General features: G+C 41.4%; 7 protein-coding genes across 19 annotated transcripts; 3 read left to right on the top strand and 4 right to left on the bottom strand.

Moving 5' to 3' along the window:
• Positions 1-39,912: 39,912 nt before the first annotated feature.
• Positions 39,913-114,900, bottom strand: lmo7a (LIM domain 7a). 10 transcript variants are annotated; one of them, XM_049593399.1, is made up of 31 exons: positions 114,515-114,900; positions 114,167-114,285; positions 101,658-101,728; positions 97,649-97,718; positions 89,515-89,621; positions 76,193-76,223; positions 74,047-74,160; positions 72,890-73,109; positions 70,981-71,230; positions 64,985-65,014; positions 63,328-63,442; positions 62,364-62,509; positions 61,096-61,846; positions 59,491-59,763; positions 58,971-59,085; positions 56,454-56,615; positions 55,372-55,556; positions 55,215-55,278; positions 53,481-53,537; positions 52,248-52,273; positions 51,464-51,571; positions 50,179-50,265; positions 48,146-48,534; positions 47,867-47,923; positions 45,873-45,928; positions 45,525-45,683; positions 44,387-44,567; positions 43,782-44,099; positions 42,293-42,401; positions 41,716-41,818; positions 39,913-40,657 (listed from the first exon to the last, which is right to left on the bottom strand). In XM_049593399.1, the coding sequence occupies exons 2-31, from the start codon at positions 114,233-114,235 to the stop codon at positions 40,635-40,637; spliced, it is 4,446 nt and encodes a 1,481-aa protein (XP_049449356.1). In that variant the 5' UTR covers positions 114,236-114,285; positions 114,515-114,900; the 3' UTR covers positions 39,913-40,634. The 10 variants fall into 10 exon arrangements, with proteins under 10 accessions (XP_049449356.1, XP_049449355.1, XP_049449360.1 ...); XM_049593398.1 differs by having other exon boundaries at positions 114,167-114,282; XM_049593403.1 differs by lacking the exon at positions 114,515-114,900 and having other exon boundaries at positions 55,372-55,472; positions 114,167-114,403.
• A 2,713-nt stretch (positions 114,901-117,613) lies between these two features.
• uchl3 (ubiquitin carboxyl-terminal esterase L3 (ubiquitin thiolesterase)) lies at positions 117,614-123,554 on the bottom strand. Its single transcript, XM_049594595.1, has 9 exons — positions 123,423-123,554; positions 123,224-123,235; positions 121,098-121,226; positions 120,805-120,961; positions 120,394-120,479; positions 119,447-119,494; positions 118,593-118,668; positions 118,437-118,495; positions 117,614-118,340 (listed from the first exon to the last, which is right to left on the bottom strand). The coding sequence occupies exons 1-9, from the start codon at positions 123,462-123,464 to the stop codon at positions 118,257-118,259; spliced, it is 693 nt and encodes a 230-aa protein (XP_049450552.1). The 5' UTR covers positions 123,465-123,554; the 3' UTR covers positions 117,614-118,256.
• A 1,084-nt stretch (positions 123,555-124,638) lies between these two features.
• commd6 (COMM domain containing 6) lies at positions 124,639-129,949 on the top strand. The gene is made up of 7 exons (XM_049594582.1): positions 124,639-124,900; positions 125,645-125,703; positions 126,084-126,149; positions 126,247-126,323; positions 127,984-128,152; positions 128,241-128,393; positions 128,478-129,949. Exons 1-7 carry the CDS (start codon positions 124,876-124,878, stop codon positions 128,526-128,528), a joined length of 600 nt encoding a protein of 199 aa, XP_049450539.1. The 5' UTR covers positions 124,639-124,875; the 3' UTR covers positions 128,529-129,949.
• An 8,473-nt stretch (positions 129,950-138,422) lies between these two features.
• Positions 138,423-165,888, top strand: dcbld2 (discoidin, CUB and LCCL domain containing 2). Of its 2 annotated transcripts, XM_049594490.1 has the most exons (15): positions 138,424-138,758; positions 142,588-142,812; positions 145,478-145,615; positions 152,885-152,936; positions 153,026-153,098; positions 157,561-157,694; positions 157,844-157,884; positions 158,151-158,366; positions 158,844-158,968; positions 159,497-159,644; positions 159,738-159,875; positions 159,960-160,053; positions 160,133-160,182; positions 160,271-160,405; positions 162,295-165,888. In XM_049594490.1, the coding sequence occupies exons 1-15, from the start codon at positions 138,656-138,658 to the stop codon at positions 162,711-162,713; spliced, it is 2,091 nt and encodes a 696-aa protein (XP_049450447.1). In that variant the 5' UTR covers positions 138,424-138,655; the 3' UTR covers positions 162,714-165,888. The 2 variants fall into 2 exon arrangements, with proteins under 2 accessions (XP_049450446.1, XP_049450447.1); XM_049594489.1 differs by having other exon boundaries at positions 138,423-138,758; positions 159,497-159,875.
• tmem30c (transmembrane protein 30C) lies at positions 165,876-176,879 on the bottom strand. Its single transcript, XM_049594559.1, has 7 exons — positions 176,524-176,879; positions 176,124-176,240; positions 175,732-175,839; positions 169,465-169,555; positions 168,912-169,058; positions 168,612-168,824; positions 165,876-168,390 (listed from the first exon to the last, which is right to left on the bottom strand). The coding sequence occupies exons 1-7, from the start codon at positions 176,719-176,721 to the stop codon at positions 168,203-168,205; spliced, it is 1,062 nt and encodes a 353-aa protein (XP_049450516.1). The 5' UTR covers positions 176,722-176,879; the 3' UTR covers positions 165,876-168,202.
• Positions 176,880-177,062: 183 nt separating this feature from the next.
• On the bottom strand, positions 177,063-221,792 carry cmss1 (cms1 ribosomal small subunit homolog). Of its 2 annotated transcripts, none has more exons than XM_049594571.1 (10): positions 221,678-221,755; positions 182,721-182,857; positions 180,634-180,705; positions 180,409-180,541; positions 180,249-180,308; positions 180,060-180,162; positions 179,913-179,973; positions 179,730-179,817; positions 179,557-179,645; positions 177,063-177,577 (listed from the first exon to the last, which is right to left on the bottom strand). In XM_049594571.1, the coding sequence occupies exons 1-10, from the start codon at positions 221,724-221,726 to the stop codon at positions 177,494-177,496; spliced, it is 876 nt and encodes a 291-aa protein (XP_049450528.1). In that variant the 5' UTR covers positions 221,727-221,755; the 3' UTR covers positions 177,063-177,493. The 2 variants fall into 2 exon arrangements, with proteins under 2 accessions (XP_049450528.1, XP_049450527.1); XM_049594570.1 differs by having other exon boundaries at positions 177,070-177,577; positions 180,409-180,544; positions 221,678-221,792.
• On the top strand, positions 198,026-216,794 carry LOC125899919 (filamin A-interacting protein 1-like). Of its 2 annotated transcripts, XM_049594594.1 has the most exons (4): positions 198,026-198,238; positions 199,119-199,289; positions 202,085-202,263; positions 213,582-216,794. In XM_049594594.1, exons 1-4 carry the CDS (start codon positions 198,041-198,043, stop codon positions 216,112-216,114), a joined length of 3,081 nt encoding a protein of 1,026 aa, XP_049450551.1. In that variant the 5' UTR covers positions 198,026-198,040; the 3' UTR covers positions 216,115-216,794. The 2 variants fall into 2 exon arrangements, 1 of the variants encoding a protein (XP_049450551.1); XR_007450785.1 differs by lacking the exons at positions 198,026-198,238; positions 199,119-199,289; positions 202,085-202,263 and adding an exon at positions 211,841-212,011 and having other exon boundaries at positions 213,582-213,717.
• Positions 221,793-223,834: the final 2,042 nt, after the last annotated feature.

Below are 223,834 nucleotides of genomic sequence, written 5' to 3'. Positions count from 1 at the left end.
TTAAGTGATTTATAGGGAGTATATATACTATATAATTTACACAGTGTCTGTAGACTGTAGACTTGTCTTGCAGTGCATCACACAATCAACTGCTGTAGCAGTTATGCAAAAACACATTTATTCAGATTGTAAAAACTTCTTTGGATGATGTTAGTATGATATGTGGACTTCAGTGGAGAGGAAGGGATCAGGGTTAAGGGTGAACTTGTTCAGAAGATCCAAACCTGTTCCAGTATGACTCCATTCAGTCAGCATCATGACCCAAGGATTTTTTCACGACTCAAACCAGAAGCTGATCATAGGTTCTCGTTATAAAAGAAAGATTTCACTCTGTTTTCAGTATGCTGTCTTGTTATGAGTCATGACTGTCATAGGACTGTGGAAATGTTTATCAATGAGGTAATCGGCAATAATATCCCATGTTCAAGGAAGATAATAAACTGTTCAGTGGTTGGAAGAAATATGGTGTGTCACATTTTTTTTTTGTCTCAAAGTAACGATCATCAAAAAGTGTTCCTCTTAAGTCAAGTATTTTATTTGTACAGCACAAAACCATGAAATTGATCTCAGGACAATTCTCATATACAGTAGATCAGGTCAAGACCCTACTCTGATTGAACAAACAAACAGCATTATTCACTCATATTGAGTATTTGCTCAAATGTATTTTGTAATACAGTATTAGGTTAGTTGCTGTCCATGTTGAGTGACTTAGATTAGTTTTTTTCATAGCATTAGTTAAGTAAAGTGGTATTTGGTAGTTTTAAGGGTTGTACCAGTGCAGCAACAAGTACGGGACAAAATCACTTTGTAAGATAACTTCAAACATTAAACTGTCATCACCGTGTTGTTTAAATGGTCTGAGCAATAAAATACAACACATCCTGTTTGTGGCATCCATGTTGTTTCCACAATAAGCTCATGAACACACCATAAATGGAAGAGCAGCTCCCAACATGGGAAATGTGACCGTATGAGGAGCATGTAAACACAGCATCAAACACATTCACACACAGTTCAGAAACATCATGACAAAAATGACCCACGCACATCAAATCCAAATGACCCAGGGCCTTAACATGCTGAATCCTGGAGGTTGTTGCAAGTTGTCTGAGTCGCCCAATGGGAGCAGAGTTAGTCCACAATGACAGGGTTACGTCTGCACGAATGTGGTTCTCATTCAAGTGGTATTCACATAAATTCAGAGGATTTGGTTTTGGTTGCCGTCGCTGTAGTTTCAGGTTTTCCACATCTGGCTTGGTTTTGAGAATGAGCCCTTCTGTGTTTCGGAGACAGAATTACAGGATGCAGTAGCATAAATAATGAAGGGGCAAAGTATCAAGTCATATTCTTACATCTGAGTGTAGAAATAGGATTGATTAATGTATTGATTTCATACTTTGAACAAGTGTAAAGCGAAATCAGGCCGAGTTTGGGGGTGTTAATTGCAGCAGCAGCTCCATATATACTGGTACTGTACAATACGTGGTAATTACTGTGCTACCAAGGAAAAGGCAATCAATTCTTGACAGCTCTTCTTTTCACCTCGGAAAATCCAATGTAGCCTTTTACAGCTTATCTCAAATGTGCGTTCGACAATACATGGGGCCCGATGAAAGAACAGTGGTACTTGTGTGACACATGGCAGGAATAATGTAAATTATAGGCTTGCACATGAACCACAGCATCTCCTGTTTCCTTTACAGTCTCCTCTTTGGCCATTAAAGTTAACTTGCTGAACAGCGTTTACAGTGCACCAAGGACTCACGTAAGTGCACTCAGTTTAAGTGATATGAACTCAACATGTGAACCCTCTTTGTTCATGCTATGTTTTTATGCTTTGGGAAATGTTTTTTCCCAGGGTTGACCACTTCCCAATGCGAGTGCAGAATAAAGACTCTGCAATGAAACCACAACCAGCTCTGCATGTAACCAGACTGAACCCTGTCTGGGTTTATGCCATTTAAAGGAACTGTTTGACAAATTCTATAGAGACTTTTTGTACACACAAACCTTAGTCAGATGAAGTCAGGCACAACCAGACTACTTTCTACAACTAAACAAGCCTGTTACAACTTCTTTGCTACTAGGGGACGGAGACGGGGGCGGGCAGTTTGACAAGGGGCATGCATATTGGTGAGCCTGGTCTCTCTCCGAAGTCGACCAAATACTGCATTTATTTTGAAAGAGACTGTATGTAAACGTTACATTTCCTGTGAAAACAGAAGTGTGTTTTGAAGGAAGACAATGCATGTAACAGGCAGAACTTGACACGGTGTCCCCGAACGTCAACAACCAACACACCCAGGGTACCTTACACGTCGTATGTGGGCGTGGGAAGTCCATGACCAAACGCCAATATGTGATGCGGTTGGAGTGAGAATGTGTTGTTTTGGTAATTTTGCTAACAAGGGGGATGTCACCTGCCCTCATATTGACACCTGAGCACAGACTGGTTTTGAACTTCCTGTGGAAAGAATCAACATGTAAGACTGTCCATTTTTGATTAAAAGCTCTGTTTACACTTCTCTTGTTTGAGCACACCATGTGAGATTACATATGCTGATGTCTCTCTTCTCATCTCTCTCGTGTGTGTATTTCACTCACTGCCTCGAGTCACAGTGCTCATCAGAATGCACAGATTTGATTGGCTGAGTAGCATCACGTGAGATGATTTACAACAAACCTTTTTCATGGCAGACATTTTGACATGTCATAGTCTGAAAAGCACAGGTGTATTTAATGACATTAGGTTAGGTTCTTTAATGTCCCCAGAGGGATAATTGTTTTCACACATCATCAGTCAGGTTGAGATAATGATAGCAGCATTCCATTTAGGGGAGGTGCTGGTATTGTGCATGCTGGCTCACTGAAACAGCTCGCTGGCATTCTTAATGCAACTGAGCCGTCAATGTTATCAGTTTCACCTGAGGTTTTCCTGCTGTGATAAGTCAAAATGTCTGCTATGAAAAAGGTCCATCATACAACTGATCTGTGCCTCTCCTTGGTCATTCAGCCAGTGCTTGAAAGGCTAGAAATGTTGCGCTGAATAAAATAGAAAATTTGAAAATATAAATATTCTCAATTCTTCAGTCATAGGTCTGGAATGAACAGTTTCTGGGTCCAGGCCCAGACCTGGTCCAGCAGAAGAAGAAGAAAGGGGGTGAACAACATGGACAAGCTGTACACAAAGTGTGTTCAGGAGTGGGCTGACCAAAGACTGCAAAAATGGTGACGGCTCCCTGCCCCTTCATGCAGGACAATGAAATGTCAACCGAAAAACAATGATAAAATCTACAAGAATCAGGGAGTCTGCCACTTTAAGAAACACCTGGTGGCTGTTTAAAACATCCTCAATGCCACAAAGAAAAGCCTGTTGCTTTCCTTGGCCAGTGGGCGTCTTTCAGGATCGTTGAGCGTGCAACAAGGCAGGCTTGTCCCACATGGACAGACACCTGTAGGACCTACACGATCTCCGTCGCTGACAATGTATTGCTCACAGTCAAGCATGAGCTGTGCTGCAAAAAGCTGAGGGAGCTGAGGGCCACAAAGCTGGCCAACAGCTTCCACCCAGATGATGATCCGGGCAGGATGAGTTGTGTACAGCAGCCTTTTGACATCAGCCAGCAGCCAGGAGGAGCTCTGGCCCGGACCCTTCCAAGCTCCTTAGTGTCTACGCACCCCCCTGGTGATAGTCATGGACAGTAAGGCTGGACATGACCCAAAGTGAGTCCAAAAAGCCCTGGGTAAAGCCAGGCTCAAAACAGGTTGAATCCTCAGGATGGTGGTTGTGCTTTACAGGCTGAGGATGATTGAAAAGAGGGAAAGGGGAAAGTGATCCATAGTTATTTAACAGTCCTTTGCTTCTTTAATGTAAACACTTATTTTATAGTGTTATAGTGTTTATTTGTTTAGGGCAGCTATGGCTCAAGAGGTGGAGCAGCCATCTACCAATATGAGGGTCAGTAGTTTGATCCTGGCCCCTGCAGTCTACATGTCGAAGTGTCCTTGGACAAGTTACTGAACCCTAAACATCTGCTGATGGCTGTGTCCTCTGTGTGTCAGTGTTTATCTGATGAGCAGGTGGCACCTTGTGCGGTCACAATCGTACAAATGTGTGTGTGAATGGGAGAATGGTGCCTGTGTCGCAAAGTGCTTTGAGTGGTCACTAAGACTATAAAAGCAGTCCATTAAGTTACCTTGGGGAGATAGAGAGGGAGGGTAGGTTAACGGGGGAGGCATTTTAAACATTTGCGTTCCCCCTCAACCGCCAAATTACCCACTGTGTTCAGTAGATATGAATCTCGAGCCAGCAGGCAGTTGGCTTAGCTAATCTTAGCTTACCTTAACAACTAGAAACAGGCTACTACAGCTGTAACTTCCTGGAGTCTTCGCTGGTTGCCTGGCAACTGCTCCAGGCCAAGAAATTGTCTGGCACGTAACCTCCCCATAAAACAGATGAAATAAACAAGATGTAACATGCTAATTAGTGAGGTGAGTTGTGTTACATTCAGACAGAGCTTAGATAGTTATATCCATCTCCTTCAAAAATGCCTAACTGTTCCTTTAAACCAAACTCACAGCAGCTCAAATAGCCACTTCATAAACTACACAGCAAAGTCAACTGGGATCAAAAAGATATATATAAAGCCATTTAGAGATGATTTTATGATTTAAAGTGTTCTGGAAAATATGAACAAGCATGCAGTCAGAGAATTACTGGAGTGGTTAACACAGATTCTCAAATTATCCCTCTGGCATTCATTACAAATACTTTTCGTCATGTTACGCTGCTAAAGTCTCCCTAATTCCTCCTTAAGTACCACTGACTTTCAAAAGCTGGTTTGGTTTTCATGCAAAAAGGACGCGCTCGAAAGCATATTATTATTAAGTGATTAAGAACAACCATGTGTCTGGTTTTGTTTGAGTTTGCACATTTCTTTTGAGCAGAATGCTGAGGATGGAAATTTCCTTAAAAGCAAACAGATTCTAAGTGATTATTTGCGGCCTTAAATAAAGCAGCGGAGCGATACTTTAGACTAAAGTACCCTGAGGACATTATTTGTGCTTGCACATGTAATGTCTACCCTTCAAAGAGAAGCACAAACACTGTCTCTGTCTATAAGGAGGGTGTATGAGGATATACTTATTCCATTTTTCCAGGAAGTTCAATTTTTTTTGCTGTTATGGGAGAACGGCTGTGTCAGTGACCCCTCCAATAAAAACACTCAAACCACAGAGCCGCAACAGAATTGTCATTCATAGAAAACCACACATTGTTGGGTTACATCTAAACCCAGTGAACAATTCAAATCTGTCAGGAAGGGAAAAACTGTTGCACTTTTCCTCACAGTGCATCCCTTATATTTCTGCACAAACCTTTGGGCTTTTCTCCCCCTTTTTTTACTGGTTTTCCCTTCTTCTTCTCAATGAAAACCAGAAAATATAAAATATTTAGTCGAAGGATTTTATCGATTTCATTCTTGTTCATCGCTCTAACATCACATAGAATTCGCATTAATAAAGAAGCAAAGCAAAAATCTACTGGCTTTGCATGTTCTGCTAACGATAATAGATGAAATGAGGAGACATTACGAGGATATGAGTGTCGAGGCTACAAATCACAACAGCACTTTCAGGAGCTGATACAAGCGCCGAGACAGCTGCGGTGTTCAGATAAAAAAAGGAATAAATGTCTGTATCTGTCATATCAGATTCAAAGCAAAAAAACTGGTGGGAAAAAACAAATCTGTACACAGCATTTCACAGGTGATTTCATCCAGCTTGAGCTTTGCTGCATTGCTCATCTGCACACTGGCTGTCTGACAATCCTCTATTTGTAGCAGGAGAATAAACACCGGAGGAGTTGATGGAAGCCCCTAAAGATATTATGTAACACATGCTAAATCAATAGCAACAGAGACACAATACACATACATTACACTTCTTTAGGGTGATTTTCCCTTTAATTTTTTTGCTCTGAGGATCAGGCTGACACATGGGCAGGAGATATCCATCAAAGCCAGAATCAAAACCGTGAAATGTTGTCAAGCAGCAAAGACCCAAAGCATGAGCTGTGCAGGAACTCCGTGGGGTAATATCTGTGATCACAGCAATGACTGTTGTTTCAACGTTCAGGAATGAGCACAGTGAAGCGATGATGTGGTGTGGACAGCTATAGACAAACCGACTGTGTAAACACGAAACATCTGACATCTGGTTGACTCTTTTCCGACAGATGTCCGCCTCCTCTGCAGAACATGTTTACAGGTTACAGCTTGATTGGATAACTAGGTCGAATAAATTTCCTTTTACTGCAGACAGCTTTTAACTTTCACATGACGTGCATGTGAGAGCACATAAGAGTCTCCTTTTGTCCTGGAAATTAACATATATATGACACGGCTTATGCTGGTTACCAAGGATATGGATGCAGATATAAAAGCTTATCATATGCCCTAAAATTTGGTCATGGGCAAACTGAAGCAGGAATGCAAATCTGTCAACTCATCAGCCATGCAGTTTTTGATAGAGACACAGAGAGACAAGTTTCTGTTTGACAGAAAATCCAAATCAAATGTTATGCCACCGGAGCTTCAACCTTGAGGCGAAGCTTAGACTTCATGATCTGGCAAGCACCAGTGGAGTTATTCTGATGCAAAGAAAGGCATCATACTAGTGGATAACTTCTTAAAATTTATTTGGGAAGCATGTTACGTGTAACTGTGTCACAGTCCTGCAAAAAGCACATGTACGCATTTCAGTTTCTGAATTAAGTATTGGTTGAGGTATAACACAGTGAATAAAACGTGCCTGGGCCTGTGAATGATGACAAGAAATATAATAAATGAAAAGATTCCCAGTGCATTTCCACCCACTAACTGTAAAGCGAAAGAGTCTGAGAATAGATGTTATTTTCTTGGACAGCTACATGGAGCGTCTCACATGTAGTCATTCTTGTCCTTTAGGCTATTTAAAGTCTTTATAAATTAAACAGATGAATGTGAAAGGTCCACTGGAGGAGTCCATCAAAGTTTGATTTGCTAAATATGTTAAAAAAAAAAAAACTTAACAAAACCAATAAAAAATTGATCCGACTGCAGCTATTGTCTGTGTAGCCAAAACCTAATTTAGCTTATTATCTTCCACTAGAGAGCTCTATTGCTTTTCAGTGGAGTTCTCTGACTATTAAAAACACGTGAATATACCAAACCGTTGCACTGGCTATATCATCTTTCATTACGATGACAACCTGGTCTCAAGCCATTGAAATCCGACGCTTGGGCAGTGACTTGCAGCATCAGACACTGATGAAAAAAAAGCCATCCTTCAGCGTCGGCATGACAGTCACCATTATAGTTTAATGGCACTTGGCGGCATCAGGGTGAAACACAGTGGGAGGGGTGGTGGATGGGTCCAACAAACACCAACTTTCACCCAGGAAAGCAGTGTTTGTGTCCCGTAAGATTATAAAGCCAATCCCTGATCTTTTTTCCTAAACCCAGCCACCTGCATTAGTTGTTGTTTAAGGCAAAAATACATAAATTTGCGTTTTTTTCCAACTGTAGTGGGTGTATTTTTAAAGAGACTGTATGTAAGCTGTAAAAACAGTGGTGTATTTTTAAAGAAGACAATGCATATAACAGGCAGAACTTGACACAGCGTCCCAGAACATCAACAACCAACACACCTAGGGTACCTTGCACGTTGTATCTGGACGTTGAAAGTCCATGACCCAACGTCGATATGTGATGAGGTCGAAGTGAGAATGTGTTGACGATGAACATGGGCACTATAGTTGAGTCGATCCAACATACATCAGACCAGCACATAGTACAGGTACTTTGCAAAAGCCAAGGCTGCACCCCATTTTGGTGTATAGATACCCAAAGATCACATGGTTGTCAGTGCATTGTAACATGTTTGAATCATAATTTTGACACCTCGACACATTCATTAATTTTCCGAAACTGCTTATCCTGTTAGGGGTCGTGGTAGGGGTGGGAGTTTGCTCAAGCCTATCCCCACTGACACTGGGCAAGAGGCAGGGTACACCCTGGACAGGTCACCAGACTATCACAGGGCTGATACATAGAGACAGACAACCATTCACACTCACATTCACACCTATGGACAATTTAGAGTCACCAATTAACCTGCATGTCTTTGGACTGTGGGAGGAAGCTGGAGTACCTGGAGAAAACCCACGCTGACACAGGGAGAACATGCAAACCCCACACAGAAGGGCTCCCCCACTCTGGATTCAACCCTCTTGCTGTGAGGTGACATTGCTAACCACTGCCGCCCATATTTTGGAAATGTTAGCTTAAAAATGCAACTTAAAGGGATACTGTGAAGGATTTTCCCTAAAAAAAAACAATGCATAGACTCATACAAGAGTAATCTAAATCACCACTTATGACCCACTGGAAGAATGTGGCGGTGTGTTTATCTGCAGTAGTCTGAGTGGGCGGAAGTTCACTGCATAGATCAGCCTCTCATTGGGCGGAACGAGCCACCCGCTAAAGTCCCGTCCTACCACCTCCGGTTGTGTAGCAGTTTTCAACCGTTTTCAACACGTCCTTTACTAACTTTTGAGATGTTTGATCTTGTGGGGATGTAGCCATTTTTCTGCCATGGTTCGCGTCCTGTAGGTGATATTTTTGTGGGCGTGTTACACCAAAACCCGTTTCCCCCTGGCAATATTTTTGCAAGTGCACCGTTGCTGTGGCACCGCCCAGAACGACTGTGATTGGTTGAAAGAAATACAAGCAGCCGGGGCGTTTTTTTCTCCAATCTTAAAGTGAGAGTCGGCCCAGCCAGACCTTTCTTTTCTTGAGAAAGGTCTGGTGAGCGAGACTAATCTGCAGAGACTTTGCCCTCTGTCTTGATTTTCTTCTAATTTTGCCGTGTTCAACACGCTCTTGGGCACAGCACCAAGGTGAGGTTGGGATTTTGTAAAACTGTAGTGACAAGGTGCCAGACCGTAACTAGCAGGCATCCAAGAGGAAGCTATGAAAATGGACACAGCACGGACAAACACAAATATAGTAAACAAGAGTGAATCTGGAATTGGCAGACAAATACTTTAAAATCATTTAAATCAAAAAGATTGAACACTTTTGATTTTTGCTTTTCCCTCTCGTAAAATGTGACATTTTTTAAATTAGAAAGTACAAAATCCAGTTATACTGAGTGCAAATCACTTCACTTGGAAAATAGTTTTATTGTCACCTTCTATCTATTATCCAGTGAGAAAGCAGCACCACTCAGTCAAGACTCCAGAGGGTTTCCTTAGTCACCCAGCAGACGACGCGGTGCTTGTTATTCTCAAACAGAGCACTGACCTGACTCTCACTGAGAAACCTTTAACTGTGCGTCAGTCTTGGCCATTAAGCAGACGGCTCAGCGGTATGCAGTCATACCACTTGTGTATTGACTCCGATTCTATATTTGCTCCTGTTTACAAAAGGTCTCTCACTTGGATCCCCTGCAGTGCATCAGAAAAGTAGCTTGGCTCAGTCAGATAGTCGTGCTGCTGGTGGGGAAACCAGTGACCCGCCTGGCTATGATGAAGTGGCATTGATCACTACTTCTAAAGCCCTACTGAAGTCAGAACAAATGTATGTTTTTTACCAGCAGTCTGTATTTTCTTAACTTTAATAAGAGCTCATTATCATGTGAAGTGGGAGCAGGTAGGAAATCTTATATGAGACTGTTTGTGGAAATGACAGCAGGTTTAGAGGGTTGACTGTGATGTGGCAGCATCTTCTTCATTTCTACTGGATCAAATTCAAGTGGTGGATTAGATGAGATGGTGGGAAGTGAAAGATTTAAGAGCACTGGGAAAACGTTGCCAATTTGGATTCGACTCTTTATTTGAGGGGCTGCTGTGCGCAGAGCCATGCTAAATTCTGTTATTTATTAATGTGCTTGTTGACTATATGTCTTGTTCTGTACAGGTTTTTTGTTTGTTTTTTTTTTGCTCAGTGCACTAATTATCTTGAGTCCAGGTTTAATGGCATGAGCATTAGATGACCCATGAAGACAAGCTGTAAATATTTGTCTCTCACTGAGGCACACAGATCACATTGTGGCTGATGACGACAGTGCGACAGGTGGTCTGAAGAGTTGCACTCGGTACATTCCTTTTTTACCACAAAGCACTGATCACACTGAGACAGGTGACATTTAAACGGCACTGCAGCCTTACAGGGTGATTTCTCTGGAAATGGAAAGGTCACATGATGCCAGGGTGGCAGAAAAGACCAACAATATGTCAGCTGCTTGTTTTTTCAGGGGGGAGTGATAAGATCGATTGGTGTTTTTTAATTTTTGTTGCTGTTGTTGTTGAATCTGAGTTTAAGTTATTATTAGTTTTACTGCCAAACATCCTGTTAATAAAACTCATCTCCTAAATCAGAGGTATATGGTGGTCATGAGACTTCAGTGGGTTGCAAGATAATTGTGAGTGGTCACAATACAGTTGACGACAGAAAAAGTATGAAATACAAAACATGTTTAGTATCTATAACATTTAATATACACAACAGAATTAAGCTAGTGTTAGTGTTGGCCTTCTGACAAAAAATTCTCTTGGTTGCTTTCACATAAGTGCACCAGGAATAGATGAAAGATTAAATGTGCTCCTTAAGGAAAACTATAAAAGCTGAAAACTAAAATGAGCAAGTGAAAGATAAGTAAATTAAATTTTGAGTTATCTTATCAACTGATTGACAGTAAAGGAATAAAGTCTTACATTTTATTTCATGCTTCAATTAAATTATTCAACTAACTGTACTGTTATCTCTGCTATGTGTAAGCCTGGACGAGATCTTGTGTGTGCATGTGTGTGTATATGTCTTTCCACAGCTAATCTCACAAACTACTGGACCAATCAGCCTAATATTTTGTGTGCACATGTACGACTTTATGCTAAAGGATTTCTTGTGGTTGTGATTATTTGCAATTGTTAAAAAACCTGTTTTATTGACAGTTTTATATCCTTATTGACTGCTGACTCCTCTCTCCTCTTAACCAGCAGGTAGGGGCCACAAGTTTTCTGAAAAAATCAACTCATCTGTTACAGGATACATTTTGCCTTCGTTGTGGCTCAGAACTGAAATCTTTAGAAAAGTCTGGTCTTAATTTAAACTGGAGCATCTTCAGATTAATTCTATACCTAATATGTTATGATGCGCTAAATCTGGATACACTGTGAGAGGAATTAGTCCCTAATTTTGTTATCTTCGCTGCCATCTTGACTGTGTGGGAGCCAGGAGTAACAATGCCACTGGGCACAGTTGCGATGAGACTGACTGCAACCTGGTTTTGTTCCACCCGCCCCATATCGCCACACCACGCTGACAGCATTTCAGAAATGGAGTGTTTTGCCTGCCTGCTTTTGTAGACCTGCAGATTTTGTTTATTTGACAGTAATACTTGTACAATAAGTAGAGCCCCTTTTCCACTGGACAAAAACCCCACTAACACCCGCTAACATCTGGCTTTTTCATGCAATAGGAAAGGTTTCAATCTGCATTCACACCCAGGTCAGATGACTCTGCTGTAGACACAGGTACTTATCACCTCTGGCTTCGATCGGCATTGATGGGAACACAACACCCGGGTGAACGCACTAATTTTAGCTCCTTTACTGGTGAGATGCAATCATGAGCCATCACAAAATATTGTCTGTCTCCACCCAAGCAGTGCTCATTGATCCAAATTAGTTTGCACTGAGTTTGAAAGAGAGACTGAGTAACAAAGAGATACGTAACCACAAAAAGTTTTCATAGGCCTCCATGATCCTGTCTACTGTTTACCTGACACACCAAAAAAAAAAAAAATTCCAAACACAGACAGAAAGGCAAACTCGTCTGCTGCAGAGCCGGGTACACAATGCTGGTGTACTCACAAAGGGAAAGGAGTCTACTGCCCATTTTTAGCGGGTTTACTCGTGTTTAAAAAACCCACATGCAAGCGCTAATTTTGGTGAAAAAGAGGTATAGGTAAACAGGTGGTTAAACAACTTCTTATTTAGTCTTTTAAATTGTGTTTATTGTTGTTATTTTCCTTGTTGTACTGTAGCAGACAGACAGTGAATGCTGTTCATATTCCAGTTATGAATGACACGAATCAAAGATTTGTGACTGTGTTTTAGTCATTAAAAATACATTTAATCTTATGATTGTATCATATCTATACTTCACATTCAGTGCCAGGAAAACTCCTACTCTGTGGCTGTGATCAGCCAGGCAGCTGCCTGGTGGAGGTCTGAGTGCGCTTTTCTAGTTTACTGATGACTTTTTTTTTTTTTTAATTATTCTTTTGGCTATTTTTCTATTTGATAGGACAGACAGAGTAAAAAGGGGGAGAGACAAGGACATACCTTTGGTACATCTGATAACCTTTTATTGCCTTGTGTCATTTTTGGGGCTCCATAATATACAACCTGTGACAAGAGGCTGTTAGTAAACACATACATCTTAAAGGTTAACCACAAAGATTTAGGATCCACCAGCTCTTCTCTCTGTGCTGCTTCTGTAACCCCTGCTGGGAATTGATTGTGTCTGTCAGCTGCCAATGTTTTCAGGTCCATTAGCTCCAAACAATAACCCTACTGGACCCGCTTCTTACATTCCACACCATACAATGAATTACTGCTGAGACACCACCATGTTCTTTTCTCCATTACTTACATCTGGCCCATGGTCTCGCCTTTGTTGTTCTCCACTCTCCCAGGTGGGTGTTGAAGGGTGTGATTTCACTCTTCGCTCTGATCAAAAGCACCAGTCAAACTGACTGACAGGAAGGTCCATCGACTGCTGGGAACCCCGCTGACTGCTCACAGAGAAAAGTATCATCCTGTGGGAGAGATACAGACAGCGCTGAGTCGGATTCATCAGTCAGAATCATCAGTGTGCTTTTAAGTAGTCGAAACAAGCTACTTATTCCAAACTTGCCTTGATTTGGAAGCATGCTTTCTTTACTATTACTAAAATGACATCGTAGCCAGAAACTGTTAAATCAGAAATAATCATTGGATTTACACATTTCTGATGGTCCTTGGACACATCATGTGCAACAAACTGCTTTTCAGAAAAAAACCCCATAACCAAATCTGAGATTAAAATACTGATATTTCATTAAAAACCCTTTATTCTAAGCTTCATTTTTTTTGGCCAAAAATAATCTGTTTGCACAACTAATTGCAAGTATGACAAGAGTAAAAGACCAAGCCTTTTTTCAACTCCAGGATTTCATCTTTAACTTCTAACTTTCAAATATCAATGGGTAAGTTTTAAAATTCTGATAACTAATTTATGGTGGAGGGAGGGTTGTACATTTTTAAACAATGACTCGAGGAGGCTCAAGGAAAAATATTTGTAACTTCAGGGAGGATAAAAAAAACCAAACTGTTTCTTCTTTCCTATTTCATTTTTGTTTCCCTTATTTAACCTTATTTTATTCATTATTTATTTACTCGTACTCCATAAGATGTACATTATTAATTTTTAAGAAGTTAGAATAATCATAAATGAAACAGACACATACACAACACATAAATTGTTCAAACCTGCCCTTTCATGTATAGTGGTGGTCACTAGAGGGAGGGGACAGCTATTTAAAGTCACTAAACAGGCACTACAGTGGATCCTAGTGCGTCATGCCATACGCTGCCACCCACTGGCCAGGTGCTGTCAGTGCAACACAAAGCTCTCAAAAACCAACATGGCCGACAGAATGCAAGAAATGCTGTGCAGCTCAGGAATATCTTGCCAATTCCTCTATCATAGGAGACCCTGGCAGGTAAATAAAATCTGGAAAAATATTAGGGAACATCTAAGGAGTAATGCAGTTGTTAAATTTTCCAAATTTTGATTATATGTTGTGAGGAAATCACAACCAATCAGCTAATGGCTAATCAGTCATATCTATATTTCAATTATAATACTTCATCTGCTGTGACTTTTTTGGCTGTAATTCAATTGATTTGTTATTAGGAGGAAATGTACAGTTTTTGTAACAGAAACAATATTTTGACAATATTTTGAAGAGGGGAGAAGCTGAGGAGTTAGGAGCAAAGGTCAACACTTTTGCATGACATTGAACACTATTATAATTTATTAAAAAATGTGAACACACTACTTTAACAGCATTAAAATATATTTTATAGTTTCACAGGATATATATCATTTTTTGATTGGTTTATATTTTTTCAGTTCAAAACTTAAACGCATGCTGTCCACCTGAGTGGACATGTGAAAAACTCCTTGAAAAATGCAAGTTTAAAAAAAATTAACTTAATTTTTTTCATGCCCATAGAGGGATAATAATAATAATAATAATAATAATGATAATTCATTCATCAACATGGACAAGCTGGGCACATCTGCAAGCAGATATAACAGAAAAGCGGCAGTAAAACACACTGTTGGTGTTACACCCTGAGGTCTCCATTAAGGTCATGCTTTCCTTCCTGTTTTCAGTTTTTGTCAGTAGTTCCTGTTTTATTTTGATACTCACCCTTGTCTCTCGTTTCAGGTACTTTACTTCCTGCCTTCTGTGTGATTACCTGCCCCACCCTAACTGGTTTCAACTGTCCCTCATTACCCCTCCTCCCTTGTGCACTTAGTCCTTCTGCTGTCCATTGTCTGTTGCCAGTTTGTTCTCAGATGTTTGAGTGTGTGTTCGAGCCATTTCCCCTTGTGTTCTGTTTGGCTTTGACCAGCTTTTTGGATACTTGTTGGTGTTTTTGGACTGATTATCTGTGCTCCAACCCCTTTTTTCAGTTAAAGGACCTTGTGTTTTTTAGTCCTGCATCTGAGTGTGATCCTTGCTGGCTTCAGTCTGATAGTTGGTAAAATATATATACGCATAAAACTCCTGTGGTATCAGTGTTCTCACATCAAACTTTAATCAGTAAAGCAGATAAGCTGATTTCACAAAATATTACAGCATTAATAATAACTAAAACTATTCATATTTTCTTCATGGAAATGTGAACTGATACTTAAATAGGTGAATGTTTTCCTCTCTGCATGTTTAGCGATAAAGTCTCAATAGGTACATTTTTTTAGTCGTGGTGTCCCCTGACTTTCAGTAACACACATATTGTTTTACATCATGCTATTTTATTTTTGTATGTGTGTGTATATCCAGGAATAGTGTGTGCCAGCTCAACCTGCTTTGAAGCTGAGCACACTCTGGTTAACCTCCTTTATTGTTGTGTGTTTGTCTGGCACTGTAAAAAGTGTACGCAGCTCCATGGAGGAAATGCGAGCGACTGTCTGCGCCCTGGCACTGTGTAAATGCTGACAACAGCTCAACTAGAGGAGACAGTTGGTGATTCCACCTAAATTAATAGTCACTTCTAACGGACTGACCCATGTGCTGTGCGGTTCAGCCCCTTTACGATTAATGCTTGCTTGAATTGGTGAGGAAGGCAATTGAATTTACGGGGACCTAATTACCGGCCTCTGTTTCCGAGTACAATTCTCTCAGAGTGTTGTAGGCAATCATGTTGTTTCATTTCCTTTTTTTTTTTTTTTTTAACTCCCATATTCAGGTCACATTTCTGCCCAGAGATATTACTGTTACCAGCCATGTTTTGTTAGCATTGCGGCTGTAATTCAAAGTCAATTTAGTCCTGCACAAGCCCTTTTTTCTCTTAAAGGCAGTAAGGGAATCTGTAAGTTGTCTTATGAAACTCAGCAAACTTCTGATGTAAGAGCTCTTGTGTTATGGAGGAGAAAATCGCTTTTCTTCTCTTTAAACATGTCTCCCAGGATATCCTTTGGTTGTTACAGTACAAGGAATCGTTTCAGCTGTAGAAAGTCTTCATCCCTCATACATCCAGCCATGAAATATTGATTAAAAACAGCAGAGTGATAAGTCACAGATATGACTTTGAAATGCAGAGGTGGGCTAAGATTCATTACGGTGAATCACGCGGGACTGAATCCTGCTGCAGCTCCATGATTATCAGCAATGTGCCATGATATTGTGCTCTGCAGTAGACCTTTTCATTGGATCGTGATGGGACATTTGTGCTGATTTAAATTACAGGTATAATAAGAGCTGACTGCTGCTTGGCTGTCAGCTTGGCTCCCCCTCCTGTGATGCCATTAGGGAACAAGAACAATTATATAATAAAGAAATTATGTAATGGTCTAATGGCAGTGCCAGCAAATGAGGAAAGCAATTGACACCCTCATCAGCACCTAAGAGTGGTTTGGTAACATGTGTATACATGCTGACTTGATTTATATAGCCTTGGATATTGATGGATTTTATTGAGCTACATAACCTTTTTGAAGGTGGAAAAAGAAAATGTTTTGCTGGTGCAGCTGAAAAGAAATCCCACTTGTGGATCTATTATTTCCTGCATTTCATTTCCTCTTTTTCCCTCTTACCAGAGAGCAGATGTGTCTGAACACTCACACCCCAGCTGCGCTCCTATCTCCAAGGGTAGAAGAAGAGCAGGGCAGCAGGTTTCCCCATCAGCCTCCCACCAGTGCCTTACAGGACTGAGGTAGGAAACTAGATGATCTTCCGCCTCATCCTGTTCACTTAGCCAGCTAATCTCCCCCTACCTAGGCAGCCATTGACCCAATGCACGGCATTCTGTAGGCTGGATCAGGCCAGATGGGAGAGCATATTAGAGGTATTGATTCCTTATTAGATTGGAAAGGGTTTGTCAGGAAGACAGAGGGTGGTGTTGTGGAGGAAACGCAGCCTACAGCAGCTGTGGTACAGCTGGTGGATCATCAGCAGATAGCTGCTTTGGCATGACCTACAGTCGAAAAAATAAATCAGCCCTCTCAAATCGGAACTAAATCTATCTCCGTAGTGGAGGTCAACAGCTGCCACTCCTCAGTCAGGAAATCGGGCTGGCTGGGAGAGATTACTAAAGGGCATGGGAGGATTAATGAGCACAAAAAGAAAGAGATGTGAGATGAAACCACATCTACAAACACAAATACACCATCCACTGATCCACTGATCCACCTTTAATGAAGAAAATTTACTGGTATTGCTTGACTTTGTTGTCGTCGTAAATCTAACACAAACTAAACTGAGTTGTGTGACTTTTACAACTTTGCAAAACTTTTAGTGCTTTGAAGGAATAGTTTGACATTTTGGGAAAATACTTTCTTGCTGAGAGTTAAATGAGAACATTGATTCCACTCTTATATCTGTACAATCAATTTAAGGCTACAGCCAGGAGCTGATTATCGTATCGTATCCTATCTTATCTTAGCATGAGGACTGGGAACAGGGGGAAGCAGCTAGCCGGCTCTGTCCGAAGGCAACAAAATCTGACTACCAGCATCTCTAAAGCTCATCTTTATCTTGTGTGTTATGACTGTTAAAGGGACAGTTCACCCCAAAATATAAAATACATATTTTCCCTTTTACCTGTAGTACTATTTATCAAATGAGATTGTTTTGTTGTGAGTTGTGGAGTGTTGGAGATATCAGCCATAGAGGAGAGTGCCTTCTCTTGAATATAATGGAACTAGATGGAACTCAGCTTGTGGTGTTCAAAGCGCCAAAAAAATACATTTGAAAAACTCAACAGCAATGTCTCTTTCCAGAAATCATGAACCAGTTACTCAAGATAACCAAAAGACCTTGCTGTAAGCAGTTTCATGTAGGAACTATTTTCTTTCTACTGAAGTACACTTGCTAAACACATCACCATGCAGAGGGAAGCGTGGATGAGAGGCTTGAGCTTGTGACAGCGTGAGATGTAAACATTAATGGTGTTGTCCAGCTGAGCTGTAATGTTTGCAAGCTTAGGTTTGCTAGCAGTCGCCTTGCGTCCATGAGTAGATGCACGCTTCCCTCTGTGCAGTGATACAGTTGTCGGGTTCGGTAGAAAGAAAATAGTTCTAACATGAAACTGCTTTTCAAACTCATTTTTTGGCACTTTGAGCACCACAAGCTGAGTGCCATCTAGTTCCTTATATTCTGATATCTCCAACACTCTGCAACTCAGACCAAAACAAATTTGAGTCATCAATAGCACTACAGGTAAGAGGAAAAATACATATACACACTAAATACACACCTGGAACCAATTGCAGTGTACTTTGAAGCTTGATACTCTGGTTCCAATGGGTCAATTCAGAAATAAAGTCAACACCTGACTGATTTTAACTGCAACTGCTTTTAACTTGTTTTAACTGACTCATTATTGTATTATATTATGTTATTATATATATTGTGGTGTATTGTATTTTTTAAATTGTTTGTTTTATGTCATTATTTACAATCTCAACGGGACTTTACCTGATCACATTTTTGACCTTTTAATTTAATTTAATTTAATTTAATTTTTTGAAAAACTTTTAATTTTTTTTTTTTTAAATTATTGAATTTTATTTATTTATTTTCTTTTGGCGTTGGACTATTTCTTGGTCGGAAGCAGTGAATTTCTGGAATCTTGTCACCATGAGGTTTTCAGACAACCACTTAAGCGTTATATATTATTGCTACTTGGCCACGAAATAGTTCAGAGTTTTGTTTTTATACTTCAGCTTTTCTATGGATCATAACATATTATTTAGTGAGCTTTAGAGCTGCTGGCAGGTGAACCGTTTCAGCAATAGACAGAGTAAAACTAGCTGTTTCCCCATGTTTCCAGTCTTTATGCTTAGCCTTATGTAGCCTTATAATAAATGGACTGATGGAGTGGAATCAGTTTTCTCATCTAACTCTCAGCAAGAAGGTGAGTAAGCATTTCCTTTAACAGGACCTAAGAGTTACTCAGACAAAAGCAGAAAAATCCTTGTGATGTACTTATAAGAGTGCAGTGTTTTGAAACAGAGGAAAAGCATACTTGTTGGAAATACAACCCAAGTTTTTTTCCACCACCAGTGAGATCTGGAAGCTTGAAATAGCCAGTATGATTCATGTAAAGCCATATAGAGCCAAAGCCCTTGGAAATCAATCAGTGGTTTAGAGAAACATGCTCAGCTGAACATCCTCAAGTGGTTTGCATTAGAATGAGAAGCGGGTGTTTATCAAAAAACTGCCCGGCTTAGTGGCGTTGTTAATTAAGAAAGGGGGATTATTCTCAGAAATAATTTGAACAGAGCCACGGGAGTGTCGCGTTAATATCACAGGAAGAGAATGCAGTTGTAGCTGGGAGATGTTTTGCTTTGCTGATTGTCAGACGACTAAGTTTGTGAATACTGTAGATGGTGTTAGTGGAGAGGCAGGAAGGGTATCTGGAAAGAGTCAGAAAAGACCTGGTAATAGGTAAGAGGCCTCCAAGACTGAAACACTGCAGCTATGGTAAACATGGCAACGACACGGTTGCTATGAGGACTATATAGATTTAGATATCATAGATATATACAAGCAGACAAGCAGAACCTTTAGGTCAAGAAAGTAATCACATTTCATAATGAAGAATGTGTCGCCTGTGAGACAAATGTGTGACATGTGTGTGATGTGTGTGATGTGGTTAAAATCAATGCAGAAGCTGAAAATGGGGATCCAACACATGCATCATTGCGCAATTTCTGCACGGTGACCTTTGCTCCAAAATGCAAGCAGGAAGAGTAACATAAATGTGTATTAATTATCCTATCTGAGCCTTTATGGAGAGATCACCTTATTAAATCAGCGAATTGTGTAATGAAACAACTGCAAAATAAATATCAAAGACCGTAAAATGCCGTAAAATGTCACTGAAACAAATTTGTATTGATCTCCACTTATATTCCCTGTTGTTTAAATGGGCAAGGGAAATAACTGTGCCATATTTTTTTTTAAATATAGCCTACCACTGGAACACTATATTCAGTTTGTACTGTTAAAGATACAAGAAGAAGTGAACCGCTGCAGCAGAACTCATGACACAGAGTTTTTCCCTGAAAGTGTTTCTCTTTAACAGACCCATTATAGGTACACGTATGGTGTGTGACATAGGGATGATCAGCTCTGCTCAAACCGCCTCATATCTTCTCCTCCTCAGGACATAAAGTATCAGCTCAGGAGAGCATGAAATTGGGTTTAAAGACAAATGGGCGTAAATGATGTTTTTCATGATAACCTGGAGCAAACACCCAGGCCATTAGCAAGTTAACAAGCCAAACACTCTAATAAGCTCAGCTCTTTGCTTTGTGCACGACTCCGGAGCACACACAGGGTTTAATGATGAACAGAGGTAATGGCTGGATTGCAAATAGACAAGGATGCAGCCAGGACCCAGGGGGCGGCTGGTGGTCTGAGTGTGTCACTCTGTTTCCCAACACTGGAATTTGTGGTCAAGTCTACGAAAGCATGCTGAGGGAACCTGGCAGAGAGGTTTGTAAGTTAATCAGTGACTATGTTAACATGCATGAAGTATTCTGGTTTTTGCTCTTATCCCGAAAAAGAAGCTTTACATGGCTGATGGAAATGAGTGTTCCACTAATATTCCCATTTACATGCAGCCATGCATGCTGCATTCATCATATCAAAACATGGAAAAGGTAATAGTTAAGGGCCACTTGTGTCATTTTGCTTCTTTGCATCACATCAGGATTTTTTCCATCGGTGGCAGACATGCTGGATGGTTTGCTGGATGCAAACACAGCCTCTCTCTTTAACTCCTTCACCCACCCTCTTGAAAAGGCTGTCGTGATATTTGCACATATCTGAAAACCTGTTGCTAGCTAAGACAGGGTGCAAATATAGACAGTGCAGGCAGTGTGTTTGCACTGTGGTCCCTGGAGTGGAGGGGCCTATAGAGAGAACGGGCTCTTGCAAGTGATTCAGATACCAACTTGCAAATACACCTGTGTTCAAAGTTAAATGATCAAAAAAAAAAAAAAAGAAAGGATATTACTGATTTAAAAATGGCTATATATGTCCTCAAAAACGCAAAACCATCTGTGTCATAGTTTTCTTTTTTCTTTTTCTTTTCTATATAGTCAGTAGCTATCCAAAACAAAATTATATGCCTAAAGCTAAAAAATAAATACACTATAAAAAAACAAAATAAAATAAAATACAAAATACAATAAAAGAAAATAAATATACTATAAAAAAATAAAATAAAAATGAAATAAATTAAAAAATAAAATAAATATTCTATAAAACTTATTCAATCAATTGATTTATTTCATACTTTGATATTTTTTTCAGATATCCAATGATTGCTGAGTAAAATCTTTAAAAAGTCTTTGTGTCATGACAATACATGCACGACAGCATGCACTAAGGCATTTCCTAACAGTGTACACTGGGGCCTATTCTAACTTCCTTACACCACTGACTGAAGCCTTTAAAAGTAGGTGTTTCTCCTTCTGACCAGAAATGTAGGCTTTTCTTTTAGGCATGCATCTGTAACTCATCGCCTTGTAAACCGCTGGTCAGTTGGTTTGTGACAGTGCATTCATGACAACACTTGGAGCTGACCATAAACAGGCAAGAGGCCATGTGTTGCAAATTGAGACGCTTATTCTGAATGCGCTATAAATGTCCAAGGAATGCTCCAAACCTGAATACTGGTGTATCCCAGTGATGGCAATGTCGGAACCAGTTTATTTTGCCAGATTCTGGGTCACTGCTCATCCTGAGTCTCAGCTGAGTTGGACAACCGGATGCAGCCTGATCTATGTCTTCCTGCTTAGTTTGGGCCGATGCTAGGGCCTGGTCATTTTTTAATAACAGCCCAGTTATGGCAGTGTTGGCAGCTGGAATCAGGCCACTTTATTCAGCCAGATTCTGGGGCGTCATATCATAGGTGAATATCAATGTGCATGTAAATATAGCCACTGTCTGCAGCAGTTGTGCTTAATCATGACAACATAATCTAAGGGACATTAATTCATCAGAGAGTGTAGTTTGAATATGCAAAGTCAGACTTTAATTGAGAGAAAAATTAGACGTTTGGCAGATGAGAGCACACGATTTAAATTCGCCCCTAAGGTGGAAAATCTTTAATTTAGCTCTGCATACATTGGGGCGATGGCAAAGGTTCTGTATTTATATTAAATTAACAGGAAAATGATTGGAATTTCACTTCCTATCTCCAGAGAGAGCCTTGAGAATGTGAATATGAATGATGAGCGTTCATCCAAAACAAACAAATTGTCAAACAGCGATTTAGGAGCGAGGGCTCTGGATAGAATCCCTGAGGGGCGCCCTGTTCCAGCTCCGGCTTCATTCCCCTGCGGACCTGCAGTCAAGTATGAAGAAGATAGCAGCTGGCGTATCAACGCCCCGTACGCCTGGGACTTCAGGGCAAAAGCCTTAGAAAGTTGAGCTCCCCTATTTTGCAGCCCGAAAGTCCAAATTAAATGACAGTCAAAGAATCTGAGGAATAAGTTGTTTCGAATAAAGCAAAGCCTGCTCCTGATATCACGGTCTCTCCTTCACAATGAGAGCAGCTCATGTCAATTCTTCAACGTGCCAGAGACTCCAAGGGACTGTTTCATCCCTAAAGTTCTCATTGATGTCCACTTTAATTATTTTTATATACATGGCACAGGGACAAAACCTTCTCCAGTGTTGCTGTCATGAAAATTGTTAATATTAATATATTGACAATAGCTCAGCTCCTCTGTTGTCGCATGCACAAAACAAGAAGCTTACAGTGCAGGAAATGATGGGTTCTGGAAAGCTATTCACCATACAGTAATTACAGCTCTGCAAGGGAGATAATGATGTTGAATGGACCACAAACAAAAGAGTGGACTTACAGCTTCACGTTCTAGTGGTGCTTTTCAGATGAAATATTGCCGGCTTGCTGCAGTGACAACAATAAAGTCCCATTTGGACTGGCACGCTGCCTTTTCAGGAATCTATTCATTTCGGTCTGGTGTTTTTTCATCGAGACACAAAGTCAGGACAGCGAGAGGTAAATTCAGCACGTCGGGACATTGAGGAAGGATGTGAGGGAGGAGGGAAGGAAGAATCTGTGCTTTTATCTACACTGACATTTTTACTGAGTTTGATAAATGTCGATCCAACTTGTTTTCATCGCATAACAGCATAACAGATTATGTCTGAAATTCAAACAGCACTTTACAGCAATTATATATGTCAGCATCAGAAATCACTGACTCCCATGCACTTAAACTTTACAAAACAGTCCCTTAGAGGACACAACAATAAACACAGGAAGTCATAATAACTATTTACAAGAATTTAGCTTTGTATGTTTTTTTCTGTTTTGGTGGTTGTATCTCACCACAAGATAGACAGCCAACATATAAAAAGAATTCGTCAGAGCAAGGAAACTCTTTGACCCAGTAGGTCAGCGCTGAATTTAGCTTCAAAAAGTAAAAATGACATACAGCATGAGAAACCACAGGTCAAAACATACACTTTGAAAGCACCAGTATGTTTTACAAAATGTCTCAGATGAAAGGGTAGATAAGTCAAAGTCAAATCTAACCCTCTGTGGCAGTGTAGGTGAGAACACACTTTATATTGTCGTCTAAAAATGTACGGTGAGAGCAACTCATCTGTGTCAGGCAGCAGAGTGACTGTCAGGCACACAAAGTGCTGCTTTGTGTAAGTGACGTCTGCAGCTCCGAAAAGATGCACTGACAAAAATATGCTCACACATCATCAAAGGGACTTTCCACGCTAACCAGAAGCTTGAAAAATAGCGAAAAACTTTCCTCCCCATTCCGACATGGAGCACCTTGATGTGCTGAGAGAAGCGTGTTACTCTGGTTTAAGAGCTTTTCAGGCCAGAGAAAGGAAGAAATGCAATCTGATCTATTTCCTGCTTCAACGGCAAATCAAAGAAAAAAGAATCCTTCTATTTTGCTCCATGTTGTCCATTGTGCTGCATTATCTGTCACTGAGTGTAGCTGTGGGGATAATCCTGAGGGCTGGTCTAACTGAGCTGCTGAAAAGGAGCTTCTGACTCATGATTGGGACTTTTCTTTTTAGATTGAATGGGCAGCCGGCTCCATTTAATGTTTTTATTGAAGCAGTAAAAAGGAGGTGGAGGAGAAGTTTGGGCTGATTTTGTGTGAATGAATGTGGCAGCAAAGATATCATGGTGTTTTCAGCTGGTAATCGGTTATAAGCTAAGAGTTGCTTGTTTATTTAAACATAGTATTTAGAAAGCAACATTATTGCTCATTTAAAGTCAAGTTTTTGACTCCTGTTTTAAACATGAATGTATAAAGAGAATCAGATACAGTGTTGAAGGCTGGGTGTTTTTTTCTGTGGAAGTTGCCACATGGCACAGTTTTCGACTTACCGGATATAAAATTACCCGGATCTTCTGCATTGTGGTGCCTATGGAGCCAGCACACTCTCACTCCAACCTAGTTACATATCAACGTTTGGTCATGGACCATCCAAGTCCAGATACGACGTAAAAGGTGCCCTGAGTGTGTTGGTTGTTACATGCATTGTCTTCTTATACAATATACTTCCGTATTCACAGGAAATTTACAGTTTACATATGGTCTCTTTCAAAATAAATGCACTACATCAGAACAACACTGCAAATTTATGTTTTTTTTTCCTCCAACAACTAACTCACGTGGTAAGGTTTACGCAACGAAAACACGTGGTTAGGCTTAGGACAAAGAAATGGGTTTGGCTTTAAAATCTTACGAGACGTGTACACCGCTCTCCCAGGTGAAAGTCGGTGTTGTTCCCACCCACCCTACTCGGACTTTGGTTCTTGTCCCACCGCGTTCCCCCCGACACCATTGAGCGCCGTTATAGTTTAATGGTATCATGCCGTCATTGAAGGATAGCTGTTATCGTCAGTGTCTAACGCAGCAAGTCACTGCCCAAACACTGGATTTCGATGAATTTGGAGTGAGACTGGGTTGATGAAGCAGACGGACAACAGACTTTTGTGAGCCGAGCTGCTAACTTCCAGTTTAGCCCTCCGCTAACTTGAATGGGGATAAAATGATGCAGCTGATCTCGACTTTCAAAATGTTATCAGACCAAATGCATCAAATACAGAAACAAGTGATTTTGGGGTTGTGATGCGCAAATTTTTTTTTTTAAAAATCCACTCATTTACAGATGTCTCTTTCATTATGTAAGTCTGTAGAAAAAAGTCTTTTTGGGCCCAATGGCATCATGTAACATAGAAGTTTTAATTCCTCTGTTTGGCTGTTAAGAAAATTATCCTCAAAAGCTGGTGAACTTCTGGGGGCCTCGTTATGAAGCCTTGGATTTGGCATTTTTGCTGTCGCCATCTTGGACTTTGAAGGCCATAAGTGACCAAGGTGGACCAAGGTGGAGTGTGTGACGCCTGCAGACAGCCTGTCACTTAATCATACATTACTTTAGGCCTTCATAAAATGTAAATGGGTGAGTTATCTAAAAATTCAACCCTTCCTTACAGTTGTTCTTGAATGGGATAATTAGCTACACAGATTAAATGTGTTTATTTCTTCTGTAAAATTGGACATTTTAAACATGGGTGTTTATGGGGATTGACTCACTCTTTGAGCCAGCGTCAAATGGCTATTCAAGGAAGTGCAGTTTTTAGTACTGTAGTGTTCATTTTTTAGCCCTGGAGGCTGCCACTAGTCACACACTCTTAGTTCTGTTTTTGGTCTCTACTAACTCCAGAGAGAAATACCTGGCTCTTAAGATGCTGAATGGTTGACTATGTTTGCCAGCTAGTCACTGACTCTGTCTGTCTGCCGTTTGGTGCTGGGCAGGTAGTGTGCTGAGAGTTTTAGATTTTTCACTGAAAACAGCAACATTTTTCATAAATAATCTTGTAAATAGACTTCATTGTGTAAAGAGCCTGGGGTTTTTAGATTTTCCCTGTGTTCTCCTTGTTACCTTGTTCTTTTGTTTGTAGGATATGTGACATATGGTGCACAGGTTGTTGTCAATTATTGAGAAACACCCACAGCTGATAAATTCCCCCACACCTATGCACATCTGTGAAGTGGGTGGCACAGTTTCTATTTAAGCTCAATGTTGTAACACTCTTGACGACGCTCCAGGAGGACCGAAACATTAGTGTTGCTAATAAATTGTGAAGCTGAGCAAGAGCAGTGTGCAGGATTTACTGTTCAAAGACTCACTGAAAACAGCTGCCACCTGCTCCTGAAACCTAGCATACACTATAAGAGCAGTGATAGTGAAACAAACCAGTGAAGTTGCGAGCTGGACAGCTAAACAATGAGCTGAAACTGGATATAAAGCTCCGTTAAGCAGAAAAATAGCGATCATAGCTGCTTTGAGGTGTGGATCTTACAAAAGCAGATTGTCTCACTGTCTGTTCATCTCTGTTAAAACACCAGTCATGTCTGTAGACCTATATCTTTTTTTCCTATCTGCATGAAAGGAGTTTGTTGTAGTAACACCTACTGCATTATCTGGGCCGTCAAAACTTGGCAACCAAATTGTCTGTTACACTGAACTCAACATTTTCCATTACGTAATCTGCATAACAGACTGCACTACCTAAAGTGGTTAGAGTTCCACAGAAAGATCCTATTTTGGGCCAAATAAAGGCGAGGATTATATCAAAGCAGATGAATCCATGAACTCTTCAGGGAACATTTACAACAGCTTTTTTTTTTTTGTGAACCTCACAACTGGTTATTCACAATCTAAAAAGGTTGCAAAAAGTGCATATCCTATATGTATGACACATTTTAAATTAGCAGAACACCACATATATATACACACACGTTTCAGTCTGTGCAATGATTCATCCTCATGTGTTACATAATCATTTGAAACAAAGACAGTAAATGGTTTTGCTGTCAGTGTGTGTTAATCGGGTTGTTTCAGCCTCAGGTTGGCTTTAGGCTATCCAGAGGATTACTGAGTCGCCCATATGGCTACTCAAAGACAGAGAGAGAGAGTGGAGCAAAGCTGCCTCCTGGACATAGAAACAGAACGAGAGTAGAGCGGACATTCACATTCAAATCAGTGCAGCGGGATGACCAGAGTGGCAGCCATTGCAAACACTGTAACCAACACATTGTCACTCTGACCTCATCACAAACCAACATTTGGTCATGGACTTTCCACGTCCACATATGATGTGCAAGGTACATTGGGTGTTGACCTTCTGGGACGCCGTGTCAACTTCAGCCTGTTACATGCATTGTCTTCTTTCAAAATACACTTCAGTTTTCACAGGATATGTACAATTTGCACACAGTCTCTTTCAAAATAAATGCACTACATTGATGCGCACATGGCCACGTTTTGCCAACACACACGTGGTTGGGTTGTGGTTGGTGGTTGGGCCCAACCTCCCAGGTGAAAGTCGGTTGTTGTTGGACCCATCCACCACCCATTCTATGTGGACTTTTGGCACCTTAACTTTTGTTCTTGTCCCACCACATTTCCTCCTGACGCCGCTGGTTGCCAGTAAACTAAGGGGACTGGCAGCGTATCATGCTGATGTGAAAGGATGGCTTTTTTCGTTGGTGTCTGACACTGGAAGTCACTGACCAAGTGCCAGATTTTGACAACTTTGAAGTGAGATTGGGTTGTCAAACAGGCAAATTTACTTCTGTAAATTGTTCATAACCAAACTGACTTGCGGCAATTCGCGAACTCACTAAAGTGAGGTTTTGCAGTAACGACTAAACGAGCAGTGGAGTTGTTCATTTTCAAATAAGCAATCCCTAACTTTTAAGGTATTTCCGTAATTGTTATTGGATGGATTTGTATAAAAGTTTGGGTGTGTACTCCCACAGCACTCAAGTGAGGTTGCAGCTTTAGAAAAAAGTAGCGACCAGGTGCCAGATTGTAAGAAACAGGCATACAAGAGACACAGTGCCTAATCCAACTGAGAGGCAGAGACTGCAGGGGTAAATAATGTGATCAGCATATTTTTACATCCAACCCAGTGAATTGAGGGTTTAGTTCAACCAAACCAAAGTTGCTGATTGTTTGAGAAGTGGGGAAAACTTACTAGATAACTAACAATCATTACAGCAAACAATTCAATGTCTATTCTACTCTGATTCTACTTCTATGGTCCTGGCGTTACTACATCCAGTGGTGAATGAGCAGCACTCATGAATAGTCACAAACACTCTCCACAGCTCCCTAAGGCATACAGAGTGTGGCACTGTCCTGCCAGAGATTAATCTAACAGCTCTGATACACTTTCATCTACCCTGCTCTCCTCTGCATAACCACACACACAATCTCATTTGCCCTTGCCATGTGTATACGACACAGATGTTTAATGGGTCCTGGAGCTGCACATTTAGATTAATACTGAACTCACTATCAAACCACAGCTCAATAACAAATCATGTAAAAGATTTTTTCATCATATCTACAATCTAACTTTGACAAAACATCTATATATCTATACTATACCTCATATAAGATATGCTGTATACAGCCTTACAGAATAACAGCCTTGACCTGCAGTTTTCAAACAGAGAAATGTTTTCACTTGTACATCTTGTTTACTGTGTTCACAGTCACACTGCTCTGCAGGCTGCAGTCATTGTTAAAGTATTCTATTCACAAAATTTCAAGGACTCTCTGAAGGTCTGTTTTCCATTCATTCAAGACAATTTCCAATTTTTTCCTGCAGCTTTAATGAAACTTTGAAATAACAACAACAACTCAGCATGTGTTTCCGCTGCTGAATTAATTGTGATGAAGTAGAAAATACCCCATTGAATCAGACCTTTCAGAACTTTTCAACTTTCAATTTGGACATTATGATATCCAACACAGGATTTAATCACACACCTAGTCCATCCACACAGGTGTTTCCACTTACCTTGCCTGATTCGACCTCCTCTCAGGACTGTGTGGGTGTGTAAACCTGGCTTGGCTGACATCTTGCTGATATCGCATATTTTTGCTTTAATTCTTCTTGTGTGCATCTAATAAACTAAAACAAAGGAAAAAAATACACAGCAACACAAGAAAATGCACAGAAAGATACTAGAGATTAAAAGACTAACCTGCTTAATCGTGAGTAGAGGTCTAATCAGTCAGTTAAAAACACCTGCGTGGATTTTCAGGGCCTTTAAAGGAACAGTTCAGCATTTTGGGAAATATGCTTATTTCCTTTGTTTAAAACTATTTGTTGAAAATGTTGTCTTTAACAGGCTCTTTAATGTTTCCAGCTGACTTGCGTCAAATGAGAAAACCTGCAAAAAACTGTCTTACATTTGCATTTGATGGCTACATACATGATATTAAGCTAACCCACTGCTGTGCAATGATGGGAATAAAGACCAACCTCACTGCAGAAAAACATCCTAACTGCTTGTCCTATTAGATTTCACATGTAGGAAAAATCCTGTCTACCTATTAGAGACGCACTTCCTAAACTCGTGGCTGTGTTCATCCTGTCTCAGACCTCCTGTCTTATCTTAAGAAATCCTAACCATAGGTGTAAATTTGATTCTGCGACCAGCACTCTACCTTTCATGCTTGTATCTATATTTCGAATGTACACAGTAGGACTACACGATTAATCGCAATATGGCCAAGCACAATATCCAAATCACAGGAGCTGAGGCATGAAGCATTGTGGTGCTACAGATGCTCCAGCCTCCAAATCATCTCCAGACACAAGGGAACATGCTATTTTTCCTACAGACCCCAGCAAAATGACATCATCATAATTTGTATCTTTATTTTTTTTCAGTGAAAATGAAATACACAAATGATGTTATTATTATTATTATTATATTATTATTTTGAACCAGTACAAACCAGTATCAATTATGAATCATTCATTCGATCTTGCTCTGACAGACAGGGCTGCAGAGAGGATTACGGCACCCAGCACACCGACACAACACCACTTTAACCTGTTAAAACAATATTCATAACTTCAATTCATTTTTATGAAAAACCCTTTTGATTCTTTTAATCAGTGGACTCTTATGGACTAAAGGAATAAGAATAACTTACTGGGTAACAGAGGAATCGACACATATTTTTACCTGACAGCTTCAGAGGAATGGAGTCATCACTTGTTTTTTTGTCCTGCCAGTAAATCTGAATGAATCATGATTTTCTCTGGTGCTCATGGTTTCAGTAGAATGAACTGAATGATTGAATTGTGGAGAATCCAACTGAGCTAACAATATGTAGCATCTCCATACTGACAAAAGTCTAAACATATATTTGTATGTGCGATATAGGCAGCTAACTAATGTGGTTTCACAACCTGGTTTCATACATCTTTAAAATGAACTGCTTGGCAACCGGACTGGGCGTCTAATAGTGCCAGGCTTTTTTTTTTTTAGTCAACATGTATAGCCACACTAGGCTGGTAAAGGGGACTGGTCGTTTAATTAAATTTTTACAGTATATAAGAGAGGATCCTCTCTTGAGCATCCAGCAACAATTGGGCTTGTAGCCAAATATTGTGATTATAAACTGGAGACAAACCTTTTTTGTCCTCTTACATGACAATCATGAACCCCGGAATATGAAAATAACACATTGCATTCACTAAGACATGTAAACTTTACCAGAGTTGGGTATAAAGTAACGCGTTAGAGTACTTTGATTACTTTTTGCAGTAACGAGTAACCTAACGCGTTAGTTTGCTGTTTGAGTAATCCAACACTACATTTTCAAACAAGACATCAGTTACCTCCGTTACTTTTAGAACGCTGGTCCTTCAGCTCTGAAACAGCAACAGCTGTCGTTTGGTTCTAATAATGGAGATAACGTTAAACCTATCAGTCTGAAAGAAGCCACGGAGCTTGTGGCTCGCTACGTGGTCGGAGAAATGCTGCTGTTGTCTAAATAGGTGGAGTAGGACTCACTGACAGACATATTTCAGACTCAGGACTTGCATTATGCCTGGTACACGCTACACGCTGGTACTCACCAATTATCCCTGGTCGTCTTTCACGGCGTGTGTGATGTCATCAGGTTATTCTTGTCCTATTTTTATTACTTTCACTATTATTTGAGTCACTGCCAGAACTGTGTCTGTTCCATAGACTGCATAAAAATATGTGCCAGCCGACATGTTGTTGTAGTCACCTAAAAGCGTCAGCAGATGGCAGGAGCTACATTTGAAGCACCATACGTAAACTATCAAGCTACTGTATCTTCCACAGGAAGTTCTGACAAATGTTTCAGAATAAAAGTCTATTTAGAAAATGGAGGGATTCTCTCAGCCGAGGTTATAAGGGATTTTTAATTTGAAACAAGTGCTGAGTTTGAAATGACGGTGCGATATGTTAACTTTATAAAGACAACGGAGCGGATAAAAAGTAAATATATAAACACACAGAGGGATTAATAAATAATGGACCGTCTATAATGTAGTCTGTTTCAAATGAAGCTGGGAGCCTCTGCAGCTGTGGTGAGTAAAAGCCCCGCCGCTATTTGTTAATGTTATTACTTTATGTCCGACCATGAGGATGTGCCATTGTTTGCTAGCTTGATGCTAATGACAGTAATGTTAACTCAGCGGGTTGACAAAGTGCCTCTGCTGTTTCACACCATCATTTCCCCCTTTTACTCTGTGTGGTAACATCCCTAGAGGAAATAGGGAGTAAAGTAACTGGTTACTTTTTTAGAAAGTAACGCAGTAACGTACTTTGATTACTTTTAAAGTAACCCTTACCCAACAGTGAACTTTACAGTGCTTTTCATATAGAAATAGCGCAGCTGTCCTGTTAATGTGCATTTGTTTACAGGGAAGTATTGCTCTATCCAATATGGCAGCAGCAATGGCATTCGATCCAGAGGCCAATGAGGCATCTATGTTTCTATATCTATGGTTTCAACTGGAGGTATGGACCCCAGCAAATGTGGAGTAATACTGTGTAAAGGAATTAGACGTCATTGTGGTTGTACACAGTTAATCACAGCTAACAACCAGTTAGATTGCTTGATTTAAACTTTCTGTTTTAGTAAGAAAATTCTCCTCTAAAAGTCAAGGCCCCTTTAAATCCTGAACGGTGCTTTATATACAACAAAATCTCTCATGTCACACTTTATTTCTGGAACAGGAATTCTGGCAGACTTTGATGTACTGTAATGCATGGTAGTGATCTCTTTCTTGGTGATGGTGATGTCTAATATTAATATGTTGCTGATGCACCTGGTGTAAATGTAGTTAACAGCCAGCATGGCAACTATGTGATGACTTTGACCAGTGAAAGACATTTCTGCATCAGGTAATGCGACTATGATGGTGAAAGTTGTGGGCGGCAGCAGGTACAAACAGGACCTCCATCATGCCACCCTGTCCGTCTTTGTAGCATTGTGCGCAAATGTCAAAATGAATCCCCTGACATCAAATGAAGGGCAGGTTTGGGAGTGTGTTGCCCTCTCTTTTAAGTTTTCCTCTGATAAAATTCTAATTAACTTCAATCCTGGGTGACGAGTGATGACAGGGGTAACAGGGGTAAAAGATGAGGTGATGAACTTCAGCATGACGTCTCTGTCATGTTGTGACAGACAAGAATTGCAGTTTCCACCTTTCCAAGTCAACGTCAGCGTGCTTGCAGCAACTCATAAAGTTGATTTTACCGTGCTCAGTATGACCGAGTTGGACTTGAGGTGACGTGCAACCAGATATACTGCATCTGCTTCTGTCACACATCTGTCTACGTGCCTGGATAATGTTTGAACAGATGTGGCAGACTGTGAGGTAGTGCTGCTTTAAAGTCTGTTTTCAGTTACGTTACAACCTGTAAACCCACTGACAATAAAAAATGATCATACTGGTAAAAAGAAACTTTAATGAATGAGCAGTGCTTCAAATAGAAAATGTGAGTGCGGAATATCAGGCATGTGGATGAATTCGATAATGTTCAGTCTTAGCAAATTACCTCTCTCCTTCATTCATCTTCCCCTGTTTGAAACACACAACATCACCAGATAAAGAGTGGAAAATGCTTAACTGGGAATCAGTATTCCAGCTCATGCTCGGCTATACAACTGAAGCAGGCTGAATTAATATGAGGACAGAAAATGTGGTCCCCTGTCACCCCGGGTATAATGCAGTCTCAAGCATATCAGGGTGCCCCAGCTGCGACCATGCAGTCTTATCATTTCAAAGCCGTGTAACACTTTCTGCACTTCTTTGCTCTTCTCCGCCAACTGGAAAAGAAACTCCAATACATCTCGTTGCCAGCGATACTTTTTCCTTCCTCAGACACTAAGTAGAGGAACGAAAATAAATCGGAGTGCTCTTTAAGGTCACGGAGAGAAATCACAGATGTTCTTGTTCCTGATTGTAACATGGTTGCACAGAGTCCTTGCGCATGCAGAGGAAGGAAGATAAAGAAAAGCTTTTCTTAGGTTCTGTCTTTTTCTGCGTGTGGATGAATAATTCTCTTGGTTGTTGGACTGTTTCCCTGCAGAGGCGCAGATCTTTTGAAAACGGGAGAAAAATTGTCAAAACGGTAACATTCGAGTAGAAGAAAGGCGGACAGCATTGCTCATGATGAGTCATGTTTAGTGATCGTCTACGAACCTGCTCTTGTGATTGTGTCATGTTTGCTTTCAAGCATTCAGTCATCTAATGAAGCACGTCTTTAAAATAACACACATCTGCGGTAAAGTTGAATCCCTTTGGCTTTGCCCTTTTGTGAGTCAGGGATTAGAGTCAGCATCGGTAATGAGGAAGAGTAGGGATCTAGGCTGATCATTTCCTCATTGAACAAAAGGTCACAGGTCGATATCTCTACACAAGTTTCATGTCAGCGGATGAGAGGTGATTATCTGTTGAAAATCAACAATGGATGTGCCACCCATGAAAGACACTTATCCACTATAAAGCTTATTCTACATGATAAACACTTCTATTTAAAGGTACAGTGTGAGGGATTTAGAGGGATTTATTGGCAGAAATGGAATATTTTTTATATTATATTATGGATTCATATGAAAGTTGCTCAGTGGCGCATGAAGCCAAAATGGTTTAACTGCTGGGTATGAAATTACCTAGATGATCTGCACTGTGTGGCCCAAAGAGCAGGTGCACTGGAGACTTCAATTGACCAGGCTGTTACCTTGAATGGAGTTAAAATGATACAAACATGCGGCTCTTCTAGACTTTCCAGACCAAATGGATTAAACCCCGATAGTTAAACAAGTAGTAAAAACAAGTGGTTGTGACACTCAAAGAAAATGTATCCAAAGATTTACAGACATCTCTTTCAGTATGTATGTCTGTGGGAAAAAGGGTGCGTTCTGCATCGCTTTTTTTTTTTTTACTTTTAGTAAGTACTGCAGCTGCCCTTAAAAAGTAGTACGTATGCACACAGTCGGTACAGATAGTTATGTCCTGTTGTTTGTAATATTTATGATTATTTTGTTCACTTATACAAAGATGTTCCTATCATTACTATTACTTGTCATTGTGACTTCTGACAACTGTCAATCAGCTGTCAAGTTGTCATCTGTTTGCGGCTCAGTCGACGTGAGGTATCTTTTGCTGCACAGAGGATTGTGGGTCAGAATAGTCAGAAACATGCTGGCTTACAAACTGCAAAATCTGACCAGATGTAGTAGAACATCGTGGTATTTTTTGCATACTGTGTTTAACCTGTGTATTGGGACACACTCAATCTGGACTAACCGGAAGTGAAGGGGCCTCACGCCCTTCACTTCCGGCGGTGCCCCCAAGGAATCGCTGTGTTGTTTACAAATACTTCGGGTAGAAAATCAGCAGAGTTTAGCTATATATCTCACATTTTTCACGTCACTATATCACCGTGTAGACTAATCTGATGTTTTTTAAGTCTATAAACACAGTGACTGAACAAATGTTACTATTTCTGTGTGCACGTAATTAATATGGTTATCATAGATTAGCTGGGCTAACCGTTAGCTGTTAACGTTAGCCGTAGACTGTATAAAAATAAGGTAATAACCCAATAAACCGTCCGTAAATAAAATATTTTTTCCAGTGAATATCATAGTAACAACATGATTGAGCTAGCAAAGCAGTTTTGTGTTGCTATGTGTGGTATTTATTCAGTTATGGGAAATCACGATGTCTAGAAAGCATCAGTGGCTGCGGCTGACAGGGACAGTTAGCAAAGCTAACATCAGGACGTCATCTGTTAAAAGCCTCCCATTGCCGGATACGACATGAAACTACTCCAGTTAGCTCAATCATGTTGTAACTAAGACATCCGCTGGACAAAATATTTTTTTCACGTTGACGAGACGGCATTACTGGAGCGGTCGCTATGGACGCAGAGCTTGCTGTTTCTGTAGGTACACATTTTCTGGGGACACCTGCACGTCTTGGCCACACCCCCTCCATTGTGATTGGCTAAAGCGCAGCATCGTTCAGACTCAAAGCCCCACCCTCCCCCCCTCTCTAGTCGTCTTTCACACAGGGCTGCCAACAGATTCTACAATGTAGATTGCAGAATCTGTCTTGAGAGATTAGGACACACTTAATCTTTTTCTGGTATACTATATAGTATGGTAGTATGGGTATTGGAAGGCACAGAAAGACTTTTGGGGCCACAGGTCATCATGTGATGGTGTAATTACACTGTTTGACCACCAAGAAAATTGGCTTCACAGCCTGGTGCACTTCCTGGGGGCCTGGTCCTCATTCATGGAATCATGGAGCTATATTGCACAGCTATGTTTTTTACAGTAGCCCAGAACGGAAAAACTAAACCCTGGCTCTACACATTTTGTGTTTTTGTGTGGCCACCAAAGCTCCTCCACAACATACTGAACAGCATCAGAAAAACACTGATTTGTAACATGGAACAGCTAAAGTCAGTGTTTTTACAGGTTGAAAATAACCAGGTTTGTTTGGTCTACAGAAGAAGAGACCTCTGTGGATAATTTGACTTTTGGTAAAAAGCTTGTGAACGATTGGATTTTAAGTTATCAGAGAAGATAGGTGAGCACACGTTAGCAGATGCTAGGCTAGCAGTCCATCTCTAACATGACAAAAAAGCATCAGAGAAACATTGATTTGTAACATGAGCTGCTTTATTCAGTGTTTTTACCGGTTTAAATCAGTTGGGGTCTCATTTATATAACAGTGCGTAGGATCCATACCAAAAATGTACATACACACAGAAGCCACAAATGGCGTGTGTCAAAAAATATTCAACAGTTTCTACAATCAGGCTTCCACCTCACCATCTGTGCCGTCAATTCCCCATCTCCAAAATGTTTGTAAGCATGGGTCAAAGTTTCTCCCATCAAGTCTGTTTTTATAGATCACAATTTTTGCGTGGTAGGTGGCGTACTCTTCTTTCAGGCCTTGTTTTCTGCATAAGCAACATTTTTGTTTTGGAGAGGAAGAGACTCCTGCAAAGAATCTGGCTCGCACACTGAAGGAATCCTAACCAGGAGTTCATGCTTGGCACATAGGAGAAGTTTGAGCTGGTTGCAATCTGAAATCCTCTCCGCTAGATGCTACTAAAACACACACACTGTTCCTTTAAGATATTCACAACAGGTCGCACCAGCAGAAAAGAAACTGCTGACCCTGATAATGTTCGTGTCATTGAGCACCCACTGAAAGGAGCACATGCATAAACAGGACACCTGAAGGATGAGACCTTTCTTTTAAATGGAAAAACTTTTAGTTTCAAGATTGCCTCTTAAATACAGAATTAAAAATAAATGCCTGAACCATGAGAATGCATATGGATTACATGCCGCTGAGCAAAAATCCATACCCCTTAATAGCCACTGTGGCCTTGCGAGATATTGCACATTTATAAATTGCACCATGTTCAGCTTCAGCTATTAGCATTTGTATTATTATTTCCATTAGTTGCAGATATGCACTCAATTAAATCAATCCATCATTCAGCCTTGAGAACTGTAATTGCCAAAGTAATCACAGCGAACATGAAATTACATCACATACATTACAACTACTGTAATATTAAATACCTGTGAAGCCACTGCCTTCTCACATTTTCATTGATTAATTAAACTTCAGCACCCTTTTCAGGTTAAAGACTCTCCACTGAAAATTAAATACCATGCTCCCATGGGTGGAGAATGCCCCCATATATCCATCCTGATATTCTGAGGAATTCATAGGTTTACGTAAAGGCCATTTTCTGAAATCCCCGTAGTTAATTGAACTTATGACAGTGCTTGGAAACGTTCGCATGGTGCCTGCGAGCCATGGCAACAGGTCTGGTGAGACAGTGTCTGCAATTACATGACTAATTATGGCATCAGTTCAAGCTGCAGGTGGATTAGTGCCTGATGGCTTCTCTAAAGTGTGAAAAGCATTCACTCTAAGTGGCAAATGGCAGGAGGTGCTGCTTGTGTAGGATGTCTTTAAAACTGAAAATGTCTGCTGGGTCAAAACAGAGTCACATCTGTGGTTTTTACTGAAAAATGGGACATAAATGAGAAACTGACAGCAAAGCTACTGATGGTGCTCAGAGCCAAAAATCACTGTCACCTATTTTTAATTTATGAACTAAACCACAAATCTTATGACACATCCCATGAGATATTATGCTTGGGTGAGTTATGAGACAATGGGCCTCTGGGCATAGACATGCCTTTTTTGTGGATTTGTGTCACTTTGTGTGGTATTTTTGTGTGTCCTTGTGGTTGTTGTTTGGTTTTTTCTGTAGTCATTTTGTCTCTCTTTGTGGTATATTTGTGTCTTTTTTGGTCGCTCTGTATCTCTTTGATTCTCCTTTGTCTCTCTTTGTGGTCATTTGGCATCTTTTTGTAGTAATCAGCATCTTTCAGGTGGTTTTATGTCTTATGTGATATTTTGTGTCTCTTTTGGAGGTTTGGGTTTATTTGTAGTTGTTTTATGTCTCTTTGTAGTTTCTTTGCATCTCTTTGCAATTGTTTTGTGTCTCTTCCAGGTACACGTGTCTCTTTTTGGTTGTTTTTTGTCTTGTTGTTTTTCCTTTGCATCTCTCTGTGGTCATTTTTTATTTTTTTGTAATAATTTTGTGTCTCTTTGAGGTATATGTCTTTGTGGTCATTTTTGGTTTCTTTATAGTCATTTTGTGTCTGTAGTAATTTGCATCTCTCTGTGGTCATTTTGTGTCTCTTTGTAGTTCCTTTGCATCTCTCTGTGGTCATTTTGTGGCTGTTTTAAATAGTTTTGTCTCTCTTTGACATATATTTGTGTATTTTTTGGTCATTTTGTGTCTCTTTGTAGCTGTTCCATGTCTCTTTGTAGCTGTCTCTTTGCATGTCCTTTGCATCTCTCTGTGGTCATTTTGTGTCTGTTTGAAGTAATTTTGTCTCTCTTTGAAGTATATTTGTGTCTCTTTTGATCATTTTGTGTCTTTTTATAGTTGTTTTGTGTCTCTCTGACGTAATTTTGTCTCTCTTTGCGGTACATTTTTGTTGTTTTGTTTCTCTTTATAGATCTTATGCATGTCTTGTTGTAGTTTTGCGGTCATTTTGACTCTCTTTCATGTATACTTGTCTTTTTTTAGACATTTTGTGTCTCTTGGTAGTTCCTCTGCATTCTTTTAAGGTCATTTTGTGACACTCTGCAGTTCCCTTGCATGTATTTGTTGTTGTTTTGTGTCTCTTTTTTATGGTCAATTTGAGTCTCTCTCTGGTCAGTACATGTTAATTTGAGTGACATTTGGTCATTTTGGCCAGGTGATGGCCAGGTAAGCCCGTTAAACTTGGGGGCTCTGGGCCTGTGCCCGGTCCATCCATGCTCATAAACTTACTGTGGCTGAATTAAAACGACACAGCACCTCTACTTCTCATAAAAAGTGTGATGCTTTGTTGTGCAAGCAGTAGCAGTTAACATCCAGCTGCAGCTGAGGGATCATTTCAGGCTTTCTTTGGTAAAAATCTAAGATCACAGTGCCCCCTTCTGGCGAGTCTCAGCTACAGCTAAGCTCAAAGCCTGTGGTGTGGAAATGGAGCATGATTATTGGACTCACTCTTGTGTGTTGATTGTGAGGTGAAAAATCATCCACATGGGCTTGACTGGAAATCTCCTGAAAAATTTGAAATCTTTCCTTCCACTGGGAGAGCATTAAAAAGAAGCTGATGGTGAGTTGTTAGACTTAGGAATTAGTTTTTGGTGGAGGGTAGAGCAAGCATATCTAAGCTCTTCCATCTGTGTTCCATCTCTCTACAGACCCCTATTCTTCTGAGCAGCCAAGCATACTGTTTCTCTATAAGCCTCAGCACACACACACACACACACACACACACACACACACACACACATACACAAGCCATTCGATTCTCCACGTCAAAGCCTTCCATAAAGGCTGGTTGTGGCCTTGGCTTTGGAGGAAAAAGATGGGATACTTATCCTGAAAGGTTTTATATTTCTCAGCCACTCCACTCTGCTCGGCGCCATTCAGACCGTGCTTGTTTTCTAAGCGTAAGGATTAAAATCTCTCTCTCCCACGAGAGCGCCAAGAAAATCTAAAAAAGGAATCTAAGAATTTGAGATGTCTGCCTCCAGGGGCTGTTTGTGCTTCACCTCGAGAATACAGAGCCAATTTATGCTCGGTCCAACTTATTTCCATATATTGCTTCAATTGAGCTTATTCCCATTTGTGGGAAATGAGGACAGTTTCTTACCTTGCTGTTTAAATGCGTTCAGGAGCTGCAGACTGAACAATCAAGAGCATCCCTCCCTGCTCGTATGAATATTCAATATATGTTTATGCAGATATGATTTCATGAAACCACCAAAATGACAGAATACATTAAGAAAATAGCTTATCAAAGTGTAATCAAATGTAATGCATGTGCTCTGAATGAAATATGCATGGCAAATTGGCTTCAGAGAACACAGAGCGGGCAGGCCCTCTGAACCTTTGCACAAAAGCTCATTGAAATTCCTTTCATTATGACTGTGGCACCAGAGAGAAACAGAGAATGAGACGGACAGACAGAGAAAGATGAGTATAATGATTTCTGATTACAGAGGCAGGAAGAGCCTTGCATCATGTACGGGAATATCACTGCAAAAGAATTATGCAATGTCGCAGCTGGAGAAAGTAAACAAAAACACACACGAGATGAGCATTTAGTCATTTTATTTACAAATGTTACTGTTTGCCTCAATGCCATTCAGCTTGATATATTCTTCACACGGAAAACCTGCTTATGTGTACAATCCATCTATCAATGAAAACTCCAGGCAAGTGCTATCCACGTAGATGGTTTTTAAATATATTTTGAGATAATTCTAACAAGACTTCTCCCTGTTACAAATGAAAAAGGCACATAGACATCATAAGACGGTCGACAATGTTAATACCACAAGACTCAGCGGGAAAACAAGCGTGAGCAAGAGGAGATGATCCTGCAGGATTCTTTGAAAACTCTCTAAAAGATCTCCAAAAATCTGTCTCAGTGACGGTCATTCAAACCTCAACACAACAAAGCCTCAGTAATCTTATAGACAGTTTAACATTTTGACTAACTGCGTGGCTAAAACATTTAAAAACTGGTGCATGCAGAACCCTTACGCTTTGTACAACTGTAATACTTAAGATGATATAAACACATTAAAGTAGATAACTTCTTTGCAAGCTTACCCTCTCAATCACACACTGGAAAACAAACATGAATATAACTCTCATCAGTGAGGCAACCGAGATTTTTTCTTTAGCGTTATAAACGGAAATATGTCCAAACCAAGTGTCCCGGCTATTTGCAATGGCTTCAATGTTCACGGTAATGTTCATGGGTTATTATCACAAGTAGTCTCTTCATCAATCTGCTGGAGCACAGTCACGTCACATAGAGGTTGGCTGGCCAGCTGAAAGAAAACAAACAGCAATGTTAGACATAGAATATATCTTTATTATCCACAATGGGTGGAAATTTGTCTTTGGCTCACCAGATACAAATGATTAAATCAGCTCATTGTCTGTCTGTGGTTTAAAACTCATCAGTCACTTTCTTGTGATAAGAATATTGATGGCAGTCGGGATAAAGGACTTCTTAAATAAATTTTTAGGTGCCAGACGGACTCTATCATGCTTCCCAGAGCTCAAGAGCTCAAACTAGCTGAAGAGAGGGTGGGAGCTATCCACCAAGATACTCTTTGCTTTCTTTCTCATCCTTTCTGTGAAGAGTTGGATCAAGGGTTTTTGTGGCTTGGAAACTCTTTTACTTGCCATTGTCACAATCCTAGAAAGTTTATTCTTGGATGCACAGTTATGGTGACCATATCAGACAGTTTGGCACACTAACACCAAGGCCGCTGAGTTTCCTAAGAAGATAAAGTCGCTGTGAGTATCTCTTGAAAACACAGAAGCTCACATGGGAGTCCAGAACCCAGGTATTTAAAATTTTCCCAGTTTCAACATATTAGCCACTGAGTGAAACTGGCTCTGTCTTCAGATTTTGTTTCGAGCGAATATTCCATTCTTAAGTCTCGGTCACATAAATTTGCTAAATTTGCTAAATTCGCCTGCTCTACAACCTCACATTACAGCCAAACAGTGCACTAAAATATGTTTCTAAAGACATTTTAGGTGAGAAATAGACAACACAGCAATTTATATTTGATCAGCACTGCCTAGTTTTACTGTTTTATTGGAGGTTGATCTGAGTCTTTGTGCCTACGGTGGCAGGAATATGAGAATGTGGTACAATCTCGAAAGTACCATCTGTAGTATGAGCGACAGTCCTAGAGCCAGCAAAAGATGAGCAGGGAGATCTGAATGCTGGTAAGATGGAGGGAAGTTTCCCACAGTTTATTTACACATACTACCCATATTGTTATGATACAAAGCTGGTTGAAAATCTGCGAAGTATCCCTTTAAAGAAAGCAAAAACCAACACATCGTGGTGTTGATGAGATGCACTCACCTTTAAATCGCATGTAGCAGGAGTTACAGTAGAGCTGTTTGTTTCGTATTCTAACTTCAGCCCCGGCTTCCGATCCTCCCAGGTCGGATTTGCAGTCGATACACTGAGGAAATTTAAAATGGAAAGAGTTAAAGAGCTACTCAACTGATTTAAAGCTAGACTTAAGTGTCGGAGTCCACAGGCAGAGGGATGAAGACAGACAGAAGCCTCTTGATTGTATGTGCAGAAAGAGAAATTGAAGAATAAATGAGGATTGGCAGGATGGATCGTTGTCCAGATGCAGAAGACCAAACTCAAGAGAGGACCAAAGTTCCAGAAAGAATCAACAATTAAGTGTTGGGGAAAAGAGACAAAGTGAAAGAGAGGTTGATTAATTAATTTGGCTTGCAGGTTTTGGCACAGAAAGTCTACTTTGCTCAGCTGTAAAGGGATCAGGACCGTCAGATTCACCACGACAGCAGTAAAAAAAGGTTAGTAATAAATGAGAAAGAGTCAGGAGTGATCAGGTTAGTTTTTGAGGATCGGCTGAGGCGTGCAGATGATGTGCTCCAGTGGCCGATGGGAGCTCAGCTCTCACCTTAAAACAGCCCAAATGATAACAGAGCCCGAGGGACTCGATGATCATGGCCGCTCCCTTTCCCAGCGGGGTGTCACAGAACGTACAGATTTTCTTGCCACTCACTGACCTGGATTACAGAATGTAAAGCTGTGATTTAAGAGGCGACCACACATGCATGATGCATGTATGTACAGTAAGCACACACACACACAAACTCATGTTAACACCGGTATACAGCAGGGTTAAACTGATAGATCATTCATTGTCTGTAGAAACCCGTTTCTGCCATTGTAATGAAAAACAAAGAAAGTAAAGACGTAGTAACTAAAGATATAGGCTTAGTATATCAATACAATGAAAAAACAATCTCAAAATATTGACTTAGTATTGTATTATTTTCAACTACTAAGTCAGAGTCTCTTATTATTTTGAGTGACAGCTCATTATTTTGAGATACTAAGTTATTATATTAAGTAGGGATGCACGATAATATCAGCACATCATTATTTTGAAAGTTTGTCATATTGAGATACTCAGTCATTACTTTAAGCTTCTTATTTTAAAATACTTAGTCATTATTTTGATTAAGTTTCTCATAATTTGAGATGCTAGCTTATTGCTAGGAGGTCTGTCATTATTTTTAGATACTAGCTCATTATTTTGGGAGACTGTCATATTGAGAAACTAAGTTATTATTTTAAGCTTCTCATTATTTTGAGATACTGGCTCATTACTTTGAAAAAGAATCTCGCTATAATGACACACATCTTTGATTCTCATCACAATACCATTAATGGGCTTTCACAGTTTTCCAATGTTGGCCTGTAGTGAAATATTTATTTTGGATGGGGAACAACCATTTACTCTGCTAATGATCATAATTCTGCCAAAAACATTCAATAAAACATGTTTTTGCATTTTCAGTAATTCAATTGTTCAGTCACCTACTTACAACATACAAGAATTTCTTTAATTATGTGTTGTGAACAATTTTGTGTCGTATATACAAAAATATAAATTATATAGGAACTAATAAAATATATATTATTTTTTAAATTCCTAACAAGAGTTAAATGATAAGAAAACAATGATCATATACAATTTTGACATGGAAACAGTTTGGTAAAAATATTGGATAGTGTTAGCTTACTTGGAAATATCAGTGCCAACACAGAAACAAACTAAAACAATATTGTATGTGCAGGTGGAGTTAAACAGGGAACCTGAAAAAAAGGACTGTACGGAATAGTATGACTGTCAGCTGTGACATGCAGCGTGAACGAATGGAGAATATCAAATAAAACAATATCATATTCATGCACATATTATGAGACATTCATGAGTAGAACAAGTGAAAACAGTGAGGTTCAGCTGTCCTTCACCACCACTCTCCATCTGACTGGTTTAACACCACCACCTGGACTATGATTATGCAACCCAGTATACCAGTGAGAGGTTAGAGGCAGCTTGTTGGGGGTGTTAAGCAAAGCAGCATTGTTGATTTTACCTGCTCCGAGGGGCGCCTGCCTCGGACGTGGGCTCTGGAGAGGTGGTGGGTGACGGGGAGGAGGGTGAGGGGGAGGGCGACTGCCGGGACCAAGGGGACGAGGGGGTTCCTGCCCCGCCTCGGAGGGAGCCCATGGAGTAGGAGGAAGGCAGAGTGGAGGAGCCGGACCGCTGGGCTCCCAGCCCGCCACTGTAAAAGGAAGTGCTGCCAGAGAGGGCAGAATGAGGCCGAGTGTAGTTTTGGATGTGAGAGTTGCTTCTAGGTGTCCAAGATGAGCGCCAGGAGTTGTAGGAGTCCAAGTTGTCGAGAGACTCGCCTCTGCAAAGCCAACCCACGCCACACACCATGTTAGCCCGTTAGTAGAAGCATTGAAACTGTCTGGCTACTAGCTGCACCTGTGGCAGTTGTTTTTATCATCAAATATTTACTAACGGTCCAATCAAATTTGCCAAGGTAAAGTCAGAGTGGTAGCCAGACTAATAAATGTTTTATTTCTAACACACAACACGAGTTAACAGGATATTAGTAGGTGTAAAAAGCCAACCACCACCACCACCATACTGGAGAAGGGATTTTTACTCTCATACATGCTGAATAGACTGTACCTGCGCATGGGTGGCATGTCCTCGGGCTCCTTGACGGCAGGGGAGGAGCGCTGGCGGATCCAGCTCCTGTCTGTCAGCAGCGGCGTCTTCTTCTTCATCTCGTTCAGGATCTGCTGCCGCTCCAGCTCTGCCTGCGACATGGACTGCTGACCCTTCCTCTCAGCCACTCCGCTGCCCGCCACTGCACCCAGAGAGGAGAGATAAATTCAACATTATGCTGCGTGAAATGAAAAGTTTCTGGGAAGTCAAAAATAGATCACGACTGGCAGAGAACTTGGGAGGAAATGGGACAGAGGGAATGAGTGTGTGATGATGTAGATACGGTGTTTCCCCGGTCTTGTTCGATTAGAGAAGTACTATTAAATTATGGAAGTGACCTAAGGGGAAAATCTCCCTGCAAACACTGAGTTTAAGAACCAGTGGGTAGGATTTAGTGGCATCTAGCAGAGAGGATAGCGGACTGAACTTCTATGTGCTGAACATGAGCTCCCAATTAGGATTCCTTCAGTGTTCTGTGGGTTTTTACTGGGAGCTAAATTATCTGCAGAGGTCTCTTCCTCTCCAAAACAAATGGACCAGGTGATTAAAACCAGTAAAAACACTGGCCTAAGCAGTTTCACATTACAAATCAATGTTTCTCCTACTGTGAGCGGCTCATCGTGTCTATGTGAGCTCACTGTTTTTCTCTGATAACTTGAGATCCAGACGTTCAGGAGGTTTTTACCAGGAGCCAAATTATCTACTGAGGTCTCTTTATCTCTGAAACAAATCGATCCGGTGATTAAAACCGGTAAAAGCACTGAATAAAGCAGTTCACATAAAAAATGAGGGGTTTTTCAATGCCGTTTGGCTCGTTGCAGAGGGGCTCCTAACTACAGTGGCCGACGGGAGAATGCAAATGGCCCTATCTAGAGCTGTCTATATCTATATCTATTCTGCCAATATTTCCCCTTAAATCCTCCACACTGGACCTTTAATTGTTTTAGCTGAGTGTCTCATTAGTTGACTGATTGATAACTCATTTGATTGGTCAGCTGTTAATCAAACAGCTGTAAGTTCTGATTTGGTAGAATTTCATAATCGACTGATCAGCTGATCAAAGGCGTCATAATGAGAGCCGATCCGGGGCCGAGCCCACCTCTCTCTGGCTCTCTGTATCTCATGGCATTGAGGATATATCTCCTCTCCATCTCCAGCTCTGACGCAGCCCTCTCACTCTGGGCCTGTTTGTCACTCGCACTCCTCACCTGCTCTTCCAGCAGATAGTGAGCCATGCCCCCCAGCTGCATGTATGCACCTACAGTGGAGTACAGCCCACATATATGTGCAACAATATGCATGTGTTGAGTAATTTACATAACAACCAGTATGAAGAAAAATGAAGGTGAATATTTGAATAGGCAGTCAGTCAATCCATCACTTTTTCATTAAAGGTAAGCCACAGTAAAATTAATTAATGTAAATCCATTCAATCAAGAAAACTGACCTTTTCTCTGAGGTTTGTCCTCTTCATCAAGCTGGGGAGATGATTTAGATTTCAACCTGTCAATAAAAGAAAACAGAGGTTAAGACGAGATTAAAAAAAAAAAAAAAATTACCACCATAAAATACATGTGTTGAAGTATTTTTATGTTGCAAACCACTGTGAAAATGGTTACACAAGGACACTGCTGATTGCAGACCAATCACAGGTAATTCCCATCTCAGCTGGAGACCCAACCCACCTGCTGGCAGATTTCCAATTTCGTGACCGTTTATATAAAGAGACATTGTTTGAATGATTCAGTTCAAATAGAGCCAACACGAAACAACACAGAGAATACCTGGACACATCAGCTGTACAGTAAATCCGTGCCAGTTTTGTTTTGTGCTGTGAAATGTGTTGAGAATATAACAAAAGAGAAACACCATTTGTTGCTTCTAAGACGTACAGGATGTTAAATTGGAGCCTGGTTTAATGCTGCCTGCTGTTTGTGAGTGACAAATCGCTTGTTTGTGAGGAACTGGTGTTGGTGTTGGTGTTTGGCAGGATTATACGCTTGTGAGACACTGTTTTGGCAGTTTGGGTACATTCAGGCAAGAACAAAGTGTGTTGCCAAGATAACTCCTGGTGCAGAGAATTATATAAGGAGCGTGAAAACATGGAGAAACATTTATTAATTTAGGAATCGAATACAAGCAGTGACACTTTACTTGAAGCCTCCTATTTAATAACGGTCACTATATTCACACAGCACGAAATGAGACAAATAATCTGTGAACAAAAATTATATTCCTCTGCCTGCTTTATTACTTTGTGGTGCAACTAATAGCCTCATGGCACATGAACGAAAAAACAACCAATCAGAGCTGAGGAATCTGCTGTCAGTCATGTCAGTCACTGCCGGTGAACTGCGGTCAAACTGTCAAACTAGGCAGCACTGATCAAATATGAATCAAGATTCTGTAATGGTGTGGTCTATTTCTTGCATTAAGTAAATGTGTACTGTTTAAAAATGAAAAAATTGGGTCAGCCGGTGGGTGCTGCTTGATATGTCAGATGACTGTTTTCATTTAACAGCTAAAACAGTACACTAAAATATGCCTCTGAAAACATTTGAGGTGAGAAATAGACACTGCAGTAACAGAGTCCTGATTCATTTTAGATCAGCGCTGCCCAGTTTGACTTTGACCACAGTTCACGAGCACTAACCGACATACTTGACTCTAACTGGTTGTTTTTGGCGCACTGTGGTAGAATCTAGCAAATGCCATTAGAAACATAAGAAAGATGAGAAGGGACATGATGTTTTTCCACACACTATCTGCCTCGTACGTCTTTCAGAATACAGTGACAGTTTCAGCAAACATGACACAAAGTTATTTTCATACCAGCTGTAGTTTAAATTCTGGTCAGAGTAGGGTATGAAGCAAGCAGGTTTTATAAGTAAAACTGAATTTCCCCTCGGGGATTAATAAAGTATATAAAAAATTTTTAAAAAAAGTGTCAGTAGCTGATTAGCTCAACAGAAAAGGAAGCAATATATTTAGAGGATACTATGCAGGAATTTTCAATTTTTTTGTAAACTGTATTGAACGAGCAAAAGTGAAGTAAAGCCAATACAAGCTGCGTCAGCTTCGCGTTTGGCCTTGCTATATTTGCGCTGTTCAGTGCAGTGTGTGTGATTTCCGTAGCTTTCACTTGGATGCGTGCTATTTGGGGTCTGGCACCTGGTCACTATTTAAAAGCTGCCACCTCACCTGTGCACTGTGCCCAGGAAAGTCCCAAACACAACAAAATAAGAAGAAAATAGGAAAATACAGGCAGACTGCAGAGTCTCTGCAGATAAATACACCGTCACACACTTCTAGTGGGTCACAAGTGGTGATTGAGAGGGATTACCTTTGTCTATACATTGTTTTTTTTTAGGAAAATCCTGCATAGTATGCCTTTAAAGTATGACTGCAGATGATGTTTGACTGAAGCACTCCTGTACTAACCTGTCTGCATAGGACAGAGACGGCTGGACATTGGCAAAGCCATGGGAGCCAGCAGCCCTTTGGTGAAAGGTAGTGAGTAGGGAGAGGCAGGGCAAGGGTTAAAACACAAAGATGGAGGACAAAGCACATGCACACACATTAGTTGCACTTATGTTAATGCACAGACAATAAAGCTGGTTATGTTTTCCACTTAAATGTGTTATTACAACATGAGTGACAGTCGAGGAGAACGTGTGAGTAAACTGTGAGAGTGGACGGAGGAGCAGCGTCTCTACTGACCACTGCTGCTGCTGCTCGAAGGCTCTCTCCCGCTCTCTGCGCTGCTGCTCTGCCACTTCCTGCCGCCTCCTCTCCTCCTCCCTCTCCTCCTCTCTCCTCCTCTGCCATCTCAGCTCTTCCTCCTCCCTCCTTTTCCTCTCCTCCTCCTCCTCCCTTTCTCTCCTCTTCCTCTCCTCCTGCAGACGCTGGAGCTCCCGCTCCTCCTCTTCCCTCTTCCTCCTCTCCTCCGCCTGCCTTTGGCGCTCCCGCTCCTCCGCCTGCCTCAGGCGCTCCTGCTCCTCCTTCCTCTTTCTGTCTTCCTCTTCCCACAGAGCAGAGGTGGGCTGGCTGACAGGAGAGAGGGGAGAGTGTGGGCTGATGCTGTGGCTGTTCACCTCCAGACTCTCAGGCTGCAGGAGAGAGGAAAGGAGAGAAAAGAGGAAGCATTTAACACATGATGGCATTAAGTAATCTGACCTCCATGAGGAAATGCAACTATAATGGAGAAACTCATGTCATCCCCCGAGGTGGAGAACCAGCAAGTGTTTTGAAATTCCAATCAAATGGGAGTTTTTGTTGCAAAAGTGTGAGCTGGAAAGACTTCGGCCATTACGGGAAGCACAGCCACGCATGTTGTTTGTCATATGAATTTCCATGACTAGACACTGTCCTTTCCTCACTCTCCCTGTCTTTTATCGGAAATAAACTGCTGCATAATTATAGCAATTCCAATCCAAAAATAATGTAAAAGCTTTCTGGATAAATTTAGACAATTTAAGCCTTGTTTCCACCGAGCAGTCCGGTTCAGTTCAGTTCGTTACACATTAGCTGTTTGTGCATTTCCATTAGGCGTGTTTACATGGACCCTGATATTCCACTAATAATCAGAATAAAAGCCCTGTCATATTAGAGATACCTCATGTCACCTCCTCAATGAGAAGAGACTTGATCTGATCGTTTCTCTCTGGACGGAATAAATACATTCGTTCTGCGTATTTTTGTGGGGTGATATCAGGTAACATGCTTCTCTCTGCTGATTTGGACAGAGAATTAAATTAACATTAAATTAAACTATTAGCACTCTGCTCAGGCTACGTTCTGATGTGAGTGTTCTCATAAATAAATTTGTTGTTTGAGTTTGAAACAGCAGCCTTATGTAACACTGTTGCTGCAACCTGAATTATGGAGTTGCTGGACACTTCAATCGTCTACCCTGACCAGTGACAGAAGCCTGTATATGAGATGTTTAGGGAACATCTGTAAAATGTAACTTCTACTTATAGAAGTGTGCAGGTGACATCTGTAAATCAGACGCAACAGACGGAACCACTTCTTCTTCTTATATAGTTTGGGGCATGTACACACACATCCTATCAGATCACTTTATTTGGAGGTGTTGCTATTGGAGTGTTTTTACTGGTCCAAGCCACTTGGGATCAAATTAGACTGTGTGTAAGCCATGAGCTAAAATGACACCTGACCCTGCTCTAAACAATCCAGCCTGTTCTTTTTTTTTGTTTTCTGAAAATGTCAGCATGTAACCCCAGTGCGTGAATAATCAGCAAGGTGCCTCTGCATTATCAGGAAAGAGGAAATACAGTGAGAGCTCTAGCAACCAGCAATAAAAACCACAGCAACATTTGTAAGTACTGTGTCAGCTGAAACGCAAAACATATCTAGGGTTTAAGGTACATGTTCATACAGGTTACATACGAGTTCTAAGGGTACTATACTGAAAGTGTTTGGTGGCAATCATGGCTTTAGTGTTATGAGTTAGAGTTTATTAAAGCTGCTAATTGGAAGATCGGCAGTTCAATCCCAGGCTCCTCCAGTCCACATATCAAAGTATCCTTGGGCAAGATACTGATGCTGCTCCCAATGGCTGCTGTATCAGTGTGTGTGCATGTGTGAATGGTTATTGAGTAGCAGATGGCACCATGCACAATAGCCTCGGCCACCAGTGTGCTATACAATTGCACTCCATTTGCCATTGCCACCTTTAAAATTCTCTTCCTGTTGCTTAGTATTTCTTCAAATTAAAATATTTTTGTTACCTGCTGTTGGTTCTCGCTCTCGGCCACCTCCTGCTGAGCTTTCAGCCATTCTTCCTGCAACTTCTCCTGGTCACGCTTATATTTCTCCTGGACAAAATAAGCAGGAAGGAAGGAAGATCAAAGGTCATGCAAATTAAATGACACGCATGCACGTGGTAGTCACACACAAAAAATATTAAGAATTATATAGCCTATTATATAGTTTTGCGGTACAGTGAGATGAAATTGTAGCTATATCATATTCAGACAATTCCAAGCACACCTACATGTTATCTAACCATCCTGAAAAGTTGATAAACCTAGAAGCCTGCCCAGGGCAGGAAGTCTCCCTGGCACATCATGAAATCAGGCCGTGTATCCAACAGGGAATAAAGACTGGAGGAGTAACAAGCCTTCCCGGCTACAGCGCTCTGCTTGGACACCTTTGATCTCCGTCCAGAAATAGACCCTCAGAAAAATGTTTTGACAGGATCCTACTACATTTTAGTTGGATACTCGACATATGCTTTACTTTGAGCTGCCAGAGCGCTCTGTAAAGTTTTCTGTTTTGAGCCCATTAGGAGCAGTCGACTTTGATTGTGAGGACTTCCTAGCCTGTCATTTCGCGCTCTGTTGCCTTGTCTCATTGTCAGATCGGGCACACAGACAGACTTCCAGATGGGTATTTTAGATCAAATGGATTTTGAGGCTGCTCTGGTGGTATTTTCAGTTTTATTAATGGACTGTACACTCAGTCGGCAGTTTGTTGGGTACACCTGGCTAAAACTAAAAAATATAAAAGTCCTGCAATAAATCTTTGATGAAGTTCAGTTTTTATTGAAACTGATTTAGAGAGGTGTTGTTGACTGTGCAGTCATTTTGGTGGGTGAATAGGTTTTGGTGCTGTCGGATCATATTGTGTTATATTTTGTCCACTGCGTTTATATCAATAAGTGCCAAATATCAGAATAATATATATACACACACACAGGTGGAAGTAGAAATTTGTCTTTGACATAACTCAGTGAAATACACATAATATAAGCACAAACATACACATCCTGTTTGACTGAATATTTGTGCTGCTTTAATAGTATTTTTTTTCTTACTGATCTCCCTGAGTGCCATCATTGTTTTTTGTTTTATCTGATTTGAACTGTCACAGCAAAACTGAATCATGAAAAGCAGGATTTATTGCAAGGCGGACGTATTACCCTGCATTATTTTTGAGCTAGGTGTACCTAATAAACTGGCCACTGACTGCATACACATGACATCGCTTCCACATGAGTGTGCCTTTGTGTACCTGCAGAAGGCGCTCCTGCTCCTTCTGCCATTTCTCCTGTCTTCTGCGCTCCTCTTCTGGGTCCCAGGACCAGCGGCTGGAAGTTGGAGCGATTGAAGGAACAGGAATCTGCAGACAAAGAAGACGGACGTACACATGCTTGTACATTTAACCAAGCATACAGTTAAGGCTTGTGACATCATCAAACTGCTTGAACAGACATATCAGCTGGCACACCAGGTGTTTACCAGCTGTTGTTTCCCGACACTTCTACCTGCTCCTGATAATGGTTTTAACCCTCTGGAGTCTTAGCGTATTCTCAGGCACTGTGATGGTTTTGGCATGCTCTGATGTTTTGGTAAAATTTGAACAAATGTAAGCAGTATTTTTAAAGCCAAGTGACATCTTTTAAAATTCAGCACAATTTCAGCTACAATAATATCCAGCCATCGACTGTATGACCTTCTAACTGACTTTGTAGTATTGTGAAGTCGTGTACACAGCCTGAAATCACAAAATTGTCTCAGAGGGCTCTACAATTTCTACAATATTCAACACAATCCATCCTCAGATTTCAAAAATGAAAGCTCCCTGCCATCAGTTGTTTGATTTGTCGACTAAAAGGCTGGAAGAAGCAGACTGACCCAGCATCTTGAAGCTAGAAACTAGAAACACAGTCCATGTGAGATTATTAATGATGGATCAGACCTCGTAATAACTGGTTTTAAAGATGTTGTCATGCTATATTAACAAACACAATTAAAGAGACACGAACAGCTCTTTGTGCGCTGATAATACTACTCACATCTGGCACCGCAGACTCTGATCCTCCTTGAAAAGAAAGAAAATGATCCAGTCAATATTTCTGGCATGCACAGGCAGAGCAACAGAATACAGAGTTAACCTCGAGGCCATTTACTTCAGCAGCACAAAGTTGACAGGCTTATTAAAGTTTCAACTTGATTTTCAAGGCAAGTGCCAATCCGTCATTGAAAGCGACATTTCAAACCGTAAACGGTAATTGATGTTTTCAACAGGCCTCGAGCAACAAAGGTTAAATTTCACCCACTATGACTTATTGATTCTCTCATTTCAAAAATCACCCACTTGTTGACATTTACATTGGGTGCCAGGCCAGTAGTTCTGAATGGGAAAATCAATAAACTGATTGTGAAGACAACAAGATCAAACACACTGGCAGAGAAAAAAAAACACACATATCAGCAGCATGCATACTTAAGATGCATTCAAGTACAGCGCAGCCAGTCTGAAATACAGCTCGATGCATGCATGCCAAGAGAGCAACAGGAATGCTTTTAACTTCATGCGCTGCACAGTGAAAAGTGTAACCATGTGTTAAACCTGGACACCGTTCACAACACACCACAAACGCTACAGGATTCAAAGATTTGGATTTGTGGTTGGTACGCTGGCGTAGCGTCTGACATGCTGTCCAGCCTTTGGAGCTCAGTATGTTGCTTTTATTCAGAGACATTTTCATCTTTAATGCGGTTTCTTCTTCACTTCAAGGCAATAAGTTGTGAAATTTTGTGATGATTTTTCACCTTCATCTTCCAAATATAAAAACCAAATTAAGTGTGGTTTGTGAGGAGATAATTCCTGTATTTGCCCCATGATATCACTAGCGTCCTGTGGTTTGAAAAGCATGTCAGTGTCCCAGCATGTACCAAGCGGAGGTTAGGTTGCACTGCACACTCAACCCTGTTTACCACAGAGGTAGACCAGCGCACTGACACTGGACCCTGAGCCACCTGAAGGAGGGAAGGGGCACAGCACAAAGGTTAAGCTCCAGCACGAAAACAGAGCCACGGAGGAACCTGCTGTAATCCCGACAGCTCGTTATCAATTGATAATGGGTTTCTTATCAATTGAACACGAGGCTGCGACTGATAACACACATGCAACAACCCCTGGAGAATCTGAGGAATTCGGTGAGACGAAAAGCACAGAGAACCCAGCCACCTGATTACACAGACGCAGAATTATTAAGAGTCCTGATTCAGTCGGTTCTTTTTACCTTGTTCAAAAAACTCTGACCTCCGTTTTAAGTTTTTCAAAGATATGGGTTCTGACTCTACATGAGGGATGGAGAACAAGATACAGTGAGGCACAGTAGAGGAGAGAGACAAGTCTTACCAGGGGATATACTACTTTATATTACTAATACATGAGGTACACATACAGTGCGTGTTGCTTAAAGGGACAGTTCACCCCAGAATCACCTCCTCTTACCTGTAGTGCTATTCATCAGTCCAGATTATTACAGTGTGAGCTGCAGAGTGTTGGAGATACTGACAGCAGAGATGTCTGCCTTCTCTCCAATATAATGGAACTAGATGGCACTCAGCTTGTGGTGCTCAAATTGCCCAAAAAAAACATCTGAAAAACTCAACAGCAATGTCTCTTTCCAGAAGTCATTGCCCTGTTACTCAAGATAATCCACAGACTTTGTTGTGAGCAGTTTCATGTAGCAACCAGAGGTCACATTAACTGAATATTTTCTGTCATTGATTGATTTTTTTTTTTAAACATGGATGGAGAAATCTGAAGGCCATCTGTCATTTTGACAGATGAGGACACTGAGGGTGATGTGTACTGTAACTGTGAGTAATTGACACACCTGTCCATTTGGTGGCATGTGCATATTAATTAGCTGTTGACTAGTCTTTGACCTCGTGCACAACCTCTTTGTCTTCCTAGCGTTAGCCATCGTATTGGTAGGCTGTATCGCTGCATACCATGGAAGAATGTCACAGCAGCTGTCTGAAGATTCTTTGCATGGTCGGTGTCTCTGCTCATCTTTTCTCTCCATGCTTTTTTTTTTATAAATGCATAATCCATAAGCTTGTTCTGTATATTAATCATTAAAAAATGAAATTGAGTGAATGAATATCAAATGCTATCAAGTCTGAATGACAGGTAATAATAGATCATGATGGAATTTTTATGACCCTGTCTGTCAAAATGACGAGCAATGTCAAAAGTCCCACACAACCTCTACTAGGAACTATTTTTCTTCGACCAACTGCCAACTGTATCGCCCAGCCCAGAAGGAAGTGTGCATCTACTGCTAGCTCTCTTAGCACCACCAAGCTAGCTACTGTTACAGCTCAGCCAAAGAGGACGCCACTGATGTTTGCATCTCGCGCTGTCACGAACATGGACCTCTCATCTGTGACTAGATGTGTGCTTCCTTCTGTATGCTGATGTGGTTGCTGGGTGTAGTTCAGTAGAGAGAAAATAGTTCCTGCGTGAAACTGCTCACAACAAGGTCTGTGGATTAACTTGGGTTACCAGGTCATGATTTCTGGAAAGAGACATTGCTGTTGAGTTTTTTAAATGTATTTTTTTGGGCACTTTAAGCACCATAAGCTGAGTGCCATCTAGTTCCATTATATCGGAGACAAGGCTGACATGTCTCCAACACTCAACAACACACAACAAAACAATCTAGACTGATGAATAGCACTACAGGTAAGGGGGGAAATATGCATTTTTTATTTTTGGGGTGAACTGTCCCTTTAAGATGTATGCTTATCATATAGATAGTAGTTTTGTTGCATCATTTTGTATTATAACACAATAAATGTTCATCAGTTTTATTCACAACAGTCCAATGTTTGCAGAGATGTGTTTCTCAGACAGAGGTCAACAAAATGACACCCCCCACTGCTGTGTTTTTGTATTCACTACGGAAATAGTCGTCAGGATCAATTCCATAACCTTTCTGATTGTGTGCTCTGCTCTTTACCTTTGCTCCTCATGGTCACCGACTGCTCACGGAAACCTCCATTAACTCCGTTTGAAGCCAAATCCTGCAGGGAGACATGGCGGGGTGTACGCTCATTAAAGCAGCGCAACAGATAAATAAAACTTGATCAAACCAGAGTTCATTCAGGGTCACTCACGACAACTGGATGGGCAGGGGCCTCTTTGGACGGCAGCTTTTCCATGGAGGAGCGTGAGGTGAAATCCAGGCTGGAGCTGACAATGTTTGTGTCGGGGGAACCTAGAAGTATCGGATGATCCGTACTGGTCAGATTGATGGTCTTATGGCTTTTAAATGGCAGGGAAGGTTGATCTCTGTCCCAGTCTGCACGCAGACAATGCAATGGCAAGAAAATAGGATGTGTGTTGGCACGTTATTACCACGTATTCTGTGCCTGTGTGTATGCAACTCTGTATATGTGGACCCCAGCATATCACACAGAGTTGTCTATTTACATATAGGACACTATAAAGCAGGGGACAAGGTTGCTGTTATGGTGTTATTATGGAGAGCAGCAGGGTGTGACAGAGAAACCTTCCCCAGCCATGCAGCCTATTAAAGCTTTCATAAACCCGCACAGTGTTTCTAACAGGCTCACAACCGCTGGGCTTCACTGAACTATTAACAAGTACTGTGTGTGTAACAAGTACTGTGTGTTAGTTCAAGGGAGCTACTCCAGGTGGATTATTATTTTTGGAAGGTGACACTGACGTAGTTGGAAAAAGTAAGCCTGTTATACTAACACTGTGAAAACAGCACACTCAGAGGACCATGGACCTGAGCCCGAGTTAGTTCTCCACAAGGAAAACACCGCATGGATACAGAGAGGAATGCTGACCAGACAGAAAAGGCAGAAAAACAGAAGAAACTACCAGAAGAAATAGAAGGAAAAAAGAAAGGAAAACAGGACAAGAAAAATGCACCGAAGAGGAGGAAAAAAACGTAGAAATATAAACCACCGAGGTCAACAGTCTTCCCTCTTCAGATGAGAAAAAAATAGAGTAACACGTCCTTCACCTCTAAGCTGTCATGAGTTCATTCATGGATGATTTCACAATAGTTTACGGACCAATTTAAAGTGTCAAAACTGTTTAGCAACGCAGGCAGCATAAGCAGCACTGTCAGTCCAGGAATGCAACCCTTAAAGTGGTTCAGTTCACTCTCCTGCAAACACACACACTAACATACACACCACACACACAGAGCGTTCAGATGACTCACTGTTCTTGCCATGATGGCGTATATCCATGACCAGACTGCCCTCTTGCAGAGCCTCCTCCATGCGGGACTTCCAGTCTGTGTAGCTCATTTCTGCCACCTGGTGCCCGTTCACCGTCAGCACCTCGTCTCCGGTCTGAAGCTGGCACATCTCTGCCGGGCTGCCTGCATGAGACAGAGGAACACGACATTCGTGGCAAAGTCAGCACACCGTTTTACCACTGCAGGGTACACGAGTGGTTGTCACTCTTTCAAACTATTATTCCCTCCCCATATATCATCCACATTTAAACAATTCAACACTGTATCAACAACACAAACCTCACCATGAGGAAAAAACAGCAAAAAAAAAGGCATAGTTTTACATTTTTTTGACAGTGACCTTTTTACTTTACACCTTACTTTTAACAAAAGCAAGTTTTTCATCTAAGATGGAAATTTACTCTCATATTTACTGTATTTTGTGTAACAGAGACAAAACAATGCAGAAAACTACTTCTTACAACATTTTCTCTACACCATCTTTGCCTTTCACTACCGCCAAGTGAAACAAAAACAGAATATATATAACATATTTTGTGTCATACCATCATTTTACAAACTTTTAAACCGTTCCTATTAACATCCTTTTTAGAGCAACACTAATATATTATTCAATACTACATAATCAATACTGTAAAGGAGCTTTATGCGACTTCAGAGTGTATCTATGACTCTGAAATTGTTTGCACACAGCTCTCAACATGGATATGGCTAGCAACTACTGGTGCTAACAGCTCAAACAGTGCTAACAAATGCAATGGTGCTAACAGAGCCAACAGTGTTAACCAAGGGGTGTACACACTTTGTGACAACTCCATTCTGAAATCAGCGGTAACTGCTGTATGAGTGCAGTGTAAAGGGGAAGCGATTGGCTAACCAGTGGGATACACACACAGAGGGACTCATATGCACTAACATGCATGCTTAGCCAGACCGTCTACCACAACAATGAACAGAGATGCTTGAATTACAACACACCAAGAGAGTGTGGCAGGCAGTGTGGTGTAGTTCAAGTGAGATACAACCGTAGTGAATCAGGAATGCAGTGAAAAGAATTCTCCGTCCACATGCCGCGATGCAGTTAATGACCTCGCAGACCATTGCCTTCCACAATGCTGCCTCCTTTAAAAGGTACTTTATTCTGACCTCCTCAACTGTTGCCACATCTGTTGTTGTCAGAAACTTTTGACTCTGCCCTCTAGTGCCATCTAGTAGCTTAGATGTATCAGCGTCAACATAAAGGACGCACAAAGGAATGTGGGCAGTGAAGGTTACAACATTTTGAAATTAACATCTATTAAAAGTAGTAAAAAGAAACCTTAATGCATGTATAATGTGGTCAATAACAGTGTTGCTCATTTATGTTCTGATGCTCTATAGAGAATGTGAATGTGCATCACACTGTACTGGGCAGGGTTGCCATCTTGTGAGGTATGTGCTCTGTTATCTCTGCTACCAAAGTGTATGTAATCAGTCCAAAAACAAAACAGTCTCCAATGTGCAGGTATGTAAGTAGAGGTAGTGCATCAGAGTCTGTAATCCAGCCTTGGACAAGTCATATGTTGTTGTAGTTTGTCCAGCTTGACCACCTTAGCAGACACATGTAACACAACTCCTCACAAGATGGCACCCTGGTCCGAAAAATACAGCGATATAGGTCACCTTCTATATGTTGCTTTGCATGGCTGCATGTGCTGTGGGTGAAGTCCATGTACTGCTTCATCAGTGTCATGCTTCTTCCTGCTGTTTTACATTATTTATGCATTAATCACATATGTCCTCTTATACATTCTGATTCTGTTTCTTATGTTGTTATTTAAGCATCTTATGTTTGTTTTCTTAACCTGGCATTTTATTGGTTTTGGAACGTCTCGCCAAAGGACTGCAGCTGAAACACTGGCATATATAGAGAAATGGTGAGTAATGTGCGTTGTCTCAGCAAACGAAAAAATGAAAGATAACACAATGGGTGATTTGACAAGGTTTGACACAACAACACAGCTCCTCTTCAGTACTGTGGGTTGAAACTGGTGTGACAAAGCCAGAGTTTAGGCGCTGATGTCGGGTGTTACTGAAACGTTAGGACATTTCATGAGATACAGTGAAGGTGGAAAAATCTGAGCAGAAAGAGAGGCTCAGGCCCAGCTGATCTGACCCAGATAGATGCTGCCCTACATAGGTCTGGCATCGCCACTGCAATGGACTCGAAACCCTGCTGACAATTATCCAGCAGGCTGTGAACTGTAATAGAGCCTGGGCACTGGTTTCCAGTATTACTACAGCACAGTATCTCTGCATACATCAGTCAGCTTTAGTGAGACAGATCTGACCAGTTGGACCACTGGGAATGTTGGAGTTTAAGGTTGCCAGTTTGGCTGACCAGCACACATGACATTGGAGGGTGAATAAAGCTCTACCCATTCAATTCAAATCCCTTTGTTTGAAGGTGTTTCTCTCAAGCTTTTTTGTTGTCGTTACCTGGCTGGATGGATGTGACGCGAGCTCCTGTCGAGTCCCAGGCTGCCTGGAAGCCAAAGTCTCTGCTGCTGTTGGGTTTCTGGTTCAGGCTGATCCGCCTATCACAGTAGTTCTCCTGGAAACCAAACACAAACACAGGTGGGTAGAGACGAACAACGATTCACATACACACAAAAAAAGTGCAGAAATGTGGTCCTGACTTTCCATGGCTCTGGAGATCAGCATGTCATGGTGTGTGTCTGTGTGTATGCAGGCCTGCTTTGGCAAGAAAGCCTTTTATTAATCATTTATGGCTGTTGATTAAATGCCAGCCTGTTGCTGTACTTTAACTTCTGCTGTGCAGCACCCTTTTATTTTTAAGCAAGTGAAAATTAGACTTACTGACATATTTAGGTTGATTTACCACGAAGCTAAAAATACATTCAGTGACTGTTCACTTTGCAGTATTAAATAAAACCTGTGTAACAAGCACACTCGTCTATATAAAAGCTGATGTGTTTCGACAACAGAGCTTGAGTACCTGGCTGGTGTCTTTGGCTGGAGCAGGAGTGACCGAGACTTCACTCTTAACCTGAGGAGGGACAGGTGAGACACTCTGAGAAGAGGTGATGCTCTTCACCGTGGTCTTGTCTTCTTTCTCCTCCTCCTCGTCTTCACTGCTGTGGGCCGAGCTGGACTGGGCCTCAGCTTCAGCCTCATCCTCAGAGGTCATGAACTGGTGATAGCGGCTCGGCACCGACGACTTCTTGGAAATTTCAGTGTTACCATTGACACGCTTCTGAGAGTCGTCCATCTGTCCGTGCGGGAAAGCAGATTGTCAACGAATGCGGACTTTGAGTCACGAGAATAAGACTAGGTAAAATAAAACATGGCTTTAAATTACAAAATGATCAATTTAGATCTGTTGGAGATCATAGAATGGGGGGAATTAACTGGGGAATATGCTGTCAACTCTTTAAAAATGAACAGTGTGTAAGATTCAGGGAGATGTAGTGGCATCTAGTGGTGAAGATTGCAGATTGCAACCAGCTGAAACTCCTCCCGGTTAGGATTCCTTAAGTGTTCATTGTTCAGGAGGTTTTTAGCAGGAGTCAAATTATCCGCAGAGGTCTCTTCCTCTCCAAAACAAACAAACTACCTGATTAAAACAGGTAAAAGCACTAAATAAAGCAGCTTCACGTTACAAATCAGTGTTTTTCCAATGCCGTTGGGCATGTCAGAGACAGGCCGCTAGACTAGCGGGAACTGCCCATTGGTCCGACATCCCATTGTTCCGACCATATTAAACCCATTGTTCCGAAGTCCGTTCCGAAATCATCATGATGCTCTGTGGTTAAGGTCTGGTTATGTTATATTATGACACAAAAACCACTTGGTTAGGGTCAGGAAAAGATCATGGTGTGGGTTAAAATGAAAAAGAAAGTGACAAACACATAAGCCGTGAGCCTGCTTCGCCTCAAGCCTTTTCCCAGCTGACCCAGAGCCGGTCGCGGCGCACCATCAAGGTAGAAATACGCCCGCCGGGAGCCGTTCAGCACCGCGGACCGTCGGACTAATGGGATGTCGGACCAATGGGCTGTCGGACCAATGACATGGACCGAGACCAGCACTTGATAACGTGTGCTCACCTTCTTCCTCTGATAATGTCAGAGGAAAGACTCAGATGTTTAGGAATTTTTTAAGGAACCAAAATATCCACAGAGTTCTCTGCCTCTCCAAAGCAAACGGACTCTGTGATTTAAACCGATAAAAACACTGAATAAAGCAGTTTCATGTAAAAATATCTGTGTTTTTCCAACTGACACACTGTTCCTTTAAGTGAGTGTGAAATTGTGTCAAGACTTCATAATCTTCACCTGAATAAAAACTTAAACAGTAATGAATGTGATGGAGGCTGAAAATAGCAGCCCTACTAGTTGAGCTAGCATTATAAAAACACTAGCTTCATCCATTATTCACACAGTAATCAGATCGGATTCTTAGGTAATATTGATGCACTAAACAAATAACACTGTACCCAACCAATAAGGCAAATATTTCTTACTGCCAAACAACTCATGCCCTCTAGATGTCCTTCAGTCTCGTGTGCTGCACTAGTAGTTTGTATTAGTTATTTTGTACTCACTGTAAAGGCTCTGGGAAGTGAGGTGAGGCGGGACGACTGGGTCCCGAAGGGCCTTGGCGTGACAACTGAGGTTAGACGTGCGCTATCCGATCTCTGGTAGCTCCTGGGGAGGGAGGCGGAAACCCGAGACACCCCGGGAGGCTTGGGTTCCATTGAGCTGGGCTGTGGTTGTTGTTTGTACAGAGAACCAGAGGAGGGGGCCCCCACCTCAGTCTGTGTGAACGACAATGGGCGCCTTGGCTCGGGCACCTTTGGTAGGGAGGTAAAAGAGGAGACTGTGGTCGTTGTCTCCTCTGTCTTGACTGTGCTGGTGTGTTCTGAGACCGGACGTGTCTGTAAAGGTGCGGCTACTGGAGGCTGGGAGCTGCGGAAAAAGCTGTGGCTGCTGGAGGTGATGGTGGTCGTGGCGTTGCTGCCTGCAGGGCTGTCCACGACGTCAACTTCCCGTGAGGTGGGTGGGGAGGCGGCCCTGTGAGTCACTGGAGAAGTGGCACTGCGAGTCACTGGAGAAGCAGCCCTGCCAGTCACTGGGGAGGCAGCTCTGCCAGTCGCTGGGGAGGCAGCGGGGGGTTCTACCTCTTTCAGAGAAGGCTCAGAGGGTTCAGGGGAATAGTAAGGAGTGTCAATAGTGTAGCTCCTGGCAGGAAGGGTTCGTGTACGTGGGGAAATGACGGGTTTCTCAAATACGTCTTCGTCGTCCAGGTAGGATAAAGATCCAATACGGCTGCCAATGCTGTTTCTCTTACCTTCTCTGTGGACCACAGAGAGAAAGAGAGGGGGGAGGGGATAAAGAGGTAAATAGGAAAAAAAGTGTACAGTGAGGGGTAGAATTAAAGACAAGGATGGAAAGGGGCGCAATTTAGGGAGATGAAGGGGACAGGGAGGGGAGTGAGTGACAGGGAGGAAAATAGAAAGAAGAGCACAGGTTGAAAAGAGGAGGGCAGAGAGAGGTGGGGCAAAGAAAGGGGAGGCAGGTTGTAAGCCGTGATTAGATTACACTTTCACACTGACTGACGGCACAATTACAGACTCTCCTCATTCAGTCCTGCACAAATAATCCTCTAGCCTGTGTTAAATACCGCAAAACTTTAATTACCTTAGCACAGGATCCCCCTCCGAGGGTGACAAAGGTGTAAAAGAGGAACAAATTCAGTTGCTTTTTGATAAAAACTAAGATCAGAAACTATAAATAGACAGTCTAAAGCAATACATCTACAAATATCACCACGCATTATCAAAAGCACCTGATCAAGTGTGTTTTCTCTTACCTCTCCTCTTGCATCTCCTTGAAGGTCTTGGACTTTCTGCTGCTACTGCTGCTGTATGTAATCTGCTCTATCATCTCCCTCTCCTCTTTCTTCTTCACTATATCAGAGTTGACACTCCTGCGCCGGTTCTTCCATTTGCTCAGGTCCTGCAGCAAAAGTGAGCCCAGATCACCTCATGCACCATTTTCTATCACTACGGCTCAGGTCTAGGTAAAACAGACTGGTTTTGTTGCCTGGCATTACTGTACAACAGACAGGAGTGAAGTTGAGGAGGAGACAAAAAGACAAAAAACGGAAAGGGCTACATTTGAAGGTGTTCTATTTGTGTACTTTAGGCTCCTCCCGGCTCACTTCCCCTGTGTATTAGGGACTGTGTGACCTAAATGCTGCTTTAAGACTCCATTATTTGCCGTGACACCAATCAGACTGTTGACAGCATATAAATATTTAACTTTTTATTACACTTAATTTATCCACCTAAGAATGAACACTCATAATGTATCGCTAGTGTTTAAAAACTGAAACATCACTGCCCTTTTAAAATTATTTTCCTGGAATAACTTGCACCCTCAGGTCAACTTGACATGGATTAATCTACTTAATTTAATTCTGGGGTCTCTGTATTGCATCATCTGTCCATATTACATCATTTGAAATTCATTATATGATTAGTATGTGCAGGACGTGGTGTTTCCTGACACAAACACTGGTATGGAAATGAGGACAGTCCATAGCCAGAGGGCAGTGCTGCACCAATCAACGTCTGCCTCCGTCTCTGGCGTCTATCTAAACAGCTCTCCTTCCACCCTGCGGCCGCACCACAACACCTGCTCTCCCGACTGCCGCAGAGATCCCTCAGATCCTGCGCTCACCTTTTACTTCTGTGTCTGCTTGTCTTCATTCATATGTTAAGAACAGGGGGGAGCAAACAGATATCCTGGAGCGTTAGTGTAGTTATACTCACATCCTGCCACTTATTCTCACTGTCCTTTATCTGCTCACGATACTTCTGCAGCTCTTCGTAGCGAATCTGCCGGATGATGGCAGGGTCGACCTGGATATCGCCTGCTGATTTACTCCTGTGGAAAGAAGGAGTTAAAAAGTTTAAAAAAAGACCCAAGGTCATCAGTAGCTCAAGTGAGAAGTGGAGGCCGGGGATGTTTAGTTTGCATGTCCTTGCAGAAGCTTTACACATGGTAAAAAAATGAATTACAATTCAGGTATGCATGCATGCATCTCTCACTCTTGTGTCAAACAAGCTGTAGGAAAAAATTAAAATAATCAAAATAAATTCCACTTTGCGCCTCCGATCCATTTATTTGGATGCTGACGCTGAAAATAATTTGAATTAAACTTGCAAAGGGATTTTTTTAAGCCAGGTTGTATGAGGTACTTATTCACAGTCAGTGTAAAACATACAGTAGATGTCAGCTGGCACGGCCACAGTTTGGAGAAGCACAAACTGAAACATATTTTCGCCAGCTAATAAAACTGCCACCTAATAAAAATCTAGAAAAGTTTAAGTATACAGTATATTGAGAGTATTTTCACTGCTTTACCTTTCTGTCAGACAGCCTGTTTTGGCTTCAGTTCCCCATCTATGCTCTCGTCAAAGCCACCAGACTACATTAAGAAAAACAGTAATTTTAGTTTAGTTAGTTTGTGTTATTGTGTGACTTTGGTGCATCCCAACTAACCCTTTTAAACGCCGAAGTCACACAATAAAACAATCTAACTGGTAGACCAGCAGCTCCTGTGTTCAGAGATGTAAAATCACTGTTTTTCAATGGAGTCTGGCTCTGAAGAGAGCGATATATCAGCTTCATTTTCCTGTTGAAAATCATTGTCTGACGTAAAGATAGAGCATTAAAAATACTCTCACTATAGCATACACTTAAACTGATATTGATGTTTTTAGGTGGCTAAAATACGTGTCATCGGTGCCCTCCACAGCAGTACGTCGCTTATCTTCCATGGCGGACTCCAGCCTCCTTCTCCAAACCAGGGGCGTGCCGACAGACATCAACTGTTTGTAATACACTGTCTATGAATAAGTGCCCTATACAAACCCTTTCAACAAACTGAATTATCCTTGTAACCTGAAACCAAGTGTTAGTTTGCAAACACAGCACACGGGTCAACCACATATATCTGTGGAGTGATGTAAGCTCAGTGAGTTAGTAACATGTATCCCAGTCATGCAAAGGAGCAAAGTCACTCACAGCCTTCAGAATGATGCACTTTGTTTTCACTTACCTGTGAAGATTCACATATGTGTCTCATATTGCTATCAGGGAGCTTAAACCAGTGCTCAGTCATAACTCTCACTGGGACACTCTGCAGTTTGGGTGGATGAGCCAGCGTATTGCTATTGCATGCATCTTTTCACTTTGTTGCTTTGTCAATAGAGCTTTGTGGAGCAAACGAAATCCCATCCACACATACATACACACGCACCCTGAACTTGGCCGTGTGCCATACAATACACTGTGTTGTGTGTCAGCATTTAGCAGCTAGTGAGTGAGAACAGCAGCACAAAAGCAGGGGGCAGCGAGGTGCGACTGTAAGAGGCCAGAGCAAATGCAAACGTGCCACATTCCTGGGAGCCCGTATCAACTCACCCGTCGATACTCTCTTGCGTTTGGTGCTGTCTAGGAAACCGGAGAGAACCACACACAAGAAAGTCACATTCCTGCAGATGGAGCCTTTGAGAGTGCGTCTGAAATGTGCTAGAGGGCAATTAGTGGCTCTTAGAATGGCTCATCACCAGCTGGTGGGCTACAAATGTATGTAGACCCACTCAAAACATGCTGGCTTTCATTATACACTGATGAGATTATGGAGTTTAAAGGGATACTTAAAGGGGTAGCCTACTCATCCATATTCAGTGTATTACATACTGTGTCAGCAGTGGGACCAAGTCATTGTTTTGCAAGTCGCAAGTAAGGCTCAAGTCTTTGCACTGAAGTCCCAAGTCAAGACAAGCAAGTCCCAAATCAAGTCCAAAGTCAAGACAACCAAGTCCCAAGTCCTAAACTTTGAGTTTCGAGTCCTAAACAAGTCATAATGCGCTCTTTACCACATGTTGAGCCATTTTAACAACAGCAATAATCTATTAAATTTACAAAAATATCATTAACGCTTTTTAAAATTTGTTCAAATTTTTTAAAAAAGTTTCTTAGCTGTTAAGCTAACATTTGCTAGCATTAGAATGCTAACTACGTTAATATTAGCCTCAACGGTCCGTTCTGTAATTTTCGACCCGTAATTAGTATTTTGTGGACCAACCCTAATTTTTGTATGTGTATGAAATTATCTTTGGTATTATTTTTTACAGTTGGTAGTAACATTAACGTTAGTTCTTCATGGTGCTCACCTGCAACTTGTATGGTTGCTGTCCAGTTGGTTCAAGCAAAGTCGATCTGGGGAATTATGTGCTGACTTGCTGGAAATGAATATCTTTAATGTCAATTGCTTCAGGAAATGAATTGACTCATGGCATACCTTTTAAATAAAATACCTTTTAATCTTTGGGTTTTTGGGGGAAAGTATCAAGTATTTTAAAGTCAAAAGGCTCAAGTCTATGTGAAGTCACGAGTTATTGGTGTTTAACCCCAAGTCAAATTGTAAGTCATTATTATGTCAAGGCACAATTAAAGTCCTCAAATTTGTGACTCGAGTCGGACTTGAGTCCAAGTCATGTGATCTGAGTTAACACCTCTGGTAGATGGTGGTCAGCACACCCCCAGTTTGAAGAATCAGACATGAGTAGCACCACAGATGCTAGGCTATGTAATGCTGTGAATAGAGACAGCAGCAAAACATATTTGCGCCACCTAAAATAAGTTCCACCTGCAGTTTAAATGTATGCTATATTTAGAATATGTTCACCTTTTTACCGTGATATCAGACAGTAATTTCTGACAGGGAACTGAAGCTGTTACATCGCTCTCTTCAAAGCCAAACTCCATTCAGAAAAACAGTAATTTAATGTCACCAAATACAGGGGCTGCAGGTCTACCGCTGCCTTAATCGGTTTGTTTGTTTGTGTTATTGTGTGACTTTGGTGAATCCAAATTTATGCTTTTTAAACCCCAAAGTCACACTATAACATGAGCAAACTAAGCAATCGAGGCAGCGGTAGACCAGGAGCTCCTGTGTTCAGCGATATTAAATCGCAGTTTTTCTCAATGGAGTCTTGCTTTGAAGAGACCGATGTAGTGGCTTCAATTTCCCGTTGGAAATCACTGTCTCACATTAAGGTAAAGCAGTAAAAATACTCTCAATATGGCATACACTTAAACTGATATTGATTTTTTTAGATAGTACTTATTTTAGGTGGCTAAAATATGTCCACAGCAGTACAATGCTTAGCTTCCACGGAGGTACTCCAGCCTGCTTCTCCAAATGTGGAGCGTACCAATTGACATCTACTTAATACACTGCCTATAGATAAGTAGGTGATACAACCCTACTTTAAAAGACTAAAACTATCCCTTTAAGGTGCGTATAAAGTATGCTTACAGCACAGTATCGCCTTTCCTTTCCTTGACATTTAGCCGGGGAGGTGTGCAGACATGTATGTTTCTCTAAACAATGCCGCCTTTCTGGAAACTCCAACATGATGTCACTGGAAACATGGCTTTACATATGGAAGAGAAGTAAATCCAGATGGCCTTGACTCAGGTTAAATGGTTGCTTTGTGCATGCTTGTGCGTGTCTGTTCATGTGCAAACAACTGCAGTACAGATTTGTGTTCGGGTTACTATGGAGTCCACAAGTCGCATCTTTTTTCAGAGCTGTGGGGAATTTCTATAGGCTCTCATGTCGGCTTAACAGACAGGACTACGTTTAATTGCCCCACTAGGTGCTGTCAGTGTGTTCAGGACGTTATGTTTGGATATTACTCAGGCTTGAACCTTTCCACACTGTGGTGCCGCTGCACTTTGGGCTTTACATGTCAGTGTGAAGTTCCCTGTGCTGAGGAAAACAACACTGAACTCCGGTCAGATCCTTGTTCCTATACAGTAGGTGTTAGGTGAGGTCAACAAATGGCCGATTGAATGCATCAATCCATCACAAGATCATGAAGTCTCTTATTTCCTTTATTGAGCTTGTATATATTTCCACTCACAGGCAAACTCTGTCTGGTAGCAAAACAAAACCAAAGATCGAATGAAAGATTTGAGTCTGATGTACCATGTCAGAGATTTGTGTTGTTCAAAAATCACACTTCAAAAACACAGTAGCAGTAGGTTCAACGTACAGTCTCGTCGTCCACTCAGCATGTACATACCATGTGTTGCTGAAGTAAATTAACCATATTGCCATCATGCAGAAAACCATAATCAGTGGCCCTACTGAAACAGTTTCATAAGGACTTTCTTTACAGTTTCTGAGTGGAAAAGACCTTCATTTTTGAGGTAACAAAGAACAGAAAAAAGTTCTGAGCTCCTTTATTGTGGTTCGTGTGACTGACCCATTAAATACTGAAGGCACCGATTAGCTCTCATAAAGAACCCCCATCTATGTCTGTGACGGCCTTAAGACCAATCATTTACAAGTTGGATCAACATGCAGTTGAGACCACTTCACGATCAGACACAAAATATTCCAAGACCGAAATGAGTTTTCACAGTCACAAAGTCATGAGAAACTAACAGGCACTGTTACAGTAATCTGCTTCTACAGCTTCAGAGCCGCCAGCCTCTCTACCATGAGCTTCTTCTTATATCTTAGCCGACTGGCTTCCCTGATAGCCTGCCATCTCTGCAGGTCATTTTCGCTACAGGATGAAGGCACCGAGGGCGTCATCTGATTGGCTCTCTTTGAGCTCTGATCAGAGCAAACTCCATATTTCCGGATTAGCATGTCATCTGTTTGAGGATGCGTCTCGCTCTCAGCCCGATTCTGTTTGTTTGCTGCTGCCTCCTGCGTCAGAGGACATGGGGGGCACAGGAGTCTGGCCTTGAGATCAGGAGGCAGAGCCCACGGCTCTGGGATGGGCATAGGCGAGTAGTTGTCAGGGGCTCCAGAGAGCGGCCGCTGAGCCTGCTGGCTTTTCTCCTTACGATAAACCACATCATCCTCCTCGATATCAGGGTATTCTTCTTCCTCGGTGTTGCCCCCAGCACGTCGCTGGGTGATAATGTTGAGTTGCGGCTCAGACGTGTAGAGACGACGTTTGGTGGGCAGCTGAGTCTTCATCATGGCCAAGTCTGTGTTGGACTGGAAGGCCAGGGTTCGCCTGGCAAACATGTCATCATTCTCCAAGTCAGGAGTAATGCTCTCATAATCAAAGGGGTCTGGGGGCTCCCGGGGATCCTGGCGCCCCAGGAGGGGCCACCTCTCACATTTGACCAGTTTAGGACCCGAGGTCGGGTCCACTGGGGCAAACACCAGAGGGGGTGTCTCTAACAGAGGGGGCTGTATCTTGGGGAGCTGTGGGAGAGTGTGTGCTTGGGTATGAGGACTGCAGGGTGGGCAAAAGGAGAGAAAAGGACAGAGGTGATGAGTGCATGCATGTGAACTGGATCAAAAAGCAAGAAAAAGGAGGAAGAGATATAGTGATATTTGATTCAAACAGATGTTGATCAAATTTTCCAGTCACTCTGCTACGAAATAAAACTGCGGTGCTAGTTGCTATAAAAAAAATTAAGTCTTCCCTAGAATAGACTGTAATAAAAACAAAATAATGCTGAGACACAGCCCATTTTCTACTAGGTCAGTGCAAGCAAATGGCTCTGTAAAGCGTGTTAGGGCAACCTTCAGTACCTTGACAGTATATTTTATCATTAGTACATTAGAAAGCAGCTCTTCTAAAATTCAGCCCCAACAGGCGCCAATTATAACTCCTATAAAACCGGGATGCTCTAAGACATTCCTTCATCGTCACAATCATGCAGCTGTATCGACCTTTTCCCCACAACGAGGGTGGTGTGAGCCGGGGCCTTGTGTGTGTGGGGGTGAGAGGGAGAGGGGCCAGAGGGAGAGGGGGCAGAGGAGAGCCAAGGACTGATGTCACTGTCTGAATCATCTGACGAAGAGCCCGACTTCTTATAGCTACAGCCGAGGACAGCAGGGGGGACGGAGGAAAGGGGACAGAGGCAGAGAGAGGGTGAAAGGGAGGGGACAGATAGGAAGAATGGCAGGGAAAAATAAATCAAGTAAGTGGGAGGTGTCTATACAGGAAATGCAATGAATGACAGAACACCAAATTTTGAATCTTAGGATCTAGAAGGTTAAATTGGCATGCAGTAATTATTTAAGGATTGCAAAGTGTGTGGTAGAAAAGTAAGAAAAGATTCTGATAACTGGATTTTAACACTCTCACACACCTGAAGCCTTGCATCTTCTTGTACCACGGTCTCCTCTGAGAGCCTAGTTTGATCTTCTGTATGTGAACGTCCTCTTCAGGTGTCCAGAACTTCGGTAAGAACTTGTCATAAGATTCTTTGGCAGCAGGCTGTGGTTTGATGCCCATCTTGCGGGAGTACAGATCATCTTGGATGGGGTCAGCATAGCCCACCTCATCGTCCTCATCCTCAGAGTCATCGTACATGTCCCTGAACAGGCTGTCGGTGGACACGGGCCGGCGGTGGTCCACCCTCACGGAGCCCTGCTGGCAGGGCTGCATTTCCTTTCTGTTGACGCCGCTGCTGCTCAAGAGAGACAGCCAATCACACGTGTCAAAAAGTATTTTTTTCAGCAGCAGCACAACACGCCAGTCACGCAAAGAGGAGCACATTCCTCGAGCACAACAACCTCAAATGAAATGACGCAAGGATTAGCAAACCAATGCAAAACCAAACTTTAAAGGAGGGGGGGAGTAGATTCGAGGAGTTATGTTGCCAAGCTCATAAAATTCAGAAGGCGCAAAAAAGGACGTGCTGCAGCTAAAAATCTCAAAACCAATTCAAACAGAAACCAGCAAACTTCAGAGCACGGTTAGAGGCAGCATACTACAACCAAGGATGTTGCTCATGGTTACAATTAACCATGCAAACTGAGGGCAAGAGAAGCGGTCTAGTTTGCTCTCATCAGGCAGGCACATCAAAGTCACACTGTCGCTTCGTGTTCTCTGACCTGAGGCAGGTCACAGTCTGTTGAGGGGCAACACTGGGAGTCATAGTGACCTTAGGCCAGGGGCCACCGCCACCCCTAGACGCCCTTCCCGCTGCCAGGGGACTGATGGGCACGGCAAAATTGGTGGGAGGAGCCGGGGAGGGGCTGTGAAAGCGTCTGCTGGCCAGGTCATCCAGAACGAGGTCGGGGTCCGGTCGGTCTGCGTCCGAGTCGCTGCCGCTTTCGTACTCGTAGGCCCACTGAAGATGAGCCGCAGGCGAGGCACTCTGGGCTGCTCGACTGTTGTCATAGCAGTCAGGAGAAAGCCCTGTTTCGCTGAGGTCATCATTCAACAACAAATGTAACACAACACCATTGACCATTTGCAGACAACGCAAACACCAACATGATGGGAGAGAGGAGACATTTGAAGCACAAACCAAGGATTTGAATACAAACACTTCTAGATCACTTTGTGTTACGATGCTTTCAAGACATAAGAAATAAAACTAATCAGCTGAGATGAGAAATGGCACCTTCAAATAAACAGTACCTGGTGAGTATGCCTTCCTCCTCTGCGTATGTGGGGTTGGCCCAGCTGCGCCTGCTGTCCTCATTGCGTTCGGCCCGTTTCTTCCTCAGTGGAGCCGGCACGTAGCCTGAGGGTTTGTCTTTAGTGGGCAGGAACTGGTTAAACTGGGCAGTGGCCTTGGGTGTGATGGTTACTGACCGGCGGTAACTGACACTGTCCTTGTTGTCAGCCATCCTGTAGACAGAGTCTGCCTCAGTGTCACTGCAACAACCTGGAGCATGGACGGGAGAGGAGAAGAGAAGAGGGGGGACAAAGAGGTGTAAATTACGTTTGTGGGAGAAGAAATGAAAGAGAGGAGTACAAGGAGGTCTGTTAGGGGTAATGGAGTAGCAAAAAGGACAAACGAGGTGAGAGTTAAGAGTGAGAGGAGTGTGTGTTCTGGCGTGACTCTGGAGGAGTAACAGAGGGGTGCAGGGTGGGGAATGGAGGCCTCCTCATTTACAAGCTGGTGTGGATGGCTGTGGAATGTCTCACTGCCCTCTCCTATGGAGGAGGGGGGGCAACCACCGCTCAGAGATCACTGACCAGCACTTCACCCTCTCAAAGCATACTGCACTTTTGTTATGAAACAAAATCACAGACGGGCCCTCAGCACTGATATATAATATCTCCTTCCTTACGGGCTTTTCACTGAAAACATTCACTTTCCAAAGCACGCCACTAGATGGCGATAGGTGTTTGTTTTCACAAATGGGAGGCAACTCTCTGGCTCTGATGCAGCATATCTTCCCTGCTCACAAATATTTGAAGCTCTAAACAGATGAATTTGATTATAAATATTAATTCAGAGATGAAATCTCAGAAATTTTAATGATAATGTACTGCTAGGGCCTCAAATAACACAAAAGAACAACCACAAAAATAAAAGAAAAACAGGATTTAGGGGGATATATTGGCAGAAATTGAATATGATATAACAAGTATGCTTTATTTTGTTTCATTGTGTGGTTGTTACCTTAGATTGAGCCATTTCTTATATTTCTTTCCCCATTTAATGTTTGTTTTTTTTTTTGGCTGAGTTTTTCCTTATCTGCTGTGAGGGTCCAAGGACAGAGGGATGTTGTGTGCTGTAAATCCCCCTGAAGCAAATTGCAATTTGTGATATTGGGCTTTATAAATAAAATCTAATTAAACTGAAGCTTACATCTACAGAGGGAGCAGGTCCTTGTCTACAGAGTCCACCATGTTGCACCGCCATGTTTCAACAGTAGAGCACAGAACGGACAAACCAAACACTGGCTCTAGAGAGGGTCAATTGCGTTTTCACATTGGCTATAGTAGTTAGCAGCTCCTCTGCAACAAGAATGATGGTTTAAAAAGTGCTTTATTCAGTGTGTTTTGGTGGTTTAAATCACCTGCGCCATTTATTTTAGAGAGGAAAAGACCTCTGTGGATCATTCATCCTCTGATAAAAACCTCCTGAACACAGGAATCTTAAGCTATCAGGGAAAAAAAGGTGAGCACACATGAGCAGATGCTAGGCTAGCAGCCTGTGTCTGACATGCAAAACAGCATCGGAGAAGCACTGATTTGTAACATGACACGGCATTATTCAGGGTCGTTACATTTTAATCACCTGGTCCAAGTGTTTTTGAGAGAAGGAAACTTCTGCAGATAATTCAGCTCCTGGTAAAAAACTTCTAAATGATGAACACTGAACAAATTCTAACCTCGAGAAGTTTCTGCTGGTTGCAATCTGCAGTCCTCACCGCTAGATGCCGCTAAATCCCCCAAAATCTTACACACTATTCCTTTAAATGCCATAAAGTCAGCTATAAAAGGTTTAAAAGAAAAAAAAGGTTGAACAGGTTTTGTCAGAATAGCACATGTCTGATTATGTCTGTGTATAGATGTAAATGACATTTCCTACCCTCGCTGCTGCCTTTAAGAGTGGTGTCAGATGAGATGCTCTGGGGTCGGGAGCCCAAAGAGTCCAAGCTGTCCAGGGAGTCGTCTCTCCGGTGTCCGCCTCCTCCTCCGCCTCCTCCTCCTCTCAGTTGAAAGAGCTCCTCTCGTTCCGAGTACCAGCTATCTCCAAAACCGCTGTCTCTGACGTTGCTGCCTTTCTGACTGGACGATTCCTGCAGAGCCTTTCATGCACACACACACACAAGCACACACGCAGTCAGATAATAGGGTGCCAATTACAATATTTAGCTCCACTGTGTGTGTGGTGCGTGAAAGATCTCCCAGGTAGAGTGTGAAGTCTGCGCTGTCTGGCCTCTCATTCTTGCTGTGACTGTAAACACACACTCCTATACCGTCTATACCGGCTCATGCATGCTGTAATTTAACAAAATAACCTCATTGTTTTCTATTCACTGTCATCTCTGTCAAAACAAACATCTTCCACACCGCCCTTGATGACTGTTTACTACATCAAGAATATATTATTGCATGTAAACACTTATGCAAGCCCTGCAGCCTCTAACCAGCGTGGCTGCAAACAGGCAAAAACATGTCAGCCCCTTTAAAAAGAAAACAGTTGTCAGATCTGTAATCCACTGAATCCTACCAGACAATACAAGTGCACAAACTAAACCCAGCCTAACCCTGCACCACTGAACTTGGATTATCATAGCTCAATGTACAAGACATGTAGCAACCAACTGCTATTACTGAAAATCCCTGTAGTCAGTTGAATTATAGTGGCCTTGCACACCACCACCTATAAATCTATGTGAAAGCAAAGTGCCAAATTCAACACTGGGATGAGCAGGAGGGGGAGGAAACCTTCAAGGAAAGAAGAAGCTATGTTCACGTGCAAGCTGTGTGCCGTGCAGTAAGAGATTAAAAAGCCACGTCAAGGGATCAGGTCATTTATGACTTAAGGTAACTTTGGTTTTAGTGGCCAGCAATCTGAGGCCCCTTCGGCCTTTAGCAGCCATTCTTCTGCACATATTCTACATACCAGGGAGGATATGGAAATGTACTGGGCAGCGGCTGTAAAAGAGGATTTCATTCATGCTGCAAGAAAATTAAGCTTTTGTTTCATGACGACACAGATACCCACTTTGAGAGTTTTACCTTGTATAGTGCTGTGCCCAATAATCCCTCAAATGCCTTGAAATTCAGGTAGGGTCCATCATAGAAACGATCACACTGAGCTCTTCTACCCAGCCAGTAAATGGTGATCAATACCTGGAGAGAGGGAAATAAAAAGCTTGTTATAAACCACACATATACATGGAAATTATTCAATACATCTAAACAGAATACAACATATTATAGCTCCACCTTTCCCCCAGCTGATAGATGTTCTGTGCAGAGCTAAAGCAGAGGGATTGTTGTGATAGTTGCCACACTGACACAAGGTGATATCAGCCACTGCCCTGCTCTTGTTTCCAGCCTCATCCAGAATACTCTGTTGCTGTTTGTGTGCACATTATCAGGTAAATGTGCTGCAGTGAAGCAAACAATCATCACTACATCAGTGATGCTGGTCCCCTATTACATGATACGGCTCAAACTGACATGTCAGCGCTTTGGTTTTATGTCAAGTGGCCACATGCAGGAAAATAATGTACAATGAAGATGATGACTAATATTACATCTATGAGACAAACATAATCCCAGAAAGATTAATTTTAAGTCTGACATCTCCTGCTTTAATGTCTTTTAGGATGCTTTTTAGACTTAGCAAGCTCTTGACATCCAGTATATCTTAGATTTAGTCTGGAATTACTGAAAGGATAAACTACTTGATTTGATGGTACATGTTTAGCGTCTGACTCTTAACATCTTGGGGCCATTTTGGAAGTAAAGTTTCAGTCAGCCATTCTTATCTACTAAACTTTTTGTCAACTTCAGTGAATATCTCATCACGTTCTACTAGCTGTCTATTGTGTGCGCCTAAAAAACATCCAGGCTCGGACTGCAACTCCAACTTTAAGTGTTGTCATTTTAACATTATCCCTCGTATTCAGTGTATTTTGAAGATCTATGAATAAATAATCCTCCATCTCTCATTCCCAGGTCATCAAATGCTTTGTCACGCCCCTCAGCGTGCGATATCGGCACCAAATGCACACTTAAACACACACAAAAGCGTGTTTATGTGACACACCAGGCTTTCAATTAACTCCCAATGTAAACCCAACCGTGTCAATACTTGACGCGGAGAGCAAGTGATGTAGTATAGAGAGCAAGAAAGTCCATGCAGGGCGGGAGAGATGCAGACAGGTCAAACCAAACAGAACTTTCACCCAGGAGACTGCAGTTTGTGTCCCATTTGAAACCAAAAGTCAGTGTTGTTTTGACATAACATAACATAATTTGCATACAGTCTTTGCCCTCTGACATCACTCACATGACATATTACATCACACTTTGTTATGCAACAAACATACTTTTTGTAACCCAAAACATGATCCTTCTCCTACACCTAAACACGTAGTAGTTTTGTTGCTCTGCAGTGAGTGTTTCACATCATTAACAATGTGTTACAGTGTGTTTTAGCTGTGCGTCACATAAATAAGCTAAAGGGTGCCCTGAACGTTGCTATCGCACGCTGAGGGGTGTGACAAAGCATCAGTATTTGATGGTCTGAGGATGAGAATGGGTTGCTCTCCCTTTATTTCTTGTCACATAAATGCCCCCCAAAATACTGCCCCAAAAAAGGGAACGAAATTTAATGTTACCATCACATATCACATTAAATGTCATCTTAGCAAACGTACAAAATGTTTAAAAGGACTATTAAGGTACAAAATTAAAGGAGTATTCTACAGATTTAGCATTGACTGACTCAAAATAAATGCAGTGAAATCAGAGACATCGTATTCTTTACTCCAAGCATGCTTTTCCCTGGTCAAAACATTACCCACAATGCAACTCGACCCCCAATAGTGTGGTTGGAAATGCTAACGTAGCTTCGAGCTGCATTTAGCAGTGGGCTACAGAGGTCTGGGAAGAACACAGATTGTTTTCCATTTTCAAAATGGTACCCCAACCCCAACCAACTCTGACTCAAGTGACATCAGTCGAAGGAATTTAACCAGCCAGTGCCTGTAGACAGACTTTGATGTGTTCCCCTTTAAGGGATTCAATTCCCCAGTGACACTTGAACAGGAGTGAAGCTAAATTATGTTTTGTGTTTTATTGCTGCTGAATGACAGGTCAATAAATCAAGCTCTCAGGAAAAAACAAAACTTTGCTATATGTTTCCACTCACATTTTTCAGCCTCCTGTTGGTCTCTTGATGCCTGCGAGAGAAAGAGCAGAAAACAGAGGTGTATGTGTGAGAGAAAATGACAATAAAAGAACAGAGGGCATGCTTGTTGGGTCTCTGTGTTGGGCAGTGAAAGAGCTGGAAAGTGAGAGCACAATCCAGACTACTGCCAGCCCTTCACTCACTCTCACACAACAACACAAAGGCTGAGGGGAAAACAAACACACATTTCTGGAAAAATAATTGTGAGCCGTAAAATAAAGTGTTTTACGTCTGCGCGGTTCTATTTTTGCACTAATCACACAATCAAGCAGCTGTAAAAACATCTAGTTAAAGTTAAGAGGCACAAGAAGGCTTTTGTTTCTGATTTCAAATAATGATAAAACTAATAACAATGATTTACCAAACACGGCTCTACTGTTGGAGCAACAGAGCTCCACACACGCTCCCCAGGTCATACAGAATTTCAGTCATATTTCTGGGGTTTGACAATTGACCTGGCAGCTAGTGAATCACTTTCACAAGACAACGTCAGCTCTTCTTAATCCTGTGAAACCAAACAAAACTCACAGTGTCAACGTGCAAGCCTGATATTTCCCTTTTCTCACGTACACTGTGTACCTGTCACATAAGCTGACTGCGGTGTCTATTTAGATAAGTCAATAAACAGTTATAATCAGCTACAGTACATGCAGAAGCCATAATGATGACAGGGCAAAGATATACAGTCTGCTTCACATCCTCCGTGCATGCTACACATTCCTGATATCATGTGGTAATACAATAGTCACACATGCCTTTCTACCCAGGAGCACTTGGATTTCTTCAGGCCCCTTCCCAGCATGCAGTGTAAGCAATGCACCTGCTGCTGCTGCGGTTCACACCCGAGATGAATGCCTGTCAAGCGTGTTCAGGTTGCTACAGGTTACTTAGTTTAAGGGGAAGACGTAAAAGCAAGGATGTGTAATCAAACACAGGGCTGCTAGTTAGAAGGGGAAAGACATTAGCATTCACTGGTACAAATACTGTACTTCAAGGAAAACACCACTTAAATTAGGAACTCCCGCTGAAAGTTCAATCAATATTTGTGAACATGAGCTGCTCTCTCTCAAAGCCAGAAACCAGATAAGTAAGTCTCAAACTTGTGATGTCAGAGGGTATAAAGCCTGCAGCTGCACCACAGACAATGAATGGGAGCCACGGGATGTTTGTCTTCTTTGTTTATACCCAAATGAGCTTCATTCTATTGTAGTGTTCGTACTTCTGAAAAAGAAAATGTACATGAGTTTTAGCACTCTAATTTTTGCATTTTGGAGAGTTTTTCACGTTTACTAATACTTATAGACCGTCTTAGACCATAGGAGTAACGTAGAAATTTTGAAAATGGGTGCAGTTCCCCTTTAAGTACAAATTTGAGGTAATGAGGAAACAAAATAGGGAGTGCTTCACTGGGTTACGGCTCTGTGTAGTTAGTTGTAAAAGAAACAGGCGCTCTTCAAGGTTGGCACAAAGAGTAACTTGAGTCACTCTCTAGTCTTCACTCTCAAGAAACAATCGAAACTTTATCTTTATCTTTAACAAATTTGAGGTATTTGTACTTAAAGGAATGCTTAGCCCCCTAAATGAGCATGTGTATACAGATTACTCACCCTGAGTTACACTGAATCAGTCAAGAAAGCTTTGTTTTTCTTTCATGCCTCTACGGTGAAAGAAGAATCCAAAAATCAGAGAAAAATTCTTGATGAATTAAATTTATTGGGGGTGGCGTTAAACAACAGGAAAGCTATTCAAAACATCTGTTAACACGCTCTTACAAAACTGATGCAGCATTATCCAAGTCTCATTTGTCCAATAAAATTCTCAGTACTTCTCAAACACATGCATTTTCACTAAAACGTTACTATTTAAAACACCTCTGCACAAACAGTGCAGGCGAGCAACCTGTATGTGCATGCAGCGGTGTTTTAAACAGTGAGGCTTTAGTGAAAATGCATGTGTTTGAGAAGTACTGAGCATACGACTGGATACATGAGACTTGGATTATGCTGCATGAGTTGTGTGAGAGTTTGTAAACTGATGTTTCCATATAGCTTTCCTGTTTTCTCCGTTTTTGGATTCTCCGTTCACTGTGGAGGCAGCGTAACACAGAGTGACTAATTGATATACTGATGATCATCTATGGGTTAAGTACTCCTTTAACTTGAGCATTTCCATTTCCTGTTACTTTATATTTCTACCTCACTGCATTTCAGGCAGACATATCCATTCAGAGAGCAGTCTTTACTTGTCAGATTAAGAATTTACATTGAAAACACTGGACTGTATTTTAAAACACACCAAACTGTTAAGGGTTAAACCAGTCAGAGGGCAAGCAGATCAACTTTATCACCAGTGTGCGTCATCTCACACCAGGGGCTCCCAACATGCTAACTCACCAACGATGAAAACTGAAATGGACGGTTACCAGTTTGGCATATTGCAAATTTATAGGCCCAATAAAACAGGCTGCAGGAAAGAAAAAAAGAGTCCTCTCTTGTGTGGCTTGGAACCTACTCACAAAGTCTAAGATTATAGCAGTGGTAGCCAGATCCAGAAAAAAAGGAGCTGTATACCAAAACTACCACCACACCGCTTCCCGTAATGCTTATTTATAGCTGGTGGTAATATCTGAACAGAAGGGAAAATATATACGGGTTATTTTCAGGACTCCTCCACAGCCTGAGGACTGGTGAAATCAGCTGAGCGCTCATATGATTTAGCACAATCACTGACAGAACGTCATCTGAGACAGAAAGTTCTGTACAAAGACTACAGGCTAGGAATAGTTTCTATGAAGGAGTTTTATCAGGGAAAAAAATCACATAGGGTTTTCTGATTTTAAAGTGCTGAGAGGAGAAAGAAGCCATTTGTGTCTGTGAATGTTGAACACATTCAAGCAGTGAAGGCAGTCTGAATTCTCTGAAGACCTCACTCTGCTTAAATTTAACTATAAATCAACATATGTCATGTCAAACACAAGACACTGTTGTTTTGTAAGATGTTCTTAAGTGTGTTTGTTATGTTACAGGTAAATTTAATCATGCACATAACTGTACATATTTCTTATGTTTTTTTTATTCTATTCTTGTTTTGTTCTGTTGATGTATATACTGTAGTTACATTTCACACTTACAGCCTCAGCACAGTACTGATAAATATTTTATCTTTAATATTTTTATATCTTAAGTACTAGTGTTAAACACTGTAGCATAATGCACATTCTATTTTTTATTTTTATTTTAATGTACATATTCATTTCTATTTTATTTTATTTATTTCATCTATTATTTTTATTTTTTCTTATTTTATTTGATTTCATTTTTTAATTTCATTTTATTTTTTGTATCTATTTTATTTTATTATTTTATTTCATTTCATATCATTTTATTTTATTTTATTTTAGTCCTTTACATTTACATTCTTCTACAAAGAGTACTGTCCAACACTTTCCTGCAAGATAAGAACACATATGTAGTCCCAGGATTGCCTTACATTTAAAACCAATGATACAGCCAATGTGTGGCCAGAACAGGCCATCCTACCCGAGAGCGTAACTCACAGTACTGAGTCAGAGCTTTACAACTGGTACTGAACCTCAGAGAAGCATGGTAAGCTATGTCAACCATATAAAGACACAACGGAGAGGTATATGCATTTATAACTGCAGCCCTGTCTCCTAGAAATTACTTATGTTGCTTAACTGCGGTCTTAATTATGTCGTTGAGGCAACATAATCGTTCCCTGGATTATGTTCAAAGACAACAATTCTGTCAGGTACTGAAATACTACATTCATGTACCATGAAAAGAGGTGGTTGGGGAGGATGGGAGGCATGCAGCGTGCATCAAGACTCCTGTCTTGGGTATAAGAAGCAAAAGCACTTTGTTTGAGGTTAGGGAAAGATCATGATTTCGGTTAAATATTAATAAAAAGGTAATAAAAAATAAGGCCGTAGTCACTGCAGACTTGCAAGATACATTAATTTGCAACATTTCCTCAGTATATTAATAAAAAATGAAATTTACTCAAATTATGTTTCCCCCCAAAAGTATTTGCTATGTCATATTAGATGTACCTTAACTTATTTTTTAAGAGACAGGGCTGATAACAGATCATCATAACCCAACACAGGTAAAAATGTGGCAGCAACAAGTCGCTTTTTTTTTTCAGAAGAATAAAAAAGTTTTATCTTCAGCTTTCTCACAAGGTGCTGGCACAGGAACAGATTCTAGTTTAGGAAGTAAACAGGAAACTTCAGGGTCCATGAAATGGCCGACCCCTATCAGACAATGTATTTGTGCTATACAGTACAGAGCTCTCACAGGAAACCCTACAGCTTGACAAATTAACAGGACGCCCTCATCATTTCCCCCCAGCCAGCCATTTCAGCCGTAAGCCTCAACCTCTGCGTGCTTACACAGACTGTCACATCGCCACTCTCTTGGCGAGGTCAAAGGGTGAGAGACATTCTTCTTCTTTTATGCTCCAAGGGAATGCAAAGATACAAGATGCTATAACTTCTACAAGTAAGTCACTCGCTTTATGCACAACAATCACCAGCCATACAATGCACAGGTGGACATATGTGCCCCCCATTGTTGAAACAAAACCATGCACTTGTGGCCAGGATATTAAACTTTCATATCATCCTAAGCCTGGACTAATCACCACTGTAATTTATATAATAACTTGATAAAGAACAGGCTTCTAATTGATACTGTTTATCAACCTGACTGAGTTCTATCATGTCAAACTGTGCCAGCATTGCGTGACGTTATCGTGCAGTAACACACTATTAATTTCATTTGACCTGAAGGAGTAGAAGGCCATGTCCTGCCAACACAAACCAGACTCCAAAAGAAACACATACAACTGAAGAAACATAAGCCACTATTCAAATGCTAGACAAATAACTTCTTGAAATGAGCCAAAGTAAATGATCTCTCCAATTCAGCCAATCCTCCCTGCACTGCAACCAAGCCAAAACTGTGTTTAGATCTCTGGCATGACAAAAAAATCTACAGGTGAAATCAGTACATGGACCAAAGTGAGACCACAGGATGCATCTAAATCCACGTACAGCCACACACAAGATCAAGGCAGCTCTGCTTCTTTGAGACAATAACATCCACAAGACAAACAAACCCAGAGTCACAGCGTTGAGTTAATGGGTGTGCATGTGTGATCAGAAGCATACCTCTGCACTGAAGATCACTTGCTCTGCAGCATTCAACAACACCACATGACATCCTTCATCTATGTTCTCTCATTCTAATGAAATACTGTGGAATTAAAGACACACCCAGGCGCTCCCATGCATCAGGAGTCCTGAAAAACACACAAGGAAAGTCTGAATAGAGGAATCAGCTGTGGGTGAGACAGTGTCGGGCATCATTGTGGCGTACTTATCGGAGACACTGTCGCCTCTGTGAGCGAGGGGTGAGGCTGGCATTTCTCTCTCCGAGTCAACTACGGAGCACAAATATAACCCTTGTGTTGGCCTTTTACAGCCAGGGCCACGGCCACGGTGTAGAAACTTTAATGGCCTTTCACCATCATTGCTCCTTTGGTTTCACAATCTGCCCACAGTTCACACAACACTGCAACAAGAAGTGACGGCAGTGCCATATATTAAACCATGAAACCAGAACACGCAGTGCCAGCTCAGTGAACCACACCCGAAATACTAACACACAGGGCACTTTGTCTTCTTTGCATCATGCACCTCACTGCGGAGCATTTAGACTTTGTCACAGTGACGTTTTAACTCCATAAATAACAGCACAGTAAAGGCACGAGGTACAGTATATGTTGGTGTTGAATAAATTCTGATAACAGGCTGTGTAGTCACTCCAAATTTGTGTGGGAAACGGCACATTCCTTCAGGTAGTTCAAACATTTGGTTTGATCTGGAGCCAGAGATGCCATTGCATAATCCAAATTGTTTAATCACACTCACACACACACACACACACACACACACACAACCACTCCTCTTTATCTGTTGTTTAGAAAGGGTCATTGACATTCCACAAAGGGCAATGTATTTTGATGTACCTGCCGATCCGGTGCAGTTTCCTTTTTTTCCCGGTTTGGACAGCAGTCAACTCTTGTCAATAATTTGCTTAATCAAACGGCGGTTACAAGGGAGACTTTGGACTCCTCTCAGCGGGGGATCTGTTCTGTCACTCACTGGAGGTCACAGAACAAAAGCTGGACTCAAAGCCTGATGGTCTTTACTTCATCAAACATAGTAGCACAACAGTGTAAAGTCCTGATTAAAATGCACTCAAGTAAAAGTACAGAAGTACTGTTAGTACTGCGATAACTACTTTTTGGCCACTTGGGGGCAGCTGAACATATCGTGCCTTTCCAAAACCAGACCCTATCCACTCCCACTCTGTTGTGGAGCGTAACACTGTTTGTAGTCACCTTCACAACTGAATAAAGCACCCTTCATCAAGGTGTAGGAGATTAACAAAGCTGAAAACTTCAGGACAAACTTCTTCACTCTCTGTTTCACTCTGATGTTGATAAAGTGCTTAGTTTTTGTTACAGTTCTTGTAAATATACAACATTACAATCAAATGAACACGACTGTTTTCTAGAGACTAGAGAAGGATATAATTTATCCTTTATACAAGGTCTGTATGACAATAGGCCTATAACTGTCTATTTTAGTTTGAGAAGTTTACGTTTGTAAGGGCAGTTGTGCAGAACTTTATTTGTACGGAGCACGTTCAATGACGATCAAAAGGTCAGTAAGTCAGCATTGATGCAAGCTTGCTGTCGGAGGGTTTTATAACTCACTTCTACCCCTAACTAGTTGGCTTGGGACGGTACTCAATGTGGCAGACCCTCCGCATGAACACGGAGACAGAGTGAAAGTGGGTTAAGAGAGGGTGTAGGCAATGGTTTGGCAAAGGCTTATTATCACCGTCTGTGTTAATATGGTGATGCTGTTTGCAAACAGTTGCTTATGTACATGTCCAGCAGTTACTGGAGTTGTGTTTGTGTCCACCTGATGAATTTCAGTCCAATATTCACTCTCTTTTTGCTCTCAGCAAGTCGCTAACTTTGTCTGTCTGGGGTTGGGTAATGAGCAGGTCGTGTACAGGTTTTTTTTTTAAAAACAAAACAAAACATAAGAATCAAGACAGCTTCCTGCTGCTATGATGGCAGTGAGAGTGAACCAAAACAGTGAAGTTGTGGGCCAGACAGCTGAACAATGAGCTGAAGCTACAAAGCTCTATAAAGCTGCAGATTCAGCTGATAATTGTGGGTTTAGCTGGTTTAACATTGTCATTCAATACATTACTAAGACAAAAATATCAATTGAAGCTGCTTTAAATATAAAAAATAGACATGCTCATAATGCAGAAAGGTACGTTAGCGGGAGCGATGCCATTGTTTCAACAGCCCAATATTCCGAAGCCCCATTAGTCCGCAAAATGTCCCATTGGACCAAAAGCCCACTTCTTGGAAAGCTAGTTATCCAAAAACAAACACCCCTTGCTCTGACGTCTCAAAAGACACACTCCCTGCAGTTAGTTCCAGTTTCCCATCAGCGTCTGAGATACCAATCCTCGGTGTTCTTACCCACCCACCCCTGCTTCTCTAGCAACTTTTGTGCCACTAAACCAGGGTGTTTTAATCCAAAACATGATCTTTCCTAACAATAGCCAAGTGTTTTTTTTGCCCAAACCTCACTACACATTTGCCACAGCATTGTTGACAAGTGTATCTGTGGTTTACAGAAACAAACAATGCAAATTTTTTACTCTGGCAATTGTAGTATCTAACTGCAGGGAGTGTGTATTTTCGTAGAAATGAGACTTGGCGAAGGAGAACATTTTTCGGACAAACAAGGATTTAAAATTTTTGGGCTGTTGTAACAATGCGCAGTCCCCTGTTAGGTGATGATCTTAAATATTATATACATCTTAGATCATGTGATTGTTAACATTTAAATACCGTGCTTGAATAAATGTGTTTAATTACTTTCCAACACAGCTTGTTGTCCGAGGCATTTGAGTTCTCCAATATCTCCAATATATAAGATAAGATCAGATAAGATAAGATAAGATAAGATAAGATAAGATAAGCTAAGCTGCAGTTCCTCTTGAATTTGCTATGACATGTAGCAGGGGATAAACCTCAGGTTCATGCAGCTCACACACTGAAATAAGCTGAATAAGATGAGAGTCTTTCGGCAGCTACAGTCGAACAGCACAGTGTATAATGTTTCAGTATAATGACACGCTGCACACGCTGCAATTTCCACCTTCTAAGGCCAAGGTATCCTGTTTAAGTATTTCTATGACAAATGGCACTTGTTAAAACATTGAGAGGTCAAGTGTTCGGTAATCAGCTGACATTTAGTGCCATAAGGGAAATCCCTGCATGTACAAGCCTTTTCCTTTATGTCAGCTCAAGAGTTGTGGTCCCAGTCCAGCCTTGACTCCACGCCGCTGAATTTCCAAATGGCAGCGAAGGGTCTAAAGGAAGTGCCTGCGCACTTAGAGATGCCATGATTCATGTGCAGCACGCTCCAAGGCTTCATTTCCTGGGCAGCTGTTAGAAACTGACAGAGTTGGTTTTAAAGTAGCTGGTGAATCATAGCCTCCGGTGATGAATCAGACGGTCAGTGCTACACCTCTGGGTGTTTGCACTTGGTTATAGTTCAACAACACGTGGATCATGCGAGGAATCTTTAAGAACACATACCTCACCCAGCTTCACACAGTCTCTTATCAGTCTCTGTTAAAACAGTTTGTCATGTTATATGACGAATTTTGATATTGAATGTGTTTGTAGCTGATAAATGGTTTTTATCAGAGGGTAGGTTTCACAACACGAGGCAATAGAGCAACATGCACTCCAGATGGTGGTGAGGCCAGTACTACAACAACTGCAAAGCTCAAAGGTCAAAACAGACAACCAATAATATTTTATGGCTGTCGTGACAACACAGACTTGTATGGATTAAACTGTGTTCTCAGCACACCTTGCTTTAGTTAATATCTGACTCCAGCTTCATGCCAAAAGAAAGGTATCTGCAGTGCTAATAACTATATTTACAGCACAGAGTATCAATGTGTGAACTTGAGCATTATTTCAGATCAATAAGACTAATTGATTTCAGTCAGTGAGGGGTTTCTACAGATGAATCCATCTTTACTGTTGTGTCCAGGTTAGAGCAGATTAGGACCGCAACTAATAATCTGCTGGTTGTTCTATTAATTAAACTGTTAATTGTTTGGTCTTTGAGATGTCACAAAATAGTCAAAAGGATTCCACAGTGACATCTTTAAGCGTCGTTTAGCCCGAGCAACAGTAGAAATATAACAAAATAGAGACAAGCAACACATCCTGACATCTAAGAAGCTGAAGTCAGGAAATGTTTTTACAGCATTTTTGCTTGATAAATGACTGAAATGATTAATCAGTTATGAAAATGGCTGACATTTACATTTCTTTCAATCAGGTAATCGATTAATCAACTCAGCAGTGCAGCTTTAGTGTAGATACAAAACTAAGGAAACTAGCGCGCACACAGAAGTTAAAGTTATACTCTGTATGTACCTATAATTTTGTAAGACTTTAAAAGGAGCAGTATACTGAGTTGTTCCAATACCAATACCAATACCAGCATCTGAAATGCCTTCAAAACTGCCCAAGTCCATGTACCGATCTGATACCACCTGATTTATTCATTCATTTTCCATAGCCGTTTTTCTGTTGGGGGTCGCAGGGGGCTGGAGCCTATCCCAGTTGACATTAGTCAAGAGGCAGGGTACACCCTGGACAGGTCACCAGACTTCCACAGGACTGACACATAGAGACAGACAACCATTCACACGCACATTCACACGTACGGACAATTTAGAGTCACCAGTTAACCTGCATGTCTTTGGACTGTGGGAGGAAGCTGGAGTAGCTGGAGAACACCAACGCTGACGTGGGGAGAACATGCAAATGTTGCACAGAAGGGCTCCCCCACCCTTGGGTACGAACCCCCCCATTAAACTCTACGTAGTTTCAAAATTGGAATCAGTTCTTTGCCGCACTTAAACAGAAGCAACCACTGTTTCCGAGCAGCGAAGAAGAAATGATTCCTGGAAAAAGTGTAACATAAGTCATTACCAAAATGTCAAACTAGATGATTAAAAAAAAGTTCTATAGCATTCATTCTCTGTATGTATTTGTTCATGTTTTACAGTGGGTTTAACCTGAGTCATGCCATACAACAGCACAAACAGTGCTAACAACAGCAACAGTGCTGGCAGAGCTAATGGTGCTAACCTGGGGGGAACCAGAGGGTGAGCGCTACACTTTTGCAGTGAAACCATGGTTTGGGACAGCATGATCAGCGGTAACAGCCGTATAAGAGCAGTGCAGAGTACTGCTGATTAGCTAACCAGAGGGATACACACACAGGGACTGACATGCACTTGCATGTATGCTCGGCCTGACCGTCTACCACAACAGAAAATACAGAAGCTTCTATTACAACACCCACAGATGGAGAGTGACTTCATTCTCCGCTCAGGATACCATTACATAGGAAAAAGTTGTTTCCTGCTTTACTGATGCTGTAAATGTCAAATAGAGTTCCTTTAAATTTCAACAAAAATGATACAAATAAAATAAACTGAAACATTAAAATGTAGAAAAGAGAAGAACAATGAAATGCAGCTGATCGCTTTATGAATCAGTGAAGAGTTTTGCCAATGGGTGAAATGAAACTTACAGCACAAACAGGATACCAGCCTTACTGCTGCTGAAACAGGGAAGCTGAGCAAAGCACCTGTCAGACTGGGTTTAAGGGAGTGGAGGTTGGACGCACACCAGGGGCAGAGACAGCTGATAGAGACAATTTTCTCTCTGTGTCTGTGCTGTAGCTCATTTGCCTATAGTCTCTGATAAGCAACAGTGAAATAAAACCTTTGGCTGCTACTCTACAGCCTTGTTTGGGATTATCTCCTCATGTTGCTCTCTGTGTGTCATCTCTGTCTGTTTGAGTTATAAATACTGCAGCTAGGGAACCACATTATTAATCCCACAAACTACAAAACATCTCTTCATGCTGTATTTAAGAAGAAAAGGGACTCAGAAATCAATTTGAGGAAGGAATTCCCTTTGTACAAATCATCAGCACTGACTCATGCACAATGCACTTCAGCTGGAGCAGCTGCAGGTTCATCTTAACTTTTGAGCAAGTGTTTTCCTCTGAATGAAGTGACAAGATTACAACCTCACCGCAAACTACACTCAAGCTGTGACACACAAACACACACAGGTGTACTCTCGCGACCCCATGCAGGGGTGAGAATGTACTGGGAGGAGACAACACACTATTAAAAGCACTTCATCTGAGTCCTGATACCATTCCAATCAATCCTGCTTGTCAATGTGACCCTCAGGTCCTAAAAATAGACAGTGAGCCCCCCTCTCACCAAACCCCCGCACACAGGCAGGCACGGTGGCAGAGTTGAGCTACTCAGCTCCAACGGCACAGTGGAGCTGAGATATTTCAAAATATAATGTGGGTGTCATTTCCCGCCCGTTTTATTTCATGGGAAAAGGTTATGCAAGAGGGAAACTGATAACGCACAGGCCCATAAAAGAATCGCCTCTACATTTATGACACTGATTGAGACATTTAGTGAGTCATACCGTCGTATCTCAGGGCAGCATATCCTCTGCTGTGGTGAGAGGGTGTGTCTTGATAAAAGGCAGGCAGATTTGTTTATTTAGAGTTCATACTCCAGTGTGCAGCACAGTATATCTGCCTCTGTGTGTGTTTCTGTGGTTTCGACACCATTGTCAGTGTTTCCTGAAGAATGACTGACAGAGTCTTGGGTGGATCATGGGAAAAATGTCCCCAGACGCTGTGGCAACATCTCAAAGGAACATCCATTCAGCTGAGCTTCATTGCAAAACTACGTGACACAGAGTTGCAGAGAGAAACAGAAGCATCGCTGGTATGCAACATTTTCAAAAAGCTCACAACTGCATGACATAACTTTGCATTATTCCCACCTAAAGGGACATATTTGCTGTTGGTTGCCTCCCTTATGTACTTCGAGTTTAACAAGCTGCAGGTATTGCTACTAAAGCACTTTTCTTTGTGCTTGCACAGCAATTGCTGTTTAGCCACGGAGCAGGTGTCACAGTGGATGAGCCGTGCTCTGCCTCACCTCGCTCCCTCCTGAAGGCACACCTGTGTAAAAACCGAACAGGTTGTTCAACATACCATGTGCATCTCTGTCTGCCACGAAACTCACAGAAGAGCCTGACACTGTTAAATTATAGTAAACACAATTTTTTTTTTTTGTCCTGCTGACTAACTCACATGCTCCAACTATGCTGAACTTCTTTCTGTTCAAACACACTTCTTTGAGTATGTATGACCGGAGCCTGACTTTCATGACTAATATTTGGGGACTGAGGTCATGATTTGCAAGACCGGCACCAAAAAGGAAATACATTTGATCAGATCAGAGCGCCGGACATGCTTGAGAGCTAGTGGTGGGGAAAAAAATTATACAGCATAGTATTGCAATAGTTTGCGTGGCCATATTGTAACGATACAAGCATCGAAATTATTTATATTGCAAATCCAAAAAAAGCTTTAGCCTACTAGAATAATGAATTCATAGCTTTTCAGTCTAGTAGAAATTTTGCGGCAATAAAAATGATTGAACTGAGAGATGCCTAGACTAGATGCTGACAAAGTTTTCCTTTGGGGACATTAAAAAAAAAAGGTAATAAATCACAATCTACTGCAATATAATTTATCGCAGAACGTTTCAAATTGCAATAATATTGTATTGGGACTTCAGTATTGTGATAATATCGCACTTTGGGTGCCTCTGGTGATCCCCACCCCTCCATACTTTGTTCCTCTGACCTGTGTACCCTCCATCATATTTTAAAGAAAGTCATAAAGCTGTGCTTAAACAGGTGCTTACCAACACAGGAGTACACACACACACACACACACACACACTGAAAATAGCACTGACCTTTTAAAACTGCAGCTTAAATCATGCCTCACATGAGGAGACACATGTTATGAAATGCTGTGTAGTGTGAACGTCACATTTAAATGTATGCATATTAATAGAAACATAAATAGAAGCTGGTTCCAGCGAGGAAGATTCAAAAACATGAGTTGGTCTCAGCTTATGAGGATCTGAACTTTGTGAATGGCAAGTACGAGTATAAAAAACATCACAGTAATACAAATATTTCGCAAAGCTCATGAGATCAGAACTTACTTGACTGTTACTCTTGTGGATAAGTCCTGGAGATCTCCCGGGTGAAACAGCTGTGCTTCCTTTAGTCCGAGCCTCCCGCAGGCCTTGAGGAAGACGTTGAGGTTGTCCTGGACAAAGAACAAAGCAGGGATGAGGGTTGTCCACCTTCAGACCCAAAGAATAATCACTCAAGAATTCTCTGGCAGGGACACAGCCTACAACTCAATGCTTCCAAAGTTCATATCACCAGAGCACAGAGCAGGGACGGGGAGGAGCGTTTGTGTGTAGCAAATAAGAAGTGACCAAGTGCAGAACACACACAAACACACATGCAGCAGGGGGAGGGAGGGAGAGGAGGCTGCGTGACAGGAGCTGACTGACAGCAGCAAAACTACCTGTGGGCTGGGTTAGGGTGTGGACAAAGCAAAAACCAGGAAGGATGACATCAGAGCTTTGCACAAGTCCCACCCAACCGGCCATGCGAGTGCAAAGCTGTCACACACACACACACACACACACACGGGAGCACAATGCCTGCTGCAGTCTCCTCACACCCTGAAACTGTCCCCTCCCCTCGCTGCCAAGCCCTCACTTGAGAATACCTGTGGAATCTACGGGGCGGTAGAATATTTTGGAGACATTTTGGTTGCTATGAAACACGAGGTCGGGTGACAGAAACTGACAAATACTTTTTTCCTGAGGCAGCTCAAGAGGAAATGGGAGTGGAGGGACCGTTTCTCCTCCTCTGACGTGTCAATCATTTTTACATAGCATGAAGCTATCATGTGATTTACACAGATGTGGGTGATGGGTGAGTCATTTTTTGCTCCACACACACACACATCTTGTGCATTTAAAATAATCCTCCAACCACAAAAACATCACTCCTTCCGGGGTTATGACTTGCCCAGTTGTAATCCCATGTGTCTTGTTTGTAAGCCTGCAGTTCCCATTGGGACAGCGCTGCTTTGGAGGGTTTCATGTGATGACACACGGCCTCAACATGGGCTGGAATAATTAAGGGGTAGCTGGTTCTAAATTTAAATGGCAAACATGCTTATTAGCAAATGGTAGGACAGGGCTGACCTCTCTGTGCAGGAATCCCTTACTAACAGCTTGTCCCTTAACGGTACTTTGACGAGCCCTGCAGGTCACTGTGGGCCCCTACAGGCCAAGGATCACCCCCCACCCACTCAACCCCGCCCCCTGCTACAGGCACAGGGGTCACCCTTGTTTCGTAATAAACACAAGCGAGTTTCTCTTCTTAATTTACACAAAGTAAAACACCATAGGCTTGTGCTAATAACATTAGCTTGTGGTATTTGTGGGGAAAATGTGTCCAGATAAACTTTACAGCACTTCACAGAAACCCCGCCGCTGACTAGTGTTTTGGAGGTGTAACTGCAGAGCGACACAGACACACCAACACACAAGTATAAATGCTCACAACGGCACATGCGTATAAATTCCACTTTAGACATGATGAAGTTATGTTTCCAATAACGTGGATTTTCGAATGCTTTTTTGAATATCAAAATATAAGTGAGACCTTCTTCTCTGTCATGATTTGTCCATGTGACACAGTTCCCTCGTACATTTTTCAGTGACACTTAATTTATGACCTTGTTATACAATGAGTACGGCATGTACAGTCAAAAATAACAAAGCACACCTGGCCTTGCATCAAACATATTGGCTGACAAGACAGCATTACATTCCATAGCGCAACCAGTGACACTGGATTTTTAGGCTGATATCGCAATCGATTGTCTATAGTTCAGTGGTTCCCTACTGGTGGGTTGCAGGTCCATTCTGAATGGTCTGCAAGTGACTGGCAAATATGCAGAGTTTGTAAAAACCGCACCTTATTTTTAACTACAGGGAATTTCCAGCACAGAGTTTTTATTTTTGAAGTGCAGTTTCCTGCTGTAGAGTGAGTGACAAATGGACAGCTTCTTGACAAAGACAGCAAACTGGCTCAACATGTGGCAAAACGCAAGTATGATGCTGAATGTATTAAACTGTGTGGACCTTGAACTAATGACTGAGGAGAAATCTGGACCCCGTGGCCGGACCAGATGGAAACCACTCCACTGCTATAGTTTATAAAAGTCGCTAACAAAATTGAGGTTGTCAAACGTATCAATACTGCGATACTTTTTTTTTTTTTTTGTAGGATTTTTTTTTGGCTTTTTTGCCTTTATTGTATAGGACAGAGTGAAAGGGGGTGAGAGAGAGAGCGAGGGGTGACATGCAGAAATGGTCGCAAGCCAGAGTCAAACCTGCGACCGCTGCAGCGAGGCATCGCCTCTGTACATGGGGCACCGGCACTATCCACTACGCTACCGATGCCCCACTGCAATACTTTTTTGACACCACGTGTTTAAAACAATACCACCTCTATTAATGATACATCCGAGAGTGCTGAAGGTACCAAAGCCATATATATATATATTTTAAAAAGAACAACTAAAGCAGATGTACAGTCAGATTATTAATCCAAGGCTGCACAGACAACTGTGAAGAAAAATGACAACCTGTGGCTGTAATACAATTCTCTCCAACAGCGAATCCACCATGTGACTGGAGGCATGTCTTCAGTGATAACACTGGTATTGTATTTAAGTTCAAAATTCAGGTAGTGTCACCATCCTACAATATATTTTTTACACACAAATATAACACTGACAAAAACTGTGACCTGAGCAGAACATTTAATAGTTGACCATTAAACTTGCTAGTGGTCTCTGGTGGACAGTCTTTGCAACACATAAACATAATCTTTGGAAATCTATTTATTACAGTCATTTTATTTATCGTTACTTATCTACCCTGATACGACCTATCTGCTATACCCTAACAGCGTCTGATATCTTGGCCCAGACGATTTATCAGTCTAGCTCTAATTAGGATTTTTTTATAATCTAAAAGAATGCCCGCCATAAAGGACAACTGAGCTTCATCGCTGCAGTGGGTTTCATCTAGGACACCTGTATTCACCCCTCTGTCTAAAACACTTTGTTTTGACCACTGTCTCTTTGAGTCCCCCTCCCAAAAAAGTCCAGTCTGTTATGATTGGTCAGCGTTTCTTTGCATCTCCGTCATCTGTATTTGCGCTCTGCCAGTGTGGCCAACTTTAAAACTTCCTTGCTAGATTTAGGGACTTCTCAAACCCTTTTAGCGACTTTATTTCTAAAAGGCGACGACAGGCAAATTTAGCAAATTATTTAGATCATAAGGGAAAAACAGAAATCGAATTGCAGTTCAAGACTTCTTACAACAGCACAGAGCGTCTCCCCCTCCTGCTCAGCACCACTGTGCAGACAGGCACTAGGTGTGGGGCAGGCAGGAGGAGAGGAGAAGCTGCTCACCGCACTGTGGGAGTTCAGTTGTAGTGCTTTTTTATGGTTACATTAACACTCTCGCTCTCTGCATGGGAAGTGCAGAAAAGCTGTCACTGCATTCAAATATTTTCTTGAGGATTTTCCTACTGAATCTAATTAAGCGAAGTTGTAAAATGCTTCCATTATCACCAATATGCAAATAAGTGCATTATGTCATCTGGTGACTTCTGCAACTTCTGGAGCTAGTGCTAGCTACTCTCATTGGAAAAGAGTTTGCAACACTGGTCTCTGGACTGTCATTGTAGCCGGGCAATGACTGTAACAGATAATAGTGGCATTTTTTACAGTAAAAAAAAAAAAAAAAAAAAAATCAATAAAAGCTCTTAAACACAAGTAGATATGTTCCAGCAGAAATATGATCCGAAATCAGAGAAAAATGTACAACATCAGCAACCAAGTTTACATGTTTCCTCAATGTTAGCATGTGGCTACATGTAGCAGTGTAGGCTATGTAATGTAAAATCTCGTAGCAGCGAGCCTGGAGCAGATGACCTTATAAAGAAATCCAGCACACTATGACTTCATACTGTAGCCAGAGAAAAAAAAAACGTTGGTATTCAGAATGGTCTGAAGCCTGAGGTTTTGCTCACAGGGATTATGTCTACATACATTTACTTCATTATTTGAAACTTTGGCCACGTTTAACATGACATTGTAGCACCACGTATTAGACACTAAATATAGAAAAGCATATTTAAGCCAAACTCACCTTAAGCCAGTGTAAACAGGGCCTTTATGAGAGGATAATTAATATCACTTAGGCATGAGTATGATTCAACCTCAAAGAGCATAATGAACACGCTAAAAGCCCCCCTAACAACCAGTCCCAGAACATGCAGAGATAATGATGTTGAAGGAATGCTATGCCGAGTTGTGCCTGCACATAATCCTGCTAAATATGCTGTACCCATCCAGCAGCCTCTAATCCTCTCATGCAGACTTGAGGACCCTGATTTAAAAGCACTTCACACCAAGCGACGGAAAGATTTGACTCTTAAGGTGTCTGATTCGGTATGAAAGGATCTCCGTCCCCACTGGTCACATTGTGGCTATTTCTATTCCTTCCACTGCATTCTTTGACTGAGATGGGCATACTCTACAATTACCCTCAACTGACCCCTGGCAGTGCCTCAAACACCAAGCTAAGCTATGGTTAAAATATCAGGCTACACATTCAGTGCTGTGACAATAAACCGAGAGGAGATGGAATACTTGAAATGTTGCCTCCACTGAAACAGACCCAATAAAAGACCCTCCTTTCCCGACAGTCAGATCCAGTCATAACATGCACCCATACAACACAAACACAGTAACAAAACATGGTCAAATGCCTGTCATTGCACGGATGATTACACAGACATTAAGATGAGTAAAGACACCCCAAGGTCCGTTGAAACTGTCTGTTTATCTCCTCCCTCTGCTCCCTCAGCTCACCAAGGAGTTGGTGTATGCGGGAACATCCAGCACCATGTCAATTACAGTGTATTTACGGTGGGCAGAGGCCGATGGAGTCATCTTTAACTCTGTCCCTCTGGATTCAGCTCAACGGGCCCTCGCTCACGTAGCTGGCTGCCGCACCACACAACTGTCGGCTCCATGCCCACCACCAGTAAAAGCAGAACCGAGCCCGAACCAGGGTGCCGTGACCCAAACCCACAGCTCACTGAGTGCTCAGAAACAGGCAGAGAAGTGTGCTGACATGGGAAACATTCCCGTGGACACAGGGGAAGCCAAAGAATAGTCCTGGCTCCGGAGCCAACGTTGCTAAATATTCCGCAAAACCAGAGATTTCCGTTTTTTTCCCCTTTTTCCCTCCCTGGGCTTTTTATTCTGCCAGAGCTGAAGCCTGCTATCGATTTGAGTGCTGAAATCTTTCAGATAGCAAAACTGACACGACAGTTTTGACCACAATGGTAGAAAACATTCATATTTGAGTGCTAATAAGGCATGTTTGCAGAGAGCCCTGCATTCAGCGGTGATTAAAGTTATACTATATCTGTATTACAAACCAAAAAACCAACAATACTGTTGTTCTTGTTCTTGTCTTCTCATTTTTTCTTCCACGTGCCATTTTGGAAGTTAAGCATACTAGAAAAGCAGAACTTTTCCTGTTTCCCCCTCTCTGACAACATTCATTAGAGATGGAGAGCATACATGAAGACAAACCATGGAAATGTAAAGAGCTGGATACAGCATTGGCAGGCCCCTATTAATCCCTATGAAAGTTGCTCAGTGGCTCACAAAGCCAAATAAGGTCTATTTCCGTAGTGTGGAATTACCCGTACACACTGTGGGGCCCGCAGAGCAAGCACACTAGAGACTTGTGGAAGCTAAGCACCAGTATAGCTGCGGCTGAAGCAGCTACGAGACCGCCCACTAGCTACATGACTCGCCCACCATCAGTCCACAATCAGCCCCCTTTGCTCCTTGGTCCGGAAGTGGAAACCCTGAGGAAAATACTGAGTTAGCATTTAGCTAGCTATGAAGTATTAGCTTGTGGGCAGCTGTGGCTTCTGGGTGGCTGTGGCTCAGATGTGTGCAGGTCATCCACAAATCAGAAGATGGGCCGTTCGATCCCCAGCTAATCCCAGTCTGCATGTCGAAGTATCCCTGAGCAAGATGCTGAACCCCAAATTGCCCCTGATGGCTGTTCCATCACTGTGTTAAAAACTTAGTAGTAGATGGTACCTTGTATGGCAGCCTTGGCCACCAGTATGTGAATGGGTGAATGTGACTAGTCGTGTCAAAAGTGCTTTAAGTGGTCGGAAGTCTAAAAAGGCACTATACAAGTGTACAACTCGTTACTTATAAGGTGAATCACGTCTTCTTGTATAATGAATAAAGTAAGTGAATAAAGTGGATTATTGCTACGTTTGGTCTCGTATTTATTCACTGCAAGGGCGCGTCATAGCTGGGTTCAAATAACTATCGTATTAGTGGGCTTGTCTTGTGCTGGTGGTGGGTGTGGTTTGTAGGGGCGTGTCACGTAGGCTTTAAACAGAATGTGGCTGCAGTTAAACACGTCGAGTGGCTAACTTCCGGTTTAGCAATCCATTGACTTGATTGAGGATAAAAAAATATTCAATCGTGCAGCTCTTCTAGTCTTTCCTATTTTTATTGGACCAAATGGATCAAATCCTGATAGTGCAACCAGTCATTTCACAGGGGTTGTAAAGCCCAAAAAAATATATCCACTGATTTTCAGATGTTTCTTTGACAATGTAAGTAAAAGGGTTTAAGTCTTTTAGGCTTCATAACATAATGTGACAGACCTTGACGTTGTAATTCCACATTTGGCCACCATGTAAAATTGGCTTTAACGCCTGGAACTGTTCCTGGAGGTTTGAGAGAAACCCGATGCAATAACTCTCTCTACATGGAGACAAACATTACGCAACATAGTGCAAGAACAGGCGATTGGGGCTCAGAGTGGGAACGACAGAGGTGCTATTCCTGTTGAAGGCCAGTGTAGCATCCAAATGATTCTGCAGCTATTATTTTAAATTATTATACAATTGCAGAGCACAGCAAAATTCCTACTTCAAACACTTCTTTCCACACATTAAAAGAACAGACGCATCACTATTTATAGAGATGAGAGATAGAGGACACTCTTATCAACACCACTTGACTACTTTGGGAGAAAAGCTCTTCTCATAGCACAGTGAGAGTGAGTAATGTTTGTTTTCTCCATTTTTCTCCATGTGGCTGGCAGAACCTGATAGCCGCGGGCCAACCAGGAGCTATTCACATTCGCTGGAGAATTTATGATCAGGTGGTTTCAAGTTTGTGTCCAAGCCTCGGAAATACCACACCGGCGCTACTGACGGAGGAGATTCTTTACCCCATTACCTCAGCAGGTGCCCAGCCAGTTATATTACCAACGCTCCAAAACAAACTGGCAAGACATTTGATTTATGTCATAACACAGATATGATGGTACAGCGTTTGGTGCTGCAAATACCATGTTTACTGTTTACATCCAGCATGAATGCCGGTCTGTCTCTTCTACTGCAGACTTGTCATTGTCTTGCCAAACATGTTGAGTGTTACTGAGCCCACCAGACTGGCTGGGTTAAGGTTGGGGTTCTCTATAATTCCTCCAGACAGCTGGACTCAATTACTCCCACAAGAGAGAGCTTTGTGAGGGATGGGTTTAAGGTAGGGTTCTCAACCCTCTACTTCCCGAGCACTTGTATGCAGACACTCCCAAAACATTTACTTCAACCGAGCCACTGTAGCCCAAAAGGCCTGCTTAAATGTGGAGACATTGCCAGGTCTAAAAAGGTGAGACACTGATTCAATAACAGGTTATTACACAAACTAGCCTCCTTATGACCTCCCGTCACTCAATCAAAAACCTAATTATCATACCAGTACAAAGACGTTTTGTCTGAAACGACTTTGATTGAACGCAGCCTCAAGCATGGCAGACATCATATTCAGGGTGCACTCATATGCGGCCGGTGGCCTTTCAAGCAGCTCAACGTTCGCTGAACTTATTAGTGTGGATGGATATGAGGAGCGACAAGTCACTGAGGCAAACACCTCTCTCACTGGCAGCCGTGCCTCAGACCTGTCACCAGTCAGCTCAACTGCCGCTGCTGCGATGCTAACTCACATCTTCACACATACTTTTTTTACAACAGACATCTGCACAGCAGCGACAGCAACAGACAAAACTGTGAGGCTATGTGTTAAGATATTTTTTAAACAAAATGCACATGCAGCTGAACAAAAAGACAACTTACCAGTCCAGCAATAGGTGTAGGCAGCCTGTTAACCCTCTTGATGATACCAGGCTTGATCTTGTTGATCAGACTGCGAGCAGAAAGGAAAAGTGAGAGGAGAGGGTAAGTGAAAGCACTTTGTCATTGGCCAGGCTGGTCTAACTAACAACGAATGAACAAAAAGTGTTGCAAAGTCTCTGTGTTGTGTGTTTACGACTGTGTTTAATGGCGGCCACCTGGCTTCAGTTTAGTAAATGGCCAGGGCTGCACTGTGATGTAAACACAGTGGGTCCTCGGCTCCTAAAACATACCAATTTCCACTGGAACAACCACAGACGAATCTGGAATCACCACATATCAGCTCATATTTGGTGTTTTTTTTTTTTTAAAGGTTTTTAAATGATTCTTTAGCCAAAGAGGAAAAAAATCTCCTAAATAATACAAAAAAAGAAAAAAACTGCAATTCAGACCTACTTCAAGGGGCAGTTCAGATCTTCTGAAGTGGGGTTGTATGAGCTATTTATCCAACCCATAGTCTGTGAATTACACACAGTGGTTGTTAGTCGGCACACCCCCAGTTTGGAGAAGTATGCATGGAAACTTAGCAATGTATTGCTGTGGACGGGGGCAGCAGTAGAAAAGATTTTAGCCACCTATAAAATAGTCCAACCTACAAAAAATCAGAATCAGTTTAAGTGTACGCTATATTGAGAATATTTTTTATTGCTTTACCTTTCCGTTAGACTGACTTTCCAACGGGGAACTGAAGCTGTTATACCACTCTCTCCAAAGCCAGACTTGAGAAAAACAGTAATTTAACATAGTTGAACACGGGAGCTGCTGGTCTACAACTGTTTGTGTGACTTTGGTGTTGTTAGATTCGCCAAAGCCACACAATAACGCCAACAGACTAACTGAAAAATTAGTTCTTGTTTAAGGATTCTGTCAGCTGTCAGGGAAGTGAAGCCGTTAATGGCTGCCACGTTAGAAAGAGTTGTTTGTCCCATGTTTTTGTGTCTAAGTGACTAATGGAGACAGTTTTTTAAATTGGTCAAGTATTGAGAGAGTCGAAGTGGCTAAACAGGCTTCAGTGTTTTCCCTACAGGCAATTGTGCACCCTCAATTTACATCCACTCTAAGTACTTGTTTTGCCACTGACAGGCTCAGATTGTTATCACGAGTGTCTGACTACATTACATAAAGGACTCCTCAGAGAAGTTAAACAGTTTTTGTGACCTTTCACTGATCCAGTTTGTTTTATGCCCAGTTCAGACCAAAGATTTGTGATGAGACAAGCTGAAACAGGCAACTTCTTGAAAAGTGCCGATCTGCAACGTTCTAAAAACCTGCCGGTTCACACCAATGCAACTAGATGACACGGTGTATCACCTCAATGCAACAACTCTCTGTACTTCTGTTCTGATTTCCAGCTTTTCAGGCTTATTTTGTGGATGTATATAATTTGTAGCTTCTTAAAATATGAATGAGGATAGTGATAGTGAGATAGGGATGGAAACGGAGGGCTCAGCAAGCGAACACGCCATCTGCAGTCATTTTGACTTGACCAGCGGACTTCACTACAAGCTGACTGAATGCAGAAACAAGTTACATGCTTTAAATCCTAAAAGCAGCTGCCGGGGATTTGACCAGCAGAGTTGCAGGTGACACCATCAGCCGGCTTGAGTCGAGCTCTGTCAGAACAGTTCACACTGCCGCAACTTTTCTCTGCAACATTCTTAAATGCTTTCATCTCGTTGCAAATCTTTGGTCTGAACTAAGGATAGACCGATACATCGGCCGGCCGATATACCGGGCCGATATTTGAGTTTTTTACTTGTATTGGCATCGGCCGATACGCGCGTAGGTTCGCGGATTTATTTTTCCCTGGCACTTTTTTTCATTTGAAAGTATGTGGTTAAGTTGAACTAAGCTGTTGAATCCTACTGTGTACAGTAGTTGTTGTTTTATTTATGCTTCAGTTTAAATATTTGTTTATTTTATAAAGACATTACTGGAAGATTTAAGAGCACTGAACTCTTTTTTTTATTTGAATGTATAATAATAATAATAATAATAATAATAATAATGACAATAATATTCTACCTGTTCTACCTCAACTTTCCATCTTGTTTTAGTATTTTTTACTGTTCAATAAATGTTTCTTATTTTAAACTTGAGACCTGTAATATTTGTTATCATTGTGTCATTTTTTTTTTTTATGTAAATTGAGGGAGCAAAAGCAGTATCGGCCCCAAATATCGGCTCAAAAAAATCGGCAGTCCATAATCGGTCATCAGCTAAGGGTGATGGAAAAAAATCGGTATCGGCATCGGCCCTAAAAAATTCATATCGGTCTATCCCTAGTCTGAACTGGGCTGTAGTGTGTAAAGAAGTGTTGCTCAAGGAGAAGTCCAGTTCTGAAATCTTGAGGCCTTTTCACATTGCCGAAATCAGCGTCATACTCAGCCATAACATGGATTTGTTTTAGATCACACAGCAAACACTTCCTGGTACTCCTCCCTCTGTCTCTCACTAAAATTTCCACCACTGTTTTCCTGCAACAAGTCATCTCGAGAGAGATTTCAGAACATGACTTCAAGCGAGATTTGGACACAATTACAAATGGACCAGCGGAAGGTTAGAAAAATCGTTTCATTTCCCTGTAGGGTCCTTTCTATAATGTTGTAAGACACTTCTAATAACAATCTGAGCCCGTCAGTGGCAAAACAAGCACTACTAATGGACAAAAATTCATGGTGCACAATTGCCTGCAGGGATTACACTGCAGCCTCTTTCTGTGATTTCTCTCAATACTGGACCACTTAATAAAAATTATGGTCTCCAGTAGTTACTTTGATAAGAAACATAAGAAAATTGGGTGCAGGTTGAAAAATACCAATGTTTTCCTTTAAGGTGGATGTTTTTACTGAGTGTATTTTCTGCAGGGTGGGTGGGATGGGGTGTATCAGACTTTGCATGGGTTGACAATAGATGTAAAGAAAGAAAGGAATGTGGGTTTAAGTTAGTCATTTAGCTGTAAGACAATAGAAAGCTGTAATATTTCATCAGATAACACACATTGTAAGCCAAGTAGGGTGTAATCATGTGTGCGAGCCACACTAAACATTCCTCTTCAAGCAGTTGTGATAACCACAACACAATGGGAAGGGAGGCTGAGTCTCTAGGTGAAAGCGATTTAATCTCGGTCTTCCTCTTCCTCACGCTGAGAAAATACAGACAGCTCCCTGAATGAAAGTGTCTCTGTTGTCCTCTGAGAGTGAGCAAACAGTGGAGTCAGGCGCAAATCAGCAGAACGAGGGGCTTCTTCCTCGAAACGATGCCAATAGAAGGTTTGAGAGATTCTGCATGGGCTGCTTGTAATTACGGCTTCCTGCTGATTCGTGCAAATCACATCACTGTGTCCATCCACCAGAGCTGCCCACATACACATGTTTAAAGAGACATGATGCTAACCCTCTCACACACAAACTCATCCCCGATCTGGGAAAAGCCGCATCTCTTAGAAGGGCAACTGGTGAATGAATGCAAAAGCCAGTTCTGTGTAGATAAATTTGTTCCTCTAACTCATCAAAACTCTTGATGCATCCAGGCTAATGAGAAAGCAGGGTGCCCTGGCTCCCCGATGTGGTTTCAGCTGGAGGCTTTCCACTCACTACACAGTGTCTCACAGCTCTCATTAAAGTCGAGGATGGCACCCTGCCCATCCACAGATCTGCAACATCTGTCAAACAGGCAACACTCTTGAAATAGATCACACTTCATATTCTCAAACAAGACCACAGAGGGCAGATCTGACACTGGAAACATCAAATAACTACGGTCTCTATTGTGCCGTCTGGACACACTGGCTCACTTCATGTGGCTGACAAACAAACAGTGACCCGGCAGGGGGTCTGCCTGGGAAATATCAGTAACACTTACGTTGAGAGTGCAGACCTGAAGGAGAGCAGAGGGCTTCTGTATGAATGAATGGCTTAAGAGAGGTGCCTGGGAAAAGCAGAGTACTTACTCACACAGCAGAACGCCATTCTCCAGCGCTGATCGGAAGTCGTCGCTCCCAAATTTTTTCTTGGTTACTGCCTGGAAAAAAGGGATACAACAACAGTGAGCAAAGTAGCGAGAAGGGCTGGGTGAGGAGAGGAGGCGGGGGTTGCTGTGTGTGTGGTGGGGTGGAGAGGCTGGAGAAGAAAGGTAGGATGTTGGGAACAGTAGCAGAGGAAGTCAGAGGTATTTCCTCCTGAGTTCCTACAGTGTCTCTGGGACAGAGTTGAGGCGCAGCTCTGCAGGTATTCCTCAGGGGGCTCTCCAGTGGCACCGTTCTTCTCACTAAATTGCAAAAAAGCCGGTAAACAGGAGAGCTGTGCTAAAACTGTGCTGGAGCCAGGCTGCCCAAGCCGCAAGGCTATGGGAGCATCTGGAGTGCTGGAGGAACACAGTGCTGTGTTGAAGCCTCATGCCTTTCCCATGATCTCAAACCACCGCTGTGGGAACACCAGGAGTCATTATGCACACTGCATGCATGACGGCCAGCCTTACACACTGAAACACATGCACGTATACAGCAGACAAACACAAACAAGCAACATCTTTGATTTAATTATAACACTCGCCTGTACATTTTTTTTGCACATATGCATCTGTATTTCCTCTACAAGGCAATAATAGTGTTGTTTTGTATGTTTTTATGTGAAACTGCAACTTTGTTAAGGGATATCAAATTCATGCTGATGACCACTCCTTAACACAGCTTCCTGTTCTTTGCTGGAATGTTTCCACCATCAACGTCTTGACTAATCAGTACTTGAGCTACTGGAATCCAACACAAGACATTACAATAGAGAACACTTAAAGTGCATACCTCTACCATTTCTGTACAATCATTTTTATTTATTATTTTAGGGAATGTTAACAGTTTTTAAAACCTGGATGTGCATAAAAACACCTTTCTGTGGATATTTGTAGGCGGGTGCATACAATGTTTGCAAAAATGCTCAAAAATGCTTTGTACTCTCCAGCAAACATTTTTAAAACATCCTGGGTCTGGATGCATACCAAACGCTAATCTCTTGTTATTTGGCCCCTGGCTTAACTCTCCAACACATTTCCCTACAACTAGCTCTTAAGATATGCTGCTAAATGATTCGTGTCAAAAAACAAAACAACCCTTAAAGGAGCAGTGTGTCAGATTTAGGGGAATTTACTTCTCCAGGTTAGAATTCTCTTCGTGTTCATTGTTCAGGAGGGTTTTTTTTGTGGGAGACAAATTATCTACAGAGGTCTCTGCAAGGTGATTAAAACTGGTAAAAACACTAAATAAAGCAGTTTCATGTTAAAAATTAGTTTTTCTCTCATGTAGTTTGGCTCGTCAGAAATGTGCTAGAAGTTCAACAGCTGCTAATGTGTGCTAACTCTTTTCTCTGATAACTTAAGATCCAGAGGTTCAGGAAGTTTTTACCAGGAGCTGAATTATCAGCAGAGGTCTCTTCCTCTGCAAAACAAACGGACCTGATTTACATCAGTAAAAATGCTGAATAAAGCAGTTTCATGTTAAAAAAAATCTGTGTTTTCAACGCTGCTTGTTACGAAGGGTATGCAGAGGGGCTGCTAACTACTGAGAAAGGCCCCATCTAGAGCAAATGTTTGGTTTCCCATTCTAGGCTACTGTAGGAACATGGTAATGCAACATGGCAGACTCCATGAACAGGACCTGTTGCTTCTGTCGATATTAACAGCTCATTTAAAGGTCACGAAAACACAAAGATTCTTCTTTTCAATTGATTATACAGTACAGAAGACATATACATTATGCTAACTTCTCTGCCCCTGCTCCAACTCTTGACCTCTTCAATCTTCAGAACAATGTCTTAACTGTCCCACAATCGAGGCTGGTGGGTAAAGGAGATTGTGCCTTTGTAATAGCTGCTTCAAAGCTCTGGAATTGCCTTCCACTCTCAAATCTTAAGATGTACATGTTTTCAATGGCCTTTGGTTGTTTGGAGTGGTTTTAATACTTTAATATTTTATAAAGTTTTTACGAATGTAATTGTTCTTACTGGTGTTATTCTGTTTTACATTTGCATACATGTTATACTGCTATATATTTGTGTGTCATTCTTTTTATAACAACCTTCATGAAGTCAGGATTTATTGCATGACTGATGCATTATACTACATTAGTTTTAGCTTTGTGTACCTTATAAACTGGCAACTGAGTGTATGTTATGAAATATGAGTACGTGTGGCATCACTGATCTTACATAGCCTACTGTAATGCCTGCATGAAAATGAATTAATTCACGTTACCAGTAAGGCAAAGACAGCTGCCATTAACCAGAGTGCACAAACACACACACTCACGCACAGGCAAAAACAAGTCAAACGGGTCTCAGAAACCAAATTGGTTGGATGTGTTTTTTTCCTTTCAAGGGAAAGGGACAAAAGCAGGGACGGTTACTGGCATAGCTGAGTACGGCAGGCCATCATTTTGTGGAGGGCAGGAGAAACCGGAGCAATTAGAGACACTGACTGGAGGACACTATTATTATTCTCAAACAAAGTGGTGTTACACCTCCGACCACACCCTGGGCAACCTGAGACGGCCTTAAATACCCATCATTCCAATAGAATTAGACCATATTGTGATAGATAGATAGATAGATAGACAGATAGATAGACGAGATTAAAAGTTTTGACAAGTTGTCTGCAGTCTTTCTGTATTTGCACAATGCCATCGAGCTATTGTTGGGAAATACTTGTTCTGTTTACAAAATATTCGCAGACCTTGGCCTCTTTCATTGACAAAAACACAATCATAACCACACGCTGAAAAACACTAAACAGGAACACGGACAAGTCCCTACAGTATTCACACACAGACCTCACAGTACAGTCTGTAATCAGCCAGGCGCTGCAGTTGGCATATGAAATCCTGACCCCTGCTGTTCTATGTATGCGGGGCCAGCAGCTGGGACTTTGAATGCAAACAATACAGGTGGAAACAGCGTAATTATTTACACTGAGCTTTCTCAGTGGTGCTTACTTGAGTTGTTTGATAAGAAAATGCACAAGAAAGACATCAAAGTATCAAAGAAACAGACTGAATGTGATAATTAAGATATTATCTCCCAGCCCGTGTGTGGAAGGTGGGACCCACCCTCGCACTGAAGCCTGCACTAAGCTGGCTGTAACAGAATAGTTTTCTCCTCTCTATCGTCATCATTAGAGGTATTAACTCCTCTTAGATCCAGCCTGCTGTGCCCTCTCTCTCCTGTTGAACCCGCCATGTGGGATAACAACTCTAATCTGCAACAACATACTGCTACTCTGATTTAGCAGGGGGAGATTTAAGGCAGGAGCAGAGATTTCAAAAACAGCTTGCCTTCCTCCAAACCCACCCTCGCTCCCCTCAAGAATGTGCTGCTGAACGTGTCGAAGAACTGAGTCGTGTTTCGACTTTAAAGGATAGAAATGTGGTGCTAAGAGTTTAGTGCAGGCTCTTAAAGGTCCAGGGTGTAGAATTTAGGGGAATATATTGACAGAAATGTAATACAATGTAATAAGAATGGGTTTTTTTTGGTGTACAATCACCTGAAAATAAGAATTGTTGTGTTTTCATTACCTTAGAATGAGCTGTTTATATCTACATAGGGAGCGGGTCCTTGTCGGCAGAGATCGCCATGTTTCTACAGTCGCCAGGGTTTCCCACTTATTCATTCATTCATTTGTGGTGGCCTCGCATGATTTAAACATCTACTGTCATGTTCTGATTTTCCATTTTTGGAGCTGGGCCATTCATTAGGAGCATTGTTAGAATTTATATGCCATTTGGATATCATTGCTCCACACTCTCAGAGCACAGAGTGGATTCTGGGCACAGATGGAGCAGCAGAACGTCAGGCGCAGTGAAAGTGAAACTTAACCTTTTCTACACTGGGTCCAAAAAGTTTGCAGCTGCTCCTCTCATCTATTGATCTGACCTGATCAGCTCTGACTGGATCGTATGATCAATTATCTGCCTTGCAGCCCAAAGCCTCAAAAACTGCTCCTCCTGGGGAACCCCAAGGTATTCCTAGGCCAGACGAGATACGTGACCCCCCAGTGTGTTCTGGGTCTGTCAGTGGGATGAACCCAGAACACCTCCAACAGGAGGGGCTCAAGAGGCATCCTGATCAGATGCCCCGACCACCTCAACTGACCCCTTTCTACAGGAAGGAGCAGCAGCTCTACTCCGAGCTCCCTCCGGATGTCTGAGCTCCTTACCCTATCTCTAAGGCTGAACCCAGCCACCCTACGGAGGAAACTCATTACGGTTGCTTGTATCTGTAATCTCATTCTTTCGGTCACTACCCAGAGCTCATGACCATAGGTGAGGGCTGGGACGTAGATGGACCAGTAAATTAGAGCTTTGCCTTTCGGTTCAGCTCCCTCTTCACCACGATGGTACAGCACAGAGGCCACATCACTGCAGATACTGCGCCAAACCGCTGGTCCATCTCATGCTCCATTCTACCCTCACTCGTGAACAAGACCCCTAGACACTTAAACTCCCTCGCTTGGGACAGTAACTCACCCCGAGCCTGTGTTTTTGCCGTGAAACAGCTTTATTCCGTGTTCTTACTGGTTTAAAATCACCAAGTGAGTTTAGTTTTGAGAGGACAAGACTCTGGCAGATGATTTGGCTCCCAGTAAAAATTTCCTGAACACTGAAGGAATCCTAACTGGGAGACATTTCAGCTGGTTACGATCTGCAGTCCTCACAGCCAGATGCCAATAAATCCCTCTACATCCTAAACACTGCTCCTTTAAAGAGTTATAATACATGTGTGAAATTATTTTTACTATTATTGCAGTGAACCATGAATGTTGTCTTACTAGAGCCCAAATAATCAGAGGAATCTAGGAGTCTCTGGGTCCGTGACCACAGCTATTGTTTATTCATGCGGGGCACTGAGGCAGATCAGTATTCAAGGTTTGTATGGATGCAGCCCACTAATTGTTCCTAAAATTCTTCTGCAGCGGACAGGGGCATGGGTCATCAGAGGGCAGCTGGGACAGTATCCAAATATTTCAGGGATCTGACTCAAGAAAAATACGCCACTGGACAAGCCGACGGTATCAACACCATCAACATCAGAATAACAGACGTGTAACTGTGAGGGAATGTCTTCTTGTGAGAACATTTGAATGCATGTGTCCTAGTTCCTACTTGCTCTCTATCAAAACTGTCAAAAACACCAAATGGTGCCACAGCACAGTGAGGTGACTAATGATGCGGTCTGGTCACACAGCTGAAAAACAACACAGCAACACAGGGTCACGGAAGGCAGTTCATGAATGCTGGCTGCATAGAGTTACTGAATAAGAGGGGGAAAAAACAAACCCAAAAAAACCCCCAAAAGAAATTCCAGCAAAGAAGAAATTTTATCAGCTTCCAGCTTGTTGCTTTCTCCTGTGTTATTTCATAGTAAATTAAATATCTTTGAATTTTGGCTCTGTAAATGTCACCATGGGCTCTTGGATATCAAAATGGCCATGTCCCAATATATAAAAAAAAATCAGCAGATTGATTATCAGTGATTCCCTCAATCCAAGTACATACGTATCAATCGCCAGTGTAGCAGTGTGTTTCATTGTTTTCCCAACAATGTACACCAAAACCATACGGAGGCTTAGAGATGGTTCACTGTTACATGACAGCAACAACAGGATAAGGAACACCTATAGGGTTGTGTTACCTTTGATTGGCTGCTTTGTTCCAGACTATGTGAGGAATATAATATGTCTTTTTTTTAACTAGCCACACATAAACACAGGGAAGTAAAATCAAAACAAGAGCTGAAATCTTATACAGATTAGAGATTGAGTTATTACAAGACCTTAACGATATGGGATTTTCCTTAATGTATAGACTCAAATAGAGATGATTTCTAAATATTTAAGTGTGTGGCAGTGTGTCTGTATTTTCTTATTATTTTGTTGTGTTTGGGACATTTCTGGATGTGTAGCCCACAGCCAAGGTAGCAATCAGATCGTAGCAGCACACATTCAAAAGTTAAAGACAGCGCAGAAAAAAACCCTGCAGATATAGTAGAGCAAAGCACTAAGCAGACCAAGCTTGCTCCAAAACAAGAGTGAATCTAGTTGGCCCGTTTTCTGTTGGACAGGTAGGTGCTAGCAGTTAGCCTAGTTAGCTTTCTAAAATATCGTTTTCAATTACAACAAATGTAACGTTCCTACAATAGGCTAGACCTTTTCATTGCTATTCTGTTGCCATGGGAACAGCGTTGGTCCCTGTTTATTTCCTGTCACTTGGTGCGTTAAAGGTGCTATTGAAACAATCAGCCACTAGATGTCCCTCTTCCCCCTTCCACTGCATTAACATCACCACACCTCCTCTGCTTGAAGCACAAGTGGTTGCCAGTTCGTTGCACAACCTGCATATTTCATGGTCAGGTGGACGGACATATCAAGCACTGAATCTTTCATGGTTGAGTAATTTTTTTGCAACGTGTAGCTACAGGCCTACATTAGCCATAGGTTTAGGTTGCTTTGTGAGGTGGTGTTTCGAGAATCATATAATGTCATCTAACATTACGGAAATATTAGGATATGGTTAGCTAGCTTTAGGTAGGCAAAATTGTTTCAGACTTATTGGTTTTATGTCTCATCATATTTCGTAGGGAGAAACAGATTTAAACTGCAGGCAAGAAAAGAAAATGCTTTTTTCTATCAATAGGCTACAACCCTTATTTCATGAAGACAACAACACCTCCACAAAAATAACATTTTGTGTGTAATTTATTCTTCAGAGATTTATACTTCGGGATTTATCCTGGCTTCAAATTAGCAGAGGAAATCTCTGCTCGTCGCTAGGCTAATTTATACAACGTAAAATGCCGTGGGCATTGTGCTAATAATGTTAGCATGTTGTATTTGTTTGGAAAACGTGTTTAGTTGAAGACAGTTGTTTTGTCAGTGAACCTTGTAAGTTGTATTGGAGCCGAATTATGTAATGTTACCTTTGTTATATGTTGCTGTTGTCCCTGGCTTCATATGAGTGGAGGAAAAGGTCACTAGCAGCTAGGCTAATTTATACAATGTAACACCATAGGCTTGTGCTAATAACATTAGCATGTTGTATTTGTGGGTAAAATGTATCCAGATAAAGACAAGTGTGTCTGTGAATGCTGCGAGTTATTGTGAAGCTGATTTGTGTACTTGTGTTTAAAATTGTCTCCATTAAGCCATGTTTAATGTGTGTTTAATGTGTGTTTTGAATTGACTAAACTCACAGAAACCTCCAACGCCACCTAGTATTTTGGAGGTGTAACTGCAGAGCAAAATCAAAGTAAAATTTAGCCCCAAACTGGAGGTTACTCACCAAAAGAAATCGTGAAAAAGCATATATCTTAAATACTGAATTACCAGGAGCTGTCTTATTTGTCTGTGTGAGTGTTTTAGTCTAGTCCTGTTATTTTGTTGAGTGGTATATGTCAGTTGTTTTGTGCACTGTCACAAAGGTAAAGCTGTTGCGGATCTCAGGAAAAATTGCTGCTCCAATGCAGTAGGTAATAGGGATCCTAATAAACTAAACTAAACAATTTTTTTTCTAAATAAAAACCTTTAACTAACATTTAGAGTGTTTATGTTGTCAAGTTTGAAAAGGTCTATAGTACAGTGGCTTGCAGTGTAAGGAGAAAAGGCCAAGTCTGAAACAGTAAACACAATACCTGCATAGTCTACCTTTAAACTAGATCAATGGCTGCAGTGAAGCCCTGCCTAAAACCTGTTTTAAGAGGTATTCTAGGTATTCAGGGTAACACCTTCCTGAGAAACTCTCTGAGAAAATAAATTCTTGTCCATTACAACTTGAACAAAAGAAAAACTTGCATGTTGTGTCTGACACTGTTGCATTATGCTTGTCAGTTATTTGTTAAAACACCACCAGTGAACCACATTAAACACTGAAACAGATATAATCTAACAAATAAGCACTTATTTACTAACCACAAACTAATTATTTGTGTTTACAGGCGGCCATATGCACGATCTTCTGACCTGTACATTACGTAAACACCGCCACTTGTTCTTGACTGTCACAACAGTCACACTTACAGCCTTTCTATTCAATTAACAAGGGCCTCTATTATTCTACCGGGCCCTGTAGTTGTAGGACGCAGCGCCCCGTGCTGACAGCAGGCCAGCTCCGAGGGGGCTATGTTCACAGCCATGGCAGCTAATGCAGGAATGTGTCCATGTGACAGGCTCCAGACGATTTAGTCTAGTTTTTAACAATACCACCAACCTCGCCATGCACACATGCCTCTGTTTAAAGTGCTATGAAGCCAAGCAGCTTGTTAACTCTCAGGGGCAGAATCCAATAGCCGCAAAACTTTGTCTTTGAAGGGAAAGTGTTTACCCAGTGCCAGAGCTTGATTGCCGTTGTATTTCCCCTACGTCAAAACCTCTCATACCTACGCTGTTAATACACTTGCCCCGTGGCCTGGAACCTCACCTACTCAACTTGTTCGGCCTCCCGCTCGCTCTCCCTAATCTTCCTGCTCCCGCCTGAGATCATGCCCCCGACGCAGCCCACGAGGTAGGCCACTACAATGGGCCAGTGTGTGAGTGTGAGAGACACTGATGTCACATCAGAAGAATTCAGATTCACCCCTCATGAAATTAGAACAATATTTGTTTAGTTACAGCCATGCAGCAGCTCCATGCCACCACGCTGGGAAGAGAATTTGCGAGACGAGGACACATAATTTTACCCGCTTGTAAAAGGAGAAAAGAAAGAATGAGAGTCTGGCTGAAGGTTGGATGGAAACTTTAAATAATCTGACACTTTGGAAATAAAAAGGGGCTGTTTTTGAGAGCGCTTGTGGAGATTGTTTGACTTGGTTTTGCATTTTGATTACAGCTCTGGGAGAGAGGGAACATGACCATAAAAACATTACTGTTTGCCTCAGAAAAAGAATCACCTGTTGAAAGTTCTATTTTATATATCACATATTTTCCAGAAATTGTCATAAACATCACATGAGCTGTAATGTCTGACAGCTTATTTTAGTTTTTGAGTCATTACTGACACCTGAAATAGCAGTCTCATTATTCTGTGTATGCCTAAAGAGTATTACTTTTTACAGCAAGTGCCGCCAGCAAGGCGCAAATTTATCGCTCATTTATTGATTTGAAGCTGCTCTGCTGATTTTCTCGCCACATTCTTGAAACAGTAGCCTCAAAGAGACCCTGGGAAAGATAAAAAAGACTGCCGAGCAGGTCTAGGCAAGATCTGACAAAGGGAGCTGCGAGCAAACAATAATGATGAATGGGGTCAAATCTATGCAGGCTACCTGTTCTCTGAGAGGTGAGAGGGAGGGTATGGCTAATGCTTGGAGTAGTTTAAATACATTATTTCTAGCTGCTGAAATAAGAGACTTAACTGTTAACTACATATAGCTCAGTTAGTTTCATTGTAAGTTCCAAGTCAAGACAAGCAGGACCCAAGTTCTAAATGTTCAGTTTCGAGTCCTAAACAAGTCATTGAGCACTCTCTAGTAGTAGTGTTGCACAGTATACCGGTACTAAAATAGTACCGCGGTACTAGAGTATCCAAACAGTACTATACTGCATTTGGAAAATACCGGTACTTTGAAATTGATTCAATTAATTAATTTAGTTAATTTATTTTACTCATTTATGCACACAAACGCCTTTCTTGTTCCTATTGGAGCACAGATTGCACAAGTGGTGTGTAAGACAACACCTGTATCAACATTCACAGCTGGCACATGTGAAAAAAGACAAGAGAAAGTCTGCCTCGCAAAGGGAGACAACACGAGACAACACAAACTCGGTGGAACATTTGAGTTACCAAACCGTGACGTCCATACCGAGGTACTTACCGAACCATGATTTTTTTGGTACCGTTACACCCCTACTATTTATTGTTCTAAAGGTCTGTATTCAAAAGGACTTTTCCTTAGGAAAAGTACCTAAGAGTATCGAAAAGTATCGAAATTCATATTGGTATGGGTACCGAAACAAAGATTTTTGTATCGTGACAACACTACAACAGAGTAATAATATACTAAATTTAAAAATATCATGACTGCTTTTGAAAATTTGTATCTGTTAGTTAAAACAAGCTTGTTAGGAGCTGTTGCGCCCCACTCTGTAATTTCCAACCTGCATGCTTTACATTCTTTGTTTTTTGTTGACCACCGACACAAAACAATCTTTGGCATCATCTTTTCCAAAAATGGAGCCTCAGTAACTTAACATTAGTTCCTCATGGTTCTTTCCTGCAGCTTGATTGGCTGCTGTCAAATTAGTTCAGACAAAGTGGATCTTGGGAGTTAAGTGTCGACTTGCTGGGAATGACTAGCATTTATATTAGTCAATTGTTTTGTGAATTGATGCGTGGCACACTTTTTAAACAACATACTTCTTACTTTTACTCTTGGGGGAAGGTATCAAGTATTTTCGAGTCAAAAGGCTCGAGCCCAAGGATCCATTTGTGAGTTTATTAACATATCTTTGAGCGTCAAATTGTCCCCAAGGTTTAGTTTTCGTACATATGGTATATATTTAAGGAATATTCATTCATTCATTTTCTGTAACTGCTTATCCTGTTAGGGGTCGAAGGGGTGCTGGAGCCTATCCCAGCTGACACTGGGTGAGAGGCAGGGTACACCCTGGACAGGTCACCAGACTATCACAGGGCTGACACATAGAGACAGACAACCATTCACACTCACATTCACACCTACGGACAATTTAGAGTCACCAATTAACCTGCATGTCTTTGGACTGTGGGAGGAAGCTGGAGTACCTGGAGAAAACCTGACGATGACACAGGGAGAACATGCAAACTCCACACAGAGGTGTTCCCCCATCCCAGGGTTCAAGCCAGGGACCCTCTTGCTGTGAAGCAACAATACTAACTGCACCACTGTGCCGCCCCATTTAAGGAATAGTATTCTTAAATTTAATTTCATTTTTTTGGGTTTGGTTTTGTTCTTTGGCTCTTTCCTTGTGTTTTTGGATAAGTATCTTCGTCCTTTTACTTTTTCCTTTTAAAATATTTTAAAATGCATGAATGGAAACCTGACGGATTTTTGGAGCCGCTCCTGCACTGTAATTTAAGCATCTGTTAATAAAAGCAAACCAGTCAAAAACAATTGGCTCAAGCTCGAGTCAAGGTGCATGTCTTTTTCAGTTTTGTCAAGTTAAGTCTGACGTCATCAAATTTGTGACTCAGGTACAAGTCCTGTGACTCAAGTCCACACCTCTGCCACACAATATAACACAATGCCACAACTCACTGGCCACAGTGGTCATTTCATGACAACCACCTGCTATCTGACTGGTTTGCAACACAGATGCCTGCGACTGAAAACTTTGAATTTCCCAAAGAATTCAGCATTTTCCTGATTCCTCTCCTTAACACACCGGTGAGGACTGGCCTGCCCTAGCTGACAAATCAAACACACCCACACTTAAATCATGGTCTGTTCAGTTGTACCACCATGTCATGATACAATATTCCGAACTCAGGCTGTGATTATTTCCTGTGATATAGTTCAGATTTTGACCAGCTATTTTTCTAAGAATTGTTAAGACGCAGTTTTTATTGTGAATCAGCTTATTAGTTTGCTAAATTACAGGTTTAATGTAGTTTCTCCAACACTGTTTACACGTTACCTAAGATGTAACACACACCTATATGCATCTGTTGATCTGCTGAGCTTAACTCAAGCAACATACTTCTAAATCAGGGATGTATATCCTCCTGAGACCCTGTGTCCACATATGAGGACATCACATTTTGGGTTTACTTGACCTTATACTTCATTCTTCTTAACTTAGACCTGTTGTCCTCGTTTGTGGACACTTTTTTGTGCCATCTAGTGGTAGTAAGAGCACAATACATAATCCATCTAAACACAGGATGGCAGCCATCTCTGCTAAGTCAATCCTGACATAAAAGCGGACAAGATCCAAAACCTGATCACATTTTATGGTTGAAACTAATGTTTGTAGTTTGATATGGCAACAAATTTGCTCAATTTTAGCAACAATGACAAGTTCAGACGCTGTTAATTAGGAAACTGGAAGACACTGAGAGTTATTATTGTCTAGTGTGAGGACATTTGGGACTTAATTATCATTGACAGTGCTGGGTTTTTTATATTTATTGAGTCCTACTGATTCCAAATAGCTAGGAAAAATTAAAAATGCACAGCAAACAAAAGTTCAGGTCTCAGGAGGATACTGGAAAGTAACCTCAGCTTTACACCGTTGCATCAGGACATTCTCAGAGGAGCCGAATTCTATTACAAATGAGGGTAAAATCTTTGGTCTGGAAAAAGTCCACACAAAACTCCACTTTCCTGACTTGCCATATTGTGATCTCAAGCAGTTGTCAATTATATTTTACCTTGTCTATGATTTAAAAGGCTTAAGTGCTTAAAGAAAGTGTAAAGAAAGGTGCTGAGATCGTTTTTCACTCACCTCAATCCATCTCTGTGCCTCGACGTAGGCTTCGTCGCAGCTGACAGCAGACTGCTCACGCCACTCCATCACAAAAACTTATTATCCGAGCTGCTCCAAAGGGGCCAAATCGGTTCCTGCTGGCCCGCAGTTAAGGTCCAGTGACAACAAATGTGGACCAGTCCGGACAGGCAGACACAAGGAGTGCACTTTAAAACTCGCCAAGCAATCTTTTATGTACACTGACTTGTGTGTAATCACATGAGTTACTCATTCATGAAACATGCCTCCTATTGTTCATTTCCCACCAGCTCATCAGTGAATGAATGCAAGGTGTAACATTTACGCATTCACCTGGCTGCAGCTTACCTGCTCTGTCATCCGACACACCTGTGGTTTGTTTCTTTTGGTACTTTCACGCTCTGCTCGGTTTCCTCCACCTCTGCAGCTCTCACACAAAGTCTTCAAAGCGGACCCGGAGCTCACCTCGGCTGCTGGAGCCACTGACAGGGAGAGTTAAAGCAGCTGCAGGAGGCTGTGGCAGGAGGGTTTCCAAGATGGGGTCCGGGGGCCACCCACGGGTCCTTTGAGCGGCTTCCAGGTGAACATGAGTTGGCTGTCTGGAGATTATTTTGCTCAAATGTTTCCTCATACAGTAGGAGCACAATAGTGTAACTCTACACCGAGTCACGACCTGATACAAGATAATCTCACACAAGTTCCCGGGTTAAAATCATCGTGTGGATTTGACGTCTCTATGCTGCTGACCTTCAGATGTTTTACCATACGTTAAAAAGTTTCAGTCTCTGGATAAACTTTACTACTTGAAGTTCAGCTCTCCTTTTAAAACAAATGGCTTTCCTGCAGCGCCACGCAGCGGCTGATAGGGTGCAATGCAGGGCCTGGAGGAAAGGACTGATACATGCAAACTTAGACTCCATCAGTTGGTAGTTTCAGTTTAACAGCAACAGTGGAAAGCAACTATTTTGAGATACATATGCTTGAGTTTACTATATACTTCTGCTCCAGAGGGAAATGCATGTTGATCTGCAACATTTTCATTCATTTAACCTTTATTTTAACTTGGAAATACACTGAGGTAGAGACCTCGTTTACAATGTAGCAGAACAAACCAATATAAAATGAAAGCACGAAGTAAGTTACATAAAAGTGACAACAATAAATAAAACAAAATTAAGTTTTAAAATTAATTTAGATGTTAAAAATGAATCAATAAAAGCAATAATGATGAATAAAAACTGTTAAAATGTAGAACACATTAATCAGGTAAAACAGGAACACCCAGAAGTTAAATATGATACAGTTAAAGATATGATTTGCCCTATGGATAAAAATTAGGAAAGCTTAAAATTGTTCTGCATGTTGTTCCCTCATTGCAGGTGCACAATATGAAAAAACTCAATTTTCCAACTTTAGTAAAAACAGCCAGCACCTGGAGTGTCATATACGTATACACACAGGCCTGAAATACACACACATGCACACACAGGACCTATACATGCATTGAATGGAAAGATGTCAGAGTGCGGGGGCTGACAGGCACCCCTGGGGGGTTCCGAGCCGTGCTCAAGGGCACCTCGGCAGTGCCCAGGAGGTAAACTGGCACCTCTCCAGCTAACAGTGCACACACCATATTGGGTCCAGATGGGGACTTGAACCAGGCCCCTCCAGTTCCCAACCCAAGTCCCTATGGACTGAGCTACTGCCACCAAATCCAATTGGTAAGAGCCCACACTGAAAGAAAGCATTGAACTGATATGAGAAGGTAATGAGCTTTATACATAAATAAAACCCAGTGTCTTTCACGTCTTACACATAGAGAGGGCCACCCAACCTTAGCATACACATCACAATGATAGAGAGTGATATACAGAATCTAGGGGCTTCAGAGTGGCAGCTGAGGCGTGCATGTATAAAATAATCACCATAATCTAAGACTGATAAAAAAGTTGCCTCAACAAGCATCTGTCTACAATGCAGCAGAAATGAGAGTCTGATTCTATAAAACAATCCAGTTTTCATTCTTAAAGAAGTCACCAGCTTGGAAACGTGACATTTAAAGGTTAACATAATCTAACCAAATACCAAGGTACTTGTACTCTGTGACCCTTTGGATATTTGTACCATTGTTGGGAGAGATGATGAGACTGTCATGGTTAATATTTTTTTTATCTGGTGAACAACATGAAGTGTGCATCATTCGCAGTACAGCAGAAAAATGTGCAAATTTTATTTGACAATAAGGCTATAGTTACTTTGCAGGTTAAAATCTAACACATAAAATCTAAGCTCATCTTACAAATTACACTCACTGACCACTTTATTAAGTAGACTTGTTTTAACTGCTCATTCATGCAAACAGTTTATCAGTCAATCATGTAGCAGCAACTCAATACACTTAGACATGTAGACATGTTCAATATGACCTGCTGAAGTTCAAACTGAGCATCAGAATGAGGAAGAAAGGTGATTTAAGTGACTTTGAACGTGGCATGGTTGTTGGTGCCAGGCAGGCTGCTCTGTCAGAAACTGCTGATCTACTGGGATTTTCACACACAACCGTCTCTAGGGTTTACAGAGGATGGTCTGAAAAAGAGATTATACCCAGTGAGCAGCAGTTCTCTGGGTGAAAATGTATTGATGATGCCAGAGGTCAGAGGAGAATGGCCAGACTGGTTCAAGATGACAGAAAGGCAACAGTAACTCAAATAAGCACTGGTTACAACCAAGGTCTGCAGAAGACCATCTCTGAACCAACAACACGTCCAACCTTGAAGCAGATGGGCTACAGCAGCAGAAGACCACACCAGGTGCCACTCCTGTCAGTTAACAACAGGAAACTGAGGCTACAGTTCACACAGGCTCACCAAAACTGGACAATAGAAGATTGGAAAAACGTTGCCTGGTCTGATGAGTCTGGATTTCTGCTGCCACATTCAGATGGTAGGGTCAGAATTTGGTGTGAACAACATGAAAGCATGGATCCATCCTGCCTTGTATCAACGGTTCAGGCTGCTGGTGGTGGTGTAATGGTGTGGGGGATATTTTCTTGGCACACTTTGGGCCCCTTAGTACCAACTGAGCATGGTTTAAACACCACAGCCTACCTGAGTATTGTTGCTGACCGTGTCCAACTTTATTCTGGTGACTGGGTTGCTCCATTTTATGGAATAAATCAATAGTGAGGATGATTTTAAAACCTTTAGAGCAAGTTCCTGTCCGCTTTGAAATAAATAGCTTTTTGTATTTTCAGGGGAGAGGCCTGTTTCATACTTCTTTGATTTCTTAATAGCATTTTATTTTGCCACTGCAGGGTGCCAGAATATATCATTTCACTTGAGTACTCATGATAAGTCGCATAAATCTGACAGTAAACCCATCATAATTTAATTTATACAGATGAATGTTATTAAGTAAAGATGTAACAGAAGATCCACAAGAAAAATGTTTAATAAATTTGCCTTTTATTTGACAGAACGTCTGATTCTCATTACAAAAATGTAGGCACCGTCCATACTGATGTACAGTCTGCATTTTTTCAGTCAGCCTCACTTACAGGAGACATTTTTAAGTACTTTTCACATCTTCATTACTGCATCCAACAGCATTAGGCCTATCTGCTTTTTCAAAGCTATAACTCAAATTAAAACCTCGCAAATCATGTTTCTTCAGCTGGTTTAGACCAGGTGGTCAAAAACAAATCACTACACACAGTATGCATCATTGAACCCAGAGTATAAAAAAAAGAAGGTGAGCTCCGTCAGTTACGTGGACAATTTGTTAGATTTCTTTCTTAATTAAAAGCCAAACGCGCCTTGTAAACAAACTTTAGTGCAGTGTCAAGGTAGTACAGCCGTGGTATGGTTAGTGAGATGGTTCAGCAGTGGGGATCTGGAAGATTTGATCTGAACTCTGATTCCCTTACAATTTTATCCAACAAGTGATGTAAAACAAAAAAGAAACATTAATTTAAAATGATATCCCTGACATTATAGTATTAGCGAGAAAAAAAAACACAAACTAATTTTCCAATGAGATCAGCACTTGAAAATGTTTGGCATTGTGGTTCTGGAGGCATGATGGAGTTTCCTCAGTCTTTGGAGAGGGCAATGATGGTGAAACGAACCTCCTGAGGGTCGCGAGCCATGAAGACCTTACAAACCGCTACAGCATCCTGCAGTGGATCAAACACATCAGGGGAATGGAGATTTGCAGCACAACTTGAGATATTTCTATGATAATGTGTCTGTTTTGTTCAGCGATGTCTTACCTCCAGTAGAGTGTCTTCTGAAGTTTTCCCGTGGACGATAGGGAAAGGCTTCCTGCCATCTACGTTTATAAAAAAATACAGTTCATGAGGAGGTTTGCTTCAAGTCTGCCACCACTAGATGGGTAAATGAAGTTTTTTACAATGTGACAAACTCACCCAGCTCATATAATTGTCCTCCGACATTCACAAAAGCTATAAAATGCAGATTCACTTTCTCATCTAAACTTGGGGCCTGAAACAGACAAGACATAAAACACAAAGTTCTATCTCAGTTAATGCATTCCTTTAGATTGTGTAATACAAAAACACTAGGGTTGGGTATCGGTACTCGTTACCTTTAAGGTATCGACCAGAATAATCTAATACCAAGTAGCATCAAAGTTTCTGCGGACAAATGACACCTGCATTCGATCATTTTTGCACCTGGGGACTGATCCTGGACTGTCCCAACTCCCTGCAGGGTCAGCAAACTTTCTGTTGCTGCCATTTCCAGAGCTGCTCTCCTCTTGGCGATCAGTCAGTTCAAAGCCTTCCCAGTTAGCACGGGGTAACACTGCAGCAGCTACATACAACACTGAGCCATTGAACAGCCCCATCATACACACTCCGACACCAAAACGGCTTGACTCCATCATCAAACTCTTTAATAACTGTAACTGTAACGTTAGCCATTTGATGCTAACAGTTAGCCCGATCACTGTGTGTGCAGCTGTTCGGCTCTCATAGCTGTCCTTGGTAGGTGTGATGAAGTTGAGTGTGGCATATTCAACTGAGCTGGTGGCTCAGTGTGTTGAGATGCAAACATTCGAAAGTATGGCTGTATTACACACCTCTCCATTCACATTATGGGTATCGGATGAAGTACTCTATTGGTATCAGTATCACTTGAGGTACGACGATTGGTACTGGTATTGTAATTATTTAAATGATACCCAGCCCTGTACAACACTATGCTATTGGTGACAGAAACATCCTTAGACAACACAGATGATCTGAAAATCAATACAAACCTCGGTCTGTCCCTCTTGTGCACTGGATTCATGTGTAACACGTATACTCTGAAACAGAGAGACCAAAAATAAAGTGTAAACAGACGCCCCCAATAGATTTTATAGGAATGTACTTAATGATAATTGTACCAATCTTCTACACACTTAAAAAGGGAACTATGACCATTGTCAATATTCATACATGTTATTCCTATTGTCTAAGACAGTCCAAAAATATTAGTTAACACCAACAACACTCTTCTAAATCTTTAGTGCTGAAACTCAAATTTGTAATGTCATCAAGTATAAAGTCTGGAGCTGCTCTATAGACGACGAGTGGTGAAAGATGTTATAGATGTCACTGTGAGCACTCAGGGGAATGTTCTGAGTGTAGGGGGACATCTTCTTTTTCAGAGCCGAGAACACTACAACAGAATAAAACTCTTGGGTATAAAATAGAGAACAAACAGTATTTAACAGCTACAGACTTTAACCTGATGACATCACAAGTTTCAGACTTACTTCTCTGGTTTCTGGCTTTGAGAGAGAGAAGCTCATGTTCACAAATATTGATTTCACTTTCCAAGGCCATGGAAATAACATACTGGATCATTTTATGTACTCTATTGTTATCTAACAAATGATAGCTACAGAGCTCTTACATAAAATTATAAAGGCTTAAGAGTTACCAGGAAATATAGAGGATTTTTTTCCCATGGTGTCATCACTCAGCAGGTAAGGTGACCAAAAATGTACTGATTAGTTTGTCATGACACTGATAAAGATCTGGGGCAAAAGAGTTTCTCAACTATACCCTGACTGCCTAAAAGAATTGGAAAATACATCAAGAGCGTAAATACTTAATTCCTTTATGTAAAAGCAGACTTAAAACCCCCAAAACTTCAATTAACTGACCACTTCATCACACCATCCTTGTACAAAGATTTTTTTTTTCAGTGTCTTCTTACCTCATCCTTTTCCAGGAAGACGGCCCTTTCGTCTGAGGTCATTTTTGAGGTTTTTTCTATAAACCTCTTTAGAGCAGAATCGGCCTCTGAGGAGAAAGAACAAGAAGAAGAAAAATCTGTAGAAAGCCGTCTGCAAGCAGAAATGTGTTTGGATTTAGAGCAGGGTGGCGTGTCAAGACGCAGATGTCGTAATAGGAGACTACTGTGAGGTATTATGATTAATGGAATCTTTTCCTGGTGATAAAACTAAGTGATAGAAAACTGTTCAATCTGAGAAAAATGTAAAAATAATACACACATTATCAACTCTGCAATCACACGACCATCCAGAGTTGTCAGTCTGATGCTGTAAACATGGGAATCTTTCACATCTCTACTGTTGTATATGATGCAAACAGAATAAACACTCACCAAATTCCAGGTGTCCCAGGTTGTTTGCCACTGCATGAATTAATCCTATTGTTCCACAGGCATTTCCAATAGTTTGCTTGATGAAGTAGACGTCAGGAGAGACTTCCTGCCTCTGATCCTTGAGTTTCTTTTCCTCTTCTTCCTTGAATGCCTCATACTAGACAGAAGTAGGAGAAAATAAATGACGTGACATCTGAACTGAAGTGACGTCATGCATGCAGATGTGGAGACATCCATTATGGTTCACGAACATGCACATTTAACACCAAAGATGCTGCAAAAATAACAGGTACCTTCTCTGTCACAGGGAAGAGAAGCAGCACTGCGCACACTGGTCTTGGTACCATGCCCAGAAGCTCTGGATCCAATCCGTACACGTCTCCAAACTGCCAGGTTGGTCTCATACCCAAGCAATTCACAAACTATACAAAAACTGAGGGTGAATGTACATGCATACAGAGACATAAAGCTAACCTAACAATATCTGGCGGACAAGCTTAACTCAAAGTAAAGTGGGATGTAAAAGCTGGCTCCTGATTACCATCGGAAACAACTGATTCCTAAGTAACTACCAAAACACTACAATGTGTTTCTGTGACATGCGTTCATGTGGACGCCACTTGACGCTTACCACCTACACAAACAACACTGCAGACCATGTACACCTCCTCGTAGCAACAGCACTCCCCAATGGCAGTGGCGCCCCAGCAGGACAATACACCATGCCACACCCCAAAAACTGCTCAGGGATGGCCTGAGGAACATGACAAAGAGCTCCAGGTGTCGACCTAGCCTCCAAATTCCCCAGATCCCAATTCAATCAAGCATCCGTTGGACAGGCGGGTACCCCAGAGCCAAGTCTGATCCATGATGGGGCCTCCTTTGTTCTGACTTGGCTCTGACCTGTTAAGGCATGGACACAGGACCTCTGGGGGCACCAGGGCGTTGATGGTGGATCCTTTAAGTCCTTCATCTGTCCCACAGATCCTCGATCAGATTGGGATCTGGGGACTCTGGGGGCCAGGTCAACACCTTGAGCCTTAGTTTTAGGTTCCTCAGGCCAATTCTGAGCAGTTCTTAAGGTGTGGCATGGCGCATTGTCCTGCTGGGGGGCCACTGCCATCAGGGAGTGCCGCTGCTATGAGCGGGTGTGCTTGGTCTTAAATGATGTCTCTGTAACACTACAATGCTTCATTAATAATGGTATGTTGTGACATAGTTTACCTTAATCAAAAAATTGCAGCTCCTGAAATTTAGATAGTGTACTTGGTCTTGTTCCAATTAAGATAATATTAATATTTTATGCACAAGCGAATATGCTTGCTCACAAATTCAGCATGTGTTCGGTAAATGTGAAGATAGGTCCTCTTAGAGCATTTTGTACTCTCCAGGTATACTGCCCATTTGTGGTGCTCCTGCAGGAAGAGCAACATTCAAAGACTTACTGTGGCCTATAATGATGGAATGACACTGCTTCTTAAACTTCTACAATCGTGCAGTGCCAGCCAGATGTTTGTAAATGTCCGTGTGCCTGCTTTACCCTAATATGAAATCTTATATATGGATATATGTGCAGGCTCTCTGTCTCAGAAAATGGTATCATGCAGGCCTTTTCATCGAGACTGCAGGGCCACTGGCTCTTCAGCTTGTTTGTGGGGGCAGTTTATTAAATTTTGTCTTTTTATATGTATTCCTTGTCTTTTCATATATGTAAATTGTATTTGTTATATCAGATTTTTGTACATAGATGATTGTCCGTTTTTATGTGGTCCACTATGGACCTTTTTCGGTGTCCTATATACAGTCCTAATTATTATCATTATCATCGCTGACTGTATTTTTCCTTGTATTTAGTGCCATATTTAATAGTTCCTGTGAACCTTTATATGAGCATGACTGGATTATCCAGATGAATTGGCACATACAGACTTAGACACATCAGAAATCTTGACATTGTTAAATGCTGACAGCAATTAGCCTTGGCATGAATCTTGGGTTACATCCATTTTACTTTACTCAGAGGTCTTGCTTCTTCATATGAAAATATTAACTGAAAGTCAGAGCTTACAGGCAGATGTCATAGAAAATGTCATGGACATCTGCATGACATGTAACTAACCATATAATGTGTTTTATCTATAAAAGTCCTGACTGAAAACCTTATACAATATATTCTTTAACATATAACTAACGTTACAGCATGCTACTAGCAATAACCTCTGTTAACAGCCTGTTTGCCTCCATTGTATTTATAAGACAGTGGTCCATTATTTCGTGACTGTTACAGTTAAATGACACCGTTAGGTTGGATGTAACGTTAGCATCGCTGCTGGGTAGGCCTTGTCCCTTTGTAAGTCGCTTTATTGCTGAATATGCAAACCCATCTAGTGTTAAATTATATCAAAAAAAAAATACTGACCTTGGTCATGACCTGAAATGAGAAGACACAGATACAAATATTAATGAAATTGCTTTCGAGGGTTAGCAAAGCAGCCACACCGGCTTTAGCTTTTGTTCTAACTGCTTGCTACGAGTTAGTTAGCGCTCACATGCTTCTCAATGAATGACTTCGATTAAACGATATAACGTTATTTTGAATAAATACCAATAAGACATACTTCTGGATTTGACTCCAGAGGCAACCAGCGTGGATTGTCCATCCTGAAGTAACGTCAATTGTTGTTTTCCTTTCAACAGGGAGCTGAAAGTGATTTACCAAAATCTGTTTGACAGCTGGAAATCGCTTCCGCGTCAGGAGAGTGCACTTCGACATTTCGGTAATACGCAGGGGTGCGTGCTTTTTTATTAACCATAAATACACCACAAGTAGTATTTTAGTAAATAAACAGAAATATTACATATATCGAGAAACTCGTTCTAATGTTTTTCTACCTCAAATATTGTGGTATGGCTCGTTGTCCGCAAAATGTGGGATTTCTTATTTACTAATCATACCTTCAATCCAACAGTGGTACATTCCAGGTCTATGGGCGTGTTTCGGAAAGGGATACCCAGCAGTTATGGTTCTTCACTTCCGTTAATCTGATGCAATGCGCTTTCCGTTCGGTATATAATGTTTCTAATCGTTTTTTTAAATTAATTTGCAATAATAATAATAATAATAATAATAATAATAAGAAGAAGAAGAAGAAGAAGAAGACAAACAGAAAAAATCTCCAAAATTCAAAGTGTGTGGTGCTGCTGTTCTTCTTCAGCCAATCTATTAATCAAAGCATATTTCCATTTCACCACAACCATGTTAAACCTTGTAAATGGTTATGGCAGTTAGCTAAAAATTCAGAATAATAAATATTAGTAGAAATAAATACTCCAACATACAAATACTATACTACTGTACTACAGTTTAGAGGCAAATATTGTACTTTTCACTCCAATATATTTAGCCTACAGTATTTTAAAGCTTTAGTCATTGGTTACTTTGCAGATTATTGATACAAAATAAAAACAAACTATTAAGTTTTGATACATCATTACAGGTTAAGTTATCCAGCTATATATAAATAATTAAAATTAGCTCGACCTTTACCAGCTGCAACATCAAAGTGACACGTAAATGCATCGCTTAATATGATCGGGTAATTTAATATATATGGTTCTGAAATGTGCCATAGTGAGTATATAAAGCTGACACTTCTGTACTGTTGCAGGACTTCTACTTGGCAGAGAATATTTTTACACCATGGTATTTCACTCTGGTAAAGAGCTGAGGACGTCTTCCACCACTGGGAGCAGTAAAGAGACATCAAAACGCCAACTGTAAAAATGTCAACGAAGAAGAAGAGGCTCCGATCCACTAGGTGGCGCTGTTCACCTTTTACTGAGGGCGCATCCGTCAACAAACAGAGAGAATACGGAAGTTGCCGATTGTTTTCAAAGGAGAATATTCTTCTCTGTGCAGACAGTCGCTCTCTTTGTCATTAAACGGGATTTTTTAAGTTTCATATTTTCTCTACAGCTGTTAAAGAGATATTTGAAGTTGTCAAGCGAGGAAGTCGCTAACTTGGTGACACTGACACGGCGGTTAAACCTGCAGCCTGACTGACAGAGAGGATGCCAGCAGCAGAGGAGTCCCATGGTGGGTTTTTACTCTCATCGCAGAGACATGGGCAGCGTTGTAACGTTACACTACCATGGCAGTGTAGTAGAAACTCATTGAGGTCAGCTTAACACGTCGATGTCAGTTATCGTCCTCTTAGCCATTAGCTTAGCCCAAGCTCGTGCTTCATTCAAACACAGATAACGGAACAACCGGTGTTTCTCTAACCTAACCAGCGTTGTTATAGCATTCATAATGTCGTTATCCTTGTTCTTTTGACATTTTATAAATCTCCAATGACTCTTCTAACCAGTTGGGTGAAAAATAGTTCGTCAGTCTGACTATTAAAACAGATTTGAACCCGTTTCCCAAGTAACGACTCTTTTCATGTCCAAGCAGTAGGTGTGCCGCCATCTTTGTTTTGGTTCAGAAACAGAGGCGCAGCTTTGGGAAACGGGTTAAAACCTTTTTTATTATTGAGCAGACTGAACATATTTTTATCCAGTCAGTTAGATGACTCTTTAAGCATTCTGCAAATACCTTATGTTGGCTAAAATACCCTGAGGTGGAATGTAACTATACATTGACTCGAGTACTGTACACGTTAGAGGTATTTGTACTTTGAGTCTTTTCCTTTTTATGATACTTCCTACTTCTACTCCACTACAGTTTGCAAACATACCTTTTACTTTACTTCATTTATTTGACAACTCTAGTCTCTAGTTCCTATGCAGATTCAGAATATTAATGCAAAATATAAATTATTTCACTTCTGTGCTTCAGGTGTCAACAAAGTCGTGGACAACATCTGTAAGCTTTCTCCAGATCTGCTGGCTGAAGCAGTGAGTATATTTAATCTAGTTGTATATGTCCCCGTGCAGGCAGGCAACAAGTCACACTTTTACAAAAAAGGTAACTCAGAAAACAAGTTAGACTTGGTTGATATTTCAGTGAGTAATATAGAAGTGCTTAGAAGAGAAGCACTGCTCACGTCACGCATGTTGTAATTGCTGGGTTGTAGTATTTGATTACTACTACTGAATTTAAACAAACATGCCTCTTTACACTTTACGATTTGCAACAGCAAGTTGTTGTGGAGCAAACCTCTCGGTGGAATTAACAACTGGATGTTAAACACTATACAACAGTGTTCGTTGCAGGATGTGGTGTTGCCGTTAAGGTTCTTCTGTATTTCTAATAACTAATATTATAATCTCCACAGTGTCAGCACATCCTGACTTATCTACAAGGGCACACCAGAGGAGTAGATTCAGCTGAAATTTCTGACGTAAGACAATGTTTCCTTAGAATATTTTTTAACTTATAGCAACCCACCTTCCCAAGTTCTTCTTTCATGACTTGTTTTTTTCTTCTTCTCTGGGCAGAGTTTTCAGAGAGCCGGAGTCAGATTTAACAATGAAGCTCTACAGGACATTGTGAGATTCCTCATGTTGACATTCAGGTATCTTTCATCCTTGTTTTGCCTCTGAATGGGTTAAAATATGGTAACTGGTGTCTTCTTGCATGTACACACTAATTTTCCACTATGATTCCCAATTTGACAATATTCTGAATTTGATACCGGTTATGTTAAAAGCATTATAGCAGCTAAGCCTAAACTTAAAGTCACTGAGGGGCTGCATTGACAGGCTACTTACTAATTGACAAGCTCCCCTGACCAAACCCACTGCTGCTCTAAGGTGAAAACAAAGAGTCCACTTCTTCTGCCGTGATGCATAATTTATTTATCAGAGCTGTAGTCTTGAATGAAACTTGCATCATTCATGAATCTGTGTCAGTAAACCATTCAAATACACAAATTTTCATCATGACGTAGAGCACCATACACCACACCTGACATGGCTCAGTCAAAAAACTCCCCCGTCTAGCAACGTCTGTCTCTCAAAGAATGGTTCCTACCTATATTGGCAGACACTCATGACAATGCAGTGACCCCTACTGGACAAATTAGAAACTTACACACATTTTACACCATGGATGGCTCCTATAAGCATATTCCATTTGGATATACAGAGTTAGGCTCTTTGCTGAATGAAGCATTTTCCAATTACGATGTGTGGGATATTCTGGCATTAGCCGGGTTTAAGAGCATTCTTTCGACATGTATACAGCACATTCGAAAACATGCATTTCAATTGGGGACCCATGGCCTCCTGCCTGTTGACAGCTGACTCTGTGCATTGTCATGGATGCGTTGTACACAAACCAACTCATCAGCAGTTTGAAAGGCTATGTTGTAGAGATGCATGCCCATAAGAAAAGCCCACATTTCTGGTCAGGAGGAGAAACACGAGTACTTTTAAACCACTGGTTCCTAACTGGTGGGGTCGCGGTCCAGAAGTAGGTCTCAAGTCAATACTGAATGGACCACAAGTGACTCACCAATGTGTCAAGATTGTCAAAAACACACTTCATTTTTAAGTACAGTGAGTTTCCAGCACAGAGCTTTTATTTTGAAGTGCTGTGTCTTGCTGTAAAGTGAGTGAGTAACTGACAGCTACTTGACAGAGACAGCAAACTAGCTTGATGACATGGCAAGTATGATGCTGAATATATTAAACTGTGTGGACCTTGAACTAAAGACAAAGGAGAAATCTGGACCCTGTGGCGGGACCAGTTGGGAACCACTGTTTTAAACATTAGGAAAGACTTGGATATCACCAGATTTTTGGATACATGAAAATATCGCAAGGCCGACCTTTCCAAGAAGCTGGTAGAAGGAATAAAAGAGGGGGGCTGTGGTAGAAAGCTTTGAAAAATCCTGGCACAAACAACACCTGTTTCCCATTTCCATATTTTGATGTGATTAACGACATGTTAGGGCATGTTATTTGGAGTATGCATGGCTGTATGTAAAGAGAAATATTTGTGGAATATTCATTTTCATTAAACATGTAAACAGCTTATTGGGAATGTTGACTTTTTTAAATTACCGGCAAACACCACAATATTTTGTGCATGTAAATATCATCAGTGACTCACATTTTGTGATGATTTAACCACTTTTGTCTTTGGTTATGTGCCTGGCAAAAGGCCAAATCATACATAAAGAAGCAGTTTATTGTACTGTAAGGTGTTATAGTTAACATTTGTATCATCAGGTCCGCTGGGAAGAGCAACCTCTCTGCGGATGACCTTGTGTCGAAGCTGGAAGAAGGCAGTAACAAGTGGGCCAAAGCTTCCCTTCAGGTGTTGCACAGGTTGTGGACTGAACATGGTGCGTTAGTCCAGGCTCAGCAGAAGGTAGAGGCCACGCTCAGCATCGGCCAGGTACGTCCAGATCTCATTTCAAATACTTTCTGATCTGAACACATCAGTTGTCTTTGGTGAGACTTTGTTGTTTTGCTGTGTCTTATAGTTAGTGGACATGCAGTGGAGGCTCGGCATGGCAGTGAGCTCCGACACTTGCCGATCTCTCAACTCCCCGTATGTGACTCTGCTGCTGAAGATCGTCGAGCCCTCTGGTCAGATTTGTCACAGGTCTTTTGAGATGACCATTCCACAGTTCCAGGTCTGCATTTGTTGATGTGAATGTGGTGTTGTTGGTGTTATTTATTAGAGTCTTGATTTGATGATTTATCTTTGTCTTTTGCAGAACTTTCACAAGCAGTTCAAGGAGATGGCCGCTGTTATGGAGACGGTATGATGGCTGCAAGCGAGAGTTCAATCCAATTTACATGTAACCAACAGAAGAAGAGCTCAGCAAAGGTGTTTGCCTGCTGACCGTCTCAAAATGTGGATACGAATTATTGTGAATTTCAATTGTCTGCTTTGCACTTTCATTTTTAAGCAGATTGCATAAGCTCCTAAATGATTTACTTTTTGGACGCCAAGCTGTTACATTAGTTTGAAATGCCTGTCGTCACTTTGAATGCCAAGATTTAAGTGTACTTCCTCACATTAACTTATCTAGATATCATTAATTTAACTTTAGGGACATGTACTGTACATTCAGTTGCCAGTTTATTAGGTACATCTAACTAAAACTAACACATTACTAATACAGCATTTTTTTGGACACTAATGTTTCCCCTCATCTCCTACTGTTGTATCAGAGCATTATTCAGCCAGTCCTTCTGCACTGTTGCACCTGCTTTTTTAACATGTTATCGGTTAAAAATAGTGCCAAACTCACACGCATCACTAATGCCACTGCCAGGATTATTGGTCTCCCACACCCAACCTGACAGAGTTAAACATCAGGGCCACTGCACACATTGCAACCTCAGTAGAGCAGGGCATCACACACTCACTCAATCACCACCTCACCCCTCTGCCCCCTGGGCGCAGGTACAGAGCACTGAGGTGCAGAAGGGCTCGCTGTGGGAAGAGCCTGATCCCTGCAGCCACAGCTGCTTTAAAAAATAGGCCTCGCTGAACAAGCCTGAGCGCGCACTCCTGTCTGCGCCCTTACTGTGATGTCGTCCATGTTGTTTCTGTGTTGTGTGTTTGGTGTTGTCTGAGAAGGTACAGTGCTGGGGAAAGAATCTCATCTTGGGTACAATAAAGTGGAAGTCTGTTTTAAATCGATGTTGATTCAACTTCATGGACATTTTGGAGGATATAGTTTGTAGTGCTGTTAAAGTGTACTGTATTATACAGAGAGATCAGGGGATTTTTTTGTTATTTAGTGTACGCTCAGTGGTGGGATGGACAAAATAATAGACACCTGTCCACAAACATCACAACCTATGTCCTCCAAATGTCTTAGTTAAAGTTAAATCTACACCCTCTAAAACAGTTAAAACAAAAGCTGAACATTATAACCTTCATGAAGGGAGGAGTTATTGCAGAACTGCTATATTAGTTTTAGCAAGGTGTACCTAATAAACTGGTAATTGTATGTACTATAATATACTTTACTACATATATAAATAAAATCATTTTAGTACTTTTCTGCCTTGAATATTTGTATCATGGCTCGTTGTCTGTAAAGTGTTGTTGTTTCTAATGTTTCTAATCCCTTTTTAAAATTGATTTTGTAATGATAATAAAAAAAAAAGAAAAAACTTCTCCCAAATCAGTTAACCAGTTCAATTTAAAGTGTGTAGCCCTATATGGCCGTCAGAGGGGGGCGCTGTTATTTATTTATTTGTTTAATTTAATTTTTTTTTTTGCAAATCTAGCAATCAAAACAGATCTCCATTTCACTACAATTAGTGTTAAACCTTTTAAATGAAAGGTGCAGCCAGTCTTTATGCAGGTAAGAGAGAATAAGGACAATGAAAAATAAAAGCATTAAAATGAAATAGCCCACAATAGATAATAAATACATAAATACAGAGCAAAAGGCAGTTTGAGATGAAAGTAATTTGAAATATATGATATAAAACAGACAATGATATGAAGAATATTTACCCATACCTACTGTTTTTGTGTTTACAAAATTTTAGAGCATTTATAAAAGTAAAATCATGGAGGAAAATAAAAAGTAGTGGTATTTTTTTTTTAATTAAAAAGAATCACATTTTACTAAAGGAAGTCTGCTTCTGTTCAGTGATACAAACATTTCCTTGAGCCACCTCCTAAAACATGGGGACAATGTTGACTTCCAGTTTAGCAGCCTAACACAAATGTTTTAGCTGCAACCATGCCTGCATGAGGAGCCTGCTTTTGATGTGAGCCTTTCAGAGCAACCAAATACTGCCAAAGAACAATCTGGCTGAATGTTCATTTTAATTTGCTTGGAAAACCAATTAAATATGTCACACCAGAAATGACCTATAACTGGACATTGCCAGGAAAAGTGTGACAGTAATCCTTTGGCAGTTACACATCTGTCACATGTAGGAGAGACTGATTGCAATATCTTGATTAGTTTAGTTTTAGAATAATGCCATCTATATCAGATTTTAGATTGAATTAACCTGAATCTGGTTTGATAGGACAGCCGTGTATATTGGACAAACACTCCTCTCAGAGTTCACTGGACACTTGAACACCCAGTTCCTCGGCCCAGACCTCTATGAGATGCATTTGCAAGTTCCATAAAAGCAGGAGATTAAACGTTCAGAATTTGGCTGCACGAGAAGAAAATCATAAAACAAATTGTTTTAATAGTGAATTCTGGGCTGCACGTGTGTACAAAATCCTCACAGCTTACTAAATGACTTAATATGCAGTGTTTCCTGTATTGGTTTCTGGATCAGCAGGTACAGACATGATGCAGGCATGTGATGACTAAGCTCTCACTAACTGTCTATTTTCCCCAAAGGTGGTGCCAAGCCTTCATCAGATCTCAACATGGGAAATAAATCTATTAATGCTCAATTACCTGCCACTAATAAATCCACACTGTTTTTTAATAAAGGATACTGTCAAGCAGTGCTGTGGCTTGGATTAAAACAAACTGATTAAATTAAGTATATGTAGCACTCAGTTCTGTTTATGCTGAAGGGGACATGAATACATAATACATAAATACAGAACAAAAGGCAGTTTGAGATGAAAGTAATTTGAAATATATGATATAAAACAGACAATGATATGAAGAATATTTACCCATACCTACTGTTTTTGTGTTTACAAAATTTTAGAGCATTTATAAAAGTAAAATCATGGAGGAAAATAAAAAGTAGTGGTATTTTTTTTTAATTAACGCTTAAATCACACATCAGATCTTGATGAATTTTTCAAGTTGAAAATCTTTATTGATGTACACTGTATACATTTTTTAGAACAAAATGACAGAACAACAGTCAGTGGAAACCAAAATCATCAACCCACTGAGGGCTGGATTCAAAATCACACTGAAAGTAAGAAATTGAAATCACAGACTGATCCAACTTGTGTGAATTTTATCATAGCAACTCATAATGTGACACACAATGAGTGGTGTGTACGGCCCCTGTGTGCCTGTGTGCACTCCTGACAATGTCTGGGCATGCTCCTGATGAGTCGGCGGTTGGTGTCCTGAGGGATCTCCTCCCAGACCTGGATCAGGGCACTGGTGAGCTCCTGGACAGCCTGTGGTGGTACTTGGTGATGTCAGATTAACCGATACATAACGTCCCATAGGTGCTCAGTTGGATTCAGGTCAGAGAAATGAGAGGGCCAGTCAATGGCATCAATGCCTTCACCATCCAGGAACTGCCTACACACTCTGGCTACATAAGGCCGGGCATTGTCCTGCACCAGAGGGAACCCAGGGCCCACTGCACCAGCATAAGGTCTTACAATCGCTCTCTGAATGACACCTGTACAGTGTAATTAAATACAACTGTTCTGTAATCATGTCTACTGTTATGTTTCCTGTGAAGTTCAGCTTTTTGACTCTGTCATAGGGATGTTGATCAAATTATATGTTGTGTATATGTTAGTGGTGTCCTGCATAAGATTCAAAGGTGTTTCTAATTTCTGTCCCCCTCGGTGGACAAAATCAGCACCACCGCTAAATATGAACTCATCAGGGAATGTCCCATGATTCAGAACTATTGGATAAAGGTTCATGAACATATAAAAACATTACCCAGACTGACTTTGAGTTCTGCCCAAGGCTGTATGTGCTCACTGACCCACAAATGTCATCTCACTGTGGAGCCAGGGACATTATTCAGACCAGTATAATGGTGACAAAGCAAATCATAACGAGAAACTGGAGGAAATGAGGTGAGCCCTCTTTTAAGGGATGGTTCACAGAGTTGGCAGAAGTTGCATCATATGAACAAATCTCTGTCAGTTCCAAGGACAGGACGGAGAAATATGTGGCAAAGTGGAGAAGGTACGTGGAGTACATTGGTGGTGTGGACATATCTTGAAGTGAATCATGTGCCATGTGCATGCTGCTCTGCTGCACACTTTTTTTAGTGACTGAGATCTGTTGTTTGTAGATCAGAGAAGATTGTGATGCATATTTATGTACGAATACAGTTTTTTTTTATTTTAAGAATTATTTATGTATTGTAATTATGCATTTTAGATTCTTATTTTATATTGTGTACTTTTTTTCTCTTGTGTATGTACATCAATTAATTTATTAACACTCAGTTACACTGCTTATGTAAGGAAAAAAGTTCAATAAAATTTAACAATAAAAAAATAAATAAATGTGAACTCAAATAATCACACCAAGGCCAAGGCATGGAGTCAACACTGGGGGGGACCATCCCCTTCAAATTAAAAAAAAAACAAACAGGAATATACTATACAAATATGCATAACTGAAAGCTAGAGGTGTTTACATGAATGCCACATTACCCATAAATGATTGACACTTTAACACTTATATGACATTCCAGTTTTTCCAGTTATTAATACGTTTGATAGTAACAACATAGAGAGACCGTACAGTGTTTGACACTGACTGTATATACCTGCAGCGCTTTAGCAGCACCTCATGCTGATGTTCAACAACACTATTTGGACAAACCACACACAGAACTGCAGCACACTGTAAAACTAGAACCAGTAGTAATAATAACGGCAATTTGTCAAGTAATCTATATTTATGGTTATGATTACAGTTGATAATGATTATTTCGGATGGCAGTGCAGGGTTGCCTGTCTTAGCATAGCACTTTTTTAAATTTATATTTTTATGAGTTTATTAGGGAGTGGGGGCATTTTGAGCATATTTGAATACTGGGGAGGGATGTATACATTAAAACAACCTGGTCTCATTCTCGATTCTGACGCTTGGTTAGTGGGCCTCAGCATTAACACACTGCTGCACCCTTTAGTGGAGGTATGGGATACACCGAACAGTGGCATTTGTCTGAGCAACAGCCGTAGTGTAAAAACTAAAAGTCGATTAAGTTATTTTAATGACAAAGTAGTGTGCCAGTATGTATAGCATACTTTGCTAGTGGCATACTCCACATGACATTACATTATTTAATTAACACTATTACTTATTTTCAGCCAAACCATGAGGTGTCTTCCTAAACCTAACCACGTGCTTTTGTTGCCTAAACCTAAGGAAGTAAACCTAAATAAAAAGTTTTTCACCTACATTGCAATTTAACTTGAAAAGGACTGCATGCATATAACGAGCAGAAACTGCACATTTCCTGTAAAAACAGAAGTTTATTTTGAAAAGACACAACGCATGTAACAACCGTACATTGACAGGCTGCCCCTGTGCATCCAAAACTGGTGCAGTTTGACCAAGGGTAGGTTTTTGAAGACTTTGGAGCATAGACTGTAAAAATAATGGACGTGGCCACCGTGACGACACTCACTGGTTTGTGGACTGCCGTTTTTAAGCTTAGAGTTTGGCATTTTGGCCGTCGCCATCTTGGATTTCTGGAGCCAGACATGCAAATGTTTGGATGAGAGGGTTGAACTGTGGAGGAGCGAGGGGCAGCACTACGCATGGCCACCTATACCAGCTACCTGACTGAACGCTGCACCTGGCTTGCCATGCCAAATCGCAGCTTACAAATTTAGCTTCCTTAATTCGAAGTAAACTTTAGAGATGAGTATTTAAGTCATTATTAGCTAATTGCATACATGCCCACCTTTGGCAAATATTACATATAAGAGGAGTTACGTTAACCTTGTAACGTTAATGTAGCGTTAGCTAAAGTTAACCTTACACTGTGTAAATTAATGTTAAAGTCAGAATGTATTTTATTGATAATACTTGATTAACACATTCCTGACAATGTTAAAAAAAAAAAAAAAGATCTTTATAAACTTTGTAACTTTGTTTATGAAAGAGCTGTTGCATTGAATTACAAGATGCAGGTGTACCTAATAAAGTGGCAACTAAGTGTATTTGTTCATGCAACAACAACGCCTAATGGTCTTGACTGTATTTTGTCACCTTCACCAGATGAGCAAGTACACTTCGTCACCACTTTTATGTTCTGGGTTTTGATAAGAGACCAAAACAAAACAAAACAAACATTTAAAGGGGGAAAAAAGATTGATTTATTTGTTTACATATATGATACTGGTGTCTGCGAGGCGCCAAACAATCAGGAAGTACGCTAAAGCAAATGTCAAAACAAAAAGGCTAATAAACTATCTTTAGAAACACACAGTGTACTGCAGGGATATTCCACTGTATTTATATATTTTCCAAACCTACATAACAGTATGTTATCTATATCTGACTTTTGTGGGAATTTGTAAGAATGTCCCTCGGGGGGGCGTCTTGATAATCACACCGCTGTGAGTAAATTGGAGTTCCCCTTGTGCCCTTGTGCCAGTGTGTCATAGAAATACGGATAGTGGAATGTAAGAACAGACGTAGGGTGTGTGTGGGAGAGAATGTACAAGTGGACAGTGGAGCATGAGTGACTATTTGGCTGCTTCTCTCAGCATTACACTTTCTTACACCCTGATGGACATGTGCCTGCAGTCTGCACACACACACACACACACACACACACACACACACACACACACACACACACACACACACGCGCGCAGTGAATCATCCGACATGTTACTCACAGGCTACAGGCTAAAAACTGTGTTTGTTGCTACATGTTACTATTGGTTACTCTTGGCAGTTGCACCACACTCGAGCTCTTTGCCAAGTGAGGGTGTATTGTAGAACAATAATAAGAGGATATTTCTTCACATTAATTCATGGCTCGGCTCTCCAGAAATGTTCAGCTGAAGTCTGGACGTTGTGATGATGTGTGCCACCCTGTCATTAATCAAACAACATCAACTTATTCTACAGTCTCACTTAAATAAATAACTCTGTGTAGGGTTGCCTCAGTGTATGAAGATTCTCTCATGCCAGATTTGGGTGTACAGGCTCACAGCTGAGAGGACAACATGTTAATGGGATAATAAGGACGGGTGGGACAATAAGTTTGTTAGCTCACACGGATCTTTATAAAACAGCTGAGAGCCAGGAGCACACTGGAGTCACGACATAAGTCCCAGTAAATAACCAGCAACACAATAGTTTGATTTCACTGCTTTGTCATTCACCAGAGATAAAAACTAGAATGCTGTACTTTTATTTTGTTAGACTTCATATTTTTACTTGTCTGCATTATGAGGGGAATATGATAAAAGAAAAACTAATTTGCATTTCTTTGTGTGACAATGAGCAAGATGGTGGTGTGCGTTTGTGCAGCGGCTCACCGCTCTCCAGTTTGGTGTCTTTTATGTACAATAATAATATTTAGTCATACTATGTGTATGTGGTTTTTTTTTCCTATTACGCTTAATTATTGTCTTTTATTTATTAGTGTGAAGGTGAGTGTATGTAGGATGTGGTTTTAACTGTCGGCACCTTACAGGAGTAGGACTCCTAATTTCATTGTTAATGATACAATGACCATAAAAGGCATTATGATTCTGATTCATTTATCTGATGATTGATTTAACTACTTATTTTGCATATTTTATATGTATTTTCTGCATGTAGCTTACTGCTACATTGGTAAGATTTTTATTCTCAGGAGTAAGTATGTAAAAAAGATGGCCATTAAATTTTATTGCATTAACAACAAAAGACAAAGTTTGTGCCCTATGTGCTCATGATGCATGTACACCATAAAATAATCATAATAAAAACAAATTCTATATCTATTACCCTACTGTATATTTGCTATTTGTCATTACTGGTTTTAGAACATCTCAGCTACAGTTGGAAACACAGAGGTATGTTTACAGAAATGTTGATTAAAGTGCAGGAAAATAGAATATACATACATACTGACAGAAAACTGAATGAAATAAAGGTAAAAAATAAATGAACAAAACAGTGTTGCAGTGAACAACACTGGGTCATCTGGCCGCACAGACAAGACCTCAAGTAAGAAACCTTATTCTATCTCTAAATATGCATCATTCTAGATTCTGATCTCCATTTTAATGCATTAACAAAAACTGCATTTTATCATTTAAACAATATCACTAAGGTACGACCTCTACTGAGCCAGCAAGATGCTGAGAAACTTGTCCATGCTTTTGTTTCCAGTCGTCTTGACTATTGTAATGCTCTATACACTAGCCTACCTAAAACTGCCATTGCAAAACTACAGACCACTCAGAATGCTGCTGTTGCCAGAGTTTTAACAAAAACTAAAAACAGAGACCGTATAACTCTTGTTCTACGTAACCTACACTGGCTCCCAGTGTCTTTTAGAACTGATTTTAAAATCCCTCTGGACTCCCTATCACCTTATGTCCCTCCATGAACCCTGAGATCTTCCACAGCTGCTCTTTTAACTGATGCTTCTTTTAGCTACTACGCCCCAAAAATATGGAACACCCTGTCTCTGCCTTAAAATATTAGACTTGCTGGCTCAGTGGAAAGTTTTAAACAACTCAGAACATATCTTTTTAATATAGTCTTTAACTAGCAGCTATATTTTTTAATATTTTTAATATGTATCTTTTACAATTTGATTAATTAATTGATTGAATAATAAATGTATTCTTCTCATTTCTCCTTGAATGAGGGTTGTATAATTGCATGGTTTTATTTCTTTGCTGTTTGTCTCTGTAGCTGAAGTGTAAAGCACTTTGTGCATGAAAGGTGCTATATAAATAAAGTTCATTCATTTCTTCATACTAATAAGGGCGCAAGGTATTGATGGGTTTAATCCTCCAATTTATGAGCGATGAATAAACTGTGCAAAAATACATATATCTGTAGCTTAGGTGTGGGTAATACAAATACAAATAAATGAATAAAATACGTCACACCACAGCCACTCTCCCCTCCTCTGATAAGTAAACAACAATTCTTTTTACTTACGTCTAGCAATTCAAGATACAAGTCCGGTTGTAGGTTACCATTCATGTATAGACAAATAGATGGGTATAAAACTGTAAGTATAGGGTCTTCTGTCAAAAGTTTTTATATGTTTGCAGTTGTTTACAAACCTTTAGTTATTATTATTTTATTGCAAGACAATACAAAACACTAACAAAACAACAAAGACAGTGAATATAAAAGTGAATACAGGTCAGTAAATTAATTGTTGTCAGGAGATAAGGGGACGAGGCTGTGTTGGCTGTCGTGTGTGTTATGTGTACGTGTGTTAGTGTCTGTGTCACACAGACTGTGTGTTTATACTGTACAGGTTGACAGATGAAAGGATGAAGAGGGAAATAAAAAAATAATAAAAAAATAAATTAAAAAAAAAATACTATTACTGGTAATAATAATACTTAAATAATACATTAAAAATATCAATAATAAATTAGTTTTATTTTTATTAAATAAATCTAGTAGTAATAATAATAATTTAATTTCCAAAATAAAAAAATTATAATAAATAAGAAAAAATAAAAAATACTAATAAAAAGACATAAAAGCAATAATAATAATAATAATAATAAAGGGGAAGAAGTCTATTAAAACTAATCCTACCTTTGCCCTGTTACCACTGATAACCATAATTAAATAATAATTAATAATAATTAATAATTAAGTCAGGGGTTCGTGTGTCCCTGTCCACCAGTAGTATCAGGGCATCATTTTTTTAAAATCATAATATTACAACAAGTATTAGAGACTGGCTCCTTGAAGGGGGTGTGTTAGTGGATCTGGGATCAGACCACTTGGGGGACTCGGGTATCCCAGTGCCAGATGAGGAGGAGGAGCCTCGGTGGAGGAAGTAGCTCCACAGCCTGGATGTGTGTATGTGTGTGCGGAGCAGTTACCTCCATAGTGAGAGTGTCGCTAACCACTGGATTGTTAAAACGACAAGCTAAAGTCATCCTCGCGAGGAAAACCACACGCGGACCCGCTCTCGAGGATCAGTTTCTGGGTCTCTCCCCACCTCCCGGTCCAGGTTGAAGCGGTGCAGCCGGTCCAGAAGCGAGCATTATGCATTCAGACTGCAGGCTGCTATGGGCAGAGCGGTAATGGTGGGCAGGGGACCGACAGGGGCCGGGGTTCTCGTCCTGTCGATTCTCATCATCCTCACCACGGAGGGCTGCGGAGCGCAGAAAGGTTGGTGCCACACAGCTGCGGTGACAACTGGAGCAGCCGAGGGGGGACAACCGCGGCCACATGCGGCCATGCTGGGGGGTTTAAAGAGTGTGAACACGGGGTTTTTTAGGTGTTTAGAGATGAGCGGTGCACTGTTATTGTCCTCCAACCTTAACACCAACCTTACATGGCCGTGTGTACGTGGAGTTCCGCCTGGTTTACACCGCTTGCCGCCTCCCGTCATGGTGAAGCACGGGTGTAGTAAAACCAGGCAAACCGGTTCTGAAAAAAACTGAGATTGTGGGGGAATAACGGCTGCTGGATAGATCTGTTGCAAGCCGAATTAAAGTGAGGCTTTAACTGTTTAATTGAAAGCTTAAACCCACAGCCTATCACAGACTTGAGTTTCCCAAAAACGCTATTCACCTTTAAATTAAGTGTTTTTGGAACGGAGCCTGGGTTTAACACCTCTACACAGGAGCTTATGGCCTTGTTTCTTGCTCCAGGTAGCCCATTTTTTGAAATTCACCGTGACTTCCTGCTACAATCACATCAAGCTCAGTCTGCCTTACATGTTGACTATTTACTTTACACCATATTGTACTTAAACATGAATATTAAGTAGGTTTTTAAAGCCCACAGCCAGCCTCAGGTGGTCAGAGTTGGGGGTGGGTAGCAGTGGGGCTATGACTGTAAACACGTGGACACAGTTTGTCATAACTCTAAATTGCAAATGAATTATTACTGAATATTTCCACGTGAAGCACCTTGTTCTGATGAAAACATTAAGATGGATATAAGTTGTATTCTAGTGTGTTTGTGAGCATTAACTCCAGGAAGGTAATCTGAACTCCTGCTGAATGCCATGCAGTTGTTCAGCACTTGTGAGTCAGAGTTGAGGGGAGCAGCTTTGTTTTTGTCCTGTTCATCTGGATAGTGTCCACTGAGAGGCTCTTACATAACTCCAGGCCGCGCAGAACATCCACTTAGCACCATGAAGCGTGACTGAGTGTTATCTCAGAGACATGAGTCCTCAGCATCAACACACACACACAATGTGTCTCTGCTTTCTGACAACTCGGAGGACACAAAAACAAATTCATCCTTTAAAATAATCTGAGGTCATTGTTTTTAAAAATTGAATTTAAGATGAGTTGAATCATCTTAAATTTTAAGTATGTGGTGTTCATGTGCCAAAACATTAAATCAGACAGCTGCTTCTTAAATTTAATGTTTATAGTTGGTTTATTGTCTCCACAGCACAGCCAAAAGTTTTTATTGTCTATAAAACCCAAAGACATCACATTGATTTGGCTTTTATTCAGAGCAGGGCTGCAAATATTTTCTCCATTGATTGTTTGGTCAGTAAACTTCCTGCTGCAAACAAATTAGAGCTGCAACGATTTGTCTTTTAACTGATGAGTCAGTGGTTTTCAAAATGTTTGTGCCTAAGGCACTCCAAAGGGCCACAATATCAAGGCACACCTGTAATTATATTTGTGCACAACAGCCTCTATAACGTTTGTTATCACTCAACAATAACACAAATAAGACAGGTAGCTTTTGTGATACTGTCTTCTGTTTTGGTGGTAGGTCGTCTTCGCTGATGCTTTGTTCCAATTTGCTCCGTACAATAAAGCGATCCATTGTCACACTCACAGCTTTGTCCATTTAAATGTTACCATCCCTCACACTGGCTGCCAATCAGGGCTTCTGATGTGTCACACAGTTATAATTCCTGGTGATAAATAGGTCCCCTGTGAAGGTTTTTTACATTAAATTACATTTTTTAGCTAGAGTTTGCCTCTGTATTAGGAAATGGGAGCACACGACATACTGATATAGTTAATTAAAATTCATTCATAACTTTTTGTTTAGGCCCAGTTGAATATTGCAATAATAATGTGTGGTTATCACAAAATCCCACGGCACACCTGAATTGGCATCAACCGAGGCACACTATTTGAGAACCACTGCGATAAGGTGATTGACAGAAAATTCATTGGTGACTATTTTGATCATTGCAAAATCGTTTCAATCATTGTTTTAAGCAAAGAAGCCTAAACATTTGTCGGTTGCCTGGTTCCTAAATGTGAGAATTTGATGCTTTTCTGTAGGGATGCACGGTGTTGGATTTTTCACTGATACCTGATATGTCGATATATAACAACTTATTTGACCAATAACCAATACCAATACTGAAATACAATGTTTTGAATGTATGTAATATTCATTCATTGTGCAAAATGAGAAAAAGCATGTTGGCTGATTCTAAACGTGCTGATATTATTTTGCATCCCTATTTTTCTTTGTCACACATGATAATAAACTGAATATCTTTGGATTTTTAAACTGTTAGTCAGATAAATAATACCATTTAAAGACAGCGTTCCCATGGTCATTTGAAAACCTGGAAGTCATAGCATTTCGCAATCACATTATCCAGCCCTGGAAAAGAGTAAAAAATCACTGAAACTTTTGGAAAAGTCATGGAATTTTGTTTTATGTAATTGAAGCGTCACAGTACTTTTCATTATGGCAAATTTACTTTTTGTAGCTGTTAAGGTTACATTGCTGTGTGTGTGATAGCATTTTGTTTACCACTGTATATTTGAGAAATGCCAGGCAAGTGGGACAAGAGGAAAAAAAAAATTATGAAAAAGGTTTTGAAACTTTGTCCATGAATATTTGGGAACCCTGTGAAGACATCACCTTGGGCTCTTGGAAATTATACATGGCATGCTTCACTATTTCTGACATTTTATTGACAAAACAATTATTAGAGAAAATAATAATAATAATGAAAGTTGCAGCCCAACTTAAGTCCTGTTTTTTGTCCGGTTTACCCAAAGATATTCAGTTCACCATCACAAGACAAAGTAAATATGAAATTTCTTACATTAGAAAAGCTGGAACTCGAGAATACATGACATTTTTGTTAATTAAATGACTTCAGTGATTATTTATCTTAACAGGCCAATCAGTGATCACTGCAGTGTGCCTCACCGCACCACAGCGTGCCCCCATTTTGCAACCTGTAAATCGCAAAGCACACCGCACTGCCGTTTTTTTATCAATCACACACTGCTTTCCTGTGTGATCAGGGCCTAAGATCCTTTTTGTTTAACCAGAAACAGACCCGAAATTGTACGGCAGACCCCCCCAGACTCCATTTAAATAAACAGTAATGTTTTCATCCTAAAACACACTTCATTCAAAATCAACAGAAACAAAACTGCTCCAACAGTCATCAACTCTGGTTTAAAATAAACCTTTAATTCACCCAGTTAGATGTGAAAATACGCTGGGTCTATCCACACTAGAATTACTGTTGCTTCGAAGGAACTCCAGTGGCTTTGCCTGTACTGATTTTTGGGCTGTTTAAACAAAAGGGATCTTACTCCTTAACAACAAATATTTATCTCTGTAGGGACCCTTTTAATAATGTTGTCAGACGCTTACAACAATCTGAGCCTGTCAGTCTAAAACAAGCATTTTTAGTGGAAGGAAATTGACGGTTCACAAATGCCCACAGTGGTTACATTGCAGCCTGGTTGCTCAATATTGGACCACTTTCAAAAACTATTGTTCCCATTAGTCACATAGACACAGAGACATGGGAAAATAAGGTCCAGGTTTAAAAATACTAAACTTACCCTTGAAGAAAAATAAAGAATAGCTCCACACACTTAAACCCTTTGATATGCTGACAGGCTGCATTTGAATGAGCCGTATTAGTTATTTGTCTTATGATTCTTGAGCTAAACAAAACTCTTCAGGCTTGTCTTTCCCACCTCCACCCAGTCTGTGCTTTTGTTTTCTGAATCTGTGTGTTTGTGTTGCCCTGCAGGTGATGGCTGTGGCCCCAGTGTACTTGGCCCCAGCAGTGGGACTCTGTCCTCTCTGGGTTACCCGGGGACATACCCGAACAACACGGTGTGTGAGTGGGAGATCAGCGTGCCCCGTGGCAAGAGGGTCCACTTCCGCTTCGCCGAGCTGGACATAGAAGACAGCGACTGCCAGGTCAACTACCTCCGCCTCTACAACGGCATCGGACCCGACAGGAGTGAGATTGGTGAGAGTGACGAACAGATACTGAGCTGGACTTGAACTGAGTACACAACTGACAGTGACCTTTTCTCCTCACCTATCCTGTGTTATCTGTATCTTTCCAAAACCAACAATCTCACAGTCACACACTTTTTTCATTCCTTATGCAAATATTTCTCACTTGTCACATGTAGAACAAAAACAAGTCGCAACTGTCTATAGAATGACTTTCTTTTCAGTAGAGGAGTGTGTGTAAAGCCTCCTACAGACTGTGAGATTTAAGCAATCTTATAAGCTAACTGCATTTTACACTGTGCGACATGGATCTAATAAACTTGGGTACAACATCATGTTTGATGTACGCAGACTGTGTGATGACAGCGCCCACTGAATCGCAGGCTACGACATATGATGCAATAGCTTCCCAAACTAAGTGTGCAAGGACACTGCACGGGTTATTACTTCTCCAAGTGTGAAGCACAACACAGAGGTTCACTTTAATACATAACCTGAACTTCCGTGGGTACTATATACTGTGGTGTGTCTGCTAGGTTGCTCACCTGGCAGCAGCACCTCCGCCGCCATTTCCTTCTGTGCTTCATCCGTCTTTACGCGATTATGATAAGAGCTGGAGGTCACATCATACAGGCACAACTCCACGTGGTTTACCTCTTTGCTGGAATCCCACACATTTCTTTTAGCACGTTTTGCCTCCATGGCGAGCTGCTATCCATCTCTTTGTTTGGGTTTAGCTTCAGACCATCATTTCATTCTGCACTTCTATTGGTTGGTTTGTAGACGTTGGTCGTAACAGCAGTCACACAGTGAGATGGTCATCCCAAATTTCTTACACTGTCAGAACTTTATCCCAGGCTGTTTTTGATTGCAAGACCGTGAGAAGGAGCGGCCATCTTTGAGCCTTTCTCACTGTGCGATGTACCACTGTTTAAGAGCCACGACCCAAGATAGCGCCATGTTTCTTTCATGATGGTCATCTTTCGTCTGGGACAGCCCAAAATCGCACAGGGTATACTAGGCTATAGACCTATTTTTGTTTACATCAAATTCCACCATGAGGGTCTTCGTTTAGCTTCAGACGCCATCTTTGTCGATGGTTTCCTATATAAATGAACGCTATCTTTTTTTGGATTACTGTTCTCACATCCAACAGCACAACAAGACATTTTCATTCCGGGTATCTCAACCGTTTCTCTCTGGTATCCGCTGTTTTTCTGCCACCACGATGCGAGCGCAACTGCTGTCACGTAACTGTGACGACCACCTTGAGTTGGTCTTTAAACATTCTTGCCATTCGACAAGGTTGGACATGTCATACAAACTGGTTCTTGCAGCCCTCTCCCAAGCTGTATACATCTAATAAGCTTCTTCACTGTCTGTGTTTGAGGACGTTTTACTATTTCCTGTTTTTCATATTCCTGTGAAACCTACTGCTACACACAGCTGGTCAGTGATCAGACTTCTCAGTGACCTTTGCTGTGTTTTTGAACCAAGGTTGGAATATTTCAAACCTCATTAAAGATATATCACGGTGCAGCCTGAGGAGATACTTAACAGATCTTTACAAGTCGCCCGTGGAAGCAGACTTCAATGAGGAGTATCATTATTGTAATTTAATCTCCAGCATTAGTCAGACTGTGCATTTTTAAATTCACCTAATTGATTTTTATCCCGTCTATTGGAGTATTTTACCGTAGAGGAGGATGTAGGCAAAAAGAATCTCTACTTTCACCCACTCACACTGCCTCCACTGTGACACTCTTTCTGTCCAGAGTGTTTGTTTACACGATGATTAAGAAATCAAGCTGACGAAACCAGGTTACTCAAGTGCATGTAAACGCAGTGAAAGATGTCAGCCACATGATGAAGCCCACAGTCAGAATCAGTCTCACGGCAGAGAGCTGCAGGACACACTTCCAATGAGAGGTGCTACTCATGGAAATTAAGCTAAATATTAGACCTGTGGACACACAGTTTTAACAAAACAAGCTGTGGACGATGAATTAAACCGGTCGTTGCTTGATTTTTATGGTGCTGTAATAATGGTTAGAAGAGATCTGCTTAAATAAATTGGGGGAAATGCTTGACTGGATTTCTGCAGGGGAAATCTCACATCACTATGACTCTGTCTGAGGGGATTTGAGTAAATCAAACTCTCAGGTCTTCCTCCTTCATCTACCTCACTGTCCTGCCAGCCCACCTGACCACCACGGGGTCTAGAGCCTTCAGCCGCTCTGCCCCCTGTCTCTAGAACTCCCTCCCACTGGACATTCGTAGCATCGACTCTTTTTCCACTTTCACATCCTGCCTCAAAACTCATTTCTTTCAAATAGCCTTTTCAGTCTGACTCCTGTCCGTCTAGTCACACACATGCACTATTTACACAGAATTTCATAATTTATTTTAATGTTGCTTTATTCCTTATCTCGTTGACTTTTTCAATCTGTTGTTATTTTCTCTGTCTTTGCCTGTAAGGTGACCTTGAGTGTTGTGAAAGGCACCTATAAATGAAATGTATTAGAGATGTATAGCCATCAAATACGAATTCTTTTCTGCTCTAGTATCTAATTTGTCCTGGTTATTTGTCGTTGCATAAATGAAACCGTCTTGTGTAACTAAACAGTCCCTCTTTGTCCCGTCCCTCCTGTGTGTCACCCTGTGCTGTCTCACAGTGAAGTACTGCGGTTTGGGTCTGAAGGTCAAAGAGCTGATTGAGTCCACTGGCAACCAGGTCACTGTCCAGTTCATGAGTGGGACCCACCACACCGGACATGGATTCTACCTGTCTTACTCCACCACCGAACACACAGGTAACAAGATCTCAGCTCACTGTACCTGTTTGCCCGTCATCTGTTCATCTGTTCATTGTCTGTGGGTCGTCAGTCAGGCTTGTTTACGTTTCTTTTTTGGCTCTTGGTGAAGAGTTGCTTAGAGACTGTGTGTGTGTTTCATTCTGCAGCAGGTCCATAGTTTTGTCACTCCATACGTCATCTTTGTATTCAGTTAAAAAGGTCGTCTTTGGAGTTTGACCACTGTGCACAATGGGGTTTTCTGAAGGTTCATACTTCCTGCAGCCATGTTTCATCCTGTGGTGCATGTTAGGTTTAAAGGAGCAGTGTGTAGTGGTGAGGATTTGAGATTGCAACTAGCTAAAACTTCTCCCATATGCCAAGCATGAGCTCCTGGTTAGGATTCCTTCAGTGTTGATTCTTCAGGAGGTTTTTAACGGGAGATGAATTATCAGCAGAGGTGTGTTGGGCTTGAATCCAAATGTTCGGACTTCGCCACCCTTGCAGGCTCGTGGACTTTGCCGGTGCATTCCCGGGAAGTCTGGGATTGCTTGGGGTCGTTAAATCCACAATTCATCCAGTCAACAAGGGGCCTGAAACTAACTTTAATCAGACTTCCAGAGAGTCCTTATTTCCATCATCTCTGTATATGAATGTCTGCAGTCTATATGTTATTGATTTTGTTCACTCACAAAACAATATGAGATTTACATCTTGTCATCTGCAGGGACAGATGAGCAGACAGAATGTGACAGCAATTATAATGACTATAATTGTCGCTCAAATGTTTCCATGGCAATGAGTAAAACAGTCTTGATGGCTGTCCATCAGAAGCTTGCGGTCTCTGCCCTCACAGATTTTACATGATGATGGTTAAGTTGTCACAGTACGTACGACTGAAGTCTGTAAGTCTAGACAGTGGACATTTGGATGCAGCCTTCCTATGTCATGTTCTTCCTATGTTACCGGTGATTTAAAATGGTAAAAATACTTAATAATCAACGTTTTTTCCAGCACTATTTGGCCACTAGCCCTGCTCTGCTAATGTGTGTTCACCTTTTTTCTCTGACATCTTATGATCCAGACGTTCAGGAGTTTTTACTGTAAGCCAAATTATCCGAAGAGGCCCCTTTCTTTCCAAAACAAACTGACCTGTTGATTTAAACTAGGGGAAACACTGAAGCACTTTCATGTTAAAAATCAGTATTTTTCCAACACTTTTTTGCTCGTTGCGGAGGGGCTTTTAACTACAGTTGCTGTTGCGAAAACAGGAATGGCCCAGTGTTTGGCTTGTCCATTCTGGGCTACTGTAGAAACATGGTGGTGCAACATGGTGCACTGCATAGAGGAGGATCCACTCCCTATGTAGATATAACGGCTCATTCTAAGGTAACGAAAACACAACAATTTCTTATTTTCAGGTGATTATACACTAAAGAAAACATATTTATTATATTATATTCATTCTCTGTCAGTATGTCCCCCTAAATCCTGCACACTGGACCTTTAAGTTTATTTTCCGTTGGTCTGTTTTGACCCCAGAGGATCTCTGACCCACATTTCAGGAAACACAACATGATGTCTTTTAGTAAATGCTTTTGTATCTTCTCTTTAGTGAATTTGTTTTGTTGGGTGTTCTTGCATGTCAGGACAAACGTATATTACCAGATGATATAGATTTCCAATTATCCGGTCGGCAAACAGTGTCTGCAGCTCATAAAAAGAAAAAATAGAACATCAGTTAAAGATGACTCGAGCTGAATGGAGAGCTGTGTCTGCAGCTTGGCGATAACTGTGCTCGCAGCCAAACGAGGAGCATTTATGAGGTGGTGTTTGCTCACCATTAAACAGTGTATCTAAACACACGGAGCAGATGAAGAGCATCTCTGCTGTGAGTGGTATTTTCTGATCAGTCAAAATCTGAAAGTCCAGCTGCAGTGTGCAGGGTCATCATGTGAGTGGGCATCGATTATTGTCTCAAATTATTGTTTTGTCAGCCCTTTAATGAGCGAACAGATGGTATTGAATACAGACGGGTGGCACCAGCTGATGTGTTTATATAACCACCACTCAACCGTCCATGTGTGTGAGGCTGGGTTTGTGACATTGCAGTTTTACAGCCCTTCATGTCTAAGTGCAAAATGTGAATTGATGTTTTATGACCTCGGCCAAGGAAATTACGTTTTCAGTTTGGTTTGTTTGTCAGCAGGTTTAAAAAAAAAACTACAGGCTCGATTGTCATGAAACTTGGTAGAGGGGTGTAGCATGGGTCAAGGAAGAACCCATTTAATTTCGGAGCGGATTTGAATCACAGGGCGGATTCACAAATTATTTTTCTCTTCCATTAACATTGTAAGAAAGGGCATTTCCTGAGTGCCCTTCTAGTTGTTGCTGTACTTGTGGTTTTAGTTGTGACTTTTTCAATGGAGTCTGGCTGGTAAATGAGAGTAGAGAGGGACAGAGGAGAATGAGGAGAGCATGAAGACATACTGGATTTGAGGAACAGGAACAAGAGGCAAGAAGAAGTGAGAGTAATCGAGAGAAATAGTGATATTTTGTGGTTTTATATTAAAACTTCCTGCCTGTTAAAAGCTGCTGAACTTCCTCTTCATAAGCTTCTGTCAGACACGACGCACTACGTTGATCTGATGGCAGTTTAACGTGTTTGTCTCGTGTCTGTATCAGCGCACTTTGATAAGAAGTCACAATGGCAATCATACTAGGCTGGACACAGTAAGATTTCTGTATCACTTTAAACATTGCACAAGTCTGAATTGACTCTTCACTCGTACAAGACAATTTGGGAACTGCCCATTAGTTCGACAGCCTATGGGTTCGACATCCCATTGTTCAGACCATATTAAACTCATTGTTCCAAACTCCGTTCCGAAATCATCATGATACCCTGTGGTTAAGGTCTGGTTAGGTTTAGGCACAAAAACCACTTGCTTAGGGTCAGGAAAAGATCATGGTGTGGGTTAAAATGAAAAAGAAAGTGACAAACACATAAGCCGTGAACCTGCTCCGCCTCAAGCCGGTCATGGCGCACTATACGCCCGACGTGAGTCGTTCAGCACCGCGGACAGTCGGACTAATGGGATGTCGAACCAATGAGCTGTCGAACCAATGACATGGACCCGACAATTTGGCCATTTTTATGCCTCTGCAGCAGCGACTGGTAGTAAGTTGACAAGCTATGTGGTCGTCTGATTCTTGTGCACGTGATATCTCAAGAATACCTTGAGACAATTTCCTTAACTATGGCTCAAACGTCCACTCAGACTTTTGTGACATGGTGCGTTATCCTGCTGGAAGTAGCCATCAGAAGATGGGTACACTGTGGTCATAAAGGGATGGACACGCTCAGCAACAATACTCAGGTAGGCTGTGGTGAGAAGAAAATCTCCCCCACACCATTACACCACCACCACCACCAGCCTGAACCGTTGATACAAGACAGGATGGATCCATGCTTTCATGTTGTTCACACCAAATTCTGACCCTACCATCTGAATGCGGCAGTAGAAATCCAGAATCATCAGACCAGGCAACGTGTTTCCAATCTTCTGTTGTCCAGTTTTGGTGAGCCTGTGTGAACTGTAGCCTCAGTTTCCTGTTGTTAGCTGACAGGAGTGGCACCTGGTGTGGTCTTCTGCTGCTGTAGCCCATCTGCTTCAAGGTTGGACGTGTTGTTGGTTCAGAGAATAATCATTAGAGTGAATAATCAGTCATCAAAGTTGTTAGAGGTTAATTTTCTGTCAACTATAGTTAAAGCTCTGCCAGCATCATTTGCATACCTAGATTTTGCACAGGTCCCTCTGCCGCCACAGTGCACTCAGTTAATTTAGTTAATTTGCAAGTTTTATCTATTTATTTTTAATTAAAACAAAATAAAGCCAGACTTCTCTAACGCGGCATTGCTCCTGTCTTTACACATATTACCTCAGAGGACCTTTGCATTTGCAAAATTGTTTGTCAGATCTGATCTGATGAGTCAAAAATTCACCAAGCAGCTTGATAACTGATGGTATACACATAAACCAGCAGACACAAGTTTACTGTAGCTTCTGTATTTTGTAGTCTGTGACTGAAACAGCATCTCTTTAATGAGATTGTTGTTGTGACTGTATGATTGTAATTTTAGGCGACCATGCTTTGTCATGTGGAACATTTTCAGCTAAACAGATAATTGAAGCCACAAGAAGAGGACGGCAGTGACACGTGTGTGCTGGACAGGAATAATTCGGTCTAAGCGGTCATCTCGGTTCGACTGAATCACGCTGCAAAGCAAACAAGGCCGTCAAACGGACCCAACTATTTCCCCCCCTCAAAGAACTGATGTTTTTCGTGTGTCGTGTAACAGATCATGCAGACGAGCGTGGGAGGACAGTTTGCACAGCTAAGTAAATCAGTCACCGTGGCGACTTGCGGCGGTTGGTGGTTAGGGGGGGGATTATTTGTCAGTGTGACTCACAGGTTGGTTTTCCAGATAAGTGGGTTTTTTGATAATGTGGTGGAGACTCACTGAGACTGACCACCACTGTGGGGTTTACGTAGAGTTCCCAGCAGCCCACAGCATCCTGCTGCACATACGTGGCGTGCCTCATAACTCACTCATGTCATCATGTGCTCCTCTAAACTTATGATCATGAAGTTTTAACTGTTGGTCAGTGTGAATGTCAGCTTGGTGATGGGCTTTCTTTTTTACTGTTTTCTGACATTTTACAGACCAAACAATGAGTCAGATTAATCTGGGTAAAAATAAAATGCTAAAAGTAACATTTATTTTACTCGATTTTAATTTACTTTCGTCTATCAAATGTCAAAAATAGTGAAAAAAAAACTCATAGTGATGTCTTTAAACGTCTCGTTTTGTGCGACCAACAGTCCAAAACTTAAAGACATTCAATTTAAAACAGCTTTAAACCAAGAAAGCAGCAAATCCTCAAATTTGAAAACCTGTAACCAGCAAATATTTTAATTTTTTTTATTAAATGATTCCAACAATTGATGAATTATCAAAATTTTTCCCAACAAATATTTATTTTTTTAGTTGATAACTGATTAATCGACCACCATTTCAGCTCCAGAAACTAATAAGAGCTGAAAGTATTAGTTCATTAATTGAGTAACAGTAAAATAATCAGCAACTATTTTGTCAATCGATTAATTGTTTCAAACATTTTTCAAGCAAAAATAGTGAAAAAATGTCAACCATATAAAATTGAATTGAACTGAAACCGAACTATTTCAAATCCTCACATTTGAAAGAATTCGGTTTCAGTTCAATTCAGTTTTATTTATCAAGCCCAGTATCACTTAAAACAATTCGCCTCAGAGGGCTTTACAGCATACGACATCCTTCATCCTTGGTCTGTCATAGCGGATAAGGAAAAACTCCCCCAAAAAACCCTTTATCAGGGGAAAAGATGGTAGTCCAGTCTGCTCTAATTGGTCAGAGCTTCCGGGTCTTCCGTATCTCGACATCTCTGCACTGTAGTTGCAGCCAGGGAATGACTGAAAAGGAGGATAACAGCAATTTCTACTGTAAGAAAATCAACAATTAAAAGTTTCTAAACTTTGGACATGTTGCAGCAGGAATATGATCTGAAATCAGGGAGAAATTGATAATATCAGCAACTAAAGACCAGTTCAGATGATTCATGATGAGACGAAACCATTTTAGAAAGCTGCAGTGATTTGAACTAGTTGGTCTGAGCTCGACTCAAGCCGGCTGATGGTGTCACCAGCAACTCAGGTGGTCAAATCGCCGTTATTGTGGCATATTTATTATGAATTCAGTCTGTCTGATGCTCAGTTTGTTTCTGTTTTTCACCATTTCATCACTACTACAAATGCAGCTGTAGCCAGTATCTCACTATCACTATCCTCATTCATATTTTAAGAAGCTACAAATTCTATTCAGCCACAAAATGAGCCTGAAAAGCTGAAAATCAGAACAGAAGTACAGAGAGTTGTTGCATAGAGATGATACACTGTCTCATCTAGTTGCATTGGTGTGAACCGGCAGGGTTTTAGAACGTTGCAGAACGGCACATTGTAAGTAGATGCCTGTTTCAACTTGTCTCATTGAGAATCTTTGGTCTGAACTGGGCTTGTTTCCCTGACCTTAGCATGTAGCTTCACTTAGTAGTAGAGCTGCAATGATTAGTTGATTAATCAGTCAACCTTTTTCACAGCACAGGTTTTGACGTCATAGTCAGCCTTCCACTTAGGGGAGATCCTGGTTTTGTGCATGCTGGCTCACTGGAATAGCTGACTGGGCCACTTAATGGAACTGAGCCATCCTTAATGTGATCAGTTTCGTCTGTCGTGAGCTGACGTCAGCTTGTCTCAAAAGAAGAAAAGAAACCGAGCACTCAGAACGGTCTGAAGCCTGAGGTTTTTCCTCACAGGGATTACTTTTACGTAATAACAATAATAATAATCTTTATTAAACAGAGTCACAAAGTGCTTTAGGTGTCAATAATTAAAACAGACAAGACATAAAAACAACAAATTTTAAAAGAACTGATAAAAACACTTTAGTGTGTAAAAACAGAGGAAATAAAAGACAGTTTAAATGAACTTAAAACTCAAGTACAATTGGGAAAGGCTCTCCGATAAAAGTATGTTTTAAGAAGGAACTTAAAAGAGATCTCTCTCACTCTGTCTTCTTTAGTCTTGGGCCTCTGGAACAGAAAAAAGACCTTAAAATCATCCTGGCGTGTACGGTACTAAGAGGTCGGAGATATAACTGGGAGAGAGACCACAAAGAGCCTTAAAAGTCATCAGTAAAATCTTAAAATCCATTCTAAAACATACTGGGGGCCAGTGTGAAGAGGCTGAAACTGGAGTGATGTGATCACGTCTCTGGCAGCTGAATTCTGTCCAGTCTGGAGTCGATTAATAGATGTTTGATTCAGGTGAGAAGGAGGCTGCTGCAGTGAAGAGATGAGGGCGTGTGAAATTGTCTCTGTGTCTTTAAAAGTAAAAATGGATTGTACTTTTGAAATATTTCTAAGATGATAAAAACATTGCTTGAAGCCTCGCCCACATTAGATATGAACATCCTTCATTGCAACATTATATATTTGACAGAAAAGCACAATAGGTTCTCTGTTAACACCTGAAACACCAGATAATTAAATCCATGGATTACCTGGGAAAGGTTGGGAGTTGTTTTCCTGCCAGAGGGAGAGAGAGAGAGAGAGAGAGAGAGAGAGGGTGATGTGTTAACAGGAGCGTGCAGAGAAACCAGTTCTCACACTGTCTGTTTACCTTTTGCAGATTTAATCACCTGCCTGGACAAAGGGACTGATTTCCCCGAGGCAGAGTTCAGGTAAATAACGTTTTGCTTTGTGTGGATATTTGTGCAGAGATCAAGCTGTCTGATACGCTCACTGTGTGTGTCTGTCTCTGTCTTCTCAGTAAATACTGTCCTGCAGGCTGCCTGACATCCACTGAGGACATTTCTGGAACTATACCTAATGGATACAGAGAGGTGAGTACATGCAGTGTGTACGTGTTTTTCTTCTCGTGGCATCCTCAGCGTCACGTTTCCAGGTGAGTCACAGCGCCCTGTGGTCTCCTGCTGTTTGGTCAGTGCTACCCCACAGGATCCAGCAGACCATCAGCATCTGCTTACTCATGTTTTCATGGCTCCGTCTCTCCATTGTTTTTCTGTTTGGTCACCATCCGTTACTGCGCCGCACATCTTTCCGTTTGACTCCTATTTTTCTTCCTTGTGTAAACGGGCCCCTGCTCCGTGGCATGCGAGTCCTGGACTGATGACCTCACAGCACCCCCGCTGCGCGTGAGGTCATGGGCGCCGAGTCTCTGGCTGATGACTTTATGCTCGGAGCTCGGGGTTTGTTGAAGGAAAGGAGGGAGGGAGGGGTGTTGCTGCTGGCTGATGGGAGGACAGGGAGGAGCACCGGGGTGTGCTTCAGGGAGTGAGGTGCCCCACAGGAACAGAGGAGGGGCAGGGTCAGCGGGTGAGAGAGAGAGGTGAGATAATAGTTTGGCCGAAAATAATAAGCCTCTAATCCAGTCCAGCTGCAAGAGGCCGCTGTGTGTTGAGTGTGTGAGACGAAAAGCTGCAGAGTGAGTCAGTGCGAAGTGAGAAGCTGGAGAAAACCTCCGTGTGTGCATGCCTGGGTTCTGTATATGTGCGAGCGATTCATTCATGCGTGTGTTAAAGGTGCGTGTGTGTCGGCAGGCTGTGATATTATGGTGATTGTGGAAGCATAGTTCAGTCTGCCACACCCAAACCAGACCCTGCAGTTTCTCTTTTGTTTTTCTTCTGTTGATGTCCCCTAAATGTCTGACCTTGACTATACTGACTGTGTCTGTGCAAAGTTTGTCACTAGAGAGGTGTTTTCACATTCTTGTACTGGTTTTGTACAGATCTAAACGTGTGCCATGCAAGCTAGATTAGGTACATCAGGTGTGGACCTGAGTCACATGACTTGGACTCGGGTCAAACTTGAGATTCAAATTTGATTAGACTTTGCAAAATACAAAAATACTTGCAACTCAACCGGGGCTTCAACACCAGTGCGTAGTGACTTCACTTGGGCTTGAGCTTTTTGATTTTAAAATACCTGACACCTTTCCCCCAAAACCCAAAGATTAAAAAATAAATAAATAAATAAATAAATAAATTAAAAAAAGTGTGCCAGGGCATCAACAAACAAACATAGAACCAACAAGGACAGAAAACAACCCAACCCACCCAGGGACAATCAGAGAAAGCCAGACCAGCAAAAGGAAATAAAAGACAAAAAGGAAAAATAAATAAATTAATTAATTAAAAGATTTTTAAAATATATACATAAATATAAAACAATAATCTGTTTACACAGGATGGGCATTCTAGCCAGAGGTGAGCAGAAAGAGACAGTGTCCGTTTGGGCTCTACTTAAATTCACATCTAGCAGAGTTACTCCAAATATTGCCATGGACATAGATGAGGCAACCAGTCGTCCAAACATTGTTGAAAAAGTTTTAAATATTAAATCCCAGAAATGAGACAGTTTAGGGCCAGAACATGTGACATAAAGTGGCTGAAGACTGTTTACACCTGTCGCACATAGGATCTTTATCACTGCTAATCTTAGCCAACCGAGATCTGGACCAGTGGAGTCGGTGTACAATCTAAAATTGAACAATGTGTCTCAGACAAATAGAAGATGAATACAGTTTTTTGAATAGCTTTATGCCACACCAAACCAATTGTCCTCCTGAATATCATTAGATCGCCTGATCTCAGTGGCCAGAGGACGAACACCAGCTCTCAGCTGTGCTACTAAAGATCTTTGGCTTCTAGATAAACCGGGTGTTACATATGATTCAGGGCCAAAGTTCTGTTTTATATGCACTTATGTCCCTAATTTAGGCATTGACAGAATATTTTCGAGCCTTTTGTCTTCTGCCCATGGAGAACTATGTAATTTACTCCACATCACCACCTTCGTATTTATTCTGTCCTGTGCCATTTTGATCAGACGGTTCTACGGTCGAATCATGAAATGTGCGATACAAATGAATTTGCCTTGCTTTGCAGAAAGTGCGTAGATTCGGACATAAACTTGACTCTTGAGCTTCCTTCCATTATCTACCAAAAACCACGTCGTAGCAGGTATTGCTATATGTTGCATTACGGTACGTTTCACAAAGACTAATGCCGTGTCAGCCACTGCCAGTTAGCCTACAAGCTAAAAAAACATTCTATTGAGTCTGCTAGTTGCTGATTTAGGGTCACAACAGACTCCTCATCTGAGTCTGCGTCTGATTGAGGCTCAGATGTGTATGACTGGATCTAACAGTGTTTCCTCTAATGCTCCAGCGCCAGCCATTTTGGTGCTCAGTGCTCTTTCACTGGTCAACTTAGCGCAAGCAGCTATAAGAAAGTGGAATCCACCGCACACAAATCTCTCAATGAGGGAAAATGATGGTAAAGAATATATTAGTGTAAGTATAAACCTTAAAATGTGTCTGGAGAGGGACTTTAAGATCTTTCAGTGATCCATGTGCTGGTTTCTATACGTCAACATCCTACATATCGTGTGTCTGTGTCCATGTGTGTGTTGTTTCATGTGTGTTAGTGTGGTTTCCTCTGTTGGAGGCAGGGTGCGGCGGTTTTGCAGCGAAGCTTTGTGTTTGTGTTAGTGGTTTGGTATGGCGCTCTTTAGGATGTGGCGTGTGTTTTTGGGAAGTTAAAGAGTCACAGGGGCAAGTGTCGATTACTCGTGGCAGCGTTTGACTGCCGTGTGTGTGTGTGAGTACATGTGCTTGTCACTCTGTGGGTCACCAGAGTTTTCCCACAATCTTGTCAGCTGTGAATTCCAGTGTGGGTCTTTTCCAGTAATAAAATTCCACCTCACTCAACCAGCTGTTCACCGAAGGGAGCTCGTGACCAGAGTGGAATTGGGTTGTGTGTGTTTTTTTCTGTCCATTTCTCAGTAATGTGGCAGCAGGTTTGGACAGGAATGCAGCCAGCAGTGAATCATTACCGTCCGTGCCTGTCGGTATCCTCTCTACAGAGAAGTGACATCATGCTGACTCATCAGCCTTTTATCTGCCACAGTCTGAAGGTTAAGAGTCTGAGCTCTGGGATCCCACTGGAAGACAGTACTGCTTGTTCCCGCACAAGCTTACCTGCAAACACTTCTAGTTTGCGATGGCACAAAACAGTTGGTGCCAGTTAGTGCTGTACAGAATAGTTTGGAGCTTCATTCATGATGTTGACTTTCAAATTATAAGTCAGCATTCAAAGGCTGCGTTGCTTTTTTCTTTTGTTTTTTGCATGTCTGTTTGTTCTGTTTCTGCACAGTTGCAGATAAAGATTAGGCGACACTAATATTATTTATACGTAAAATTAGATCCAGTAGGATTGTTTCACACTCGTCCTTTCCAAACAAGTCCAGTAACTCTAGAGCATTGTAAAGTCCAAAAGTCAAAACTCATTGAAAAAAGATGGATATAATCATTTAAAAAATTCATCTAATGAAATATTCCGTTTCAATACATATTTGTTGGCGGTTAGCCGTTCAAAAACAACATTTTCACTGCGGTCAAAAAACGGTATGCACCTGTATTAACAAGGTCGTCTAGCATTAATCTAACAGCACCATAAACTACATGTATTCATCACAGAAATTTAATGTAATTCATGTAAATTATTTTATTCAAATTCAGGATTTTGTTTGTCGGGGAAAAAAAGAAAGAAATTAAATACGACATCCCAGTGCCCTATATGAAGTCAGGAGTGGAAATGTATAGAAAAATACACATGTAATGACAGTGAGGAGTTGACTGCAGACCACTACAGTGTACTTCTTTGAACAAAAAAGGGAAAAATTTGGAAGTGTTTGTTATTCATAGGACATTATGCCGTGGTTTTACTGGTCCGGCCCACCTGCGATCAAATCTGACTGTATGTGGCCTGCTGTAGACACTACTGTTACTATCGGCCTGGCAGATTTATTGCTCTGAAGATACCCAGACAAGAATGTTTGTTTTGGCAAATCTAGCTCATTAAATTCAAACCAAGCTCCTGTATTTAATTACGTTAATGCATAAAATCCAATATGACCATTAAGCAGTCCTGATCATTGATTTACAACTTTGCCCATACGTGTCTTGAGACTGCTACAACATGTGTTCAGCATTCACTCAAGCTGCGAGAGCAAACAGTGATAAATATATATTGTTATTTTATCTTGTTGACCTTGAACTTTTTTGGTGATCCTCCTTTTTACAGCATGTACGTCTCGCACAAAAATAAATTACAAAGAAGGAGCAAAATAGTGTTTTAAACAAAGCCTTGACTGTTAATCTCTCGTCATATTACGTTGCCTAATGTTCACAGTTTGTCAGATGTGGTGGAAATTACCTTTAGTTACTGGTACTGTTTGTTGTAATTCTCTAATCTCGAATCATCATTTCCTTTGGTTCTGCAGTCGTCTCCTGTCTGTGTGGCGGCCGTCCATGCAGGTGTGGTGTCCAACGCTGTGGGAGGGAGGATCAGCGTGGTCAGCAGCAAAGGCATCCCTCACTACGAGGCCACAGTGGCTAACAACGTCACTTCCACTGGGTAAGATGACTTTATGCATTTGGATCATATTTTTTAAAAGCTAACGATGCTAATTTCATGACGTGGTGAGTTAAGATCCAGGTGATATTGGCGATTACTCTTAAAAACGATATGTCTGTGTTAATCTAATCCTGCACTTCTCTCCTCAGAGGAACTTTGTCCAACAGCCTCTTCACCTTCAGGACCAACGGTGAGTTTTCTGTCTCTTTTGGAGCACTGTTAGGAGCTGTAATAGTTTGTGTATCTAATTATTATTGTCCACATCTGTAATTTTAATAAGTGTAATGTCTGTAATTTTTTTTTTTTTTTATTAGTCTGCAGCACAAAATCTGGAGTGAATCACCTGCTGTTTTCTTACACATGCTCACAGCTCAGACTTGTTGTTATCATCTGACCTGAAATGAATTGCAGAAATGTTTCATATTGTTATTAATGACGGCCTCTCTGTGCTCGCAGGCTGCTACGGGACGCTGGGTTTAGAGTCTAGTGTTGTTGCGGACACTCAGCTGTCTGCTTCGTCCGTGTGGGAGTGGAACAACAACATCGGTCAGCACAGTGTGTGGGCGCCATCAGGGGCACGGCTCAAGAAGGCGGGGCTGCCCTGGGCGTCTTTTCAGAATGACCAGCATCAGTGGCTGCAGGTCGATCTCAAAAGGGAGAAGAGGATCACAGGTACACAGCTACGTACAGTCACATACGGCTTCTCTCTGGAATCACTGTTTCATTTTTCCAAAAATATGATAATGTTTCTTCAGGGAGTGCAGTTAGTTACAGTGTGGGCTCCATGCTTACTCTGACACCATCACAAAGGGGCGGGGCTTAGCAAAAGGTCATTTGATCCCCTGACATTTTTTTTTATCTGCATCACCAGGTCAGATTTATTATTTGTCTAATACTTTAGTTTTTAGACAAAAACCTGCAAAACTAGAGACATTCCCATCAGCCTCGGCTTTGTGTTTAGTACCAAATGATAGCATGCTAACACGCTACACCAAGATGGTGACCATGGTTAACATTACACTTACATCAGCATGTTGGCCTGCTGACATCAGCATTTAGCACTGTGCACAAGTAAGACATCACAGTGCCAAAAACATGGCTGTAGACATGTATGCATCATCCTCATGTTTCTGCTGTCCGTCCATCCAGGTATCATCACAACTGGCTCCACCTTAAGAGCATACCAGTACTATGTTTCAGCATACCGGATCCTGTACAGTAACAATGGCAAGCAGTGGCACATCTACAGGGAAGCAAACTCTACACAAGACAAGGTAATACATCCCCAGATCAATAAACCCTACTTGCTTAACAGTTACGTCATGGGCTCTTAGTTTGTTTTCTTCCTTTAAATTAAAGCAAATGGACAAAAATGTCACTTTAGAAGGCTGCAGGGGCACATACTTGGCCTGTTTCCATGGCAACTGGTATTGACGAAGAGATGTTTATGGCAGGAAATGATAGCAGTCAGTGGTTTGAGTTAAGTGCTGTGGTAGACAAGCCAGGACACTTGGGCATTAATAATGAATGGATATGGATTCAGTGGCGGGGCTGTTAGGAAGGCGCTGCTGTCCACGAGCCGCTCTCTGCTGGGATTCTCACAGCCTCTTATTGTGTGGAGGAAAGTAGTCATTAGCTTGCCAAGTTGGAAAATAATCAGCTTAAGGCTTATAGTGCATTTGTTCACAGTCTGAAACAAGAATTCCTCTGCTGAAGTTTTTCTTTCTTAACTTCTACAACTGGGTTAGAGTTTGGTTTAAATCTCTGGGACTGATAAAAGAGCTGATTCTGATTTCTGGCAGATTTTCCAAGGCAACATCAACTACCTGCACGAGGTGAGGAATAATTTCATTCCTCCGATCGAGGCGCGGTTTGTGAGGATAAATCCGACCCAATGGCACCAGAGAATCGCGGTCAAGTTGGAGCTGCTTGGCTGCCAGTTACCTGCAGGTAGGCAGAGGTGGTTGATTTGTACATCAACAAAGAAATTTTTTAAGTTCCAAATCAATTCTAAATTTTCTGTCCTGAATTTTATTTCGACAGCGAGGCCGAGGACGAGGATGGTGCCACCTTCTCGTCATACTCCACCTCCTGCGGGTACAAAACGCCCACCTCACCTTGGCCAAACCACGCACACCCCAGACATCAGAAACACCACTATGCCTCCTCACACCGGCAAAGGTGCGTCAGATTTTTGATTGGAAAAAAGCTTGTTTGATCCCGACAAAGAGAGGTTTGTCATGATGTAATATTTTCTGCTCTTAGATGTGGCTCTAGCAGCGGTCCTGGTGCCTGTCTTGGTCATGGTTCTGACTGCTCTCATCCTGATCGTGGTTTGCGCATGGCACTGGAGGAACAGGTACGTGTTCTCATTATCAAGGAAAGAAAATAAATCTCTTTAAAAAAAGGTCAGTTTGAATTTATGTTTCTCTTCGTAGGAAAAAGAGCTCAGAAGGAACATATGATCTTCCTCACTGGGACCGCACAGGTATGTAATCTGTCTGCAGCTCAGGCTGATAGGTCTGGATGTGTTTTGTGAGAGTTTCCTGGGGTGACTCACTGTGTTTCTGCTTCAGACTGGTGGAAAAGCATGAAGCAGCTGTTGCCTTCCAAGATGGTGGAGACGGAGGACTCAGTTCGGTACAGCAGCAGTGAGGTGGGCCGGCTGACGGGGAGAGGCGCAGTACCAAGACTACATGCTGAACCTGCAGGTAAATACTGTTCAAGTGACAAGGAGTTCTTATTGGTTCACTGCGTTAAGATAAGTTGTTTCTTGAGAGGTGTGTTGAGGATTCAGCTGCTATTAAAAGTACACTGTGGAGTTTTAATTGTCAAGAAAGGCTGAATCTGACTGAGCCCTCACAGACTTCAGTCGTGCGTATCGTGACGTGTTCACTGTCGCCGCATCAAGTCTGCAAGGGCGCATAATTGCACCCTGTTGACAGACAAGCCTCAGGTTTGTTACACTCGTTGCTGTGGAGCCTATTATTCTACATATTTCTGTGTCATGATGTAGTTAAATATTATTTCTGGCCTACATGAATCAAGACACATTTTAATACAGTAAAATCGAATTGGCCTCTGCAGAAAGTCTGCTCGAGGCTCCTTGTTGACTGGATAAATTGTGGATTTAAAAGGACCTCAGCACTCACAGACTTCCATGAATGAATTCCACAAAGTCTGCAAGTCTGGACATTTGGATTCAACCATACAATTTAATTTAAAATTGTGAAGTGTTTGTCACAGAAATGCAGGTATCCTTATGGTACGACGAAAAAGTTGAGTGCAGTTCATTCTCTGCAAAACGTGGCAAAACCTTAGTTTTGAATGTAATGAAATCCTCCCTTTTATACCAGGTCTTTTGCTCCTTTACTGTAACTCCCTGTATTCAGGGCTCAGCCAAAAGGCCATCTCCCGTCTCCAGCTCGTTCAAAACTCGGCTTAAAGACTTTTAACTAATTCAAAGAGACAAGACCATAAAACTCCCACCCTTGCAATGCTACACTGGCTGCCTGTTAAGTAAAGAATTGATTTTAAACTTTTACTAATTACATTTAAAGCTCTACATGGCCTTGCTCCAACATACTTTATAGATTTACTTACTCCATATGAGCACACCCGCTGCCTGCGCTCCTCAGGTAGGACCCTCCTAACTGTTCCTACAGCCCGCCTCCTGGGCATTTTCTGTCAATTTTATTATTTATTTTCATTACACATGGATTTATCTGATCTATTTCATTTGTCTCATGAAGCACTTTGTAACTGTTTTTAAAAGTGCCATACAAATAAAGTTTATAATATTATTTTTACTGCAGCAATTCTTCCTTCAATAGGACGTTACAGCCACAGGTGGTTATATTTAAGGATTGCATGAAAACATGAAATGCCATTCAACTGTTTCTATTTGTTTGACATGGATAGTCTTTGATGTAACACTAGTAATATTAATGTTGACCACATTTCCCTCCTCATAAAACATTTCCAAATCAGTGCTTTGGTACTTGAATGTCCACATCCGTGTTTATGGGAAACCATGCATAAAAATACTTCTGCGCTGCGCTGCTACACCTCCACAGAGTACCTTTGTTGTCCAGGCCAAGCTAGTAACTGATGAGATGTTTCCAGCTGAGGTCAGAATTGTCGTAGGAGCTCTATGTGAAATTCAGAGTGTATGAGTTGTCTGCACACGGTTCTCAACATGGAGGTGGCTGTGCAAGTAGCTAGAAGCTAACAGTGCTAACTCAATAAACAGCACTAAACAATGGCACCAGTGCTGACAGAGCTAATTGTGTTAACCAGAGGGGAGTCAGAGGGTGGGTGCTATGCTTCTACAGTGATGTCGTCTCGATATCAGCAGTAACCTCCATATGAGCGCAGTGCAGAGCAGCTATGACTGTAACACACACAGAGGTAGTGTGACTTCATTCTCTGCTGAGGATACATTACTCCACTATATCGTTACAGAGCAAATAGTGGTTTGCTGCTATATTAATGCTCTGAACGTCGTACACAGAATCTTTAAACAGCTAGCTTCGACATAACAACCTAACACTAGCTTAGGTTTCTTTGGTTAATATACTATGACACGCTCTGTTTTCAGAATATGCTCAGCCCCTGGTGAGTGGCGTTACAACACTAGGTGCCCGGTCAACCTTTAAACCAGACGAGGGACCCGACCCAGGATACTCAGACCCCGACCTGTACGACGCTCCCATCTCACCTGACGTGTACCATGCCTACGCAGAACCCTTACCAGCCTCGGGATCTGAATACGCCACACCCATCGTGGTCGATATGGGTTGCCACCCATCAGGGGGCTCCACTTTGAACCAGCCCTCCACAGTGTGCAGTTTCATGGGCGCCGGGCCGGCCTCCCTGCTCACACGGACAGACAGCAGCCATTCGGGGAGGTCGGCTTACGACACACCCAAGAATGCCACTGGACAGGTCACACCCACTGAGGATCTGACCTATCAGGTACCTCAGAGTAGCACTCAGAAGCCAATGGGAAAGAGCTGAAGAGTCTGGATGCACATAGCCTTAATCTGCCCCTCACTGCCAACACGACCCACTGAACACAGATGGAGGGTTGTTTACGGAGGAGGAGGTGTGAACCTGTGAGCCCTGGAGCCCGGGCTCAAGTCTTGAATGAACACTACCTTAGCTTTAGATTCATCTGGAGATGTCTGTATTGCCTAAATGTTTCTGCATGGCCACAATCTGCTTGTGTAGTGCCATTACAGTCCTATCACTGAAACCACAAAGATGAATGTGTATGTGCCAGGTGTGAGAGACGGAGACGGAGGGAGGATGAAAAGGAGAAAGCTGACTACTATTTGTTTAAAGACTTTGTCCCTGTTCTGTGATCCATAGTCGTTCTTGTATTCTGTGAAACTGTGATTTCCATTATTCTTCTGTTACATACTGAACCAAACCGAAATGTACCTGATGATTTACGGTCATCAAATCTAAAAGGGTTCTCTTAATTAATTAGCTGCATGTTGCATCGAGTACTCCCACATCCTCCTTTATAGAGAAACTCTTCTTTTCCACGGTACGTTTTTGTCTTACTTTGTTTAAAAAGCATGACTTGAAATTGTGTATAGTTCTAGTAATTCCATTACTGCAAACCTGTTCAAACTCTCAGATGATTTACTGATATTTATTTTTTATTTCACATCCTGCTGAGGAGAAACTCTTATTAAAAATGGCCCACCACTACCCTCACCTATTACCAAGCAAAGAATCATTGTTGCACTGTTGTGGACACCTTACTGACATTAAAGGGATTCTTCACCCGCTTAAGACCGTTTGTACAATAATTACTCCCTGCATGTTATATTGAATTCCTGAAGAAAACTTTGCTTTTCTTCCATGCCTCCACAGTAAACGGAGAATCCAAAAAGGCTAACATTCTTCATGAATTTAGGTAAAAGGGAAAAAGCTTGTGAAAAATATCTGGTCACAAACTCTCCCACAATTCTTGCAGTTTAATCCAAGTCTCATTTATCCAGTCGTATGCTCAGTACTTCCCAGACAGACAGGGAACTGAACTAAAAGTGAATCTATGCTCTCTTCAAAGCCAGACTCCATTGACAGACAGTAATTTTACCTTGCTGAACATGGGAGCTGCTGGTCTACCGCTGCCTCAATCCTTAGTTTGTTTATATAATTGTGTGACTTGTTGAATCCTAAGTAACTGATAACTAAATAATCCTAACTAACTAATTGCTACTGCTGATCGAGCCAGTGGTAGCAATGTTCTGCTGGGACACCTTTGGTCCTGGCATTCACGTGGACATTGTCATAGACCAAGTACCCCCGCTCATTGCAACAGTACCCCCGATGGTAGTAGTCCCCCAACAAGGCAATGCACCATGCCCAACTTCAGAAACTGCTCAGGAATGGTCCAAGAAACATGACAAAGAGCTTTAGGCGTCGATCTAGCTTTCATATTCCCCAGATCCCAATCTGATCGAGCATCTGTGGGACAAACCGGTACCCCAGAGGTCCTTTGTCCGGACCTTGACAGGTCAGAGTCAAGTCCGATCTAAGGTGGAGCCTCTGACCTGTCAAGGCATGGAAACAGGACCTCTGGGGGTGTCCTGTGTTGTCTGGCACCAGGGCATTGTCAACAGATCCTTTGAGTCCTGTCGGTTGCGAGGTAAGGTACCAGCACGCCCAATGGATTTTCTATCGGATTCGGATCTTGGGGTTTTGGAGGCCAGGTTGACGCCTTGAGCTCTTAGTGACACGCCCCAGGCCATTTCTGAGCAGTTTTTTGGTGTGGCTTGGTGCATTGTCCTGTTTGAGGGGGGCAGACTGCCATCAGGGAGTGCTGTTGCCATGAGGGGGTGTATTGGTCTGTACTGGTCTGTATTGGTGTTTGGGTGGGTGGTGCATGTCAAGTGGCACAAACACGAATGCCAGGACCCAAGGTTGATCAATGTTATTCACTTCACCTGTTGGTAGTTTTAATGTTTTGGCTGATCAGTGTAAAATCACTGTCTTTGTCAATGGAGACTGGCTTTGTGGAAGCCACCATTAAGTTTAACTTTTAGTTCAGATCCTTGTCGAAACTGACTCTGTGGATAAATGAGACTTGGATTATACTGCACGAGTAGTGTGAGAGTTTGCGAACAGATACGTTGATATAGTTTTGCTGTTGTGTTAAACACAGTTGCCTACAATTTCATTTCATGAAGAATTTTTTGGATTCTCCGTTCATGCAGGCACATAATACAAAGTTTTCTTCACGACAGGTGGTTAGTTATTGATACACAAAATGGTTTTCCTGCTGGTGAAGTATTCTTTTAAATAGTTCTCATTAACCTTGTCACAGATGTATGAGAACGGGAAAAGGCTGTTCTGGATGATCTATCCGATGAACTTCACAAAGACACGATACGTTTTGTAACCTCGAAGACCAAATGTTGCCTTTTTCTGTTTATGCAAAGTTAATTCACAACAGAACCAACATTCACCATCGTGCCAACAGCGCTAGTTTAGCCAAATAATCATGAAAGCAGTCTTAATGTAGGTAAACAAACAGTTTTAAAGGGCCTAGATAGTTTTTGTTCTAGTAAAAAGGGTACAGAGCAAAGAGGTAGATGGGTTAATCTGTTACAGCTGATGATTTCATAGAGTTTTCTGTGTGTGTTTGTCCTGAACTTCTAGATTTTTATTTGTGCATCATGGTGATTGTCTCGTGGTGAAATGAGTGTTTGATCTGTCCTTAATGCATTTGAGTGTTTCTTTTTTTTTGTATCTATGTGCATCAACATCTGTATGTGTGGTAAACTGTGTCGATACTTCAGTCCTGTGTGGTTTTGTTGGACTAGTTTCGATGCGGCTTATAGTTGTATTATAGGATGTGTTCAGTCGTTGTCTGTAGCACCAGTTAGACTGCATTCCTCTCCTGTCCCACCTGTGGTACTAATCTGACCAAACGCTCTGTGGCAGGAGTGCAGATGGAGAAAAATGGAACAAGCTGCTTTATAACTTTACAGAATAACGACCTCACCTCGGGGGGAAGGTGTTATTCACACAGCTGTGCCACCAATCATGCTTTGATTATGCTCAATAACCAAGGCGATGTACAAACAGAGTTTTGGTGCTCCCTGGTCACAGAGGGATTGTGTTTATGTGGCTCTCACTGATTGTATATAGAGAAATAAAGAGTTTTGCAAAGAAACTGTTTTATTACAATCTTCAGTCTTTTACAGAATTTTATAGGACGTGACAGAGACAGTACAAATGGTTGTCTTTTAGTTCACAGTACATTTCTACACGTGTAGCTGGTATTTACAGACCTTAATATCTAAACAAGTGAATAGATTACCACAAAATTTGTACTAAAATTAATGGTTCTTTAATAATGACAGACATTCATGTCCCCCTCTGGATGAATGTAATAATTTTAGGGATACCATGACTTTAATCCAGCCCCATCCTGCAAACCAGTGACATTCCCATCAGCCTCTGCTGTACTCAAAAGTAAACTTCGGTATTTTATAACCTGGATCCTATCTTCCTATATTTTGGTGTCTCAGTAAATGATGGAGACGACAACATTTAAAATTGGTCCAGTATTGACAGAGCGCTGCAGCTGCAGCAGTGAAACAGGCTACAGTGTAATAGCTACTGGCAATTGTGCATTATTGATTTACGTCCATTAAAAGTGCTTGTTTTTTGCCATCGACAGGCTCACATTATTATTAGAAATGTATGCCAATATTACAGAACAGATCCTACAGAGAGATGGAGAAATTAAATGTTTCTTTACCTTTCGCTGGCCTGTTTGTTAATGTGACCAAGTCTCGCTCAAGGAGAAGTCTCATTCTAAAATCTCATGAAGTGACTTGAAGGAAAAACAACGGTGGAAACGTTAGTGAGAGTTGGACGAAGAGGTTGTTGGAGTACAAAAAGCGTAGTTTAGCGACATTTAAAAGATTTTCAATGTAATGGCTGAATATTTAGCTGATTTCTACAATGTAAAAAAGCCCGTAAGATTTTAGAACAAGACTTATCCTTGATTGAGAATTGGTCAATAATACAATATGAGCCGGCTGGTGACAAAAACAAGCACTTTTAATGGACGTAAATTGACGGTGCATGATCACCCAAAGAGATTGCATTGTATGACATACACTTTTAGTAATAAGTGGATCTTCAGGTGTTTAAAAATATATATTAATTTTGTCTGGACTATGTAAGCTGCATGTATCCCAGTCCTCACTGAGAGAAAGAAACGCATCGTTCCTGTGGGCTACACCAACACTAAACCCCTGAGCTTGCCTGAGAAGGACTAAATGCACAAACCTGCTATTTTTAAATATCCCATGGAGAGAGACTCTCACTGCAGCCTGTTCATTAAAATGTCGGCGTGCAGCCTCATTCTGTGCACAATAAACAAGGTGCAGGCTGATAGAGGAGGAAATACAGTGAGTGCTGGACGGAGCAGTGAGTGACAACAACCCCGCCCACATTTAAGAGTGTTTGCAGTGGAAACGCTAGGGTCTAGGTACCATGTCTGAAGGGTTACTGTTGGTTCCAAAGGTACTATACCAAAAGTGTTTGTTGGAAACAGGGCATTAGACACAAAAACATGGGAAAATAGAGTCCAGGTTGAAAAACACCAATTTCCCTTGAAGTGCTTATCAGCAAATGTTAGTATGCTAACATGCTAAAATATGACAGTAAACATGGTATTATATGTTGTAAACATCATCATGTTAGCATTGTCACTGTGAACATGTTGTCATACAGACATTAGCATTTAGTTTAAAACACAGCTGAGCCTCAGTGCTAGCATGGCTGCAGACTCTTCGCCTTGTTATAATGTAAAATAGAATTTTAAGCATCATATAAAAACACACTTAAACATACTGGCTGCATTGTAATCAAAAACCATATCCACAAAATTCTTACTCAATTTTAAAAGCATTACAAGGTTTCTCTGATGTTTGTCTGTATTCTGTTTCACTTATCACAGTGTAGTTTCATGTAGACATGAGATAAAGCTTAAAACACAACAGTGACTGGAGTTCAGTAGTTGCCAAAATAGTAATTATAATAAATATATTCTGATTATATTAATAAATATTAACAGTGCATGGACAAAATGGTGTGTATTTAAAAACTTAATTAAGTAAAATCAGCATGTGAAGAAAGCCTGAAGCCTCCACTGACGCCTTTATTTCAGTGGGTTATTCAGAGCAACATCATCACAATAAAAGCTTTAACACATGTGGCTCATTTAGCTGATAGGGAAAGTTATTTTCCAGATGTCAGACTTTTTTTTGTCTTCAATTGTTTCCAGCACATGTTGCTGTGGTTTTGAACCAAATTAACTTTTTTAAAACCATTATCCTTAACCTTTCATCCACTCGCATCAACCTTCTTGTCGTTTCAGATTTGTTGTCTTCTAATCAGCACGACGATTATCACTTTTTTCAGCTGCTGGTGAATTCTTCGCTCCTCATAATCCTGGAGCACATCTTACCCCATCATTCCTCCATGTTCCTCCCGTTCTTCCCAAACTTGTACCACGCCACAGTGAGGACGATGGCTATCAGGAGGATCAGGCAGCTGGTTACGAGGTAGGCAACGGGCAGGAAATGGTTCTGACCTCCGAACCAGGTCAGCGTGGTCAGCACCACTTCCTTTCTGCCTCGGAAGTACTGCGCTGGGAAGTCTGGAGAGGCAGAGGTCAAGGCTGAAAATAGGTGATCACAAAGAGGAGCTCAGTGGAAAATAGTTGGTCTGTAGTCTTTAAATAGTCCCTGTCCATACGCTTGTGATTAACAGCAGATAAGACAAAGGAAACAAATGGACACAATGGGACGTGTGTAACCTACTTTAACCCACACCAGAGTTCCCATGAAAGACACGTCTGTGACAGCAGTGAAAGGATACTGTAGGATATGTCGATGCTGTAGTTCCCAACAGGCAGACCCTTACTAAAGGGTTTCTGGGCTCGGTATAAAACCCCATAGAGCTTCTTGAAGTTGGGGAAGGCTGCCTCTCTCATCCATACGATCAGGTCGTCATTGATGAAGCCGTTGTTGGTCGGGTCGAGGGGATCGAGTTCATACACAGGCTTCTGCCAGTACAGGGGCTTTGCTGTGCCTATGTGGTAATCATAAATCAGATGTGATGAATGACACTAATTTGATCTGAATGTGTGTTTGATCCAAGGTTACGTCCTTTACTTACCTTCAAACACCTGAGCCAGGGTCATGTTTTCATTCTTTGGGTTGCGGTACTTCACATTTTTGTCCGTGTACCAGGTGATGCCCTTTCGTAACAGAGGGACCTGGACTCGAGGACCAGTGGGACCACCATACGTGAAAGTGAAGGAGTCTGTGATAACAGAAGAGTTAAAGGGGATCAACACCTAAATCAATAATTCCAATATGTTATTTCCATGGCTGAAGAAAAGTTAATTCATATCTATGGGCATAAGCTACTGTCTCTCAAAGTCAGAAACCAGGGAAGTAAGTCTCAAACTGAAACAGAACCAAGAACACTGTAATGGTGAACGGAAATTGACAAGCGAACCTGCCCGAGTGTTTACAGTGTAACCTGTCACTGTCAGCTACAGCTGTCTTGCTCTTGGACCACTTTCAAAACTGGTTGTTCCCATTTGTCACTTTGACACAAAAACATGGGAAACTCATCAAAGTTTACCTTTAAAATGCAAATGACAGTGGAAAGTAAGTGTAGGATGAATGTGATGATTGGTAAGTGTGTAAGGAATGGTGCTTACCATTGAAGATGCTGTTGGCCACAGCACCACAGGGGGCGATGGGGAGTCCATTTTGGTCTTTAATAAAGGGTTCGCAGTATGTACTTGGGTTCTAGTCAGGAAACAAGGTATGAGTTGTTAAAACCTCCCCAACTACAACATGAAAATGCTGCGTATGCAGTGCTTAAGCAGCAATAATTAAACAATATTATAACATGCAAAAATTTACCACTGAGGGGCCATTCTGCCACATAAATGCCATTTTTAACTTTGACAATTTAAGTACACATCTCTGTAAACACTTTACTTGAAAGTACTTTACCAGTGAAATGACCATTTGTATATCAACCACCCATCATGTGTTACCTCATGAATTGAGTTAATCAGGGTCCAAATGACCAAACTGAAGACTCAGAAAACAGTACACAAAAACAAATTGAAAAAAAAAAAACAAATACAAGAATACAAAAGGGCCTGATATGTCACATGAGGTGATACGACTAAAATTTGCATAAGGAGCAATTTCTGTTTTTGTATTTTTTCCACATTTAACAAAAGCTATAAAAAACTATATTAAAACATTGATTTGCAAACTCTCACACAGCCCATGCAGTATAATCTAAGTCTAAGCAAAGTCTAAGTCTCGCCAAAATGTTTATGTTTGGGAAGTACTGAGCACACGACTGGATAAATGAGCCTGAGTGTAAGAGCAAAATATGTTTGTTAAATAATCCAAGATTTAATTGGTAGTTCACCGTTTTGAACACAGGGTGTCGCTGTTGTGTTCTCATGCACAGGTGTAAAGGTAGGCGGGTCACTGTTGTCGTCAGGTGTCTGACCCAGAAGGGCAAAGGATTCTTGACCGCCACGGCGCTAAATGTTTGACACACCATATGCCAAATGTTTTGGTCTTTTTTGGAACTAAATGGACATTGTTCATGCTTGCGGAGGCGACGTGGAGCGCTACACTGTTCAATGGCCATTTAAATTGTGTGAACACATAACATGGCATAAACCCAATGCATTATTATTATTAATAGACTGCGATGTTGTGGCGGACGTCACTAGCAGGATTTATGGACAAATTGCTAGTAGTGTGGTTGGTGGTGTTGAAACCCAAACTCAAAAAACGGATGGTTAAGCTCACTGATAAAGCACTTGCCGATAAATTAGACAGGTTGCAAAATGGTAGAAAAGCCAAACTAAACAAAGCAAATGCTTTAAAAAACATCCATGCATGGTTTGATGTTAAAGGGTGATAAAACTGAAGTACAAAATGCTCTCGATGAATTGATTGAGATGAGTGAAGATGCAAAAGGCATGCATGAATCTGAAATGAAGAATGGTTTAAAGCAAAAATGCTGTCAAATAATGAGTGTATTGCTAATGCAAAAAGGTGGGTTTCATGCAATGAAGGTAATGAAAATAAAATTGTTGGTGCTGATATTAATCCTGAAGACGGTTTCTCCAATGTTGGTAGCAAACGGTATAGTCAAAGGAGTGTTAACAGTTGTAGATCAAGTACATCCTCTGCTCAAGTAAAGGCAGAGGCTGAGAGAGCTGCCCTCATGGCTCGAGTGGCAGCTTTAAAGGTGAGACATGCCCTGGAGGAGGAGGGACAACGGTTGAAGAGGAAAAAGAGCAGCTTGAACTGGAAACTCAATTAGGCGCGTCGGCTGCAAAGCTAGTAGTATTACAGGACTTCGACCTGAAAAGTTCTTCTCGAGCACCTTCAAATGCCATGAATTCCTATGTGGAAATGGAAAAAGAAAAAAGGAATCTGTCAGTGTCTTAAACCCCATGGCAAAGGAGTTCAAACCTGGAACATGCAAATCGATGCAGCAAAATGGCACACAAAAGAGGTCATTAACACTCCATAAGCCAATGGATGTCTGTCCAAAGGAAAGTGTGCAACGATTAAAAACTGTTTCAAACCAGCAAGATGCGCTTGATGAACAGCAAGAGGAAAACACATTGTCAGGAGAAGCTGATTGTTTGTATTATCTGTATTATCTGTTTGTATCAACCTCAAATCCTAGTGCACAGCTGCCAACATATGGCTCCTGAGCGTGGCTATGCAGTGGCGGAAAACGTTCTATAGGAACATATATTAATCCATATAAAATTGCAACTGCTTACATGGAAAAGGCTTTGGCATAGCAAACAATAGAATCTGAGGACGTGAAAGCACTCCCAAGCTTACTCCTTATTCTTGCGCGGCTGCTGCAACGTAATTGATGCCATCATTTGTTATTGTCAGCGACACATTCAGTGAGGAGATTTCTGCACTGTCATCTGGGAAAGCCTTGAGTCAACATAGTTCCATATACAAGCTGGATCCAATCCTGGAAGATGGACTCTTGAGAGTTGGTGGAAGATTGAACAGAGGATCTAAGCTGGAGGAAGTGAAACATCCACTCATTCTCTCCAAAGACACACTGTCCACTATGAGGTTTTGGATCACCAATGCCAATTCAGCTGTTAGGAAAATCATTGCTGAATGTGGATTTGGTAGATGCTACAATGGAAGAGCGGTGGAACAAACGATAGCCAATCTTCCTAAGGAAAGGATTCTTCCTGATCTATCACCATTTACCAACACTGGAGTAGATTGCTTAGGACCAGTTGAAGTAAGGTAGGGAAGATCAACCTGCAAGCGATATGGAGTCATATTTACCCGTATGGTGAGCAGAGCTGTCCATCTGGAGGTAGCAGTTTCGCTGGAAACAGACGCATGCATAAATGCTTTGCGGCATTTTATCACCAGAAGAGGACAAGTCACAAGCCTAAAGTCAGACAACGGTACGAACTTCATCGGGGCGGAAAGAGAATTGAAGGAGGCTCTTGCTGTTTTGAACCAGGACAGGATTCAAGGTGTTCTGGCGCAGGGTTCACACCATGGTGGTATGTGGGAACGGATGGTGAGAAGCCTGGTGAAAAGAAAAGCATCAGCTCAGTCCTACGCCAGCAGAGATTGGATGATGATGGGCTGCAGATGGTGTTCTGTGAAGTGGAGGCCATTTTGAATGACCGACCAATTACCAAGCTCTCAGAGGATTGGGATGGGGGGGGGGTCATTACGCGTCGCTGTGGCAAGGAGAGTAGACAAGAAGATAAGATGGCGCTGGAGTCGAAGAAGCTTTATAAAACTCTTGAACATGTAATGGCTCCTTAATTAGCAAGTTGACTTTACATAGACGGCATATCTTTTCAATTTCTCCTGACATTGTGTTGTTTGGTTTGTTCACCGCTGGTGCACAGAGCGGAGTCCGTGCGGTCGTAAAATCTGAGCTTTGCGTGCACAGGGCTTGTGGACGTCCACTTTTGGTCCGGGCAGACCTCCGCGGAGTCCGCTCCACGTACGTTCCACCCGAGTATGTTCGGGCCTTTAGTGTCGAGCAGGTGGAAGCACTGATCGGATCGCCCATCGGCACAACCCTAGAAGGCGCTAGAGGCAGGTGCAGTACCTCTCAGATCTTTTCTGGAAGAGATGGACACAGGAGTTCTTGCCTTTGCTTCAAGAGAGACAAAAATGGAACCTGAAGAAAAGGAGTTTGGGTGCTGGAGACATCAATCAATCAATTTTATTTATAAAGCGCAATATCACAAATCACAGTTTGTCCCACAGGGCTTTACAGCATACGACATCCCTCCGTCCTTCGGACCCTCACAGCGGATAAGGAAAAACTCCCCCCAAAAAACCCCTTTAACGGGGGGAAAAAAAATGGTAGAAACCTCAGGAAGAGCAACTGAGGAGGGATCCCTCTTCCAGGATGGACAGACGTGCAATAGATGTCGTACAGAACAGATCATCATAATAAATTAACAGTAATCCATCGTAGTAGTCATGGATTCTTCAACTCCTTGTGGTTCATGGCCACTTGGCAGGGTTCTGGAGTTTTTTCCAGATAAGCATGGACTTGTTTGTTCTGTGAGACTACAGACAAAATCCAGCGTCATTGAGTGACCAGTGACAAAACTTTATTTAGTGCATGGAGAGTAGATATGTTGATCTGTACTTTGGGTGTAATAACATGATTTGACTCTTTTTGTAATTGTTATGTCTGCTGGCCATTGACAGTTACAGGCGGGTGAGTAGGAGCCAAATTTGTTTGTTAAATAATCCAAGATTTATTTGGTAGTTCACTGTTATGAACACAAGGTGTCACTGTGATGTTCTCATGCGCAGGTGGTCTACACTTGCATGGAGGAAATAAATTGTTTTTGCTGCAACCGAGAAAAACCTGTGGATTCGATACGGACTCAACGCGGCGTACAGTAAATCAAACTCAAGTCAGGTGCGTCAACCAGGGGCCTGTGTCACGAAGCAGGATTAATGTCTTAGCGAGGTAACTCCAGGGTTAACCCTGGGTTTTCGGTCTCACGAAGCCGGTTCAGTTCTTATCGGGGTAGATAACCATGGCAACTTACTCTGAATAGCTATCCTGCTCCAGAGCAGGGTAAGTTCAGGGTTGAATCTGATCCTATAAAAAGCACCACCCACTGGCCAATCAGCTGTTCGGAAAAAAATGACTCCGCTGACAGAAATGCAGCCCAGTCATGACGGGAATTTTAATTATTAATTTGATTGATTTTGATTTGAAAGTTTATTTTGAACATTAAAAAAGAAAAGAAACCAACAGCAACAGACAATGAAAAGATTGTTCAAAAAGGAGTGCAAAGAAGTCGAAACTTCATCCCACCCCTTCATAAGAAAGAAACTGATCATTTGCGGACACTTAATAGCACCATTAATTAGTGCCAACATTTTGTTTTGTTGGAGGAAATGATCCCTGTTAAAGATAATGGGCCTAATTGACAGCTTTGCTGCTGGAAATGTGGAAAGTAGCCTATCATGTCTACACTTCATGGTGTTTGAGGGATTTTCCTTTTTGTTTTTTAAAGAGGGAGACTAGGTATATTTTTGCGCAGCTGTTAATTTCTAACACAGCTCAGTATCAGGATGATTTTATTCAGACTATCAATTTGGTGTTGATATGATTTAATTGTGGCGTCAGCTTTAAGCTTTATTGTAGCATATATAATGTTATGACAAAGAAGACCAATTCATCAGACGCAATGATGTTAGACGATAATTGTAATACACACAATTCATCTGCGCAGCATTGATTTCATGGGATTCAAGGGTGTGATCAGTGTCAGATGTACAGGTACAGGTACTGTAGCTACTTGAACCAGTGATGAGTAATTTAACCTACACATAATTTTATTTGCTACCTTGTGTTGTCTTGATTTTTCCCTCTCTCCTCCTCTATTTCTTCTTTCCTAACCCATTTTTTTTCCTTCTCTACGTGATTTCATTGATGTTTTGACAGGGGAATTTCTTTGATAAGCTTTTAGTGGCTTCTAACCTCTCCGGCACTTTTCTTTTTTTTAATCTTGTAAATTTTATACTGTCTGTTTTTCACATTATGTGCAAATAAACTAATCTAAACTAAAACTAAACATTATTCATCCCATTATGCATTGCCACGCATGTTTCCTCCTCCTGCAGCTGCCACGGCGTTGGCCTTTTCTATAATGTTGCTTTTCTCCTCCTCATGTTTTAGTAGTATTAATCTCTGATCCTCACAAGAAATACTTTTTTCCCCTCACATATGGTGCTCTATGAGGATGCTCAGTGACGCTGCGCTTCTCTCATGATTGTGATTGGTTCGCTGCGTGCGTGTTCACGGCTCTTGATAAAGCAACCCTGGGTTGAGTTACCGAGTTGATATCCAGCGTTGTGATACCGATTATCCTGATTGCCATTGTTAGGGTTAGTCAACCCAGGACAGGTCTGGGTAACCCAGGAAAGGTTGATCTCGCTTCGTGATACAGGTCTCAGGTCACTCCGGGTTTAAACATCTCAGTGGCTCAGTAATAGACTAGCTTCTACACTTGGGTCATACTGCACTAGTTGCATTAGTTTGTAAACTGATGGTTTTACATAGTTTTGTTGTTGTTAAATGTGGTGCCTGTTTACTGTGGAGACAAGTGAGAAAATTAATTTAAGATAACAGTCTGAGTAACTGATACACAAAGAGTCACTTTGGTGGTGAGGGCTTCCTTGAAGATTTTGAATGCAAGATTTTCTTGTATTTTTACACTGTTGTACTGCTACTTTAAAAAGCTTTTTAGTCCTCAGCTGTATCAAAAGGCAAACAAAGGAGTGTACCCTTGCAATTTTAAAAACAAGCTATCATAAAATACATAAAATACTAAAAGTGAATAAAGAGTCCAAACAATGTAACTTTGATAAATGAAGGGGAAAAAAAGTGTAACTACCTTTAAGTTTTTCTTCCTGCCAACCATCTGTCCATCATCTCTGGAGTCCATGTATCTGCGGAGGTTCTGATGGAAGTTTCGGAGGCCATAGTAGAAAAAGACGTCTCCCTGAAACAGTAGCAGGATGCATTATCATCAGCAGAGGTGTTAAAATGCTCAGACTTTAATTCTGATTTTAAGCTTTACAGCAAGGACAAGAAATGAAAGCAGTGGAAAAGGGACATGTTGAACACTGAGTGAGAAAGTTAATACTTGACCTTGGAATATATTATTTAAAGTATCTTAAATCAAGGACCCATTTCAACCATACATGCATTTAGACTCATAGAAAAGGCTTGTAGGTGACCAAGATGTTTCATCACACTATATTGTAAAACGTTAGAGACCGTTACCTTGAATGCTTTGTCAATATTGAACACCACCGTGCAGCTGCAGGGCTGTGCTGCATTGCTCACATTTTTACGCTTCTCAAAACATATATTACACGTCCCGGCCTCAGTATAGTCCAGCTGAAAAAGACAGGAGAGAGTTAATTAAAGAGTAGAATAAATTGCAACTAAACTGTTCCTGTTTACCAAACTCAAACATAACCTTGGATCTTTCCTCTCTTTGTCACTCCCTGTTTTATTGCACACAGGGGCATTCGGTCTCTTCCTCTCTCTGTCCCTCTCACACAAACACACACACACACACACATACACATATATACTTTGTGTATTTTACTGCAGTATTTCCACATGATAAAATCCTGCTACATAAGCAAGTGAAAATTTCAGAAACACCCACACTCACCTTTATTTCCTGTGTGCTCTGCACTGTAAGAAGCAGCCATACTCCCAGTAGCATGCATATCAAAGACATTAGGTAGAAGAAAGGCAGCACAGTGTTAGCCGTGAGCATTGGAGACCAGGCAGGTAGCCTCTGCTGCTTGAAAGCCGAGTTGTCTGGCCTCCGAGCCAAGGTCCCAGACTTGCCCTTCACTTTGCCCATGAGAGGGACTTTCGCTTACGGACAGAACAGGAACTCGAAAACAGTGAGAGGTCCAAAAAGTGTGTCAGAGAAAGCGCTGTTCTATCTCCTCTTCCTGCTCGTTATTTCAGCGATATCTTGCTTCACACACACACACACACACACCACTCCGCCTGCCAAGAGATTTTCCCAGCAGGCCTTGCAGGGTGTGGGAGACCGTTGTGGCCTGTTACTAATTAACCACAAGCCTTTACTTAACTACCTCTTTCTGTTTTCTGTTACTTCCATGTTTCTTTGCGATTGTGGTTTGTGCTGCCTTTTACAAGACAAACACAGGTTCCTGTTTACTCACTTCAAAATGACAGACATGTAGTTTATATCTTTATTTTATTTGCTGTGGGAGATAATCTGTTGGTTCTGGTCCCCCTCCGTGCTGCTTTAAAACACTTTATCAAAAGGATGTTATGATAAATGGGACTTCCTAGTGGGCACGTAAACTCATGACCTCACACACTCAGTAGGAGAGACTTCCCAAGGTCAGACTACACAAACAAAAGGATGCGAGTTTCATTCTGAGTGCGTTTATTCAATCCATCACACTGGGACGTCGCATTGGACAACAACAGTGAATAAACAACACCGCACATTTGACACAGCCTCTGAAAATAGTAAAAGCACAGCACAGATTTCACACTGACACAAAAGGGAAAACAAACAGGATGAGGCCCCTCGGCGTGCGGCGAGGAACATCAGTATGTAGCTTTAAACATCAAGGCGTCTTTACAATGTGCAGTTAAAATAGTCCAATTTTGACTTTGTCTTCTTTGCAAGCGTTCAGGATACCACTTTCCAGCAGCTTCATGAAGTCCAGTTTGACCTGAAATAGACACAAACATATGACGTACAACACAAAAATTTAGTCACTAGGAGAAAGAGTGGAGGAATGTAACTTACATTTACTCATGTAGGACACAAGTATTTGTATTTCCATTTTATGCTACTTTATACTTTGACTCCACTACTTTGATTTGACACAGTCACTAATTACTTTTTACATAAAAACACACAGCATTACTACAATATGAGGCAGAACATCAAAATACTCCTGCTAGTGATTAAACAGAATAATATAATATTCTATAGCACTTCAAAAGGAACCATTATGCATAAGATGTACTTTTACTTTACTCAAAGTGCCTTTTGCTGATAATCCCTCTGACTTAAACTGACTTTTCAATACAGGATTTTTACTCTTAAAGGTGTATTTTTAGACCATGGTATTTCTGCTTTTACTTAAAGGGTAACTTGATTTTTTCTTTTAACATGGACGCATGTTTTTGTGTCTAAGTGACTAAGGGAGACAACACTCTTTGACATTAGTCCAGTATTGAGCAAGTGCACTGCAGCCACCCGCAGCAAAACAGGATGCAGCTAATGGGTAATAGCACACCATCAATTTATGTCGACTAAAAGTGCTTGTTTTTGCCACTGACAGGCTCAGATTGTTATCATGAGTGTCTGACAACATTATAGAAAAGATCCCTACAGAGGTCAACCTTTTTCTTTTGTTTCTTCTACTGTTATTGAACACATATGATTATTGTCACATATGTATACTATCAGATATTAATATATACTTTAAACATATTGTACCAGAATAGCCAGAATTATAATTATAATATTATTACTTTCATTAATGTTGTTGTAAGCTACTGTCATTACCATATGTCCTGCATATCTCTCTCTCTCTCTCTCTCTTTCTCATTATAAATGATAAATAATAATTGATTTAGTTCAAGGTCATGCATAGATTACATTATTCCAAAGAAATGATTAACAAAATGTATCCTAATGTATCTGCTGACTGAGAGATGTAGTTTTGCAAAAGGTACTCTGGGTCACACTTTCTGGTTTTGTCCTAAGATTGTTCCTTTATGGCAGGAAATCTTCTATTGGTGCTGTAATATTTACAACATTCAAATTGCACTTGACCCATTAATTTCCCTGTTAGGTTGTTGGAAAGCTTCTCCTGCTCTGCCACATATTGTACAAGAGGATTATTCTTGTGAAAATGCCACCAGTGCTCGTTGTTTCTCTACATGGCTTAGTCTATCGTATCAAAGTCTCTCAAGGTGAATCCTCAAGACTAGTTCCCTGAGTTTGTATGATAAATATAAGAGTATCTGGGGCCAAATAACATGTTTCTTTACAATTACCACTTGAAATAATGAAGGCACTTGAAATTGACAAGGTAGAACAAAATGTAAACCATACTTTGGAGTTCAATTTTTACCTCTTTACTTGAGAATTTATCTGACTTATTTTTCTCTTTCTGCAAAATGAACCAAAACACTGATAACGTGGATGATCTTGGGTGTAATATTGAGAATAAATATAAAATAAAATTTAAATCATACTGTCTAAACTAAAAAGAAATCAGGTTTGAAGTGATATCAAACACCATTACTATGCTTGTTTACTATTATTTAGTCAATCTTTTTTCTTTTTGTTAGTTTGTTTCCATTATGTTTGTTAGTCTGTTTTCTCTATGTATTTTTCTAGATTAAAATTAAATATAATATGGAAAAAAGTTGTCCAATATTCACTTAGACACAAAAACATGGGAAAATAGTGTCCAGTTTTAAAGTAAAAGGTCGGAGTACTTCCCTTCCTTCCACCCCTGCCACCCTAAAAACCTTTACCCCTTTCAGCAGCTGAATATTAAAACAAAACTTTGCACAGTGAGGGCAAAGCATCCAAATGAAGTAACAATAAGAAAAAACTTTATATACTTATGTGCGCTGTTCTAAGTCAAAACAAGCTATCCTATCAGCCCAGCAGGGGGCAGTAGCTCACCTCAGGAACGTCCACCATCCTGCGGAGCTTCTGGTCCCTCCAGTTCCAGTCCAGAACCAGGTATTTCAACGCCCGCAAGCTCAAACCCTCTGGATAAGAATAAGAGTTCACGCAGATTAATAAGATCTCAAACACAGAAGTGGAGAATGATCGTGTCCACACTCCACACTTGCCTTTCTCAATAAGAGCACTGATCCTGCCAGGTGTCCCCACTCCGATGTGGGTGACACCTTTTTGCAGCAGCTTCACCTGCTCCTCTACCTGTACGGAGAAAAGACAAGCAAAAAGAGAACTGTTAATATTGTTCCGACAAAAATCTCTTAAACCACATGCATCCTTGTGACGTCATCTATTACCTTGATGTGTTTCGCAAAAAGTTTCAGTACTTTGGCTTCACCTTTGAAGGCTGTCAGCTGCCTGGGAATAACAAAACAAATCAGGTAAATATAATTAAAAAGTTGTAAGAGAAGAAATCCAGTTAACACCTCTGATGAGTCACTCACTTGATGAGCTCGATGGTTCGCAGAGCAGAGCTGCAGACGATGAGCAGAACCACAGAACTCTGTTGTGTGTGCTGCTTTTGAATCTTTGACCACTTGGGACAAACTAACAGCAAAAAGAGGAAATAAAAGTTAGACGTGTGTTCAAAGTAAACAGACAACAGAAGGTTTCAGTTTTAGGGAAACACTCACCCTGTTTCAGATATGATGACAGTGTGTGTGTCAAGTCATTACTGGAAAGGAAGCAGGAGTCTGAAAGATGAAGGAAGGCAGATGGTGACCTTGGTGAATCAATAGATCAGCAGATATTGACTTGAACTCCCAAGTCAAAGGGGACTTGCCCCCGACTCACCCAGCAATTTCAGCTCCTCCTGCTCGATCACAGAGCGCTTATCTGAGAAGTACTGCGTCACCACGTTCTGCAGGTCTGCTGGACAGCCTGGTTTTGGCTCCGAGGAGGACAAGACATCTGTGATTGTCTTCTTCTTCTGGTAAACAGCATATAGTTATGTACAGTAGTATTCAAAGCCTAAAGACTGTTGTTCCATTTTGCAACAGCAGATGTCGCCACACTCACCTTTCTCTTTCTTTTGGGTTTCGGTGACTTTCCCTCATCAGTGTCTGTCTTCTGAGGAATAACACACTCTTTCTGTGGAAACATTTCAACACTTTCAACACTTCATTTGTCACTGGGGGTTGATTTGTAGATGCATATAGAGTAGGTGACACAAATGCAAAAATAAGATGTACAAATAATGATAATGATGAGAAAATGAAGATATTACTACAAAAATGAGACGTACACACTGATAATAATAAATATAATGATAAGGGAATAATAGCGCAAAAATAAGCTGTAAAATGAAAAAATCCAATGTGATGAGACAATAAAACTCAACTACACAGAACACACAATTCAAGCAAAGCATATACAGTGAACACATGCTAAGACCACATGAACAGATCTACAATAAACAGACTGTTTATAATGATTATTATTAATTAATTAGTTCTCGATTACTAGTTTGGTCTATTTAATGTTTCCAACTTTCCCAATCCACAAGGTGACATCTACAAATGTTCTGTCCAACTAACACTCCGAAGGTCAAATATATTCTCTACAGTACAAGGATGATATAAACAACAACAACAACAACAACAAAAAAGCAGCAAATCCTCACAATGGAGCGGAGTGACCAGTTTCACAATAAGCCGTGGTAAAATTCCTGATGGTTAGTATCACTGCTATAAATTTTACTTATCATTAAAACAGTGTTTGATTACCAAGCTTTGAAAAAACTCACAGTACGTTTTGTCCAGCAGCAACCAAAGTTTGCAAAAGTCCCCCAGATGCATGGCCACTGGTGGTCTTCAATATTAAGGCATATTTGATATGGTTTTTATATGTTAACATAAGGTACTGTGTTCAAGCAAAAATAAAGTGCTGCTAATTTTATTTGTGGTTTTCAGTATGAAAGGATTTCAGTGTGTGTGTGTGTGTGTGTGTGTGTGTGTGTGTGTTAACAATAATGTAATAATGCAGTAATCATGCTGTTGCATCCCTACAATGGAGAGGCTGTAACCAGAGATTATTTGACACTTCTACTCAAAGTCTTAGGGCTGCTGTGAAACTGCACCTACTTAGGGCTACAAAAAAGTTTATCTTGGATACGACGGACAACCAAGAAAGGACGGCAGAGGAGATACCTGCACAACAAAGAAACTGGGCTGGACGAAAACACAAAAAATCAAAAATTTATTTAGGACATCTGTGCACAAAAAGAACGGTGATGAAAGTGTGAAGTACACCTTTCTTTTTATGCACAGATGCCCTAAATAAATGTACTTTTTTTTGTATTGATCTCAGCCTGTGAACCTTTTTCGTGGCTCTCAGGCCCAGTTGCATTGGTGTCCAGCTAACCCCTCTGCTGACACCTCTACTCAAACAATTAATTGTTTATCATTGCCAATTTATTTTTAATCTGTCGATCAACTTACCAATTAATGCTGTGCTCACACTATAAGAGACAAAAACTACAGCATGTCCAGCTCAGGCCAGCTACATTATCACTGAGTTGCTGTGACGGGCTTGTGTGTGTCTCCTACTTGCAACAAAGCACCTCGACTGAATGTCATCTAAAGTTTGTATTTGGTCGAAAATATATCTATCCTTTTAATCAATGTTTGAGCCCCATCTTAATATCACATTTGGCTGCCCCATTGCATCCCAGTGTGCACCGCAACACCCAGATGCTAGCATAGCTTCAGCTAACGAAGCTAAATAACACAGTAGCTAGAAACAAAAACATATGATTGGTAGACGATTCACCACATCACTGGAGGGCTAAAAAAGTTGAGGCTAGGTCACCTTTGATTTGTAGCTCATAACGCCTGTCATGTAGTGGTAAGTGTGTCGCTTCATGTCACCGGCTTCTACTGAAAATTGCCTAATCAATTGTAGTGTGAGCACGGTTTATCTTAGTATTACAGGCAGATTTTGTGCTTTTAATCTGATACATTTTCTGATATCTATTCAATCTGACAGAATAATATCCTCACAATTTTACTATAGTGGGTTGGGAGAAAACAGCTTTCTTTTTAGGTGTTCTGTAAAAACCCTCTCATTGACAGCTTTTACACAGGACGTGCAAAACATTATATCACCTGTTCATTCTTTTTCTTCTTCTTGGCCTTAGCTGTTTTCTCTGTTACACTTTTCCTCTTCTCTGGTTTTGTCTTTAGGTTTGGTTTTTCTGTTGGCTGTTCGTCTTGTTGTGTCTCCTCCTCTGCGTCCGACACATCTGGAAAAAAGGAAAGACAGGGAGAGAAATTTCCTCATTACACTTCTGGGTTTTTGTGTTGACTTGCAACCAAGAGTCGTGCCAGATAAAGAAAATATTAAGATGAGGCAACACATTTCAGCTCAGCCAAAATCAGGTTTTGTTATTAGACATACTCTCCATGGATACAGGCTTAAGGAGTTTGAATCTGTTTCCACAGTTTGGCCCCTGAACCAGAGATTTGGCATTTGCACACCATGTGTCAGACTGGTTGCTCATCAGGTGTGAGAGTTCTGCAGGCAGCACATTTCAGTCGCAACAGAAGAAGCAAAAACACAAACTTTCTCAGAGAAAATCATAATGCAGCAGACCTTAATCCAAGCATGTGGTTATATTTAGCTTCTCTGTTGCTACCACTTTTCTGAGCATACCTCTTGTCTTATGCTATGAGGTCATGCTCAGACCCCCTGGCATATAAGCATGCTTGTTCAAAATACTTTAAAAACAGTTGCCAGAGTGAACACTGCAATAAATTGGTAGGTTTCACTGCAGTGTACTTCCTCAGTGTGGATTTTTAAAATACCTTCTTCAGCTTTGCAGTACTCATTCTCTTCATCACCTCTTTCTAGTAGACAAGAATCTAATTTGTCTCAGGTGTCAGTAAGAGTCAAAGTTTGAGTGGGGTGATGTCTGACTACTTATGTCTATTACTTAACGAGATTTCAGAGAAATGTGCTCATGTGGCTGTAATGGATTGAAATTTCAGGCATGTTTTACTCTCTGCCAAAACCTTGCCAGTAGCACTAAAACAGATATATCATTAACCACTAATAGCAAACACCTGCTGTGACCTCACTGATTGGGGCATGTCCAGAAGTGCAGCAAGATTGAGCAATGAGCAACAGTTTTTAACTTAAACAAAATCAAAATACATATTTTCCTCTTGTTGTTTCTGAGTGTTGGAGGTATCAGCCTTAGAGATGTTTGCCCTCTCTTGAATATATTAAAACTAGATGACACTCAGCTTGTGGTGCTTCAAGCGCCAACAAAATACATTTGAAAAACTCAACAGCAATGTATCATCCTAGAAATCATAACCCAGTTACTCAAGATAATCCACAGACCTTGTTGTGAGCACCTGTGTCATCGTTCAGAGGGAAGCATGCATCAACTGCTAGCTCAACTACAGCTTGGCCGAGGAGGACGCCATACATATCTACATCTCACACTGTCACCAGCATGAGCCTCTTGTCAATGAGTACACGCACGCTTCCTTCTCTGTGGTGATACAGTTGGGGGCGTAGTTCGGTAGAAAGAAAATAGTTCCTCCATGAAACTGTTCACAACAAGGTTTGTGGATTATCTTGAGTAACCGCATCATTGTTTCTGGAAAGAGACAATGTTGCTGAGTTTTTCACATGTATCGTTTTGGTGCTTTGTTTCTACATCTAATATTATCATATTAAGTATGACACAACAATATCTTCCACTTCATGAAAAGAACTCCAGAAGTGTCGACAAACCATTTTCAAAATGGTTCCACAGTTATCATTGCTGGCAGTGTGGAGAAGCTGGCATAAGTACCAACAGAAAAGCTAGGCAATGCACTGCTGTAGATGAGGGCAGCAAGAAAAGATATTTTAGTCACCTAAAAAAAATCAATATCATTTTAAGTATACGCTGTATTTGGAATTTTGTCACTGCTTTACATTGCTGTCCGACAAATTACCAGGGAACTGAAGTCGTTACATCACTCTCTTCAAAGCCAGACTCCATTGAGAAATATAGTAATTTCAAATGTTGAACACAGGAGCTGCTGGCTTGTGTTATTGTGGGATTTAGGTGTTGGTTAGTTGGTAAGTGGTTAGTTTGGATTCACTTAAGTCACACAATAACAGATTGAGGCAGTGGTAGACCAGCAGCTCCCGCGTTTGGAGAGTTAAAATGATTGTTGTTATCAATGGAGTCTGGTGGCTTTGACGAGAGCATTGATGGGCAACTGAATCCATTCAGTGCTTCCCCATTGGAAAGGGCAGTGTGACGTCAAGGTAAGGTGGTGAAAATGTTCTAAATATAACATACACTTAAACTGTTACTGATTTTTTTTTTATTTTTTATTTTTTTTTAACGTGGCTAAAATACATTTCTTGGCTTCCGTGTCGATATTCCTGCCCGCTTCTCCAGACTCTGATGAAGCCAACCACCATCTGCCATGTAGCACATTGACTATGCCTAAGTACCTCATACAACTCCACATCAAAAAGATCCAGACTATCCCTTTAAAATTAAATAATAACACTAATAGTTACGTTATTACAAGGGTACAGTTAATTTGAAAAGAGCTATACATAGTTTGTATCTGATTTTAATTTTCATCAAAATGCTCCAAAAACATACCACTGCATAAGATGTAGCCAATTCGGGCTGTTTAAATGATTTGATACAAGGCCATGGCTAAACACTCCCAAGTCAGAATAATGGCATGAAACATCATTTCCTGAGGTGCATTGTACCAAAGCAACACTTAAACATAAATAAATGTGAATGTGAAACCATTATTAGGGCTCAGTAAAACAGTGATATACAACATGTCTCTGACTTGCCTCAGAGAGTTGCTCCTCCAGGCCAAAAGCACTCCCAAAAGACCACCCATTGATGCCTGACAGCAGATTTTCCGCCTTATCCTCTAATTTCCCATCTCACAATTGATTCATCCAGTCGTTATAATCATACCCCTCTTTCTTTATTTCCTCTACAACTCTTCTTTGGGACTGTCATAGCCAAGGATGTTATAAAAAGAGATCATTCGAAGGACGGATGAGAGATCTTGGTCCAGTCTTACCCTCTCATTCTCTTTCGCAGGTCCTGTTCTTCCTATCATTCAATAACCACACCCCTTCTTCGCTTCATCCCTCAGTCCCAGACCTCCGTCCTTATTTGTTACAGTCATCTGTCCAGTCATACACGCCTTCTGCTGACAGACCACTCCCACTATTGATGGTTCAAAGCAATCATTTCCCACCTTCTCGCTCTGCTAGTACTCATCCCTTTCTCTCTCTCATGGATAGGATACACAGGTGCCACAGATCAGGAAACAGAGGACAGAGGGAACTAACCACAGAGGTGAGGAGGATTTCAAGATGTTGTAGATAAATGGGTTCTAATTAAAGCAAAGTTCAGGCCTATGTAAACCAGATCCACCTGTCCTTCAGCAGGTAAGTGTTTTTTCCCTGCTGGTGCTTGTGTCTACCGCCAAGACCTTGCTCTGGGTTACTTGCATTTACCAAAGAGTTTGGGTGCTTTATAAAAGCATGGCACTGATCTATCTGTCCTGAAGATAATTATCAAGAGACTTTAACAAATTAGCAAACATTTTACAGAAAGGCAGCTAGGTAAAACGTCTAGCTCGTGAGAGAAAATCTTGCAAAATTAGCTCACCTATCTAATGTGATTTACACCCTCTAGAGGCACAATTTATGTGCCTGAGCTGGCACTGCTGTTTTGTGCTCAATGAGCTGTGAAATACTCATCAATACAATAATCCTGTGGGTTCAGGAGTTAACTGAAAGCCTCAGATGAGTTTTAGCTGCTGACGGGGCAGCCATACTGGTGTTAAGCCTAAAACACATTTCTAATCTCACTATTAGCACAAAGAGAAACCTAACACGTCGGTCAAGGAGCCGTTCCAATACTCTGTAGGTGATGAGTTGCTGATTCAACATGTATTTGATCTGGTGTTATATAGGGACTGAGCTGTCTGGATTATCATTGACTATTGGGTGCTTCTTCTCACTTGGCACAATGGACATAATGCACATATGTTTGCACAGATATGTGTCAACAATGTAATATTACAGAGTTTGTGAAGGTGTCAAGAAGGCAAGAGATGGTCAAACTAACAATGCAACCAACCACACAAATACTTCTAGCTATCATTGTCCCCCTAATCTTCTAAAACTTCTCTGTGACCAATATTGGACTATATACAGTGAACTTGTTTTTGTTAAAGGACAGTTTCCTGTACTATATGCAAGGTAAGGGAACACTGCAGCTACAACAATGTCATTTGAGGTTAGGGCTAATCGACTGAAAATTAGCTTTGGTTTCCTCCGTCTTCGTAAATGCTGTCAAAACATAACATTTATTAGGCGAGCTCTAAATTTACAGGGGCCTGAGGGCACGATTTATGTAAAGTCATCCAATCTGCTCATCCAATCTGTCTGTAATTAGCACCTAACTTATTAAGGCCTCAAAAAATGCATGGTGAGAGGCACATATCACTGATTACTCACACACAAAGTGCACCTCTAATGACAAGCAAACTGAGCGGAGGATGACGTGCCTCTCTGATCAATAAGAAGGGTTTCGAATGAGACGCACCTGGCTTAGTAAAGGTGACTCTAATGTGGCTCTATACATCACTACAGGGGTCCAACGTCACAACAGCCCAACGTACCTGACGGAAGATGGGTGCTTCTTGGTATATGCTCTATAGGAGGAATGATGGATGCATTTTCCAAAAGATTTTCATTAATTTAACATTTTGATGACATTGTTGAAGGGCAATGTTTGGCCTGAGTTCTCCCGCTGGCGTTAGAGTTTTGGGCCCAGTTGTTAAGAAGTAATCTGATTGGATTTTGGCAGTTGGACTAGATCAAATCTTGAAAATGGGTTGTTTGAAAGAATAAAAGGATTCTGAAATCAACTTAGACCACAGTAGGGCTGTATCCAACACAGTCAAATCAGATTTGCCTGTTTCATAAGAATATTCCATGATTCAGGGTTTTTTTAAAAGTTTGAATGAGGCTCAGCAGGATGTTCAATGTGACAGCTTCATTCACGTTATATAATAAACAAGCTAATGGTGCTAAGGATGGATCAGAAATGATATCAAACAAAAGCCAGAGACTTTGTCATATTAAGTGTCCGTGAGCTGTAAATTCATTTCCAAGCAGATGAGAGAAGATAATGTTATCTTCTATCGGCTATCTCTTATCTTATCTTATCTCAGAGCCTTACAGTGGAAAGTTTCTCCTCTGTGCTGCTGCATCACATCTGGACTAGGGATGCGCGCGATTAGTCGTCTAAACAATTAAACGTCCGCCCCTCGTTAGTCCGCACCAGAAATATTTGTCTGTGAAACCTTTTAGTGTTTTATTCATGTACGAGGCTACTTAACTGTCATGCAGCCACCCGCCACTAGTGGGTGCTACGGAGCCGTCAGACAGCAGGGTAATGCTCGAGTAGACTGGAGTTTTAAAAAAGGCACGGTGAGAACTTGGAGAGATGTCGTGGTTTGGCAGTACTTTCATCTTGAAAATGAATTGAGCAGTAATTTATCTTTTTTGAGATGTTATTATTTGTTAACTTTAAGTGAGTTGTTGTCAGATAATGTGCAGGGGTTCACATTAATACCGCACGGCGCAGTGTCTTGTAGTTAAGTCGCATTTAAAATCCGACATGGTTGTTGAAGATTGTGATTAAAGGCTTCAAAGGGCTCTTAATGCACACAATATTTTTGGGACAATGTCTCAAATACTTAACAAATTGTACTAAATTTTGACTGTTTTTGGAGTGTTTTCCCATTTTTAGACTTGTCGACTAGTCTTAATTAAGATTTTCATTAAGTTGACAATGAAATTGGTCGCCAGGAACATCCCTAGTCTGGACTGTACCAAAGAGTAGTGTGACAGTCAAGAACGCTCATGCACAGCAAAATCTGGGGACCAAAATGTCCCTAGAAGTACACTGCACAGCACACTGATGAGCTCGTCTTGATGCAATCTCAGTCGACTAATGATTTGAATCTCCCACTCCATTGAAACTGCATTGTAGTAAATAACTATCAGGGTCTGTACCAATTCTTACTCCCAGGAAGCAAAGAAAGGAACCAGCAGATGGATGTATTAGCCAAGAATAAAAGGATAGTAAATGAATGGAGTCAAAGACGACAGAGGCTAAGAGGCAGTTAAAAATACAGTGGAGAGGAAACCAAGCTAAGTCTAATGTGCTCCCAGGGGAAAAAAAGGGACTGGCTGCACTGATTGCATCAATGTCTTTGTCCATTTTGGCTCTGATGAAGACACAGCGGTGTCTGTTTGCACTACTGAAGGCTGCAAATCAATCACTGTACTCCTGTCCCCCCCCCCGAAAGTTTGCTGACCTCGAACTGAAAAGCCCCTGATTCAGCTTTAAAGACGGAAGATGTGGAGAGCCCTGTTTCAATAAGTGTTGCCTGAGGGGAGTAGACGCTGATCTATGAGAAGGTCAATATCTCCAATGTCCCCTCAGCCTTACCCCCAATATCCTCCATGCCACAGTCTCTCCAAGTGATGGAGTCAGGAAGAAGAATATGGCATGCTTTCAGACACATACAAGCTCAGATAACCATAGATCAATGAAAGTCAGTGGCTGCAGAGAGGGCGGAGATGCAGGGAAATGGGGCCGCCTGGTCATCTTTAATGGGTGATCAATACAGATGACTGGTTTTAATGAATGGTCAATGGTGCTGACTGGATGTAAAGAGGATCAATCGACTGGTTACAGGAAGCGATTAATGGCATCAGTTCCAGACACTCAAATTTGGTTAGTTCTATAACGGTAATGTGCTCACTTTTATAAACTGGCACTGTGCCTACACAGCTGCTTAAAACTGTGTTGGCCATGACCTCAGAAAAGCTCTTAATCATCAACACAGTTTACTCTATTAGGTCTGATTAAAAGGTACCACTTTAGCCTTTTATCCTCCTGCAGAAACATCCCATTATATACAAGCATGGAGATGCGTGATGTTTCTGTTGTGTGCTTGTGTAAAAACAATATGATACTTTCTATGAATCAATTCAGCGCTTGTTTAAACAATCAATAACTCATCTCAGGACATGTAGTATTGACCGATCTTGGGAGTGGTGCGGGTGGGGGAGTGGGTGTAGCAGTTATTGGTTTTGGAGGCCAGCAGTTTCCTCTCTAAAGCCACAATTTGAGCATGTGTTATTGTTAAATCAATGGTGACTTTAGGCTGCATGCTCACACTGAACACGCAGGCTGCAGTGGAATAGCAGAGAGGCAGAGGAGGATACCAGTCTGGTTACAAATTCATTTGCTTCCCACTCTTTGCTGTCCAAGTCATTGAGTCCATTGTCTTAACATTTTGACTTTGTGTCCAATTACTTGTTGTTCTGTTGGTTATTGGGATGTTTATCCAGGGGCTTGTTAATGCTAACATCTTCCACACTGGCTAAGTGAACTTGAAATAAAGATAAGACCAAGTCCATGAAGGATTCACACTGTCTTGTCTGATTTACAAGCTTGCCAAATGAGGGCTACAAGCAGCTGTTATTTGTCTATCAGTGCTCTTGTTAGGGCCTGTTAGGACATTTAAGCACAGCTCAGACGTGATACACTGCAGGGAGGGAGTATCACCAGCCTGAGGCAGGGCCTGGCAATATATTGATATTGTATTGATATCGTGCTGTGAGACTAGATATCGACTTAGATTTTGCTGCAAGGCAACCGCAACATAGACACTATTGTTGCCGTCTAGAGGCCACGGAGGCTAAAAATTTAGCAAGCAGCTCACGTATTGCAGAAAAGGCACAGGCCCAATGACAGAGGGAAAAGATCTGGCTGTTGGGAGACATACTATAAAATATGGAGAACTCTATATGACTAAAATGACAATATATTGACTTACTTTGCACCGAAAACTTAATCTTCATGGCCTCTGCGGTTTCTGAAAACGTATGCCAAGACATCACAACTTGGGAACTAAAAGCTTTCAGAAAATGTCCACTTACGAGTCGTGAATATCACAAGAGTGGGGCGCTCTTCTCGTAAACAAGGGAAATACAAACCTATTTGAAGGCAACAGATGGCACTAGAGGTCAGAGTCAAAACCTTATGACATGCCCAACATGGCGACAGTGGAGGAGGTCATAGTAATGTACGTTTTAACAGAGAAAGCATTGCTGATGACGATTGTCTGTGAGGCCATTAAATACGAGACATGTGGACAGAAAATCATTTATTATCTATTCATTCCTTTCTGCCATTTTTAAAGTCTTTTTTGCATCCTACGGTCGTGTCTTGCTTGAAATACTCACGCCGTGCTGCTCCCATGATTACAGGTGGTGCTGCTGTGTTTCCTCCGTATCCGTAAGCTTTTAGAAAACGTGCACAAATATGGACGGTATAAACACAGTACAGATGTAAGGTTCTGTCTGTGTCCATTTGGGCTGCAGTGATATACCGGTTTTAAGGCATACCATGGTATAAAATAACTGTCATACTGTCTACATTTGACTGCCTATGGTATTGAAAAAGATTCAGCTGAATGGAGTCTCACCTTAATTTTAGTTATTTTCAAAAGGGTGACTTTTTACACATACTTTTATTTTATCAAAGTCATCAAAGGACACCGCAATTTCTTCTAAGACGGTTATCGTATCATGAAAATCCCATACCATAATGTCCGCACGAATATCTAACATTGAGCATAAGTGAGCCCTTGTGACAAGCATGGCGCACTATACACACAATCACACACACAGACTCAAACCTTATTCAGTCATGAAATTTGGATCAGTACATTAAGTGCTTTTCTTGCTCTAAAACAGTCAACCTTTTTTTATTATTATTATTTTGTATATATATATATATATATACTTTATTAATCCCCATGGGGAAATTCAATTTTTCACTCTGTTTGTCAATTACACACAGGTCTGAACACACACATGCACAAACAGGACCTATACATGCACTAAGTGGAGAGATGTCAGAGTGGGCTGCCCATGACAGGCGCTCCAAATGGTTGGGGGGTTCGGTGCCTTGCTCAGGGGCACCTCGGCAGTGCCCAGGAGGTGAACTGGCACCTCTCCAGCTACCAGTCCACGCTCCATATTTTGGTCCAGACGGGGACTTGAATGGACTAAGCTACTGCCTATGTAGTATGTTTTTATTAGGGACAACATCAGATAAACAGATGAAAAATATTTATTCAGTCTAAAGAAAAAGGTGTTCAACAGTATGTAGGTTTTGATTTGAACCAGGCAGCTCTGGCACACCTTAAATCCACCTAACTAAAACCAAGTTTAATGTTCAAGGACAGTGGAGATCTGAGACCCCATTTCAATTCCCCCATGACGGTTTCACATGAATATAAAGTATACAGTAGGGACAGACCTTGACTGTGAGCATATCTACCTGATGTGTGTGGGTATGTGTGAGTGTTACTACATTTCAGCTGCTCCTCATTTCTGCTACAGTTCAGCCAAAGGTCTGGTTCATTGTTTTATGTGGTACAGTCCCCTAACATATACTGGGACACTGACATTCACGTGTTTGACTCAAGCCAATTTTGTCTGCCAGACTGTGACAGGAGCTCCTGATGGTGTCACACAGGAGGTGCTAATCAGAGACATCAGGTTATGCAAATAACCTAAAGCTTTTAAGCTTTGACAGGAACCAAAGGAGGAATCCCTTTTCTCACCTTGCCTTGACAGCCTGTCGCAACTTATGTAATGTGGATACTGTTGTCAGCCAAAACTAATTTAGGCTGCCAAACTTGATCTTAAATAAGTAGGCTTTTGACACCACTCTTCCTTTTAACATTACAGCTCTGCCTCCCCTTCCTCTTCCCTTTCCTTTTCACTAACAGACCTGATTCTTATCTTTACATCCATTCCTGTCTTGCTCTTCTAAATTCCCTGAAAGCATGTACCATAAAGGATAACTGTAACACTGCTGTCGTCTTTTGCTCTGATGCAATACAAGAGGAATTTATCATCTGATATATCAGAGTGAGGTTAAATGTGTTCATGTGAAAAGTGCACAGCTGTCCCAAAGCACAGACAACAGCCCACACAAAACAGTACATGGTAGAGTTTTACATCTTCATTATTCAACGAGCTTCTGTCAGGGAAGTCTTGCTCCACATAAACAGGCTAACTTTTAGAGGACAAACCTGACATCATTACAAAACAATGTAGACCATATGTCATTACATCACTAACCACCAAATGGTCGTTAATTTGCTTTCCACGGCTATGTTTACCACTTGATTTACAGCACCTCTTCACTGTGATGTAGGAGAGACCACCTATGCACAAACATACAACGGACCATACAAAACAAACAACCCAAAGCATCAATTTGGAAAGAAGACAAGAAAGCGATATTTACAAGATGGCAAGTCTAACTTCAGCTGCCTGGTTTCTAAACTAAAACTTATATATTATACTTTAATCTTAGGTCAGTTATATAAAAATCACAGCACAGGACTGCATTACCTCATACTGTTAAAACCGGTTAGCTCAACCTCACTTATTTTATTGTAGTTCAACAATCAACACCACCATAATCTAGACTTCAGAGATCCCTTGAAAGCTGACGTCTTTCGGCTGTTAATTGCTCCTCTGTCATAGATCTTGTAAGCCGGAAAATATTTGATTCCAAGTGAAGCTGAGAGTTCAGACCATGGGAATCTATATCATAAGAAAATGTTTGATCTTTTACACCAACCCCAAAAACTCAAACATTCATTACTTGTGAAAGCTGTGAGCACTTTAAACCGCACAGACGGCAGGAACACCGCCACATCTGGTGCTTAAAACGTATCAACGACAATAAAAAGGAAATGGGAGCCGCTGTCAAATATTTAACACCTTCTGTCAGGTGCATCAAACGAAACACACACAAATAATGAAAGGAAATGATGTTAAAGGTTGAAAATAAGTATGCTTATCTGCTCTACACTATGGTAGATTCCCTGACCATGAAAACACAACCGTCTAACACTTTAAACAGAATGATTACAGTTGCAGTTAATGTGGTCGATGCCCATCTAATGCCCTCCGCCTTTATGCTTAAGTCATTAGAGTACGAGGCATTCAGCAATACGTGCACCCTAACCACACTCAATCATAAAGTACAACAGCGACATTCTTGGTGACAAAATAAATTTATAGGCTGTTCAACATCTCCCACTCTCCCTCTCACTGGCCTGCTAACTGTATAATTTCTCTGTTACAACACTCTTACCAACCATGCCTGCAGTACTGCACTCGTGCCAAAGCATACATCAGCCATACTGAGTGCATATTAACAGAGCGCTGTGCCAACTTGACCCTGGAAACTGGGAGCCAAAGAGGACTCCAGGGCATAGACTGAGCCAGAATCCCATGACAGGTGGATATAAAGTGGATATAAGGGAATAAATAGCAAGAGGTGGGGTTTCAAACTTAAATTACCTGGGGGCCACAAGTTAGGTTGTTTTCTCAAAGGGGAGGAGGAACAAAAATGATGGCGCTTGTCTTTCCCTTTCCCTTTCCTCCATACTGTTTTGCATGTTTAGCAGAGTAACACTGATGAACTTGATGTCCTCCCGAATCCATACCCTGATTGCCAATACCTGTAACTTTGCGATGTTAGTCCATCCATCAGTCTTCATTTTAGGTTTAGAAAGAGGCATATTGGTGTCAGATGTGCCAAAGTAAATCAGAGTAAATGTCCCATTTTAGGAGCCTTTATAGACAATTAAATGACGAAAAATAAAAGCCATGGAAAAAGTCAAGATGCAAAAATGAAAAAATAAATAAATTACAATCTGAACTTAGCAATACATTTTCAAAAAATGAAGCTTATAGTTAGCATGTATGTCCAAGTAAAATTGTTCACTGTAAGTGTGTGATTATCGTAACCAATTTTTTTGTCATTTCTTATGCACATTTTGTATGTTTATTACATTTGTATGAAGTAATGAAACAGAAAGCTTCACTATTTATTGAATTTTGATAATTTCAACATACGGTGCATCTGTTTTATCACAGCAACATTACGTGAACGGCCTTCATCAATCCACTTGACGAGGGTAGCTTGTTTTCTGTCTACATCACTAGCAGCCATAAGCTTTGAGAAGACTATGTAAAGTAAAGTAAAGTAAAGTAAAGTAAAGTAAAGCCCTATTTGGACGGGATTAGTTTAACGTGGAAACGTGGGGTAAAGTAATTATTACCAGGGATTTTAATCCCTTCCGAATGCGCCATGTCTGTAATCATTATGGAGAATGTCAGTAAAAATTACGGCAACTTTTACCTTCTGTAAAACGGTCTGGAGAAAATACCTCAGCTAATATTAATCCCGTGTGAACGCAATCCTCTGTAAAAATGTATGTAAATATTTCGTCGCGTCCTGTTTACAACCATTTTTCCGCGTTTTTTGATGATGGAGGCGCTTGAAGAAGCATGCGGTGTTGTCGGCAGTCGTGATAGTGGACATTCTTCTAATGATCGCATTGCTCTACATGGCAGACCAATCAAAAAGGTCGAGAAGAAAGCACTTTTAAGAGCCACGAGACTTCTGGTTGTGTTAGCTAGGCCTAATATAAATCCATATTGCTAATCGTGTACACACAATCCTGATCATGGGCAATATTTCATATTGGGCTAATCATTAATTATTATTATTATCCTTCAGCTGATGCTTACAGGAAGCAACGTAGCACGCACATGCCGACAGGGAGGTGATGCCAGGGCGCAAACCGAGTTACCACTCCCATCTCTGGTAGAATTACAGAGATTTCTTGTTCTTGTTCTTGTTTCTTGTGCAAATTGGACATTTATATTACAGCCATCTTGTGGTAAACTGACATTAGTCACTATCCCTATGTAAAACGAATCCCGTCCGAATAGTACTTCAGTAAAAAAAAAAAAAAAAGTACCATAGTTTTAAATTGTTCTTCTACATGTTGTCATGTACACAAAGACCCAAAGTTAACACTGTAAGCGGACAATTTGATTACTATAAGTGAATTACTTAAACAGCATTTATATAAAATTGATTTTGTCCAAAGCTTTTTGATCCATATAAGCAGTTTCCACTGTATCTCCTGAGCTGGTAGTTGCATATACTGTACAGCTGGTGAATCTCAACTTGGGTGCACTGCTGACTACAGAGCTGGTTTTAAAATGTCAAGGAAATGGTTTGACAATTCATTGGTCCTCACCCATGACCACATTTCACCCCACTCTACTGTTAATATACCACCTGTGGACCAGTTTTTGTTTGGGATGGAGTGCAGTAAGTGAGATTGTTTTTTGGAAGAGTTAATGGTTTATCCCGAGAGCAGCCAGTGCCCTTTTGAGTTAGACAGGGGCAGGCAGGAGGGATGCAGGCACGGTGCCCTGGGTGGTGTTCACATAAATAAACAGAGGTGGCCAGCCACATGTGCGGCTGCCAACCTGCCTGCCAGCGGACAGTCCTCAGTGGGGCAACCCTGGCAACCATTATTAAGGCAGACTCTGGCTCTGAGCCAGAACTTAAGTTTAGAGGTATTTTCACATGTCTGGCATCGCGTGGGAGTGTGTGTGTGCATGTGCTTGTCTAGACGCTGTGAGCGCACTAAAGAAGAACATAGTCTGACTAATGCCATCTGTGTGTGAGAGAGCGAGCACTGTGAGGTGTTCAGACACCATCACCATTAGTCAATTGAAGGCCAAGGGCAAGGACACAAAGGCACGTGTCTTGGCTTGACTGCTCACATTAACAGCGCCATCAGATGGGCAGAGAAAAGAAATATATATATACACACACACACTCATATCCGAGGAAAACAGGCCCCAGGCCACCATAGAGAATACACGCCAAAGATCACCACCTCACATCAGCTCCACCACATGTTGTCATCTTGATCTGTACCAACCTGGGGCTAAACCTGTTTAAGCTGACTGATCAAGGTCCTCTTTAATGCTAAATCTCGACCATTTTCTTTCTTTAATTCTGGGCCTCTGGACAAAGAACAGCACATTAAAACAAGATATAATAATTGTGAGTTCACGCAGTATTAGAGCGGTCCTGTACTGACTGTACGAGTACAACAAGTCTTGATAGTTTACAAGTGACCTAATGAAAACTCCTCAGCAATTGTGTTAAGAGCTTCCATCATCCTTTCCTGTCGCTGAAAACAAGTGGACTAAAGGAACGCAGGGACAGCTAAGACAGCTTCATCTGTCTTCCTGATTGATACCGAGAGGGTATCAAGAGGAAAGGAGGGAGGCTGAGATCGTCACTCTTTCTTTCCATGCGGAGGCCAAGAGAAAATACTTGTACGAAGACACCATCTATTAAGTAAGCCAATACTCTCACATGGATTCTGAAGGACGGTATTGAGCTACAGTTTGAACCACCTAGAGGGCTTGCTTTCTGTTTGGTGTTTCTCTTGCACAATGTTTGTCCCTTACGTACCAGTATTCATCTTGGTTAGAGAGACTCAAGGTTGCTCGCAGGCCGTGTTGACGACAAGCAGATGCTGCCTGTCTTTGTGTATGTGTGCTTGTGTAAGAAAAAGAACGACGGAGCGAAAGAATCTCATTGCTTTCCTGCTCGGTAACAGAATTTCTAACAACGCCAGTAAAAGGTCCGAGGAGGTCTTAATAACAGTCTTAAAACAACTGCAGTGAAATTACACACCTCTACTTTTTTTATGCCTCACCTAATTGCTTTTTTTGCAATTTCCACTTGATGGGAAACACAAGGGCCTTTAGTAACTTATCTAAAGAAACCTGACCAATAACTAGGGAATAATAGGCGTTCCCGGCCACTGTGAGAGTTTGGACTGGAGAAGCAGAGCTGTGGAGCAGAGAGATTACATCATCTTTCACTAATATGAACCTGCTTGCTTTCTGTCTCTAAATATGGGATGAGAACACCAAGTAAGAGAGAGCTGGCAAGCTAATGCTGCTTAACTGATTTGCTTCAATAACACACACATGCCACAGACACATCTCGCTCTCATGTGGTCAGTAATCATGGTCCTACTCTCTGGCAACCTCTGGTCCTTTGGTCTGCCAAGCTGACAGTGATTGCTGTGAATGTGCTAAGAGTAAGACTATGAGATGACATAAGCCTCACACAAAGTAATGCCAGGCGCAGGCCTATCCGTTTCAGTAACACTAACTGTGATGACAAGGAGCCTTCTGACTTTGGATTAGCCCGCAAAGGCTTATATAATCTGCATCAGCCGGTCACTTATTAAAGCCACACAATAACCATTTGTACTGTGCAGACACATTGCCTGACCCTGTTCAACCTTTTGGATCAGAAGCACGAGTTTCTCTTTGTCCCCATGTTCAGCTGCCACCTCTAATCATTTCTTACTCTTCACTTCTTCCCAGGAAAACAATGCACCCACTCGGCAAAAGCGTCAACATGGTTTCCTGGAATCAAGATGATCCAAAGAAAGACAGCTCAGCGCCTCCCTTTCACCTTGTGCAGCCCCCAAAAATCACTATTCCAAAGGCAAACAGGCGAGACAAGAAAGAGAGGTGGGAGGGCAGACGTGCAAGAGACGACCTGTCCCGTGATGACTTGTTGTTTCTGCTCAGTATTCTGGAGGGAGAACTACAGGTAGGATGATTTGTGCACATCCTGCATGCACATTCAATCTCACTTAAAAGTCACATTAACTTCACAAAGTAGGGATGCACCGATTTACTGGCCAAACATCAGTATTTGCCTTTTTGACTGTCATTGGTCTATCAGCAAATAAGATTACATTCACCAGTGGCAGTGACGAGTGTTTTTCCTTTGTTTCACATCAGTTTTGCACAGGCTAAAAGGCAGAGCTCAAGACTAACGGCGCCCTGTCATCCCAAAAACAACAAAAAACGTAACAGTAAACTACCTATTGATGCATTCACCCTATTGTTTCCCTGATAACGTTGCATGTGAAAATCCATGTTGACGGCAGGAGAAGAGCTAGTTAACCTTAGCTGTTAGCAGCCAGGGGCCAAAACTAACTGCTGGCAGAGGTTGCACTGAGTTACATTATGATGCGTTCAAGCTCTTTTTGGTAAAAATGAGTATTAGGCAAAGGTAAATCATAATGTTGTCATGATGTGTGCAAATGTAATCTTGTAAAATTTTGTTTTGGGTGAGAAACTGGAATAAATACAGATGTATAAAGAAGAAATTTGTTGATGTGTTGACTCATTTAAATATATATAAAATACATATTAGAGAGGGAATTATGATATTATATATGGTAAAAGGCTAAAATGTTTTTTTTTTTTTTTAGTGAAAGACTGTTATGTCAAAGGTTGTTTCATGAAGTCAAGATGTCAAGACATCAGCATCAGTATCGGCTGTCGGCCACATAGATATTTAAAACATTGGTATCGGCCCAGAATTGTGCAATTGGTGCATCGCTAGCACAAAATATTGAGTGTCACTGTCATAAGACATCTAAATTAAACCCAGCACTCAACTGCAATGTCTGTCACACCAGGCCAGAGATGAGGTAATCGCTGTGTTGAAATCGGAGCAGACAGACTCAGCTCTACTGGGGGCCCAATATGGTTTCAGCAGACCGGAGAAGGTGCTCCGTGCCCTGCAGAGAGACTCCCTCCGGGCCCAGCAGGACCACCAGCAGGATGTGAACAAAAAACCAATTGCTGAGGTACCAACAGCCAATAGCAAGAGACTAGACACCATATGGAGCTGGTGATCAAATTTAATGAGGGGAATGCATTACTGTCTGACAACAGAACATCTCTTGTTGCCACATCATTGCACAAATTTGTTATTTTACACTACAGGTGTTACATGCGCTGAATCTATTCTTCTGCAATGACTATAACTCTGTCAATTTAATTTTTTTTTCCACTTATTTCTTACAGTGTTATTTCTTTATGAGAATACGTTTCTAATGAAAACGTTTCTTAAATCTCAAACATTCATAAAAAACAACTTGGGTGAAAAGATTCTTGAAAATTGAAGGTTCAGTGTGTAGGATTTAGGAGGATATTTTGGCAGGTGTGAAAAATAAGACAGGAAGTTGTCTTTAGTGTATAATCACCTGGGAAAAAAAATGGTTATGTTTTCATTACCTTAGAGTGAGTCATTAATATCTACATAGGGAGCAGGGGCCTCATTTATAAAAGAGTGCTTAGGATTCATACTAAAAGTTGACGTGCGCCCAAAAGCTGAAAATGGTGTGCGCCAAAAACATAATCTGATGTTTGACGTTGATGTGCGACATAAAGAATCACATTTATTAAAGGTGGAGGCAAAAAGGAGTATGTGCCGGTGCCATCTTGTGCAATTACGCACGAAGGTCACCGCAGTATTTATATGTTTATGGCAATTAGTCTGATCAGACCCCCGGCCTGAATTACAGCATGAACCAGTGGTATCCCTGTCCCAAAATACAACGTGTAATTTGAAATACAATTCAAAGATGAAAGTGTAATAGGCGAACACGTTTCTTCATGCCAGTTTTGCCATGAACAGCACATGTCTAAGTAGGGCTGATGAAATGAGTGTAACGGTTGTGCTTAATGGCTGTATTTCGAGACATGATAAATGCACTGGAAATATTTAGCTAAATAAATAAATATATTCCATGCAGTCACGCCATCCTCTCCCCCTCCTGCACTCACAGAGTGGACAATGAGACGTTAGAGGCAGTGCGGATTAAATACATATTTAGAAAGAATTTCAATTAAGGATTTGAGTTGGATTTTACATCGTTTTTATGAAACAATTATCACTCACTCCAAGCGCAAAATAAAGCTGCTGGATTTAATTTCGATGATAACGTGGATCTAAGGTGGATATAGCGTGACATTAAATTTGTGTGAGACATCAATAAAAATCTGACTCCACTTCTCCACCTCGCCGTCTGCATTGCCACTTCCCAGTGTCTTCCAAAATGTGCGCACGCATGACTCAGAGTTTGCTTACAGGTACACATATTCTCCCGCCAAGTTTATTTTTATAAATCACAACCTTTGCGTGGTAAGTGGCGTACGCCACTTTCAAGCCCCGTTTTGTGCGTAAGCAAGCTTTATAAATGAGGCCCCAGGTCCTTATCTACAGAGCCTGCTCCCTATGCACCACCTATGTTTCTACAGGAGCCCAGAATGGACAAACCAAACACTGGCTCTAGACAGGGCCATTCACAGTTTTGCATTAGTCACTGCACTTAGTAGCTCCTCTGTGTCAATCAGCGTCAGAAAAACACTGATTTCGTAATGTGAAACTACTTTATTCTGTGTTTTTACCAGTTTAAATCACCCTGTTCTTTTTTTTGTTGTTGTTGTTGTTTTTTGTTTTGTTTTAAGAAAGAAACCTCTGCGGATAATTCGGCTCCCAGTAAAAACCTCCTGAACAATGAACACTGAAGGAATTCTAACCGGGAGAAGTTTCAGCTGGTTGTAATCTGCAATCCTCACCACCAGATGCCACTAAATCTTTTAAGAGCTTTACATGCCAAAATCCTCACACTGATAACTAGGGCTACAACCAATGATTATTTTCAATGTCGATTAATCTGTGAAATATTTTGTTATTTAACTGATTAGTTTTTTGGTCTAAAAAATGACAGAAAATGGTGAAATTGACTATCTTAAATGTTTTGCTTTGACCAAATCTAGGGATGTTTTTAATTAAGCGTTAACTGACAGTAAGAATTTTGACATTTAAATACTATCAGTTAAACAGTAGATAAATTAAATATATTATACTGGTTCTACAGGTGGAAATGATAAGACAGTGGAGTCTGCTGCTACCCAGGCTGGAGCCCTACGCCACCACCAAAGCTATGCCATTATGTTGCTCCTGCAGACAACTAGAGCACCCCCAAAAAGTTTATAATCCAGAGGTAGATGTGGACACCTATATGAGAGATGATACCCCCTCATTGGAGACTATTTCTCTTCACTGGTGGAAAGAATCAGTAAACAGTTAGTTAGACATCTGCCTAGCTAGTACAAGCTAATAGAGCATCAGCAACTAACATCCAAGGCCGAGCCGTTAAACGGTCCCAAGAAAATCACACCAACACCAAAATGGCTTGACTCTATTGTCAGACCATTTGAATGACATTAGCCGTTTGATGCTAACATTTAGCCCTGTCACTTTGTGTGTGTGCTGAGCAGGTGAACTCTCAAGGTCCCAAGTGTGGAGCTCATACTCCTGCTGCAGTAGTGTCATGATAAACAGAGAGAAAGAGAGCGGGGCAGGGAGGTGCTGAGCAAAGCAATATGCTACACACAGCTCTATGGAAAAAACTAAATTAGCATTGAACCACAAAATATTGACTTTTTCCTTTCTTAAAAAATAGCTCAGACTGATCAATTGATTATCAGAGTAGATGGTGATTAATTTAATAGTTGACAACTACTGGATTAATTGATTAATCAGTTAATCTCTCTTTACAGCCCCCTGTGTTGTTTTCCCCTTTTCCCTCAGCTCAACCATTTGGTGGAGTCCCAGAAGCGCTCATTTGAACGGATGCAGCAGCAGCTCCTGGAGGTGTCCCGCTCTCACAGCAGCGCCCTGCACAGGCTTCAGGAGCAGGAGAGCAGCCACGGGGCTTTTATCCACAAGAGTCACTGCCTTACCACTCTACTGGAGGAGGACAGAGAGAGGTTGGTGCACCAAACCCGAGAGGTTCAGATGATTGTTTAAGCAAAGACAACACTGATATTTTCCATTTCCCACTAAATCGCTATCCTGCCTTGAAGCAAGACTTGTAGAAACATCCACGCCTTTCAGAATCAGAGTGTAAAAGAGATGAGGATTTACAGCTAGCGTAGAAGAGGCTAAGGGATTAAAGTATTTCAGCGCACTGGAACAAGCCAGATCTGAGCTCTGTGATGTACACTTGTGCAGGCTTAGATTCTTTTAGTCTATGTTGGTCTGTAATGCTCTTCATGGCTGAGTGAGAGAGCAAAGGCACTGCTGGCTGCTGCATTTCTACCACCCCCAGTGTATGTGACCTCAAGACTGTACTTAGAGTTACTCCACTCAGACACAGTCCATTACATCCTGGACTTGGTTGGACCTTGCGGCCAGCCTGGCTCTGTTCACTCTCCCTTGTAAACACATAAACATGCACTCACATGCAATTACATGTACAGTCTAAATTGGCACCCTCCTGCCCAATTCAACAATACCGCACAGCACAGAATAAAGCCTTCTTCTAAACCGAGCAAATGGCCTGATGGTTTACTTGTGGGCAGAAAGATTCCCTTCAGAAATAGAGAGCATATTTAGATGTGGCCTACGGGTACAGCTAGGTCTAGGCAAGAAGGTGGTCACTGGTTCTCCTATGCAATTTGAGGCCCACAACGGGGCTGTTGTGTTGAAGTCCCGGGTTGTCTCGGCTCATGTACCATCTGAGTCCACTCTGTAATCTAGCTGCGTAGAGACTGGACCCGCACTGGGCCCACAGCCTTGGGAGGAGACTAGTTGTCTGCATCTGTGTGCCAAAGTGCAAACGTTTACTGATCCACTGCAGGCACACACACGCAATTAAAGACCAAAAATAGCCATGCCAGTAGAGTGATTAAATTTACTAGAATTCTGCCTAGTCAAATACAATGTGGAAACCCTAAACATGCACACATAAAGGCTTTGTGGTTCATCTTTGCCTAATGATGATTAATACATGAGTAGACAGCATGTCTGTGGTGCAGTTTGAACCCTGTGTGGCTCATACATTCCTGACTGTTTGAACACAGAGGATTTTTCATCTCCTGCCCGCCCTCCTTTATGAATTCCTTTTAAGAACTTGCGCCGAAAACATCACACTTGAACTTAACACATAATTTGAAGTTGCAGTGTTAGCTCGGGCTGTGGGGTATTCCAGCGGGTTTTGGGTTCTTCTCCAACCGAAATAATTTCATGTTTCTCAACTTTTACATTTCCCATCTTCCTTTTGGTGGCCATTTATCTAGAGCTTACATAATTAGACAATATATCGGTTAGCAGTCCTGCAGAGCCAGACCTATCTTCACAGTGCAGTGTCAGCGCTACAGAGAGGCCTGGAAGCACACATTATCATTCAAAAACGCTCTAGGTTGTTTGTAGTTCTTCGAACCAAACATAATCGTTCCAGGCAGCGGTAAACCCAGAATGCAGTGACAGTGCCCTTGCAAAAAAGTGTAAAGGCGGAACTTATTTTGGTGGAACATTTGCACACAGGGAGGCGAGCACTGTCATTAAAATGGCTAATTCTCCGCACAAAAAATAGTAATAGACTTTTGTTGACCGACAACTTCTTAAAAGACAAACGTAATTTGATAATCGGTGCCCGACAGGTTAAACATGGTTATACTTTAGCTCTGGAGGAGCTCATTGGACCCGTTAAAACCACAGACTATAGTCTAGCTGTGTGTGGCTCTTGCAGAGCATTATTAGGACAATATTACAGAGGTTTGTGTAAAGTGGAGTAGATCCGTACATTGGTGACGACAATCTCACTTTACCTGCCAGGGTAAAATTTGTGTCAAAATCAACTCCAACTGGTCGTTTTGTAAAATGGATCAACATCGGGTATGAGAGTCTTGCAAGATGGAGTCCAGGCTTTTCCGAGGTGCGTTTACAAGTTGTCGTGTTCGTTATAGATTTTTGTAAGGCCTGCCTTAGTGCATGATCCAAGTTTTCGTCAAAACTTGCAATTTTCAGCGTGTATGTTGTTAGCTTGGAGGTTAGACAGCAGAAGGGAAGGAGAATCTCAGTAAAAAAAAAAGCCTATCGATGGCAGGTTAATAGCCAAAGTCCACATACAGTGAGTCAGACTAATCGATTGGTAGACAGCCAGAACATTAGTATGTAACTTTTGATCATCAAATAGTTGTTTCAGTATCTTTTGTCAAGAAAAAATGCCAAACATGATCTAATATTGCTCTTGGCTTGTCTTTCTTGGTAGTAAACTGACTATCTTTATGGCTATTAAACAATCAGAAGATGTAATGATGGGCAATTTTATAGACCAAACAGTTACTCAATTAATTGGGAAAATATTCAGCAGATAAATCAATAATGAAAACCATAGTTGCAGCTCTTCTGTGATGCCTTAAAACTCAATAAATGGCCTACTCCTCTCTGCACATCCACAATCAGTCCACACAGCAATGCTCTCTTGCCTGTACATATTTATTTTTGTTCTAAGGCACACTTGGAAAAGAGTTTATACTCCCATTCTTTCTGATCCGCACTGTGCTGCAGCTTCTTTGAGCTTGGCACAAATAGGTTTGAGCTGAGTCAATGCTTGCATTTATCCACAAGGTAAACAACACACGGCACATGGCGATACAGCCAGTCCCTTTCATCTCCCTCTCCATCCTGTCCCTCTTACATCTCGCACTGCAGTAGCCTAAATATTTAACTGAAAGAATTTCCACTCCTACTCCAAATCCTCTTCAACTATCTTTCAATCTCCCTCCCCGTTTCTTTTCAAAGCGTACGCTCTGAGCCAAGAGAGCCACTCAGCCCGGCTTAAAATCAGCGCCCCTCTCTCCCTTTTTCATTTCCCTACAAAAGTAGCTGCACAAGGTGCCATGTGCACAGCAGATGACCTGTTTTAGCAGTGAACTATACAGTAAATTCCAGTCACGGCATATAATCACTTTTTGCCATAGTATGATCCTGGTTGCGTGTCAAAGGATGATTACATCTGCACATCACAATGCAGCAATCTGGTTGTTCCAACCTCAGCTATCAGAACACACTCTAAGACTGTGTGTTTCCTATGGCCTGTCACCGAGCTGACAACATTTCAGCATTAACCGCACACACATGTTCAACACACCAAAGACATCCGTGCTCTCATCTGTTCACTTGAGTTCTGACTCACACACTTTTCACAGACTTTATCCTGCACCCGCAAACCACTTTTAAACTACATCATGTTTTCACTCCCTAATTGATGTGGCCTTCTCATCAATACATCATCAATAAGTGCTACAGATGCAGGAATGGAGGGCAGATGATCTCAAAAATATTTAAAAAGACTAAGAGTCTACAGCTGTGTTAGAGGCTTAACTTTTGGGGAACTGTCATGTCTTCCATCTTTATTATACCATCTATGGGCAGGCTAAATGCTCACAGTGGCCATGCTGACATGCCCAGGCAAAGTAGTTATAATGTTTAGCATTTTAGTTTAGCATGATAGCATACTAGCATCTGCAAACTAGCATTAAACACAAAGTACAGCTGAGGAGGCTGATGGAATGTCATTAGTTTCACAAATGCTGAGTCGTAAACCAAAGCATTGGACACATTTGGATTTTGACCCAATGATTAAAGGCCGAGGGATGACAATAGTTATTACAATTCATCCTGAGGGGAACATGAATGTCTAAATTCCATGGCAATCCATAAAATTGTTGTTGAGATATTTCACTCAAAACCAAATGGTGACCTCATGCAGGGCTAAAGGAAAGTGCAGTGAACCACCAACATCATTAGAATTCATCCTCTGAGGAGCATTAATGAATAAATATATTATTTTAATAAAAATGATCCAATATTGGTTCAGAGATTTCACTAAAATGTCTACCTGCTGGTGGTAATAGAGGAAAACTCAGTTGATTTTTCTCTTTTGGAAACCGTTAATGTCAGCACAGAAGTTAATACCTGCCCATTTAGTAATTGCTGAGATATTTCAGTGTGAACCAAAGTGGAGAATGATCAACCAACAGAGGGACAGACTGACATTGCTATCACTAGAGCTGCACCACCAGCATAGCTAACAAGCAGACGGTGAAAAAACAATCTGGCTTGGTTAAACATGGTGAAGGAAACATTTAATAAATTTTGCTCAAAGGAGAAGAACCAAGTAAACTTGGCTGTGCCTTAGCGGAAACCGACAGCTGTTCTGTCCATCCCTCACACTCAAACACATCCACCATCTGCCGGCTCAGCCAATAATGTGTCAGAAGAAGATGTGCATAAATTACCATAGGCGTCTGGCAGCGCATCGCAAGCTGTTGGGCCCATTTATTAGCCATACAAAGCATATGAGGTCAGTTTATTCATCCCTCAATTTTATTAAACCTGCTGATGAATGAAGAGAAGAACGCCAGGATAGGCTGCGTGAGCAGCTGCTTTTCTTTATGCATCTTCAATATGCCTTTTCTGTGAACCTGTACAGCATCATGCTTCATACAGCTAGAGGATATGTCAAATGTCAGCAGCTAAAAAAACTCAGTAACTCCAAATTACACCCCTGGATGAAAATAGGAGCTACGACAACAGAAGCAAGAGAGCTCCTCTCATATAAGGGGCAATGTTTGAGGCTTTTCTTGGAAGTGCCTTTGAGGGAACGGATCATGCTTGTAATTGAGGACAAGCGCCGCGGATTGCCAACCCCTCCTCTAAGCAAAACAGGACCTCATGAACTCTGGTCTGGGAGTTGGTCTGTGGAAAGGAATTGCGAGGAATGAGGAGCATTTCTCTCTCACATTCCACAACCACAGAAATATCTTATCTCACTAAGACCTTATGAAAGATTCTTTAGAGTCAGGACAGAATAATCAAGCACTATGATTTAGTATTGGTACCCTTATCTAGTCTGCAGCTACAACTACTGGGGCCCATAGCTGATAATCAATTTGCAAGCACTTAGAGAGAAGAGCAGCGAGACCAATTCCTAGTGTTTGAACAACACATTACCGTGGAAACCTCTTACAGTGATCACGTCTGTCCAGATGAAATTGATCATTACAAGCCCATGATTACGTTAACAGATTTTTCCTCTCTTTTTCTTTATTTCTCATGCAGGTTGCCATCTAACTGACATGTGTATGTTTATTGGATAAAGATTAAGTAATGAAACAGACAGCTTTGCTATTTGATGAATTTTATTGACTGTTTAAAGATACAGTGCAGCTGTTACAGGGGGCATAACATGACCAGGCATTATTAATCCACCTGACGATCAGGCGGTTTCAACCACTGGTGCTTCCCTGTGCACATTAATTTTCTGTCTAAATCACTAACCTTGTTTCTTGTTGTTTAAGTAGACTACTCAGTGCAACCCTAAGGACTTTCACTGCTGCATGTTGCTGGCTCGTTTTTGGCAGTTTGTCATGAGACTGCATTTTTCATTGAGTGCAAATGACTCTTTTTCTCATCATGATTTACACTGTCATTCCAGTCTCAGGTAGCCAACCTGAAGCAGACATGTTATTATAAGGCAAAGTATAAAAGGATTAAATAAATTAACACCCAAAATAAACACTGTAGATGGACTTCTTGATTATTATGAGAAAAATAGGAATGATTCTCTCCCAAGACTTGTAATCCATACAGGCTGTTGATCATTTTAAGCAGTTCCCACTGTATGAGTTTCCAAGCCTTAGCATTAACAAAACCAGTTATCAAAACCAGTAACAAGTCAAAATAAAAAATTAGTTACTACATTGATCTCTGAACTTTGAAACAGGCAGCACAGTTATAATCAATTAATTAAGTGATTAAAGGGAAAGCCTACAAGGAGCAGAATAGTGGCCTTACATCTTTAACTTGTGTGACTGGTGTGGTCAGTAACTCTATGGGCTATATTAAGGCAGCATAGTGTCTGATGGGAAGAATTCACGTGAGCCTGCAACACAGTTGATTTGGGATAAATGCTGTAGATACTCTCTACATTTCACTACATTGGTGGCTTGAGAAACTGATAATATAAAGTGCTTTGCAATAAAGCTGCAACATTTTTTTTTAATTAGTTGCAAACTCATTTGATAGTTGATTCATCGGTTTTAGTAACTTGTAAATTCTCTTATTCTAGCTAGGGCTGCCACTAACGATTATTTTCATTGTCGACTAATCTGTCGATTATTTCTTCGATTAGTCGACTAATCATTTCATCGAAAAATGTGTTAAAATGTTGAAAAATGTCAGTCTGTCTCGCCCAAACCCCAAAATTACGTCATCTAATGTCTTGTTTCATACTCACGCCAACGGGTTTTAGTTCACTGTCACGGGAGAGTGTGTAAAACTGCCAATATCTGAACGTAAAAAGCTGCAGTAAGAGTATTTTGGGGTACTTTTATAGTACTTTTCTATGAAAAATGACTCAAACCGATTAGTCGACTACTAAAATAGTCACCGATTATTTTAATAGTCGATTAGTCATCGATTAGTCGACTAATCGTGGCAGCCCTAATTCTAGCTTCATAAATGTGAGTATTTTCTTCACTCCGCTATGACAGTACACTGAATAGCTTTGGGTGGAGGGCAAAACAAGAAATTTGAGTTTCTTTACAGACCAAACAACTAATTATCAATTGAGAAAATCATCGACAGATTAATTAAGAATGAAAATAATCATTAGTTGCAGCCCTGCTTTGCTATAAGAACAAAGGTGTTGAAGTGGAAACTCGTCAAGCAATGTGATAAGTGATGACAGAGTATCATCATCATCACCATTATTCAGTCATCCTCAGACGAGCCCTAGATCGGCATCTCCAGTCATCTCGACCCTCCGTGCATCTGGCTAGTTTGCCAGTGCATTCTGCTCCTGCATCTTTCTTTCGGACATCCACATATGTTGACATGGGACGTCCTTGTGAACGATGTCCATGTGTTGGCTCCCACAGCACTAGTTTGCTGGCTGGGAACTTCTGGTGTCTCTATCAGTGACCGGCCAGTCTCATTCTCCTGGATGCTATTTTCTTGGTCACCCTACACAGCTCTCTGTATCGATTCTTGATGATGCCATGGATGCCCTGGTTGATGTTCAGTACTGCACACAGCATTCTGCCGTAGCATTTATCCAGGGACCTCTCCAGCATTCACCTCCATATAGGAGAATGGGCTCTATGGTTGCAGAGAAGAAGCTGAGCTTGGTATGTCGGGAGAGGCTGGATTTCCACACACTGGCCATGCAGTTCAGAGCCTTCCACACTACAGCCCTCCTTACTTTAATGTCCTGCTCTGTTGAGTTGATCAATGAGTCGAGGTATTTAAAGTCATTGCCTACTTTTAGAGCACCATTTGATGTCCTTAGAGGAGGATGACCTCGGTTTTCTTGGCATTTCGCCTGAGACCAACCTTGGCACACTCTGTCTACACTCTAGTGTAGACAGCTCCTGTGCTCAGATAGCAGGCTGATGTCATCTACTTAGTCTCTCTCTCTACTTAGTCCAGGTCTGTTAGGACTACTGCAAGGAAGGCCTAGACCTTAGTGTTCAAATGAGGCCGAGTTCCTGCTCGTGCCCACTGATGGCCCACCATGAGTGCATAGTCCAGGACTACAACGAAGAGGAAGGGGGTGAGGGTATCTCCTTGCAACACCCCTGCCTGGATGTCAAACTGCTCACCGTTGCCATCTGGGGTCACAACCTTTGCTCTTGTACCCGTGTACATGGTCCCTATGGCCCAGATTAGGTTGGGAACGACACCGCAGGCCTTGAGTATCCTCATCATTACGCATCTGTGTATCAAGTCAAATGCCTTTTTGAAGTCGACAAAACACAGGACTGCTGTCAGGTTGTTCTTTTTCACCTCCCCGATGATTCTCCTCAAGGCCAAGATCTGGGTTGCAGTGGCTCTCCCCTCTCTGAAGCCATTTTGGTTCTCTCTCAGGTGAAGGTCAATGGTGCATCTGGTTTAGTGTCTGCGGTTGTACATCTTTGCAATATACATGTTAGACTGATGCCACAATAGTTGTCAGGTTTTGACAGACCTCCAGCTTTAGGCACTGGGATGATGCTGGTGAGAGACCGCATATCAGGCTTGTAGTTTATCAGCAGAGTAAGGTTACAAATATCCAGGATGACGTCATTAAAAGCTCTTAAAGACCTCAGGTAGAGTGCTATCCGGCCCAGTATCTTGATGTTTTAAATGCTTAGAAACTATTTTCCTCCCATAAAATGTGTTTTGTTAGCACAGAGCGACTGAAATTGGAGCTGACACAAACTTTCAACAACCATGGAGACATTGTTTGCACATTTATAAACTATAGACCGTCTTTTCTGCAGCACAAATGTTCGCCACTGTTGCACAACCTCTCAGTGCTTTCCTTAAATATTTGAGCAATCTCTAAATTTCCACGCCTGGTGTGAAAATGCTTGAGAACATAAATGTCTAAAAGTGAAGTTTAAGTGTGTCTTTTAAGCTGTTTTGGACATTCTTGTGCGGTGACGACATGACACAGGGGAAATAGCTCTCCTTTAATTGGGGACTAGACGGGTTTGCTTGACAGAAAGAAATACCACCAGGGGTATATTTCCCAGTCAAAGCTAGGGACGAGGAGCCACACTGCGAGTAACTACTCCTAGAGGGGAACATGAGTCACACAGAGACCTATATATATTTGTTTTCTCCTGCAGCACTGGTGGTACCATCATCTGGCAAGATAGAACATCATAAATCTTTCCGTTATGATTTTTGTCATTGTTGTCGTGACAGATGAGACTAGCAGCAAGAATAATGAGAGTATAATCTGTCATCCCTCTCTGCTCCGCTGAGCACATAGATTTGACTTGAGTAATGCCACGATAGAACACAGGGATATAGGAGAAATTGATGATGGCAAGAGAAGGGTAAAGATGCAAGTTACAAAAACAAAACTGCAATTCTTACCCAAAAGCAAAAAGAGCAGGGTGAGGAACAAAATGATGAAGAGAAGGAGAAAGAGATAGAGAAGCAGAGTGGGGAGGAGAAAGAGAAAGACAGACATATGGATGTAATTGAGGGCCTATGAAGTGATGATGTCATCTCACAGTCAGGTTATCAGGCCTCAGGCAAGGCAGCTACAACTCACAAAACATGTCTCTCTTCTTAAAACACATGGGAACACCACACACACACACACACACACACACACAGAGTACAGTATGCATGAGCTACAGTTCCTATGTCATGCCAAGTTAGGCCTAGCACTTATGCAGGCATGGTTAACATGTTTGCTCAGGCTAATCCTGCAAACTGAGTGTTAGCCTCTCTCGTTTGAATTGTGATTAAAGCTTTAGCTTTCTTCGCACACTCACACACATACACAAACACATTCTGTCCTTCCCATTAGCCTCTTTGGCATGGCTACACAATGACCTCATCTGGAATGGGCTGAACTCCAGTAAAAACACACACACACACACACACACACACACACACACTTAAGCACACACACTTGAACACACATACACACACACACACTGAGCAGTAGAGCCTGTACAGTCCCATATAAGGACTTGCTGATGATGTAATGGGCGCCACTGACTGCGAGTGAGACTCAGTGTGCAGAGCACTTCTCATAATGTTTGGTTTTCCGGATGGAATGTCCACATCACTGGGATCTCCGGGAAAGGGAGAGGTGAAGAAGTAGAGACGATTTATTCTCCGAGGATTTTACAGGACAGAGGCCAACGGCGCTGCACAGCACAGGTAGGAACAGTCACAAGTCTTGTGAACAGCGGGGAAGATATAACAAGTATTTAGAAACATGTGACACTTTAAAAAAAATTGCTTTTTAACCGCAAGATGCTTTTCGGGTAAAGTAAGTGGTGTCCAGCTCTGCATAGATCCGACAGAAGAAAACCAAATTGAGAACAAGTAACAGTGCACTTGAAAACGTAAATTTAAAAGCAATGAATTAAGTCTCACTGAAACTTCTACACTGAAAATTTAATTCTGAAGTCCTAACTGTTTGCGACTCTTTGTCTGTCCAAAAGAAGCATTACTGACAAGACAATACAACTAAAAGTGAGACCATTTAAAAACCAATCTTGACGTTAGGTAGTGTAGCCTGTTAATCTATGTCTTAGAGCAACATACCATCAATTTTCAGACCAGCGATCAATTCCATTTGGGGACGTTCGGCTCTTTGTTAATTTAATCCATCCACCCACACATGCATGCATATTATAGCTATTGTTGACATCTACCTCAGTAGCAAAAGTGCAAAAGCTCTAAATGTTACATTTATAGACCCTGTTCTCTGGGAAAAAAATCCTTAAACACAATGTGGATACTAATATTTTACACTTAACATCAGCTATGCTACATATCTTATCCACAAATCAATAGTTTTCTACAAAACATACTTTATTGGCAAATGATTAAAAAGGGAAAGAAAAAAGGCCTTGGGAACATTTTCTACATTGAAAAAACAAGCATCTAAGCATGTAGATCTGATTATTAATCCAAGTAGACACGAATGTCTGCATTCTGGATACCTCCAGTATGCAACACACACACACACACACACACACATACACACACACACACACAAGACTTATTCTGAAGCGTAAATTTCAACTGGTGAGAGATCACTTTCAACTATGCCAAGGTTGCAATAACACATGACATAAAATGTACCGTGTGCATTAAGTGCATTTCTGCATTGCTGGTATGCATCTAGGGAAATGCGGGGAGTGACAGCACTTGGTAAATGTGGCCTGTCTGTAATTACTTATGGAACAGGGGGGAATTCCTGCCTCTCCTAGCTGGAAACGGGGTAGCACTGGAGGTGCACAGAAGGAGGGTGATTGGGTGCAGTGTCGAGGGTACTCAAGGGTAGAGGAACTTCTTAATTAACAAACGCTCCCTGCCAAGGGACCATCTGCCGCGATAGTCTAAACATCCAAGAGAGCGCATGCTGCCTGGAGAGACATGCAAAACAACATGGAATTACATGAACTCTACATGTTTTGGAGTTTGAAATAGGGACACTCAGAAAGATGTAGAAAACAGAAAAGAGTAGGCCTATTACAAGCTTCTGGAGAAGTTTGAGCAGGAAGGAAATTTTATTTAAATTCATCCGAAAATTTAAATAAATGTTTATGCTGGATATACACAACTTAAGAAATCAATTGTGTTTAAAAGTTGTGGCCAAGAGGTTAACTATAAACACAATTAAGTGTCCTTGGAGGCTGAAATACGAGTAAATTACACAATAAACCAGGCCACGACATAAGTTTGACATTAGCGTAATTTGTTTTGTTTTTCTCTACAGACTCAAGCTGCTGATTGTTAAGGAGAGAGAATACCAAGAGATAAAGGAGAAGAAACGTGAAAGAGAAATATCAACTCTAAAGGACGAGCTGACCAAGCTGAAGGGTTTTGCACTGCTGGTTGTAAAGGAGCAAGAGTGTCTGAGTGAGCTGCTAGAGGAGGAGAGGGGTCGCATCCAAGAACTGACCGCCATCACTGACCACATCAAGCAGGAGGTCAGTGCCGCTAACCCCGGCACAAAGAAGGAGGAGCACATATCTCTGCACCATAATCAAGTTTCCATCGTCCACCAAAGCCAGAGCACCATGACAGCCCCAAGCCTGCTGTCAGAGGTCGAGGTACTGAGGAGAAGAGTCGTGGAAATGGAGGGAAAGGATGAGGAGCTGATACGTATGTGGGAACAGTGCCGAGATCTGGACCGCAGACTGGCGAGGGAGACCAGCCACTGCCGTAGCTTAAAAGTTGAGGTAGATAAACTCAATGGGAGGATCAGTGAATTGGACAGGTTAGAGGACGCTTTAGGTAAGAGCAAACAGGACTGCAGTATTCTGAAGGGCAGCTTGGAGCGAGAGAAAGAGGTGAGCAAGTTGCTGTCTGGTGAGCTCAACACTCTGAAAGTTAGGGTGAGAGAGCTGGAGGCCAACGAAGGCCAACTGGAAAAGAGTGAGTCGGTGATTAGGCAGGACCTGGCCAAGCTCAGGTCACTGACTGTAGCTTTGGTGGAGGACAGAAAGACCATGGCCGAGAGGCTCAGACAGGCTGAGGAAAAACTCAACAGGAAGGAAGGCAAAAGAAATGAGCAAAGCAATTTGGCAACAATGACAGAGAGACTGAGAGAAGAGAGGCAGCAGGCACTGAGGTGTAAGGTAGATTTAGAGGAAAGGATTAAGGGCATAACAAAGGAAAAACATGAGCTCCAAGACAGATTGAAAACAGAGGAGGAAAGGAACGGAGAGCTACAGAGTAAAATAACCATAATGAAGAAAAGGTTGCAAGTCTTAGAAAACAGGAAAGAAAAAGAGGAGAAGTACACATACAGCTCTATTCCCAACAACCATCACTGCCAAACAGAGGACAACAAAGTAAAAGAACTGACAAGAGAGCTAGATGGACTGCGAAAGAGACTACAGGACAAGGAGGTGTTGGAGGAAGAGCTGATGAAGGTGGAGGAGGACTTTGAGTCCCTACAAAAGAGGTTCAAGGACGAACAGAGGAGGACTCAGGCTCTAACAGAGGAGCTAGAAGCCGCAAAGAGGGAACTCTCCAGATACGAGCAGGCAGAGAAACAGGAGGTCAACCAGGAGCACCTTCTTCTATGCCGTCTTCAGAAAGAGCAGGTTAAGTCCAGACTATTAGGCAGAGAGGTGGATGCCCTGAAGGAGAAACTGCAGAAGCTGATGGGAACTGAGGAGTCCATTTGCAGGGTTCAGACGGATCACTCCGTGCTGCAGAGAAAGCTGACCCAGCAGGAAGCCAGTAACAGAGAGCTGGCCAGAGAGATGAAGGAGCTGAGTAGTGAGCTAGACAGGCACAGACGAATCAAGAATCTCACACCTGGTGCAAACAGACAACTTTTTTCAGACCTTCATCAGACCACCAAAGAGGTTCAGACTGAGCCAGCAGATAGCCTGCCTCCTGACTACAGCGAGAAACTCGATAAAGAAATTGAGGATGAGGATCCAAACCACAATGCAGAAGTCATAAAAAGGAGAAGCTCTCTTGTCAACAATCTGAACAGCTTAAACAGCGCAAATAATAACGTCAGCCAGTACAGCAGTCATTCAGCCAATGGTGTAGATATGCACCAAACGGTTAACGGAGAGGTGATGTTAACGCACACACCGGGGCAGCCCTTGCACATCAAAGTAACACCACATCATATACTCAACACAGCCATGCTGGAGATCAGCAGCCCCACTGGAGACGCAGCTACGTCCTACACCAGCACAGCTGTCATCCCAACAAGCGGGGCCTCACCTAAACAGAGAATAACCATCATCCAGAACTCAGCTCTGTCTGCAGTTAATTCCAAAACCCCACCTTCAAGCCCTGACCGCACCATCTCCCCACTTGACAGCACACCCATCTCTCAGGTGATGAACCCAAACTCATCGCGCTCTGCAACACCCGACCACAGCTCCCCCATTCAGATAGTCACAGTCCGGACCTGCTCTCCAGAGCCAGCAGACGCCGCGCATCAGACCGTCTTCTGCAAGACGCCAGAGCGACAGAACAGCTGGCAACATCAGAGGTCCAACAGCACCGACTCAAGCCCAAGCATCATTGCCACGGAGGATAACAAGATCCACATCCATCTGGGGAGCCCCTATATCCAGTCTCTGAATGGTATGACCCACAGCATTCCACAGCCTGCTGGGCCATACTATGTCCGACATGAGCAAAGGACTCAAGTGCTCGCCAACGGCTGTCATGTCAAAGGTGTTGGCAAGATTACAAGTAGCATCACTATATCCCCTGCTACCTCTGCAGCTTCACATTCCTCTAATATAACAGTAAGTGGCCTTTGTGATTAGATGAAGATGTATTCTGAACATATATTATCATGTTTCACTCACATTCATGGACAGAATCACTTCCTCTAACGAAAACCCAGAGTTTGTTGTATTTTGCCATAATCATCAAATAAAAGCTTTGTGGTATTTGTCCTATTAGAGCCTTTGTAAAGCCGACTTGATCTAGCGTGTGTGTCCATAGACTTAAAGCTTAAACAACCCTTTAAATATTGACTGTACGACGTGTGTGTAGTGTCTGTGCGAGAGCTAAGTGAGACATCATCGCAATCAAATGTGTGATGTGCTTTTTTTTTTTTTTTTACAGTTTTCTGTTTCATTATTGTTTCTTTCTGTTTATTAAAAGCATTTGTGTTGATTTTACTTATTCGGCTTGAATACTTTTGAGAGGAGCTTGACATCATCACATCTATTAGGTTACAGTTGGAATAAGGAACGACAAAAAAAATAGGGTTTGATGTTTCTTTTCTCCCAGGCTAACACCACTCTGCATAGCGCAACACATCCAGCACATATCTGATTATTTGACACATTTTGTGTTTGCTAAGTTTGATTCAAAAGTTGAGTCACCCACTATCTCAACCACAGCATAATTCCTCAGAACTGTGTGCGTGTGTGTGTGTGTGTATAAGTGTGTGAAACCTCCTTCAAATATGCACTGGAAAACTCGGCTCATGTTTTTCTGACACAATAAAACTCGGAACACCTAATGATGGTGAGGCTGTTCAGGTTTTATGGTGGTTGGACTATTAAGATCCTTTCCTTTTTTGGTCACAAATACTAAAAGTAAATTGTAATTATCAGTATCTTAACAAGTTTAAAATTGACACCTGATATATAATTACATCCATTTTCAACTTTTGCACATATCCATCAACACATTTCACTAGCTTTTCCTCATTTACCATCAAAAAAGCTTCACTATGTGAGCAAAGAGCAGCAGCTGGCATGCCATTCCTGGTCAGTCTTGTTTTGTTAGCCACTTATGTTGCCACAGCAGTTAGAGTATTCAGCACATGCCAAATCCTGCCAAGTAAACCTCCCAGCGCAGGCAAAATGATACAGTTTCTTTCATGGTTGTGTTGATTTGCTTACTTTATGAACATTTCCTGATTTCCTAACAGTTTCCTGTGGGTACTATAGTCAAAACTGGACAGTGGTATGATAGTCACTTAAAGGAATAGTTTGGATATTTTGAAGTGAGGCTGTATGAGGTACTTATCAATAGCCAATGTATAACATACAGTAAATGTCAGTCAGCACACCCTCAGTTTCAAGAAGCAGGCAGGAAAACCACCACAGAAGCTAAGCAATGTACTGCTGTAGACAGGTAGAATATTTTAGCCACCTAAAAAAAAGTCCCACCTGAGAAAATCAATATCAGTTTAAGTGTACGCTATATTAGGAATATTTTTGCTGCTTTACCTTGCCGTCAGATGTGGAAATGAAGCTATTATATCGCTCTTTTCAAAGCCAGACTCCATTGAGAAAAACAGTGATTTAACATCGTTGAACACAGGAGCCTTCTGGTATAAAGTTGCCTCAATAGGTTACTTTGTTTGGGTTATTGTGTGATTTGGTGATTTAAAGGGTAATTTAGGATTCACCAAAGCCACACATTAACACAAACTAACTAACTAATCGAGGTAGCAGTTGACCAGCAGCTCCTGTGTTCAGTCAGCTAAAATTACTGTTTTGGTGAACGGAGTCTGGTGGTTTTCACTAGATCATACATTGGGAACTAAAGCCGCTTCCCTGTCGGATTGGGCTATCTGACAGGAAGGTCAAGCAATGAAAATACCCTTAATATAGTGTACACTTAAACTGTTACAGATTTCTTTAGGTGGCTAAAATGCATTTTGCTGCTGCCCCCGTCCACAGCAGTGCATTGCTTAGCTTCCTTGTCTCTTCCAAGTAATCCTGCCTCTCCTCCAGACATCTACTGTAGACATGGTCAGTACCCCATACAACCCCACTTCAAAAAATCTGAGCTCTCTTTTTCAATGGTAATCCAATACAAACAAACACAATAGACTTAAACCAATTTTAATGACCATTTTGTTGTTAAACAAAATGCCATGCAGGGGAAGGAGACCTATCCAGAATATTAAAAAGGTAAGATGGTAGCCAAATACAATGGAAAAGAGTTAAACAACAGGAACCAATTAATTAATAATTTAAGATTATCCAAAATTATCCATTCCATGTTTTTATTCATTGACGTATATCCTCTAAAAATGTCTATTTTTATTTGATTGCGAACATAAATAATCTTCTGTCTTTGTTAAGTCCATTGGTCAACATTTGTTATTTTTAAATGTGCTCTATAAACACACTGACTTGACATGATTATCTGTATTTAGGTCAGCCAATTCCTTTAAATAAACAGGAGGCTAGTATCAACTCTAAAACCTCGATCACAGCAACAGATGAGCTTTTCAAACATCACAAAATATATAGTTACGTAGTGTGGCAGAAATAAATGGGCTGTTAAACAGCTTAAATAAAAGCTGTGATGAGCTCATCTAAATAAGAAACTAGCTGTCAGTATTTGGGGAGACACCATAAGGTTTCTTGTGCTAGAGGAGGCTGGCAGAGGCCTGGCATAGCAGGTATATAATGACAAACACGGAGAAACATTAACCACGGTGACGTCACTGGTTGGCAAGGTGGAAACCAGATGATGCATTTGATGACAGTTTAGTGCAGACTATAGCGTGACAGAGGCCTCATGAGAATCTTTGTCATTAGTGAGAGCATTTAGCCACAAGACACATCGCCATAAAAGTCATGCTGCGTCTCACGAACCTCCTCTTCATTCTTAAGACTTCAAAGTCAGTCCCATGCTCTATCCAGCAGACTTCAACTCTCCTTTTCTGTCCTGTCAATTCTCAGTCAGCCTCACAGCCTTTTCTGTCAAGCAGCGCATACAAATGCGAGTGAGGATGGGATGTCAGTCAGGGGAAAGGGGCCAACTTAGGAAAACAAAGAGCTGCACACTCAATATAAAGATTACATGGATTTATATAAGTATGGTGATGATGCTTTTTTATGATTCTCACAAAAGGGAAAAATGCATGCCGTCAAAGCTCATTACACCATGGTGAGGCTGAAGTGTTCACACCAAACCAGTGGCCTTAGATTCAATTTTCAAAAGGCACACACCACAACATCTTTACACAAACAACAAATCACAAAAATGTAAGTACATCTGCAGGAGTGAACATTAGGTGAACAACTCCTAAGAGATAGTTATGCTTCTTTTCTCTCAGATTCCTCTAGGGTCGCTGAAGAAGCCCGGCCCAACAAGGATTCCCAAGACCAAAGGATTAACTCACAGAAGAGGCAACAGAGCTCCCAGTACAGGACAGAAAAATGTTAAATCTACCTAAGAGAATACAGAGAAAACATTGACCTGAGAATGACCAACAGACCTGCGACTGCAACGTGTTTAATACCACTTTCATAATAAAACATATCCAAAGTACATTAAAGAACTGCGATTTAAATGTAGACATCTGGGCAGCAACATGATCAGTTTATATTCAATGGTCACTTGAATATAAACTATACATCTATCGAGAAGAGAGAGTCAAAAAACTGCTTCAGTGCATGTCAAAAATGTAGTGACTGTAGTAAAAATAACCAACACATGATTCCTTATCTTAAAGGATGTGTTACAAATGAGTAAAGAAAGTGATGCCACATGCTGCAATGAAAAATCTGTCAATCTGCTCATCTGTAAAGGTAAAAAGCAAGATGGTAGACCATATTTTCAACAGGTAATGTGTTTTTGTTTTTTTGTCACCCACACAACAAACACCACCTTACCTAACTATCATAAAAACTGAAAACTTAGAGGGAACAGTTAAGTGTTCCTCCTTCCAATTTGATTGAAGACTGGAGGAAAAGCAGAGTATAATTCAGGCCTGCATAACATTATTATATATTATTATGTTTGCTATATCATATTCTATTAATTTACCATAAAGTGTGAATTTGTATCACTTTCCTCTTTTGCATAAAAGTGCACAAATAACGAGCTTGGTGAGTGTGCATGTGTGTTTGTGCCAGTAGTGGAAGAAGTATTTTTTTTATTTGAGCAAAAAATCTCTATTACAAGTATAAGTCCTGATTTTTAATTTCTACCTCCATAAAAGTATTAGCAACAAAACCTACTTAGAGTATCAAGAGTAAAAGTACTCATTAGGCAGCAAGATGGCCCCTGTCATATCATTTACTGTACAATCTGAATATTATCACTGTGACATTTCCATTTATGTTGTAGCTAATGGAGGTGGAGCTAATTTTAATTAACGTACTTTACTTATGTTACTAAGGGTAGGGGAAAAAATTGTTACAGCATAGTATTGCGATATTTTTGTGTGCCAACATCGAATTGTCACACAGTGCCAAGTATTGTTTTTTTATTATGTAAATTATTGTTATTACAAATACAAATTAAACTTAAGGTATCCTACTAGTATGATATAATCCAAGTGCTTTTTCAGTCCACTTGATACAGTTTGCTGCAAAAAAAATGGGGTGAGATGAACAGATGTTCTCCTTTGGGGACATAATTTACAGGCGAAAAAAGGTAATAAATAGATCTATATCACAATATATTTTATCGCAATACTCAGCATATCGCAACATATTTAAAATGGCAATAATATTGTATCGTGATAATATCGTAACGTGGATCCTCTGGTGATTGCCACCCAAAAATCAACTAAAGCAGTCAAATAAATAGTGTGAAATAAAAAGGACATTTTCCTGTGAATTATAGTGGAGTAAAGAAGTATAAAGTAAAGTTTAAAATCTAGGTACTCAAGAAAAATACATCAAAGTGGGGGACAGAGATCTTTTAAATTAACGTTTTATTGTTATACCTCCTGAAAATACCCCTTGTATCATTCTGCAGGGCACCGCATCAACACTGCTGTCTAAAGCAATCAGGTCAATAATCCTTAAGGTACAGGACTGCCCTCTATTGGTATGCAGGGTGCATGGAGCTATGAGGGATAGCCGCAGGGAGCTTCCTCTGTTGATGTATCAAGATGAGGATGAAATAGAAATGCAAAAAGTCATGTAACTTACAGAGACGAGCTAACTGTAAGCTTCAGAGGAAGGCGCAGGACATGACACGACACACTGTTACAGCAACATCAACTTTACTGTAGTTATTTACTGTCATGAGCCACACACACACACACACACACACACACACACACACACACGTGTTTACACACCTTATGCTCCTAACAACTCGCGCTAACAACGCTAGCTTTCCCTCTGCTAACAAACTCCAGCTAAGCTACACGGTAGCTCACTACACTCGTTGCTATGGTAACTGACACCAACGGTTCATAGAATGTAGCTGAAGTTAACAGCAACTTTACCACCGGCTAGCTAACGTTAGCATACAGTTAGCAACAACAGACTTTTCCTGTGACATCTACAAGCTAACGTTAAGATCTCACGGATCAGGGTACACCAAAACCTCCCGGACCATACGTTTAAGAAACACTTAACAAAATAAAGTTACTAAAGTCAAGAAACATACCTGATTTACCCTCGTGCGCCCACCACTCGTCACCCAAGTCGTCTCCCATGTTCCTCAGCTAAGCTAGCAGCCCGTCCAATCAAATCTACCGCTGGTAGAGAGCAGAGGAGGGGTGTGTTCAAGAGCAGCACGTTTTAAAACGTAAAGTGTGTGGCTTAAAACGCTAAGGGGACACTGTGAAAGTTAAACGGAGAGACTCGTTATCACCACAACATAAGTTAAACACTAGTTACGGTAGATATATGTTGGGTTTTCCATGGAAAACTTCATAACAACATGCCTGACTTTCTTGGTAAATAACTCCACCTTTTCGAATTAGGGCACTGACTGTGTCGTCTGTCTACATTTGCCTTCCTGTACAAATCATCTGTCACTGTTAATGTAAATCCTGCAGGCTGTACAGTATATTAACATGCATGTAAGCACATATTGTACATATTCACACTGCAGCCCATAAGGGGGGCACTGGCCACTTTATTAGGTACACCTTGGACATTGTCCAAGATGACCTAGCCAATCACGTGGCAGCAACTCAATGCATTTAGGCATGTAGACAAGGTCAAGACGACCTGCTGACGTTCAAACCGAGCATCAGAATGAGGAAGAAAGGTGATTAAATGACTTTGAACGTGGCATGGTTGATGGTGCCAGATGGACTGGTCTGTCAGAAACTGCTGATCTACTGGGATTTTCACACACAACCATCTCTAGGGTTTACAGAGGATGGTCCCATAAAGAGGAAATATCCAGTGAGCCAAAATGCCTTGTTGATGCCAGAGGTCAGAGGAGAATGGCCAGACTGGTTCAAGATGATAGAAAGGCAACAGTAACTCAAATAAGCACTGGTTACAACCAGGGTCTGCAGAAGACCATCTCTGAACCAACAACACGTCCAACCTTGAAGCAGATGGGCTTCAGCAGCAGAAGACCACACCAGGTGCCACTCCTGTCAGCTAACAACAGGAAACTGAGGCTACAGTTCACACAGGCTCACCAAAACTGGACAATAGAAGATTGGAAACACGTTGCCTGGTCTGATGAGTCTGGATTTCTGCTGCAACATTCAGATGGTAGGGTCAGAATTTGGTGTGAACAACATGAAAGCATGGATCCATCCTGCCTTGTATCAACGGTTCAGGCTGCTGGTGGTGGTGTAATGGTGTGGGGGATATCATCTTGGCACACTTTGGGCCCCTTAGTACCAACTGAGCATGGTTTAAACACCACAGCCTACCTGATTATTGTTGCTGAGCGTGTCCATCCCTTTATGACCACAGTGTACCCATCTTCTGATGGCTACTTCCAGCAGGATAACATACCATGTCACAAAGCTCAAATCATCTCAAATTGGTTTCTTGAACATGACAATGAGTTCACTGTGCTCCAGTGGCTCCCACAGTCACCAGATCTCAATCCAGTAGAGCACCTTTGGGATGTGGTGGAATGGGAGATTTAACACCAGTTCTTTCACATACTTGTGCACACCACCCTGTCTGTATCTAATCCTTATTTGTCCAGCTTTGTTGCCTTGTTTCCTACTGTTATGTCTATTTATGTATAAGCACATTAAGAGCAATGCTGGCTCAGATGGCTCAGACTCACACAGTTACAGTGCTGCTAATGCAGCAGGTCTCTTTTTATCTTCATAATAAGATGAGCAAGCGAAATAACCCCAAATTGGACTTATGTTGTCAAAGCTGCTACATGGTTGCTTGGGAAAAACTCAACTCTGTATTTTTTAATAGCAAAAAGAAAGCTGGCTGCCTTGGCAACAGTCTTTCTGAATAAGTTATGACAAAGCATGTCAATTTAGTAAAAATAGGGCAGTTCTACTGTTGACTGGGTACCTGGTTATAAAGATAATCTGTCTATAATCTGTTTGGAGTGCAGACACATGATTGCAAAGAAAGTCAAAAGACTTACTGAGGCTTAGGCGCACAAATGAACAAAAGCTTACACAAAGCAATAGATAGAGACTGTAAAATAACCAGCAGACAGGGAGACAGTGTCTGAGCTCAGTGTTCCGTCTCTGCACACAGAGCAGAAAATAAACTTATACAGAGGCAGGCGCTGCACGTATGGTTTAGTGCACTCACAGCTTTGCTCTGTGTGCTTATGTTTTGCTGCTCACAATTTTTGTAATCTATTGCAAGTAAC

Source organism: Epinephelus fuscoguttatus, linkage group LG13, assembly GCF_011397635.1.
Source record: "Epinephelus fuscoguttatus linkage group LG13, E.fuscoguttatus.final_Chr_v1".
NCBI classification, from domain to species: Eukaryota; Metazoa; Chordata; class Actinopteri; order Perciformes; family Serranidae; genus Epinephelus; species Epinephelus fuscoguttatus.
This window is presented reverse-complemented; position numbering and strand designations above follow the sequence as displayed.

Coding starts and splice junctions, on each gene's coding strand:
- lmo7a (XM_049593399.1), bottom strand. CDS start 114,235: ATGGAGTGGCGTGAGCAGTCTGCTGTCAGCTGCGACGAAGCCTACGTC. Junction 52,274..53,480: donor GTCAGAGTTTTTTGAACAAG/GTAAAAAGAACC, acceptor TTTCTTTTCAAG/GAGGATCAGAGTCTGCGGTG. Junction 45,929..47,866: donor TCTCTGTCCTATGCAGACAG/GTTAGTACAGGA, acceptor TTTTATTGACAG/GTTGAAATCTAAATCATCTC.
- uchl3 (XM_049594595.1), bottom strand. CDS start 123,464: ATGGACAATCCACGCTGGTTGCCTCTGGAGTCAAATCCAGAA. Junction 120,480..120,804: donor CCTGGGACACCTGGAATTTG/GTGAGTGTTTAT, acceptor CTTTCTCCTCAG/AGGCCGATTCTGCTCTAAAG. Junction 118,669..119,446: donor CACAAGAGGGACAGACCGAG/GTTTGTATTGAT, acceptor TGTCTGTTTCAG/GCCCCAAGTTTAGATGAGAA.
- commd6 (XM_049594582.1), top strand. CDS start 124,876: ATGCCAGCAGCAGAGGAGTCCCATG. Junction 128,153..128,240: donor CCACGCTCAGCATCGGCCAG/GTACGTCCAGAT, acceptor TGTGTCTTATAG/TTAGTGGACATGCAGTGGAG. Junction 128,394..128,477: donor TGACCATTCCACAGTTCCAG/GTCTGCATTTGT, acceptor TGTCTTTTGCAG/AACTTTCACAAGCAGTTCAA.
- dcbld2 (XM_049594489.1), top strand. CDS start 138,656: ATGGGCAGAGCGGTAATGGTGGGCAGGGGACCGACAGGGGCCGGGGTT. Junction 142,813..145,477: donor ACCCGACAGGAGTGAGATTG/GTGAGAGTGACG, acceptor GCTGTCTCACAG/TGAAGTACTGCGGTTTGGGT. Junction 152,937..153,025: donor TTCCCCGAGGCAGAGTTCAG/GTAAATAACGTT, acceptor CTGTCTTCTCAG/TAAATACTGTCCTGCAGGCT.
- tmem30c (XM_049594559.1), bottom strand. CDS start 176,721: ATGGGCAAAGTGAAGGGCAAGTCTGGGACCTTGGCTCGGAGGCCAGAC. Junction 168,825..168,911: donor CCTGGCTCAGGTGTTTGAAG/GTAAGTAAAGGA, acceptor ATTACCACATAG/GCACAGCAAAGCCCCTGTAC. Junction 168,391..168,611: donor CAGCATCGACATATCCTACA/GTATCCTTTCAC, acceptor CTGCCTCTCCAG/ACTTCCCAGCGCAGTACTTC.
- LOC125899919 (XM_049594594.1), top strand. CDS start 198,041: ATGGTTTCCTGGAATCAAGATGATCCAAAGAAAGACAGCTCAGCGCCT. Junction 198,239..199,118: donor TTCTGGAGGGAGAACTACAG/GTAGGATGATTT, acceptor CTGTCACACCAG/GCCAGAGATGAGGTAATCGC. Junction 202,264..213,581: donor CTGGAGGAGGACAGAGAGAG/GTTGGTGCACCA, acceptor TTTTCTCTACAG/ACTCAAGCTGCTGATTGTTA.
- cmss1 (XM_049594570.1), bottom strand. CDS start 221,726: ATGGGAGACGACTTGGGTGACGAGTGGTGGGCGCACGAGGGTAAATCA. Junction 180,309..180,408: donor GGAGGAGCTGAAATTGCTGG/GTGAGTCGGGGG, acceptor TTCATCTTTCAG/ACTCCTGCTTCCTTTCCAGT. Junction 179,646..179,729: donor CAGTGCTCTTATTGAGAAAG/GCAAGTGTGGAG, acceptor ATTCTTATCCAG/AGGGTTTGAGCTTGCGGGCG.